General features: G+C 40.9%; 3 protein-coding genes, 5 long non-coding RNA genes and 5 pseudogenes across 62 annotated transcripts, besides 12 other annotated features; 7 read left to right on the forward strand and 6 right to left on the reverse strand.

Annotated features, from left to right (window-relative positions):
- Positions 18478–19806, forward strand: GLRX3P2 (glutaredoxin 3 pseudogene 2; annotated as a pseudogene).
- Positions 18732–19026: a silencer, noted in NCBI's record as "tiled region #14796; HepG2 Repressive non-DNase unmatched - State 12:CtcfO". NCBI's record gives its function as "represses a minimal TATA promoter and a strong SV40 promoter by Sharpr-MPRA in HepG2 cells {active_cell/tissue: HepG2}" and the evidence as "EXISTENCE:reporter gene assay evidence [ECO:0000049][PMID:27701403]".
- Positions 31184–31683: an enhancer, noted in NCBI's record as "H3K4me1 hESC enhancer chr6:3990981-3991480 (GRCh37/hg19 assembly coordinates)". NCBI's record gives its function as "activates a minimal SCP1, AML or CMV promoter by ChIP-STARR-seq in primed H9 embryonic stem cells {active_cell/tissue: H9 hESC(primed)}" and the evidence as "EXISTENCE:reporter gene assay evidence [ECO:0000049][PMID:30033119]".
- On the reverse strand, positions 42939–61604 carry LOC124901245 (uncharacterized). 3 transcript variants are annotated; one of them, XR_007059414.1, is made up of 3 exons: positions 61481–61604; positions 59257–59316; positions 42939–59004 (listed from the first exon to the last, which is right to left on the reverse strand). It is a non-coding gene; the product is annotated as an uncharacterized LOC124901245 (long non-coding RNA). The 3 variants fall into 3 exon arrangements; XR_007059415.1 differs by having other exon boundaries at positions 42939–52037; positions 59257–61604; XR_007059413.1 differs by having other exon boundaries at positions 59257–61604.
- Positions 58989–59038: an enhancer, noted in NCBI's record as "active region_23894". NCBI's record gives its function as "activates an Ori minimal core promoter by ATAC-STARR-seq in GM12878 lymphoblastoid cells {active_cell/tissue: GM12878}" and the evidence as "EXISTENCE:reporter gene assay evidence [ECO:0000049][PMID:35858748]".
- Positions 61568–61877: an enhancer, noted in NCBI's record as "active region_23895". NCBI's record gives its function as "activates an Ori minimal core promoter by ATAC-STARR-seq in GM12878 lymphoblastoid cells {active_cell/tissue: GM12878}" and the evidence as "EXISTENCE:reporter gene assay evidence [ECO:0000049][PMID:35858748]".
- PRP4K (pre-mRNA processing factor kinase PRP4K) lies at positions 61737–105420 on the forward strand. 35 transcript variants are annotated; one of them, NR_146785.2, is made up of 21 exons: positions 61737–61903; positions 71996–73192; positions 77834–78007; positions 81209–81364; positions 82924–83005; positions 84250–84460; positions 87612–87685; positions 89453–89543; positions 90169–90316; positions 92394–92531; positions 93157–93310; positions 96758–96872; positions 97473–97624; positions 99165–99251; positions 100850–101123; positions 101452–101584; positions 102092–102137; positions 102650–102736; positions 102994–103070; positions 103511–103556; positions 105238–105420. NR_146785.2 is itself a non-coding variant. In NM_003913.5 (15 exons), exons 1-15 carry the CDS (start codon positions 61863–61865, stop codon positions 101051–101053), a joined length of 3024 nt encoding a protein of 1007 aa, NP_003904.3. In that variant the 5' UTR covers positions 61737–61862; the 3' UTR covers positions 101054–105420. The 35 variants fall into 35 exon arrangements, 2 of the variants coding, with proteins under 2 accessions (NP_003904.3, XP_011513272.1); XR_007059360.1 differs by having other exon boundaries at positions 100850–101584; XR_007059368.1 differs by having other exon boundaries at positions 102092–102736.
- Positions 62920–62979: an enhancer, noted in NCBI's record as "active region_23896". NCBI's record gives its function as "activates an Ori minimal core promoter by ATAC-STARR-seq in GM12878 lymphoblastoid cells {active_cell/tissue: GM12878}" and the evidence as "EXISTENCE:reporter gene assay evidence [ECO:0000049][PMID:35858748]".
- Positions 99632–99926: an enhancer, noted in NCBI's record as "tiled region #2502; HepG2 Activating DNase matched - State 5:Enh, and K562 Activating DNase unmatched - State 25:Art". NCBI's record gives its function as "activates a minimal TATA promoter and a strong SV40 promoter by Sharpr-MPRA in HepG2 and K562 cells {active_cell/tissue: HepG2 | K562}" and the evidence as "EXISTENCE:reporter gene assay evidence [ECO:0000049][PMID:27701403]".
- A 3383-nt stretch (positions 105421–108803) lies between the features above and the next one.
- On the reverse strand, positions 108804–127778 carry FAM217A (family with sequence similarity 217 member A). Of its 12 annotated transcripts, NM_173563.3 has the most exons (7): positions 119289–119574; positions 117792–117885; positions 115014–115098; positions 114880–114893; positions 113870–113944; positions 113712–113779; positions 108804–110357 (listed from the first exon to the last, which is right to left on the reverse strand). In NM_173563.3, exons 2-7 carry the CDS (start codon positions 117849–117851, stop codon positions 109133–109135), a joined length of 1527 nt encoding a protein of 508 aa, NP_775834.2. In that variant the 5' UTR covers positions 117852–117885; positions 119289–119574; the 3' UTR covers positions 108804–109132. The 12 variants fall into 12 exon arrangements, with proteins under 12 accessions (NP_775834.2, XP_047274341.1, XP_005249008.1 ...); XM_047418385.1 differs by lacking the exon at positions 117792–117885; XM_005248951.5 differs by lacking the exon at positions 114880–114893.
- On the forward strand, positions 116826–116916 carry LOC124901553 (uncharacterized; annotated as a pseudogene).
- On the forward strand, positions 119646–171202 carry TEX56P (testis expressed 56, pseudogene; annotated as a pseudogene). Of its 4 annotated transcripts, NR_104463.3 has the most exons (8): positions 119646–120117; positions 127786–128163; positions 139437–139635; positions 155844–156100; positions 162386–162483; positions 165397–166556; positions 170579–170798; positions 170922–171202. The product of NR_104463.3 is annotated as a testis expressed 56, pseudogene, transcript variant 2 (transcript). The 4 variants fall into 4 exon arrangements; NR_172627.1 differs by lacking the exons at positions 155844–156100; positions 165397–166556; NR_104464.3 differs by lacking the exons at positions 127786–128163; positions 155844–156100 and having other exon boundaries at positions 165416–166556.
- On the reverse strand, positions 156143–176012 carry ECI2 (enoyl-CoA delta isomerase 2). Of its 4 annotated transcripts, NR_028588.2 has the most exons (11): positions 175948–176012; positions 173986–174138; positions 171204–171302; positions 170809–170997; positions 170616–170686; positions 168199–168268; positions 166572–166674; positions 165687–165807; positions 159623–159712; positions 157745–157888; positions 156143–156466 (listed from the first exon to the last, which is right to left on the reverse strand). NR_028588.2 is itself a non-coding variant. In NM_006117.3 (10 exons), exons 2-10 carry the CDS (start codon positions 174106–174108, stop codon positions 156311–156313), a joined length of 1095 nt encoding a protein of 364 aa, NP_006108.2. In that variant the 5' UTR covers positions 174109–174138; positions 175948–176012; the 3' UTR covers positions 156143–156310. The 4 variants fall into 4 exon arrangements, 3 of the variants coding, with proteins under 3 accessions (NP_006108.2, NP_996667.2, NP_001159482.1); NM_006117.3 differs by lacking the exon at positions 170616–170686; NM_206836.3 differs by lacking the exon at positions 170616–170686 and having other exon boundaries at positions 173986–174148.
- Positions 166392–166686: an enhancer, noted in NCBI's record as "tiled region #9692; HepG2 Activating DNase unmatched - State 25:Art, and K562 Activating DNase unmatched - State 14:Gen5'". NCBI's record gives its function as "activates a minimal TATA promoter and a strong SV40 promoter by Sharpr-MPRA in HepG2 cells, with weaker activity in K562 cells {active_cell/tissue: HepG2 | K562}" and the evidence as "EXISTENCE:reporter gene assay evidence [ECO:0000049][PMID:27701403]".
- Positions 176058–176197: a silencer, noted in NCBI's record as "silent region_16859". NCBI's record gives its function as "represses an Ori minimal core promoter by ATAC-STARR-seq in GM12878 lymphoblastoid cells {active_cell/tissue: GM12878}" and the evidence as "EXISTENCE:reporter gene assay evidence [ECO:0000049][PMID:35858748]".
- Positions 176358–176567: a silencer, noted in NCBI's record as "silent region_16860". NCBI's record gives its function as "represses an Ori minimal core promoter by ATAC-STARR-seq in GM12878 lymphoblastoid cells {active_cell/tissue: GM12878}" and the evidence as "EXISTENCE:reporter gene assay evidence [ECO:0000049][PMID:35858748]".
- On the forward strand, positions 176509–197822 carry ECI2-DT (ECI2 divergent transcript). Its single transcript, NR_103764.1, has 4 exons — positions 176509–176685; positions 177798–177839; positions 195278–195430; positions 195918–197822. It is a non-coding gene; the product is annotated as an ECI2 divergent transcript (long non-coding RNA).
- Positions 180771–182239, reverse strand: LOC107986559 (uncharacterized). The gene is made up of 2 exons (XR_001743933.2): positions 182131–182239; positions 180771–180919 (listed from the first exon to the last, which is right to left on the reverse strand). It is a non-coding gene; the product is annotated as an uncharacterized LOC107986559 (long non-coding RNA).
- LOC124901246 (uncharacterized) lies at positions 184147–219846 on the forward strand. Its single transcript, XR_007059416.1, has 5 exons — positions 184147–185012; positions 185974–186106; positions 211592–211737; positions 214448–214562; positions 217305–219846. It is a non-coding gene; the product is annotated as an uncharacterized LOC124901246 (long non-coding RNA).
- Positions 209022–209628: an enhancer, noted in NCBI's record as "OCT4-NANOG-H3K27ac hESC enhancer chr6:4168819-4169425 (GRCh37/hg19 assembly coordinates)". NCBI's record gives its function as "activates a minimal SCP1, AML or CMV promoter by ChIP-STARR-seq in naive and primed H9 embryonic stem cells {active_cell/tissue: H9 hESC(naive and primed)}" and the evidence as "EXISTENCE:reporter gene assay evidence [ECO:0000049][PMID:30033119]".
- Positions 209629–210234: an enhancer, noted in NCBI's record as "OCT4-NANOG-H3K27ac hESC enhancer chr6:4169426-4170031 (GRCh37/hg19 assembly coordinates)". NCBI's record gives its function as "activates a minimal SCP1, AML or CMV promoter by ChIP-STARR-seq in primed H9 embryonic stem cells {active_cell/tissue: H9 hESC(primed)}" and the evidence as "EXISTENCE:reporter gene assay evidence [ECO:0000049][PMID:30033119]".
- Positions 217246–217725: a transcriptional cis regulatory region, noted in NCBI's record as "candidate enhancer chr6.285 targeted for multiplex CRISPR interference". NCBI's record gives its function as "positively regulates ECI2 gene expression in K562 cells {active_cell/tissue: K562}" and the evidence as "EXISTENCE:mutant phenotype evidence [ECO:0000015][PMID:30612741]".
- A 6910-nt stretch (positions 219847–226756) lies between the features above and the next one.
- LOC102724096 (uncharacterized) lies at positions 226757–230466 on the reverse strand. Its single transcript, NR_125874.1, has 3 exons — positions 230314–230466; positions 228427–228627; positions 226757–227206 (listed from the first exon to the last, which is right to left on the reverse strand). It is a non-coding gene; the product is annotated as an uncharacterized LOC102724096 (long non-coding RNA).
- On the forward strand, positions 229505–230445 carry NAA40P1 (NAA40 pseudogene 1; annotated as a pseudogene).
- A 38383-nt stretch (positions 230467–268849) lies between the features above and the next one.
- On the reverse strand, positions 268850–268965 carry LOC124901556 (uncharacterized; annotated as a pseudogene).
- Between the last annotated feature and the right edge of the window lie 19393 nt (positions 268966–288358).

Below are 288358 nucleotides of genomic sequence, written 5' to 3' on the forward strand. Positions count from 1 at the left end.
TGTGTGACCGATCCCGCTGCTGCGATGCGCGCTGAGCCAGAGGTGTGTGCAGGGCATGTCACCTGGCGCTGAAGAAAAGATTCCCAGCCGCCCTAGGGGAGGGTCCAGAGAGACTTCCTGGGCATCACTGGGGCTGAGGCTTAAAGGATGGATCTGGGTGACTAGATGGAGAGGAGAGGGCACCCCAGGAAAAGCATCTTCAGGCAACTACAGAGAGTTCAATGGGACTGGAGCCCCCAGGGCAGGGATAGAGGGAAGCACAGCTGATTCTTGTGATTCGAGGTAGGTAGTTATGTTCTGTGAATGTGCCTCAAACCCAGAACTAATGAATACTGAACTATTTCTCCTGGGGAAAGCACAGGTTAGGTTCTGTGAGCGTCTGGTCACAACGTTTTCATGAGCTGAAACACCATTTGTGTTACATACGTTTGTTTATCAACATCCTAGTAGAACACACAGGTCTCATCAGCATTGAGAACCTCCCCTACCACATAACCCTTTTCCTGTATAGCACTCAGAAGGCGTTTTTACAATTCTCCCACAGCCTCCTGATCTGCAGAACCCGCCTCGCCTGCAGGTTTAACCTTTTTCACGTTGTATCACCTTCTGGAACATGCGAGCCAGTCAGCGCTAGCTGAGAAGGGCTTGACATTTTCCTGACTTTGGCTTTCAGCCTCACAACACTTTTTTGTTTTAATCACACATTGTCTCACAAATCCACAAATTTAGCCGCTTTTCCATTTTTCCCACAGTTTTGTCACCTACTATAGATGCTACTTTAGCACTTTCTGGTGGGAAGAGGTGATTTGCCTCAATGTACCTGGCTGTTGCTTCATTAACACTGAACTTAATGCCAAAAGCACAGCAACTTACGCTGAAGGCACCTCATCCAGCACAGGTACTGTCTCCACAGGCACATCGCAGCCTCCTGCACTCAGAGACAGTAGACAGCACTTCAGCACCGTGCCTGGGGGCATTTTAAACAGCAAAATCACCAACAAAAGTACAAAAATGCAAAAGCGTGGCTCTATACAGGGTGCAGAATGGACATTTGTTTACGGTTTGAGAGCTGGAACAAGGCGGCAGAGCATCGTCCTATACAGCCTCAGCTGAGATTTTGCACATCGAGTAATTCAAATGTTTCACCACTCTGCATGTCTGCAAATGACCACAAAAGTGCTGCGAGTGCTGAGTTGGGGGTGTTGTTTTGGAAACTCTCGGGTGGGCCTAGTTAACTAGCTCCTCCAGGGGGGACTTTTCCCTTTCCATCTGATGATGTTAAAGATGAGTATTCAGAAACATCAGCTGCTCAGTTTATTCTCACAGCACTCTTCTTCTAAGACGGATAGCAGGACAGGCTGGTGGCACGGGCTGGACACAGTCAGGGGTTGGATAACCACCTGACCAGGAGGGTCCCCATCTAGAGACCATTCTCAGAGTTTGGAGGATTCATCTCCTTTCTTATACCTGTATTCAGTCTGGGTCAGTCACCAGGTATTTCTTTCACAGAGTTTAAGCTATTCCTCTAAGTGTCAGATTCGTTGTAAGATTTATGAGAGTTGCATCTGTGCTGAGGTGATCTCATCCCCTGGAAATCTAGGGCCAAGACTGGAAACGCCAGGGCCAGGCTGCATCACACTGCTATGTGACACATAGTGTCAACCCTGTGAAGTGTCTGAGTGGGCCTATGGCTATCATTGGCCATACAGTCACAATATGTCCTTACAGTATCTTAAATGGAGTTATAAAAAGTCTTTAGTGGATAGTTGATTTCAAAAATATGGAATCCATGAATAATGAGGGTTAACTATATTTGCAAATCATTTATCTGAAAAGGAATGTATCCAGAACACAGAAATAACTCTTACAAGATCAATAAGAAGATAAATAACCTCATTTTTTAAATTTCGCAAAAGATTTGAACAGACACATTACCAAAGATAATATTTGAATGGCAAATAAGATGCTCAAAATCAATAGGGAAATGCAAATGAAAACCACAACAAGATAGGACTACATACTCAATAAAGTGGCTAAAATTAATTCAACTGACAACGTCAAGTATTTTTGAGGCTGTAGAACCCCTGGAAGCCTCACACATGCCGGTGGAAATTTAAAATGGTAAATGGTACAGCCACTCTGCAAAACAGTTTGCAATTTCTTACAAAACTAAACATAAACCTATTATGTGACTCAGAAACACTCCTAGGAATTTACATGAGAGAAATGAACACATGTAACCACACAATGACTTGTATATCAACGTTCATAGCAGCTTTATTCAAATAGCCAAAACTTGGAAATGAATGTTCTTCAACTGGCAAATGGGTAAACAAATTGTATATATTCATACAATGGAATACTACTCAGCAGTAAAAGGAGAAAACTGCTGATACACGCAGCAATGCGTGATGCATGATGAATCTCAGAAGCATTATGCTAAGTGATGGCAGCCAGACACAAAAGATTACATATGCCATGATCTCACTTTATGAAACTGTACAAAAATCAAAACTAAAATAACATAAAGTAGATCAGTGATTGCCAGAGGCCAGGGAGTGGAGGAAGAGAATGAGGGCAAAGCAGCAGAAGGAAATTTTCCGAGGTAGTGGGAAATACTCTATGTGTTGATTATGGCTGTGGCTACCCGACCATGTACATTTGCCAAATAGCACAAATTGTATGGCTTAAAACGTAACACCTCAATTGAGATGCTTAAAAACCAAAAATATTATGATGAGCAAAAGAAACCAAAATCAATACTAAAGCAAAACAAACAAAACAAAAAGACTTAAGCCTATAAAGCTTTATAGATTTATAAGAGAAAAACAAACAGCCACCCAATTTTGGAAGCTGGAAAGCAGATGGGCAAGTGGTAACTGACTTAGCAGACCTAAGAAAGCCATTCCCAAGTCAGCTCCAAGATAAACTGGAAAACAGCTTGATTCGCATTGCCTGAAGGATCAGATACTGGCAGATCCAGGCATCTCTTGTAGGGGTAAAAATGGGGCCCAAAACAGGAAGACTGGCACGAAGTCTATTTGAGAAGCAGTTTAACACCCAGATGTAGGGTTGCCAGATAATATAGGATACCCAGTTAAATCTGAATTTCAGATAAGGAATGAATAATTTTCTGAGTATAAGTGTGTCGCAAATATTGCATGAGGCACACTTATGTTAAACAATTACTTGTTATCTGAAATTTAAATGTAAGTGGGTGCCTGCATTTTGATTTGCTAAGTCTGTCGACTCTGCTCAGATGGCCTCTCCTACTTTGACAGAAGTGTGGAGATAATAAAACAGTGTTGTACAAGCACAGTTGAGTTTGAAGATACTGGATGGAAAACAAGAGGAATGATGGGAAGTTTCTCTAATTGATGTCTAGACCTTCAACAACTTCCCAGAGAACTGAGAGCGAGGCCTATTATCTCCAGGTTGAAGTCTGGAAGATTCTTCCCTGGGGAAGATGACCAGCTCAAGGCAAAAGACCTACAAATATTGACTTTGGAAGTTCTCCAATAAAATGACTCTATTAGGCCACCCTGCAGTGAAGACCATAGTTGACAAACTTCCCACGCACACAGAATTGTCAATCAGCTTCACAGGCTCCACTCTTACAAAGGAAGATAGCCTGGAGCACCAGATGTGTGAGCAGCCAATATGAAAGGCGCACACACACACACACACACACACATACACACAGGAAACAAAGACAGAGTGAGAAGAAGAAAGTCTCATTATTAGAGTTACAAGATAATCATGAGAGAATTTCCCAGAAAGTAGAGCCAAAAGATAAAGAGATAGAAAATAGGAAATGAAGAATAAGAAAATGAATGGCCCAATACACAGGTCAACCTCCAATCGTAGAGTCCCAGAAGAGGTGGATGTGAGAAAAATCGATGGGAGGAAATTTTTAACTGAGTGCCCAACTATAAATTCTCTTTCTATGTCTGAAGGAAAGAAAGCAGACTGGGATCAACTGACCATCTTGGCACAGTGATAAGTGCACATGTTAAGAAAATTAGTCTGGGAATAGTGTGTAGAATGGAATTGGACAGGAAAGGCTTAGCACACTGTGACAATTAGTATTTGCTGAATGCGAAGACAACTGTTAAGCTTGTGGAAATAGGAGGTACAATACAATCATAACGGATACAGGTGTGAAGAGATGAAGATCTGGACTGGGGGTAAGCATAAAAATGGACAGGACTGGAAAAATCCTACAGGAAATTGAAAAACAAAATGATACTTCTTAGTGAACACAGAGAGTAAGAAGAATCAGAGGTCTTGTAGCCTGGCAGACAGCAGAGTCATGGAACTCCTGGAAATGGGGTTTGCAGCAGGGGCCGGAGAGGGCTGCCTTCTCAAAGCAATGATGATGAGTTCAATCTTGGATGTTCTGAGTTAATTGAAGGGAAAAAGGTCTGGCAGTGATTGAGTCACTCTTCAAATAGCGAACATGTAAAGCAGTCATGGAGGAGTGCTGATTCTTTCAAAGAAAAGAACATTCTCGAGTTATTTTTAATGGATAAAAATTACCTTTGAGCAAATGTAATGTGTTAATATAGATTAGGGCCATATCAGACAGATAAAGGAGAGAACAATTAACTTCAAAAGCAAAGCTAGACTTAGTGCCTGTACACTCAGGTAGGAAACGCTAAACTGCAATTTGTTCTGAGCTGAGACTATCAATATATTCAGCTTTAGCTGGTTGGGTGGTTATGGCAGCATTAGGGACCATTTCAAAGGCAGGAGTCATCCTGGAGAGCACACACCATACCTCAAGCTGTTTTGAGATACTGTTCAGGTTGGTGTGTGGCCACAGTGGGAAGGGAGTAGAGCTCTGCAACACAGGGGGTCTATAAATAAATCCAGAAAGTGAGATTCATTTGTCTGCGTCATTTCAGATGATCCCTCAGCCCACCCCAGGGGTAGAGGAGTTCAGAATTTCAGATGTGGGTGGGCTTCTACATGTCAGTGTGACCCTGATGGCACTGGGGGTCTGTTCTTTTTTGCCTAGTTGGTGTTTGGTGTTTGCTATGGTCTGAATGTCTGTGTTCCCCTGCAATTCTAATGTTGAAATCCTAACCCCTAACATGATTATATACAGAGGATAATCCCCTTTTTTCTTCCTTTTTTTTTTTTGGAGATGGAGTCTTGCTCTGTCACTAAAGTTGGAGTGCAGTGGCGCAATCTTGGCTCACTGCAACCTCCGACTCTTGGGTTCAAGCAATTCTCCTGCTTCAGCCTCCAGAGTAGCTGGAACTACAGGCACGCGCCACCATGCCTGTTTAATTTTTGTATGTATTAGTAGAGATGGGTTTCACCATGTTGCCCAGGGTGGTCTTGAACTCCTGACCCCAGGCAATCTGCCTGCCTTAGCCTCCCAAAGTGCTAAGATTACAGGTGTGATCCACCACACCTGGCCAATCCCTTTCTTTTGAGAGGTGATTAGATTATGAGGGCAGAGGCTTCATCAATGGGATTAGTGCTCTTACAAAATAGACCAAGGAAGCTCATTTGCCCTTCCACCATGTGAAGACACAGCTAGAAGGTGTGTCCACTATTGTTATAAGTAGATAGATAGGCATGAGCGGGAAAGGAGAGGGCTCTCCCCCGCAACCCACTAGGAATGCTGCGTGATGGTTCGACAATCATTGCATTGCCTCTTTAAAAACAATAATTGGGCAGCGCCAGGGGGAGGTCATTTCCTGATGATTCACACATGTTAACAAAAAAAAATGTTAACTGAATGCAGACCCCAGGGAGAAGCAACTTCCTGGGCATGCACATTAAGACATAAAAATGGCAAAGTACGATGTTCCAGGTACGTGCCATCAGAAAAAGGAAGAAAGCCTCAGATGGGCAAGCGTCTAACTCCCTAAACGTGCTCCCTAATCAGCTTCTAGGAAGAGCAGAAGAGCTGTGGTAATGAATGCAACACGTTATTGACGATACACATGTTGATTCCAAGGAAATGCTGGGTAAGCATGACTCAGAGTCATTGCTGGGCACCTAAACTGTGCATACTCAGTTCCTAAGGGTAAGGAGGGCACTGCACGTGCAGAAAGCCCAGCCTAAGGGAAGAATCATGGGAAAGAGGCCAGCCTATAAACTCCTAGGATCAAGGTTCAAGGCTCTGCTTTTTTCTCTCTTTGACCTTCAGGCGCCCACTTGGATCTCTTCCAAGGGTTCTTTCCTTTCTTTCCCGTTCTAAAGCCTTTTTAATAAACCTCCATTCCTGCTCTGAAACTTGCCTCAGTCTCTTTTTCTGCTTTATCCCCCTCAGTTGAATTCATTCTTCTGAGGAGGCCAGGGCTGAAGTTGCTGCAGATGCCTATGGATTCGCCACCAGTAACTCGGGGTAACTTGGTCTCTTCTACCAGTAACACTATGAACCGGAAAATGGCCCTCATCAGACACCAAATCTGCCAGAGCCTCATCTTGGACTTTCCAGGCTCTGGAACCGTGAGAAGTAAATTTCTGTTGTTTATAAATTACCCAGTCTACGCTGTTTTGTTATAGCAGCCAGAAAAGACTAAGACAGTGTTAATTCTATTTTCTTTTGGTTTCGTAACTTTACAAGAACAGACTGAGAGAAGATTAATTTAGAAAACATCTCAATATCTATGTCGAGCCTTGATAGGTACTATATTCACACAGGGTTTCAGAGTTAAGTTTCTGATATGGTTTGGATCTGTGTCCCTAAACAAATCTCACACCAAATTGTAATCCCTGGTGTTGGGAGGTGAGGCCTGGTAGAAGGTGACTGGATAATGGGGGCACAGTTCTCATGAATGGTGTAGCACCATCCTGCCTTGGTACTGGGTAGTGAGTGAGTTCTCACAAGATCTGGTTGTTTAAAAATATGTGGCACCTCCCCACTCGCTCTCTCTTGCTCCTGCTCCAGCCATGTAAGATGAGCCTGCTTCCTCTTCCGCCATGATTGTAAGATTCCTGAGGCTTCCCTAGAAGTAGAAGCTGCCTTATGTGCCTATGCCTCCTGGACAGGCTGCAGAACCATGAGTCGATTAAACTTCCTTTTTTTTTTTTTTTTTTTTTTTGAGGCAGAGTCTTGCTCTGTTGCCAGGCCAGAATGCTGTGGCGCAATTTCGGCTCATTGCAACCTCCACCTCGCGGGTTCAAACAATTCTCCTGCCTCAGCCTCCCGAGTAGCTGGCACTGCAGGTCCCTGCCACCATGCCCGGCTAATTTTTTGTATTTTTAGTAGAAACAGAGTTTCACTGTGTTAGCCAGGATGGTCTCGATCTCCTGACCTCGTGATCTGCCTGCCTCGGCCTCCCAAAGTGCTGGGATTACAGGTGTGAGCCACCGCGCCCGGCTGAGAAATTTTAATGGTACATGTGTTGCCTCATAATCAGTCAGGAAAAGAACTTAAGTTCAATCCTCTCAACCTACATCATGAGCTAAATAGAACATTGTCGGCTGGATGCAGTGGCTCATTCTGGTAATTCCAGCCTTTTGGGAGGCTGAGGCGGGTGGATCACCTGAGGTCAGGAGTTTGAGACCAGCCTGGCCAACATGGTAAAACCTTGTCTCTACTAAACATACAAAAATTAGCCGGGCGTGGTGGCAGGCTCCTATAATCCCAGCTTCTCAGGAGACTGAGGCAGGAGAATCGCTTGAACATGGAAGGCAGAGGTTGCAGTGAGCCGAGATCAAGCGATTACACTTCTGGCTGAGTGACACAGTGAGACTGCGTCTCAGAAATGACAAATAAATTAAAAATAATAATAATAAAGAGCACATTGCCAAAAGGTCTAAACTCTTCTAGAAGGGCATCATTTGTTACGTCCTTTTTCACAGTTTGCAGTAAATTTTCGTGGTTTGGAGTGAATTAAAAATTGATCCCTCATGATAGGCTCTATAGCAGATTCTACTACAAAGGCTATGTTTACATGACAGACTTTAAATTCTCTTGTGAAAGTGATGCTAAATAATAGAATTGCTCTAGATTGCTTACTGACTAAACAAAGAAGTATCTATACAGCTGCTGGCATTTCTTGTTGTCTAAGAAGAAATACAACACATCAGGTATTACAGAGATTCAGTTGCAGAGGATTAACGAAGAGAATGCTTAAAGCGAGTAGACCATCTAGCTCATTCTTTGATCTGTTTGATTTTAGGTGGTTTGGTTTATGGGGACCTTAGCTAAGGAGCATACGCCAAACTCTTGGTATTATCCTCTGGATAGTCAAAATAGTAGTCTCCCTGGTGTGCTGTATTCCCTCAAAAGTTTTAAAAGTTTGCATGCCGCCATCTCTAGAATGTCAAGCAGTCTCTCTTCAACCGGAATATCAAGAGCTAAAAGAAATGTGTGACCCTGAGGGCACCCTAACCTATGAATGACGTGCTGAGACCAGAAACCCAAAATAATAATAATGGAGAGAGGCACTGAGGCCCTAAGTTTTGGTCACACTCTCACCTAAGTGAGAACCTGACCAAACAAAGGGAATTTTTAAACAAAGTTAAGGGAGGCCATTGTTTTGGATTAAGCTCACGCACTAGGCCTCAGCAGACCTGACCAAACCAAAATGGAGTCAATTGTGCTAAACGCCACATAATCACACTAAGACTTTAAGGAAACACATAAATCCTAGAATAGACCAAGTTTTGTTTTTTTTCTCCTGTGAATAGGCCATTGCAGCACACAGAGGTACCCTCTACTCTAACCCTTACCAAAAAAAAAAAAAAAAAAGTGACCTGAAGTCCTCTTTCCCATTTTACAAAATCCACTGTTAAACTATTTCCCAGTGGGTTTCAAGAGCAAATATGTACATTTATGATGGTAATAGTGCCATCAGTGACTAAAGTTTTGGTCATCTTCTCAATTTTGACCAAATTTTGAGAGAATGATCAAAAAGGGGGAATTGTTAAAACAAGTCTAGCCTAAAGCTGCCTTCTTACATATTTTAAGTTAAGCCTAAAGGTTTCTCTGAACCTAAAGGTACATCATGAACTATAGCCTGAAGGTACATCATGAACTATAACCTAAATGGAGGTGTAAACAAACTGTAACCTTCTCTTGTGCCAAACACCGAGTTTTGGCCAATCAAAGATGGCCAACTGTTCAAACCATGTTCAAATAAGACAAACGCCAAGCTATAACCGATCTGCCTGTTTCTGTACCTCATTTCCATTTTCTGTACACCACTTTCCTTTTTCTGTCCATAAATCTTCTTCCACCACATGGCTGCACTGGAGTCTCAGAGCCTACTCTTTCTCAGGAGGCTCCCCAATTTGTAAATCGTTCTTCACCCAGTTAAACTCTGTTAAATTTAATTCGCCTGAAGTTCTTCTTTGAACATTATTACACTTGTCTTTAAGTCTTTTCTTAATTGCTTTTATGAAAGGAAAATAAAAACCTGGGGCCCCAATTCACTCTGCCAAAAAAAAAAAAATTAATTGAAAGCTGAGTCATGGAAGAAGCTACCTTTCCTTTTCTTCCTAAGCAGATAGCTACAGATAAAAGATGAAATATCTCCACAGGTTTCTTAGTGGTGGCAAAACCTACTGGGTCAATAGCAACCTTAATTCTTGCCTCCTCAGAAGAAAGAATTTGGCTGAGGGGCATAAGGCAAAGTGAAAGATCGAGGCAAGTTTTAGAGCAGGAGTGAAAGTTTATTTAAAAGCTTTAGAGCAGGCCGGGTGTGGTGGCTCACGTCTGTAATCCCAGCACTTTGGGATGCTGAGACAGGTGGCTCACCTGAGGTCAGGAGTTCGAGACCATCCTGGCCAACATGGTGAAACCCCATCTCTACTAAAAATACAAAAATTAGCCAGGTGTGGTGGTGTGTGCCTGTAGTCCCAGCTACTTGGGAGGCTGAGACACAAGAATCGCTTGAACCTGGGTGGCAGAGGTTGCAGTGAGCCGAGATCACGCCACTGCGCTCCAGCCTGGATGATGGAGCAAGACTCCATTTCAAAAAAATAAATAAAATAAAAGCTTTAGAGCAGGAATGAAAGGAATTAAAGTACACTTGGAAAAGGGCCTAGTGGGTGACTTGAGGGATCAAGTGTGTAGTCTGACGTTTGACTTAGGGTCTTATAGGTTGGCATGCTTCCGGGACTGCATTACTTCTCCCTGATCCTTTCCTTGGGGTGGGCTGTCCACATGTACAGTGGTCTGCTAGGCCTTGGCGGGGGCGGGGGACACACGCACAGTGTGTTTACTGAAGTTGTATGCATGCTCTTGAGGTGTCCTTCCCTTACCAGTCAAGCGTTCCTAGAGGAAGGTCATGCACCAGTTAAACATCACCATTTTGCCTTTTAGTGTGCATGTGTGAGCCCACTCGCCCAACTCCCGAGATCTGATCAGGAAGCTGCTCATCACCAGTTTCAGGTGTTTTCTGTCTATTGGGAGGCTGCCTTTCCCTGGCGCTGGCTGCAACCAATTATTATTTTAAAGAAACAGTGTAACAACCCCCTGACCATCACCTGATGGTCACCTGACATTCCTGGTGGTGGTGGTGGTGGTGGGGCTTCTCCTGCCCTGCTCATGTCTAACTAGCTCCCTACTGTAACATTTTGATAGATTATATTAAGAGGTTCATTAGCTACTGAGGCATTTCCCTGCCTCTCCATCTCTAGAACTCACAATGTCTGCTTTATGTTGAGAGCAAGGCCATCATTGTCAGTTGCTCAACCAAAACAGAAACTGGCTAACCTGCTCTTAAGTGAAGTTCCCTAATGAATCGATCACCGCAATGATTGCCCCTGGGACCGCTTCTCACACCTTTTATTCCCCGAGGACATGCCCCCCACTTTCACAGAAGGTCTCTCCCCCACCTATTTTGGATAAAGTTCCCTCTAGACTCATTACTCTATACATGCGAGCCTGTTTGCTTTCCCTCTTTCAGGAATTTCTTAGTTTCTAGCAAGCTGATGGCACTCTTTCTCACTTTCCAGTGCACTGATAGGTTATTAAAGTATAACTTTTTTTCTTCAGCCATTCCAAGAAATTTTGGTTGATAAGGAAGGTAGATATCATCATTTGTAAATTCCCTTACTTATATAGAAAACAATTTAGAATGTTGTAGATCCTTGGGATCACCACTAAGAATATCGATTATAGAGACGGGTGCACTCTGCAGTAAATCAGGTGGTGCCATTATGAAGTTCTGTTAAAAATAACAAGTTCCACAAAACCAAACACTGCGTGTTCTCACTTATAAGTGGGAGCTGAATGATGCGAACACATAGACACATCGAGGGAACAACACACACTGGGGCCTGTCAAAGGGTTGGAGGTAGGAGGAGGGAGAGCACTAAGAAGAATAGCTGATGAGTGCTGGGCTTAATACCTAGGTAACGGGATGATCTGTGCAGCAAACCGCCATGGCACATGTTTACCTGTATAACAAACCTGCACATCCTCCACATGTACCCCTGAACTTAAAATAAAAGTTGGAAAAACAAGTTTCATAGGAGCTGTACTGGCATTTGTTTTTAATGGACAAGGTTTCTTTGTATCATTTGACTTTAATATTTTCCAGGATAAATCTATCTATTCCCTGTCAACATGCTACAGAATATAGATAGTCACCAACTTACGACGTTTGACTTATGATTTTTTTCACTTTATGATGGGTTTATCGGGGTATTAAATGCAGGTTTTTTGTTTGTTTTTTTCTCACTTTTAAAAACGTTTTTCTTAATGCAGTTTTGACTTACCATATTTCAACTTACGGTAGATTTCTTGGGACAAACGCCATAGTAAGCTGTTGAAGCATATGGGCTGACAACAAAGAATTTGTCCAAATGTTAAGCAGATTTCATTTATCTTTTGAGAGAGAGAAAACAAAACAAAACAAAACTCATTCTAACTGCATTAGCCACACACATATTATAGTATTTTGTGTCATCAAGAATATAATCCAATGTCTTAAAACATGTGCAATATAACAAATTTACCTTTTCTCATATGGTACCTAAAGCATTTTGTCTTCTAATTAGCATAAATTAATACCTGTTGACTTAGGGTAGCCATATAATTTATCATCCAAATGAGAACACTCTGAGAATAAAAGTAGGTGCTATTGATAATCACTCTTAGAATACAGCCATAAACCAGGACGGTGTCAGACAAACCAGGACGTGTGGTCACCCTAAACATGACCCAGCACCTTTGAAACACCTGATAAGAACAGTCTAATGTGTATGTTACATGCTTATTTCTCCCTCTGCTCTTTCCACCAGTGTAATTAGATAGATTAATGAAGAGCAAACATTTTGCACAGGGTCAAGTCAGAAAACATGAAAATTTCCTTCCACTTAGTAGTCTTATCGAATCTCATGCGGGGTAGGGGGATACTTTTACAATTGGAATTATCTATTTAAATAAAAGAATGTCAAATGTGAAAGTTGGCACTATCTTTTTAGCCAGATTTGAGGACTGTATCCTGGAGGCAGCTTTCTTGTTTTCCATTGCTTTCTATTCATACAAGAGTTTAGAGTTCTTGTGCATTATCTCATTGCTTCCTTGAAATAAATTAATCAAGGTAAGTGTTATGACATTTCCAATCTACTGAACAGGAAAAACAATAAGCAGAGAAGTCAGACTTTTTATAATTCGATGGAAAAACATACTTGATTGCTGTGCATGTTTTTACTTACCTAATTTTTTAGTAAAATAAATTTTTATGTCAATTGGTTCTTTGTATTTTGTGAATTGCCTATTAATGTCCTTTCCCATGTGTGTGTTAATTTTTCCTATACTTTTCTCTGATGTTTAATTTTTTTATCCGAGTAAGAAATATATCTAATTTCAAAAGCCCAATAGTACTCTAATGACTGTAAGAAAAATATCAATCCCTGTTTTACTCTTCCTTTCCCAACTCCATTTTCACTTCCTAGAGGCAACCCTTTCAGCATTTTTAGCTGTTTCTTTTTTTTTCTTTTCTTTTCTTTTCTTTTTTTTGAGACAGAGTTCGCTCTGTCACCCAGGCTGGAGTGTAGTGGTGCGATCTCAGCTCACTGCAACCTCCGCCTTCCGGGTTCAAGTGATTCTCCCGCCTCAGTCTCCCAAGTAGCTGGGATTACAGGCTCCTGCCACCACGCGTAATTTTTTGTATTTTTAGTAGAGATGGGGTTTCACCATGTTGGCCAGGCTGGTCTCGAACTCCTGACATCAGGTGATCCACCTGCCTCGGCCTCCCAAAGTGCTGGGATTACAGGCATAAGCCACCATGCCTGGCCATTTTTAGCTGTTTCTTCTGAAATTTATCTCCATATTTCTAACTAATATTCTTTAATTTCCATTTCTTGCTTATTTTAAATATTATATGCTGACTTCTGATGAAGCATAAGAATTTAGTACTCTTATAAAACATCACACACCTTACCTACATACAAGAACTCTTCTAGTACAGTTGTATCCCAATTCTTGATTAAATTGAAATCTAATACTTATATTGTTATGACTATATAAACACTGAGGACTATGCTCTGACTTTTTTTATCTTGCCCAAATTCCTATCTAAGGGGTCTGGGGAGTCATGCCCTACAAACCATAAATTCTCATCAGTGGGGTTTATTTAACTCCATATATATACCATGACTTACTTTCCAACCTGACTCTGGCATAACATTAGGAGACAAGAAAGAAAATAAAAATATTTTACCCCAAAACATGTTTCTTTGCCATATCTCAAAATGGCCCTACAAAGCTGTCCTTCCTGAGGGAAAATCTGCATCTGTAAAGAATCTCCGTGGGCACAGTGGCTCATGCCTATGATCCCAGCCCTGTGGGAGGTGGAGGCGGGTGGATCACCTGAGGTCAGGAATTTGAGACCAGCCTGGCCAACATGGTGAAAGCCCGTCTCTACTAAAAATACAAAAATTAGCCAGGCATAGTGGTGCATGTCTGTAATCCCAGCTACTCAGGAGGCTGAGGCAAGAGGATCACTTGAACCCAGAAGGTGGAGGTTGCAGTGAGCCAAGATCAAGCCATTGCACTCTAGCCTGGGCGACAGCAGCGAAACTGTGTCTAAAAAAAAAAAAAAAAAAAAAAAAGAAAGAAAAGAAAAAAATAGCACCTTTTAAAGATCTGGATAGGAAACATTTGCCATCTATTGTCTCTAAGGGCAGCCACTATAAGACTTCAAAAGAACCTTAGTCTCCAAAGTCTTATCTTAACCTGGACATTTCCTTTCTACGGATCCCAGGTCTTTAACAAACTCAGCCAATTGTCAACCAGAAAATGTTTAAATTTAACTATAGCCTGGACACCCCCACTCCAGCTTTGAGTTGTCCCGCCTTTCTGGACCAAACCAACGTATTTATTGAATGTATTTGATTGATGTCTCATGCCTCCCTAAAATGTGTAAAACCAAGCTGCTCTCCAACCACCTTGGGCACATGTTCTCAGGGTCTCCTGAGGGCTGTCACAGGCCATGGTCACTCATATTTGGCTCAGAATAAATCTCTTCAAATATTGTACAGTTTGACTCTTTTTGTTGACAGTACCATTCACTGATGAGCTACGTAATATAGTATGGTTCTATTTCCCTTTCTTGTACAACATTTGTTTTTTCCAGGAGTTAAAAATTATCTCATTTTTTCATTTGCTTCATTTTCTAGGTACTCTTACAAATGTTTCCTAAACTCTCTGATAGAGCTGAAGAACTCCTCTTAATGTGGTGGAACTCATCGGGTCCACTGATCCCACATGTTTGTTTCCCTGGGCCACATCGCCCCAGCAGCTTTTTTTTTTTTGAGACAGAGTCTTGCTCTGTCCCAGGCCAGAGCTCAGTAGCGCAATCTTGGCTCACTGCAAGCTCCGCCTCCCAGGTTCAGGCGATTCACCTGCCTCAGCCTTCCAAGTAGCTGGGATTACAGGTGCGTGCCACCACGCCTGGCTAATTTTTTTGTATTTTTAGTAGAAACAGGGTTTCACCATGTTGGCCAGGCCGGTCTCGAACTCCTGACCTCGTGATCCGCCAGCCTCAGCCTCCCAAAATGCTGGGATTACAGGCGTGAGCCACTGTGCCCAGCCTTCCCCAACAGCTTTCCATCCTACTGCCCAGCCTTGCCTGGTCCTCAGGCCCATTGCACAACTTCCATACTGGAAATTCACTCAACCATCATCCTGTGAATTCTCTTCTCTCCCGTATTGGCTTCCTTGTTTTCCAAATCCCTTAGGTTCCTTAGGTTCTTAGGCTCATTTCCTAATTTTAATGTTGCATATCCTTCAATTGCTTCATGAGGGAAGTAGACATAAGATCCTGAAACTTTTCATGTCTGTAAATGTCTTTGTTTTACCCTCACCATTGACTAAGCTGGATACAGAATTCTGTCTTAGAAATCAATTTCCCTCAGAATTATAAAGGCTTGGCTTCATTTTCATCTGGCTTAAGTTACTGTTGATACATTCAATGCCATGCTGACTTCTCATTCTCTGTATGCAATCTTTTATTCTCTCTGGAAGCTTTTAGAATCTTGTATCAGTCAGTGTACTACAAAATAAAAAGAAGTCATTTTATGTATTCTGTCATCTTCTTTCTTTTAAGAGACAGGATCTTACTACTTTGCCCAAGCTGGTCTTGAACTCCTGGACTCACATGATCCTCCTGCCTCAGCCTCCTAAGTAGCTAGGACTACAGGTGTTCAACACCATACTGTGCCTACATTCTGTGGATAAGGAAATTAATATAAAATTAGGATCTTTCATGACTATTGGAAGAGCTGAAGGAGTAAAGGTCACTGGATCTGTCACCAAAAATCAGAGAAATCTATGCTAAACATCTCAGTCTGAATCATTGAGGAGAGGTGGTTCTCAAAACCTTACCGAAATTCTCAGGAATCTCTGAGAAGCTTCCACCAACTATCCTCTCAAGAGTTTGCCAGGAAGCCACTGTGAAGCTCTTGCCTACCTGCACATTTAGCTGCCCCTGATTCACTTCCATCTTCCAAATCTCATACAAGTTTCTCTCACAAGCATACTCTAACCAAAAACCACATAGAAAAGGAAACCATTCTGGAAAATGTAGCTCTCAGCCTTAAAAATGAGTGAGAGTTGTGCTAACACCAGATAATCCAGCAGAGTCTACTCCTTCATCAGCTCGGCATCCACACACCCTATTTTTAATCTTTAACTTCCAAATAAAGATATTAGCAACATTATGCTTTTACATTATATGATTCAATGATTCTTCATACAACCAAACCTAAAAGAAGAAACCCAGAGTTCCACTTTATCCATCTGTGAATAAATGTTTATCTTCTGATTCACAATCTTATCTTGCTATCCTATAACTTAAAACTGGACCATACGAGTAACCATGATTCATATACTGATACTATTAGAGGGTATTGGAATGGGAGAGAAAAAAAAGAAAAATATCAGTTTATGTATACAAATGTCCATATCTAAGCAATAAAGAAAATATCTCTAATGACTAGAGTACTTGTTTCTGGAACTGGTCACATGGCTGTAATTGGTATGTGTAATTCCCTTCTCCCACCACTCATTTCCTATCACACTGGTCCCCAGCAAGCACCTCAGCCAGTTTTTTTTGTTTTTTTTTTGTTTGTTTTTTGTTTTTTGAGACAGAGCCTTGCTCTGTCACCCAGGCTGGAGTGCAGTGGCGTGATCTCGGCTCACTGCAACCTCTGCCTCCTGGGTTCAAGTGATTCTCCTTCCTCAGCTTCTGGAGTAGCTGGGATTACAGGTGCCCACCACCATGCCTGGATAATTTTTTTTGTATTTTTAGTAGAGACGGGGTTTCATCATGTTGGCCAGGCTGGTTTGGAACCCCTGATCTCAAGTGATCCGCCCACCTTGGCCTCCCAAAGTGCTAGGATTACAGGTGTGAGCCACAGTGCCCAGCCCAGTCAGTTTTTTAATTTGTTTTTTGGTCTAGTATGATGACCTAAATCTTTATTCTTGAAGTTTCTGTGCGACATTGTTCTGCTTGTTCTGGTTGCTATAGTTTTCTCTAACTTTTACTACAGAGCATGGGAGTGCCAGATTACCAGGAGGATCTCCTGGAGCCCAGGTACTCCTTGCCTCCATTGTGCAGTAGCCAACCAATTTACCCTTGATAATCAAGATCAGTTGTCCCATCTAGCAAAGAAAACATTTGTCTGACAAAGTGACCAGATGAGAGTCTCAGATTCCTGTTAAATGGACTCACTGTTGTGTTCCCTGGTGGAAGTATTCCTGCCCTGGAAACCCAGACCTCTAAACTAGCAGAGTTTAATGTTGTGGGGATAAAAAAGCCAAAACTTTGGTAGATCATTAGATGTACAGTAAAAGACACTACTCCCATTTGCATTCCTTGATTTTTAAAACTTCGTATCTTTGCTGTGGGGGAAACTACATCATAAATGAGTCACTGATTCGGAGTATGTTCTGCATCTCATCGGGTACTAAATCAGCTCCACAAAGTTATTTTATCAACTGGCACCATAACTGAATCTTCAAAAGCCCATTCTGCCACTCTATCAAGCCAAGCTTCAGGATGATGGCAAACATGGTAAGACCAGTGAATTCCAAATAAAGGCATTCACAACATCATGCTTTCGTGAGCACATTGCTGCACTTCATTTGCTGTGAAATCAGTTCCTTGTCAGAAGCAAAGCTAGGAAGAGTGCCACTATCATACATTAGGTATTCTGTAAGTAAGTCCAGAGATGACCATTTTGGAGGAACCACTGTGGACAGGGAGGGCAATCCATCCATCTCCAGTGAGAACAAAGCAGTGCTTCTGGCAAGATGGAAATGGTCCACGTTACTTAAACTGTTGATTCCCCCAAATAACAGTGCCACATCATGGGCTCAATGTTTGTCTCTGCTGTTGGCAGGCTGGGCACCCTGCAGGAGCCATTTGCAAATCAGACTTTCACCGAGCCTAAGCTCAGCTCCATCCCTGCCACCTTGGGAACAGAATTCTGGGAAGTATAGTTCCCAACCTCAGAAGAACGGTGGTGTCATCAGGTTGACAAGAGGCAATCCAGCACAGATGTTCTCCTTGCCTCTCAGTGTTCTGAAAGGTCATTCCGATGTGCTGGGCCTTTCTGCATCACTGCAATGGGCACTCAGGAAGCCCTTTCTGTACAAAAGCACATGTTCTCAAGTTCGTGTAGATTTTTATTATTTTAGTTTCTTCTCCTTTGTTTACTCTGTTCTCTCTGGAATTCCTAATATCATGCACCTCTGAGTTGATTCTCTAATTTTCTTATCTTTTCCCTTCCCTTCTCTCCTTCTGTCCTCCACACTGCCTTTTTTGTTCTTTCTGGGATATGTTATTGACTTTATCTTCCAAAGTATCTGCTTATTTATTTGAAGATTTTTAAAGCTTTTTATTTTTAAATAATTATAGATTCACAGGAAATATTATTTCAAAATTCAAAAAAAGGTACTGGGATGTCTCATGCACCGCCCCCCCAGACTCCCTCACTGTTAACATCCTGAACGACTATAGCATAATATCGAAAATGAAAAATTGAAATTGGTGGTGGCGGCAGCACGGTGGCAGGGGCAGCAAGGCGGCTGCAGCAGCTGTAGAAGAGGTCAGCTCAGCCGGCCAGTTTGAGGAGCTGCTGCGCCTCAAAGCCAAGTCCCTCCTTGTGGTCCACAATGTGCACAGATGAACGAAGTTATGGCAGAGTTAGCTAAAGAACACCCTCAAGTTTCATTTGTGAAGTTGGAAGCTGAAGGTGTTCCTGAAGTATCTGAAAAATATGAAATTGGCTCTGTTCCCACTTTTCTGTTTTTCAATAATTCTCAGAAAATTGACCGATTAGATGGTGCACACATCCCAGAGTTGACCAAAAAAGCTCAGCGACATCTAGTGGCTCCTTCCCACCCAGCACTGATGAACATCTTAAAGACCAAAAAAGCTCAGCGACATGCATCTAGTGGCTCCTTCCCACCCAGCACTGACGAACATCTTAAAGAAGATCTCAACCTTCGCTTACAGAAACTGACTCATGCTGCCCCCTGCATGCTGTTTATGAAAGGAACTCCTCAAGAACCACTCTGTGGTTTCAGCAAGCAGATGGTGGAAATTGTTCACAAACATAATATTTAGTTTAGCAGTTTTGATGTCTTTAGATCAAGAGGTTCGACAGGGGCTCAAAGCCTATTCCAATTGGCCTACCTATCCTCAGCTCTACGTTTCTGGAGAGCTCATAGGAGGACTTGATATAATTAAGGAGATACACGCATCTGAAGAACTAGATATAATTTGTCCCAAAGCTCCCAAATTAGAGGAAAGGCTCAAAGTGCTGACAAATGAAGCTTCTATGATGCTCTTTATGAAAGGAAACAAACAGGAAGCAAAATGTGGATTCAGCAAACAAATTCTGGAAATACTAAATAGTACTGGTGGTGAATATGAAACATTCGATATATTGGAGGATGAAGGAGATCGGCAAGGATTAAAAGCTTACTCAAATTGGCCAACATACCCTCAGCTGTATGTGAAAGGGGAGCTGGTGGGAGGATTGGATATTGTGAAAGAGCTGAAAGAAAATGGTGAATTGCTGCCTATACTGAGAGGAGAAAATTAATAAATCTTAAACTTGGTGCCCAACTATTGCAAGAAATACTTAATTACATTGGGAGCAGTTCATGATTTAGTCCTCAGAAATGGGCTAGGAATAGAAAAATCCTGCTTACTCAGTTACATGTTTTTTGTATTTCACAATGTCGTGCTAAATAAAAGTATGTTACATGTTTTCCCACTAAAAATAGAATGCAATAAACATCTTCAAATTATTAACAATAACTGTATAAAAAAGTGTATCTTTACAGCAATATTAAACATACAGCTACTAGAAAAAAACTGAAATTGGTACAATCTACAGAGCTCATTCAGATTTCACAAGTTACACATGCCCGTGTGTGTTTGGCATAACTTTTTGCAATTTTATCACTTGTGTTGTCTTGGATAGCCACCATCACAATCAAGATACACAACAGTACCATAGCCGTAAGAGTCCCGCATGTTACCACTTTATGAACATACCTATTCCCTCTTCCCCCATTCCTAATCCCTCACAACCAGTAATCTGTTCTCCATTTCAAAAATGATGTTTCATCAATGTTGCATAGATGAAATCACGCAACATGCTTAAGATTGGCTTTTTTTCACTCAGCATAATTTCTTCTAAGCTATGTGTGTGTTGTTTTTCTGTTTTTACTGTTAGTAGTATTTCCACAGTATAAATGTACTACAATTTGTTTAATCATTCACTCATTACAGAACATTTGGGTTGTTTCCAGTTTGGAACTATTATAAATAAAACTGCTATGAACATTTGCATATCTATTTATTTATCTTAGTCTCTACTCTATTATTTATTTCTAAAAGTTCTTTCTTGTTCTCTCATTGTTTCTTTTCTATAGCACCTTCTTCTTGTTTTATAGGTTTAATATCTTTCCTTATCTTTGCAGATTTTAATTTTAAAACAAATGTTTTCTTTTTTTTTTTTTTTTTTGGAGACAGGATCTCGCTCTGCTGCCTAGGCTGGAGTGCAGTGGCTTGATTGCGGCTCACTGCAACTCCGCCTCCTGGGTTCAAGTGATCCTCCTACCTCAGCCTCCCTATCAGCTGGGACTACAGATGCATGCCACCACACCTAGCTAATTTTTGTATTTTTTAGTAGAGATGGGGTTTCACCAGGTTGGCCAGGCTGGTCTTGAACTCCTGACCTCAGGTGATCACCCATCTTGGCCTCCCAAAGTGCTGGGATTACAGGCGTGAGCCACCGCACCCGGCTTTTAAAACAAATGTTTTCTTCTATTCGTTGCATTGTCTCTGTTACCTATGAGTTCCTCTGCTTCTGATTAAGAGTCTGTTCTTCATGTGAACACTTTCCTCAAATATCTGATGAATCTTGCTTATGCATTTATATTTAAGAGTGAGGCACTATAGAGTTTATTCCTCACCAGTGAGGCTAGCTTCACTGGTGAGGAAATTGGGCAGTTTAGTAGTCAGGGTAAATTAGGCTATGTTGTGTTAACAAACAACCCCCAAATCTCAGTGGCTTAGCATAATAAGGGTTTATTTCTCACTAATGTCACAGTCCAACGTGGCCTCCACAGAGGTGGAAGAAAGAGCATGAATGATTGTTTAAAGCCTGAGACACCAGCTCATTCACTATGGAATCTCTCAGAGCAGAAAGCCCCAGTAGAAATTATTAATATGGATAAATCAAAAAATCACAGCAAACACATGTCATCATTGGAAGCTATGGAAATAACTATGAGAAGACATAACCCAAAAACATTTAAAGTATTTATGTCTGTGGAGCTGTGAATACTGGCAGGGAAGATTGGGGCCTTTCTGTACTGATAGATATTTCTTAAATCCTTGATTATATGTTAATTTTATTAAAGGAATACATAAATTTGAAATTAAAAACAAGGATAAGATGAGCATCCACCTGAGTTGCCCATGTCTGAGGAAATGCACTGTTGAAGATGTCATCCACTGTATCAGGAAATCAATATTTCCTATCCAAATCACCAAATGCTAAATCCCTCCTACCGAGTCCTGTATTAGTCTGTTCTCACACTGCTGTAAAAAACTGCCCAACACTGGGTAATTGGAAAGGAAAGAGGTTTATTTGGCTCACAGTTCTGCATGGAGGCCTCAGGAAACTTACAGTTATGGCACAAGGAGAAGCAAATATGTCCTTCTTCACATGGCATCAGGAGAGAAAAGTGCCAGCAGAAGAAATGCCAGACATGTACAAAACCAAAGATCTCATGAGACTCACTCACTATCATAAGAACAGCACGGGGGAACTGCCCCCACGATCTAATCACCTCCCATGAGGTCTCTCCCCCAACACGTGGGGATTCCAATTCCAATTCCAATTCAAGATGAGATTTGGGTGGGGTCACAGAGCCAGACCATATCAAGTCCTAAGGAAATTTGTTTTTGAAGAATGGGCATGTTGTTTTTTGTCACATGATGAAAACTTTGTTCCACAGTGTATTTTCTTTTTGCCTTGTTAACAAACTGACATGTTAAATGAGCATTCAGTCATGAGAAACAGCTTCTCTCAGGTGCCTGGTAACATTTCCTGCCTCAGCTTTTCTCTATGCTTTCACTCATGTGTTCCTTAGTTGTTTTACCTTATACGGTTAAATTGCACAGCCTGTTGCACTATTTGTCTTTAGGAATTGGCTATGTGTTCTGGATGTTAATCTTTTATCTGTTACATATGATGCAAATATTTTCTCCAAGTTTATTGTCTTTTAACTTTAAGGCACAAGAAAGTAGATGAAATAAACTGCCTAAGATCACAGAGCTACTCAGGGACAGAGCCAGGACTCGATCTTGTCAAATGCTCTTTGATTTATACTCCATTTTCCTACTGCAAAGTATTCACATATAAATTATCTTATTAAAAAACCCACAGGATTTGCATTCTATCATAAAGACACATGCACTTGTCTGTTTACTGCAGCACTATTCATAACAGCAAAGACCTGGAATCAACCTAATGCCCATCAACAGTAGACTGGATAAAGAAAATGTAGTATATATATACCATGGAATACTATGCAGCCATAAAAAAGAATGAGACAATGTCCTTTACAGGAACATGGATGGAACTGGAGGCCATTATCCTTAGAAAACTAACACAGCAACAGGAAACCAAATATTGTATGTTCTTACTTACAAGTGGGAGCTAAATGATGAGAACACATGGACTGAAAGAGGGGAACAACAGACATTGGAGCCTACTTGAGGGAGGAAAATGGGAGATGGGAGAGGCTCAGGGAAAAAAAAAAACTGTCGGGCATTATGCTTAGTACCTGGGTGACAAAATATCTGTACACCAAACCCCCGAGTCACGAGTTAACCTGTGTAACAAACCTGCACATGTACCCTGAACTTTTAAAATAAAAGTTAAAACATTAAACACACACGCACAGATTTGGAGTCAGACAATCTAGGTTTATTCCAGTTCCAACACTTACTGCTCTGTGATCTTGAGCAAGATGATTTACCTCTAATGAAACTTCATAGGCTCCTCTTCAAATGGGAATAATGATAATAGCAATTTTCTCTAGTTGTTATGAAAAAAAACACCAGGTATGAGAAATAACATATACATTATAAAGTGTTGAACAAATGGTTTTTTATTTTAAAAAAAAACTTTATTAAAGAGATAGTTTGGGGCATTTTTTCTTTACATTATTTTAAAATGACAATATCCTTCTATGTTAGAAATACAACAATTTTGGAAATCATTTCTAAATATCTTTAGCACCCCACTATTCTTAATGTCATGTTACATGAAATTTACATAATCTAGTTTAGAATCAGCATTACTGGGAAAAAGACAATGTTCCTATATAAATTCTACTACATATAATATATATATGCTACTGTTTATGAGAAGGGTCAATAGGATAAAGAAACTTTCAAAAAATTATATACACATACACAAATACACAAGAACATTTTATATTCATTATTCAATAATCCTTAGAATGATGACAATGCTTATATGTAAAAAATAATTTCACTCTAGAGCAGATTACAAGTAAATTTATCTGCCACATACGAGAATCTATTTACTTATGTTATAGCAACATCTCTTTTCTAAAATAAAAACATGGCAAATACTCAGCTTGATCATCTGCACTATACAACAGAATTTACTCGGAATGACCTTTTGATCATTTGCAAAAAATTCAATTTAATGTTAATGGATGAAGATATTATATCACTGTTGGCAATATTTATAAAAATGTGCTTATGGCTCTGGAAGCAATTCCTAAAAAGAGGTAGTAAATGTTCTGAGACTTCAGAATTGTTAGAAAAAGTTAAGCTTCAGTTGGCGTTTACTGCATATAAGTATGTTGACATATGTTTTCCTGAGCAAATGGCTTATTCTAGATATATACGTTGGTATATTCATTGAAAATTAGATTTATTATGTTATAAAATGTGACTAAAAGCCCATTTAAAGGGCACATATCTCTCATCTTTTGGTTCTAACGTGAAGCCAAATGAGGACAGGCGCATGATTCAGTTTATACAATAAGAAAATTGCCCCAAAGTGGATGAAGCACACACATCAGCAGCTCAGCCCCACTCCGTACAATCCAAGTGCATTCAACAAGTGATATGGTTTGGCTGTGTCCCCACCCAAATCTCATCTTGAATTGTAACTCCCATGATTCCCACATGTCTGTGGGAGGAACCCGGTGGGAGGTGATTTAATTATGGGGGTGGGTCTTTCCTGTGCTGTTCTCCTAATAGTGAATGAGTCTCATGAGATCTGATGGTTTTAAAAATGGGGGTTTCTCTGCAGAAGCTCTCTTTTTGCCTCCTGCCATCCACATACGATGTGACTTGCTCCTCTTTGTCTTCCACTATGATTGTGAGGCCTCCTCAGCCATGTGGAATTGTAAGTTCAATAAACCTCTTTGTTTTGTAAATTGCCCAGTCTTGGGTATGTCTTCATCAGCAGCATGAAAATGGACTAATACAACAAGTAAATCACTGAACATTTAATCCCAGCAGTTCTCTTTTTTCAAACTTCTCCCGTTGATTTTGTGTCAGCCCTGCCTGTGCTATGCTTTGTTGGGGTAAGCAAGCCCTGCATAAATGTTCTTTCCTTAGAGTGAAAAAAATATGCTATAATAAGAAAGGAGAGATGGAGAAGACAAAATAGGAATACAAAAAAAGGCTTCGTGTAGAGTTGACCTGTGTTTCACTCACTGGATAACATCACAGCATATAGATGTTGGTCATGAAGCAAATATGCTTTAGTTGCATACAGCTTAGAAACCTACATTATTTAATACCTTCATCAGAGGAGTATTAAACTCTAGCTTGAATGTCAACACAACAAAAGTTAGGACATGTTGTATAACTGAAGTTTTTCCCAATGTACTAAGATCTAATCTTGAGCCTGTCTGCAAGCATAAAGCTAAATAACGCATCCCATTAATCAATAAAATGCTCACTGGTGTCTTTATCAAAAGTTGTATTTTCCTTCATTGATTGAGTCACATGAAGTGAAACTTGTTCTGCTTAACTAAGATGGTGCTGCTGTACCTTTTAAAGAAAACGAATTAAAGGTTTTATGTTCATGAAAGCACAAATGTGACAAAATAAACTATGCTGACACCGTCAACATCATGACATCATAGATACGCCCAAAGGATCACAGGGATAAGTATTTTTGAAGCCCAAAGGCCTACATATAAATTTCCTGCTAAATATCTATTCTACTTACTAGTCCAAAAACACAATGTCAGATTTTCTAAGAGAAAATGATAAAGAATATACTTTGATATCCTCTCTCCTTTAAGATTTTAAAATAACAACGTGTTTATGGGGTAGTTTCTGCCCAGGCACATAGATTCCTGTTTACGGCCAAGTTTCTAGTATGGTGGTAATAAGCAAGCTTTAACTACCATACAAACAGAAGAAATCATTCCATCACAAAATCTCGATTTCAAACTTTAAATCAAAACCAGAGTATTGAAATTGACAATATTTACAATTCATCATTTTTCAAATAGTTTCTAACACAACAGGGGTGCCAATTTTTCTCTATTCATTTTTGCTTTAAGGAATATAAGGAATATATATTTTCCCAAAGAAAAGTTTTTTTCAGCGTTTTTCTTGGTCACTCTTCCATGCAATTATTTTAGGTGGCCAAAAAGTGCTAAAATTTTTAATTTCTCTTCTTCCAAGTGAGTATCTTTCTAAGTATCACTCTTATCACTTAAGAAGGAAAACTTGACTGGGTGCAGTGGCTCACACCTGTAACTCCAACACTTTGGGAGACCAAGGTGGGAGAACCACTTGAAGCCAGGAGTACAAGACCAACCTGGGCAACACAGCGAGACCTCTCTCTCTCAAAAAAACAAAACAAAACAAAACAAAAGAACACCGATGCTTTTTCTTAAAAAAATGACAACAACAACAACAAAACAACTATATGCTCAAGTACCTACAGTCAAATAAACAGATAAAATTAACTAAATTATTAGATCCCACTTTATCTGTGCCATGGCTATGGTATCACCATATTGCCCCTGATCTCCCACTACAGGAAGAATACTTTCCTCATATCCATTTTCTCTTGCCAAAAAGAAAAAACACCTAACTAGGTTTGAGATAAATTTTATTTTCAACTTTTATTAGCCTTTAAGCTAATTTCTAATTTAAAATGAATCATCCACTGGAGTACTTTACCTTTACATCTGGAAGCTATATGCATTAGGCCCACTGAAAAAAACAACAGCCATTGGTGAGTCTACATTTTGTAAGAATGAGATACGATCAAAGCAACTTACACTTCTTCGCTGGAAATTAGTGCCCTCCTGTAAAGACAGCAGTGGATTCAAAATCAAGAACCAGGCATTAAAAGACCAACAAGCCGCAGCTGTTTGAATTTTCCCTTCCTCTCCTTGTGTTCTTTACAGCTCTATCCACTATTGTGTTGCTGCTCAAAAAGCTACACAAAGGCTGGGCGCAGTGGCTCACACCTGTAATCCTAGCACTTCGGGAGGCCAAGGTGGGCGGATCACGAGGTCAAGAGATCGAGACCATCCTGGCCAACATGGTGAAACCCCATCTCTACTAAAAATATAAAAATTAGCTGGGCGTGGTGGCACATGCCTGTAGTCCCAGCTACTCGGGAGGCTGAGGCAGGAGAATCACTTGAACCCGGGAGGCAGAGGTTGCAGTGAGCCAAGATTGTGCCACTGCACTCCAGCCTGGTGACAGAGTGAGACTCTGTCTCAAAAAACAAACAAACAAAAAACAAAAAAACAAAAATCAAAAAAACAAAGCTACACAAAAACTACTCATAAACTACTGTTTGTTATTATCCAGTGACCTCTGTGTTTGATTCTATTGCACAATCCCTATTTTTCCTTCTTTTTTTTTTTTTTTAGAGTTGGGGTCTTGCTCTATCGCCCAAGCTGGAGGGCAGTGGCATGAGCATGGCTCACTGTACCCTCAAACACCTGGGCTCAAGTGATCCTCCCCGCCCAGCCTCCATAGTAGCTGGGACTATAGGCATGTGCCAACATGGACAGCTCACAATCCCTATTTTTAAACTTCACCTCTGGCTCTTAAATGTCATCATCCTGATCTCCAATCACAACCTTCTAGCTCTCTAGTTTTCCTCGTCCATCTACCTTTTATCTCCACTGAGATCATCTTCTCCTCTTTGGTCCTTTCATTTCTGCCCTCTCTAGTCTAGATCTCACTGTGAGTCACTTTGATCACTCTCTGAAATGGCAGGCTCTATTATTACCCCATTTTCCTTTGTTTTCCACTATTAGCCATCCTGCAAATTCCTATACCAAAATCATCTTTATTCACATTATTAAGTGAAGCTGGAAAAAAAAAAAGCACTCCGCTGAAGATCTGATGTCACCCCAAATGCATGGCTCCAGCCTCAGTTCAGCTTTCCACACTGCTTGCAGAAATTCCTTCATTTATCTTGAGTTTCTCCTCTCACTCCCATGGTAGCTTTTCCATTCCCACTGCCTCTTCTCACATTTCAGTAGATGAGAATAGAAGCCATAGGAAGCAAACTTCCTCAACCTCCAGCCAACCAGAGAAACTCCATTTACATCCTGCTTCCTATGACAGAGAAGGATGGGCCCTACCCCCTATCTAAATCTTTCCAAAGCACCCTGGACTCTGGCTCATGCTTCCTGCTTCTGGGTTGCTCTCTAACCCCGCATGTACGTCCACTTTACTGCCCTAAGGAATGCCCTCCTGCATCCTGGCTTTCCTCCAGCTGCCATGCATTCTCCTGCCTTTCATCCAGATTCGTTCAAGAAGCAGGCTGCATTTCATGAATGCCTTCTTTAGGTTGCCTTCTCTGCAGCCAACATGCTGCAAAATGACCCCTATCACCAAGGCAGTGAGAGTGCTCTCAAGAAGGCCACCACACTCCTCACTGCCATACCGAAAAGTATTTCTCCAAGACTTTTCTTTCTTGACTCTTCACTAAGACTTTCCCTCTTTGGCTTCTGTGGCAACATTCTCCCCTGCTTAGGCCTTCTGTGATAAAGTGCTGATGCTGAAGATGGAACAGCCTCCCAGAGCAGGAAAGGGGATCTTTTCAGGTAGCTGCAATGGTTTGAAAACAGTGTTGTCAAGTTACTTTTTCTCTTGCTGACTTCTCAGTAGTTACTCCTTTCCCGAGAGCCTCTATCAGTTTGCCTTTCTACCTAGTTCAGACTCTCTTAAAGTGGTTGGACTAATGTCACTGGTGGTTTGGGACTGGTGTCAGGTGGTTTCCATTGTTCCTGTTTGTTGTAATCAAAATGATCCTCTTGAGCCCTTTTCTCCCTCATGTTCCTTGTATATGTGAAACAGCACTGCTGTCCCTACTGTTACTCAAGCCAGACATGCAGACATCAGTCCAAATTCCCTCACGTTTGTCACCCAGTCCTTCTGTCTTTTAAATTGTTCACCGTAGCATCCAGTAGACTATTAAAATAGCGGAGTGGAAGTTGGGTTAAGAGGGAGATGTAGAGAGATAGTTTTCTCCTCAAGGAAAACCAGGGGAAATGGCCACAAAGATCCTTGAGGGAAAAAGGCCTGATTTAGAGAAAATCAGGTCTTTTTCTGATTTTTCTGATTACTGTACACAGTCAGTAAAGAAACAGAAGTAAACAAAAAACAAAGTTTTAAAGAAGGGTTAATTAACAGCATCAAATACAGTCCTGTGTGCAAGGAAAGTAAAGGAGAAAAAATGTAACTGCAATTATAAAAAAAAAAATCAATGAATTTATTTTGAGAGATCAGCTGCCGCAGTATGATGGGAACTGGATGTCAGAATATAGAAATCAAAAGGAAAATGATTATGAGGAAATGGTGGAGACTGCCATAAAGAACTCACCCATGGGGGAAAACAACAACAATAACAAGAGAAAGAGACAGCGAGTTAGAGCCCAGCAAGGGTAGCTGGGTGAAGGTATAGCTGTTATAATATTCACCTTGTTAAACTCTTAATATATCTAACAACTTGTCTATAGATTTATTTTTGTTTTCCATTAAAATAGTCATAAATCACCCTCTTTTTCCAATATAGGAGAGTCCAAAGGATATTCAGAAGTAAAGGGGAAATGCTAATATTGTCCAGAAAGGTAGCTGAAAAGTGCACATTTATCTATCTCCTTTCCCCAAAATGCACGGAAATGAACCAAAAGTAAAGAGAAAACCATCTGTGTTGAAACTAGGAAATGAAAATAATCTCATACTGAAGACCCTGAAAATTACCTGCAAACTATAAGGGAATCTGGGCCAAGCAAAAGAACTGCAAGTTGGCAGCATTTATCTATTCTGAGTAGAATGCTAATTTCAAAACTAAGTGAGAAGGCTTAGAAGCACCATGCACACTTGAACAGAAGACTGAAGGCCCTCAAAAAAATGAAAAGCACCTAGCAGAGGAACATGTGTACATCAAGAGTATCAGAACCGAGTAGAAAGTGGGATTGCGAGATTAAGTCATCTTTATCCTTTCTGACCCAGAGTTCCAGTCAGGAACACTCCCCAGGATTATTGGGCCTGCTTCTGGGCCATGGTGGTGGCGAACAAGGCCAGTGTTTAAGAGGATATGCTCTAGTTTTAGGGAGAAAGTATTTGGAGACAGCATGTGAGACTATCCACAGTCTGTTATTACCCATGCAGTTTCGAAGGGTAACGAAATAATAAACTGCCAACACTAATCTCTCCAGCACAAGTTCTAAGGATACTAATGTAGCTCCTAAGTAACTAAAGAGAAAGATAAATCCACATTGTTCCTAGATAGCATTTATTGGATAGAATTTCCTTCCTCTTCCTCTCTTCCTTCTTCCTTTAAGAACTAGGTATTAAACACATGGTATGTACCAGGCATTGTGCTAGACACTGGGAATCCTCACACAAAACAGGGCCTAGTGGGGAAAATACAAGTTAAAGTCATACAAGTGTACTAAGTAAGATAAGAGAGATGTTCAGGGCGCTATACCAACATCTCATAGATAGCCTTATGGTAGTCCAGAAGCTTTCAAATGAATAATGAGGACTAAAGAGCCAACAAGGGACCTATGAATTAAGTACATCAAAAAATGGCAGTGGACATGAGCATGATAAACAAAAGCCAGTGAATGCTAAGCTTTGGAAGAATTATCTCAGGGAAGAGAAGACATAAATTATCAAAGTCTTACAAGTCTTTTGATGTGTAAGCCTTCTCTTGTGTTAAATCTGTAATTTCCCTTGGGGCATACAGGGATTTAACTCTAGCTACTGGTCTATATACAGTGGAAGTGGTTGGGGATGTATAGAGGAATATTTACTTGCTCTTACAATGTAACTTCCTCATATAAAAAAGTGTATTAGGGCCAGGCGCAGTGGCTCACTCCTGCAATCCCAGCACTTTGGGAGGCCAAGGAGGGCGAATCATAAGATCAGGAGTTCAAGACCAGCCTGGCCAACATGGTGAAACCCCATCTCTACTAAAAATACAAAAAATTAGCTGGCGGTAGTGGCAGGCGCCTGTAATCCCAGCTACTCGGGAGGCTGAGGCAGGAGAATTGCTTGAACCAGGGAGGCAGAGGTTGCAGTGAGACGAGATCGTGCCACTGCACTCCAGAGCCCGGCTGACAGAGTGAGACTCCATCTCAAAAAAAAAAAAAAAAAAAAAAAGTGTATCAATTTCTTATAGCTGCCGTAACCAAGTGGCTTAAACAACAGAAATGTATTGTTTCACAGTTCTGAAGGCTGGGAATCAAAGATCAAGGTGTTGGGGCAGGGTGGGCTCTTTCTGGGGGCTGTGAGGCAAGGATCCGTTTCAGGCCTCTGTCCTTGGCTTGTAGAAAGCCATTTTCTTCCTGTGTCCCTGTACATTTACGCATATCTCCATGTACAAGTTTCTCCTTTTTTTTTTTTTTTTTCAGACGGAGTCTCGCTCTGTCACCGGGCTGGAGTGCAGTGGCGCGATTTTGGCTCACTGCAAGCTCTGACTCCCTGGTTCAAGCGATTCTCCTGCCTCAGCATCCCGAGTAGCTGGGACTACAGGCACGCGCCACCACGCCCAGCTAATTTTTGTATTTTTAGTAGAGACAGGGTTTCACCATGTTGGCCAGGATGGTCTTATCTCCTGACCTCATGATCCGCCTGCCTGTGCCTCCCAAAGTGCTGGGATTGCAGACGTGAGCCACCGCGCCTGGACAGTTTCTCCTTTCTATAAGCACAGCAGTCATACCGGATTAGGGCGCCCATCCATAACCGTCACCAAACAGAGGGTTAGTTGCTTGCTGCCTGCGTAGTCCAATTAACAAGAGCGAGGTCTGGCATAAAGAAAGCGGTTTCTTCCGAAGCTAGCTTGGGGAAGAGTCGTGAACGTTAGTCCTGCCTTTACATGTGACGTTTTGCTCCCAGAGCAGAAAGTAGGCACTTATCCAAGGCCGGGGAAGGAGTGAGCAAGGGCGAGGGGTCCCCCTGCTGGCCCAGTGCCTTAACTACTGGGTAGCTGAGTTGGTGCCTTCCTGGGCAGAAGTTATAAAAGTGGCCAAGTGGGCGTGCTTTTGACATGCCCTCCTGGTGGGTGGGAGTTCCAAGGCAACCCCTCCTAGAGGGTGAAGGTTCTGAGGCAGGCATGCTTTGGGGGCATAAGCCGGGGGAAAGGGGAGAGGAGAAAATAATTAAAAAATAAACTGAAAAATGAGAGTACTCAGTTACATAATGAACTCATTTTAACTTGATTCCCTCTTTACAGACCTTATCCCTAAATAAGGCTATATTCTGTAAACCAAAAATAAAATCTTAAGATCCGTCAGCCATCTGAATGGACTCCTCCTCTCTGCCAGAGCATTCCAAAGTTAACCGGAAAAACTGGTTCAGGCCATGATGGAAATGGGGGGGTCAGACATGGCTCGTTATACCATCCCCACTTATGGAATTCAGAAAGAGCCAACCAGCATTTAACATCAACACAGAACTTATGTCTAATAAGAAACATTTAGTCTATTCTCTCTGAGGCATGCTATCTGGAGGCTTCATTTGCATAATTTAAAAGTTGGTCTCCACAACCCCTATCGAAACCCAGACATTCTATTGATAACTCTTTTAACCAATTGCCTATCAGAAAATTTTAAAATCTACCTATGACCTGGAACTGCCCCTCACCCTCCATCTTTGAGTTGTGACACCTTTCCAGACCAAATCAATGTATATCTTACATGTATTTGATTGATGTCTCATGTCTCCCTAAAATGTATAAAACTAGGCTATTCCCCAACCACCCTGGGCACATGTTCTCAGGATCTCGTGAGGGCTGTGTCATGGGCATTGGTCACTCATATTTGGCTCAGAATAAATCTCTTCAAATATTTTACAGAGTTTGACTCTTTTCATCAACAATTCTGAGGTGCTGGGGGTCAAGACTCCAACATATGAAATTCGTGAAGCAGGGGACACAATTCAACCCATAACAAGGAGTTACATGTTTTTAAAAGAGAGGTAAAGCACAAGAAAACATATTTGGTCTTTGTGCCAGTTCCAGGTACATGGCTTCTAAAACCCTTGGAATCTCCCGTGTGATAAGATTATCTTCTGTATGATAATGAGCTGACTGGTGCCTGGGGTTGCCTGGATGGCCTCAGGATGAGGGTGGATTGATAAAAGACCTAGGCATCTTTAGAGGCTGGAACTTCTAGCCCCACTCCCAATCTCTTGGGACGGAAAGTTGAGTTAATCACCAATGGCCAATAACTTAATCGATCCAAGTCCACACAACAAATCCTCCATAAAAACTCCTAAAGAACAGGGTTTGGAGAGCTTCCGGGTTGAAAACTTGGAGGTACTGAGGGCTGGTGCACCCACAGAGGGCGTAAAAGCTCTCTGCCCCTCTCCCTATATCTTCTCTTCTGCATTTTTTCCATTTGGCAGTTCCTCAGCAGTATCTTTTTTTTTTTTTTTTTTTTTTTTTTTTTGAGACAGGGTCCTACTCTGTTGCCCAGGCTGGAGTGCAGTGATAACATCATAGCTCACTGGAGACGCAAACTCCTGGGCTCAAGTAATCCTCCTGTTAGCAGTGGCAAATCCACGAGTCTGCAGCAACCTCAATTCTTGCCTCCTTAGGAGAAAGAATTCGTTCGACTGAAGGGCATAAGGCAGAGAGAGAGATGGAGGTAAGTTTTAGAGCAGGCGTGAAAGTTTATTAAAAAGTTTTAAAGCAGGAATCAAAGAATGTAAGGTACACTTGGAAGATAGCCAAGCAGGAGTCTTGAGGAGTTCAAGTGCCCAGTTTGACCTCTGACTTGGGGTTTCATATGCTGGTATTCTGCATGTGCGGTGGCCTGCCAGCACTTAGGAGGGGGCCAATGCACAGTGTGTTTACTGAAGTTGAACAAATGCACATTGAGGCGTTCTTTCCTACAAGTTGAATGTTCCTAGAGGAAGGTCATATACCCGTTAAACTCTGCCATTTTGCCTTTGAGTGCACATGCTTGAGCCCACTCACCCAACTCCTGAGATCATATTGGGAAGCTGCTAGTCACCAGTTTCAGGTGTTTTCTATCTGTTGGGAGACTGCCTTTCCCTAGCACTGGCTGCAACCAATTATTATTTTAAAGAGACAGTTAACAACCACCTGACCATCACCTGATGGTTGCCTAACATTCCTGGTGGTGGAAGGACCCTCTTCTGCCCTGCTCACGTCTAACTACCTGCTCTAATACTCCCACCTCAACCTCCCAAGTTACTGAGACTATAGGTGTGAGCCACCGTGCCAGGCCTGAGCTGTTATCTTTTATAATAAAATGAGAATAATCAGTGCTTCAGGGCTTTGCTGAGTTCTGTGAGGCATTCTAGCAAATTATAGAAACTGAGGGGAAGGGGCCATGGGAACCCCCAAATTTGTAGTCACCTGGGCAGAAATGTGGATCACCTGGGCACCCCATTTACAGCTGACATCTGAAGTAGGGAAGTATTGTGGGACTGAGCCTTTAACTTGTAGGGGTGGATGCTAACGCAGGCAGACAGTATCAGAATTTAATTGAATTATTGGACATCCGGTTGATGTCTAGAGAACTGGAGAAATGGCTGGTGTTAGAACGGACATCACACATTTGGTGTCAGGAGGAAAACACCCTCGGGAGGATTAAGAGGAAGGAAAGGCTTTGACAAGCAGAGGAGGCTCAAGGCATTGAGTTCAGAGTACTCCATGGAGTCAAGGAGGTCTCCGAATCCTCTGGAGTGTCCCCATCCTAATTCACAAAGTCTTGGTTTTTCCTGATTAGGACTTGCACTTACACGACCTGGTGACTAACCAACAGAGTAACTGAATAACCCTACAGATCAATTTTTGAGTTTGGTTTTCAGTTACTTCAGCCTTAGGGTTTTCTGGTATTCTTGGTTTTATTTTTAGAAATAAAAAAAAACAACATAGACTTGAAGGACTTCAATAGCACATAAGAAAAATAAGTTGAATCAAAAGGATGAGAAAGGATTGAAAAAGACTAGAACAATCTTTATCAGAGAATTATTAACCATGTTAAGGGCCAGGCGCGGTGGCTCACGCCTGTGATCCTAGCACTTTGGGAGGCTGAGACAGGCGGGTCACCTGAGGTCAGGAGTTCAAGACCAGACTGGCCAACATGGTGAAACCTCATCTCTACTAAAAATACAAAAATTAGCCAGGTGTAGTGGCAGGCGCCTGTAATCCCAGCTACTTGGGAGGCTGAGGCAGGAGAACCACTTGAGCCCAGGAGGCAGAGGTTGCAGTGAGCCAAGACTGTACCACTGCACTCCAGCCTGGGCAATAAGAGCAAAATTCCATGTCAAAAAAAAAAAAAAAGAGAGAGAGACAGAATTATTAACCATTTTAACAGAAAATCAGAATCTGTAGACATGATATTAGAAATAGTAAGAGGGTTTAACAAGGTGGACAGGTATAAGGTCGTTATACAAAAGTCAACTGCACTTCTTTATACCAGAAGGGAGTCCAGATATAGACTCAAATATACAGGGCATATAAGTGTATGATAAAGGTGTCATCTCAAATTATGGGAAAAAGATTATTCAGTAAAGGTGTTGGGACCTTTGGGGAAAAAAATATACATCTGAATCATACATAAATTGCTGTCAGATATACCAAAGACTTAAAAAGAAATGAAATATAAAAGTATTATAAGAAAGAAAATTGTATCACATGGGGCTAGGGAAGGGCTTTATAATCATGGCGGAAAACCTAGACACCATATGGAATGATTAACAATTTAAAACTTCATTATAACATAACAAACAAAATCAAAGCAAAAACCCTCCACAAAGTTAAGAGATAAAAGACAATCCAAGAGGTGGGGGATTATCATAGTTTGTGATGTGCCTTTTATTGTGATTGAGCTCTGTTTGAATGCCACTTCTAAAACTGTGGAGCGGGCACAGTGGCTCGTGGCTGTAATCCCAGCACTTTGGGAGGCTGAGGCGGGCAGATCACTTGAGCTCAGGAATTCAAGACCAGGCCTGGGCAACATGGTGAAACCCTGCCTCTACAAAAAATTAGCTGGGTATGGTGGCAGGCACCTACAGTCCCATCCACTCAGGAGGCTGAGGCACTAGAATTGCTTGAACCTAGGAGGCGGAGTTTGCACTGAGCTGGGATCGTGCCACTGCACTCCAGCCTGGGTGATAGAGACATACCCTGTCTCAAAATAAAAATAAAAATAAACTAACTGTAAATTTGGGCAAATTCCTTAACCTCTCTGAACCCATTTTCCTTGTGTGAACATGAAAATAACACATTCCCCAAAATTAATGTGAGGATTAAATGGAATAATGTATGTAAAGTATTTAGCACAGAGCCTAGCATGCAGTAAGCATTCAATAAATGTAGGGGAGAAGACGTGCAATATTTGACAAAAACATTTATTATCAATTTATTTAAAATGCATGCTTTAAAAAGAGTAAAATATGTGAACAGTCAGCTTGAATAAGTAGAAATAATGGTGATTAATAATCACATTAAAAAGTGTGTAACTGGCTAGGCATGGTGGCTCACGCCTGCAATCCCAGCACTTTGGGAGGCTGAGTGGGGGGATCACCTGAGGTCAGGAATTCCAAACCAGCTGGTCCAACACGGTGAAACCCCATCTCTACTGAAAATACAAAACTCAGCCAGGCGTGGTGGCAGGCGCCTGTAATCCCAGCTACTCGGGAGGCTGAGGCACGAGAATCACCTGAACCTGAGAGGTAGAGGTTGCAGTGAGCTGAGATTGTGCCACTGCACTCCAGCCTGGATGACAGAGTAAGACTCTGTCTCAAAAAACAAACAAACAAAAGTGCATAACTTCTCAAATAGAAATTTAAAATAAAAGAACAAGATATATGACTGTATTTCTTAGGCAGTAATTTAAAATAAAAAAAAATTGATAATGCCTGAGCTAGTAAGAATGTAGTGAATCACTCTCTTACATTTTACTAAGAGTATCCATCGGTACACGTTTTAAGGTAATTTGTTGGTACTTATTAAAATGTAAATGTTCACAATTGCTTGCCCTCACAGTTTAATTTCTAAGAATTTTTCCTACTGAAATACTGATTTAAGGAAGCAAAATACATAGTATTTGCAAGGATGGCTAAAGAAAAAAACAAAACTACAAAAAATAAAGCATATCTACAAATGCTATTATGAAGATTCAAAATATATACCAGAACAAGTTGTATGTATGTATAGTATGAGCCTTTTATTGTAAAAAACAATAGTAACTATGACATATATGTTAATGTGTTCATAGAAAAATAATCTATGTCTAGAGGTTAAGATTACGGTTGTTTCACTTTTAGTATATTTTTATGTTTAAGCTAGAAGCTTCTATAAATGAATAGTAATTATATATTAGTAGTAATTTACAATTGAAACACTTTAGAGGGATACCAAAGTATGAGAGGTGGTTTTCTCAGGAAGAAGAGAAATGGCGTCTGATGTTCCAGCAGAATGGAGACAGACACCAGGCTGTCAAAATCATCACTTGACAAGCTGTCTGCACAGCAATAGTTAACACGCAAATTAAACTTTTCATATACTGGATTCATAGAGAAATGTGGTGTAAATTTACCGTTACTTTAACTTAAGAAAAAAGCTGCACTACTTTTTCATAATTTAGGCCTTCCTTAACCCTGAGAAGGAGGTCCCTCTCTTACTCCCTCTTCTTACTTGAAATGGACTCATGAGTGTAAATTCAAGCATGTCTGTGCAAATGCTCTGCAATGTTCAGAGAAGAAAACTGCTAGATCATGGGCATCTTTAACCTAGGTTTGTGTGGAGCAGCAATGAGCATGCAAGCTGTTCCAAGGAAAAGTTAATTTTACTGCTTCATGTCAGTAAAAGTTCATATGTTTTATTTTACTATTCCAACATGAAACTTTATATTTAAAAACCTGAAAACTATTTTTAAGTACAGCAGTCTTTCTGCATATAGTATTACTCACATGTGTGCAAATTCTGCTCAAAGCTTCGATTTAGTTGTTCCCAAAACAGTCTCTCCCTTCATATACTGTACCTCTAAATTAATCCTACATTGAGTTTAGACTATTAACATAACGTAGGCCAATCCCTGTTTAACTTGCCAATCCAAGTCTTTCATTCCTAATCTTAAAAGTGCTTCATTTTTAAAAAGCACTGAAGGAAGTAAATGCATGGAAATGGAACTTGCCTAGCAGTTTCATGTGTAGGCAGATACAAAAGACATCTGTGTAGTAGTAATCCAGGAATCAGATTACTCTACTGGCTCGTTTTTTCAAGGATGGTAGAAGGAATGGGCGTAACCATGGAAATGTTCCTTCCCAAAACACAAATCTTAAACAAAACCCAAAAGCCTAGAAACATCAAAAAACCCAGGAACTCTAGCTTCCAACAGAGAACTCAACATCACCATGACACAGAGTAGCTAAAAAGAGATCCTTCCAAAAAAGAAAGTGCTACAAAAACACAGCCTTTCGAAATTTTATCCCAGGCAAGATGCCTTTTATTCTGTAAAATAAAACACTTGTCAGCAATAACAGAAATGAAATGTGTGTCTAAAATCTTCTTTAGAAGGACTATTATTCAGTAGCTCAATTCAGTCACTTTAGATAATTGTGGTGTGGCATTTAAATCCTAAATTAAAGCTCTTCCTCTACTAGTTGACATGGAAGTAATTCTGTGGGGGCTCTTGGTCTAAACTTAGCTGGAAACAACTAAAATTTGGATAAATTCATATAAAAACAACAGTCTCCTTTGCCAAAGAAGCTGGAATATGGACTGACAATATTGAAATAAATTAAACAAATGTTTATCATATACTATCATGTGCTAAGCACTTTCAACTGCTAGGCAAACAGCTGCCAACAAAAATAGATGAGAACTCTGTAATTTTATAGAACTTGTGAAAATAAGTAATTCAAAATCAAAGCTATTGGAACGTTATTTTGAGCCTTAAAGGAATGTGATTATACGACCTGAGTCACTAACAGGCAGCTGTAACCTTTATTTCCCTAATTACGGATTAGCCTTGAATAAACTCAGGTGAGCCACTGTACCTGGCTTTGAGAATTTCAATAAAAGAAAAGGAGGTGTGCCTGAAACTTCAAGACTAAAAGAGATAAATTAAGGAGGGCCAATCATGGAGAGGTTTATAGGCCACAGTAAGGAGCTGGATTTTTTTTTATGAGTAATGAGAAAACATTAATGGATTTTTGCTCTGACAAATTAAAGCTGGATATTCCTCATCTACTGGTTGAAATAGGGGTAATCCTGTAGGGACATGGATCCCTCTTGGTCTAAACTTAACCAGAAACAACTAAAATTTGGACAAATTCATAAAAAGACAACAATCTCTTTTTCCAAAGACTCCAGAGTATGAACTGACAACACTGAAATGTTTTGGGAGAAAAGGAATAGAAGCAGAGAGAATGGATTGGAAATGACAATAAGGAGGCTTTCAAACAGCCAAGCATTCACCTTCCTAACATCACTGAAGGATCAGGCATGGGCTGGCCTCAGTACTTAATCGTTATTTTGAACTGTGGTGGCAACAGATCTCACCAGCTGAGAATTAAAGAAAAATTCTACTCCTAGGGCCAAAAGGAGACAACTTGGAAAGTTAGAAGTTAGAAGAAGTTCACAGCCATTTCATAAATGCTCAAAAAAAAAAAAAAAAAAAAACCCAAAACCAAAAAAAAAAAAAAAAGAAAAAAAAAAGAACACATTCTAAAGGTTTGGGTAAAAAATTTGCAAGAATTACTTGCTCTTTTCGCTGGGTGTGGTGGCTCACGCCTGTGATCCCAGCAATTTGGGAGGCCAAGGCAGGTGAATCACTTGAGCTCAGGAGTTCAAGACTAGCCTGGCCAACATGGCGAAAACCCATCTCTACTAAAAATACAAAAATTAGCCAGGTGTGGTGTTGCGCGACTGTAATCCCAGCACTTTGGGGGACCCAAGTGGGTGGATCACTTGTGCTCAGGAGTTCAAGACCAGCCTGGCCAACATGGCGAAACCCCATCTCTACTAAAAATACAAAAATCAGCCAGGCTTGGTAGCGTGTGCCTGTAATTTCAGCTACCTGGGAGGCTGAGGCAAAGAACTGCTTGAACTCGTAAGGCGGAAGTTGCAGTTAGCCAAGATCGCACCACTGCACTCCAGCTTGGGGGACAGAGAGAGACCCTAACTCAATTAAAAAAAGAAATTTTGTTTTGTTTTAATGAACCTTACAACAAAGCTGTTTATTTAAAAAAAATAAAAGCTGGTAACTAGTATGAGGTCAAATGCAGAAAGCCAGATTATAAAAAATTACCCATATAATGTGGAATATTAAAAATGGAAATATGAAAAAAATCTGAAAAATTATATGGGTGTGTTAGAAATGGATTAGTGAAGAAAGAACATGAAGAAATATAAAAGAACAGTATGGGAGGATGGTGAAGTCTAAAATACTATTGTCTTAAAGGAAAAAGTTTTTCATATTCAAAAGAGGAATGGATTGAATGTCTCAATTTAAAGTGACATCAAGCAATTCCAAATAAATGCCATGGTTTCTGGTCTATAGAGAAGGAAAAGTCTACATTCAAGTATGCTTGGTGTATAAATTAAGATTTTCATATGTCAAACCACTGTTCTAGTAAATATATATTATTACATTAATGCAGTGATAATTCCAGACACCAATTTCCCATGAGAGCCTATGGCTTCCTGAAGACATAACATGTCAAAGAAGTCTGTCGGAAGACTTAAAAATATACACACATATATATATTTAACAGAAAAATACTTTCTAATAAGCACACGAAATATTACCAACAATGTGGTATGATACATTTAAGAATGATATCCAAAATTTTAACCATTGGTATGGGCACTGATCAATCAGAAAGCAGGCTGGCCACACTACTATAGCAGGATCCTAGAGGCCCCAGATGGGACAGGCGTTAACCCTTTAGTTGCTGGGGAGTGTGATGGGGGGGAGGTCCAGTGGGAAGGCATTCAGAGGGCTCAGGGCAGCACCATTTACTAACCAGTATGGAAGTCTTTCCATATTTTAGCAACCAGCATGGCTATTCCAGCAGCCTTGAAGATACTAGCAGAGCATCAGCCCTGAGTGTGTCCACATAATACTCTGCAGGCACTATGTCTATTAATATGTAATGGCATCGAGTCATCCATGATACATTATTACATGAATGAGGTAGATTACATAACAGTGTGCATATTCTGATCCTTTTTAGTTCGTTGGCATGTGTGCAGGAAAAGATGGGAGTGAGAAGATTCATAGCCTCCAGTAGGATTGTGGGAGATTTTTATTTTTTCTTATTATATTTTCTAAACTTCTCACATATAAACACAAGTTAAAATGTTATGCTTAGAATACAGTATTATACTATTTTTGAAATTATGATGACTGGTACAAAAATATGAAAAGGGGAGTATTTACCAGTAAAGAAGCTCTGATCCAAAGAAAGCAAGAATGTGTAATTATTCTCCCTATTTTCATTACAAATAATAACACCCTCATAGAATATAGCACTGTACTCTTACATCAACTCATTAAGACACTAGGATCTGAATAAACCCTGTAGAATCATGGGATTTTACACCAAGAAAGACTCTTAGACGATCACATCTGTGTTGTGGTCAGGCAGGCTTCTGTTCAGACATACCTGGAAGTGTATGAATCCTGCCTTCTGCTGGCTTTGTTAAAATTCAAAGATCTGCCTTTAACTGACAATACATGATATTTCTACTCTAGAGTCCTGACGGAATCAATCAAATTCTTTGCTAGTCTATCCTTATCAAAAGATTAGCCTCAAAACACATACTCATGGAGGATTGCTCAGAAGAATAGAGTCCATGCGTTCACTGAATCGATGTATAATCTATCCTTGGATCATGCCATACAATGAAAGAGTCACATATCAGAAATCATAAGATAATGGTTTCAGCAGGGCGTGATGGCTCATGTCTGTAATCTCAACACTTTGGGGGACCGAGGTAGGAAGATTGATTGCCTAAGGCCAGGAGTTTGAGACCAGCCTGGGCAACATAGCAAGACCTTGTCTCTACAAAAAATAATAAAAAAAAAATTAGCCAGGCATGGTTGTGTGTGCCTGTAGTCTTGGCTAGTTGGGAGGCTGAGGCAGGAGGATCCCTTGAGCCCAGCAGTTTCAGGATACAGTGAGCCACTGCACTCCAGCCTGGCTGACAGAGCAAGACACTGTCTCAAAACAGTAATAATAATAATAATAATGGTTTCTCATATATTTGTCATGTGAAAAAAAAAGCTTCATACTATTTTAGGGGGCAGTTTTGAAACATAGTGTTCACAACATTGTATGGCATCAATTTTATAAATATCTGAAGTTTTTTTCCAGGCCCAACTTCTGAGGAAGGTGCACTTCCGCTGAGTAACTGCTTTGCTTTTATCATATGTATCCTAAGTCTTGAAAATAACCATGCTTCCTTTTTTCTGTTTGACTGCTGGGAAGCTCTAAAACAATTTGGAGCCTATCTTATGACATGTATTTTGTGTATTAACCTTAGTATGTGGCTTGTAATAGCACATTGGTTCAGGGCATGAAATCCAGAGCTCCATAATTTACTAGCCATGTGAACTTTGGGGAGTCACTTAACTCTCTGTGACTGAGATTTCTCAACTGTTAAATGGGATAATACCTATGTAATGGGATTGTTTTGAGAACTAAGTAAAGAAATGTAAAGCACTGTGCCTAGTAAACACTATTACTAATCTACTTTTTTTTTCCTGTGAAGAAACTGATACTGACCACACAGATCATCTCTTTCCAATAAGTAAGGTAGCTGTCTTTTTTTTTTTTTGAGACGGAGTCTCGCTCTTTTGCCCAGGTTGGAGTGCAGTGGCACGATCTCTGCTCACTGCAAGCTCCGCCTCCCGGATTCATGCCATTCTCCTGCCTCAGCCTCCCGAGTAGCTGGAACTACAGGCGCCCAACACCGCGCCCGGCTAATTTTTTGTATTTTTAGTAGAGATGGGGTTTCACCGTATTAGCCAGGATGGTCTCGATCTAAAGAAGTAAGGTAGCTTTCTAATATCCAACACTCACTCATATTTTTGAAAAGCCAGGGGAAATAACTTTATTTATATCCACTGCATTTGGATATAAGTTTCAAAATTTTTTTCAGAGCTTTCTATTAGCCAAAGGGGTTGGGAGGGGGCGTGGCAGGGAGAAACGCAGATTCATTGTACACACAAATAAAAAAGAACTTGCTCAGGGAAAGTGCAGAAAACGAAGAGTTGATTTTATTTCCTTCCTTCTCTTTCCTCCTCCTTCCCTCTGTCTCCTTTCCCCACATGGCTATATCTTTCTTACTTCCTTTCTTTCCTGCCTAGCATACATGGCAGACACAGATGAAAGCAACAAATCTACTTCATGAGCTACAAAGAATGCAAAAATGACCAGAGAAAAATAACCTGCTTTAATTATTATCATTTTATTACTTCCCATTTATGATAGAGCTCCTTGAATCAACTAATTTTACTAAATTACAAATATAAAATAAACATGTTTTATCATAACCATCACAACTGAAGACATAATGCATTTGTAACAGTTAATGACTTATCCATGAATTTTTCTCCTTTGGAAGCCTGAAGTGGCAAAGAAAGATATACTAAATCTAGTTTCTTCTTTTTTTTTTTTTAAGTATGGATTCCAGCATTGAAAGTAATCTAGTGAAAAATGACCTCCCTAATTTTGCATCAATAGCCAAATCTAAATGGAATTTGAGACAACAAATTTAAAAATGTCTGTTATGCTCAATTATGCTCAACGTGCTGTTGAACACATTGCTGGAGATTACTGTGTCATTTGTGGGCACATGTTTCTACAGGACTTAAATCATTTTTGTAGAGGTGAATAAAATCCAGAAACTTGGATATTTTTAAAAAGTATTTGTCAGCCAGGCGCGGTGGCTCATGCCTGTAATCTCAGCACTTTGGGAGGCCCAGGTGGGCGGATTGCTTAAGTCCAGTAGTTCAAGACCAGCCTGGGCAACATGGTGAAATGCCATCTCTGCAATAAAATACAAAAATTTGCTGGGTGTGGTGGCACAAGGCTGTAGTTCCAGCTCCTCGGGAGGCTGGGGCGGGAAGATCTCTGAGCCCAACAGGCGGAGGTTGCAGTGAGCTGAGATCATGCCACTGCATTCCAGTTTGGGCAACAGAGTGAGACTCTGCCTCAAATTAAAAAAAAAAAAAGTATTTGTCAAACATCATTGAACAAAAGTTACAACAAAAGAGTTATTAATCAGCAAACTCCTTTAAAATTTACACTTCCAATGCATTCTTCATATTATAGTTACCTATACCTTCTTCATTTTATAGTTAAGACAGTTTACAACAAACTTATCTAGTGATTGTAGACAAGAGGCTTGAGAATATACATTAAGAACAAAAGGAATGAAAACAGAGAAGGGTTTCCAAGTGATGCAAAAAATGAACTGTGCTAGACAAATATAAATGTCCAGATCCCACTTCAAGAAAGGATTTGCTGCCCAGCTGCAAAGATGGAGTTAGCTGCCAGCAACTTCAGTGTCTGCTTCAGCTGCAGAAAGCTACCTTGCTCAGGGCAGCCCACATCAGGCCACTGAGTAAGGAGTGGGTTGAAAAGCATGGCCACTTCTACAAGATATGGGATAACTCTGACAAACAATACGAACCCCAGAGAGACATCTGTGGGCCAGCATCACAGCTCTACTTCTTGCTCTCCCCAATCCTACTTCTTCACTTCTCCTTTTAAAGGTGATGATCCCTGAAAATAATCTTATATTCCAAACTCAGTGTCTGTTTATGGAAAACCTAACCTGTGACAGTGGTCCATTTTATATTACTAAGTAGGAAAAGGAAGCTCTAAAATAGTATGTGTCATATAAAGTGGTCCCAGTTTTAAAAAAATGAACATTGACATACACATAGGAAAAAGTATTAAACAATTTTACACTAAATTTTAACTGTAGTTAACACTGGAAGAGTAGGATCATGGGGAAGTTTCTCCTACTTTATACCTTTGGAAAAGACAGAGGCATAGTTAGATGTAGACAACCTGAGTTTCAATTTTCAGGTATAGATATTAACTCCATGAATATGTATTCACTTGGGATAGGTTAAATTATGCTGTGGTAACACACTTTCCCTAAAACAACAAACGCTTATTTCTCATTGGTGTTTTGGTCTATGTTCTACATTTCTTCATTCTGATATCCTGGCTGATAGAGAATGTCCATCTGCCAGTCTCATGGCAGAAGGAACAGGTAACACAGTGAGCATGTGCTGCCTCATAAAACTTCTGCTCAGAAATGCCACACAGAATTTCCACTCATGTATCGGTTCCTTAAATCAAGTTACATGATGTTGCCTGAATTCAAGTAAACAGGAATGAATAATCCTCCTGTAGGGAAGAGCACAGAATACAGTCGAAAAGTAACACAATCAACCACAGAATTTAAACAAATTACTCATCACACCTATTTCTTAATCTGTTAAGTGCAGATAACAGTACGATCTCAGCTGGTGAAAAGGAATGGAGAATACAGCCATCCTTTGGTATCTGTAAGAGATTGGTTCCAGGACCTCCCAAGAATACCAAAATTTGCAGATACCCAAATCCTTGGATGCTCAAATCTCTGATATAAAATGGCATAGTATGTGCATATAACCTATGCACATCCTCCAGTATATTTTAAATAATCTCTAGATTACTTATAATACCTAATACAGTATAAATGCTATGTAAATAGTTATACTGTATTGTTTAAGGAATGACAAGAAAAGAAGTATGTACATGTTCAGTACAGATGCCATTTTCCCCCCAGATATTTTAGAGCCACAGTTGGTTGAATCCACAAATCTGGAACCCAGGGAAACAGAAGGCTGACTATACTTACAAGCATTTATCCCACTGGATGATATGTAATAAGCACCAAGTGTTTATTACTATACATATTTTTACTTTAAAATTTTTATGAGTATGTGTTACTTTTATAATTTATTCTGCAAGTATTTACCAAGCATCTCTGTATCAAGCACCTTTCAAGGCTGTGCAAACAAAAGAGATGAAATCTCTGCCATCCACTGAAGGCAGGATAGATAGAGGCAGGCAGACAATCTGAACAAAATGAGCTTTCCAGGAAGGTGCAAAACTGGAGGCAGAGATACCTGGCAACACTGAGCACTGAAATCTCCTTTCTTTTGCCTGATTGCATTTATATGAAAGGTCCAGAACAGGCAAATCTGTAGAGACAGAAAGTAGATTAGTGGCTGCCTAGGGCTGGGTGGGCGGATGGGAACAAAGGGGTTGGGAGCAGATGGGGAGTGAATGACTGCTCATGAGTCCAGAGTTGCTTTTTGAAGTAATAAAAATATGCTAAAATTGATCATGGTGATTGTTACACAACTCTGTGAATATACTAAAAACCACTGAATTAAAAGTAAAGGCAGTAATTAAAATTCTAGGGGTTTTTTTTTTTTTTTTTTTTGAGGCAGAGTCTTGCTCTGTCTCCCAGGCTGGAGTGCAGTGGCGCAATCTTGGCTCACTGCAAGCTCCGCCCCCCCAGGGTTCACGCCATTCCCCTGCCTCAGCCTCCCGAGTAGCTGGGAATACGGGCGCCCACCACCACGCCCGGCTGATTTTTTGTATTTTTAGTAAAGACGGGGTTTCGCCGTGTTAGCCAGGATGGTCTCGATCCCCTGACCTCGTGATCTGCCTGCCTCGGCCTCCCAAAGTGCTGGGATTACAGGGGTGAGCCAGCGCACCCGGCCAGGTTTTTTTTTTTTTTTTTTTTTTTTTTTTTTTTTTTTTTACTTTTTACAGTTAAAGTCTTTTTATAAAATAAAGTATATTTTCTATGACTTAGTATCACTAGTTTTTTAAAGTATATTTTCTATGACTTAGTATCACTAGTTTTTTATAACTATCAAACTTGACCTTGAAAGAAAATTTGGTATCTACTTAATAGCTAAAAGTTATGAAAAAAGTAAACATTACCAAGTTAGATTTATCCAAGGAATACAAGGATAGGCTTAGTATGAGAAAAATCTATAAATCTGACCCATTATAATAACAGATAGAGAAAAATCATAATTATTCTAATAAATGCAGAGAAAGCATTTGATAAAATTCAACATTAAATTCATAATAAAAGGTCTTAGAAAAAATAAAAGAGATTTCCATAGAGCGTATCTAAGTAACCTACAGTAAACATCATCCTAAATGAAAAGATAATAAAAGCATTCCGATTTACAAATCAAAAAATAAATAATACTAAATTAAAGGTTCTAATAGCACATGAAATAATAAACTGAATTCAAAATGATGCAGAAGAATAAACAAATCTAACTTTATTTTTAGATATGATCATTTTTGTAGAAAACCAAAAAAAGTACAATTTATTAGAAATAAGAGAATTTAAGGTGAATATAAGATTATTGTCAAATACATTTCTTTATACCAATGACAAATACCTGAAAATGTAATTAAAAAGAAGACAGCATTTTCAATAATCTTAGAGAATACCAAGTACCTAGGAGTAAATATAATAACAAATATGTAAGATCTCTAAGTAAAAACTACAAAAAGACATTAGGAGACATTAAATAAAGACCTGAATAAATGGAGAAATATACCATGTTTGTGCATAAGAAGATTCAATATTGTAATTAGTTGACCTATAGATTTAACAAAATTACAATCAAAATTCCAACAGATCTTTTTCTTGCATCATGTAAAGCTAATTCTTTAAAAAAGCATGAACAATAAGGATTTTTTTTAAAGTCAGGAAATTTCTGAAGACACTAGAGGAAGCTGCCCTATCAGACATAAAGACTTACTGTGAAGCTGTGGTAATTAAGGCATAATAAAACAAATTGGACAAATTAACTGAATTAAATAGGAAACTACAACAGACCCACACATTTATGGGACTTTGGCTATGCCAGAAGAAACACATGATATTGATGGGAAAATTAGGAACTATTCAATAAGTGGAGGTGGAAAAAATGATTATGCATGTAGTTAAAGGCGAAAATTAGAGTTCTGTATCATACAAGATATAAGATCCAAATCCAAATGTATTAAAAACTATAATGTCAAAAACAAAACTTAAATTCTCTTAGTAGAAAGCACACATGAAAATATTTTAGATTAATGGAAGAATTTTAAAAATTTAAACAATACAAAAAAAGCACTAACTATAAAATACAAATGATATACATTGACTTTTAAAATTAAAAAATTTTTGGCTGGGAGTGGTGGCTCACGCCCGCAATCTCAGCACTTTGGGAGGCCACGGGGGCGGATCACAAGGTCAGGAGTTTGAGACCAGCCTGGCAAACATGGTGAAATCCCGTCTCTACTAAAAATACAAAAAATTAGCCGGGCATGGTGGCCCATGCCTGTAATCCTAGCTACTCGGGAGGCTGAGGCAGGAGAATTGCTTGAACCCAGGAGGCATAGGTTGCAGTGAGGCAAGATCACGCCATTGCACTCCAGCCTGGGTGACAGAGCAAAGCTCTGTCTCAGGAAAAAAAAAAAAAAAAAAATTAAAAATTTTTTGTTCATCAAAATGTATTTTCAGGCCAGGCGTGCTGGCTCATGCTTGTAATCCCAACACTCTGGGAGGCCGAGGCGGCTGGATCACCTGAGGTCAGGAGTTTGAGACCACCCTGGCCAACATGGTGAAATCCCATCTCTACTAAAAATACAAAAATTAGCCAGGCATGGTGGCAGGCCTCTGTAATCCCAGCTACTCAGGAGGCTGAGGCAGGAGAATTGCCTGAACCTGGGAGGCAGAGGTTGCAGTGAGCCAAAATCGCGCCACTGCACTCCAGCCTGGGCAACGTAGCCAGGATCTGTCTCGGGGGACAGGGAAATAAATTTAACAGTGTATATTTAATTGGTTTGATAAATTGTACGAGCAAATAATTGGTCAGTACATAGATATATATGTTAGTTAACTAAAAATACTAAGTAGTTACAGAAAGTAATGACCTATATTTTCCTTTATGAGACTCTTTTTAATAAGAGTTTAACTTAAATAAATACAATACACCTAAGGCTAGTATAGGGTGGTTTTTCTAGCTCCACCTTTTAACTGTTCTTAGCCTCTTCAGGACACAAATTTTATTTTGTTTATTAAAACCATGTGAAGTGGCATTGTTACTATCCCTTGCCCTCCTTTTTATAAAAAATTGAGGAAGAAACTGAGGCTCAGAAAGACTGAGTAGTCTTTCTAGACCACGAAGCTAGTTAAGTTATGGTTCCAGGATTTAAAGCCTGACAACTGACCCCAGGATCAACATTTAATCACTAGGCTATCACTGTGATGTGAGATAATCTATGTACTAAAAAGCCATATCAGACCATATAAAAGACAGGCTAGACAGTAAGTAAACTTGTAACCATGCCCTCTGTTTGCCCTTACTCTGAGAAGATTTCTATTAAGTTTGCAATATGAGGCAATCTCTGCTATGACTTCATGATAAGGAAAAAATCATGCTGGTCCTTTGCTGCCCTCTTATGGAAGATGTACATAGATATACAAAAAATTCCCAGCCAATAACTGCAGTCTAACTTTGCCACCATAACTAAACTATTTCAGGTGTACCTAGCTTTACATGATAGATAAGATTCTAGAACAATGCAACTGGTACATAAAAGGTACTCAGTGAACGTGCAGAACTGCAATGAAAACTTTCTGTCTCTTTGATATGCACTAAGCGCTTGATCTTATAAAAATCCTATGATAAATTATTTAAATGGCAAATCGCCCTCCAATTTAATTGTTGTGGTATACAGATTTATATATATCATATTTATTTAACATTATAAAATGTTATCATGTGGCCAATTTATTCACAATAAAGGTATGAATAAAATAATAATCTAAAAATGTCAGTTTAATCACTTGTTTCAAGCAACTTTGTCTCTTTTTAAGGCCAAAATCTAACAAATAATCTAAGTGAATGGTTTGAGTTTCTTCTAATTTCTTGCTCTTTATTTAATCTCTGTTTGTTGTGACCATGATTTCTCTTAGAAGAGACTAAGTGTCTTGAACTCTGAGATGGGCCTAAACAATTCAAAACAAAATCTATGAAGAGCATTGCTCGAAGTTTTAATGTAGGGAAATAGTTCTCTCCCTAGCCATTTTGGTTTTGACAAGGCTGTGAACGATTAAACACTAAAACCGATAATCTTATGGAGGCAAAACAGTGAGTGATTTTTGCAACTAAACAGCAATGAAAATTATTTCACTAAGTTATGGATGGTCTTACATGGATGAGCTTATGCAAGAGCACTTCTCCAGGCTCTCTACTAGAATGGAGTGTTTAGATCCTTAGAGTTAGACTTCACCTGGCTCTCTTCACCAGTACAAAAGGCTACATACCTCACTGAGATGTGTGATGTGTATCATTCCTAAATATTGGGTAGCTATTACAGTTTTTTTTTTAAAAGTATCAAAAAATATTGCCTAGATGTAGCTTTATCACAGAACATGCTAATTTTTCAAAGGCTTTCCTAATTCATGTCTTCCTCCCTATTTTCGATATTACACTAGTTCAGGCTCTTACAATTTTACGTTCATCCATCAAACACTGTATTTCTTGAGCACCTACTATTATGTGTAAGCACTGTGTTAGCAGGTAGGCCAGAGTGATAAACAAAAGAGACATGGTCTGATCTCATATAGTTTATAGTCTAATAAGAAAACAAACAAACAGGCCGGGTGCGGTGGTTCACGCCTGTAATCTCAGCACCTTGGGAGGCCAAGACAGGCGGATCACCTGAGGTCGGGAGTTTGCGACCAGCCTGACCAACATGGAAAAACCCTGTCTCTACTAAAAATACAAAATTAGCCAGGATGGTGGCACATGCCTGTAATCCCAGCTACTCGGGAGGCTGAGGCAGAAGAATTGCTTGAACCTGGGAGGTGGAGGTTGTGGTGAGCCGAGATTGCACCATTGCACTCCAGCCTGGTGACAGAGTGAAACTGCGTCTCAAAAAAACAAACAAACAAAACACACAGGAAAAAAAGAGAAACTGACACCAAACAAACAGGCAAATAAATATACTGACAAACAGTCCAACAAGGTTTTATCAGGGAAAATAATAGGATACTTTAAGAAAGTTATAGAAAAAAACAGGTCCTAATTTATCTAGGAACCAGAGGGAAAGCTGTTATTTAGATAAGGGCTATCTGTGAGACGGACATTTAAGCCAACACTTGAAAAATAAGTCATGGTGATCAAGAGGAAGAGTGAGAACAGAGAAATCCAGGCAGTAGAAATATCAAAAACCCTAAGCTTTAATGTAGGAAAAAGCATGGCATGTTTTAGGATTAACACAAGGGCCAGTGTGGCTGAAAGATTAAACTGAAAAATAGGCAAGGTTTAAATAATCAAGGCTTTACAGCCACATTAAGAAGTTTGACTTTTATTTGATTTTTATTCCAAGTAATACAGTACATATATATAATTTCCCAATAAGTATTTTGGAAATTATTTTATTCATGATTTGGAAAATACAATCCTAAGAACAGATCTGCATGATAGAAAGATAATATGTATTCTAGAATTCTGAATCCTTTTTTTTTAATTATTATTTTTATGTATTTATTTTTGAGACAGGTCTCACTCTGTCACCCAGGCTGGGGTGCAGTGGCGCAATGACAGCTCACTGCAACCTTGAACTCCTGGTCTCAAGTGATCCTCCCACTTCAGCCTCCTGAGTAGCTGGGGCTATAGGCATGCTGCACCATGCCCGAATTCTGAATCCTTTACTGGAAACCTCACCTTTCCTCCAGTCACAAGGACCCCCCTGGGCTTCCATACTGCACTCGTCCCACTTCCTGACCTGAGGACACACCCAGCAATACCACTTCCTCTCCTACAGTAAGGCTAGCACTTTCTGGGACCCAAACCTAGCCTAGTTATGACACCTAAACACAAACTAAGCCACAACCTACTTATCCAGTCACAGCCAGTACCAAGGAGCCCTGGACTCTTTCTAACTCTTCCTATGTCAATGGCTGACCAAAGACCAATTGCATTGAAGAAGTTTTATAATATATGATTTACTAACTAAGGCATAACAAAGAAGAATAAACAACCTGTTTTTGAAAGCAAATTCTAAAAGTGAAATTTGCAACTATATGGATATTGTTAGCAAAAATATGTCTATGCTACATTTGTCCCATTTTAAAAAATGAATATGCATTTATTTAGAAAATATCTCCTAAATACATACCGTATCCTAGACATATTTTCAAAATGCAGAAGCACACAGTAGAAACTAAAGTTATTTTTCATTAAAAAGTGCAATTTATATTAGCAAATAATGGGTTTATTGATATTTTAAGTGAATTAATAAAAATTTTTACATTTCTCAATGTTAATAGATTACAACAAGTATTAGCAGGTATTACCTTCATAAATAAAAGCTCTTCGATCATTTTTAAGGCCATAAAGGGGTCCTCAGACCAAAATGTTTGAGAACCACTGTCACTGGTTCAGGAAGAGACTAAAAAGAGGAAAGAAAGTTAGGAAGATGGTTTTGTAGGCATGAATGCCTGTTTTAGTATACCTATAGAGGGAATGAATCACATTTGAGACAATATGAATTAAGGACATTAACATCCCTAAATATTAATAGCTAAAGATTTGTGGTATCTCTCTTATTATATATTCAAAATAAAACAACATTAAGCCATAGAATAAATGTGATGAAATCCAACATATCTCTGAGATTTTCTGATTTCAATGATCTTTTTGAAATATCAAGTAACACAACCTTCCACCCACACCATACATTTTTAGATTCTCTTGTTTTGATGATACCCAAAACGTGCTCATTGTAAATACTAGGCAAACAGGCTCCTTGCTACTCTAAGTGACTTCCATTAACCAGTACCAGCATCCCATGGGAACTTGCTGGAATTGCAAAAGGGAAGACCTCACCCCAGACCTACTAAATCAGAATCCACATTTTAGAAAGATTCCCTAGATGATTTTTACATGCGGTGGACTTTGAGAAACACTGGGCTAACTAATATAGATGCTTAGGAATTCGTTATTGATCAATGTTAGATCCATAGAAAAGAAGAAATTTCAAAGGACTTACAGGATGGATGGTGATTATAACGTTATGAAATGACCCTTTGATAATGTATTCAATTCTCTGGCACATGAAATTGATATTTTATTTGCGATACACATAGTAAAACAAATATATATTCTCCAGCTTTCACAGAATGTATAAAACATAGTAAACAGATTTCCAGGATCTGTGTAATGAATTTTTGGAATCCACGCTTATGTTATTATGCTAAAAATTCATGAGAGAACCTTTGCTTCCTGCTATATAGAACAGCAGGAACCAGACTTAACCTGCTTAATAACTAGAAAACCAGACAAAATATAAAACCAACTGTGTCAGATGCTGGACAACAGATAGCACAGCACTATGATCCCTAGGAGCAGAGAAGCAAATGAAGAGAGCCCTAAAACTACTACAGTTTTTGGCCTGAATGCCATTACAAACTGCAGAAGAGGGAAGAGAATTTCAAGTAGACCACAGTAGTGCAGATAAATTGAGGTATTTAGAGGCTAGTCTTCTGAGAGTCTGAAGTAACTGAAAGTTGCAGGGCAGGGACCTGGAGAGGTGGGAGACAGACAGAAAAAAATGTGAATAGGGGTGTGATTTTACATGAGGCTGCACAAAGAGGAATTACGTGACTATGAGCTGGATGGTTCCAGTATTGCACATACAACTGAATGTGACAAGGACAGACAAGGATGCCCACACTTATCACTTACATTCAACATAGTACTAGAAATCCTAGCCACAGAAATTAGGCAAGGAAAAGAAATAAAAGGCATCCAAATCAGAAAGGAAGAAGTAAAATTGTCTCTGCAGGTGACATCATCCTATATACAGAAAACCCTAAATACGCCACTAAAAACTGTTAGAATGAATAAACGAATCCAGTAAAGTTTCAGGATACAAAATCAACATACAAAAATCAATTACACTTCACTAACAGTGAAGTATCCAAGAAAGAAATTAAGAAAGCAATCCCATTTACAATAGCATCAAAAGGAATAAAATACTTAGGAATAAGTTTTACCAAGGAGGGGAAAGATGTGTATGCTAAAAGCTATAATACATATATGAAAGAACTGGAGATGACACAAATAAATGGAAAGCTATCCCATGTTCAGGATCAGAAGAATCATTATTGTCAAAATGTCTGCAATACACAAAGTAGTCTACAGATTCAACGCAATCTCTAGCAAAACTCCAATGACATTTTTCACAGAAAAAAAAAAAAAATTCCTAACATCCATACAGAACCCAAAAGACCCAGAATATCTAAAATGATCCTGAGCAAGAAGAACAAAGCTGGTGGCATCACACTTCATTTCAAATTATATTACAGACCTACAGTAATCAAAACTGTATGGTACTGGCATAAAAGGAGACATATAGACCAATGGAACAGAATAGGAATCCCAGAAATAAATCCTCGTTTATGTGGCCAACTAATCATCAACAAAGGTGTCAAAAGTACACAATAAAGAAAGGATAGTCTCTTTAATAAATGGTGTTGAAAAAGCTAGATAACCACATGCCAAGAAATGAAATTGGACCCTTATCTTACCCCATCCACAAAAGTCAATTCAAAATGGTTAAAAGAGGCCAGGCGCAGTGGCTCTTGCCTGTAATCCTAGTCCCTTGAGAGGCTGAGGCGGGTGGATCACTTGAGGTCAGGAGTTCAAGACCAGCCTGGTGAAACCCCATTTCTATTAAAAATACAAAAATAAACCGGGCACAGTGGCACATGCCTATAATCCCACCTACTCGGGAGGCTGAGGCAGGAGAATCACTTGAACCCAGGAGGTGGAGGTTGCAGTGAGTCAAGATCATACACCACTGCACTCCAGCCTGGGCAACAGAGGGAGACTCTGTCTCAAAAAAAAAAAAAAGTGAAAAGACTTAAGTGTAAGACATGAAACTGTAAAACTAGAAGAAAACAGTGGAAAAGCTCCATGACATTAGTCTTGGCAATAATTTTGTTTGTTTGTTTTGTAAATGACACCAAAAGCACAGGCAACAAAAGCAAAAATAAGCAAATGGAACTAAACCAAACAAAAAAGCTTCTGCACAGCAAAGGAAACAACAAAATGAAAAGGCAGTCCACGGAATGGGAGAAAATACTGAAAAACCTTTTATCTAACAAGGGGTTAATATCCAAAATATACAAGGAACTCATACAAAGAACTCATGCCTGTAATCCCAGCACTTTTGGGAGGCCAGAGCTGGAGGATCACTTGAGGCCAGGAGTTAGAGACCAGCCTGAGCAACACAGTGAGACTCTGTCTCTATAAAAAATTTAAAAATTAGCTGGGTGTGGTGATGTGTGCTTATAGAGTAATATAGTTACTCAGAAGGCTGAGGTGCAGAAAATACAAATATTAGCCATGCCTGGTGGCATGTGCCTGTAGTCCCAGCTACTCAGGAGGTTGAGGTGGAAGGATCACTTTGAGTCCAGGAGTTTGACGCTACAGTGAGATATATTCATGACACTGCACTCCAGCAGCCTGGGCAACAGAGCAAGACCCTGTTATCCCTCCAAAAAAAAAAAAAAGAAAGAAAAAGAAAACAAAATTACTCCAGATGGTAATGAATCCACAAGAAAAATAAACAAACAACCTGAAATGATAAATAAGGTTACTATAACAAAAGCTACAAATATATATTTGCTTTCCTTTGTTCATTTTCTTTAAATGATGTAAAAGTAATAATTGTAGTAATGTATTGTTGAGTTTGTAACAACTATAACATGTACAACAACAAAACCACAAAAAAACAGGGACATGGAATAAAACTATATTGGAGTAAGGTTTCTATATCTCACTGCAATTGAGTTAGTATAAATCTGAAGCTGATTCTAATAAGTTAAGCTAATTGTACGGTAAGCCCTAGAGCACCACTACAGTCTCTAAAAAAAACTTAAAACAGTGTAAAAAATCATTCAAGAAATTAAAATGCTACATTAGAAGATATTCACTTGATCCAAAACAAAGCAGTAAAGGAGAGACAGGAAAAGAAAAAGACAAGACATAAGGAAAACAAAAATAAGATGGCATACATAAATCCAACTATATCAATAACATTAAATGTGAATGATTAAACAATTGGATCAAAAGGCAGAAATTATCAGATTAAAAAAAACAAGATCCGGCCAGGCACAGTGGCTCATGCCTGTAGTCCCAGCACTTTGGGAGGCCGAGGCAGGTGGATCACAAGGTCAGGAGTTTGAGACCAGCCTGGCCAACATGGTGAAACCCCGTCTCTACTAAAAATACAAAAATTAGCTGGGCGTGGTGGCGGGCCCCTGTAATCCCAGTTACTGGGGAGGCTGAGGTGGGAGAATCGTCTGAACCCGGGAGGTGGAGGTTGCAGTGAGCCCAGATCACGCCATTGTACTCCAGCCAAGGAGGCAGGGCAAGACTCTGTCTCAAAACAAAAAACAAACAAACAAACAAAAAACAAACCAAGATCCAACTATATGTCTACAGGAGACACATTTTAGAGTCAATGATACAAAGCATGTAAATAGTAATCACGTGAGAACTGAAATAGCTACATTAATATCAGACAAAATAGACTTTAAAACAATGTTACTAGAGAAAAAGAGAAACATTTTTAATGATAAAAGGATAAACCCACAAGGAAGATGTAACAATTTACAAGGATAGATGCACCTAGTAACAGAATATATGTAGCAAAAACTGACAGAAATGAAGGGACAAATTGATACCTCAAGAACAGAAGATTAAGTCTTTCATACTCCTGTTCCAACTAGTTAGACTCCACAACAGGTAACATGACTGAAACAGAACTCTATTTAGTTTCCCCCAACTTTCAGTCTCTATCTTGGTAAGTAGCAACTGTATCTGTTTAACTGCCCAAACCAAAATTCTTTAAGTCACTTTCTCTTGAATTCCACATCCCATCAATCAGTGAATCCTATAACTTCTCCCTTCAAAATATATCCAGAACCCAATCATTTTTCCCTACTTACACCCTGATCGAAACTAACACCATCTCTCACAGAGATTACTTAAATACTCTCCTAATTGGATTGCATCTTCCTCCCCTGGTCCCTTGCAGTCTATCTCCATATGGCAGCCAAATGAGCCTTCTAAAACAAATCAGGTCACTCCTCAACCCTGAACTTACTCTGTCCAGTAAACTTTTTTTTCAAAATAATTATTTTTATTTTTATTTTATAGAGATAGGGTTTCCCTATGTTGCCCAGGCTGGCTCGAACTCCTGGGCTTAAGGGATCTTTCCACTTCAGCCTCCCAAAGTGACACAATTACAGGCCTGAGCCACTATGCCCAACCTGTCCAGTACACTTTCAGTGAAATCTAAATCCTACAAACTCCCTTTCCTGCATTACTTCCTACTCCCTTAATCACCCTACTCTCATCGCACTGGCCTCTGCCATTTTCAGCAAGTTGATAAACCCAATTTATAATATAATTCTATTTTTAGAAAACACTACAGGCCCAGCACGGTGGCTCATGCCTGTAATCCCAGCACTTTGGGAGGCTGAGGCGAGTGGATCACGAGGTCAGGAGTTCGAGACCAGCCTGGCCAAGATGGTGAAACCCCGTCTCTACTAAAAATATAAAAATTAGCCGGGCGCAGCGGCGGGCGCCTGTAATCCCAGCTACTCGGGAGGCTGAGGCAGGAGAATTGCTTGAACCCGTGAGGCGGAGGTTGCAGTGAGCCGAGGTCGCACCATTGCACCCTAGCCTGAGCAACAGAGCAAGACTCCGTTTCAAAAAATAAAAATAAAATAAAATAAAATAAAACCACTACATATATATGCATAAAAAAGGATTGCCCAAAATGTGACTATTCACCTACGGTTAGCAGGATTATAAATTTTAATTTTTAAAAAGTTTTTCCTATTGTGAAAAATTATTTCTAATTCATGTGTTACTTATAATAAAGTATATGAAAAGCTGTGTATCAAACACACAATATATTGTATAAAATATATGAAAAGCTGTGGATCAAACCCCATACCCCTACTGTGGTTAATAGTATTTAAGTATATTCAAAATCTGGAAATAAATCATACATGTCACCAAAAAACCACAACAAAAGAAAAATTTGCCTGCAGTAATACAGCATTTACTAACAATACATGCTGCAGGCACTTCCACTCATTATTTCATCTTACTCTCATAATAATTCTATGCAATCAGAACCATTATCCCCATGTTACTGTGTAAAATGAGGCTCAAAAAAGTTAAACTCTTTGAAATTGCACAGTAAGTTGTGAAGCCCAGGTCTGCCTGACTTGAATGCTCACGTTCTAAATACTAATCTAGCTACTGCCTCATCACATAGTAGTTACAAGCAACAGTGCAAAGTTGAAATAACCTAGACATACAATAACAAAGGAAAAAGAGTGTAGTTATAAAAATGCTTACTGAAACTAGAATTATGTATGTAAAAATTGGGAGACATGTTACATGAAAGAGCAAACTATCATATTCTACACGTGAGTACAAGAAAATTTAACATTTCATATGGAAAAAAGCCAAAATAAACCAATATATTCAAGTTGGTTCAGTGTGGGTAATGGAACTCTGGGTGATTTTCATTGTTTTGCTTTGTTATCCTTTGGTTTGCACCAAAATTGCTTCAATACTAACAACAAAAACAACAAAAACAAATTACGTTCTCATAAACTTTGTTTTGTAACAAAGGAAAATTCTGCCCAGTGTTCCAAACACCTCAAAGTTCCAAGTCTAGGTCTAAACCAGAGTCGTTAAGTATTCTCTGAAAAGCGATCTACTCTTAATTGACATCTGGCGACTCTACATGGACCAATGGCTTCCTCCGCAGGATGTTATGATCTTTATTTTGTTTGTAGCCTACGGAAGAATGAGCCTATTAAGAGCTTATTGAGATTGATGATTGCACAGTGTAGCTTGAAAGGTCCAAATTTAATCCGTTTCAACGGGAGGAACAAAATTCAAAACTGTTTTCAAAGTATTTCGAGAATGTGTCCCTTATCTGGAAGTAATACTTAAAACGAAGCAAACAAAGACGGTAAGAGAAAGTCACAAATGCAAGCTCGCGCCCGAAGCCAGCCTCGGGCAGGTACACTTTGGTGTGGTGTGGCGGCGGCAGGGCGCCAAGCGCCGTGGTTTTTACGGTCTCGTCAGCAAGCAGGGCCGACCTCCGCTTTATCGGACAGGACCAACGCAGGATCCGGGGCGCGGCGGCGACAGGGCCCCGAGGCAGATGCCCGAGCTAGAACTCTGGCGCCTACTTACTCCTCGGCCGGCCCGGCTGCTCCGAAAAACGACCTCACAGGAATGGCTGCAAGAGCGCCGCCGCCGGCAGGGGCTGAGGAGAACGAGCCTGGGGCTCCGGGCCCAGAGATGAGACGCTCTGGCTGGGAAGCAAGGAGCATCGGCACCGACGGATAGAGGCCGGTGGCCCTCAGGTTGAGCAGGCGGCTTCGGGGCGGGGAGAGAAGGGACCAAGGCCCACCGCAGGCCTCAGATCCTCCCACGCCTCCCCGCTGCTACCCAACGATGACGCAAGTACGCATGCGCCTCCCCAGCTGCCGCTGGGAAGAGCGCGCTCCCCAGGGCCCCGCCCCCTCCAAGGATTTCCGGGGAGGCGGGTTCCACTGCTGACTTACCGGTTTTACTCCTCTGCTCAAAAGGCGCCTGCCCGAGGCCGCTTTCCGTTGCAAAGGTTCCTGAATTTGGGGAGGAAGAGCAGCAAGACTGAAATATTGGGCATACGTTTGTTGCTTCATAAACGTTTGCTGAATGAATAAACTGATACGCCGATGTTTGCTTTAATTGTAACTCCCCCTGCCGCAGTTCCCAGTCTTTGAAAATTACAACAGCAACATAGTTTTGGGCGTGTCCTTGACAAATGTGTTTCATTCCCCAGGTAGTACCGTGCAAGTGAACTTGGTGAGAATTTTTTCAAGGAAATTTTTGCCAGCATCGATTTTTGAAACTTAGTTTTTACCATGCTCTTTAAAAAAATAAACACTTGGTTTGTTCAAATACCAACTTTAGTCACACAATCTGGCTTCAGCACCTATTGTTCGGGCCCCATATATCGTTCTCCACACTTAGGATGCTTCATCTCCACATAAAGCATAACTGCAAAATACACAGGGCAGAAGGAGACCTGGGAGATAATACTATGGTTGCAGAAATTAAGACCAGCCTGAGCTCTCGACAACAAGAAAGAGACACAGCGAAAACAAGGCATTTATTTATAATAGGCTCTTGCAAGCAAGGAAAAATAAGGCATTTTCTGATTCGAACGTAGTGCTCTATTACCCCTACTCAACAAACATTTGAATGCCAAAGAGCTGTGAGGGTGGATGCTTAACAAGCAGATGCTAAGCGAGGTTATATTTTTGTAGGAAGCAGCCTGATAAGAAAAGAGCAGATTTTCGAGTCAGATTTTAGTTCAAAAATCAGCTTTGTACTTGGGAACTCAATCATAAGCAAATTACCTTACCTCTTAGTGTCGGTTTGTTCATGTGTAAAACGTGTTAATAGTACCTGACCCAATCTCTTGCCTTCAAGTATATCACTCTATTTCCAAGATGAGATCTCTCACAGTTCTACTACGTACACCGTTAATTTTAACATTATTTAAAAATAGTTTACTAAGTTTATTTCATTTATTTATTTGAGACGGCGTTTTTGCTTTTGTTGCCCAGGCTGGAGTGCAATGGCGCGATCTCGGCCTCCCGGGTTCAAGCGATTCTCTTGCCTCAGCCTCCCGAGTAGCTGAGACTACAGGCGCCACCACGCCGGCTAATTTTTTGTATTTTTAGCAGAGACGGAGTTTCGCTATGTTGGCCAGGCTGGACTCGAACTCTTGAGTTCAGGCAATCCGCCCGCCTCGGCCTCCCAAAGTGCTAGAGGATTGCAGGCGTGAGCCACCGCGCCCGGCCCTAACATTTCAAAACGTTTGGAATTCAGGCAACAAGAGACATTTTGTAAGAACATTTAAAACCCTTCTCCCCTGGAAATCAAGAGATATGTATGGAGTCTGGAGATTCCGAACTCAATTTTCTAGGACAAAGGCAAACTCAGATGATTACAAGAATGAAAGTGATCGTCACGCTGCTTCCAGGTTCCAAAGTATGGATAATTTTTTTTTTTTTTTTGAGATGGAATCTTGCTCTGTCGCCCAGGCTGGAGTGCAGTGGCGTGATCTCAGTGCAAACTCCGCCTCTCGGGTTCAAGCGATTCTCCTGCCTCAGCCTCCGGAGTAGCTGGGATTATAGGCGAGCGCCACCACGCCCAGCTAATTTTTTGTATTTTTAATAGAGACGGGGTTTCACCATGTTGGCCAGGCTGGTCTCCAAATCCTGGCCTCAGGTGATCCGCCCGCCTCGGCCTCCCAAGGTGCTGGGATTACAGGGGTGAGCCACAGCGCCAGGCGAGAAATATTTTTTTAAAGAGGAATTAAAGAACCTAATTGGTTTTGAGAGTTCTCCAAGAGCCAGTAAATGTTTTCCCCACAATATTCCATTCTACCCCATTACTGTAGAGTCGTTATAGAAGAAAACAAAATCACATAACGCAACTTGGGCCAAAAAACATTACACGTTCCAATTACGGAAATAACGAACTGAATCGTGTCACCCTTGAACTATGTAAAAGTTGAAAAGATGTTCAGTGTTAAATGTAGTAACAGTTCCACATTAAAAGATATTTACGTTCGAGTTTACAGTATTTAAAAATGCCTTTCTACACACTTTCCCGGGAAGTTAATGCCACTTCAGTTGAGCTGTCTAGCGAGATGGTTAAGCATTTACTGTGTCTCTAACACCGACCAGGGGAAAAATCATCAATTCGTTTGCCCGAGTTTAAGAGAATTTTCACCTAACTTCTAATCTCCACAGCCAATCAGTTCTTGGAACCGCACACCCGATGCCGACATCCCTCTCTTGTTGGCTCCCCTCGTTAGCGGGATTCAATAACTAAACGTCCATTTCTAGCATTGACTGAAGAGCTCAAGCTTGACACTCGACCTCAATCCTTAGCAGCACCGCCCACCATGCTCCCGGAAGCTGCGACACTACGCCCTGCGCTAGTCCCGGGACGTGGGGTTTTATATCCGGATTCTTAGCGCGGACTCAGAACCCAGCTCTTCCCTACACGGTCGGCACATGCGCGGCAGCTCTTTTCCTTCTTCCTCCACTTCCCCTACCCTCCACCGTCCGGGAGCCGCCGCCACCGCCGCCGAGGAGTCAGGAAGTTCAAGATGGCCGCCGCGGAGACCCAGTCGCTACGGGAGCAGCCAGAGTAAGTAGTCTCTGTGAGTGGGCCAGAAGCTGGAGCCCGGGGACTGCCGAGTGGGAGCTGCACGGGGTGGCGGGAAAGTTCGGGCCTAACGGCGAGAGTCAAACTTTGCTTTTTCCGGCGCGATTCGTTGTGGGGTGGGAGGCATGGGGAGCAGGCGGCCTTCGAGCTTCCTTCTCCCAGAGGCCGTGGCTGCTGGGGTGAAGGCGGCCGCGGCCTGCCGCGCGTCGTTGCCCCGGGAGGCGTAGGCGCGAGCGGCCTCTACAGGTCCGGTGCGCGTGGCGGCTGCCGCGGCAGTGAGGTCGCGCTTTCCTATGCCTCTTTTGGGGACCCATCTGAGCTCCCTGGCCGCAGCTCTTAGCGGCATCTGTGTTGGGGACACGAGGGTCAGTGGCAGCAGGCGGGCCAAGCCCTAAGTCTTTTCTTCCTCATGCGGTACCCCCAGTCGTCCTTTTACTGGTGTCAGTTTAGGACCTGAAAGCAGAGAGCGGAGGTGCTGGGGTCACACTCTCTGGCCATCCCAGAGCTAGTCTGTGGCTAGCGGGATACTTGATCTCGTCACCTTGTACTCTTTAGTCCAGCAGTCACCCAGTATTGTTTTGTTTTGTTTTGAGTGCCTACCGGCAGCTTTTTTACCAACTTGCAAACTTGAGGCAAAGTAAGATAGAGTCTTTGGTTTTGAGGCCTGGCATTTTTTTTTTTTTTTTTTTTTTGCCTGAGTTTATAACCCTTCTTTAGGAGGACGAGTGGAAGGAGTAGTGGGAATTGCTAGCTACTGCCAAACCACTTTATGTCTATAATTAAGCTAACATTAAGAATCCATGCGGCCAAATGAAAAATGAAAAAAAAAAAAATACGAGTGTATGCTGCAAAGGTTAACCATTGGTTAACTTAAAGCAGTATTTTGCTGTTCATGTCTATGTTAGGAAAACTCAAACAAGAACCTTAACAGAGAGAATGGATTTTACGGCAATGTTCCTATAGCGACCGTTTTTTTTTTTTGTTTTGTTTTTTGTTTTTTTTTGCATCTGCACTGTCTGATCTGTTTCCAGCCATCTTAGAAAGAGGTATAGTCTCCCAGCAACTTGTGACTGAGCGATAGAAGAAATCTTTGCCACCAGACAACCTGACACTTAATTGCTGTGCATCCAGTTTTGGGCTCCTCAATCATCTGCATTACTCAGCTAGGCAGAGAAACGGAATTTTTAATTAAGGGCTTTTCAAAACTGCTGTATTATTTTTACAATTTGACTTAGCAGAGAACAAATGGATTCTGAAGTTTTAAATTAGCTTTAACCTCTTACTGTTTCTCACCAAGTTCATTGTGTGGCACAATTACAGTGTTTATGCCAGTACCGTGCAGATCTCATGCTATGTGGTTACATTTTCTACTAATCTGAAAAGTTCTGTAATATTATGTCCATTTATTTGATTTTAGGGATGTTTCAGATTCATTTCCAGGAGTGGGTCAGCCATAGTTTATTCACATACTGTATTCAAATAATATTAGACTTAATAATTTCAAAAATACATATTTAGGCCTCTGCTGTATGAGTAACAGAGATAATCTTTAATTTCCCTTCCCTTCCCCACAGAGCACTTGGTGTAAATGGAATATTTGGTCTGTATATGTCTCACTTTCAGTAGTTTGAAAGTATTTAACAAAGAAGATAACCATTTGGTATGAAAGCAAACTATGCCTGGTGCTCATAGTGAGTCCCTGAATATAGTGTCTACAACAGTTCTTTAGAGAACACTGAGTAGTTTACAGTTATATAGAATCTATTCAAAACAGAAAATTTAGAAAGAATAAATATAAGAAGCAGCTTTTAAGCTCCCTGAAGGCTTTAATTCTTTTAACAACCCTATGGAGGTAGATACGTTTATTTTCCTTATTTTAGAGATGATGAAACTGAAACACAGAGAAATTAAGTAACTTGCTCAAGGTCACACTCAGTGGCACACCCATTTAAACTCAGGCAGTCTGGTTCTAAAGCCCTGCTGCTAACTATTGTACTGTCTGGCCTCCCACTATACAATGTGGCTTCTTTTTAAATTGCTTGTCAAGTATGAAATTATTTTTGTTTTTTTCCACTGTCCCAGAAAGATACATTTTTTGATGTGACATGTCTAATTTATTGAGAACTAATTTCTCAAACCTGATTTGGCAAAGCAGAGACCAGAGGGAATGTTTTAAGACTAGTTGGTCTTTTGGACCCATTCTGATTTTTATAGCTACATTAATTCTTTTTGTTCATTTTATTTATTTTTGAAACACGAGCTCTTGTCACCCAGACTGGAGTACAGTAACATTATCATGGCTCATTGTAGCCTCAGCCTCAAGTGATCCTCCTACTCCAGCCTCCGGAGTAGCTGGGACCACAGGCATATGACACCATGCCCAGCTAATTTTTTTTTTTTTGAGACGGAGTTTCACTTTCTCTCCAGGCTAGATTGCAGTGGTGCGATCTTGGCTCACTGAAACCTTGGACTCCCTGGTTCAAGCAGTTCTCCTGCCTCAGCCTCCCGAGTAGCTGGGATTACAGGCACGTACCACCACGCCCAGCTAATTTTTGTATTTTTAGTAGAGATGGGGTTTCACCTTGTTGGCCAGGATGGTCCCGATCTCCTGACCTCGTGATCCGCCCACCTCAGACTCCCAAAGTTCTGGGATTACAGGCGTGAGCTACCGTGCCGAGCCATGCCTAGCTAATTTTTAAGTATTTTTGTAGAGGCAGAGTCTTCCCATGTTGCCCAGGCTGTTCTTGAACTACTGGGCTCAAGTGCTGCAGGTACTAGGGAGTCTGAGGCAGGAGGATCATTTGAGCCTAGGAGTTTGAATCTAGCCCAGGCAACATAGTGAGACCCAGTTTCTTAAAAGATATATACATTTTAACTTGTCAGAGAAATAGGCTTAATTACTTTCCTGGTAAATAGCAGTGGCGTTCACTTTGCTCGCCACTAAAAAAAAATTTAAAGAATTGTCTAGCTTAAAAACGGCTTTATTCATACACAAATTTAAATCAGTCAGTTCTCTGTGTCTCTGTATATTTTGAATGCCTACCAAATAAATTCACTAAGACTATTGTTTGGAAAAAAATGTGAAAGAAGAAGTTAAAATAACACTGGTGGTTGGTGATTGGTGACTATTTTATTTTTTTGAGACCGAGTCTCTGTTGCCCAGGCTGGAGTGCAGTAGCGCAATCTTGGCTCACTGCAACCTCTGCGTCCCAGGTTCAAGTGATTCTCCTGTCTCTGTCTCCCGAGTAGCTGGGATTACAGGCACGCACCACCATGCCGTGCTAATTTTTGTATTTTTAGTAGAGACGGGATTTCACCATATTGGCCAGGCTGGTCTCAAACTCCTGACCTCAGGTGATCCGCCAGTCTCAGCCTCCCAAAAGTGTTGGGATTACAGTCATAAGCCACTGCACCTGACCGTGACTATGTTATTTTAAAGGCGTTCCACGATTTTCATTCATTGTGCTGGGTGCCTCAAGACATGGGTTTTTTAAAAGGTAAAACTTAACAAAACAAATAAATACTGTTAAGCAACCCCATGTTGTCTGCACTTCTCATTCACCTTTGCTTCCAAATAATGTGATCTGAAGAATGTTATCCAATATTCAATAGGTTCTCAATAAATATTTTGTGATAAACCTGTTGTGACCAGGTTGGTATACACATCCACTTGGCTAAATGTGGGATATTAAATTGTAAAATGTTAATGTTAAAGCGTAAATTTATATAAATGAAATATATATGGCCTATATTTATTGTCAGTATAAACTATCCAAGAGGGCCGTTAGGTTTCTTAACAAGAAACCTTTTTCTTGAGCTTTAGAAGAAAGTCGTTGATGATAAAGCTAATTTAGCTGTTTTAGCACAGGCCCATTGTATGTAATACATTATGCCATTGACTCAATGTTTCAAGTTTTCCAGATTGACCTGGTCAGACTTTAGTTGTGATTTGTGACATTTGCATTGAGAGATGAGTTGAGACTGGTAAAGATCCATTGTATGCCTAGCCCCTGTATAAGAAAATGCTATAATTAAGGTTAACCTGATTGTACCGAGCTGGTAGCATTTTTAGCAGGAACCTACTCATTATTTCTTGAGATAATACTCATTAATTTACAATGGAAACTAGTCACTCATGGGAATGACCCTTCTACAGTGATACTGGTCATCATGATGTATTTCTAATTCCCAGAAGCTCTAGGAGCTAGATTTTCTGTTGATAGAAGTTGATTCCTCTATGGGTAGACTCTTAACAATTTTTAATGAAACTCCTAAGATTTTTGTAAATTGTTAGCATTAGAAAAGATAAGGTTCAAAAAACTGATTTTCCTTTGGGAGGGGTTGATGAAATGTAAGTAATTTTGAATATCACGCAGTCAGAAAATAGGTGTGTGCCTACTATGTGTGTGCACTGTGTGAGGCACTGGAGATAAAACTGAGCAAAGCAAAAATCTTAACTTTCAAGTTCTAAGAGTCTATAATAGATAGTGTAAATCAGCTTTAGACAACTTTTATATGCTTTTTGTTTGTTTTTGAGACAGAGTTTTGCTCTTTTTGCACAGGCTGGAGTGCAATGGTGTGATCTCAGCTCACCACAACCTCCGCCTCCTGGGTTCAAGCAGTTCTCCTGCCTCAGCCTCCCGAGTAGCTGGGATTACAGGCATGTGCCACCACGCCCGGCTAATTTTTTTGTATTTTTAGTAGAGATGGGGTTTCTCCATGTTGGTCAGGCTGGTCTTGAACTTCTGACCTCAGGTGATCCACCCGCCTCAGCCTCCCAAAGTGCTAGGATTACAGGTGTGAGCCACTGTGCCCAGCCTTTTTTTTTTTTTTTTGGAGACAGAGTCTTGTTCTGCCACCCAGGCTGGAGTGCAATGGCGCAATCTTGGGTCACTGCAGCCTTCGCCTCCCAGGTTCAAGCACTTCTCCTGCCTCAGCCTCCGGAGTAGCTGGGATTACAGGCATCCGCCATTATGCCCGGCTAGTTTTTTGTATTTTTGTAGAGACAGGGTTTCACCATGTTGGCCAGGCTGGTCTTAAACTCCTGACCTCAAGTGATCTGCCTGCTTGGGCCTCCCAAAGTGCTGGGTTTACAGGTGTGAGCCACCGTGCCCGGCCTTATGTTATTCTATATATATAATTAACACAAACAATACTTACTGAGCACCTGCTATAGATTAGATAATCTAGGCCCTCAGAGATAGAGCAGTGAACTAAAATGAAAATTCTGCTCATATAGTGCTTACATTATGATAGGGAGAGACAAACAAGAATTATATTAGTGGTAACAATTGCTTTGGAGAAAAATGTTAAGCACAGAAGGAGAATATGTGTGCAGTGGAGTGGTTTTGCATTTAAAATGGATTGATCAGGAAAACTTGTTTGAGAAAGTGACGTTTTAGCAAAGACAAGGTAGGCCAAGGTAGCCAGGAATGCATGTATCTGGGGAAAGCATTCCTGGCAGGAGAAACAGGTCCCACGTACCTGAGATGTGAGTATGCCTATTCAAGGAACATGGTGTGGCTGGAGCAGGGTGACCGTGGGAGAAGAGTGTTAGGTTTAGAGTGTGGGGGATGTTGGGGCTGTAAGTATAGGACCTTTTGCTCTGAATAAGGTAGAAAGCAATAAAATTTCACAAAGAGTAGTGACATAATCTGACTTTTAAAGCATCTTAATCAAATGGAAGATCTTTTGACTGACTTGAAATAACAGCCTTCTCACTGGTTTGTTGTATGTGTGACCTTAGGCAAGTCCCTTGAAACTCAAAATTCTCAACTCAAATGGAGAGACATTTCTTGAACACTTAGTGTGACAGCCTTTTATACTATGAACTCATTTAATTTTCATAAGCCTATGATTTGTCAGTACTATTACCCCATTTTTTACAGTTGAGGAAACCGAGGCACAGAAGAGCAACTTGCCTAAGGGCACAATAGCTTTGTCATGTTGGAGGCAGCATTTAAACCAGGTAGTTTGACTCCAGAATCTATGCTCTTTGATGCTGTTCCTAAAAATAACATTCTTATTAGCAGCCCTCTCAGCTCCACAGGATTTTTGTGAATAAATATATTTATCTAGCATCTATACAATAATAATAGCTTATTTGGCGGAGGGGTGGGGGGGTGGGGTGGGGGTTGGTCCGTGCTAGGCACTGTCATAAGCATTTAACATCTATTCACTGTGTAAACTTCATAACACCTTTTCAGGTAGGTACTATTGTTTTCTCCGTCATGTAGATGAAATGCCTGAGGATCACTTGCCAAGACCACACAACTAGTAAGTAATGAAACTGGAATTTGAACCCAGGCAGTCTGGCTCCAGAGACTGCTTAACCACTCAGCTGTCCTTTGTCTTGAGGACAGTCTTGAGTTAAAACTCAAAACTTTAGGTAATTTTGAATTTGAGCTTAGTGACTAGAATTTTGTACTTTGGGCACTTAGATTTTATACGCCTAAAGATCATTCTCAATCTTTAAAGACTCTCCTACCTTCATAACTTGAATTAGCCTAAATTTTTCTCAGACTTTTCCCCCTATAAGTCAAGGTTCAGGAAAAAAAAGACCTTCTGGATTATGGGATGGGAGATTTCTGGGGACAAAGGATGAGAATATAGCCTATATAAAGAACAAAGTTGAAATGTCTTGGAATCTTTTTACTGAAATCTATGTGACTTCTTTCCCTTCCATAATAAAACAATGATGGTGTTTTGTTTTTTGTGTGTGTTTGAGATAGGGTCTTCCTTTGTTGCCCAGGCTGGAGTGCAGTGCATGATCATGACTCACTGCAGCCTTTAACTCCTGGGCTCAAGTGATCCCCTCCTGGGTTCAAGTGATCCTACCTCAGCCTTTTGAGTAACTGGGACTACAAGCACATGCTGCCATACCCAGTTAATTTAAATTTTTTTGTAGAGATAGGATCTCACCATGGTCCCCAGGCTGGCCTTGAACTCCTGGGCTCAAGGAATCCTCCCACTTCAGCCTCCCAAAGTGTGGGCTTACAAGTGTGAACCACTGCACATGGCCTGGTGGTGTTTTTATAATACCAAGATACTGCACTTTTTCCAAGTCTTTGAGAAAAATTAATGATCCAGAGAACACTACTGTATTTGTCATGTGTCTTCTCATACTCCATTAGGGAGAAGTCAACCCAAATTAAAACCTGACTTTCACCAGAGGACGTAGCTTCTTCTGCACATCTCTTAAATACCTTTTCCTGCCAGAAATGGAAGTTGGCAATGTGACATCCAAAAATCAAAGTTCTTTGAGTATGGTACCCTGTAGTGGCTATGTGTTTTTCACTCCCCCTCATTGTTGTCAACTAATTAGTAACTTCTCAGTCATACCGCCATTCTCTCTCCCCCACCCCTTCTCCCAGCAAGTTTATTCAAGACTATGAGACCTGGCTAGACAACGTACTTTTGCAGTTCCTGGGCCTCTGTGACTCCAGTGAACCTTTAATTCTCTCTCAACTACCCACTCCTAGAACCATATATTATCTTGTTATCTCCTGGAATTGGTCTACTTGGAATCTTTTTTTTTTTTTTTTTTTTTAATGAGATGGAGGATTCTCTCTGTTGCCCAGGCTGGAGTGCAGTGGTGTGATCATAGGTCATTGCAGCTGCAAACTCCTGGGCTCAAGTGATCTTCCACCTCAGCCTCCTGAGTAGCTGGGACTACAGGTGTGCACCACCATGCCTGGCTCCACTTGGAATCTTTACCTCAGTGTCTTTCACAACACTGATCGACTTGAAGTTTGCTATATATAACTGCCTTTTGTCACCTTCTTTCTCTATTTGAAATGCCCCTTTTTCCCTTCTTGTTAATTCCTTACTCATTCTCTAGGGCGGTGTTACTCAATTTTTTTTTTTTTTTTTTTTTAAAGACAGGGTCTTGCTCTGTCACCCAGGCTGGAGTGCAGTGGCCCCATCATGGCTCATTGCAGCCTTGACCTCCCAGGCTCAAGTAATCCTTCCACCTCAGCCTCCTGAATAGCTAATTTTTTTTATTTTTAGTAAAGATGAGGTCTCACCTAGCTAATTTTTTTATTTTTAATAAAGATGAGGTCTCACTCTGTTGCCCAGGCTTGTCTCGAACTCCTGGGTTCAAGTGATCCTCCTGCCTTGGCCTTCCATGGTGCTGGGATTACAGATGTGAGCCATTGTGCCTGGGCCAACCTTTATTTTTTAATCCCTGTCCTTTCTCAGTAAACGTTTCTTCTTTCCTCCTAACATCCCTGCTTAACAAATTGGTTTCTTTCTGTGATCTACAAAACAGTGTCCCTGACCGTTCTCGAAATTAGTTTAGGTGATCCTTCAGTGTTCCCATAATGCCCCTATTTGTGTCTTCATCATTGCACTTCTCCAGTATTTTATGGTTATGTCATGTGACTTAGTTTTCCACCAGACATTAATTTCTTTGAAGGAGGCAGATACTGGTTTTGTAATCTGTTTTCTTTCTTTTTTTTTTTTTTTTGGTTTTGAGACTGCGTCACACTGTGTCACCCAGGCTGGAGTGCAATGGCGCAATCTTGGCTCACTGCAGCCTCCGCCTCCCAGGTTCAAGAGATTCTCCTGCCTCAGCCTCCCGAGTAACTGGGATTATAGGCATGTGCCGCTACATCTGGCTAATTTTTGTATTTTTAGTAGAGAGGGGGTTTCCCCATGTTAGTCAGGCTGGTCTTGAACTCCTGACCTCAGGTGATCTGCCCACCTTGGCCTCCCAAAGTGCTGGGATTACAGACGTGAGCCACCATGCCTGGCTTGTACATCTGTTTTCCTGCCGCGTGGCTTAATGCTTACCCATGGTTGGTGAGTTTTTTTTAAATGTTAAAGAGATTGTGAGTAGACAGATGAATTCTTAGGTTGCAAGGATAAACTTACTAAAAGTATAGGAGTATATAATATGAAGACCTGACAAAATAATCCATAGCTTCCTCCAAAAATAGTATGATGGCCTGAATCTAGATAATTTAAGGCCACTTTTGGTCTGATATTCTAGGATGATGGTTTATTATGGAGTAACTTTTAAAGAGAAAGTTAAATAGTGCTTTTGAACCAGTATTTAACTTGGGATTCTTAAACACCAAGGGCTCGACAACGTAATTTAGAATCATAAACTTTTTAACTCAGCATAAGCCAAACATTTAAGCACAGAATCCCCCACTTTATTTATTTATTTCCATAGCATCTGTTAATGTAAATGTATTTTGGGAAACTGAGTTCTCATTTGAAATTCAGAGAGATTAAATCACTTGCTGAATGAATATTGGGCTGTACTGTATTAAATTACTGATATTAGACTTGTTGACTTACAAAAGGCCCTTCCATGTGGTTCAGCCTAATGTCGTATGATTGCTTACTACAAGCCTAGAGTCCTAACTTCCGGTTTAGTTCACTTTGAAGATTCAACTTGTGAGGATGTGTTTATACTATCACCATCATCAGTATCAGCTACCAATGCACATTGATTGAGTGCTTATTTTGGGTATAGCTCAGTATTGGCTCTAGAGTTTTGTTTTGTTTTGCTTTGTTTTTAAGGTATAAGATGAAATCTGCTCAAAACAAGTGACCTGCTGGGTTTACTGTAGAGACACCAAGTTTCATGAATTTCAAGTGGAGAAGGAGATTAGTCTTCCAGTGTATGTTAATAGTTAGTAGGTCTTATTAAAAAAGAAAACGGGCCCTTTGGTTGTTAATGTGTGAGAAATGTTGGTTTAAAAATTAAGTTACTGAGTGGCTTCTTGTACTAAATCAATGTTAATGAGGTTTTGCTGTGCCTGGTTTGCTTTTCCCTTTTTCTCTAACCTGTACTTTTTAAGCTCACTCCATTAGGGATTTCCTCTAATACTTTTGGTGAGTTCAACCATTAGAAACACAATAAAGTTGTATCACTATCCAACTCAGTTCTTGCCGTAGACCTTCTTTGAAATAAAATGTCTGAAGCTGTTCTGAAAAAATTTTAGTGACTGACTTCATGTATTACATTGAGATGTATTTTCTCATTACTGTTATTTTCTTATGGCTCTTTGAATACTTGATAAATGATATGATTTTAAAATGTGTTTGATATATTTATAGGATGGAAGATGCTAATTCTGAAAAGAGTATAAATGAAGAAAATGGAGAAGTATCAGAAGACCAGTCTCAAAATAAGCACAGTCGTCACAAAAAAAAGAAGCATAAACACAGAAGTAAACATAAGAAACATAAACATTCCTCAGAAGAAGACAAGGATAAAAAACATAAACATAAGCATAAACATAAGAAACACAAAAGAAAAGAGATTATTGATGCTTCTGATAAAGAGGGTATGTCTCCAGCAAAAAGAACTAAACTTGATGATTTAGCTTTGCTAGAAGACTTGGAAAAACAGAGAGCCTTGATTAAGGCCGAACTTGATAATGAGTTAATGGAAGGAAAGGTCCAGTCTGGTATGGGGCTCATTTTGCAAGGTTATGAGTCTGGCTCTGAAGAAGAGGGGGAAATTCATGAAAAGGCAAGAAATGGAAATAGGTCTAGTACTAGATCTTCAAGTACAAAGGGGAAACTTGAACTTGTGGACAATAAAATTACTACAAAGAAACGAAGTAAAAGCAGATCCAAAGAACGGACTAGACATAGGTCTGATAAAAAGAAAAGTAAGGGGGGTATTGAAATCGTTAAAGAGAAAACAACTAGGAGCAAGTCAAAGGAGAGGAAAAAATCTAAAAGCCCATCCAAAAGAAGTAAGTCTCAAGATCAAGCAAGGAAATCAAAATCCCCTACCCTTAGAAGGCGATCTCAAGAGAAAATTGGTAAGGCCAGATCTCCTACTGATGATAAGGTTAAAATTGAAGATAAAAGTAAATCAAAAGATAGGAAAAAATCCCCAATTATAAATGAAAGTAGAAGTCGCGATCGAGGTAAAAAATCCAGATCCCCAGTTGATTTAAGAGGTAAATCCAAAGACAGAAGGTCACGGTCCAAAGAGAGAAAATCAAAACGGTCTGAAACTGATAAAGAAAAGAAGCCAATTAAATCTCCCTCTAAAGATGCTTCATCTGGGAAAGAAAATAGGTCACCCAGCAGAAGACCTGGTCGTAGTCCTAAAAGAAGAAGTTTGTCTCCAAAACCACGTGATAAATCAAGAAGAAGCAGGTCTCCACTTTTGAATGATAGAAGATCTAAGCAGAGCAAATCCCCCTCGCGGACACTGTCTCCTGGGAGAAGAGCCAAGAGCCGATCCTTAGAAAGAAAACGACGAGAACCAGAGAGGAGACGACTTTCTTCTCCAAGGTAACTTGTGTACAAAATGTTAAAGCTTTTTACCAGTGCATGAGATTTTAAACGGAAAACTAGAACTTGTGGACCATTAAAAATGAAGTAGTAAGTAAAAATAAAAATAAATGAAGTAGTAATGAGTTTCATAATTTTAAGTAACCCAATCCATTAACCATGTTAATATTTGCACTTTTTTCGATGAGTATTTTAAGTATAGGTGTTTAACAAATACTGAGCTTGATGATAGAATTGGGTTTTTTCACATTCTTGATTTAATACCTAGTTTGCTAAGGCACTCCTTTCAATCCATGTAATTTGGCTGATAAATCTTCATTGGGGGCGTTTAGAGAGAGGATTATTACTTCATGAACAGTGTAGGCTGAAACTCTTAACTTTGAAAAGGGGGAAAGGTAATCAGTTTAACAATTGTGTTCTGTTCATTCTCTTGTATTTGCATGAGTTTTAAATTTTAACAGTATAAATAGAAACCAATACCAATATTTTTTGGTCCCCAAAGTATAATTAAAATGGAAAATTTTGTATTAATACATATAATCTCATTGTTGAAAAGTAGTATCTCTTAAGCTTAAGAAGAATAGTATATGAAATTATTTTGTACTATTTGAATAATATATTGTCTTAGTTCTTATAAATCCTCATGTGATTATCTTAACTCATGAGGTGAAGGGGCTCTCATACCTAATTTATAAATGAAATAGAATCAGAGAATGTATATAATTTACGTAGGATCATAGAACGGAAGTATTTGCGGGGAGGAGTGTTTATACCACTTAAACTACTTTAGAAACAGATTTCTTAATGTCTTTTTTGTATTTAGTATTTAAGTATTATGAAATTGCCAGCTAGGTTTTGCTTATTAAAAGAGTATTGGCTTATACTATATAAGGATGTTATTAATTCCTAGCCGTTTACTGTGTTCATAATAATATTTTCTGTGAATGGGTATAAATATAAACTCACCCTGAAAGTGAAGTCATCATATTTTCAGAGAAATTTCAAATTTTATTTCCAAGTGCTGTGTCTTAAGAGCGTCTTGATTCTTTACTTCTGAGTGGCACTGTAATGAAATAGCCCCTTTTTCCTTTGGCTTCCTGGATTGAGGCAGTGATTAGTTTTACTGATTCTGTTATCTCAAGTGCTTCTTAATTATCTTGGTGGTCTTTCAGTTTGCTTTGTTTGAAGAGCAAATTCTGAGGAGTTTATTAAGGACTAGAGCTGAGTATTTGAAACAAAAATATTTTTTTAAATTACAGAAGTGATGCATACTTACTTATTAAAGAGAAATCCAAATAAGCCTGTAAATTGTCTCCCTTTTCATTTCTCCACTACCACTCCTTAGAAATTTACTTTATCTTAGGTCTTTCCTTGTACAGACAATAACATGAATATAAGGGAATTTTTTTTTTTAACAAAACTGGAGTCATATTATTCATATTCACATGTGGCTTGCTTTTTTCAGGAAACATTTCTGCGACAAAACATATAGATTGTTTTTCATTCTGCCTGACAGCAACTGGTATTTCAGTGTAGATGTATTATAGTATCATTCTCCTATTGAAACTGATGAAAAATTTAGGTTGGTTCCAGTTTTTCACTATTATATGCGAAGATGTGCCTTGGTTATATGTGAGGTTTCTTTATAGAATAGACTCATAGAAGTGGACTTGCAAAGTCTCAGAGTATGTACATTTACATTGTAGAAAGTTATTGCTAAATTTCCATCCAGGAAAGTTAGGTCAATTTCTACTTCTACTTCTATGACTATGTGAACTGCCCCTTTTCCTGAAACTGTATTAGGAAAGTTTAGGAAAACCTTTATTACCAGGATACCATATAGTATTTTGTCACTCTTAAAAACAGAACAAAAAACCCAAAAATTGTTTTAATCGAAATTTCTTAGGTGACTAGTGAGGGTGAACATTTTTATTTTCTTTATTTTTATTTATTTATTTTATTTTATTTTATTTTTTGAGATGGGGTCTTGCTCTGTTGCCAGGCTGGAGTGCAGTGGCGTGGTCTCGGCTCACTGCAACCTCTGCCTCCTGGGTTCAAGCGATTCTCCTGCCTCAGCCTCCCAAGTAGCTGGGATTACAGACACGCACCACCATGCCCAGCTAATTTTTGTATTTTTAGTAGAGACAGGGTTTCACCATGTTGGCCAGGCTGGTCTTGAACTTCTGACCTCGTGATCCGCCCACCTCGGCCTCCCAAAGTGTTGGGATTACAGGCCTGAGCCACTGTTTATTTTCATTGCATTTTAGCAGACAACACTCTGTTCTTTTTATACTAGTTTACTTTATCCCATCCATTTATATATACATATATATACACATATATGTGTGTTGTTTTTGTTTTGTTTTGTTTTGTTTTTTTGAGATGGAGTCTCGCTCTGTCGCCCAGGCTGGAGTGCAGTGGTGTGATCTTGGCTCACTGCAACCTCTGCCTCCTGGGTTCAAGCAATTCTCCTGCCTCAGCTTCCCCGAGTAGCTGGGACTACAGGTGTGCGCCACCACGCCCGGCTAATTTTTTTTTTTTTTTTTTTTTTTTTTTTTTTTTGATATTTTTAGCAGAGATGAGGTTTCCCCACGTTGGCCAGGCTGGTCTCGAACTCTTGACCTCAGGTTATCTGCCTGCCTTGGCCTCCCAAAGTGTTGGGATTACAGGCGTGAGCCACCGCACCCAGCCCATTTATATTTTTTAACTGGTCTTTTGAGGCTGTGCGTGTATGTGAGCAGATTAAATAAAAGAGTTTCCTCAGATGGCCCTATCAAGAAGTAAGCACTACCAAGAAGTAAGCACTACAGATCTGAATCAAAGTCTACCTTGCTCATTTTGGCTGGATCAGAGAAGGATTCTTGGGTTCTGTATACCGTGCTGAAACATGCAAGGCAGGTTGTGTTTTTAGGTTTTTATTAAATGAGGAAGGCAAGTTGCAGTGGCTCACGCCTGTGTTCCAGCACTTTGGGGAGGCTGAGACGGGTGGATCACCTGAGGTCAGGAGTTCGAGACTAGCTTGACCGACATGGAGAAATCCTGTCTCTACTAAAAATATAAAATTAGCTGGACGTGGTTGCTCATGCCTGTAATCCCAGCTACTCAAGGCTGAGGCGGGAGAATCTCTTGAAGCCGGGAGACAGAGGTTGCAGTGAGCCGAGGTCACACCATTGCACTACAGCCTGTGCAACAAGAGCAAAACTCCATCTCAAAAAATAATAATAATAATAAATGAGGAAAATACTGTAATATTATTTGATTATGGAGACAAACCTATTTACAATCTGACTGTTCAGATTGAATAGTTGTGACCAAACCTGGAATAACATTAAGAAATGTTCAAAACCTGTTTTAAAAAATTAAGCTGTAGAAAGGCCTGTTGTAATACAAATATCACATTAAACAAGAGTAAAACTCACTGAAAGGTACTTGTGTGATAAGTGTTGAAAAGTTGGGTTTTTGTGGGGTTTTTCTGGGGAGACTGGAGGCAGGGTCACACTCTGTCACCCAGGCTGGAGTGCAGTGGCATGATCTCTGCTCACTGCAACCTCTGCCTCCCAGGCTTACACAATCCTCCCACTTGAGCCTCCCTATTAGTTGGGACTATAGGCACATGCCACCACACTTGGCTAATTTTGATATTTTTTGTAGAGATAGGGTTTCGCCATGTTACCCAGGCTGGTCTCAAACTCATGAGCTTAAGTGATCCATCTGCCTCAGCTTCCCACAGTGCTGGGATTACAAGTGTGAGCCACCACACCTAGCTATTGTTTTTGTTTTTTTGAGACAAGTTCTCACTCTGTCACTTGGGCTGCAGTGGCACAAACACAGCCACTGCAGCCTCAACCTCATGGGCTCAGGCGGTCCTCCCTCAGCCTCTGAAAGTGCTGGGATTGCAAGTGTAAACCATTGTGCCTGGCCTATTATACTTGACATTAAAAAGAAGATTTTTGCCCGGGCATGGTGGGTCACACCTGTAACCTCAGCACTTTTGGAGGCCAAGGGAGAACCACTTGAGGCCAGGAGTTCGAGACCAGCCTGGGCAACATAGTGAGACCCCCATCACTACAAAACAAAATATTAGTCAGGTGTGGTGGCATGCCCTTATGGTTCCAGCTGCTCAGGGGGGCTGAAGTGGAAGGATTGCCTCAGCCTGGGAGGTCAAGGCTGCAGTGACCCGTGTTTGCGCCACTGCACTCCAGCCTGGGTGACAGAGTTAGACCCTGTCTCAAAAAAAAAAAAAAAAAAAAAAGATCCTTAATTGGAGAAATGTCAGGATGTAGAAAGAAAAAGTCGTCAATGAAAATGGAATATTTGAGTAAATGGAGTATTATACTCACTTGGGGAGGTTTTATTTGAGTTGGTTTATTTGAAATTAGAATCAGTGACTTTACCGGTATGAATAACCTTTAGTAATTTTTCAAACTGTGGGACCAGAGGAAATAAGACCTTTCATTGTTTGCCTGCAATAACACCAAAATATCACTGTAGTCACCTGAGTAAGTTTTGTTACAAAACACATTAATCAAAGTTCACTTTCTTTAGGCTAATGTGCCTTTTCTTACAGATGTTCTTTGCATATAGAAAAAAATCATTTACTTTGATTTATATTTCTTTTAACTTGCATTTGATCCCCTTAAGAACACGACCTCGAGATGATATCCTCAGTAGACGTGAAAGATCAAAAGATGCCAGCCCCATCAATAGATGGTCTCCAACCCGAAGAAGAAGTAGATCTCCCATTAGAAGGAGGTCTCGTTCCCCACTCAGACGTAGCAGGTCTCCAAGAAGAAGAAGCAGATCTCCTCGGAGAAGGTAAAGACATTTCATCCTTGTGATTCATTAAACTCTGAATGTTTTTGAACCACCAGTGAGCTCACTTGGTAGGTTTTCTTTTAGACCAGTTTTCTCTGAAAAATCGTAGTTGTGTTCCCATAGTTTCCTTTTACCAGCAATCTCTACACATGGGTTTTCTTTTATATCGTTTCCTTTGAATTTTAAACAAATCATTGCTCATTTAGGATGCAATAAAATTAGTCTTTTAAAAATAGGACTTTTTTCTCTCTTTTATCAATCAATACTAAATGAGCCAGACTTAGGGATTTTTTTTTTTTTTTAACCAGCAAGGTAGATCATGTAGTAGTAAATATATAGCCCAGTTTCTTACATTTTATATTAATTTTGCATATTGATAGTTACTGTAGACTTAGGCAAAGGCCTATTTAATTTGCCATAGAAACCATTTTATCTGAAGCATATGTAGTCAGTAATAGGTTAAAAAGGTGGTTTATAAAGCAGGGAATCATTTTTTAAAATTCATACATACATGAAATATTTTAATATAAAACATAAATGGGTATTTGTTTGCCAATCTTTTAACATTTTTAATTGAAGTAATAAATGAATATAATTTTTAAGAAACAAAGGCTTATATTATAGCCATCTTTACATATCTCTCAGAATTTTTGTATGCTGTATTCCTAGAAATGGAAATGCATGGTCTGAGTGCACTCTGGTCAATGAGGGGTTTTATTTTATTTTATTTTATTTTATTTTTTGACAGTCTCACTCTGTTGCCCACGCTGGAGTGCAATGGCGCGATCTCACTGCAACCTCCACCTCCTGAGTTCAAGCAATTCTGCCTCAGCCTCTCAAGTAGCTGGGACTAGAGGTGCCCATGCCACCATGCCCAGCTTTTTTTTTTTTGTATTTTTCTAAATAGAGATGGAGTTTCACTATGTTGGTCAGGCTGGTCTCGAACTCCTGACCCCAAATGATCCGCTCGTCTTGGCCCACTGCACCCAGCCACAATGAGGGTTTTTAATACTACCGCTTACTCATGTTTCGCTTTTGCCTAATTTCATCACACTTTTTTGTTCTTCTAGAGTCAGTATAATCATTGTGATCCTGTATGTATTCATTGCTGAGCAAATAGTTGGGAGAGGAGGGAAGAGAGGACCTCCCTTCTGACACTGCTAGTCTTCTTGCTCCAAGCTGATCTCAAGACTTGCTTTTTTCTCTCTTCCCTTTTTATAAAAAATGTCTTGTGTTCTGAAATTTATTATGTGCCTCGGTATGTAGATCTTTATCCCCATTTATTTTGCTAATTACTAGATAGGCCCTTTAAAGCAGGGAGTTTATGGCCTTCTGGGAAATTTTTGTGCTTTTTTTTTTCTTTCTTTCTTTCTTTCTGTTTTTTCCAATTGGACCTTCTATATTGTTCCACGTATTAACATTTTATTCATGTTTTCTGGAAATAGTATTTTCTGTCTCTCAGACAATAGCGAGGTTATTGTGTGAGATTTTTGTTCTTTATAGTTTTCTTTGCTATATTGTGTTTCTTCCCAGATTCCTTTTGCTGCATGTTTACTTTTCATTTGAAGACTTTTCTCACACAGCTGGATCCTTCATTGCTGCCTATTCTGAGTTAATATTTAGGTACTGAGAAAGCTGAATGGGATTTTTCTTCTATTGTGACAGTGTAGGACTTGTCAGCTAGTGGTTATCACTTCAGAGTAATTAGATATTTTTGGATATTAGTGACTGTAGATGTATTTTCTTGGGCTATGAGTTTTCCGGAATCCTTTCATTTCCTCCTGGGAAATAGACCTGGCTACCAGTAGAGTTCTCTTCCTTCATAATGTAAACTTCCTTATAATCTGTCTATCTTTGGTATGTGCCTCTCAGCATCTGGAGTGACCAACCCTTCTCTAGAAAGCAAATCTTAAGTGTTCTGCTAGAATGTGAAGGGAGTGGTTGACATTTTCCACTGAGTTGGGGAGGGGACTGTACCGAGTCTGGCTGTTTATAAAGGCTTTCAACCAATTCTGTCCTCAGCTCTTACCTCACACCATCTTGCAGAGGATAGGGAGTCTCCAATTCCTGAGGCTTTCTGGGGGTGTTGTGACATGTTCTGACTGTTTCTGATTTACCTTGTGTGTTCATGTTGGACCAATATTCAGCTCAATTTGATCTGTTACTATTCTTTACTCCAATTTGCACATTCTAAGATTTTATTCTCATCTCTGCTATCATCTCTCTTGACATTCTCCTTGCCTGAGGGTTTTCCTCCCCTCCCCACCCCACCCCTCCCTTCCCCTCCGATCTTTCTCTTTTCTCTCTCTCCTCTCCCCTCTCCCTTCTCCTCTTTTCTTTTCTTTCTTGAGGTAGGATCTTGCTCTGTTACCCAGGCTGGAGTGCAGTGTGATCACGACTCACTGCAGCCTCAACCTCCTGGGCTCAAGGAATCCTCCCGGTAGCTGGGACTATAGGCACGCACCACCACACCCAGCTAATTTTTTTGTATGTTTTGTGGAGACAGGGTTTTGCCATGTTGCCCAGGCTGGTCTCAAACTCCCGAGCTCCCTGCCTGCCTTGGCCTCCCAAAGTGCTGAGATTATATGTGTGTACCACTGCACCCAGCCCCCAGTTTTTTTTTTTTTAAGTACTCATTTACTGTCATGTTAGTGAGGTTTCTTTAAGTTGAGCTCATTGAAACATGCATATAACTTACATAAAGTAAAATGCTTTTTGTTGTAAAGTTGTGTGAATTTTGACAGACACATAAGTCACACTCAAGTTAGAGAACGTTTTCATCACTCCAAGTTCCCTTTTGCCCCTTTTCGGTCTCTCCCTTCACTCCAGTGCCTGTGTATACAACCGTGGTGCTGTACGAATACAAAGAAACAGTAGGTATTTATCCCCATAGAGCTTATATTCAAGTTCAAGTTCATATCCATGGGAAGAATTTCTTAGTTCAGAGTTTGATAAGGAGTAGGTATGTTTTAGTTATCTTCAGCTAAGCTGGTTATCTCAGTCTTTCTGATGTTCTGTTCTTTTACTTAAAATTTTCAAACGACCTTTTTAAAAAATAGACTATATTTTAGAAGAGTTTTAGGTTTACAGCAAAATTGAGTAGAAAGTAGAATTTCTATATATCCCCTGTGCCCACACATGCATGCCTTTCCCACTTTGACATTTAAAAAAATGTATACCTGTCTTTTCTTCTTTAAATAGGGACAGAGGTCGGAGGAGCAGATCACGCTTGCGAAGGCGGTCTCGATCACGCGGTGGTCGTAGACGAAGGAGCAGAAGCAAAGTAAAGGAAGATAAATTTAAAGGAAGTCTTTCTGAAGGAATGAAAGTTGAGCAGGAATCTTCGTCTGATGATAAGTAAGAATAGAACTTACCCATAACTTTGTTTTTCCAGTTTAGAGAAGTCTTATTTGACTTGGAAATTGTTAAATAATATCCACCTAAATATTATAAGTGGCTCCATTAATTTGGCTCTGAATTTAAAAGTTAGTCTTTTGTGAATATTGTGTAGGTTGTATCACAGAGTTAGTAAGCGGTTTTCTGAATGTAGGTGTTTCAGCTTTGGCTGGAGTGAACATTGGGCCTTCATTTTATTGTGAGCCTACCCTTTGTTTTTATTATGAACAATACATACATTAGTCCTGCCGGCCAGAGTTACTAGATTTTGGGAGGAATTTTCTATAAAAGTTTAGAACTTTGAGTTTGTGTTAGATGATACATACTTTGCAATTGAGGCTATTTTGTGATGAGTGTCCTTTTTACAACATGAAAATGTAGAAACATTTCAAGTGTCTAATACAATTGTGGGGACATTTTTCCCTGTCTCTACAAAAAATACAAAAATTAGCCAGGCCTGGTGGCACACGCCTGTAGTCAGGAGGCTGAGGTGGGAGGATCACTTGACCCTGGGGGGAGAAGGTTGAAGTGAGCTTGATCACACCACTGCACTCCAGCCTGAGCAAAAAGAGTGAGACCCTGTCTCAAAAAACAAAAATAAATAAAATGCAGACTTGATTGTCTAAGTGGAATATCTCAAAAATAAATGGGACAAATCTAGAGCCATTCTCAACAGGAGGTTATTAGCCTCCCTGGGGACATGTCTGAGGACATTTCTTGTGATTGTTGGCTAGAGGCCAGGGATACTGCATTCTACAATGCACAGGATAACCCCCCACACACACACACAAAAAGAACTATCCATATCAAAAAACAAATCATGCTAAGGATGAAAAACCCTGATTAAAACCAGGTGATTAAAGTTGGATGGGAGAAGGGCATTCTACATAGATTCTGATAGAATCAGAGTATAGTTTGCCTATTCTTCTGCAGCGAACATTCAGCAGGTAAGATCATTGAAAAAGTTGCACTGGGAAGGATCATAAAGATTGTGGAGGTGGTATTTGAGGGTTAGTGCGGAGGGTTGGGGGCAGTGTTGCGGAGTAGAGCCACATTCCCCTTCAGATTATATGCAAATATTTGCATGTGCATTTTTGATAGGGAAGTACGGGTATAGCTTTCTTGAGCTTTCAGGCGGTTCTGACATCCAGAAAAGGTAGCAATTTACTTATCTTACCCTTGCCATCATTTTATAGGTGAGAAAACTAAGGCTAGATAGGTAAAGTGACTTTACTAAGGTCATGGAAAAACTAGTGGCAACTTTTGTAAACCTGGAGTTATTTCTTTTATTCCCAATTTTGGTGCCATGAAATAGATGAGAAGAAAACTGAGACAAAGGTTAGGTTACTTCCCCACATTCCAAACCAGGCAGTTAACTGAGATGGTTTGGAAACAAAAGTAATAGGACTTAAGACTTTTGCTCTAACTTACTGATACCTACATTTTCCTGCCTTTAACTTTAAAATGTATAAGGGGTATGGTTTTAGAATCTCTTAAGGGTGTTTGAATTTTTCTTTAAGCCTTGAAGACTTTGATGTAGAGGAAGAAGATGAAGAAGCCCTAATAGAACAGAGAAGAATCCAAAGGCAGGCAATTGTTCAGGTATGTGATTTTAATGAAAAATAACCATTATTGTAGTAAAAGATTTTTTTGCTTTAACAAAAATGTAGCATTAATAACAGTTGAACAGGTCCTTAGAAAAGGATAGTATATATAAAATTATCTTTGTGAAGTTTGAAAAAATGATCTTTTTTTAGTTACTAAAACTGAGATGGTTGCTCTTTGTTGGTTATACATAGAATTCTGGTTGTTTATACATAGAATTCTGATGTAAACCTCTTCTGTAAAACATGAGAATCTGAAGTTTGCTTTCTTTTTAAGTTAATGAACACGTATGAGTATAGAATAAACTGGAGGAATTTTATTTAGCAAAAAATTATGCATGTTACTGTGTGAATAAAGTAAATATTTTAATATTTAGTAATGGCAAGTTTTGTAATGTGAATATGGTGGTTTAAATGAAACATTTGAAAAATAATTTTAAGACTAGAGCCAGATGATGAAGAAGATTGGGTGGGGAAAGAATGTTATACAAAGATCTTGATACAGCCATTTAATTATAAGGTTTGGTGACTTGGAAGGTTGTCAGCTCTTCCTTCGAAGACAAAAGGAGAAAACAGCTGTGGCAGCTTACCTAAACACACATAGCAAACCATAAATCAGGTAATAGTGTGCCACGTTGGAGTGAAGGACAGAACTTGCATCACCAGAAAGGAAGTAGGGCAAAACTAATTCCGGAGGAAGCTTACTTTTCTGGGACACTGGTAAAATTGTAGTTAATAAACTGATATCCCTGAAGATGTGGATGAATCTTTTTTTATTCTTGCTCAGGTCCACAACCCCTTACCTCCAACCCTTGGGGCCATATGTGCTTTGGAACTCAGAAATTTTTGAGTTTTAGAAAGGTGATATGGTGCATCTATTATGTGCCATCAGTGGGGTCTGCAGCAGACCCCATAATCAAACACGTTAATATTTCTACAGTGAGGCATACTGTAGTAGTCACACTGGGGAGAAAATAAGACAATAAATGGTGCCTCATCTGATCAGGTCCAGTGCTGCCACCTGATGAATGTGCACTGAAGAAAGAAAAACTTTTTCAGATTTTTGTGAATTTAGAAATTACATAAGGGATTGCAGATTTGATTGAACCAATAAATACCATTTGGTTTGTTACATTATTTGATACGTTCTCTTAACTTTTCACTGCAGCAACTCTTAGCCATGAATGTATTTGGATAGCATCCAATTTTATGAAAGTATTATCTTCTGTATTGTTATTACAGAAATATAAATACCTTGCTGAAGATAGCAACATGTCTGTGCCATCTGAACCAAGCAGCCCCCAGAGCAGTACGAGAACACGATCACCATCTCCAGATGACATTCTGGAGCGAGTAGCTGCTGATGTTAAAGAGTATGAACGGGAAAATGTTGATACATTTGAGGCCTCAGTGAAAGCCAAGCATAATCTAATGACAGTTGAACAGAATAATGGTGAGAGAGTTTTGTCCTGGCGACGCTTTTCTCTGAATTGTTAGCTCTGTAACTTTATAATAAGAGACGTTATTTGGGGTGGGATTAGGAAAAGTAAAAGATTAGACATGTTGCTTCTGCTGAATATTGCAGTAATATAATATTAAATATGTCCTTAGAAATGTTCTCTATAAATGTGTTTTTATTAGTTCACATATCCTGAATAGTATACTGAACTCTCACATATTCGTTACCTTTTGTTTTGCTTGCTATTTTAAAGCAAATCCAATTATGATTTTATTCCCCTTCTGGGTACTTGTTTGTGTCTCTGTCAGTTAAGAACATTAATGTTTTAAAACATTAAATAAGAGGTTTCCACTTTTTGGTTACCCCAAAAGATAGTTTGTATAGGAAAGGCAGGGTAAATACATGTTTATTATTTTCTTTATTTACCAATTTTTAGAATACAGTTGGTGTCCTAACAACCTCCAGAGATGTCTAATGAGATTTTGACTGTTTTGTTAGGTGTTCATCATTTGGTGTCATTATGTGCTTGATGTGTTTCGATCTGGTGCTGTTATTTTTCTTTCTGAAGCTAGATTGGTCTCTCTAACTGGGTTGGGGAAAGGAGCCCTTTTTCAGTTGATTTCTCTTGTCCTTTTGCCCCAGCCCTTTAGTATTCAATATAGCTTTCTTACTTTCTAGAACAGGAACCAGCAAACTTTTTGTCTAAGAGGTTAGATAGTAAATGGTTGAGCCTTTAGTAATTATATTGGCCTTTTCCTTTACAGTTCCATATAGTGAACTTGTTGGAGGGCAGAACCTGCCACAGACAATATATGGTTATTATTATTATTATTATTTTTTTTTTTTTTTAAGAGACAGAGTCTTGCTCTGTCACCGAGGCTGGAGTGCAGTGGCGCGATCTCAGCTCACTGCAAGCTCCGCGTCCCAGGTCCACACCATTCTCCTGCCTCAGCCTCCCAAGTAGCTGGGACTACAGGCGCCTGCCACCACGCCTGGCTAATTTTTGTATTTTTAGTAGAGATGGGGTTTCACCGTGTTAGCCAGGATGGTCTCGATCTCCTGACCTCGTGATCTGCCTGTCGGCCTCCCAAAGTGCTGGGATTACAGGCGTGAGCCACCACGCCCAGCTGACAGTACACTGTTGAACGGACATGGCTGTGTTCCAGAAAAAACTTTGGCACTGAAATTTGAATTTCATCTAATTTTCACTTGCCACAAAGTATTCTGTTCCCCCACCCCCGAACACTTACAAATGTAAAAGTAGGCCATACAGAAAGAAGCAGCCAGCTAGATTTGGCTCACAGTCTGTATATAGTTTACCGACTCCTGCTCTAGCAAGATGCACAGGTTTATCTTGTGCATGTCCTGCCCAGAGCAGAATCAGCTATTTCTCCAAGGATCCCTGGTTCCATTTAATAGGAAATGCCATTTAGACATCACAGCACACTTACTAGTGTCTGTAATTTCTGGGCCTTTGCACTGGACAAAGTTAGGAAGTAGATACTCTTTTGGAAAGGAGGAGTTTACACAGATATTGCCAATTTAAAATTGAGATTATTGGGGTTTATTAACTTATGATTTTATATTTCTATCTCTTATTACAGTGAAAAATTTAGTTCTTAACATGATTACAGATAGGTTATCTTGAAACTTATACACATTAGATATCAGTATGATTATCATTACTACATATACTAACTGTGGCTTAAAATTTCAGTGGTTGTTTTTAGGATACATTCTAAGTTGTATAGGCACAATTCTCTGTCTTTTAAAATCATTTGAAATCTCTGTATGGTATGCCACAAATTTGATAGGCTTAGGTTTATTTTCATTTGCTTTTGTTTTTTAGGAATCATCTTTTTTTCTTAATAATACATTCTTTCATGTATGCATGTATGTGTGTATATGTTGTATCCTACCTACACACACAAAACCAAACTATACATACTTAGATCGATATACTTTTCCTCACTCCTTTTTATAGGCTCCGCCATAGTTTATTCAGTCAGACTTTGATATTTGAATTGTGTCCAGTTTCTGTCTATTCATTGGGTACTGATTATAATGGTGTTGTGCATTAAGTCATTCTTTAATTCTTGGCCACTGTGTTTTACGATAGTTCCCTAGAAGTGGGATTGCTGGGTCAGAAGAGGGAGTGAATATATAATTTTGCTATGTATTACCAAATTCCACTCTTTTATAAGGGTTGTACCATTTTGCCGTCTTTCTGAGTGCTTGTATATCCAGAGCCTTGTTAACAGAATGTTGTTGTACTTTTGGATGTTTAGCTAGTATCAGAGGTCAGAAATTGATACCTCATTGTAGTTTTAATTTGCATTTCCCTTAATGTAAGTGATAATGAGCATGCATTCATATGGTTAAAGCGACTGGATTTTTTTTTCTAGAAAATCCTTTTATTTTTTAGCCAGGTTTTCTGTGGGATTATTGGACTTTTAAAGGGAGAGATACATAGAGATTTAGATCTATAGTTGAAATATTAACCTTTTGGGATTTAAGGTGCAAATAACATGTTTTAAAGATGAGCTTTTATTTTAATGTGAAGTCATTGCTTAGCTATTAGCTTATTCATGTAAACTAAGAATAGTAAAAGTTAACATTGGGTCTTTCAACTTTTTTTTTTTTTTTTGAGCCAGAGTCCAATTCTGTCGCCCAGGTGGAGTGCAGTGGCGTGATCTCAGCTCACTGCTACCTCCCTCTCCCAGGTTCAAGCAATTCTCCTTTCTCAGCCTCCCAAGTAGCTTGGATTACAGGCACCTGCCACCATGCCCGACTAATTTTTGTATTTTTAGTAGAGATGGGGTTTCGCCTTGTTGGCCAGGCTGGTGTCAAACTCCTGACCTCAGGTGTTCCACCCACCTCAGCCTCCCAAAGTGCTGGGATTACAGGCGTAAGCCACCATGCCCGGCCGGTCTTTCAGCTTTCTGAAATGCACTCTGTTACTAAAAAGTGAATACCTTTATGTATCATAAATGTTAATAAAGTGATTCTAAATTGAATACTGTTGGGAAACTGATGTGCAAGAGGGCAAAAAAGTTTGAATTACTATTAATGACTTCCCATTCACTTATTTTGTGTTTTAAATCATCTCTTCACTTTTCAAACATTAATGCTAATTTCCTTTAAGGTTCATCTCAGAAGAAGTTGTTGGCACCTGATATGTTTACAGAATCTGATGATATGTTTGCTGCGTATTTTGATGTAAGTTATTTTAAATCAAGTGTTAAAACAAAAAAAAATAACAAATATATTGGTGCGTATATACATATAGAGAAAGAAGAATAAAGCAAATGTAATAAATATTTTGAACAGTGTGGGTGAAAGGAATCTGAAAACTCTACTAGTTTTGCATCTTATAAGTCTAAAATTAATGTCAAAAATTTTAAGACAGGTATGGCAGAACAATTTGAGAGCTTTATAAAAGTCAAACACCAAATGATAAACATGTCATTTGTACAGTATTGTGTATTTAAATACATACACATACATGTGGTAGTTAGGTGCCATAAGGAGATAACAGTATTTTCTAGGTCTTTATTAGAATAGACTCCACTTTGGGGCCTCTATATTATATTAGTAGGTGATTGAGAACTTATTAATAGAATATTGAAGAATTGGAAATGTTATAAGGAGTAGATTAAGAAATTTTGGTGATTTCACCACTTTTTTCTTAAATTTTTATTGATGCCTTATGTTGGAAAAGTCTTAAACTATGAACGTGGTCAAACTTGGGGACATTTTCAATATAAATTTCAAAGGACATGAGAAATAAGAGGCCTTCATAAGAGGAGGTAGAGAAGATAAATGTAACAGGGAAAATAAAAATGTGGTAAGATAAATAGTCATGTATATGTACACACACACACACACACACACACACACACACACACACACACACAGAGCAATAGGAACACCAACCTATAAATGAATTAGGAGAGGATGAAATGAGTATTGACCCAGTTTTGGTGTCAGTACTCATTTGCTTGGTTGATATTGAAGAGTCTTCTGGGTATCTTGGAGAGTAAGGTGCAATAAAGAATCATCAGAAGGGCCTGGCACGGTGGCTCACGCCTGTAATCCCAGCACTTTGGGAGGCCGAGACGGGTGGATCACGAGGTCAGGAGATCGAGACCATCCTGGCTAATACGGTGAAACCCCATCTCTACTAAAAATACAAAAAAATAAGCCGGACGTGGTGGCGGGCGCCTGTAGTCCCAGCTACTCGGGAGGCTGAGGCAGGAGAATGGCATGAACCCGAGAGGCGGAGCTTGCAGTGAGCGGAGATCGCGCCACTGCACTCCAGCCTGGGCGACAAAGCAAGACTCCGTCTCAAAAAAAAAAAAAAAAAAAGAATAATCAGGAGTACCATATATTCTTATTTTTCAATTTTCCACGTAGTGTCAACTAGTGCAGCCAGTGACTTACTACATTTCATGCATGTATGGGAAGAATGGTATAACAAATGGTATAACAGCTATAGAAATTTGTATCTGGTTTTGAGTTATTTTCTTTTTTTTCTCTTTTGTTTTGAGATAGGGTCTCCCTCTGTCCTAGACTAAAGTGCAGAGTGCAGTAATTAGTGACATCATGGCTCACCGCAGCCTTGAATTCCTGAGCTCAAGCGATCTTCCTGCCTCAGCCTACCAAGGAGCTGGGGCTACAAACACATGCCACTACACCTGGCGCTTTTTTTTTGTTTTTTAATTTTTAGTAGAGAAGGGGTGTCACTGTGTTGCCCAGGCTGGGAGGGGTTTTTGTTTTTTTTTTTTAGTGTTATTTTGAATCAAGATACTTTGGTCTCATGTTTCAGCTATGTTGGATTTACATAAGTGATAGTAAGAATTTATTTAATTTGGAATAAAATGCTTTTATTAAATTATATCTGGTGTTACCCTTTTGTGTTTTAAAGGAAGTGCGTTAAATGTCTGACAAGTGGGTAAACTGTTCATGTTGCCTCTTTAATTTCAGAGTGCTCGTCTTCGGGCCGCTGGCATTGGAAAAGATTTCAAAGAGAATCCCAACCTCAGAGATAACTGGACCGATGCAGAAGGCTATTATCGTAAGTTCACATTTTATATTAACTTTAGAGTTCATTGTAACACCATGCAAAAGCATGCTGCTTGATGCAATCACAGATTATTGGAGAACTCTGAAAAATCACATCACAGTGCCATCTTTAAAAATTGTGGCACATCCAACAGCTGCATGAACTCGTGTGTATTCTAAAAGCAGCCCAGAAACATCACAAATGGAGTGAGGTAAAGTCTTGATGTACAACCTAAATATATTCAAAATTATTTTCAGCCATGAGATAGTCTTCCAGAAGGAAGGGGTACGTCACTTACTCGTCTTGATCTGAAACCAAGAAAAACGACAAACAGGAAACTTTGGATGCCAGTCATGCGGTATTTGTCATGCGGGACTACAATTGGAAAAACTTAATGTTAAAATCATCAGCAGTTGATAGGACAACAGGAACTCTTGTAGTGATCTGAAGTAGGCATGCAGCTTCTAACCACACTCTGATAGAGTGATCAGTGGAGGCATGGCTTTGATTCTTCATTGTGTCTAGGAAACCAAATAGTAGAGATTTAACACAATTTTTAAATGACTGCACTGTGTTTCCTACTTTCTGATTCTATTTATTATAGTCAGAATTCTAATTTTTCAATTTGCCTTTTTAGGTGTGAACATAGGTGAAGTCCTAGATAAACGTTACAATGTGTATGGCTACACTGGGCAAGGTGTATTCAGTAATGTTGTACGAGCCAGAGATAATGCAAGAGCCAACCAAGAAGTGGCTGTAAAGATCATCAGAAACAATGAGCTCATGTAAGTTCAGAAGACGTGAGGAAACCTTTAACAGTACGGATACTTACAGAAGAACATATTTTTAAACTATTTTTTTAAAGTGATACATGATAGAATGTGTAAAACAAGTATTGCAATTATAAAGTAATGGAAACAGTTGTTTTTTTTTTTTTTTTTTTTTTTTTTGAGACGGAGTCTCGCTCTGTCGCCCAGGCTGGAGTGCAGTGGCGCAATCTCGGCTCACTGCAAGCTCCGCCTCCCGGGTTCACGCCATTCTCCTGCCTCAGCCTCCCAAGTAGCTGGGACTACAGGCGCCCGCCACTACGCCCGGCTAATTTTTTGTATTTTTAATAGAGACGGGGTTTCACCGTTTTAGCCGGGATGGTCTCGATCTCCTGACCTCGTGATCCGCCCGCCTCGGCCTCCCACAGTGCTGGGATTACAGGCGTGAGCCACCGCGCCCGGCCAGGAAACAGTTGTTTTTGACTGGATTTTAAAATTATAGCCATATGTCATATGTACTGGAACAACAGGCTGATTATTTTTAATTCAGTGCATTTTAGTACCTACTGTATGCACCAATAACAACTTAAACTCCTTCCCTCTATTGTCTGTCTTATGCCGTCCTTTGCTTTATCTGAAGACGAGTTGAGAAATGAAAGGATCATGTTGATTAGCTGTCACTATGGTGACCTGCAAAAAAGTGAAAATTTATCAGAGTGATGAGAATCTGTCTTTTTTTAATTTGTTCCTGTTTTCCTCCAATAGAAAGTTAATTGCCATATCTGTGTGTTTTAATACCACACACTGAGCTGGTATTAAAATGAATTTAATGTGTTTGAAATGTTGGAAATAAGTGTTAAGTTTAGATTGCCCTAGGCTTAGAAAGGACCTTGTTTTGATGGGAAGCCCCAACTTCTGTATTTAGCTGCTTACTATAAAATGTAGCTTATTGACAAATTGTAACAAGAATTTCCTCAGATAACCAAGTGTTAAAATTTGATAAGGCATCCATTACTATGTTCTGTTTTTTTGTTGTTGTTTGTTTGTTTGTTTGTTTTGAGACAGGGTTTTGCTCTGTCACCCAGGCTGGAGTGCAGTGGCATGGTGGCATGATCTCGGCTCACTGTAACCTCTGCCTCCTGGGTTCAAGGGATTTTGCTTCCTCAGCCTCCCAAGTAGCTGGGATTACAGGCGCCCACCACCACGCCCAGCTAATTCTTGTATTTTCACTAGAGACAGGGTTTCGCCATGTTGGCCAGGCTGGTCTTGAACTCCTGACCTCAAGTGATCCACCTGCCTCGGCCTCCCAAAGTGCTGGGATCACAGGCATGAGCCACTGCACCTGGCCCATTACTGCATTCTTAAAGGAACCAAGACTAGTGTGCAGTGTGGTTCCATTTTGTTAAAAATAATGTCAAGATGTGGGTTTTGTTTTGTTTTTTTGTTTGTTTTTGTTTGTTTGTTTGTTTGAGATGGAGTTTTGCTCTTGTTGCCCAGGCTGGCGTGCGGTGGTGAGATCTCAGCTCAACTGCAAACCCTCCGTCTCCCGGGTTCAAGCCATTCTCCTGCCTCAGCCTCCCGAGTAGCTGGGACTACAGGCACCCGCCACCACCCTTGGCTAATTTTTGTATTTTTAGTAGAGACAGGGTTTCGCTATGTTGACCAGGCTGGTCTTGAACTCCTCACCTCAAGTGATCCACCCACTTCTGCCTCCCAAAATTCTGGGATTACAGGCATGAGCTACCGCGCCTGGCCTGTTTTGAGATAAAATATACAAGATTGATATTCCTTCAGGCAAAATCAAAATTTTTTAAAAATCAAAATAAGATGGGTTTGTTCCTCAATGTTTCTGTTTTGTGCAGTGATTATTTTGGAAATTAACTCTATGTATGATAATGATAGTTGACTAACTATAAAGTGTTATGTGAATGATATATAGAGACACCATTTCTCAGTAGATTTATTAGTACTTAAAAATATACAGACTTCTCCCACACATCACCTGATCGTCATACTGGGGCTAGCAAATACATTATTTAGTGCTCCTAAATTCTGTATATATTCAATTTTACCCCAATTTTTTTTTTTATTTTAGGCAAAAGACTGGTTTAAAAGAATTAGAGTTCTTGAAAAAACTTAATGATGCTGATCCTGATGACAAATTTCATTGTCTGAGACTCTTCAGGCACTTCTATCACAAGCAGCATCTTTGTCTGGTATTCGAGCCTCTCAGGTACAATGTCAAAACGTGTGCATTAAATTGCAAATTTAACTTCTTCATCTTTACGATCTCATTTTGGATAAATGCTGTAACAGATTTTCTGCGTATTTGATTTGTTTTATCCACACAGCTCTGGTTTTTGTTTTTAACTTGTGGTTAACAGCTAGTCTTTGTTGTTGTTGTTGTTGTTGTTGTTGAGACAGTCTCACTCTGTTGCTCCTCCCGGAGTACAGTGGTGCAGTCTTGGCTCGCTGCAACCTCCACCTCCCGGGTTCAACAGAGAGTCTCTCTTAAAATGAAATACTTCAAGGAAGGAATTTTTATCTTCAACAGTGTGGCTTTGTTGTGTTTTCAGATGTGAATCTATTCTAAAATCGAAATGGGAGTTTTACCTTGCATATCTTTCTTCTTACCTATTTAGAAAATTTGAATTTATTCAGAAACTGTGTTATATACATACAATTTGATATGCTCTCCTTTCAATATAAAATGATTTATCAAATGTGGGGGTGGTTCTTACATATTTTTATTTTGCGCTTGATTTTACTTTATGCTTGCAAATGTTTTTGCCTTTTTATATTTCCATTTTGCATTTTAACTCCTATTTTGTTTTCTTTTTTTAATTTTCTCCTAAAAGCATGAACTTACGAGAGGTGTTAAAAAAATATGGTAAAGATGTTGGTCTTCATATTAAAGCTGTAAGATCCTATAGTCAGCAGTTGTTCCTGGCATTGAAACTCCTTAAAAGATGCAATATCCTACATGCAGATATCAAGCCAGACAATATCCTGGTAAGTCAAACAGCCAAGCTGCGCTGTACATCTTGAACATACATTTCACTTCTTACTAGCAGTAATATTATTACTATGAGAAACGACATCTTAGAAGCATAGTTCAGTATATTAATAACCTATTTCAAATGACTAATACTTTTTTATCTTTCTTGGAAATCGGACAGTGAAATTTTATTGACAAGTATGAAGAAAAAGGAAATGTACAATTGTCCCTTTTTTTCTCTTTTGACTGATAGATTTAAAGTGTGCACCAATCCTGGAATGCTTTACTGTAGTAATGAGTTTCTTCTGTTATCTTTAGAAAAATGCTGCACATGTTGCTGTTTTGAAATAAGGAGTGTCCGTACTCTTCTGTTTGCTAATTTTATAGCTCCCTAAGCTGTGGCTCCTGGGGGCTCAAACACAATAAAGCTCAGTTGTGGTTAGGTATTATATTTAAAGGCATCGCTTTTGAAGTTTATTTTATTTTATTTTTAAACTTTCAAGTTCAGGGGTACATGTGCAGGCTTGTTACATAGGTAAACTTGTGTCATGGAGGGTTTGTACCCACTTTTCCTGATCCTCTCCCATCTCTCACCCTCCAGCCTCTGACGGACCCCAGTGTGTATTGTTCCCCTGTGTGTCCATGTGTTCTCACCTTTTGAAACCTTAATTCTCTTCGACTAGTGACTTCTGGTGGTAACAGCAGATTTCACAATGTATATGTTTTTAAAATTTTGAAATACATACATATTATCATAGTGATGTGATTAATGCACACACACACTCCTCCCCTCCCTGGCCCCATTACTTTACCCTGTTTTGTGGCCTTCAGTTTGGGTCGTGTTCGCAACTTGGAGAATTCCAGCTTATATGCTGGTAACATTCTGCATTTCATTTTTTTAAAATGGGTTCTCTTTATCAGTTCTCCTACAGTTGATGCCTAGGAGAGATCCTGAAGACTAAAAGCTAAGCGTGTAAGGTGTTCTTTATTGGGAACTCTTGGAGCTATAACAAAATAAATACTTTTGATTTTTTCTTTTGTTTTTTTTGTTTTGTTTTGTTTTGTTTTGAGGTAAGGTCTTGTTCTGTCACCCAGGCTAGAGTGCAGTGGTGCCATAATGGCTCACTGTAACCTCCAACTCCTAAGCCCAAGCAGTTCTCCTGCCTCCGCCTCCCCAGTAGCTGGGACTACCCACAGGCACATGCCACTGTGACTGCCTAATTAAAAAAAATTTTTTTTAGAGATGAGGTTTGGCTGGTCTCAAACTCCTGGGCTCAAGCAATCCTCCTGCTGCAGCCTCCCAAAGTGCTGGGATTATAGGTGTGAGCTACCATGCTTGGCCAAGATAAATTCTTTAAAAAATGGTGATCTCATTAAAGTTTAAGGAGTTTTTTTTTAATCAATAACTAAGCTATTTAATTCATATTTCTTTTTCTTTTTTGTTAATATCTTAAAATATTTCCTTTATTTCCTTCCAGACAACCACATTAGTAATGAGGTGTATTCCATTTTTATGTTTGGTCTGAATTATTATTGTATTGTATATCTAATGTAACTTGGAGTTAGGGGAGCTGAGTAATTTCATTGAAATGGTAGGTACATTAAAAATGAAGTATAAATTTGTGTGGCCAATTTCATAGTTGATTTTTACCTCAGTTTTTTTTATGAGACACAGCCTTGCCCTGTTACCAGGCTGGAGTGCAATGGCGTGATCTCGGCTCACTGCAACCTCCAACTCCCTGGTTCAAGCATTTCTCCTGCCTCAGCCTCCCGAGTAACTGGGATTACAGGCAGGGGCCACCACGCCCAGCTAATTTTTGTATTTTAGTAGAGACGGGGTTTCACCATGTTGGCCAGGATGGTCTTAATCTCCTAACCTCGTGATCTGCCCGCCTCGTCCTCCCAAAGTGCTGGGATTATAAGCGTGAGCCAATTTTTTGTTTTTTAATTGTGAAATACATGGTTCATGTCAAAGAATATGCAAAACATGTACAATTTAAAAGGTCATTTACAGTGAGCGTCTTTGTGACCATTGTGGAGGTTAAAGAATAACACATTTGCCAGTGTCACAGAAGAAACTCTTGTTTTTAAAACCTAATGCTAAACTAGTATAGGTTTTCACATACATTTAAGAAATGTTTTCCCGTCTTCCTGGGGAAGGAAAAAATAGACCTTAATGACGGAGCTGATTTTTGTTAATGAAAATCCAAAGCCTTTAGCTCGTAATTTCAGGTATCAGTGTGGTTTAAGTACCACATTCCTCATGACAGGAGCAGAAGTTGTGTAGCAAACTGAAGTGCATATGAGTATGGATACCCTGCTATTCTTTAAGGCATTTTAGCCAGCCCAAGAGTTCCACTGATGGATTCTAATTTTAAAATGGTTCTTAAGTTTTCTGTGGGTATTGAAACTGCTTAAGTAGCTGAATTCAGCTTACACTTTAAAAAGTTTTAAAATAACTTTTCTATTTTAAGATGCTTTTCTGATTCCCAAGATGAAAAGAATAGTAATCAATGTGGGAGTTAAAAATAATCATTTCTGTTCCTATTAATAGCTTAACTCTGGATATCATTTATAATAGTCCAGTCTCCCCATAGAGACTGCCTAAGGCTATAGTGTTATGCTGCTTTGGGGTGGGAGCAGTAGGCCAAGTTCAAGTCCCAACTCGGAATTTGTGTGTGTCTCTTTTGAAGGGGGGAAGGGACTCTGGAATATGAATTATCTTCACTTGTTAATCCTGAACATGCCTCTGACTCATGAGTGGCAGCAGTCATGGGAGCAACTCCAGCCTTTCTCAGCAGATGTCACTATTACTGTGTATGTTGAAGTATTTACAAAGGAAAAAAGAAACAAATGACTAATATAGAGTTCATGTTTATCAGTTTTGCCAGATATATTTAACATTTTCTTGACTAATACCTTCTTTATATTTGAGGGATTTAATATTTTTTAGACTTGAAGTGATTGCTAAATTTGGGATCATATAGCAGCTTCGGATGAAGAATATTTTGTTTTTGTCCAAGTTTATTCTGAATCACCCTTCTGCTTTCATTGCCATTGTAATTCTCTGGCAACTGAAAGTTAAGTCTGATTCCTTAGTTATAAAACTTGACTTTATTCAGGTATTCAGGGTCTTTTTAGAAGATGCTTTGCTTCATGAAATTAGATTTTTCTCTCAGTACCCCACCCTTTTAAAAATGCAGTTGTTAAAATTAAATGTACTTTGTGATATCCATTTCCTCACTGAAAACAGTTTTTACTCATTGTAATGAATATTTGATACATATTAACTTTTCATAGTTAGGAAATTGAATTAAAAATAAATAGAAAAGGAATTTTTAAATGAATGTCTTTGTTCTCAGTATTGGAATTAATAAAACTTTTCAAAGCCAATAATTTTTATTTATTTGTATTAATTATTCCTGGCTTGAATTAAATTCCCTTGAAAAAATGTTTTGCAGGTTAATGAATCCAAAACTATTTTAAAGCTTTGCGATTTTGGGTCGGCTTCACATGTTGCGGATAATGACATAACACCTTATCTTGTCAGTAGATTTTATCGTGCTCCTGAAATCAGTAAGTTTCTTAATGTTCTTTGACCTGGGCCATCATATGTGGTGGAAACCGCATACTTAATGTCTAAGCACTGTTTTCCATCACACTTCAGCAGCTGCACGAGTTCATTCATGAGGAAGGGAACCATAGCAAGTTCATCCTCCTCAGGTGGAATGAAGGTAGTTGTGACAGGAGTCTTGATCATGTCGGGCAAGAGTAGCAAAACAGTTGTGGAAAATCCTCGACTTTAGAAGACTGCTCTTGATTATTCAAGGTCTGATTATCACATTTATGGATTGTATGGGACCTTTGTTTTTTCCTGTTGCCTTGGTTGAGGCTGATTAGCACCTCCACCAAAGGCGAAATGAGAAAAGAGAAGAAATACATATTTTCTTTTGCCCTTTAAGTTCCTCCCCTACACCTCCATTTTTTAAGGTTTTTAAGTTTGAGTCTCTATTAAGAATTAGTGGGAAAGAACACAAAACTAATTGTCAAACTAAGGCATGAAGATTGTGGTTATAGTCCAAGCTAAGGTAGCCAGCCCCTCATTAATGGAAATAAAAATTAATAGTCGTCAGTTTTCTCTATCCTCGTATATTAAAACTTTGATTTTGTTTTCAGTTATAGGTAAAAGCTATGACTATGGTATAGATATGTGGTCTGTAGGTTGCACCTTATACGAACTCTATACTGGAAAAATTTTATTCCCTGGCAAAACCAATAACCATATGCTGAAGCTTGCAATGGATCTCAAAGGAAAGATGCCAAATAAGGTAAGACATTAGCATGAGCTTCTTTAAGGTCTTAGTTTCTTATTAACTGACAAGACTGCTGACACTTGCTCACCACTAGTGAGCTATAAAACAAAAATTTCAGAAAGGTGGGTAGATGGCTATCATGATTTCTTAGGGTCTTTCCCTTTTCTGGTGTTTTAAATTAGTGGTTCTAATCAGCCAAGCGCTAAGGATAAGAGAACTTGTTCAATGATGGACAGAGAGCAGCAATATTTTGGGGATACACCCTTATGGGTAAAAGTTTCAAAATGTTTGGAAGACAGAATGGAAAAAGATGTAAGTTGAATTAGGTAAAATACAAGAACATGCTTAGTGGTCAGAGAATGAATAGGTGAATATTAGATATTGTAAGAGGAACTTGATGTTAATTAATTTATTAAAGATTGGAGGTTATTTGAGAAAGTAAGGTACCTTTCTTGGTACCTTTTCTTATTTAATATCTTTCTAACTCACCGCTGATACTTCAGCTATAATGCTAGTTTCTGTTTAACATGAAGCAAGAATGTAAGCATTTATTAAAGTATCTGAGGGCCATAACTTAGCTTTTTTTTTTTTTTTTTTTTTGAGACGGAGTCTTGCTTTGTCGCCCAGGCTGCAGTGCAGTGGCGCGATCTCAGCTTACTGCAAGCTCTGCCTCCCGGGTTCATGCCATTCTCCTGCCTCAGCCTCCCGAGTAGCTATAGGCATGAGCCACCGCACCCGGCTGTAACTTAGCTTTTTAAGATTTCAGCCTATTTGCTGAATTTCTAAAGATTTACACATTTTTCGTAAAGGTCAGAAAACTGTATGGTTTTCAGTTGTGTTTTGTTGTTGTTGTTGTTTTGAGACTGGATCTTGCTCTGTGTCCCAGACTGGAGTACAGTTATAGCTCACTGCAGCCTTGAACCGAACCCCTGGGCTCAAGCAGTTCTCCTGCCTCAGTCTCCAATGTAGCTGGGACTACAGGCATGTGCCACCACAACCAGTTAATTTATTTAATAATTTTTTTGTAGAGATGGAGTTTCACTATGTTGACCAGGCTGATTTGTACATATTGTCCAAATTCTATTAGGTTGGACTTTTTTTAGAATAAGTTACATAAAAATGAGCTATGTTGGTATTAGTTTTAATGAAGTCTGACCTGTATCAGGGCTGTTGGAACATAATTAGTAAAGTGGCATTAGGTTCCCTAACTGCCAAGGAGAAAAAACCTGAGTTTTGTGATATTTTTAGGAAGAAATAATTTAAAGTCTTTGTTGACTCTCCAATTTTAAATAGTGAAAGGACAATTTGATGTTATAATTGTTTTAAGTCACTGCCTGGACAAATATAATTTCATGTTATTAAGTAGTTTTAGGTACAGCATTGGTATTTGCTTTTGCAAAGATGTTAATGAATTCCTGGGATCAAGGGAATCTGAGATCAAACAAACCTACAGAGACTAAATAACATACTTATTTGACTTATTGTATATTAATTAAATTGTTAGTAGGCCTGTTTCATAATAGTTCAAAACCCAAGTTTTTGTTTTGTTTTGTAGATGATTCGAAAAGGTGTGTTCAAAGATCAGCATTTTGATCAAAATCTCAACTTCATGTACATAGAAGTTGATAAAGTAACAGAGAGGGTAAGTGTTTTAAATGCAGCATGCAATAGTTATTTTATTGTTAACTGAGTACTAAATCATACGAGCTGGTGAATTAAAAAAAAAACAAAAACCCAAAAGTAAGTATTTCCTTTTTGCTGTCGACCAATTCCTAAATAAAACACATCAGACCATGGAAAAGATGGAGGGATTTTAAAATGTTTTTCTAGCATAATTAATTTATTTTTATTATAGGTCATATTTAGGCCCTCGTCACATCTTCTTTGGATTACTTTCTTGGTCTGGCTTCCCATCCAGCTTTCTTATTGCTGCTAGAGTGATGTTTCTGAAAACATATCTGGTCATGTTCCTATCCCTGCTTAAAAACCTTTGTTGGCTCCCTGTTACCTATGAAATAATATTTAAGTTCCTCAGAATGACAAATCCAACTGCTTTCTTCAGTTTTCAGACCTCTCTTCAGTACATTCAGAACCCCCACCTTTCCACATTTGGCCAGAAGGCGTGCTGGTTCAGACCTTTGTGCCTTTGCTAACAGACCTCCCTGAGCTTAGTCATTTCCTGTGCTGCCTCACCCCCAACCCCCTAAAAAATGTATCATCTTCAAGCCTCAGCTGAAATACACATTCTGTATGAGCCTTTTGAAAACTCCCAGATTGAAGTAATGATTTCCTTATTTTTGTCCCATTATTATAGCATATGTCCCTGTCTTTGTCAGAGCACTTAATAATACTTCAGGGTATTAACTTATTCACATGTCTGTCACTTACCACTTCAAGGTAGGGAAAGTACAGTGCAAACAGCTCATGCTTATCTTATTGTAAATTTTCATTGCTAACTTGGAGTTGACTTTTTTTTTCTTTTTTGAGACTGAGTCTCGCTCTGTCACCTGTCACCCAGGGTGAAGTGCAATGGCACGATCTTGGCTCACAGCAACCTCTGCCTCCCAGGTTCAAGCAATTCTCATGCCTCAGCCTCCCGAGTAGCTGGGATTACAATTGTGTGCCACCACGCCTGGATAATTTTTGTATTTTTAGTAGAGATGGGTTTTGCAGTGTTGCCCAGGCTGGTCTCGAATTCCTGAGCTCAAGTGATCCACCTACCTTGGGCTTCCAAAGTGCTGGGATTACAGGTGTGAGCCACCGCGCCCAGCCCAGAGTTGGCATCAACTTTTTCATTTAAGTTTTTTGGTTACCTTTTAAAAAGATGTACAGCATAGAGGAAACCACAGCAAAGTTTTAAATGAATAGATGATGATGATACAGTCATGCGTCACATAACCACAGCATACACTCACACACATCTAGGGTAAGTAGTATGGCCTTTTGCTTCTAGGCCTGAACTGTAAGTTGGTGGACTGAATACTGTAGGCACTTTTGCAAGTGGTAAGTGTATGTATGTATCTAAACATAGAAAAGGGAGAGCAAAAATACGGTATTCCAATCTTAAGGGACCACTGTCATATATGCAGTCTGTCATTGCCCAAAATGTGCACTGTGTGTATATATTTTGTATGTATATGCATGTTTTTAATATTTTTGATAGACCCCAAAACAATCTGATTTAAGTTGTATATGCTTAGTAACTTATTTAGAGATACGCATTTTAAAAATTATTTTTAGGAGAAAGTTACTGTTATGAGCACCATTAATCCAACTAAGGACCTGTTGGCTGACTTGATTGGGTGCCAGAGACTTCCTGAAGACCAACGTAAGAAAGTACACCAGCTAAAGGACTTGTTGGACCAGATTCTGATGTTGGACCCAGCTAAACGAATTAGCATCAACCAGGCCCTACAGCACGCCTTCATCCAGGAAAAAATTTAAACAAGATGAAGAAACTCCAAGGGTTTGAGTAAATACAAAGACTGAAGAAATTTCACAGCAGTTTATTAATGTATATAAACTTATAAATATTTCTCCAGCAAATTTGAGGAAGCATGATATATTTGAATTAACACCAAGGGTGATATTTCTTTTAGAGATGTTAGTTAATCTGTTTTGTGTCTTACGTGAAATTTCACTGTAGACTGTTTTAAATTGCCAAGACTGCACAAAATTACAGTGCTAATGTATATGGTTGCAGTTCACATAAAGACAAAAGCATCTGTTATGAAATGAGTAGTAATATTGGGTGGTTGATTTGTTCTTAGCAGACTTGGCTTCATTTTGGTCTTGAGATAAAATGGCCAGCATAAATGCTGTTTATATTCACGTTTTCCTAGGTGTGTGTGTGCAGGCCACAGCAGCATGCCCTTGGTGTAGTCAGTGCCGAAAGGGGTCTGTTCCTTCTTGAGCCTGCCTGCAGGGATGGTCTCCTTTTAAAGCAGGTTGTGTGCAGCATTCAGTACACTGAAGGTAAGCTAAACCATCAACATCTCTGGTGTTTTAAGATGTTATTTTATTGGAACAACTGACAAATGAGGGATGTTAGCTTTGTGGCAGAATTCCCTGCATGTGTGATAACTGATCTTGTTTTATTTTTTGGCATTGCAACTGTGGCATAGTTACAATTTCTGTTTGTTCATCACATTTAAAATTGGAAGAGAACGCGCTTGATGGATAGAGCGCCTTCAGTGTACTGTTTCTTATTAACTTTACTTTTTTTAAATCAACTTGCTATAGACTTTATATACATTTTGTTAAATATAGTTCCTAGTGACATAGAAACGATGCGTAGTTTTCATTTACTAATTACAAATGTTGAGGCCTAATTCTGAAAGTCCTCATATTTAAAGGCTAGACAACGTAATGAAATTTTTAACTATTTGTATGTCATTTTGAAAGTGTACTGCTTTATGGTAAAAGTGTTTTTCATTTGTTCATTGTTTTCATTATTTGTGATCATGTTGTCTTTCAATACAGGCATAAACCTTCCACTCTTGAACAAAGCAGCTGCTTTTTAAAAGCGGTAATTGCTTCTTTACCTTTTATTTCTTTTGTAAATGAAGCTTTTCTTTAAGAATGTGACTTTAAAGTGTTGTCTATTGCATAAAACAGTTGACACTCACTTATTGTAAAGTGAAGATTGTTCTACTGCATGTGAAGTGGACCATGCAGATTTCTGTATGTTCTCAGTATGCATCACTAGATAATAAAGTCTTTTGTGAACAAGGCATTTGTAGCCATTTTTAAAAGTTTTTGTCTTCAGTGCTGGTAAGTCAGGTAAACCATAAATAGTTAAAAGCAACCTTTTGTTTTTTTCCTGAAAGTTTTTAATTGAAAGTATTATTAGTTAAAGATGTAAACCTAGCCAAAATTACCAGTTTATTAATAATTAGGATCCTAATTATTTCAAAAAATCCTACAAATATTGTCAGCTTTCAGTGTAGTGAGATTATTCCTGTAGGTTATGGGGTATAATTCAGGATTTAACTAATGTTTCTGCTATTTTCTCACTTTTCCTTTTGATGGTGCGGAAAGAGAAAAAGGAAAACGGGGCACAGGCCATTCGACGCCTTCTCCAAGGGGTCTGATTTGCTGAGACACCAGCTTCACCTTCTTAACAAGGTTATTTCTGACAGCATGTGTAGATAAACATTTAGCAACAATTTAAGACAAAATCGTTTAAATCAGCTTGGTTTTGCAACACAAAGGAATTTGTATTATTAACATGGTAGAAGAGAATTTTTCAGAAATATATGTAATCTTTGCTGTTTGGGGGGTAAAATTAATGCTTGTCTCCCTGAGGAATATGGAAAATAATCAGATTTTAGGGGTTTAAATAATATTTTTAAATTGTAAATGGGATTTTTTTATTCACCCAGGCACCTAATTACAACAAGCATGCACATTTTGGTGCATTCAAGAATGGAAAATCAGAATAGCAGCATTGATTCTTCTGGTGGGTTTTGCTCCATTTAAAGACATGAAATGAACTACAGCCAGGAAGGTGATAGATGATATAATAAGCCACCTCTGAACCTACACCCCGTCTCTTCACGGTTTAGACTTACTAAAATAAATACAAGGTGATTTTCATCTTCAGGTAGAGTGAAGCCTTTTAATTAAGGCGTCACAGGTGCAGCTATTCTACCTTAATGAAATGGGTAGTGATTTTCCCACCATTATTTATTTCGGTGATAATATGCTGCATATTCAAGTCTCTTGTAGTTATTTTCACCCAAAGTAGTTGACAATTTGATGCTTCTGGTGATGTTTATGGCTTCATTTTATGTAATTTTTTAAGTAAGTTCCACTAGAAACAGTTCATCTTATACCTTCAAAACTGTTACCTGTTCTTTAAAAAACAAAGTTGCTTGTTACTTGTTCTTTGTGTTTTAGGTGCAGCTCAGTGGAAGATGATGACAACCAGAAGACATGAGCTAAGGTTTCTGTCCTATAAAAGATTTATTAAAAAACAATCCTTCATTTATTTTTTGTCTAATTTTTTAGTTTTCAGCATTATGATTTGGGTTTTATTGGTGTTTGGTATTTAGAATTAGTGCTGTTGTGGAGTGCGTCTGTAAAGTGCTTGTTTTATCATACTTCCTGCCTCTCCCCTCCCCCAGTTTCTCCTCCCCTAAAATAAAAATAGTGGTCAACTTTAGTAATATAAAAGGCTGCTGGATGCTGAGATTCCACATAACACATGGTTGTCAAAATTGGATGTTAAGGATTCTTAGAAAAACAGCAACCACCAGAATAGCATATATCTGAAAGTAGTCTTCAGCTTTAGGCAGATGCAAAAGAATACAAACTGGAATATTAAGAATACTGTTCAACTCCTTTAGTATCTGTTCCCCAACTTACCCTGTAGAAACCTCGTTATTAACCAGTGTTCCAGTCTTAAAGTAGACAAAATATTCAGAGCCATTTTTTTTAAGGGAAATGAAAAAGATACTCTGGGTTTTTTATACTCCCCAATTTAGCATATCTAGACTACCTATTTGAAAGGAACCCTATCAACTGTCTTATGTACGTTACATGATTTTCCTACACTCTGTAATTTTGCTGAGGTGCAATTTGGAACTCTGCAAGACCTACTAGATTGAATTTATTTAGTGAATGCTCCTGAATAAATGTGCATTCCTCTTTTAGAGTAGCTGTATGCTTTTCAAATGCTATCTGCCGTGAATTTTTTGCTTTTATTATACTTTATGGCAAAAGTGATATCAAGTGATTGTCAGACTTGAGGGCTCATAGAAGTGTTAGGTACGGCTCTCAAAGATGTTACAGTTTTTTCTAGGGTTGGGAGAATAGTTGAGATCTGGAAAGCATAGACATTTTTTACACTCTGGATAGACTTTATTCTTGAAGATCATCAGAAATGAGGTTGGAATTTCGAGGTTTTGAGCAGGGGGAGCATCTTATATTCACCCTTAAATCGTTATTAATACATCCTGTTTTCTTCATTCCCTGATAGCTATCTCATTTCACTCTACTGTCTCAAAATTTTGTTTTAAAATAATAGAAATGTTTTGCCATTATTAAGTACCACTTTATTCCTAACAAAAATAAGTACTCAGGACTTTTTTTTCAAAATGAAATATTTATGTACTGTTTTATGGTATGTGGTAGAGTAAGTAAAATGTAATGTTCTCAGTTTTGTTCCATATTTGCATTCCTCTTATGCTTTACCTGTATTTTATCATTTGTAAGCAGAACTCTAGCTATATGGGGTAGAAATAAAATCTCTGAGATGAAACAAAGGAATCAACATGATAAAATTTAGGCGAAGTAGTTAAGAAATGGCCCTTTTGAATGTTGAAGATAGGAAAGAAAGCCATATATTCAAATATGTAATTTTCCTCATTTAGTTATAATGACATCTTTACCAATTGGGCTTCATAAATGTGTTTCTTTCTTAATAGTATCCTAGTTCCAGCATATATTCAACATGAATTTTATCATTCTCCTCCTAATGGAATGTCTTCCTTATAGAAATGTTCACGACAAATTCATTTGTGTTTTTTACATGTCAATAATGTATGCTAAATTAAAATGTTTTCCAGTTATTCTGATAGATGTCATTATGGCATCCTTAATTTTTCTTCTCCTTCTGTATATAGGGTAAGGGACTGTTCTGAAGAACCTTTCCATTTAGTGATCAAGATATGGAAGCTGATTTCTGAAAATGCTCAGTGTGTACTCTAATTATTTATGGTACCATTTGAATTGTAACTTGCATTTTAGCAGTGCATGTTTCTAATTGACTTACTGGGAAACTGAATAAAATATGCCTCTTATTATCATATTGTCTCCTGGTTTTTTTCTTTGGTTGAGTTCAGATTTTCCTCACAAACATCAAAACATTTTCAAAGCATTAGGTGCACAACACCAAAGAGTGTATTATATTCGTGTTCCTGTTACATACATTTCTGCTTTGGTTTTCCTAGTAAAGGAAACAGATAAGTAATGAGCCAACTCCTGTTTTTATAATGATAAAAATAAATTGGTTCATTGCTCACATGATAGCTTGACAAATCTTGGGCTCTTATCCTCAGTATACCCACTCTTTATTTTCTTCTTTTAAGGAACTGTTTTTGGCTTTTCAAAACAGTGAGTAAAATAGATTCACAGTGTAGTTTGTGAATCTTAGTGCATGCAAAGCAGATAAGGCAGGCAGAATGGCCTTGTAGAATGCACCCACCCACCCCATTGGAGCTAACCACCGCAGAGTGGCAGGTAGAAGCTAGTATGCTTGATTCTGGGCTGAGAAATGGTCAAATGGCACTGGCTCTGGATAGTCTTCATGTAAAGGCCCCAGTTATAATTTTGTTAGACTGCATAACTATCTAAAGTGGCTATGAGGTTATTGTATCTGGTACATTTTAGGGAAAATAGTATGCAGGATGTATTGGTTAAGGACCTTTCACACATACTTTTTTTCTTTCTTTTTTTCTTTTTTTTGAGACGGACTCGCCGTCTATCGCCAGGCTGGAGTGCAGTGGCACGATCACAGCTCGCCTCCGCCTCCTGACCTCAGGTGATCCACACGCCTGAGCCTCCCAAAGTGCTGGGATTACAGGCATGAGCCACCACACCCGGCCACACATACTTTCTCTAATTAGAAAGATTCAACCTCATGAAGATCCAGTGAGCTGAGGACCATCAATGACTGGAGAGCTAAACATGGGTATTTATCAGCAAACTAGGTTTTCCCGAACAGAATTTATATGTGTGTTATAAACTGCCAAATGTTTTCTTATTTAAAGATAATGGTGGGCGTTGACTTCCACCAAGTATGAAAAATAGCCAAATATTTTGTATTCATGTCTCCAGTTTTGTCCACTACATATGTAGACAAGTGGGTCCCACTTCACCTGTTTGAACCAGGTCTTTTTCCCCTGTCAGTCTACAGGATAAATTTGAGATGATACATCTCTAATCCCTACAAAACTTGCCACTTCTGGTCTCAGTCCCATCTCCCATGCCCATTCCCACGCCTAGTCTTACTGAAAGGGTTTGTGTCTGTTGCACCGTACCATTTCCCTGTGCCTTGGCACATGCCCTGCAAGAAACAGGACATTGTTAGGAATTATTGTTCTGCACCTAACTAGTGCTAAGGAGGTCCATTCTCGAGATGGTTTGCCCTCCTGTGTCATTCTTACTTCCCTAATGTATTTTGTGAATACTTGTATATGCCAGGCACTTTTGCTGCTGGTCATTTAACCCGCACATGATTATATGAGATAAAGACAGTCTACCCACTTTACCCATCAGAAAAGTGAAGCAAGAGAGGTTAAGGAAACTGCTAAAGGTGTTAGGTGTTCAGTGGCAGGAGTCTGGGTTCGAATTTAGACAGCCTAGCGACAGAGCTAGTGCTTGTAACCACTATGTCATGCATGACAGTTGGTAGTCAAGTACTACCTGCCAGGATACAGTGGTGAGCAAACAGGCATGTCCTTTCTGAAGGTTTTACAAATAAAAATTACATCATAACCCTGGGGGTGAGGGAAAGAATCCAGGTAGCTAAGGAAAGTAGAAACGAGAATGGACACAGAGGGCTTGTCAAAAAGGTTCAGTACACAAGTTAGAAGGAATTGTAAGAATTAAAGATGGTTTGTGGGAAACAGGTCACTGCAAGTTGGAATTTAGTGAAAATGTAAGTCCACTTTGGCATATACTTTTATGAGAGGGATATTATACCACTTTGGATTAACGGGACTGATTGTATGGGATACAGGTAAAATTTCATTATGCTAAGACTAACCAATTACGTTTGTTTTCTATTGCTGTGCTATATGATTCTAGAAAATTCTTTGAAATTAAAAACTAAGCATGCTCTCTGACCCCTGCCTCTAAGAAAACTTTGAACCTTAAGCTACTAAAGCTGGAAAAGCTACAGTTGTTCTCTTCTGCATTTATTTGAATTATTCATTAATTCACTCATCCCTAACTCAAATATTCCAATATTCCATCTCATTTGCAGGGATGACACCCAAACATTTAGTGGCTGTCTTTGTGTGTGGGGTTACGGGGGGAACGGCTTTTTTTTTTTTTTTTTTTTTGAGATGGAGTTTTGCTCTGTTGCCCAGGCTATGGGCAATGTCGGCTCACTGCAACCTCCACCTCCCGGGTTCAAGCAGTTCTCTGTCTCAGCCTCCAGAGTAGCTGGGATTACAGGCACCCACCACCACGCCCAGCTAATTTTTGTATTTTTAGTAGAGACAGGGTTTCACTATCTTGGTCAGGCTGGTCTTGAACTCCTGACCTCGTGATCCACCCACCTCAGCTTCCCAAAGTGCTGGGATTACAGGTGTGAGCCACCACGCACAGCCACCTTACTTTTCATTTGGTACCTTTGGATAATGGTTGAAGTTTTAATTGTGTATTTTTTTAATTTTTAGAAAAATTAATTTGAATTCACCAACCATCCACTTAAAACCCAAACACAGTATATTCCAAAATATCTGAACCTCTAATTTATGTATGTTACATCAATCCTTTCCTTTACATCTTTCAAAGTGTGATCCAAGAACCACCTGCATTAAAATCACCTGGAATATTTGTTTATAATGTGTGTCCATGGGTCCCAATTCCAAAGATTGTGTTTCAGAGGGCCTGCAATAGAAGCTAGGACTCTATTTGTTTCCTTGATTCTTAGGGGCAGTAAAGTTTGTCAGTCACATAGTTTTCCTTTTTCGCTAGTTAATGAGTTATGTGTTGGCTGAATGAATTTCAACTAACCAGCCTTAAGACTTCCAGCAGTGCAGAGCCTTGGAAAAAACTCTAGTAACATGACATTTTGGCTGCTCTGTGGACAATGATCTTACTCAATTTTTCCTTCAACATTTAGAAAATACTGGATCTGAGTGGAAGAGGGTTATTTCAAGCCTAAACCTGTAGTTGGGCCCCAAAGAGAACTATCTTTCATGTAAATGACAAAGAAAGGCCAGGGACAGAAAATTTCTAAGGATTTGGGAGGAGCTAGGAGGATCTAGAGGATCTTGTACATTAACAGAACAACAACTTCTTTAGCTTTTAAGGGCCAAGTAAATGCCCAAAGGATAGGTCAAAATGATAGATCTGTGGAGATGAGGGCACAGGAAAAAAAAAATGATACCAGAGTGAGAAAGACTTTTTAAAAAATCAACTCTTATGACTATATGACAAGAACTACAGCTGCAATAAGTCAATTATACCATTTATTGATGGAATTATACTGGAAAACAATCACTGAAAAAAGAGTAGCCTTTTGAATAGAATAGTCTACCAAGTGAACCATTTACTTGAAACACAACATGCAAAAGATTGTGAAATATGTCAGTATAGAAGCCTGTGGGTTTATATATAGACATCTCAGCAGTGCTTTTCACAAGTTCTACTCCATATCACATCAAGCAACTGTTTGGTGATTTTGGGGGACTGTTAATAGTACCTGTGTCTTGGAATAATTAACCATATCTTAGTTGGGCTTCTTAGAGTAGATGTGTTCACATTGAGATGTATGAAAGAAAAGAGTTATTTTTGTTCAATGGGTGAGCAGCACTTATCCTTAGCAATAAGGGAAGGCGACAAACAGTTTAGCTTCTGAATAGAGAATGGTCTATTCAACACTATATTTTGTCGGTAAAGTTTCTTTTTGGTCCCAAAGTTTCTCTTCGGTGCCTTAATTTCTTCCTTCTGATTTTCGGGAAAAGTCAGAGGTATAGGTGAAACTGGCATTGGAGACCTCCATGGCAGACATCTTGTGGAGACCATTTTAACCATTGATTGATTTGTATGGCCAATAGTAGGTTTGAATGAGAGTTCTTGGCATGGACTTAAAATAGAACTTTTGGGATTCTTATCATAAGTTTCAATCAATTGTTTTGGGGTGGAAGAACTTTTTAGAGACAGTGGTCTAGAATTCCATCTATATTTGCCAGCATTGCTCCAATTCCGTTTTAAAGCATTTTGTTCAAGCTTACAAGAACCAGAGTTGTTTTTACTTTTTTCTTGACTTTTATCTACACAAGGTATCTGAAGACTCAAAGAGTCGCAAAGTTTTGGCTGTCTCACTTTTGGTGTAGCTTTGGAGGAAGAGGGTCGTTCAGTAACTGCTGGAGTACAGAAAGTCGTTTGTAGTCTTGGCCTCTCTTTTTGAATAGTCATATGTTGTAATCGTTCTAGTTCCAGTAAACGAGTTATCAAGTGTTCAACAGAGGTTTCTGCAGGGTCCACTGTCACTTTCCAATTGTCAGATTTGGAGAGGGCTAAATTGTGCAAGTCTAGAGCACTGAAAGGAGGAGGGAGAAAATCAGGATATGGAAATACTTCATTTGGCTCCTCGGTGAAAGGTTCCTCAACATTTTTTATTGTTTCTGGCTTCAAGTTCAGGTCCACCTTTTTAAAATAGCTGAGTAAAGTATCATTTGTCTTCTCATTTTCTGATAAATCACTTTCATCTGTGAAATTTTCTTCCACACTGCTGTTTCCATGTTTCAAATTCCAATTTGGAGCAGGTAATGTTTCACCATCATTGTTTTCTATAGTTGAACATGAACTAACATGAATCTCATTTCTGTTCTTAAAAAAGTCTCCATCAGCATAGGGCCAGCAGAGACCTAATGGCATTGGCAGTCCAGGGTAAGGACCAACTTGCTTATCAACTGAAGCAATTGTTAATGGGTGGTTCAGAGTGAAGACCCTTATAGGATGATTGATTACATTAAAGCCAGTTTCCACTGAAGATTTTTTGAATTCCCTTTAAAAAATAATTTAATTAATGAATGGTTTATTGACTAGAATTAAAATGCTATTAAAATGATACAGTTAAGTACCCTTTATCAAAGATTGGTTAATGTTTAGTTCCCAATGGCATATGTGTATCTAGCTACCTGCAACAGAAATATGTTAGTTTCCAAAAATGCTCTAATATACAACTACATAAATTTTAAAAATATAGATTAAAATATTAACTGGGCATCCCTTTGTGCAAGCACAGGTGACTAGATTATGACACCTAAAACGGCTAACTGTAGCTGTGAATAGACAAAGGTTAAAAGTGGCTAACTATATGTTTGTCTATAGTGTACATGCAATTATTATGTTTGAAAATGAGGATATCTAACTCAAACTGAAATTAAAGTGAAATGTTTATTGATCCAGAATTAGATAAAAGGAAACTCAAAAAATGTAATTAGGTTACTTTAAAAAGCCTTCTATGTTAGCCACTGTGGTTTTTAAAAATTACTGTAACAAAAAAGGAAGCAAACAATACCTATTAAAAATTATCCCAGATATAGTCCCTAGTAATTTTCATATAATGATGCTCTTCTATTTTAGGAGTAATTCTAGGTATTATGTTAAAATGAAAACTACAAAAAAGCCATAGAATACTGAGTTTCTAGTTAGTTTTTGTTTTTTAAAGATAACTAGAAATACTGAGATTAAAAGATTTGATGCATTAGTTGACATATAGTCTTGATATCCTCTTGTTTCTTTTTAAGCCAGTTGACATTAAAGATAACAAAGTAATCTGGAAAAGTTTTGAAAAATACTTTCGAGGCCAGGCACAGTGGCTCACACCTGTAATCCCAACACTTTGGGAGGCCAAGGCAGGCGGGTTGCTTGTGCCTGGGATTCTGAGACCAGCCTGAGCAACATGGCAAAATTCTTGTCTACAAAAAATTAGCTGGGCATGGAGGCATGCACCTGTAGTCCCTGCTCCTCTGGAGGCTGAGTTGGGAAGACTGCTTCAGCCTCAGAGGTTGAGGCTGCAGTAAGCCATGACTGCACCACTACACCCCAGCCTGGGTGACAGAATGAGGCCCTGTTGCAAAAAAAAAAAGAGAAAAAGAAAAAGAAAAAAATACTAATTTAGCTAAATACTAGGCATACTGCTTTGCCTTTGAAAAACCACAGGAAAATCACTTTAAATCTACAACTGTTAATAGACACGTACATGTAGTATGAAGAGTGTGAAATCTGGAAAGGGAGGGCCTAGGTTTGAACCCCTTTGCTACCAGTGAGTGAGCAAAATGGAAATGATAATACCTACCTTGGAGGTAGTCTGAGAAGCAAGAGAATTTATATGAATATGCTTTGCAAAATGTTAAACACTAAGTTATCGTTACTTTTATTCTTTTTATTTGTTGATGGTATATTGAGGAGAAAAATCTTTCATTGATACCAAACTTCCATCTCTGCAACATTATTAAACCTACCCAATATTAATAGCAAATGCCTGCCAAACACATTGTTCTGTTTAGTCCTCACAGCCTCATGAGATAGGCACTTTTATTTTCCACCTTTTGCAGATAAGGGAACGGGGGTGTAGAGTGGCTGAGGGCACACATCTAGGAAGTGGGAGAGCTGGAACTGCACGTGGTGGACTCCTATGCCCCAGGTCCTAACCGCTGCATTCTACCGCCTCCATTTGTTTGCTCCTCTGCTACTGTCATAAAATTCAGTTCACTTCATTTGACCACTTACCTTGAAATACTTTTTCCCAGCTGAGGTTTTTTCTCATAAAAATAGCCTTTCTTATCCCCATCAGCACCAATATTCCTTTAGGTCATCAGTCACCACAACTGCCATAGAACTTGATTTCCCCCTTGAATTTTAACATAAAGTGAACTGTATCCCAGGCCTCACAGAAGTAAAATTCTCTGACTAGGAGATGGCTGATAACAAGTGAACCACTCTCCTGCTAAATAAACTACACAAAAGAGCCATGGAACTCAGGATCCATGAGCTAAGACACTATGTAAAAGCTCCACAAAGCAGCCCTCAAAAAGCATTCATTTCCAAATACTAGTAACCTGTGTTTCCAAGAAGCCTTCTAGCTAGTCTTAATGCACGATAAAGTTTAAGAATCAAAAAAATAAGAATTAACATTCAGGGGCCGGGCACGGTGGCTCACGCCCGTAATCCCAGCACTTTGGGAGGACGAGGTGGGTGAATCACAAGGTCAGGAGTTCAAGACCAGCCTGGCCAAGATGGTAAAACCCCATCTCTACTAAAAATACAAAAATTAGCCAGGCATGGTGGCGGGCACCTGTAATCCTAGCTACTCAGGCAGCTGAGGCAGAGAATTGCTTGAACCTGGGAGGCAGAGGTTGCAGTGAGCTGAGATCGTGCCATTGCACTCCAGCATGGGCAACAAGAGTGAAACTTTGTCACACACACACAAAAAAAGAATTAAAACTCAGGTAAGGTTGGGTGCAGCAAACCACCATGGCACGTGTATACCTATGTAACAAACCTGCAAGTTCTGCACATGTATTCCCAGAACTTAAAAAAGTATTTAAAAAAAAAAAAGCGGCCTGGCATGGTGGCTCACACCTGTAATCCCAGAACTTTGGGAGGCCGAGGTGGGTGGATCACCTGAGGTCGGGAGTTTGAGACCAGCGTGACCAACATGGAGAAACCCCGTCTCTACTAAAAATACAAAATTAGCTGGGCGTGGTGGCCCATGCCTGTAAACCCAGTTACTCCAGAGGCTGAGGCAGGAGAATTGCTTCAACCCAGGAGGCAGAGGTTGTGATGAGCTGAGATTGCATCTTTGCACTCCAGCCTGGGCAACAAGAGCAAAACTCCGTCTCAAAAAAAAAAAAACCTCAGGTAAGGTCTGAGAGGCTACTTTCATATCCTGGCTCTCCCTTTCATTAATATTGTGTGACTTTGAGCAAGTTACTTAACTTGTCACCATGCCTCAGTGTCCTCATCTGCAAAACAGGGATGATAACTACCTTCCTTACATGGTCGGTTGTGATTTAAATGAATTACTACATATAAGGAATTAACATAGTCCCTGGAATGCAATACTACTTTCCTATTACAGTTCCTTTTGCTTTCAACAGGAAGTCCATACTTTATCCATCTAAAACCTTCATTGTCAGAACATGGTCAGCTCTTGACTCCTACCTATTCTAATTGTCTCGTGGTATCTGCAGCCACTTCCTGCTTTAGGGTGGACTTCTACAATTGCCCACTATTCCCACAGAATACTATTTTCTTCTGGTTGTTCATGGTCCTTGTATTTCAAATAGTTATCTCATGTGTATCTAAATTTATTTCAGTAATTTAGGGTGTTACAAAATAACTACTCGCTTACCTCTTCTCTATGGTACTTCCTTCATTAAGAGGACAATTCCATAATTGAAAGATCCCTTGTTTACTATTCTGATGACAGAAAAATAATGGGTAATAGTTTAGTAGCTGCATATATTTTTAAAATATAATATTTTAAGGGTATGAAGAATAAAATCCCACCTGTGTACTTTTTTGACTATGCACCGACAAATTAGGTTCTAGCATCAGTTGCTCCACTGGAATTTCCAAATAGTTCTATAAGGCAGCAGAAGACTTTTAAACATAATATATCTCTGTTCCCTATTCTTGTTCTAACAATGTATAGTTCTTGTTCTAATCAAGGAATGTATGGTAAAACTGAATGACACTTTGTTTATATACAAAGAAATCATTTGTTTTTACTGATTTCAGCAGAAATTAGTAAAACCTATTTATTATAAATACCAACTAAACTGTTAACTAATAAGACTTGAATATCATTAAGATTGTCTTTATTTTGCAGTGAAATGTTTTATGTTTTGATCAAAAAGGATAAACAAAAAGATTAATTTTCCACTACTTCAGAACAAGATATTGGTCATTTCAACTGCTTCAAGACATTTTGTTGTTGTTGAGACAGGGTCTCGTTCTGTTGCCCAGGCTGGAGTACGGGGGCACGAACTCGGCTCACTGAAACCTCTGTTTCCCGGGCTCAAGCGATTCTCCTGCTGAGCTCAGCCTCTCGAGTAGCTGGGACTACAGCTATGTGCCACCATGCCTGGCTAATTTTTTTGTATTTTTGTAGAGATGGGGTTTCACCATATTGCACAGGCTGGTCTCAAACTCCTGACCTCAAGTGATCCACTTGCCTCAGCCTCCTAAAGTGCTGGGATTACAGGCATGAGCCACTGCACCCGGCCTGCTTCAAGACATTTTAAAGGACAGGACTACTTCCCTTTCGGCAATGACTAAAAAATACTATACTCAATTTTCATTTATATTATTGTTATACTGAAAAATACTTAATATAACAAAATATTCATTTAATAACCAACTTGAAACTCTAAAATATTTGACTTTGACTTGTGTGAAGAACTCTACAGAAATGAAATTTAAAGTTTAACTTTCAGGAAGAAAATTTTTTTAAAGAACATACTTATTTTAAAATCGTATGTTTTATGAATACCTTAAAACCAAACATTCATCCTTACCTTGTTAATTTTGCCTGAAATGTGTATAAAAAATGACAATTAATAGTTACATAAAACTGATTATATTCAAAACAAACCCCCTTTTAATATGAGTGATTCTTTCAGTATAAGTATACACATCTAGGATTTCTTACCACCTGCTGCTCCATCCCTTCCAGCTGGGAGGTTTTTATTTTCAGAAACAGGTACTTCTGAATCCAAATTCCAGTGAGATAAGTTCTAAAACAATATTTGTTTTAGGATAAACTTAACATTAAGAAAACATAAAAAGCTCAATAATTTCACATGTTCTTGGGGTAAAGTATGACGAAAGGCACAAAGCTTCATGACTCTCACCCCTCATTATAAAGAACTTATCAGCATCTTTGAGGAGAAAGCAATTTTCTCTTAACCAAGCCCTTATCAGTTTGATAATGCCTATTGTTGAGGAATCAGGCTTTTACAATAATTTGTGGTTTCGTTCACATTTTGTTAAATATAATAACACAGGTTTTCAAAATTGATTTTTAAAATGTAATAAAATGTCCTGTTCAGTGTGCCTCTGGAACACAATGGTGCATTCATCAAACTTTCTATATCTGAGTATCAGATCTAAAAGTCTATAAAAAGCCAGGTGTGGTGGCTCATGCCTGTACTCCCAGCACTTTGGGAGGCCGGGGCAGGTCAGGATCACCTGAGGTCTGGAGTTTGAGACCAGCCTGGCCAACATGGTGAAACCCTGTCTCCAATAAAAACACAAAAATCAGCCAGGTGTGGCGGCACGCACCTGTAATCCCAGCTGTTCGGGAGGCTGAGGCAGGAGAATCGCTTGAACCCAGGAGGTGGAGGTTGCAGTGAGCTGCAATCACACCACTGCACTCCAGCCTGGGCCACAGAGTGAGACTCTGTCTCAAAATACATACATAAATAAATAAAATTAAAAAAATAAAAGCCTGTAAAAATCTTTCCATCAACCACAGGAAGTCTCTAACCCTCATATTATATTCAACACTAACCAGCCCACTACTCATTCTGGCTTCCAGATGTGGAGGAACACTTAGGAAATATTCAAAAGAAAGCCAAAAATAAAACGGGAAAGGTGCTAATAACAACTGAGTATTTATGTTCCAGACATTGTGCAGAGTGCTATGGGGGAAAATGTGGGAGGTGTGTAGAAGATTATAACAATTTATTCTGGAAAACAGAAAGTGAAGAGGTGATTCGTTTATAAGAAAGTAACTTTTTAGGAATGAACCCAATTGTTTTCTGTCTCAAAAAAGCATTGTAAATTAAACTCTAAGCAAATGAAATGTGAGGTATTATTAGATACAATCTCTTCACTAAGGAGGAACAGAGAGAAATAAGCTTCAATACAGCATGAGGATTAATTTATCCACAAAGAGATATCTCCTGATAGGAAGGGTAGTTGAACATTGGAAGGGAGACTGCAGATTATCATTCTCTATAGATTTATGAAAAATATAATTAATAAAATTAATTCTCTGCTCTCTGGCATGATATGTACAAGGGCTAATCTCTACATGAGAATCACCTGGGGAGCTTTTTAAAAATAATAGTTGCAAAAAAATGCTGCAAATCCTGATTTTAAAGAATGAGGGTGAGGGCCGGGCGCAGTGGCTCAAGTGGCAGTAATCCCAGCATTTTGGGAGGCCGAGGCGGGCAGATCACCTCAAGTCAGGAGCTCTAGACCAGCCTGGCCAACATGTCGAAACCCCATTTCTACTAAAAATACAAAAATTAGCTGGGCGTGGTGGTGGGTGCCTGTAATCCCAGCTACTTGGGAGGCTGAGGCAGGAGAATCACTTGAATCCGAGACGCAGAAGTTGCAGTGAGCCACGATAGCACCACTGCACTCCACCCTGGGTGACAGAGTGAGACTCCGTCTCAAAAAAAAAGAAAAAAAAAAAAAAGAATGAGGGTGAGGCCCAGTTATTTGTATTTTAAAGATCCTTTTGTAGTTCACAGCACGATGACTGGGTTTTTATGTTCATGTGTGAGATGCACCCCTTCAGACTTTTTTACGATGTCTGGTGGATTTTTAAGCTTTTTTCAGCTATATAATCCTGATACTTTTGTATGAAATGCACGTGAGAGAAATATCCTCAGCTGATGAAACTGTGTTGTTGCAATTCTAAAATAAAATTAATGAAACCAGGCCAGGCATGGTAGCTCACACCTGTAATCCCAGCACTTTGGAAAGCCAAGGCGGGTGGATCACTTGAGGTCAGGAGTTCAAGACCAGCCTGGCCAACATGTCGCTACTAAAAATACAAAAATTAGCCGGGCGTGGTGGCACATGCCTGTAGTCCCAGCTACTCGGGAGGCTGAGGCAGGAGAATCGCTTGAACCCGGGAGGTGGGGGTTATAGTGAGTTGAGATCGTGCCACAGCACTCCAGCCTGGGAGACAGAGGAAGACTAAGTCTCGTCTCCAAAACAAACAAACAAAAAACACCAAAACAACAAAAAATTAACATAACCAAATTGATCAACTGGTAAAGAATGCTCATTAACTAAACATGAAGTCTGACAGTTTGCAAATTTCTTAAGAGTTGGGACTTGATTATGCTTTGTGATATCCCACCTGCCTTACCAATATTTTTCACAAAGGGTGTGTGTGTGAAAACAAAAGAAGTGAGCACTGCCTGGTTGATAACAAGGCAGCACCTTTAACAAAGCCAAATTGCAATTAGAAATGTTTGACATTTGGAGAAGAGCTGGCTAATTTTCCCTTTGTTAAAAGAAATAGAAAATTTCCATTTGCTGTTCCAAATGTGCCAAAAGGAAAACACAGGATAAACTGCCCACGATGCAAACGCAGCAAGGGCATCACTACAAGAAAACTCCATGGGAGTTACGTGTTAGCAACAGGAGCCGCTGCCCAAACACTCAAGTTCAACAGCGCCTGCCATACCTCCTGAGAGATGTTTGACACACGTAGGCTGTTAGCACAGTTCTCATTTCTTCTCCCCATTTTGTTGTAGCTGTTGCTCTGTTTCCTTAAAATCCTACACAGATTGCGGGATAGGCACATTTATGGGTAAGGGTCAACATTTATAAAAAAGAAAGTGTGAGTTTTGATTTCCCATCTAAAGGAGGTAAGAGAATGCTTAGAAAGCAGAAGAGAGGGGCTAGGAGAGCAGGGTGGGGGTGACAGTACGAAACCAACCAGAAGCAAGGGGCAAGCCTGACTCAAAAGGAGCACAGACAACAGCAAACTGGCAGATCTCAGAACAGAAGATTAGGAAATTGAGATCAGAGGTGAGAAAGCAAATATCAGCTAAGAAGATGAAATACACATTGGAACAAACTATGGTGAATTATCTGGAACTTAGAAAACAGGGGCACAAAGTCTCCTTTTATTCATTCAAAACAATTGCTCCATTTGAAAGCAGGGTTGAACCCTTACAACTAGGCCAGGCAAGCACCCCGTGCATATTTCGGAGACAACAAAATGCCCCCAGGACCAAACAATATTTTCCGCACCAATCAATCAAGGTACCTAAAGGGTTTTAACCCACTGCCGTTTAAGGTAAAAGAATTAGAGAACTCTAAGGTAACAAGCAAAACAGTCACTGGATTAAGGTATGGCTATCTGGAAAGAATCACTTTTTTTTTTTTTTTTTTTTTTGAGACAGAGTCTCGCTCTGTTGCCCAGACTGGAGTGCAGTGGCGCGATCTCGGTTCACTGCAACCTCCGCCTCCCGGGTTCAAGCGATTCTCCTGCCTCAGCCTCCCGAGCAGCTGGGATTACAGGCGAGCACCACTACGCCCAGCTAATTTTTATATTTTTAGTAGAGATGGGGTTTCACCATGTTGGCCAGGCTGGTCTTGAACTCCTGACCTCGTGATCCACCTGCCTCAGTCTCCCAAAGTGCTGGGATTACAGGCGTGATCCACTGCACCCGGCCAAGAATCACAAATTAAAGCCACCGCAGTAATCGGTCTATCTGCTAATCGTTTACAATTGATTGTCTCCTACAGAAAAGTGTATGAAGAAATAGGAGATTTAGTTTAGGTAGGTTTTCAGCCAACACCGGTTATTGGTCCACGAGTGTGTGCATGCCAGACACTAGGTCTGAATGCAGGAGGAAGGCGGTTGCTGAGCAGGTGGCGCTGCCTGGGGCCACCGGGTGTGTGTCAAGAAGGAGGGCATCCAGCTCCTGGAAAAGGCCACCGCACCTGAAGGACGGCCCTGGGGACAAAGGACGCCTTGGGGACTGCGAGTTGGGGGACAGGAGCTTTAGGGGCCAGAGTGCTTGAAGGCGCGTGTCTCAAGGGAGCCGCAAGGCCCCCGTGAAGAGGAATCCCCTTTTCCTCCTGAGCTGTGGCCGGACTGGGTGGGGAGCCCAGTTCCAGGGGTAGCAGGAGGGGGCTGCGGGATTCCCCGGGGCCGGGGCTCTCAACCCACCGCGCGAAGGCCCACGTGTCCTCCCCGGCGTGCTCTCCCGGTGCGCCGCCCCGAGGCCCGAGCGCCTCCGCGTGCGTGGCTGACGGCTTGGAGGGCGCCCCCTCTGCCGCGGCCTTCCTGCAGCGGGGGGACAAAGAGGGCGGCGGGCGGCTGGCGGCCTTGAGCGCAGCCCGGTCGGCAGTGCAGGGCCTGCGAAGCCCGCGGGCCGGCGCAGGGGTGGGAGTCGGGCCCGGGGCCCAGAGAGACCTTCCGGGGCCGGGGCTGCGGCTCCGCGGGCTTCCCCACCGGCCGGGTCTCCCGGCAACTACCAGAGAGCGGGGGCGCCCGGGGAGGCCCGGCGTTCCACAAGGTCCACGCGTATTCGCGGGCCGCGGGGTCGCCGCCGGCCGCCCAGGCGCGGAGCCTCTCGGGGGTCACCCGGCCGCCGGGCCCGCGGGACGCACGGGGCCGCCAGGGGAGGACAACAAGCCTCAGGCCCTGTCCCTGCGCCCCGCCCGGCCTCCCCCGCGGGGCTGCGCAGCCCACTCGGCCATCCTGGCCTGAAGGGGCCGCCCCCGGCCTCGCGGGAAAGCCTGAGCCTCCCGGGCCTTCTCGGGCCTTCTCGGACTTTCCCCCAGGCGTCCTGGACCTTCTTCGGCCTTCCTGGGCCTCCTCGGGCTTCCTTGACCCTCCCCAGGCCTTCCCCGAGGCCTCCAGGCCCTTCCCTGGGCCTCTCCAGGCTGAGCTCTCCGCGACATGGCCAGTGGGCCTCTGGGACCCGGGGCCCGGCCCACCCGCCTCCACCCTCCATTCCCACCGCCTGCTCACATCAAGCCAGGAGCACCGCCCGGTACGTAGTCCTCCAGACTAAGCTACAATATATACGCATTGATACATGTGAAGTTATATCTATGCTTGTACAATATATTAACATAGAAGAAGAGGCATCCTTGTTGACACCAAGCTCATCCGGTCAGTTTCAGGTCCGTCGTCGGCCTTTCAATAGGAAAAACAAAAGATGATTTTTTTTCTTTTTTCATGTAGAGGATACATGTAAATCACACAGCCCAATTTTGTACCCCGAAATGCATATCTCCTATTACAGCTTCATGAAATAAGTGGAGGGGTGGGGGAAGAATCTCTCTCTATCTAGTTAGATATATCTGCATAGCTATCATCACCCCCACCTTTTGATATAGAGAAAAATTTAAAACAAAATTAATTATATATTTAGGTACAGCAAATGAATACTAAACATTTGGGGGGATGAGATCACGGCCATGTCCCTCTGAGAATCTCCCCATAAAAATGCACTTATATACCACATGTTGAAAACAATGTCAGGGGTTTCTCAGGTTCTTTGATCCCTGACTCCTGACTCTTTCCTCTGCATTTCCATTTTCTCCTCAGAAAGACCTTCCCTTTAAAGAAGCTCTTCCCACCTTCCACCTACCTTACTCTATTTCATGACACCCCGTTGTTATTTACTTCTTTGTACTCCTCATAATCTTGCTGTTTACTTGTTTGTTTTTGTATTGTCTGTCTCTCCCCAGTAGAATATCAAACTCCATGTGGGCCGGGGCCTTGTCTGTCTAGTTCATTTCTGTATCCCCAACCCTTTAAAACTGTGCTGGGCACATAGTAGAAGCACAGTGGTAGAAGCACAATCGATGTAAGTGAACGAACAAGATTTGTGCAGGCCTCATTCCTTGCAGCCTCCTTGGAGGTTTCCCTTCTAGGGCCCTCTCTTCCTTCGGCTGTTTTCCATACTGCTGCTCTAAAATACAGACCTGCTCAACTGCCTCCTAATGCCGGAAGGAGGAAACCCTAATTCTGCAGCCATCCCTTAGGTATCTGCTCATCACCTTCCCAGCGCCCACTACATGTCAAGCACATCGGACATTTTACAATTTTCCTAAACACTCTCCTCCAGGGCATACATCATTGTTACTCTTCCTGTAATAGTACCTCCTTTTTATCTCCTTTTCTTTTTTAACCTGCCTAAATTCTAGTCATTACACTTCTAACTCACAAGTCATTTTTCCTGATTGTTCAGGAAGTGTAATTACTAGAAAAAATACAAAAAAAAAAAAAGGAGAGAAAACAAAAGTTGCTGTCTCCTCCAAGATCCTTGCTTCGTTATAATGATTTAATTACAGCCCCTTACTCAGTTACATTGTAATTATTCATTTACAACGTCTCAATCACTTTCTTTTCAACACCTTGAAGGTGATATCTGCCCATATTCTATCTAACAGAGTGCCTGGCATGTACTGTAGTAGGTAAGGCACTCAATAAATGTTTCAATTGATTTAATTATTGCAAAAATAGTATTTTCTGAAATGTATGGTGTGGTGACTATATGCCAGGCATAGTGCTGAACATTTTATATGGATTAACCAATGTATATGCCTGATAATCCAATGAAGCAGGTACCACCAGTTATTCCTATTTTATTTCTTATTTTTAATTTTTATTTATTTATTTTTTTGAGACAGAGTCTTGCTCTGTCACCCAGGCTAGAGTGCAATCGTGTGATCTCGGCTCACTGCAACCTCTGCCTCCCAGGTTCAAGCAATTCTCCTGCCTCAGCCTCCCTAGTTCCCTAGTAGCTGGGATTACAGGCACCAGCCACCACGCCCGGCTAATTTTTTGTATTTTTAGTAGAGACGGGTTTTGCCATGTTGGCCAGGCTGGTCTCGAACTCCTGACTTCAGGTGATCTGCTGGCCTCAGCCTCCCAAAGTGCTGGAATTACAGGCATGAGTCTCTGAGCTCAGCCTAGTTATTCCTATTTTATAATTGAGTAACCTGAGCCTTAGATGTATTATATAACCTTTTCCACCTTACAATTACGAGAAAAATTGCGAATGGGAGTAAATATTGGGGTACATGTATTTCCAGCTAATGCTTTCTACAAATGTATATCTAGCTGGGAAATGTTCCCCGCTCTTGAGACAAATTATGTGTGCTTGTGTGTGCACATGCACACGTGTGTGTAAATTCCAAATATCTGGCTTACACATTTCCCCTCTTCCTTGCTTTGTGTTTCTGTTCATGCCTTTTTCTGTTATTTCAGAACTCAAACTGATTCCTGATCCCTTAGAGTCCTTGTGAGATTTGTCATCCATAAATACATCCTCTAAGATTCTTTTTTTTTCTTAACAGAACTTATTCTTAAAAATGTTCCTTTCATATTATCACCCCCACTCAACTGGTCTTCCTTTCTCTGGAGACTTTTGAATGCTTTGACATCAGCATCAAAATCATGGCTGGCCATTCCCTCATTGCTAAATGTGCACGGCTGTGGAGATGTGAAATATGAAAGCGACAACTTGGAAATTGTGCCCTCTCCAAACCCTTGGGTCTGGTCTGGCTCTGGCCCAGCGTAGGAGGTTGGACAGTGGGTCATTTTCTACAGCAGCTCAGACCCAGCTCAACATCAATCCCAAGGCCAAAGAAAATGCACCTTCCTTCTGTTGGGGCTCGGAAAACAGTACCCCAAAATGAAGGCTTCGGAAATAGCCTCAGAAACACGTTTTTCTCTGACCTTCTTCTGCCCTCCTGTCTCTCAGTCCCAGTCTCCCTCCGAGGCTAGCCTGAGAAACTAGAATCCCTCTTCTCCAATGCAGGTTACAGAAATCAGAATGCTTTTTTCCCAAAGCCAGCCATAAAACCTAAAAATATTACTCCAATTTTCCCTTTGCCTTTCTGTGTAAAAACTGGCCATAAAGAAATTATCTGACCCCCATTCCAGAGAGTGGCCCATACCCAGAAGGAAGGAATGCTGCTCAGAGAGGCCAAGAAGAATCTAGAGAGACAGGCCTTGCTGGGTTCCCCCACTCAGGCTGTTAGCGTTAGATCAGACCTTTTTTGTCCTATCGTATTTCTACACAGCTGTCCATACTTTGTTGAACCTAAGCATAAAAATGGAAACTCTCCCCTGTATTTCTGAGTTTTCATTCTGTACACTCCCATGTATAAACACATGCTAAATAAACGTGTATGCCTTTTCCCCAATTACTCTGCCTTTTGTACTTGAGTACTTCTCCTGTCTCAGCCTCCCAAGTTGCTGGGACTACAGGTGCAGGCCACCACGCCTGGCTAATTTTGATTTTTCAGCAAATCTTCAGAGGGCCAAACCCTTGGCCCCTACACCTCCAGCCATCTCATGGCCATGCCCAGGATTCAGATTTTAGTGGTAGCCTCAGCTTGCCTTACTTTAAATCTGCACCTCTTTAGCTGATCCTGAGTGAAACCATTGTTTCATAAACACAGTAGGATGAGGCAGATGCTCTCTATTTCAGGCATTTAGCAAGCTCTTACGTTAATTACAAGGGAGGCAGGCTAAGGAAACAAAGGCAAGCCTTGGGCCAGTCACTTAGTAGTCCAGTAAGCACAGCTTGCTGCCCACCTCAGTTTCTCCTCCTATAACAAAGGCGATGACACTGACTACCACGTAACTACTTTGGAAAGCACCTTGAGATAACATTCCTTTTCATTGTCCTGAATTATGCAAAGATATGTCAGTAGCAACATTACTTAGTTTCTAATTATTCTGGAGGGAAAAGCCTTCTATTTCAGTCTACCTCCTTCAGTATCTTTCACCTTTTGATATTACCCATGCATTTGTCCTCATCTTCCTTTGTTTTTCCCTTTAGAATTGCCAAGGTCATGGCTGGTCACGTACAGCAGAATCTTTTTGTTTCTTTCTTTTCTTTTCTTTTCTTTTTTTTTTTTGAGACAGAGTCCCACTCTGTTGCCCAGGGTGGAGTGCAATGGCACATTCTCAGCTCACTGCAACCTCTGTCTCCCAGGTTCAAGTACTTCTCCTGTCTCAGTCTCCCAAGTTGCTGGGACTACAGGCGCATGCCACCACGCCTGGCTAATTTTTTTGTATTTATAGTAGAGACGAGGTTTCACCATATTGGTCAGGCTGGTCTCAAACTCCTGACCTCAGGTGGTCCACCCGTGTCGGCCTCTCAGAGTGCTAGGATTACAGCTGTGAGCCACTGTGCCCCAGCCTACAGCAGAATCTTGTTCAATATAATTATGTAACATTTTCTGAAAGTTAGGACACTATTTTCTAAATAATAATATGCATTTTTGTTCTCAAATAAGATGCTAAGTCAGTGGGAAACATTTCATTTCAATTATGGGCAATCTGTATTTAGCATATGGTTTAGCGATCTGGTCTTATTTTTGTTTTTCCTTTTTGAGAACTGCTTTGTCTTTCAGTAGTGGCTAATTTATCCTGATTTAGAACTCTATTCTATGAGCATTCATCTTAAATATACTTTCTTGTGTTTGTATAATTCCTTTTTAAGAAATATATATGCAAATATTTCTAATTTGAAGTTTTAAAAATTAACCTTTAACACTCTGCTCCCATAGCAATGTCCTATTTGGGAGGCCATTGTTTTGTTGCAAATAGATAAGAAATATTGTTTAAAAACTATTCCTGGAACGTGTGATAGTGATGTATATTAACATATTTCCAAAAGGAAGCAAAATAAACACATCAATCACTGAATTTCACATCTGCGTATGTTGCAGCTAGTGCTTTTGAATACATTCTCAATCATATATTTTCTCCTTTATTTTGATTTAAGACTTGATTTCTGCAATTTGAATTGCTTCATAAGCCTTTCTGTTTTTCAGATGCCTATACTCTGTAACTCTATTTTCCTAGCCTTATATCACAAATTCACTTTAAATTTTGGTTAAAGTCTCAGTGTCAGAACTTACTTTCTGGTGCCAGGAAAGGTGTAACTTGAAGTCCCTTTCTGGTCGTCAGACCCCTCCCACCTCATTTGTTGTGAACAGAACACTTTCTTTAGAATGCTTTCCTTAAAAAACTTGGAGCTAATCTTCTCTCTGTGAACATTACTGAACACCTTGCCTTCTGGAAGCCAGCTGATCTTGTCACACCCACCATGGCGAGGGGGAAGAAGAAGGTATTCAGGAGACACAGCAACCCTCTTAGGAACAGAAAAAGGAATTGCATTTACCTAAAAGTCATGAATAAAAGATCAGCCTAACTAGAAAAACAACCCAGAGTCATGCAGCTGCTGCGCTGCGGGATCAATTTTAGTTAATAATACACTGCTGGCACCTACGTGGGCTGCTGCCCGGCATAGCAGCTCTCATCACAACAAGAAAAAACTTGCGAGAAAATAATATGTTAGAAGCCCAGTTTTGAAAAGGTAAATATATTATACACTGAATAATAGAATTGGAAATCAGAGGAATACAAAACAAAATACACAATGAAAGCATTTGTTCCATCCAAGAATATTAGCACCATGGGCTGAGACCTGGTTGGCTCAGATCAAGATCACACAGCTGGTTAGCAGCAGAATATTTGCCAGGCGTCATTCATGACGGGTCTTTCCCATCCTAAACAGTGTTCTTTAATTACACTATAATTAGAGAAAATGAATGAGATTGATTCCTAGAAGTGTTATTCATTGTAAAAAAAAATATATATATATATATAAAATATGTAAAAATATATATCCATCTGATAGTTTATTTAAAAACAAAATTTAATAATTGTGACCTACTTCAGATTTCAACCAAAGTCAGCATGCATCAGATAACTATAAACATTCATCAGTTGCTATTGAGAGCAATGACTAAGAACATATGAGTCAATTTACATGAAGTATAAAGAATTACATTTTAGTAGATCACTTCCTTGGCATGTTGAATGGCTTAAAACATGGTTTGTTCTTTACTATTTATATAAATGAAGGTTTAGAGGAATGCACTCAACTTTGCCTGGAAGAAAGAAGCTGGGGATATGTCTTCCGGCTGCCAGAATATTCTACCCCCTTCTCCCCACCAAAAACACCTGTAAAATTATGAGAATCACATTGAATTCAAGTGGTTCTTGTTAGTTATATAACATATTTTAAATATGTACTTGCATTTAAAGTATTTTTTTTTAAGTTTTACTTTTTGAGTTTGCAAGTTGAAAGTTAAGAAAAGGAATAGGCCAGACATAGTGGCTTGCGCTTGTAATCACAGCAGTCTGGGAGGCCGAGGCAAGAGGATTGCTTGAGGTCAGGAGTTTGAGACCAGCCAGGGTAACATAGCGAGACCCTGTCTCTACAAAAGAAAAATAACAAAAATTAGCTGGGCGTAGTGATGCACACCTATAGACTCAGCTACTTGTGATGCTGAGGTGGGAGGATTGCTTGAGCCCAGGAGGTCGAGGCTACAGTGAGCTGCACTGCAGCCTGGGCCACAGAGCAAAATTCTGTCTCAAAAAGAAAGAAAAAAGGAAGGAAGGGAAGGAAGGGAAAAAAGGAAAAAAGAGAAAAGAAAGAAAGCTAGGCGAGGTGGCTCACACCTGTAAACCCAGCACTTTGGGAGGCCGAGGTGGGTGGCTCACCTGAGGTCAGGAGTTCAAGACCAGCCTGACCAACATGGAGAAACTTTGTCTCTACTAAAAATACAAAATTAGCTGGGCATGGTGGCGCATGCCTGTACTCCCAGCTACTCAGGAGGCCAAGGCAGGAGAATCGCTTGAACTAGGGAGGCAGAGGTTGCAGTGAGCCGAGATCACGCCATTACACTCCTGCCTGGGCAACAAGAGCAAAACTCTGTCTCAAAAAAAAAAAAAAAAAAAAAAAAATCCATCTATCTATATATATGCATATATGAATGGAATTTTATATCTGCCACTCTGGCCACTAATGTATCATATGGTATAATCATGATGCTTTAATAGTCTTAGCCAAAGGTTTTTAAGGTTGGTGAAAAGCTAGCCCACGCTCCCAGATTTGCCATAGCATACTAGGCTCACACGCCTTCTCTGCTTCTCACCAGCCTGCAGTGTGGCTCTCTAGGTGGTTCATGAAGAGTAGAGCAATTATGGGGAACCTGGCTCCTGGTAGAGCATGCTGAAATCTAAAAGTAGCTGTAACAAACTCTATTATTTGCATTTTTGTTCCAAATCTGATACTAGTTCTTGGCAGCTTCTGTCTTGCTCTGGACTGTGCTATCAAGTGTGGTGATTTAAGATTATTTAATACTTCTATTGTTTTCTGCTTTTTGGTCTGCAATGAAGAATGGCTTCTTACCGGGAAGGCTCCGGTTGAGCATTTGTTTACTTTGTTTTCTTGGTATTAGTTTGGATAAGAACATAAGGAGTAACTAGTTTGGCTTCTTACCTGTGTTAATCTGGGCATTTCCTCAGTTTTGGACGATGAAGCTCTTTCCTCAGTTCTGCTGAGGACTGCACTGATGTAACCACTCTCTCTTGGGGCCTCGTAGGTCTGTGGAGCCTTAATTAGGTACATACTGGGAGCAAGGCTTCTACAAAGTACCAGATGGGAAAATACCACTGGATACGCGCGCCCCCGCTTTCCCCTCTTCCTTTTAGCAAAGCTCTCAGTTTTCCCCAGAAATGGTCCATGTCCAGACGCAAGACTGGAGTTTCTGCCACAAATCCCCAAATGACTTGGCAGGATATTTTCAATGGGCTGGTTTTCTCTGCTTTGAAAATGCAGGATGAACACGCAGGGTTCCGGACCAATACCTGGGCCATTGTGACTCTCAGAATGCCAGGCAATAAGAGATCAGAAAGCTGGTTCCACTTCATCTTGGAGATGGAGGAAAGCTTGCCAGAACAACTGCACACCCCATCCACTCCTCATGTTCTCAGTTTGTTCTTCTCTGTGATACAACCAGCATCACGAGAACAGCCAGCAGCAGCTCCAGCGTGATAAAATTTTCACTCCTTGACAAGTGTAAGAAGCCGGAAAACTGTGCCCAGCCAGAAGTTTTGTGTCGCCCCTTTGAGATGCTGTCTAACCTCCACGAGCTGCTTCCGAATCACCTGATGGAGACGCTTTATTCCCGCAAGAGTGAAGAGGACAAGAAAAAATGTATGTGGGCCGAGGGTGGGCATGAGTTCTTTTCAGCAAGCATATGCTTTATCTTGATACAAACTGCCTCTACTTTAAGACGCAAGGAAGAACTTTTACTCTTTATTTTACTTAGTGTATTTTTATTATTTTTTGAGACGAGGCTCTCGCTTTATCCCCCAGGCTGGAGTGCAGGAGTGCAATAATCGTGGCTCACCACAGCTTCAAACTCCTGGGCTCATGCGATCCTCCCACCTCGACCTCCCCAGTAGCTGGGACTACAGGTGCATTGCCACCACAATGTCTAATTTTTTAATTTTTTGTAGAGCTGCACCCCCCCCGCTCCCCACATCCCCATGTTGCCTGGGCTGGTCTCGAACTCCCAAGCTCAAGCCTTTGCCCGCCTTTGTCTCCAAAGTGCTGGAATTCGAGGTGGGATCCCCTGCACCCGGCCAGAACTTGCTCTGTACGTTGTAGGTGTGATCGGTCCTCTAGACACATGTCCCCATCCATGGGCTTATTCTGGAATTTACTCATGTGCTGATTATCCATTGCTTCTTCATGTTCTTTTGCATAAATAGTCTTTTGTGAGCCAAGTTAGGCGTGACCCTCTTCTTTTTTTTTTTTTTTTGAGATGAAGTCTGGCTCTGTCGCCCAGGCCGGAGTGCAGTGGTGCGATCTCAGCTCACTGCAAGCCCCGCCTCCCGGTTTCATGCCATTCTCCTGCCTCAGCCTCCCCAGTAGCTGGGACTACAGGCGCCCGCCACCACACCCGGCTAATTTGTTTGTATTTTTAGTAGAGATGGGGTTTCACTGTGTTAGCCAGGATGGTCTCGATCTCCTGACCTCATGATATGCCCGCCTCGGCCTCCCAAAGTGCGGGATTACAGGCGTGAGCCACCACACACGGCCAGGCCTGACTCTCTTCTTTAGGCAAAGCTTACCTGTGGGAATATGGAAAGGGTACTGAGAGGGAAATGCCGCTAAATTTACAATTTAAGCTTTATATTTGATTTTAAGATTAGTGAGAGAACTTCCAAGTGGAAAGTCAGGTTTTGAACTTTGTTCCTTTGCTCTGTTTCCTATGATTCCTTCCTCCTATGGCCATGATTGCACCAGGAAGAAGCTGGATATTTTCTTTCCTCCTGGCGATTATAAGCAACCTGTACTGTTTGCAGTATGGAGTGGCCTGACACTCCTGAAATTCTGTCAGGGTCAATGATAATAGGGCCGATTTGCAGCATTGGGTGGAGTCTGCCTCCTGAATTGTTCCTGCTTAAGTGGAGGAGAAAGATAGAGGCAGCCACCTGTGCTCATGAACTTAGAAAACAAAATAGCAGCCGCCACAGAGATTAAGATGCAATTCCGAAGCCAGGCGCGGTGGGCTCACGCCTGTAATCCCAGCACTTTGGGAGGCCAAGACGGGTGGATCACCTGAAGTCAGGAGTTCAAGACCAGCCTGACCAACATGGTGAAACCCCATGTTTACAAAAAGTAGCTGGGCATGATGGCGGGTGCCTGTAATTTCAGCTATTCAGGAGGTTGAGGCGGGAGAATCCTTTGAACCCAGGAGGTGGAGGTTGCACTGAGCCGAGATCGCACCACTGTACTCCAGCCTGGCAACAGAGTGAGACTCTGTCTCCAAAAAAAAAAAAAAAAAAAAGGGCAGACTGTCTCCTGGGGGTGTTTGTGTGGGTTCTTTGGCTATTTCCCAGGCTGACAGTTTTCACAGCCTCCTGCTGAGATTTCTTCTCTTCAGGTGCCTTAGTCTGTTTGGGCTGCTATAACAAAATACCATAGACTGAGGCCGGGCACAGTGGCTCGCGCCTGTAATCCCAGCACTTTGGGAGGCTGAAGCGGGTGGATCTGAGGTCAGGAGTTCGAGACCAGCCTGGCCAACATGGTGACACCCCATCTCTACTAAAAATACAAAAATCAGCCGGGCGTGGTGATGGGTGCCTGTAATCCCAGCTACTTGGGAGGCTGAGGCAGGAGAATCGCTTGAACCTCGGAAGTGGAGGTTGCAGTGAGCCAAGATTGTGCCATTACACTCCAGCCTGGGCGACAAGAGTGAGACTCCATCTCAAAAAAACAAAAACAACAAATACTATAGACTGGGTAGCTTATAAACAGAAAAATTTATTTCTCATAGTTCTGGAGGCTGGGAAGTTTAAAATCAAGGTAGATACCATGTCTGGAGAAAACTTTCTGGTTCATAGATGGCACCTTCTTGCTGTGTCCTCACATAGTGGAAGTGAGAGGTGACAGCATGCTGGTAGCCCTTGCAGCCCTCTCTCGCTCTGGGCGCTTCCTCGGCCTTGGCGCCCACTCTGGCCACGCTTGACGAGCCCTTCAGCCTGCCGCTGCACTGTGGGAGCCCCTTTCTGGGCTGGCCAAGGCTGGAGCTGCTTCCCTCAGCTTGCGGGAAGGTGTGGAGGGAGAGGCGCGGGTGGGAACCCGGGCTGCCCGCGGCGCTTGTGGGCCAGCGCCAGTTCCGGGTGGGCGTGGGCTCGGCAGGCCCTGCACTGGGAGCTGCAGGCCGGCCCCGCCGCCCCGGGCAGTGAGGAGCTTAGCACCTGGGCCAGCAGCTGCTGTGCTCGATTTCTCCCGGGGCCTTAGCTGCCTCCCTGCAGGGCAGGGCTCGGGACCTGCAGCCCGCCGTGCCTGAGCCTCCCCGTGGGCTCCTGTGCAGCCGGAGACTCTCCAACCATTGCTGCCCCCTGCTCCACGGCACCCAGTCCCATCGATCACCCAAGGGCTGAGGAGTGTGGGCACATGGCTTGGGACTGGCAGGCAGCGCCACCTGCGGCCCCGGTATGGGATCCACTGGGTGAAGCCAGCTGGGCTTCTGAGTCTGGTGGGGACTTGGAGAATATGTCTAGCTAAGTGATTGTAAATACACCAATCAGCACTCTGTATCTAGCTCAAGGTTTGTAAACACACCAATCAGCACCCTGTGTCTAGCTCAGGGTTTGTGAATGCACCAATCGGCACTCTGTGTCTAGTTAATCTGGTGGGGACTTGGAGAACCTTTATGTCTAGCTAAGGGATTGTGAATGCATCAATTGGCACTCTGTATCTAGCTCAAGGTTTGTAAATGCACCAATCAGCACTCTGTGTCTAGCTCAGGGTTTGTAAATACACCAGTTGACACTCTGTATCTAGTTAATCTAGTGGGGAGGTAGAGAACTTTTGTGTCTCGCTCAGGGATTGTAAATGCACCAATCAGCACCTTGTCAAAACGGACCAATCAGTTCTCTGTACAACAGACCAATTGGCTCTCTGTAAAATGGACCAATTAGCAGGATGTGGGTGGGGCCAGATAAGAGAATAAAAGCAGGCGGCCCGAGCCAGCTATGGCAACTTGCTGGGGTCCTTTTGCACGCTATGGAAGCTTTGTTCTTTCACTCTTTGCAGTAAATCTTGCTGCTGCTTGCTCTTTGGGTTTGCAGTCCCTTTATGAGCTGTAACACTGGCCGCGAGGGTCTGCTGCTGCATTCTTGAAGCCACTGAGGCCAGAAACCCACCAGAGGAACAAACAACTCTGGATATGCCACCTTAAGAGCTTAGAACACTCACCGTGAAGATCTACAGTTTCACTCCTGAGTCCGCGAGACCGTGAACCCCCCAGAAGGAAGAAAGTACGAACACATCCGAACATCAGAAGGCACAAACTCTGGACGCGCTGCCTTTAAGAACTGTAACACTGACTGTGAGAGTCTGCAGCTTCATTCTTGAAGTCAGTGAGACCAAGAACCCACCAATTTTGAACACAGGAAGGGGGGGTGGGGGGCATCTCTCTCACGCCTAGTTTATAAGGCACTGCTCCCGTGACCTGATCACTTCTTAAAGACACACCCCCACCACGTAATGCCATCACCTTGGGGGCTAGGATTTAACATGAATTTTGAGAGACATAAACATTCAGACCATAGCACCACCCTACCCAGCTTTTGTAAGGTTCACTTCCATCCAGTTTCAATAGAAATTGCATAATCTTTTGACGGAAATGCTCCTGAGATCCTCCTATATTCAAGCAGACTCCAAATGACTACAGCTGACCCTTGAACAACTTACTTGAACTGTGCAGGTCCACTTGTAGTGTGGCAGAAAATTAAAGAAAAATAAAACCAATTAAAGAAATAAGCTTTCCTGGATTAGGCTGACTTGTCCCAGAGGCAGCGACAGGCACAGCCCAGACACAGAAAAAGTCTTAATAATACTATCTACTGTGCTCTGGAAACTCTTCCAGCACTCCCTCAACATAGCGAGAAGAAAAACCAATTTTCCTTTTATTCAGTTTATAGATTTCTGTTCTCTGTAACTGGTAACTTAAAAGTATTCTGTTTTATCTAAGCAGTAGAGTGAAGGTCATGAGCCTCTGAACAGGCCTGAGTTATGGCCACCTGGGCGCCGTAATGAAGGTTATAGGATAAGCCCGTACCTGGGCAAAGTCTAGATAACAGACATCTGGGTTGCTTAGCGATGGTCATGTGTAATCCTGAGTTATGAACCTGTTACAACTTAATTAACTGTCTTTATCCTGCCTCTGTATCCCTGCTTTCACGCCAGTATACGCTTGCTTCAAGCTAGCCTACCCCCTTTTATGAAGTATGTATAAAAGGCAAGTACTGTCTTTGTTCTGCGCCCAGTCTTTGGACGTTAACTCTGTTGGGTCTAAGTGCACTCAATAATAAAGATATCCTGTATACACCCCAAGGTCTCTCTCTGGTCCTCTTGATCCGGCAACAATAGGTGGATTTTTTTCAGTAAATATATTGGAAATTTTTTTGAAGATGTGCCACAATTTGAAAAAATTTGTAGACCAATCATATAGTCCAGAAATAACAAAAAATTAAGAAAAAGGGTAGTGGGCGTGGTGGCTCATGCCTGTAATTCCAGCACTTTGGGAGGCTGAGGCGGGCGGATGATTTGAGGTAAGGCATTCGAGACCAGTCTGACCAACATGGTGAAACCCTGTCTTTACTGAAAATACAAAATTAGGCGGTGTGGTGGTACATGCCTGTAATCCCAGCTACTTGGGAGACTGAGGCAGGAGAATTGCTTGAACCTGGGAGTTGGAGGTTGCAGCGAGCTGAGATTGTGCCACTGCACTCCAGCCTGGGCGACAAAGTGGGACTCAAGAAAAATTAAAAGAGATGTTGTGAATGCATAGAATATATGTAGATACTAGTCTACTTTATCATTTAGTACCATAAAATGTACACAAACCTATTAGGAAAAGTTAAAATTTATAAAAACTTACACACAGAAACACTTACAGACTGTACTTGGTGCCATTCACAGTCAAGGGAAATGTAAATGAGAATAAAGATGCAGTATTAGGCCGAGAGTGGTGGCTCACACCTGTAATCCCAGCACTTTGGGAGTACGAGGAGGTAGATCACCTGAGGTCAGGAGTTCAAGACCAGCCTGGCCAACATGTTGAAACCCCGTCTGTACTAAAAATACAAAAAGTAGCCAGACGTGGTGGCCGGCATCTGTAATCCCAGCTACTCAGTAGGCTGAGGCAGGAGAATCTTTTGAACACGGGAGTCAGAGACTGCAGTGAACTGAGATCATGCCATTGCACTCCAGCTTGGGCAACAAAAGCAAAACTCCACCTCAAAAAAAAAAAAAAAATTATGCAGTATTAAATCATAACTGTAGAAAATTAACTGTAGTAATACTGTAGTGCTGTAGTAATTTCATAGCCACCTCCCGTTGCTCTTGCTGTGAGCTCAAGTGGTGTGAATATCCACTTAAAATGCCATGTGATGCTAATCATCTCTGTGGGAGCAGCTCATGTCTCTAGTAAATTGCATTTCACAGTAAAGTGATTTCACAGTTCTCATGTATTTTTTGTGTTTAGTGCAATACCATAAAACTTGAATAACACTATGGGACCCACAAAAAGTGCCATTAGTGATGCTAGAAGTACTCCCAAGAAGCAGAGAAAAGTCATGATGTTACAAGAAAAAGTTGAGTTGCTTGATATGTACTGTACATTGAATAGTTGCCTGCCACTTCAGACAGACGATTTTTCTTGTAAACAGATGGTGTAAACTTATAGTGTTGATAAATACAGTGCTGTCAATGTATTTCTCTTTCTTATGATTTTCTTTTTATTTTTTTGAGACAGAGTCTCACTCTGTCTTCCAGGCTGGAGTGCAGTGGTGCTATCTCCGCTCACTGCAACCTGCACCTCCCAGTTGCAAGTGATTCTCCATCTCAGCCTCCCGAGTAGTTGGGATTACAGGCACCCGCTACCACACCCGGCTAATTTTTGTAGTTTTAGCAGAGATGGGGTTTCACCATGTTGGTCAGTTATTCTTGAACTCCTGACCTCAAGCAATCCACCTGCCTTGGCCTCCCAAAGTGCTGGGATTACAGGCATGAGCCATCGTGCCCGGCCATGATTTTCTTAATAACATTTTTTTGCTTACTTTACTCTAAGGATGTGATATATAATACACATAACATATACAATATGTGTTAACCATTTATGTTAGCAGTAAGGCTTCTGGCCAACAGTAGGCTATTAGTAAAAGTTTTGAGTGAATCAAAAGTCAAAAAAGTAGCTGGGTGTAGTGGCATGGTACAGGTGCTAGACTACCATGCTCAACTACTTGGAAGACTGTGGCAGGAGGATTGCTTGAGCCCAGGAGTTCGAGACCAGCCTGGGCAACATAGCAAGACTTTTTTTTTTTTTTTTTTTTTTTTGCGACAGAGTTTTGCACTTGTTGCCCAGGCTGGAGTGCAATGGCGTGATCTCCGCTCACTGCAACCTCCACTCCCGCGTTCAAGCGATTCTCCTGTCTCAGCCTCCCAAATAGCTGGGATTATAGGCATGCACCAACACGCTCAGCTTTTTGTATTTTTAGTAGAGACAGGGTTTCACAATGTTGGCCAGAATGGTCTCGATCTCTTGACCTTGTGATCCACCTGCCTTGGCCTCCCAAAGTGCTGGGATTACAGGCATGAGCCACCGAGCCTGGCCAAGACTCTTTAACAAAAGAAACTTATGTGTTTATTTTCAACTGAGCAGGGGTCAGTGCCCCTAACCTCCATGTTATTCAAGGGTCAGTTGTATTTTCCAAGGGATTTACATATTTATTTACTTATTTATTTATTTATTTATTTTTGAGACAGAGTCTCAATCTGTCGCCCAGGCTGGAGTGCAGTGGTGCGATCTCGGCTCACTGCAACCTCCACCTCCCGGGTTCAAGTGATTCTCCTGCGTCAGCCTCCCGAGTAGCTGGGATTACAGGCACGCGCCACCACACCTGGCTAATTTTTGTATTGTAGTAGAGACAGGGTTTTGCCATTTTGGCCAGGCTGCTCTCAAACTCCTGACCTCAAGTGGTCCACCCACCTCGGCTTCCCAAAGTGCTGGGATTACAGGCATGAACCGCCAAGTCCGGCTGGGGTTTACATTTAGCTCAAAGAAAATCTGTGCCCTTGCTCCCCATACCTTCACCCCGTTGATAAAAGCACAGTTGGCTTCCAACACTGCCCTCTTTTCTCTGTGGCCACAGGCAGCTGTGATCCCAGCCACTCACCATTGTGTTTCAAGGTGTTACAGGCTCAACAAAATATATGGCTATATATTGGTGATTTTGCCTCAACAACATATATTGTCCCTCAACAAGATATATTGAAGTCCTAACTCCCAGCACCCCAGAATGTGACTAGATTTGGAAATAGGATCTTTACAGGGTGCAGATGTAATTAATTAAACTTAGGTGAACGTAATATGTGTAGAGAGAGTTCTTCATCCAGTATGACTGGTGACCTTATAAGAAGAAAGAGACACGCAGGAGCCGATGGCCTTGTGACAGTAGAGACAGAGATGGGAGTGATGCATCCATAGGCAAGGAATACCAAGGATTGCAGGCAAACACCAGAAACTAGGAAGAGACAAAGAAAGATTCTCCCCTCAAGGTTTCAGCGTGGCCTTGCTGACATCTTGATATCTGACTTCCAGCCTCCTGAATCGTGAGACAATAAATTTGTTGTTTCAAGTGACCCACTTTGTGGCACTGTTAGGACAGCCCTAGGAGACTGAGCACCAGTGTCAGGAGACATAGTCCCATTCCTCAGGTACTTCTCTAAAGTCCCCTTAAAGCCAAGGGTGGGAAGGGGAATGACATAGTACACAGCACTGCCCCAACTCTGTGCCTAAAGAAATCCTCAAGTGCCTTAAGGAATCCTGAATGAATCCTCCGTTTTTTCACATATTGATAGGGATGCTGTGCACGCATAGGTGTCCGGCACCTACTCGAGTTTTCTCAGACTTGCGGCCTTGGACAAAACAAGACAACAGAAAAATGTATATTTTCACATCCTGTTACATGTATATGTCCTTCAACTTAGCAATTCCACTTCTAGTTATTATCCTACAGAAACAACTTGTACCTGAGCCCAAAGATGGATAAATATGGCCGTGCACTGAAGCATTGTTTATAATAGTCAAAAATTTAAACAACCTATGACATTCAGTAGCAGAAGAATTAAACGAAGGCATATATCCACATAGTGGAATACTATTAAAAAGAAAGTTGACATTAACATGTCTACAATACAGATTATAGAGTTTTAATAAGCTGCAAAGGAAGATACACAATATGGATCCATGTATGCCAAAAGAAAACTATACATTTGTACATATATATGTGTATATAAATGCATAGAAAAGAGTTTTGAAGGAGACTTAGGAAATTCAGGACGGTGGCTACATCTGGAGAAAGGATAGAGCTTGAAGAGGGAAAATGAAGCAAAACTTTCCCTTTTTGCTATGTAGACTTCGCTGAGTTGTTTCATTTTAATTATTCCAATGGAAACCTTTTACTTTTGTAATTAAAATGCAACATTAACACTGAAAATGCAGTAATTATGTGAAGTTGGAGAAATGAGTTTTGATTTTCTAGAGACATTCTCATTCTATGTTGATTTAGATTTTGTCTCCGTAGCCTCCCAGTGTAGACGGTGATAGACGTCGGTACACATTTAGCAGCCGGTAATTCCTGCCATGTACAACTGCCAAGCAGCAGTGGGGTGCCTTTGTTTCAGAGGTATTTGGGTGCAGTGATTCTTTGCTATGGTTGGAAGCCAGTTTAAGGAGGTTCATGCAGCTGAGGTGAACAGCATTAAGGGGTAAGAAATGACTCCTCAGAGTTCTGAGTTTGTGCCTTCAGGGAACTGGCCTCAGGCTGAGTCCAGTCACTGGGAGCACATTGGCCTTTGAGGTCTTAAATTCATCACTAAAAATGTGCTCCGTTGCCAAGATGCCATTTCCAAACATATAGTGATTTCCTTGCATATGCATCCTGAAGACATGACCCTATTGCTCTGACTTTCATCCGTCAGACCAAGGATTTAAAAATAGATACTGCTGTCTTGCTGCTGCTGGGTCTAAAGCCTTCCTTCTAGAAGAAATTTCTTTTGACCTTAAAAATAGGTTTTGTTCTTTTCCTGTCAATCCCCTCTTCACCTGCAAGATGCTTTGCCTGTATTACACTATATTGGTTACCCAGAAATGATTACATGAAGAAAGAAAGAAAAAGAACTAAACATATTTTTTTTAAAAAAACCCAGGTTTTTATTTTATATTTTAAATATAAAGTTAACTTTGGGAGGCTGAGGCAGGAGGATCACTTGAGGCTATGAATGAGATCAGCCTAGGCAACAAAGTAAGACGCTCATCTCTGCAAAAAATAACAAAAATTAGCCGGGTGTAGTGGTGCATGCCTGTAGTCCCAGCTGCTGAGGAGGCTGAGGTCAGAGGATCGCTTGAGCCCAGGAGGTCGAGGCTGGAGTGAGCTATGATTGCACCACTGCACTCCATCCTGGAGCTCTCATGGAGGTGCTGGCTGACCAGGGAGGGATGCCATTCCATTTCTGATAACATAGGATCTAAGCCCCTCTGGTATTGACTTCATCTTCTCCAAGTGGCTCTACCATGCAATTGTAGCTGTACCGCTGGCCATCCAGAGCTCCTACAGTAGGCCGCAACAGTCCAAACCTCAAGTCTCAGTTATTGGAACACCCAAAAGAAGGAAGGCATTTCCCACCGGCATAGCTGAAAATAGACATGCTTATAACAGAGCGAGAAAAAACAGTTCATTTCTGGCCAGAAATGAATTTTGTGGAATCAAAAAGAACAGTAAGTGACACTCCCACATTCTAACTGACAAAGCATGCTGGAAGTTCAGTCCTATGTTGTAATCCTTGCTCAGACAAAATCATCAATAAAACGGGGCCCCAAGTTGTGCGGCCTGACAATAATGTTAACATTCACCCTATTTCTTCTGGGAAGTTTCAAAATGTGCATCTCCAATTAAGTATGCAATTAAAGGGAAAATGAGAATCACAATAATAATAATTGTATGGTAACTTGCCATTAGTTTGAGAATCATGCACACATAACCAACTCTATTTGTGTGGTCCCAGCATGCCTGCTTGTTTGCTCATTCTTTTTTTTTTTTTTTTGAGACAGAGTCTCACTGTCGCCCAGGCTGGAGTGCAGTGGCGCGATCTCGGCTCACTGCAAGCTCCGCCTCCTGGGTTCACGCCATTCTCCTGCCTCAGCCTCCCGAGTAGCTGGGACTACAGGCCCCCGCCACCATGCCCGGCTAATTTATTGTATTTTTAGTAGAGACGGGGTTTCACCGTGTTAGCCAGGACGGTCTTGATCTCCTGACCTCATGATCCGCCCACCTCGGCCTCCCAAATTTTGGGAGGTGTGAGCCACCGCACCCGGCCTTGTTCATTCTTTTATTTACTTACAATGTATCTGCTAGATGTCTAGGACCAGGCTAAGATCTGAATGGTGCTCAGTAATATTGTTGGAATAAAGGAATGACAAAGCTAAATAGGAATTATTATTATTATTATTTTGAGATGGAGTCTCGCACTGTCACCCAGGTTGGAGTGCGATGGCACGATCTTGGCTCACTGCAGGCTCTCCCTCTCGGGTTCACACCATTCTCCTGCCTCAGCCTCCTGAGTAGCTGGGACTACAGGTGCCCGCCACCATGCCTGGCTAATTTTTTGTATTTTTAGTAGAGACGGGGTTTCACCATGTTAGCCAGGATGGTCTCGATATCCTGACCTTGTGATCCTCCCGCCTCAGCCTCCCAAAGTGCTGGGATTACAGGCGTGAGCCACCGTACCCGGCCCAATAGGAATTATTAAGCTGCATATATATGTTTTCTCAAATCAGTGCCTTGTTACTCTTGCTATGCAAAGATGGAGAGGAACATTGAATGTATTAATGCTTATTCTATTACCAGGTGAGAATCCTGAACTCTCTGGCTTAGAAAGAATCTTAGCAAGACATCAGTTGCCAAAAGAGATTAATCTGACCCCAAAGCCGAACAGAATGCCCCCGTGGAAAAGAAAAATCATCAACAATGTAACTGACGGGTGGAAGAAATGTCACTTGTTGAAGAGAAACACGAAAGAGCCTCCAATGTCCACCATAGTTGTCAGGTAGACTCTAATTTCTGCCTTATGTGGATATATTTAGAGATACACAGGGTGATCACAAAATCTCTATATGCCTTAGCTAAAAAATGATAAGCACTGTTCTATATAAAAGCACATGGGCCCCATTTTTACCCACCACCAAGCTGCTAGAGGAGCCCTCACTGGGAGTAAACTCATGGAAATGGGAGCAGGAGTGTGGGTCCTCCATGGCCCATTGCAGTCTAGAATAGAGAGCAGAAATCTAGCAAGAACAGAGTGGGATTCTTGGAGAGAAACCCAACCACTGAGCTTTGGGGCTTTTTGGCTGCGTAAGTTGGGAAGCAGCTTGGTTTTTCACACCCACCATTGGCATGACCAGGGGCTAGGATACCATAGCAGGACATGGTGGACCTTTGGCTTTATCCCTGGTCTGCCAGACTGTACATGGAGAGAACTGGAGCACCATTGGACAGTCTTAACAAGAGGAGTGACATCATCTGACCCAAATCCTCTCTAGCCTCCCAAAGAATGCATGGGTGGAGGAGAGCTGTTGGGAGATTTTACAGCTCTGCAGGTAAGGGATGGTGGCCCAGGTGGTAACAGTGGGGATGTGGAATTGGTTGGATTCCGGTGCTCAAAGTCATAAGCTTTGGTTCCTTGGCAAATTATCTTTTTTTGGTGCACTTCTTTCCCTGCTTATGCCAGATAGATGGTGTTTCTATATTTGTTTTTTTCTTTTCTTTTCTTTTCTTTTCTTTTTTTTTGAGACAGAGTCTCGCACTGTCACCCAGGCTGGAGTGCCGTGGCGCGATCTCAGCTCACCGCAACCTCCGACTCCTGGGTTCCAGTGATTCTCCTGCCTCAGCCTCCCGAGTAGCTGGGATTACAGGCATGTGCCACAACACCTGGCTAATTTTTTTTGGTATTTTTAGTGGAAACGGGGTTTTGCCATGTTGGCCAGGCTAATCTCAAACTCCTGACCTCAGGTGATACAACTGCTTGGCCTCCCAAAGTGCTGGGATTACAGGCGTGAGCCACCGTGCCTGGTCTATATTTGTTTCTTTCGTATTGCTGCATGTATGGCAATGATGCCTACACTTTGTACATAGTAAGTATTCAAGCAATTTTGCCGGGCTGTCAGGATAAATGTAGATGTTGCTACAAAGACAGGATCATTTCTGATTTGAAGGTAACATAACCGGGAGAGAGTTCCAGCTCATGAATTTGCCTGAACTGGAAGCTTCCCCTGGGATTATTGCCCTGGTGAAACAGAGTCCTTGTCTGCATTTTTTTCAGTGTCCTCAGTGGCATAATTTGCCAATTTGATTTAAATATTGGTAGCCAAAGAAGGCAAAGGTATTATTATAAAAGAAGGTGGTCAATGGAACCATGGTGTTTTCTGGACAAAGCAAAGACACTACATTTTTTGTCCAGAAGTAGGTAAAGGTTATATTAAGTGATGATATCTGATTACTCAAGTGAAGATTATTTGACCATGCTTTGGAAGCCTGATATGATTTGGCTCTGTCCCCACCCAAATCCCATTTTGAATCGTAATCCCCACATGTTGGAGGAGGGGCCTGGTGGGAGGTGATTGGATCATGGGAACAGATTTCCTCCTTGCTGTTCTCATGATAGTGAGTAGTTCTCAAGAGATCTGTTGGTTTTAAAGTGTTGCACTTCTCCCCTCGCTCTCCCTCTCTCTCCTGCTCCACCACGATAAGATGTGCCTGGCTTCCCCTTTGCTTTCTGCCCTGATTGTAAGTTTCCTGAGGCTTCCCAATCATGCTTCCTGTTAAGCCCGTGGATCTATGATTCAGTTAAACCTCTTTTCTTCGTAAATTACCCAGTCTCATGTAGTTCTTTATAGCAATGTGAAGACAGAATAACACAAGACCTATTTTTAAACATTCAAGTTTCACAACCATAGAAAGTTTGTACACCTCAATTTTAGGTCCTGATGTCTTCATATGAAGTTATAGATCTTTATATCCTAGTTTGCTTTCTGAAAATATAGCTAGAGTATCAGAACATAGGAAATGGTACTTTTTTTTAACATTTTATTTTACAAACATTTATTTGCTTTCCTTAAAAGCAGGGACTGTCAGCCTATCTTATTTATTTTTGTATTCCTAGTGTTACAGGTTGGAGTCTCAAGCGCTGAGATAGAAATAAGAATGCAAAAGGTTTCCTGGGAGTGGTGTTGCATCAAAGTGGAAGCAGGAAAACAGTGTTGGGCAGGGATTCAAGAGGTGGAGAAACAGGCTTCGCCCCAGTGGAAGGAGGTGCAAAGTCATGTTGCAGGGGGCTTCGGTACAGGACAGGTGGGAGGATTAGGCCCATTTTGCAATCAATCAATCATGAACCTTGTCTTGGTTGCTGTGACTCCAGATTCCTGAAGGATCTGCTGAATTAACTGTTCTAGTTCTGATGATGCCTCCTGGCATTAATGATTCTTCTCCTATTACCTGGTAACATGGTAAATATTGTCATTTGATAACTGTATCATTCTTAATTCTTTGTGACTTAACTGACACCCTTGAGAGAATTCATTCTTTAGCCAAAGCAAGCCTGACTATTATTAAGAATCATCAATAATAGCTTTGTCCATAAAACTAGAACTACCATATGACCCAGCAATCCCACTACTAGGTGTGAACCCAAAGGAAAGTAAATCAGTATGTCAAAGAGCTCTCTGCCCTCCCATGTGCATTGCAGCACTATTCACAACAGCCAAGATATGCAATCAACCTAGGTTTCCATCAACAGATGAATGAATTAAAAATGTGGTGTATATACACAAGAGAATACTTTTTAGCATAAAAAAGAAGGAAATCCTGTCATATGAGGCTGCATGGATGAGCCTAGAGGACATTATATTAAGTGAAATAAGGCCCAGAAAGACAAACTTCAAAAGGTTCTCACTCATTTGTGGGCGCTAAAAATTAAAACAGTTGTATTCATGGAGGTAGAGAGTAGAAGAATGGTTTCTAGAGGCTGGGAAGGGTAGTGGAGGTAGTGAGAGGAAGTGGGGAAGAATACTGCATGCTCTCGTTCATATGTGGAAGCTGAAAACGCTGATCTCACAGAAGTAGAGAGTTGAGTAGTGGTTGCCAGAGGTTGGGAAGGGTAACGGGAAGGGGTGGATAGCCAGAGGTTGGTTACCCGATACAAAAGTACAGCTAGACAGGAGGAATAAGTTCTGGTGTTCTATAACACTGTAGGGTGGTTATAGCCAACAATAATTTTTTGTTTATTTTCAAATAGCTAGAAGAGGGCATCTTGAATGTTCCCAACACAAAGAAATGAAAATTGTTTGAGGTGATGACATGCTCATTACCTTTATTTGATCATGACACATTGTAAACATGCATCAAAACATCCCACTGTATCCCATAAATATGTGCAGTTATTATGTCAATTTAATCGAAGAATAGCTTTGTTTTTGTCTAAGAGCTATTGAACACTACTGATTCGTGTGCCCTTGACCACCTGTAAAATGGTGTTGCTAATACCTCATGTTGTATCAGAAAGAGTTGTGACACTGATAGAAAAACGACTGTGAAATTGAGTTTTGACAAGTATGAAGTACTATTTGAATGCATTGTACAGTATTTTCACGTGTTAGATTGAGGCAACTGTAGGTCCTAACCTTGAACCTGCCCTGGCAAACATTTGCTCAGTTTATGCTGTGTATCCCCGCTAGCACGGAGAGGATAAGGCCCCTCTCTCACATGGCAATAGCAGTTTTAGGGCCACAAAACAGGCAGATCATACGTGAGGCCTGCTGGCTTTGACAAAGTTCCTTCAGTGCTGTGCTATGTAAACAGATCAGCAGGCACAAAAGCCAGGAGTCCTGGGACCATGCCGGTAAACAGATTTTCTAAGTCTAGAGCTGCAGATGGTGGTGTCTTATCCCTGTTGGTGAACCTGGCAGGATTCCAACCCCCAGCTCAATAATACTGTAAATCCCTACTGGATACTGCATGTAAATTATAATTACTTGTAAACTGTGTTTACTGGCTCAGTATGCCATATTTATATGGACTCTAGGGCTTAATTTTTTTTTCTCTTGATAAGTGTGACAAAAGCAGTACTTGAACAGAAGAGAGCTGTGTGTTCCATGTGAGAACTTTAGTTTAGATTCCATAATGTTTTTGTTGCATCGATGTGGTAGCAACTGAAGACGGGGCCTGGTAGTCGATGGGTTTTATTTTGCCCACCTCTCTGCCATAGACATTTGCAATTTATCCTGACTTGGGGCCGCTCCTCCTCTATACCAAAATTCATCTTTTATTGTACTTACCATGTTATAGTGTCTGTGTTGATTTGCTACTCCACTCGTGTGCTGTGTAAGCATTTAAGAAAAACGTTTAATGTTTTCTTTTTCTTTTTCTTTTCTTTTTTTTTTTTTTTTTTTTTTTGAGATGGAGTCTCACTCTTGTTGCCCAGGCTGGAGTGCAATGGCTCAATCTTGGCTCACTGCAACCTCTGGCTCCCAGGTTCAAGCGATTCTCCTGCCTCGGCCTCCTGAGTAGCTGGGATTACAGGCATGCACCACCACACCCAGCTACTTTTTGTATTTTTGGTAGAGACGGGGTTTCACCATGTTAGCCAGGCTGGTCTCGAACTCCTGACCTCAGGTGATCCTCCCGCCTCAGCCTCACAAATTGTTGGGATTACTGGCGTGAGCCACCGTGCCTGGCCATTTTTCTTTTCTTTTTTTTTTTTTTGAGATGGAGTCTTGCTCTGTCACCTGGGCTAGAGTGATCCCCCCAGAAGTGGGACCAGAAATCCTGAAGCAGTAGCCGCAAGCCAATCTACATGGAAAGGCAGGAAAACAACGCTTGAGTGCCTGGGTACAAGGGAACCGAGGCAGGTTTGGAGAAAAAGACCTGGCACGTGGTGTGGAGGCTCCTTCTGGGGACTTGGCACTGGATTTTATGTGGGAATGAAGGTGACTGGGCTGGTCAGGGCATGTGTTATCCCTCTGGAATTTAGAGGCAGGTCTTGGCAAATACTTGCTGACACTTCCTACACCTGCTGACTTTCACGTACCCCTGCTGATTTCAATGGAAGGGACATGTGTATGTTCTGATCTTGGGGAGCATCATTCCATGCCCCTACTAGAAAAGATGTCTCAAACACTTTCTGTGACGTGACTGGTTCACATCTTCTGCTTGCTTTAAATTTTCTTTGCCTTATTAAGTTGTGAGAGTTCTTTTCATATTTTCAATACAAAATTCTTTGATAAAAGCATTGCAAATATTTTCTCCCAGATGGTAGCTTGCCTTTCATTATTTCATGATAACACAGAAGAACAAAGGTTTTACATTCCCAATGCATCAATTTTTTTCTTTCACAGTTTTTGCATTTTATATTCTAAGAATCCTTTGACAAGTCCAAAGTTGCAAAGACTTGCTCCTATATTTCCTTACTGAAGTTTTGTAGTTTTAAGCTTCAAATTTAGGTTGGTAGGCCAGGCACAGCGGCTTACGCCTGTAATCCCAGCACTTTGGGAGGCTGAGGCGGGCGGATCACAAGGTCAGGAGTTCGAGACCATCCTGGCTAACACAGTGAAACCCCATCTCTACTAAAAATACAAAAATTTAGCCGGGCGTGGTGGTGGGCGCCTGTAGTCCCAGCTGCTCGGGAGGCTGAGGCAGGAGAATAGTGTGAACCTGGGAGGCGGAGCTTGCAGTGAGCCGAGATTGCCCCACCGCACTCCAACCTGGGCAACAGAGCAAGACTCTGTCTCAAAAAAAAAAAAAAGTTTAGGTTGGTAGGCCATTTTACTTTATTTTTGCATAGGGTTTGATATTCATTGGTTTGATGTTAATTTCTTTTTTCTATTTGGCTATCTAGTTGACCCATTGGCATGTGTTAAAAAGATTTTCCTTTCCGTATTGAATTGTTTTGGCACTTTTTTTTTTTTTTTGAGATGGAGTCTTGCTCTGTCATCCAGACTGGAGTGCAGTGGTGCGATCTTGACTCACTGCAACCTCTGCCTCCCAGGTTCAAGCAATTCTTCTGCTTCAGCCTCCAGAGTAGCTGGGTTTACAGGTGCGTACCACCACACCCAACTAATTTTTGTATTTTTAGTAAAGACGGTTTCACCATGTTGGCCGGGCTGGTCTCAAACTCCTGACCTCAAGTGATCCACCCACCTTGGCCTCTCAAAGTGCTAGGATTACAGGCATGAGCCACTGTACCCGGCCTGTTTTGGCACATTCATAAAAAATGAATTTCCACATATATTTGAGTGTATTTCTGAATCCTATTTTGCTCCATTTATCTACATGTCTTTGCCCAAACAAGACTTTCTTACTGTGGCCAGGTCCTGAAATAAGGTAGTGTTAGGCATCTGACTTTGATCTTCTGCTTTAAAAATTGCTTTGATTATTTTAGGTTCTTTGTATTGCCATAAAAATTTAGAACCAATTTGTTAGTTTCTACAAAAGGACTACTAGAATTTGTTTGGGATTGAGTTGAATCAAGATCAGTAGGGGAGAACTTCCATCTTAATAACACTGAGACTTTCAACGTGGACAGGATATATTTGCCCTTTGGTTAGGTCTTCTTTAATGTCTCCTAACAATGTTTTGTAGTTTTCAGTGAAGAAGTCGTGGATATTTTTTGTTATATTTATTACTAGCACAGGGGTAAAAGGAGCTTTCCTTTTTCCCTCTGAAGGTTGATGAAAGGCGTCTGCTAAACTTGACAACAGACAGATTAACAGGAGAAAAGGCATACAGATTTATTAAGGTGCAAGTGCTGAGAGTCACACAAGGTATGAAAATTCAAAGAAGGGCCAGGTGGTTGACGATTAAATGCCTGCTTCATAGGGGAGAGGAAGGTGAGGGATGTAAGGAATTTTAGAGGAAAAGTAAATTATATTTAGGGAAGATGACTGGGCCTAAACAAGAGACAATAGCCTGGGACAAAGTCCCTCTGAACTCTGGGAGAGATGGCAACAAGTTATGGGAAGGTGAGGGGAGGAACTGCACCATGAACAAAGTTTGCCTTATGCAGATAAAGTCCCTCAGAATAGCCCTCAGAAGAGTACATGAAAAGTCTGTCTAGGGGGTTGTGGTGACAACCTTTATTTTATCTTTGGTGATTAATCTTTCCTGGTTAATGAGAGTTCAGACAGAATATTAAAGGCAATTGTTTTTCTCGGAGAGTAACTTCCCTCAGTCAGATATGGGAACTTCAGAGAGAGCCCCTCCCTGCACTTGTGGGAAGAAACAAGGGAAGGTTAGAGAGACCTTGGTTTGGAGGCAGAGTCTAAGGGCTTTCATTTAATTCAAAGCATTCAGCGTGCCAAAGTGCCATACTCTAGAGTATCGTTTTCTGAGCCTCAAAACTAGGTATTTTATAGTTTATAGCACCACTGTAAATGAAAAATATTAAATATAAGGATACAATTGATTTTTGTTAGTTATTGTGGTATACTACAAACTTGTAAATTAATTTATTAGTTCTAGTAGCTAGTTTTTAGATTCCCTGGGATTTCTCTTTTATTGTGATAAGAACACTTTACATGAGGTCTTAACAAACCTCTCAACAATTTTTAAGCGTGCAATACATTATTGTGAACAGTGTTGTAAGCAGGTATTTAGAGCTGATTCATCTTGATTGCCTGAAACTTTAAGCCTGTTGATCATTAATTCCCATTTCCCCCTCCCACAACGCCCTGGGATGTAACCATCATTACGCTCTTTGATTCTATGAATTTGACTGTTTTAGATGCCTCATATAAATGGAATCATGCATTATTTCTGTGACTGGCTTATTTCACTTAGCATGTCCTCAAGGTGCATCTACGTTGTCACATATTACAGAATTTCTGTCTTTTAAAAGGCTGACTAGTACTTCATTGTACGTATATACCACATTTTCTTTATCCACTTCTCTGTCAATGAAGATTTACATTTTTCCCATACTTTGGCTATTGTGAATGGTGCTGCGATGAATATAGAGGTGTTAATGTCTCTTCAAGATTTTGATTTCAATTCTTTTGGATAAATACCCAGAAGTGGCATTACTGGATCATATAATTCCTTGGGATTTTTTTTAATGTAAATAGTCATATTATCTGCAAATAGAGAAACATTTTTACATCTTGTTTTCCATTCTTTGTCTTTTATTTCCTTTCTTTGCCTTATTGCAATGACTAAGATTTTCAGTACAATGTTGAACAGATGTGGTAAAAGCAGACATCTTTCATTTTTTTTCTCAATCTCAGAGAAAAAACAATTCAGTGTTTTATTTACTCTAGGTTTCTGCAGATTCCTTTTATAAGTTTGAGAAGTTCCCTACTGTTTCTAGTTTGTTTTTATCACACATGAATGTATAATTTTGTCAAATGCTTTCTCTGTATCTATTAATAATATGTTTATTCTATTAATATGGTGAATTGCATTGCTTTTTAAAAATATTTCTTATAGTAAAATGTGCATAACATAAGATTTACCATTTTAAGTGCTTAAGTGTAATTAAGTTAGTGGCATTAAGTACATTCCCATTGTTATGCAACCATCGTCACTATCCTTCTCCAGAACATTTTCATCATCCCATAATGAAACTGTCTCTCCTTTAAACATTAATTTTCTACCCCTTTTTCTTCTCAGCACCTGGTAACCATTATTCTATTTTCTGACTCTATGAATTTGCCTATTGAATCATACAATATTTGTCCTTTTGTGTCTGGCTTATTTCACTTGGCATAATGTCTTCAAGGTTCATCCATGTTGTAGCATGTATCAGAATTTTATTCTTTTTTAAGGCTGATAATATTTCATTCTATGTATAGACTACATTTTGTTGATCCATTCATCTGTTGATGGACACTTGGGTTGTTTTTACTTTTCTATCTTGTGAATAATGCTTTGTATGCAAATATCTGTTCAAGTCTCTGCTAGTCAATTATTTGCGGTATATACTCTGCTATGGTTTAAAGGTCTTCTCCAAAACTCATGTTGAAATTTAATTGCCATGTCACTTTACTGTTTGAGTAACGTTGGTGTGAAGCTTCATTGATGCCTTTTGCTTTATGTCCTGCTTAAGTCTGTGTGAAGGATTTGTGTTTTTCTGCCTTACAAACATAATTTAATTTATTGGACAGGAATTCATGGATAGTAATGCTGTCTGCCCCTTTACTTCAGAAAACACAGTGACTCTAGTGGATTTGAATAAGTGAAACTGCTCTGAAATGCTATGGAAAGCCGACTCCCCAAAGAGTGGTTTCTTCTAGAAGTTTGAATTTGTAGCTACAGTTTCCAGGAAGAAAAATAGTAGTTGGATAACTTGGTAAAATAATAACATCATTTTCATTTTCTTCCCTTTTCTTAACTTTGGTTTCCTAAAGGAAGAAAATAAGTACATAGCACATAATCTATTTAAATAGATTTAAAGAGAGTTGCAAAATAAATCACCCGGTCTAGCTCTTAAGTGAATAAAACAGATTTTGTTTGTGAATAAAATCTGTTGATTGCCAACACTACCACTACAGTATCCCACCAAGGGCTTCATGTGTCAGCTCAGTGCGATCTCCTTTAACTCTGCAGCACCGCTGCAGCTGCCGACGTAGCCTCGGTAGGTGGCTATTAGAGCTCTACCATATACAGTGGTGCATCTTCAGATTTATGCATCAAACTAAAGACATGTCCAAGTCCATTTTAATTTCCTCAGTGTTTTTATGGGAAGTTTTATGGACCTCCCCCAGTTGTCTTTTTATTTGGGGTTATGACGATCACGTTTGATAATTACAGTGATAATGTTTCCACGTGATGCTTTTGTTTGAACCTGATAAAATTTAGTGAAACTTTGTAATGATCTATGTGCACTTTTACTTGTAAAATGGAATTTCTGTATGTTTATACTTGTAAATATATTGTTGTTAGTGCTCCTGTTGCTCATGGTGTCCTGCCTCGCATTTGTGATTCTGTTAATGACTTGTATCTTAACTAAGTTCTTAGTGGTGTTGTAATAGGGAGATGGGGCAGGTGGGGTGTTATTTGTACCACTGAATCTTCATTAATTTGGTTCTTTACTGTTTTGAGGGGAGAAAGAATGTGAAATGGTTTGTGTATTATTGAATTTTAAGCAATATTTTAGAAGCTGTGTGACTGCTTTAATAACTTTTTCCCAGTGTTATTTGAATCATACTACCAGTTTTACTACAGCCGAATGACAATTGTGTGAAAGTTACTGCCTTCATAAGATCAAGTCACCACTGTTACACAGCTGACATATATTGTATTACCTTTGCAGCTAGTAAACTATAAAGTTTAGATACTGAATCTCATTACAGGGTTATTTATATAATGTGACGTTATTCAGTACTGACAGACTACATGAAGTAGTTTTAAAATCTAGTGCTATTTTTATTTTAAAGGTTAGCAATGAGGAGGAAATGTGATCTGGCTGTGTTTGTCTTCTGTACAAAGCCTGAAATGCTTATGGTTTTTTGGTTAACAGCCACAGAGGGCAAAGTTTAAGACTTTCTTGTAAGGACTAACTGTTCTTTTCAAGCCACTGTTTGTTTTTCTAAAAGCAGGATTTGCTTCCGTAGCAGGCAAGTTCCTTGACGTGGAATAGTGCAACCTGTATATGGGCTATTATAATAGGAAAGACATCTGTATTTGCACAGTTTAAATCATTCTTAAATTTTAAACATGTGAAATGTCCCCAAAAATCTTTAATTTTTTGGTAATTTGTACTCTTTTTGTGCACATGTTGATTTCTTAATGGTAAATCCTTCATTTAAAGGTAGTGTTTTCTGTTGAGAATATTTTCATGGAATAAAACAATCTTTTCGTGGCAAAAAAAAAAAAAAAAAAGAAATTTAATTGCCATGTGATGTATTGAACGGTGAGACCTTTAAGGTGTGATTAGGTCATGAGGGTTCTGCTCTCATGAGTGGATTAATGCCATTACTGTGGGAGTGGGTTAGTATGTCAGAAGGTCAATCTCCTTTTTCTCTCTGTTTCACTTGTGTGGTTCCTTGACATGCTATGCCTTTGCCATGATATGATGCAGCAAGAAGACCCTTACCACATGTGGCCCCTCAATCTTGGATTCCCAGGCTCCAGAACCATGAGCCAAATAAATATATTTTCTTTATAAATTACTCAGTTTATGGTATTCTATCATAGCAACAAAAATGGACTAAGACATACCCAGAAGTGGAATTGTGGGATTGTATGGTAATTATGCCTATTTGGGGTCCCTTAAGATTCCATATGCATTTTAGAATACATTTTACATATCTGCAAACACATTGTTGGGACCTTGATAGAATTACATTAAATCTGCAAATCACCTTGGGTAGTATTAATATCTCAATAATACTAAGTCTTTTAATCCGTGAACATGTGAAGTCTTCCCATTTATTTATTTGTCTTCTGTAATTTATTTCAGTAATGTTTTGTAGTTTTCACTAAGTATTATGCCTCATTGGATAAACTCATTCCTAAATTTGGTTATTTTTGATGTTATTATAAATTGAATGGTTTTTCTCAATTTCCTTTTTGGAATTTTCATTGCTAGTATTTATTTATCTTTAATCTTTATTTTTTCCTTCTTTCTGCTAGTTTTGGATTTAGTTTGTTCTTTTTCTAGTTTCTTATGGTGTAAATCTAGGCTGTTTATTCAAAATCTTTCTTTTTTCTTAATGTGTTTGCAGCTGCAAATTTCCATCTTAGCACTGCTTTCAGATCCTCCCATAAGTTTTGGTTTGTCGTGTTTTCATTTGTGTCAAGATATTTTAAATTTTTTGTGATTTTTCTTGACCCATTGGTTATTTAAAAGTGTGTTAATTTCTACATACTTGTGAATTGTCCAGGTTTTTGCTGTTAACTTCTAGTTTCATTTCATTGTGATGAGAAATGATATTTTGTATTTCAATTTTTAAATCTATTAAGATGTCCTATGGCTTAACATATGGAAAATGCTCCATGTGCACTTAAAAAATACATATTCTGTTGTTGTTAAGTGCAGTGTACTGTATGTGTCTGCTGGGTCCAGTGGGTCTATAGTGTTTTTTAAGTCCTATATTCCCCTATGATCTTCTACCTGGTTCTCTATCCACTGAAGAAAGTGGAGGTATTGAAGTTTTCTACTATTATTGTAGGGCCATTTATTCTTCAATTCTGTCAATGTTTGCTTCATATATTTTGGAGCTCTAATATTTAGTGCATATGTTTATAATTGTCATATCTTCTTGGTAAATTGAGACTTTTAGCATTATATTATGTCTGTCTTTGTCTCTTTTAACAGTTTTTGACTTAAAGTCTATTTTGTCAATTAGTATAGCCATTTCTGCTCTCTTTTTATTACTATTGGCATGGAATATCTTTTTAATCCTTCCACTTTCACCCTACTCATATCCTTAGATCTAAAGTGAGACTCTTTTAAACAGTATATAGTTGATCCTGGTTTTATACCCACTCTGCCAACTTATGATTTTTGATATGTTTTCAATCCAATTACATATAAATTGCTGAAAAGAAAGCAATTAGTTTTGCCATTTTGTTGTTTTCTCTGTCCCTTACAGGTTTTTTTCTCCCTCATTTCCTTGATTACTGCCTTCCTTCATGTTTAAAGTTGTTGTAATGGCATATTTTGATTCTCACTTCTGCTTGCGTATATTTTCTTGGTGTTTACTATGTGCACTACATATAACATCCTAGAGTTATGATGATCTATCTTAATTGATACCAACTTAACTTCAATTGCATATAAAAACTCTACTTCCTTAAAGCTTTTCTCCCCTTATGTTATTGATGTCACAAATTATACGGTTTAATATTATATATTCATTAACATATATTCATAATTATTTTATGCAATTGTCTCTTAAATCCTGTAGAAAATCAAAAGTGGAGTTATAAACCAAAATTACATTAATACTGTTTTTATATTTGTTCATATATTTACCTTTACTGGAGAACTTTATATTTTCATCTGTCTTCCAGTTACTATCTAGCATTATTTCATTTCAAACTGGAGGACTTCCTTTAACATTTCTTGTAGGGCAAGTGTAGTAATAATAAATTCCCTCAGCTTTTGTTTTTATGGGAATGTCTTAATTTCTCCCTCATTTTTGAAGAAACATTTTACCAGGTATAGAACTCTCAGTTGACAGTTTTTTTTAAAATTTTCAGCACTTTAAATATATCACCCCACTGCCTCTAGTCTCCAAGGTTCTTGCTGAAATAATACTCGGATAGTCTTATCGCAGATCTCTTGTATATAGTCACTTTTCTCTTGATGCCTTCCAAGATTCTCTTTATCTTGCACTTTTGTCAGCTTTGATTATGTGTCTTCGTATGGGTCTCTTCAGGTTTGTCCTACTTGGAGACCATTGAGCTTGGATTTGTATATCCATGTCTTTCCTCATATTTGGCAGGTTTTCAGCTATTATTTATTCAAATAGTCTCTCTCCTCATTTTTCTCACCTCCTTCTGGGACTCCCATTATGCATATATTGGTCAGTGTGATGGCATCTCATAAGTCCCTAAGCCTCTGTTCACTTTATTTTTTCTTCTGTATGCTTCTCAAATTCAATAATTTCAAATGAGCTGTTTTCAAATTTGCTTATTCTTTCTTCTACTTATTTGAGTTTGCTGTTGAACTCCTCTAATAAAATTTTCAAATTAGTTATTGTACTTTTCAGCTCAATATTTTTTTTTATAATTTCTTTGTTGATGTTCTCATTTTGTTCATATGTTTTCTTGACTTTCCTTTGTTCTTTGTTCATGTTTTTCTACAGTTCTGCGAGTATATTTGACATTTGTGGTTTTTTTTTGTTGTTGTTTTGAGACAGACTCTCACTCTGTTGCCCAGGCTGAAGCGCAGTCATGTGATCTTGGCTCACTGCAACCTCTGCCTCCTGGGTTCCAGTGATTCTCATGCCTCAGCCTTCTGAGTAGCTGGGATTACAGGTGTGCAGCACCATGCTCTGCTAATTTTTTTGTATTTTTAGTAGAGATGGGGTTTCACTATGTTGGCCAGGCTAGTGTCAACTCCTGGCCTCAAGTGATCTGACTGCCTTGGCCTCCCAAAGTGCTGGGATTATAGGCATGAGCCATCGCACCTGGCTGACAGTTGTTTTAAAGTCTAGTAAGCCTGATGCCTGTGTTTCTTCCAGAACTGTTTCTGGAGATGTGTTTTGTTCATTTCAGTGGGCCATCTTTCCCTGGTTCTTTGCATGCCTTATGATCTTTTTTTGAAAATTGGGTATTTAAAAAAAATATGGCCACTCTCCCAGTCTTTGCAGACTGGCATGTAAGACCTCACTAATTTGTAAGTCCATGAGGTCTTCACTAATCTGAGATTAGTCCAGGTCTTCTCAGGTCTTTTCTAGGCATGCTTCCTTCCTGTGAATGTGTGTGTGCTCCCTGTCCCCATCAAAGGTGATTTTAAAGGTCTTCATTTCCTAAACAGTCTCACTGCAGCTTTTTCTTAGGGCCTTAGATATTCTATTGTATTCCTCTGTAATCTCCTGCCCTCAGAGGTCCACAGGGCAGCAATCCCTGTGTAGTTTTCATGTGCTGCATTGCTCACCACTGCCTTCTGTGGCTTCCAGCCTGAAATCAAAACTATTTGCTGTCTCCAGTCTGATACCTGAGTTGGACATTACAGACACCATTTCTGTAGGCAGCCCACAGACAGGCCAGGATGTTGCAACAAGTTTCACTCTGCTCCTTCTGTCCAAGTGTTCACATTTCCATGTTTCTTTTTATGTCACATCATTTTGTAAATATTATGTCATATGGATCCTGGATCCATATGACAGCTTCTTCTCAGGGCCTTAGATATTCTATTGTATGGTTGGATCCAATATTATGTCATATGGATCCTGGATATTTACTGTATTTACTATATTGTGGCATTGGATGGAAGTTATGTTTTTGTGGATCATGTTACAATCATCTGGAAAATGCCATTTTTGTTTTAGCAAGAAATCAATCTGGTTAGGTTCAGACTACAAGCTGTCTTGATCTTCTGTGGGTGGTGGTTAAAATCCCAGTACACTTCGCAAAGCCTTTGCTATGCTGGTTTGAGTCTGTCTCACTTATGAATCAGACTTATCTAGGTTCATACACAGAATTAGAGCTTCTTTCTCTTGGCTCTGGGAGTCTCTTCTTGCTTTCACTCTTTAGCCCCCAGAGGGCCCTTTTCCTTTTCAAAGTGTTTTTGTTTTCCTCAACTTCTATTTGGCTGGCCACTCCATGGTCACCGCAGCACCACCCCACAATAGGGGTGTGCCTCTGAGGCAGAAGTATTAGGTTGGTGCAAAAGTAACTGCAGTTTTGCCTTACTTCTAATACCATGCTCCGGAGTTAGATTCCAGCAATTGTGTTTATTTCTCATAATCTGGGAAACTTATCCTTGTGCAGTTGCTTCTCTGTATTTTGACACCCTTTAACAATCCACCTGCTTTTGATTAATTTCAGCATGCTCAAGTAGTTCTTTTTCGTATTTCTTCTAGAGATTTTAGTTGTAATTTGTGGAGGAATGGGCAGTAGTTGGCTTGTGCTGCCATTGTGGGATGAGAACTCTGCCTAGATTTTTATCTTCATTTTGACATTTACTGGGAGTTTGACTCTGGAGAAGCTAGTTTAATCTCCATGCCTCGGGATGCCTACTTGAAAATGGGTAGTAGCAACAGACCTACCTCATTTTTAATTTTTGGCATTGTTTTTGGTGGATAAAATATGATAATGGGCATTAAGCACTAGTAACTGCTCAATTGAAACGAATGCTTATTTCTATTCTTATATTTTCTATAAAACTGAACATCTTGGATTACAATTACTGGAATAAAAAATTTAGAACTAAAAAGTTAAGAGATTTGGTGAGTTAGCTAACTTTGACCTTAAAGGAAAGGTCAAAAGGAAGACTAAGAAAAGCAAAATATCCCATCCTTTTCTGTAGCCCTTGGAATTACACCCTCAGTCCTTGTCAAGTGATAGCTATGAAATCAAAACAGGGTGTTACAAGGACAATCAAGGCAGCTTGCAGGGATGCCTTTCATAAAGTACCACATTAAACAAGAATGGGACTCTAACAAATAAGAAAACAATTACTCATACAGAGCATTGCTTTCCAATGAAATGACCCAGTTTTCCCTTCATGCCTCTTTATTAAATTGTGCAAAAAAACCCAACTAAGATTCTTATTTGGGTTCTTATTCTTATTCTTGATTCTTATTTGTTTTCTAGTAATACTATTCCTTCCATTTTGCTCCCTTGCTACATGGCTGAAAAAGAACATGCAACCCACTGAAGACCTCAAGTCAGTGATCTGTAGGCTGTCAGCATTTGGCCCAATTCAGTCAGCCACTGTTTGTGGACGTCAAAGTGCTATAGTGGCATTCAAAGACATGACTTCAGCCTGTAATGCTGTGAGTGCTTTTCAAAGTAGGACCCCAGGCACCATGTTCCAGTGTTCCTGGCAACAACGATTCATGTCAAAAGACGTAAGACTCTCTACTACCAAACACCTGTGTGAATTCTTAAGCTTGTTTTACAAAACTTTTTATTCATCAGAGCTGTAGTGAAATATCATCATTGTAATTGATATTCTAGCACTACAAAAGGCACAATGAAGCTTATTTAGTTCCAGTACTGGAAATCAGAGGTAACAGCACATCCTTCCTTGGACATGCTTTACTCTGCTGTAGTGGTCATCACAGTTTTGATTTTCTGGATAAGAAGTTCACCACAGCATTTGTGCATTCATCTGATAGCCATCTTCCCTGAAGGACATTGCATTCTTCAGCATTAACAGCGTGTAGTTTTTCTCTCTCTCTTTTCCTGATTACCTCTTTTGAAATTCTCAAGGCCTGGAAAAACAAAACCAACAATAAGGTTAAGAGTTGACCTAGGCTGGACGTGGACTCATGCCTGTAATCCCAGCACTTGGGGAGGCCGAGGCGGGCAGATCAGTTGAGGTCAGGAGTTCAAGACCAGCCTGGCCAACATGGTGAAACCCCATCTCTACTAAAAATACAAAAATTAGCTGGTTGTGGTGGTACATGCCTGTGATCCCAGCTACTCAGGAGGCTGAGTCAAGAGAATTGCTTGAACCCGGGAGGCGGAGGTTGCAGTGAGCTGAGATCGCACCATTGCACTCCAGCCTGGGTGACAAGTGAGACTCTGTCTCAAAAAGAAAAAAAGAGTTAATCTAATAGGAGTGAGATTATTCTATGATTCTGGTTCTTGTTTCTCCCATGTTCATTTAATAAATCCTGTTAAATCTTTTTTTTTTTTCTGAGACATAGTCTCACTCTGTCGCCCAGGCTGGAGTGCAGTGGTGCAATCTTGGCTCATTGCAACCTCTGCCTCCCGGGTTCAAGCAATTCTCCCTGCCTCAGCATCCAGAGTAGCTGGGATTACAGGCGCCCACCACCACGCCTGGCTAATTTTTGTATTTTTTAAATAGAGATGTGGTTTTGCCATGTTGGCCAGGCTGTTCTTGAACTCCTGACCTCAGGTGATCTGCCCTTCTTGGCCTCCCAAAGTACTGAGACTACAGGTGTGAGCCACTGTTCTCGGCCCTAATGCTGTTAAATCTTAAGCTGCATGTGTAATATAAGACAGTGCTTCTCAAAATTCAGTGTGCATATAAATCGCTTCAGTAGGTGTGGGGCAGGCCTGTGATAATACATTTCCAAAAAGCCTCAGGTAGCTGCTCAAGCTTCTGGCTCCAGGACTACATTTTGAATAGCAAGAATATAAAAGCAATCAGTCACTCACTACCACATACAAAAACAAAAGTGCTATACAATAAGACTCTCAAAGTAGCTAATCCATGCTTCTCACCTGGATTCCAAAGTAAAAGTGCTCAGCAAATACTGCCTAGCATCCTGCTCAAGTAATCCCCATACAGAATTGCCCTCTGTCCCCACACAGAAATGGAAGGTCTATTTGATAAGTTTTGTAAAAATCAGTACTGCATTTCCAACATTACTACAGTTATTTTTTAATTCCAAATTTAGATGTGCTTAGAGGTAACTAAAGATGTGTCTTGTGCTTTTTATGACTTATTCTCTGAAGGCAAATAAATTTTTCCCTTAGGAAATCATTTTCAAGGTTCTTAGAAGTAAAAGATGAATACTAACATTTGGGGGAAGCTTTGCAAATGCCTTCAGCCTGGTCCAGACTTCTTTCTGAAAAGTGCTATCAGGGAAAACTTCAGTAACAAGTCCTTGAGCACATGCCTCTCCCGCTGTTAACTTCTTTCCAAAAATAAGCATCTCTGTTGCCTGAAATGAAAAGCAAGAAGCAAGGTTAAGATACTAACTTAATAAAACAAGGCTTCAGTTAACTGCTTTCAGGAGGCTTAGAGAGATGTACTCATGGTCTTTTGAGGTTGCTGGTATTTCTCAGTAAGGGAGAAGCTGATGACCTCAATAGGCAACGGTTTGCAAACTGTGTGCTGAGACAGGCTCCTGGGAAGGTCTATAAGGGCTGCTGCTTCTGTGTATCGTTGTTGGAGGGGCAAGATCAGGGGGTCCAGGGCAGAAATGATCTGAAGCAGATGCTTGATTCTATAACCCACAGCAGCTATGATTTTCCATTTGATACACTATAAACTATTATTTTACAGAGGAAAAAAGGAGAGAAAAATTACGGTCATTGGGTCAACCTTTAGAAACTTTCAAAATTCCATTCTCTGGAAACTACCCAGTGATCTGGCTCTGAGAGTTTTCTTTACCTGCATTGGTACTCAAATTAGTTCTATTTGACTAAAGGAAAGCAAAGACTTATAGTTAGCTTCCGAAAAAACTGAGGACATTAAGTGGATATCCTCTCTCCATTTGCAATTTCTTTTCCAGAAAAGGAATGCTCTTCTTTTTTTTGAGACAGAGTCTCACTGTGCTGCCCAGGCTGGAGTGCAGAGGCACGATCTTGGCTCACTGTAACCTCCACCTCCTGGGTTCAAATGATTCTCCTGCCTCAGCCTCTTGAGTAGCTGGGATTACAGGTGCCCGCCACCATGCCCCGGCTAATTTTTGTATTTTTAGTAGAGACAGCATTTCACTATGTTGGCCCGGCTGGTCTTGAACTCCTGATCTCAAGTGATCCACCAGCCTTGGCCTCCCAAAGTGCTGGGATTACAGGTGTGAGCCACTGCACCCAGCCAAGGAATGCTCTAATAGCCAAATGCTCTAAGACTTGTAGAGTCAGTTCTGCCCCCTTCCCAAGTTCAATTCAGGGTATGTGATAGCCTAATGAGAGTAAAAACATACATATATAAGTTTTTAACAAAATCCTAATAGGCAATGAAAACAAGCTCAATTCCCACTGCCCCACTTTGAGATCTTGCAGCAATATTTGCTAAGCCTTTTCCTATAGCTCAGCTTCTGGTCTTGTCACAATCCCCTTCGAGTCATGCCACAGGGCGTGGGCAACTAGGAAACACAGTGAAAGACCTGAGCAGCCACTTAACCAGCCTGGGAGAGAATACACCCGTGAGCAGGCTGATGGAAGGGCTGCTGTGATTGGGGGTGGCTCTGGCAGCCGTGAGCCCCCACAAAACCTCCCATCTGTTGGTACTTACTGTAACTCTGAAAGTGAAGACGTCATCATGTCTCTCCTTAGGAGATACTGGTCATCCATAAAGGAACCGAGTGGCCTCCAAACTCAGGGGACCAAGGGAGGCTGGCACAGCCCTGGTCCTTCAAGTGACTAATGCCACACAGCTGCAAGGCTGAGGTGCTGTGCTGCTTGCAGTGCAGCTAGCACTAAGCAGCCAGCTGAAGAGGAGGATCCCAGTTCTGGGAACTGCAGAGAGAATTTCTAATTTTCCTGCATAGCAGATACTTCCCATAGCCTGATTCCTCCATTGGTAAAACTCTTAAAGAGTTGAAAAGCAAATCATTAGCTTCTCTTTTGTCCATATTACCAAGGGAAAGAAGGGAGAGTATATGAGATTACTCTTCCTTCTTTCTTGAGATGACTCATAAAATTTTATATTTAAACATTCCAAAAGTTACCTTGGCTGGGCTCATTATCTTCGGAAAAGTGTAAGAGGAGCATCCTTCCGGACTTTGGCCTAGGTGACTAAATGGTGTATGAAATGTTGCCTGCAGAGGCAGGAGAGAAAAGAAAACCATCTTTTCATGTGTGATTTTTTTTTTTTTTTTTGAGACAAAGGGTTTCGCTCTTTTGCCCAGGCTGCAGTGAAGTGGCGCGATCTCGGCTCACTGCAACCTCCACCCCTTGGGTTCAAGCGATTCTCCTGCCTCAGCCTCCACAGCAGCTACGATTACAGGCATGCGCTGCCATGCCTGGCTAATTTTTGTATTTTTCGTAGAGACGGGGTTTCGCCCTGTTGGCCAGGTTGGTTTCAAACTTCTTACCTCAGGTGATCCACCTGCCTCGGCCTCCCAAAGTGCTAGGATCACAGGCGTGAGCCACCATGCCTGGCTTCATGTGTTATTTTTAAAAATCACGATTTGCTTATAACTTCACAATACTTAATAATATTTATTTAAAAATTAAGATTATGTGGTTAATATGCACACACAATTCACCCTTTAAAAGTGTATAGTTGGATGAGTTTGAACAAATAGAGAGTTACATAGCCACCACCACTACTGACATGCGGAACATTTCAGCCACCCTGAAAGGTTCCGGGGGCCCTTCTGTAGTCAGTCCCTCCCTCCCACCCCCAAGCAACTGCTAATCTGTTTTCTGTCCCTACAGTTTTGACTTTTATAGAATGCTGTATAAGTGGAATCCTACATTCTGTAGCATTTTGAGTCTGACTTCTGAGAGTCACCATGCTGTTGTATGTATTAGTAGTTTGTTCCTCGCTATTTCTGAGTAGTATTCCTTTGTATGGATGCACAATAATATGTTTATCATTCACCAGTTAATGCCATTGGTGTTGTTTCTAGCATTCAAATGGTTGTACCATTTGACACTGCCACTAGCAACGTATGAAAGGCTACTATGAAGAAGGCTGCTATGAAAAACAAGTTGAACACCTTAAATATATCTAGTCGTGTGTTGCTTAACAATGGGGATATGTTCTGAGAAATGCATAATTAGGCAATTTTGTCATTGTGCCAATATCATGGAGTATACTTACATATACTTGGATGCCACAGCCTACTGCACACCTAGCTATGTGGTAATCCCTACTGCTTCCAGGCTACCAACTTGGACAGCATGTTACTATACTTAATACTCTAGGCAGTTATAACAAATGGCATTTGTGTATCTAAATATATCAAACATAGAAAAGGTAGGCCGGGTGTGGTGGCTCATGCCTGTAATCCCAACACTTTGGGAGGCAGAGGTGGGCAAATCACCTGAGGTCAGCAGTTCGAGACCAGCCTGGCCAACGTAGTGAAACCCCATCTCTACTAAAAATACAAAAATTAGCCTGGTGTGGTGGTGTGCACCTGGAGTCCCAGCTACTCGGGAGGCTGAGGCACAAGAATTGCTTGAACCCGGGAGGAGGAGGCTGCAGTGAGCCGAGATCATGCCACTGTACTCCAGCCTGGATGACAGAGTGAAAAAAAAAAAAGAAAAGGTATAGTAAGATATGGTGTTATAATCTTAGGAGACCAGCGTTTTACATGCAGTCTGCCATTGACTAAAATGTTGTTATGCAGCACCTGACTGTACAATTCTTATTTGTCAAGTATACCTCAATGAAACTGAAAAAAAATTTAAAAATAAAAATGTTCAGATAATGTTAACAAAAAGGCAGTTAGGAACACTTGTGTACAGGTCACTGGGTGAATCTCTTTTAAATTATCATAGGTAAATACCTAAGTGGTATGGCTGGTCTGTGTGGTAAATGTATATTTAGCTCAGAAGCTGCTAGACTGTTTTCTAGAGTGGTTGTACCATTTGACATTCCCACCAGCAATGTATGAAAGTTCCAATTGCTCCACATCCTCACTAAACCTAGCTATTAAGTCTTTTTCATTTTAACCATGCTAGTATGTATGTAGTGGGGTCTCACTGTGGTTTTAATTTACATGTCCCTAACCATTAATGGTATTAAGTCTCTTACCATGTACTTATTAGACATACGTATATTTTCTTTGGTGAAGCAACTGTTAAGATATTTTCTCCACTATTTTTTTAAGTTAGGCTGTTTACCTTCCTATTATATAGTTGTAAGATACACATTCAGATTGCAAGTCTTTTATTAGAGCGTCAGGCAAATCTTTTCTCCTGGTCTATGGCTTATCTTTTCATTTTCTCAGTGGTTTCTCTCATATGGTTTTAATAGCCCTTTATATTTCATTTTGTCTGACCTATTCATTCCTCACCATTGCCCATTTTTATTTTAGCTTGTGGATCTATCGCTTTATAGACAAACTTTAAAAAGTATCGTGGAGAGATCAGCTTTTGTTACATGAGTTGAAAAATTGTTTCCTCAATCTGTCATTTGTCTTGATTTTGCCCCAGTGGTTTTTTTGGTTGGCTTTAACTACTGGAATTAATTCAATATTGGTTATTTAGTATATAGTCATTTTTAGTTTTTTTTTTTTTTACATTTAAGACATATTTTTGTGTTTCTTAATGAATAAATTATGAAAGAATGTTAATTTAAAATTCATAATATGTAAAAGAATATTTAGATTTCATTTCCTATAATCAGACACGCTGTTGTTTTTACTATATAACTGTTAGAAGATATAAATCTATAACATATGCAGCATATACATAAAAATAATCACAATATTTTTAAAAGTTTCTGTTAATGTCATGTATCTTCTTTTTTTATCCAAAAGAAAACTTATTCAAAAAAATGTACCCAGAAGACACAGCCTAAGGAATACAAGCAGGAAACTGAGAAACCTGCCAACAACAGCTAAAGGGACACAAACAGGTACATGCAAAGTTGCCAGTAAGCAGCATTTAAAATGCTGATTTTCAGAAAGAGAGCAGCAGGTGGAGTTAAGGGTTTAGGCTCTGGCGTCAGACTACTTAGGGACGTTGGGAAAGTTTCTTACCCTCTCTGTACCACAGTTTTCTCATTTGTAAAATGGGAACCAATCCTTCTTTGCTTTTTTTTTTTTTTGAGACGGAGTCTTGCTCGGTTGCCCAGCCTTGAGTGCAGTGGCGCAATCTCAACTCGCTGCAACCTCCGCCTCCCGGGTTCAAGCGATTCTCCTGCCTCAGCCTCCCGAGCAGTTGGGATTATAGGCGTGCACCACCACACCCAGCTCATTTTTGTATTTTTAGTAGAGACGGGGCTTCACCATGTTGGCCAGGCTGGTCTCGAATTCCTGACCTCAAGTGATCCACCTGCCTTGGCCTCCCAAAGTGCTAAGATTACAGGCATGAGCCACCATGCCCAGCCTAGATTGTAAAACTTATTTTTGCCACATTGGAGGAGAATGTTTGTTTTTATAGACAGGGTCTCACTCTGTTGCCCAGCCTTACTCTTGCCTCAGCCTACCAAGTAGCTGGGACTACAGGCGCCTGCCACCACACCTGGCTAATTTTTGTATTTTTAGTAGAGAAGGGGTTTCACCACATTGGCCAGGCTGGTCTTGAACTCCCGACCTCAGGTGATCCACTTGCCCTGGCCTCCCAAAGTGCCAGGATTAGAGGCGTGAGCCACTGTGCCTGGCCAAGTCCTTCTTTCATCGGGCTACTCTGTACATTACGTGAATATGTGTGTGTGTATGCGTATATTTATAATATACATAATGCATGTGAATAGAGTGCCTAAACAGTGACCACTCAAAGATTTATTATTGTTATGATTTCTACCTTTTTCTTAACTCATACAGGAAATGTATCATTTGCTGACAGAGCTAATAGGCATTATTAACCATTGCCCACAGTATAAAATAGATTAAATGTACTGATTAATATTTTGGTTATATGGGTTAAATATTAACCCATCATTTAATATGATATTTATTCTTGAAGCCAATAATGGTAAATCTTATAAAACAATTTTTTCTACAGCCTTTTCCTTTAGCATATTTCCTTTATTTTATTTATTTTTTACTTATATATTTTTTTGAGACAGAGTCTCGCTCTGTCACCTAGGCTGGAGTGCAGTGGTACGATCTCGGCTCACTGCAACCTCTACCTCCTGGGTTCAAGCAATTCTCCTGCCTCAGCCTCCAATGTAGCTGGGATTACAGACACCCGCCACCAAGCCCGGCTAATTTTTATATTTTTAGTAGAGATGGTGTTTCACCATGTTGGCCAGGCTGGTCTTGAACTCCTGACCTCAGGTGATCTGCCCACCTCAATTTCCTTTATTTTAAATGATGCTTGATTTGTTTGGTTGGGTAAACTTTTATCAGAAGACACTATTTGACAAATAAATTTTACTTTTGGCCAAATTTTTTAGCATTTAATATATATATGCAATATACATATATTATAATATATATAGAATAGATATGTTTTATATGTATTATGTATATATGTTTTCTGATTTCAACATTTATTACAATTTATATCATAAGATGGAAGTCATCAACATTTTTAAAAGGTTGATGCAGGCCAGGCTCAGTGGCTCACACCTGTACTCCCAGCACTTCAGGAGGCCAACGCAGGCGAATCACTTGAGGTCAGGAGTTCGAGACCAGCCTGGCCGACACAGTGAAACCCTGTCTCTACTAAAAATACAAAAAAATTAGCTCGATGTGGTGGCACGCACCTGTACTACTCAGGAGGCTGAGTGGGAGAATCGCTTGAACCCGGGAGGTGGTGGCTGCAGTGAGCCAAGATCGTGCCACTGCATTCCAGCTTGGGTGACAGAGTGAGACTCCCATCTCTTAAAAAAAAAAAAATAAGGATGATGTATATTGAAAGTAATTTTCAATTCAGTGGGAGAATCAGAACAAGATTCAAATACAATATTTGCCCTCCAAGTATTAAAGAATGAGATCCCCAATTTTAGGTCAGGAACCATTGACCCAGTCCCTGTTAAAAGCAGGTCAATGACTAATCAGTCATCTAATACACAGACTGTGAACAAAGACATTGATTTCTGCCTTTGAACAGAAACCTCTACCTACAAAGGCTGGGCAGCCTGGCACCTAGAATCTCATTTGCTAATTTTGTGGGAAAATTATTCATAAGAATTAGGTCTGTCAATACATCCAATCTGGTTCAATGGAATCCAGCAAAAGAAAATTCGAAGAATTAAGGATGCTATTATATGGTCCTGTCTATCAGTGGGGAAAATACCTCTGAACAAAACTAGAAATCTCTTCAGTGGTAAAAACCATATGCTCCCTAGAAGGCTGCAATCATCAGCACAGTTTACCATCACATAAGCATAAGTCACTGGACAATCTGATACCCTAAAGGTGGTTATTAGGTGCTTGTAATGATAAAAATTGGAAACAGCCTAGGGTTCCAGCAGTCAGGGACTGGTTAAACAAGATAAGTTAATAACCCAAACGTTAGGACTGGTTATCTCTAGGTGGCAAGATAAGGAGTGATTTTTACCTTGTAGCTTTTCTTGGTACTTTTTCATATCTTTCAAAATTTTATTTTCCACTATGACATATATATTACTACTGTAGTAAAAATAAAAACTAAAATCTGTATAATGCAATGGTGAACACAAGGCTGAATTGTGTTCTGGGCAAGGAACTTCTCAGAGCTTCAGTTTTCTTATCTGCAAAGGAGGGAGTGACAGTAGATAATGCTCACAGGTCCTTCTCCTTCTAAAATTCTAAATCCATTTACTCAGTAAAAAGGATCAACTAATCCCTTGCACAACCTGCAAAGATGCTATTCCTCCCTCCCATAACAAATTTTCAAGTGTCTCCTGAATCTTTCAGAATAACATGAAAGCTGTATACCTATTGTGGAATTTGATTAGAATCCGGAACAGTCAGAGTTGGAACAATGTTCACAACAAAATGCAAGTTAATAATGAAGGAAAAATAAAATCAGTCAAATCAGCCTAATGCTTTGGGAAAAATCTAAATTCAGTTAATTCTACCACAAACAACATGTAACCTGCTTATGACTGGCAACGCTGAAGGAGGATTCAAAGGCTCTCATCTCGCGCTGCTTGCCTGACCTCTTGCTTTCTAGGAGCTGACTTACCCTGTCAGATGCATACACGGCATCGAATAGCCCAAGGAGGGTGACGGAGATGCCCACAGCTGGACCATTGACCACTGCAATCAGAGGCTTAGGAAAATCTATAAAACAGCCCACAAATTCCCTACAGAAATGGAAACACAAAATCATTAAATGTGCCAAAGCAGCATGACTAAAGCATGGGCAAGACAGTCTGACTCTGAGATAAAGCCTTCTGTCAGGCTGGGTGTTTCCACAGCCACCACCAGCAGTGCCTCCTTGTCCTGCCACTTCCCTGGTCTTCCGCACCAGATTCATCCAGGGCATCCGTCTGAATGGCAGTGGATGGAAGACCAACCAGTGAGACCTATGGGTCAACCCTGGTTTGAATCTTGTATTCTGGACAGTGAGTTCAGGGCTGTAAACCAGCCGCAGTCTTAGAGATTAGGTTGGGTGACTGAGCACATGCTGCAATATCACAACAAGTGGGAATTACAGATTTGGCAGGAATAAAGAGAAAAGCCTTCATGACCTCCTCCTGTGTTTACAAGACTCCTCCGAGTCTCCTACCTTCAGCGTTCATGGAAATCTCCCATTCCTCTGGCTGGATGAGAATTTGCTAAATTCCTCTGCCTCAGTGCAAGATAATTTTGTTTACAACTATAGCTCACTTTTATGTTTTCCAGTCAAATCTCATGAGACCAGCAGGATGAACAGGTAACAGAGGTCAAAGAGAAAGAATGAATGCCCACCTATGGATGGAGGCAGTTTAGAGAAATATGCTTGTCCAAAGTCACAATTAACTGCACTGACACAGAGAAGCAGATATTGCACTTTTGCTCAACTAAATACCACTTTGATGACTAAGAACGGGCCCTCTGGGATCAGACAAAGGTCAGTAACTCTTACCTCAGTAAAACGGCATTATTTTTAGCTTTCTCCTCTACTCCACCAGGGGGAATATCAGTGAAGTTAGTCAGATCATTCCCACTACTGTAATAGTCACCATTTCCTATAAGTAAGAAAATCAACAGATCCCTCATTCAATCATCCTATAATTCTTGAGTATCTACTGCATGCCAAACTCTATGGTTAGGCAAGGGAAATACATTGGAGAACGAGCAATGGTTCCTGCCCTAACTTACAAACTAGTGAGTACGCTGGACACTGATCTATAAAAACACACCGATAAATGTAGCTAATGCTACTGTTGAAATAGAGGAGTGGTGCGTCATGAAATGAGGGTATGTACCAGGAGGGTTGGTCTAATCAGGGAGTTCAGGAAAGAACTTTCCTAAGGAAGCGACAACTGAATTGAGATCTGAAGGAGAGGCCAGGTGGGCTAGAAAAAGAGGGCTGGGAAGAACAGTTTACACAAAGGAACAGCCTGTGCAAAGGCTCTTTGGAGAGGTTATCCCCACTGTAGATGAAGTAAGAGCCACTGTAGCTGACTCAGGGAAAGCCAGGGGGAAGTCGGTGCAGGATGAGGACTGGCAGAATAGACCTGACAGTGCTTTGTAGATCCCATGAGGAAGTTTTTTCTTTATTCTAAGAGCCACTGAAAGTATGTTTCTGAGTGTGTGTGTTTAATTAAAGTACAATTTATATACAATAAAACAACCAGTTTTTAAATGTTCATTTAGATGAGTTTTAATAATTTTAAATACCCACAAGATCACCATCCAAAACAAGATACAGAACATCTCCATCACCCCAAAAGTTTCCCGTAGGCTCCTTCCTAGCTATCCCACCCCACCTGCTCCAAGGCAATCACTTTCTGACTTCAATTTCCACAGAGAAGAACTTTTGTCTACTGTAGAACTTTCTACAAATGGACTCATACAGTATGTACACTCCTGTCTTTATTTTGCTGAACTGTGTTTTAAAGATGCATCCACATTCTTGTGTATATCATTTATTCCATTTTATAGCTGAGTATTCCATTGTACAAATAGTCAACAATTTGTTTATTCATCCATGTGTTTTTGAACATTTGTTTTCTGGTTTTGGCCGTTATAAATCAGGTTACCATGTCTGCTCCTGTAAAAGTCTTTTGGTGGACATATGTGTCTTAATTGATGTTGGGTAATTGCGAAGGAGTGGGTATCTGTGTTTTTTTAAACATTTTTTGTATATTTATAAATCAGAGTATGACAGTACTGGAAAAGATCTTAGAGCCTTTTTTTTTTTTTTTTTTTTTTTTTTTTGAGACAGAGTCTCACTCTGTTACCCAAGCTGGAGTGCAGTGGCGCGACCTCGGGTCACTGCAAACTTTGCCTTCCAGGTTCAAGTGATTCTCCTGCCTCAGCCTCCTGAGTAGCTGGGATTACAGGTGTGTGCCACCATGCCCGGCTAATTTTTATATTTTTAGCAGAGATGGGGTTTCACCATGTTAATCAGGCTCATCTCAAACTCCTGACCTCGGGAGCCACCTGCCTCGGCCTCCAGGTCTTAGAGCTTTTTAACTCAATTTCCTATCTATTAAGAGGCCCCTCAAAATAGAAATTTAATTAGGATGCCTGAGAAAATGTCTTACCTGTTAAAACAGTGATGATTGAGTCATCCTTGCTGGCAGCTTTAAGTGCACGCATAATTTCATGATACATCTGTGTAATGGGAAGACAAGGAAAAGAAAAGAACTCTGAACACAGGAATCATCAATCAATGGACTCAACAAATGTCAGGCTGCAAGCTTGCTCTCAGCAAAGTGCCTAACATTTATTTTGGTTGTATTTTATAACCAAAAAGGTGGACCAACATAACTGAAGGAATTTTTATTCCTTTCACAGTTACCTGGTGCATATTATGTACCTGGTGCTATGGCAGGAGCTGCAGGCTATAAACCACTTTTTTTCCAAAAGGGACCAAGAAAGAAATAGTCCTTGAGCTTTTGGAATTAACAGAGGACTTAACATGTTCAATTTGGAATTAACATGTTCAAATGAGGAGGGGGTTGGAAAGTACAAAGTAGCAGGGAACTCAGAGGAGGTGCTGAGGCTTATCTAGTGTGGGCAGAGTGGGAGGTGGTCAGAGAAAACTTTCTACAAAGCAACGTCTCTGTTGTGACCTCAAGGAAGCCCCTGGCAGTCTGGGAAGTGTTAGTGACTGCCAAAAGGCTGGAATTTTCAAGACACTGTAATGGTATTCAAGGAAGGTGGCTCAAAATTTTAAATCAGCAACATTTCTGAAAATCTTGGACAAGCAGCTATATAGCTTTTAATGCATTTAAAACAGGTGCAATTTCAACCTTAGATGAGATTTCAGTGTGGGAAAGAAATGAGGAAGAGGGCTGATACTTATAGATACAAATATACTGGAAAAGACACATGGACTTTACATAAAACAGCCTGCCCTCCGTATCCACGGGTTCCACATCCATGGACAACCAATCACAGATCAAAAATACCTGGAAAAGAATTCTGTATCTATACTGAACATGTACAGGCTTTTTCTCTTATCATTAGTCCCTAAACAATACAGTATAACAACAATTTAATATAGCATTTACATTGTATTCAGTATTATAATAACTCTAGAGATGATTTAAAGTATATGGGAGTGTATATAGAGGTTATATGCAAATATTATGCCTTTTTATGGGGGACTTCAGGTTCCGCGGATTTTGTTGTCCACACGGAGGTCCTGGAACCAATCCCCATCGGATACCAAGGGATGACTGTACATGAATAAGCGTTTAAGCATTTCTCCTGAGGGAAGTGATAAGGAACTCATTCTATCATTATTATAGTTATGATAACACCACACAGCAGGGCGACTGGTGAGACCAGGATTAGGAGATGGATTATCAGGGTTCCTTCCTTCCAACTGGTGAGACCAGGATTAAGAGATGGATTATCAGGGTTTCTCCCTCCCTCCCTCCCTTCCTCCCTTCCTTCCTTCCTTCTTTTTTGAGATGGAGTCTCATTGCGAGGCCCAGGCTAGAGTGCAATAGCATGATCTTGGCTCAACCTCCACCTCCCCGGTTCAAAAGATTCTCCTGCCCCAGCCTCCTGAGTAGCTGGGACTATAGGTGCGCACCACCATGCCCAGCTAATTTTTTGTATCTTTAGTAGAGATGGAGTTTCACCATGTTGGCCAGGCTGGTCTTGAACTCCTGACCTCAAGTGATCTGCCCACCTTGGCCTCCCAAAGTGCTGGGATTACAGGGGTGAGCCACCACGACTGGCTATCAGGGTTTCAATTTAGGTTTTGCTGCTTATTTGTTATGTGAACTTGAGTAAGTTACTTCTTAATCTAATTATTTTATTGTTAAGTAATGATAACAGTAGGCTCCCTGTGAGAATTAAATAAACTTCTGTGTGGAGAGTGCTGGCACTCATTAGACACTCTGTACAGAGTAGCTATTATTATTATAGTTGTAGAGAAATGAGTCAGGGGAAAGTGGAAATAAAGTTTGAGCATTAAATGCTTTATTAGTTGAATGACACATATCCTACTTCATGAAATTCTGAAGATGATTTTAAAGTGAGTATGCTCTTTCTGCCACAATGGAGGTTATTGACCCAATGGTCATAGTCCTCTGAAATTTTAGTCCCAGTTGAGCACCAAGCATCCAATTAATTCCCTATAATTTTTTTCAAGAAGAAGGGGCTAAGGTAGTTATTTTATTATCATTCTAGTTCAGTGAGAGATTCAAAGACTAACGTTACCGAGTGAAGCAGCTACTTTAAAGCGGAGCTGGGTGATAATTTGTTTAAGATGAAGTCCTTCTCTCCTTTCTCCCTATACTTATAAAAAATGAAGCCCCCGTGCAAGCAGAAAGACTTACTTTCATGTCTAAGTGACATGAAGATACTTCTGGGAGCAGTCTACACCAACCTTAGATGGCTTCTATGCAAATTCTCTCATAGCAACATGTTTCATTTATATTCATTTATTTCTGCTTCCATTATTAGGAAAATCACAGTGCCTTCTGGGTATATCAGAACCTACCTGAAATTCACAAACTCTAAACAATGAATGCTCAACTCTGTTGTATGAAGTAGCCACAATTACCAACCTTCCTGCACAAATCAAACAAGAGATATCTTAAAATAGGAATGATGCTGAAACTCTACAGCTTTTGTGTGAAACACATAGAAGAAGAAAGTAAAACAGGACAAACTCCGTGGGCAGGTAACATTACCTCAGTGTTTATGGCATTTTTCTTTTTGGGCCGGTTGAACATGATCTTTGTGATGCCATCTTCGGAGGTCACCACCAGAGTTTCAAACCCAGTTGATTTCCTGTCTGTTCCAGGCTCCACCTGACTAGAGGATTCCAATGAAGGACTCAAACTGGACACCAAATCCACATAGTTCTGCCTGGCAGCTTCCTGAACGGACGATGACAAACAACCTCAGCCCATGGTCAATGAATAAGCACTTTGAGAAAGTTACTATACTAATAACTAACACCTTGCAATGAAGAAAGAATAGAAGCACATCAAGATCTTGAAGACTCCATTTACAATGGCTTAATGAGAAGCACAAACTTCTTTAGAAGTACAGCAAATAAAAGCACAGTAACTAGTAAACTCACCTTGGGCAGGCTGCCAAGGGCATTCCATGCGTCCCATTTGGCCTTGTTGATCAAGTCAAATACACCTGGTTTGGGCATGTTACAAGGTCCTTCAGTGGCCTGTGAAAAGGAGAGGGGCAATATGTTCAAATGTCCATGTAAACTAGACCCCTAAATATTTAAGATCCATAAAATCTGTAAGTACATGAATGCCTCCCCCAAATCCTTTCACAGGGTATGTAAATTGATCTGAATTTTCCCCTCCAGTCTCTTTGATGTTGTTGCCAAAAATGCACAAACAGAAAAAAGACTGGAAATAAATTATAACTGCCTGTCTATGAAAATAATGCAGGATAAAGGTTTTGGGGAAGTATTTTCTAAAAAAATCTAATGGTTCATTAGTTTTATATTGGTAATCACATTTTCCACAAACAATCAAAATATTCAAGCAAACAATCTTTACAAGGAACTAGTCAACAAATACTTGAAAACCCACAGCATATTCCAAAAGCCCATCTGAAGGTACAAAAAAAAACACCACTAATTCAGTGGTGGACTTTTGGTACCTGGGTAACAAAACTGTAGCTGAGGGGCTAGGGTGGGGCTATCAGAGCTACTGGTTCTTAGGAAACCTAACTGAAGAACATGTAAGTAAAAAGCAAAAAGGAATTAAATTTTATTTTTGAGGCTAGGTGGAGTGGGTGTTTTGAGATGAATAAAATATCCCACTCAGCTACTTTTCAGAAATAGCAATTTAAAATTCCAGTTAAAATTTTTAAAATTTTATAATACAGTTAGAGAGGAAAGAAGAAAGAGTCTTTGAAAAACAAGCCAGGTGTGGTGGCTCACACCTGTAATCTCAGCACTTTGGGAGGCTGAGGTGGGTGGATCACCTGAGGTCAGGAGTTCGAGACCAGCCTGACCAATATGGTAAAACCCCATCTCTACTAAAAATACAAAAATTAGCCAGGCATGGTGGCAGGTTCCTGTAATTCCAGCTGCTTGGGAGGCTGAGGCAGAAGGATTGCCTGAACCTGGGAGGCAGAGGTTGCAGTGAGCTGAGATGGTGCCGCTGCACTCTACCCTGCGTGACAGAGCAAAACTCTGTCTCAAAAAAACAAAATAAAAACAAAAGAAAAAAGAAAAAAGAAAAAGGCAGTAAAGGAGGTTATGAATTTCTTTAGACAGAGATAGTGTCATCTGGCAAGAGTTGGCCAACCTAGAAGTTAGAGGGAACACAGTCCACAGGATAAGGGCTTGCCTTTGTCTCCTGACTGTCCTCAATGCTAACACCAATTGCAAGGCTGGAGGGCACCCAGGACCACCCTCAAGTGCAACAATTTGCTAGAAAGACACCCAGAACTCACTGCAAGCTGTTAAACGCACAATTAATAGTTTATTAAGGGAAAGGATAGAGATTAGAATCATCCAAGGGAGGACACACACAGGATGGAGTCTGGGGCAGTAGCAAATGTGGAGTTTCCATTGTCCTTTCCCCATGGAGTCAGCATAGGGCACCTCTACCAGAATTGATGTGACAGTACACAGGGAGTCCTGCCAACCAGAGATGCTCAGCTCATCCAGTCTCGGTGTCCAGAGTTTTTAACAGGGCTCCATCACCTGTGCATGACTGTATAACCTGAAGCCCCCACCCTAAATCACATCGTTAAGACAATCCAGGCAAATAAAGACTCCTACCAGTCATTAGAGATTCACTTCCCAGAAGCTGAGGGCAAAGCCACACCTCTTCTGGGGCAAGGTTAAATTTTTTACTATACACACCCATATGAAAGAGAAGCTCATACCCATCATAGGACAGAAAAATAGATAACACAGGAGCCCAGAGAGGCAGACATGCCAGGGAAGTCTTTGGCATTGAAACTTAAGAGCTTTAGTTTTTAAATTTTGTTATAAAAATTTCCAAACATACCAAAGTAGAATACTATAATGAATTCCCAATACCCATCATCCAGGTTCAACAATTATCAAACTGCCTTACTTGCTTCATCTCTCTCTCTCTTTATTTTCTTTCGTTTTTGGACAGAGTCTCGCTCTGTCACTCAGGCTGGAGTGCAGTGGCGCAATCTTGGCTCATTGCAACCTGCACCTCACAGGTTCAAACGATTCTCCTGCCTCAGCTTCCCAAGTAGCTGGGATTACAGGTGTGCGCCACCAGTCCAGCTCATTTTTGAGTTTTTAGTAGAGATGAGGTTTCACCATGTTGGCCAGGCTGGTCTCAAACTCCTGACCTTAAGGGATCTGCCCGCCTCAGCCTCCCAAAGTGCTGGGATTACAGGCGTGAGCCACCATGCCTGGCCTCATCTATCCTTTTCTTTTTGTGCTTAGAGAACTTCAACTATCCATGCTATTTCACCCCTATATCCTTAGTACACTTTTCTTAAAAATATCAACATTTTCTTATATAACCTTGACACCATTAACGATGATTTCTAGGTATCTTCTAACACTCTGTCCTTACTCAAAACTTCCCCAATTGTCTTAAAAATACCTTTTTCAGTTGATTTATTCTAATCAAGAGCTAAGTAAGGTCTACAAATGTGAATATTATATCTCGTAAGTCTCTTTTACTCGTGTGACACTGAGGCACTTTGTGCCTTAATAGTATTTCAAGGTCTAATATAAAAAACTGGCATATATATATATACACACACACACTCTTCAGAGAAGAGGGAGCAAGACAAACCAAAATGTTAAGGCCACATTTTAGTAAACACACAGTGTATTTATTTAAGAAGTCATTTGCCCAAAATTCTTTAAATAACGTTCGACCGTAGGCATTTACCTGCTTATATAGCGCGTAGAGTTTTAGCTTCACTTCGTTTCCTGGATCCTTTTTCAAGAGTTTCACTTGATTCATTGAATTTTCAAAGTCCTTCTGACTGGCTCTCATTGCTGTTCTATTCATGTGCAGCTGAACTACCGGGAAACTAGTGACCTGCAGAGAACTACAATTAGGCAGACTGATTTCTATTTGTTCCCAACCCTCACATTTCTGCAGCCTGATTTCTAATTGTTCCCAGCCTATACATAACAAAATGCCATGTTTGTCTATAGATATTTTCTTTATACTTGCCTCAGCAAACTGGCTGCAAATAATTGGCTGTAAGGATTCCAAGATAATAAGTCAATACAGAAGCTAACAGTAGTAACTTTAAATAAAAGGAAAAGTAACCATCCAGGGAGGTATCTGTAAGCAACTAAAGATAAAAGCAGCCAGAACAGGAATGACCATGTAAATTTTGCCAAAGGCAAGAAGTGAAGTGCATGCAAGACAGTGGACAGCAGGAAACCAAAAGGCTAAAGTGCACAGAATTTAGTGAAGTGTCCCAAAGTCCTGAAACAGCCTCTGCACTCACTGATAAGCCATAAGCTATATCAGGTCAATTCTTGCCTCTTTGCTGGCGAAGCTGGTGTTCCAACATACACACAGGTGGAAGGAGGGGAGAATGGATGTGAACATACAAGAAATATTCAAAAGAACACACGAGCAGTTGCTGGCATTCCAGATAGAGCCACAGCCTTCTCAGCAGATGGGAGGGAATCTACCTGCAGTGGAAGGGAGTCAGTGAAGGGGGCTCAGCAGGCGTGCCCCTTTCTATGGGTATGTTTAACCAGCCAGCCAGGAACAGAGCAGAAACAGCAACCACCGCGGGGGTGATCAGCACGTTTTTAAGCACACATAGTGAGCGGGGGTGGGGTGGCAAACTTGAATGCACAGGACTCAGGCCACAAGCTAAAAATGGAGTTCACGACGATGACACTGAATAATAGAGTTAATGGCAAAAAAGATGATTAAAATAATACAGGTTACAAAGCCCAAACCTAACACACAAACACAATTATGTAACTCGAAAATGGTGCAATGAACTCTAGGTTCAAACTTTGGACTATTAGTAACTGATTCAGTAAGATCAGCCTAGAGTAAGTTTTACATTAAAATGATTTTCTGTAAAGGGAAAAACTGCATCTTATATGGCAAATTCCACGTAGAAAACGAAAGAAAAATTTAAAATATCCACAGAAAGCCGAAATGTACAAGTTTCCACAAAATGTGGAACAAATTTATTTTTAAATAAAGCGTGAGTTTTAAAAACAAATAGCAAAAACACGACCATTTAAGAAAATACATAAAGTCGGGAAAATCACTCATAATTCTACCACTTCAAGGCCACCACCGTGTTTCGGTTTTGTTCCCTATGCACAGATTCGTGCGGGTTCCCGGGACCCCAGGGAGGTGCAGCGTGCTTCTTAGCCGTTACTCTGTACCCGGCCATTTCACTTTATAGCATACGTGTTCTCCAAGAAGCAGAGTGTTAAGTCCACACGAGTGATAACGGCTTGCGTTTACCTCGCTTTTAGCAAGCGACGCTTTGCACCCCAGAAGCAGCCCGGCTGGGAAGTGCAGGCCCGGGTGCTCAGCTGGGGCGGCTCACCCGCCCGGAGTCCGGCCCCAGGAGGATGGGAGCGTGCGCGGAGGCAGGCGGAGACCTTGGGGACTGCTGACAGGGAACCATAGCCCTGACCTCCCGACGCGCCCATCCTGACCACTCCGGGCCCAGCGGTGCAGGAGGGCGCGCGTGAGGTCGTCACTTTTTAGCACTACCTCACCGGAAAACCAGCAAAGCAAAATCCTGTTGCCACCTAGACAATAGGGAAGGAGGGTCTTCCAACGGCGGCGACCTTCGCCTGGACAGCGGTATCCTGCGGGCGACCATGGGCCGAACGGCCGGGACTCCAAGCTTACCTCGGACACGAACGCCGCGCCAGTCTCCAAGCCAAGTACGCCATCGCCATCCCTTGGGCGGCTCTAGGGCTGCGGGGGCTCGGGGGTGGGGCCGGGTCTCGGGGGCGGGGCCTAGCTCGGTCTGCGGGGGCTCGGGGGTGGGGCCGGGTCTCGGGGGTGGAGCCGGGACTCGGGGGCGGGGCCTAGGCTCCCGGGCTGCGGGGGCTCGGGGGTGGGGCCGGGGCTTGGGTGCGGGGCGGGGCCGAGAGCAGAGCCCAGGCAGGAGCCTGGGGCATGGGCGGGGCCAGGGTTGGGGCGGGGCCAGGCTGAGAGCGTAGCCACGCCGCATTCGCCATCGCTAGCCCGTGGCCTCCTCTGGGGCTGCGGGGGCTCGGGGGTGGGGCCGGGGGGGTCGGTGCGTGGGCGGGGCGGGAGCTCTAGGCGGTTAGGAGTCGGGGCTCAGATGCGGGGGCGGGGCCGGAGCGAGGCCGGGTATCACCCGGGAGTGGAGGAAGTGCGGGGGGTTCGCGGCGCGGGGAGGGTGATCCCGGGAGGACTTGCGCGGCGCGTGGGGCGGGGCACAGATGCTCCCCGGCCTGGCTCCGAGTAACTGCGAGCTGGAGGCGCGGCTGCTCTCTCGGGCGGACCTCAGCTCTGCGAACCCTGTGGCTGCCGGAGCACTGAGCGCCCTGCCCGGAGTCCCGCGGAGCCTGGCGAGGAGGGGTCGCTGCATCCCGAGGGCCAGCCCTGAGCCGGGAGGTGGGGTAACAATTGAGGGCGTATGCTTAAAAGCTGCTAGGTCATGCATCCCCAAATCGAAGGTTTGCAGACCTGGTAGGACGCCTGGGGGTCAGAAGTGATTTTTGGAGTACCCAAGTTTTTAGTGTCAGTGAAGAGTTTGTGGATATTTTTGAGTTCTGCTGAGGCATTTGCAAAGTATTTTCTTTGGGGAAGAATTCTTAAGAGTTGGAAGGGCCTTGGCTGTGTCACCTTGTCCAGTTCCCAGAGAACCAAAAAACAAAACAGAACAAAACGAAACAAAACCACCCCTCTAAATTCTGTGCCCAAGTTGTCCCATCCAAGCATGCCTAGGAGTTTTAGATTTATGTAGCTGACACCTGTGGACTACCTATAGTGAGCCAGGCTAATTGTAAGTCTTTGGACAACCCTGTAAGGAAAATGATATTGCCCTGTTGAGCTGATGTGGAAATTGCCCTGTTGAGCATATTGCCCTGTTGAGCTGATGTGGAAACTGAGACCCAGAAAGATTAATCAGGTGAATTCCCCAAAGACAGGAGGCTTGCAGGTGGGCAGAGTCCAAGTCTCAAGTAACTTTATCATTAAGTTTCATCAGGTAGATCTGGGTAATAGTGTAGATGGGGCAACACCAAAAGTCAAATAGAACAATTTGGGCTTATCCCAAAGAGATTTTTTTTTTTTTGAGATGGAGTTTCCGTCTTGTTGCGTAGGCTGGAGTGCACTGGCACAATCTCGGCTCACTGCAACCTCCACCTCCTGGGTTCAAGTGATTCTCCTGTCTCGGGCTCCCGAGTAGCTGGGATTACAAGCATGCGCCACCAGGCCCGGCTAATTTTTTGTATTTAGTAGAGATGGGGTTTCACCTTGTTGGTCAGACTGGTCTCAAACTCCTGATTTCAGGTGATCCACCCGCTTCGGCCTCCCAGTGTTGGGATTACAGGTGTGAGCCACCACACCTGGCCTCTCCATATATTACAAAGTGGTAGTTGGTAGGCTGAGCTGCCTCTCTCAGAGACCTTGACTCTCTCCAAGGCTGTTAGATAACCTCAGAGGTAATGGAAATGCAGTAATCAGATATTGCAGATAATACAAGACTCATTCATTTCCAGAAGATGAAACAGCTGTCATGGAAATATTTTTTAAATCTCATACTGGTAAGCATATTTTGATAGTGAAACCTTTTGCAATGCAAGCAAACTACTCTCAGGCTTATACCTACCACAGAAAAGAGTGGGGTGTGGGAAATTAGCTTATCTTTTTCAAACTATAATTTTAAAAATATAGAAAGAGCATGTGTCAAAGATTTACTTAGCTCATTAATTAGGGAACCAACAGGGTGCTAAAGAAGAAGTTAAAAGACTAGTTTAATATAGTCAATGTTAAAAAAAGAATGCTGGAATAGATTGCAAAGTTAGAAACAAAACTGGTTAATATCCCATAGAGCAATAAAACCATAACCTCGGGAGGAATGTTTTTCCTATTGGAGAAATCATTTGCATATCTACCAGCTGTCATTTACTAAAGCCCCATTATATCCAGCATTTGAGAGAAAGGAGATGGTTAAAGAGACAGACATTCCTGGTTAAAGAGACAGACATTTAGATTCCTAGATCCTAAAGAGGGTCATCTTGGGTCCGTATTTGGTTTACTAAACTGTTAAGAGGTGTCCAGACCATGCCTTGTAAACATGGCTGCCATGGCCCTGTGGGTGGGAGGGCCAGTTGCAGCAAAAGGGAACCATTGTGATTTTGGTAGATTCTCCACCTGAGCTTGAAGATCATTGTATCTGTGCTAAGGAGTTTGGATTCCGTGCTGAGAGCAAGCAGAGAGCCATTGAAGATACAATTGGCATGCCCAGCTATCCAGTTCTCAGTGAAATCCTGGACTCCAGATATATCTTCAGGGTGTAATGGTTCTGGATAAGAGTAGGAAAGGCAGAAACTCAGTCAAGACCTCTCTAAAGCTCTAATCTTCACCCTGTTATATAACCAGCTTCCCCTGGAGCTTATGAAAATCTTGGGGAGGGGGTCCTCCAGTCTGGTTAGATCCTGTCTTATTGATTGCAGGGGACTGATGCTGCCTGGGAGGGCCGTTGATGTTCTTTGGGTTGAGAGAATCTCAGACTCTCTTAGCAGGTGCACAGGAAGTGTTGTCTCCGGCTATAATGAATCTTTGGGGTCAGCATATCGACTTCACAGTGTTGTGCTCAGTGGTAGTGTGAATGTTTCTTTTTTAAGATCATAGAATAGATTATATCAGAGTAGAATGTTACATGATGACTCTGTCAGTCATGATAATTTTTATTTCCAATATTTACATCATCAGATACTGTTGTTACAGCATGTACAGAGTCTGTCACATTCAGTCTTGAGGAACAATTCTGATACACTGTCCCAATTAACAGTGCAAGCTAGAAACCTGGAAGAGTCTTTGATTCCCTTACCTCACTGACACCTCACATCTATCATTCATCAAATACTAGTGATTCTGTCTCCTAAATATATTTTTTTAATTTTCCCCCTCATCTCACATCCCTCTGCATCGTCTTAATTCATGCTCTCATTGATTTTGAGATTACTGTTACCTGGATTCCTGTAGCAGCCACTTCCCAGTTTTGCTAATTCAGTTACCTCTGCAATCCATTCTCTCCCTGCTTCCAGGCTGGTCTCCCTAAATTTTAAATCTTACACTCCACACGATTCTCCCCGATCTCTCCCCTTGGCTGAAAATCTCTTAGTGAGTCCCCTTTGCCTGTTAAACAAACCCAAGCTGCTTAGCACTGGCAAATAAGGCCCACAAGATTTGCCCTTGCCTACCTTCTCAGGCACCTCTTTCCAGCCCCACATGTTAACTTCCCATTTCAGGTGAACTTGGGATGCTCAGTTTCTCTGAGTTTCCAGGTTCTCTCATTCCAGGCATTGGCATATCCAGGAATCTCCTCTGACCCACCCACTGGTTAGTCCTGTCCTGAGTTCCTACAGTCTCCTGGGCGTTTCTTTCTTCTGGCCCCTATGTCACTGTGTTTTATATCTGATTAGTAATCTATTTTATTACAAGGGGCATATCCTGGGAAGAATTCTACCCTGTATTCAACCCCTTTCTCATTTCTGGACACACTGCTTGACAGAAAATACTGTACTCTGTGAAGGTTTGTTGGATGATGGATGAGCTGTTGAAAGTTTCCTTCTAGAGCGTGCTTTTCCACATTTGATAATAAGTTGTGAGTCAGTTGCTACCTTTTCATTAAGTTGTCAGAAGGTGTTAACATGAGTGTTTTTGTGGTTTGAAATGTTGCTTTTTCAGTGAGTGGTAGCTAAAGGCAGAGGACTTTGACTGTTGCCAAGTTCCTGTGCCGAAATGAACTGGGGAGAGTGGTACGAAGGCAACTGTGGTGTTACTTAACTCTATAAATTTCTGGGTGAAAAATCTATTATAGCTTTTTCCATTAGTCATTAAAATGATTAGTCCACGTTCAACGTTCTGTATCATAATTGTTTCCTGCTTTAGCTGGATGACATTGCTTGAGATAAATTAAACCTGTGGCATTATTATGTCTCCTTTACAAAATTAATCCTCTTTTCTTCTTCCTAGCTAGGCTTTGTATTGCCTTCCTACACAATCTTATATGTCAGAGATATTAAAAATAGTATGCTGGAATATTACCTGCTTTGGGGTGTTTTTCTTATTTCCCATCGTTATAATTTAGAGAAGAAAGTCATTTCAAAAGTAAACATTTGGCTCATGTTATCACCTCTGTCTAAGTGCTTTACACCTGCGTGATTTGTTCATTCATCCAAGGCTCTTTTATCCACTCTTTCTGTATGTTGCACAAGCATTAACCTGACCTTGTATTTGAGGATACTTTTCAACTATCCTTCTGTAGCAAAAAAAAAAAAAAAAAATTATTTTTGGAGGACTCTCCCTCTGAAAATGATTGGAACTGATAGATACACTGTGTAAGAAATGGCTGCTTTTCTGAAGTCATTCCATTTTTTCTTGTTTACACCACAGCTTAAATTAATTTACCTGTCCTAATGAATACATAAGAACAAGAACAATACCTACAATTTAGTTAACCACAGAGAGCCACAAAGACAATTATATGTATTCAACACAATGTCATATAATTTACATGCATTTAAGGGCTGAGAAGAATGTTCAAGAATGGCATCCGTGGTTCGTAGGCAGGTGGTATCCTTATTGACTCAGCAAAGGTGCTCCTGCCTTCTCTGTTCTGCACAAGAAAGAAGTAAATTTAAAATTCCATCCATAAATCAGCAGCTTGACTTTAAATAAGATTAGAAAAACATAGTCAATCCTTATTTTTCGTAGTTTGTGTATTTGAGAGTTTGCCTACTTGCTAAAATTTATTTGTAAACTTTATTTTTATTTATTTATTTATTTATTTATTTTTTTGAGATGGAGTCTTGCTCTCTCTCCCAGGCTGGAGTGCGGTGGCATGATCTCAGCTCACTGTAGCCTCCACCTCCTGGGTTCAAGTGATTCTCTAGCTTCAGGGTTCAAGTGATTCTCTAGCCTCAGCCTCCAGAGTAGTTGACACTACAGGCATGCACCACCATGCCTGTCTAATTTTTTTGCATTTTTAGTAAAGACAGGGTTTCACCATGTTGGCCAGGCTGGTCTTGAATTCCTGACGTCAGGTGATCCACCTGCCTTGGCCTCCCAAAGTGCTGAAATTACAGGTGTGAGCCACTGCACCCGGCCTATTTGTAAACTTTAAATCAATACTCATGGGGCATTTGCAACATGTCTGGAGTGTTGGAAAATTTGATTTGCCCGAAGCACATATTCACAGCTGAGGTCAAACAAGGTGACCTTCTGCCTTCTTATTTCAACTGTCATACTGTAAATAAATGTCCTTATGGGGTTTACTTAATGCTACATATTTTCATATTTTTGTGCTTTTTTTGGTGATTTGCTGTTTAAAATGGCCTGCAAGCATAATGCTGAATTGCTATCTAGTGTAAAAGCAATAAGGCTGTGATGTGCCTCATGGAGAAAATGTGAGCTAGACTTCCTTCAGGCCTGAGTTTATAATGCTGTTAGCAAATTCAGTATTATTGAATCAACTATATACATATATATGTACTTTAAATGATGTGTCTTTCCATAGAAACACATCGGATAAGCTTATGATGAAAATGTAACCAGAGACTCAAAGGAACCTAATCCTGGATTACCTCTAGAAACAATGGTTCACTATTGACTTATTCAGTGTTTGCTATGACTTTAGAAAATCTAATTATCATGAATAATGAGAATTAACTGTATATGCAGCTGTCTTAGGTTAGAGTCTCCCAGAAGCAGACCCCAAGAGAGGAGTTTATTTGGGGAATGATTCCAGGAAACCTTGGTGTAGGAGTAGAGAATTAAAAGAGACAAGGAAAGGCAGGCAATAAAGGGTAAAATCATTAAGCAAGTTACCTCTGTGGACAACTGACACTCAATTCTACTATAGTAGCCTGGGTGCCAGTGAAGAGCATGTGCCTCAGGTGTCCTTCCTGAAGGGAGAGAAAGGTAAGATATTTCTAAGTATTTGGGGATTTTTTTTTTTTTTTTTTTTTTTAATGAGACAGAATCTCACACTGGCCCCAGGCTGGAGTGCAGTGGTGCGATCTCAGCTCACCACAGCCTCCTCCTCCTGGGTTCAAGGCATTCTCCTACCTCAGCCTCCCAAGTAGCTGGGACTACAGGCGCCCACCACCATGCCTAGCTAATTTTTTGTATTTTTAGTAGAGACAGGGTTTCACTGTGTTAGCCAGGCTGGTCTCAAACTCCTAATCTCATGATCCTCCCACCTTGGCCTCCCAAAGTGCTGGGATTACAGGCATGAGCCACTGTGTCCCGCTGTATTTGGGGATTTTTCGTGATCTTTCTCTTATCTCTAGTTTAATTCCACTGTACTCCAAGAACATTCTTTGTATGAATTCAATTCTTTTACATTTGTTAGTTTTATATCCAGTAGTATGTGGCCTATCGCGGTGAACATTCCATGTGTTGTCAAAAGAATATGCATCCTATCATTCATTGTCACTTACTGACTTTGTGTCTCCTTGTTCCATAAATTACTGAGAGAGGAATGTTGATGTCGCCATATGTAATTGTAAATGTGACTATTTCTCTATTCAGTTCAATCAGTTTTTGCTTCATGCATTTTGGAGTTCTGTTGTTAGGTGGATACAAACTGATGACTGTATGTCTTCTTGATGAATTGACCTTTATTATTTTGTACTGTCCCTTTTTATCCCTGGTAAGTAATTTTCCTTTATATGAAGTCTATTTTTTATATTAATGTAGACAACACAGCTTTCTTTTGATTAGTGTTTGCATGGTTTATCTGTTTTTATTCTTTGACTTTTAATATATGTGTATCATTATATTTAAAGTGGGTTTCTTGTAGACAACATATAGTTGTTTGTTTTTTTAAAAATCCAATCTGACAATCTTTGTTTTTTAAATGATATATTTAGACCATTTACATTTGATGTGATTATTGATATAATTAGATGTAGACCTCCTATTTTGTTATTTTTCTGTTTGTTTTTGCTTTTCTCTTCTCCCTCCTTACCATCTTCGAATTATTTTTAGTATTCCATTTTAACTTATCCATTAGGATGATTTGTTTGTTTGTTTGTTTGTTTTGTTTTGGCTTTATGTCTGTATTAGTCCATTCTCACACTGCTATAAAGAACTACCTGAACTGTAATCCCAGCACTGTGGGAGGCTGAGGCAGGTGGATCGCTTGAGCTCAGGAGTTTGAGACCAGCCTGGGCAATGTGGTGAAATCCCATCTCTACAAAAAATACAAAAAAATTAGCTAGACTTGGTGGCACATGCCTGTACTCCCAGCTACTCAGGATACTGAGGTGGAGGATTGCTTGGGCCCAGAAGGCAGAGGTTGAGCTGAGATTGTGGCACTGCATTCCAGCCTGGGAGACAGAGCAAGACTCTGTAAAACAAAACAAAACAAAACAACAACAAAAACCCCAAACCAACAATCTACCTGGGACTGGGGAATTTATAAAGAAAAGAGGTTTACTTGACTCATGGTTCTGCAGGTTGTAGAGGAAACATGGCTGGGTAGGCCTCGGGAAACTTACAGTTATGGCAGAAGGTTAAGGAGAAGTTGGCACATCTTCACATGGCAGAACAGGAGAGAGAGAATGAAGGGGGAAGCACTACACACTTTTAAACAACCAGATCTCATAAGAACTAATTCACTATCACAAGAACAGCAAGGTAAACATCTGCCCCCGTGATCCAATCACCTGCCACTAGGCCCCATCTTCAACACATGGGTATTACAGTTCAACATGAGATTTGGGTGGGGACACAGAGCCAAACCATATCAATCTCTTTATATATTTTTCCAGTGGTTGTTCCAAAGAATATATGTATATAATATTATGATAGTATATATATACACACATATACATGTATATGTGTGTATATATATACACATACTGTTAGTTTATCTGGATTTAATATTTAACAACTTCAAGTAAAATGTTGAAGACTGGCAACCATACAGGTTTCTTTACTCTCTCTCTTTATGTTATAGTTGTCGTCTGTATTACATTTGGATACATTGACACCCTCCCAAACAGTGTTACAATTTTTGCATTCAAACTTCATACATAGTTTCAATAACTTAAAAACGAAAAGTATTATATAACTAGGTATTTATCATTTCTACGGTTTTTTATTCATTCCTGAAGTTTCAAGTTTTCTTCTAGGAACATTTTTCTTCCACATTAGCTTCCTTTAGGAATTTTTCTTAGATATATTGGCAATGAATTCTCTTTGTTTTTCTTCATGTGAGAATATCCTTATTTTACATTCATTCCTGAAGGATATTTCCACTGCATATAGAATTCTGAGTTGACATTTTTTTTTTCTTTCAGCACTTTAAGGATTTTGCTCCCCTGCCTTTATGGTTTCTGATGAGGAATCATTAGCATTCACTAGTATCTGCAGTATTTGAGTTGTTGCTCTCCTATGCAAAATATATCGTTTTGCTATGGCTGCTTTCTAGATATTTATCTTTGGTTTTTGGCAGTTTAATTTTGATGTGTGTTAGCATGGTTTTCTTTGAGTTTATTTTGTTTGGTTTTTCTAGACTTCTTGAATCTATGAATTTATGTCTTTTGCGATATTTGAGGAATTTTTGTTCATTGTTTTGTCAAATATTTTGTCTGTCCTGATATCTTTCATCTCTTGTTCAGGGACTCCAGTGATATTGAGATTGTCCCACAGGTTCCGTGGCTATTTACCTACTTTTAATCCTTTTTCTCTTTGTTTTACAGGTAGGTAATTTTTACTGATCTATCTTTAAATTCACTGACATTATTCTCTCTCAATTCTGCTATTGAACCCACTTAGTGCATTTTTAAATTTCAGGTATTCTATTTTTCAATTCTCAAATTTCTATTTGGCTTTTTAAAATAGTTTCTCTTTCTCTGCTGACTACTCATGTCTTTCTTTTAAATTTGGAAGTGCTTACATTCACCTCATAGAGGAAGGTCATAATGACTGGTTTAAATTATTGACCCCATGCATTTGGTCTCTTGCACTTGACCCCTTGGTTTTTTATGCCCCCAGTGCACCTGCTTTGGGACTCCACTTGTCCATTGGACTTCCTCACCCTCACTGCTGTGGCCTGCAATTGACAATATCATGTCAAAGTCATGTCTTGAGTTTCCAGCTAGGCTAGGATCCTTGCTGATTCCTCTCCCCCAACAGTATCTTTGATCATGCTAGGCAAGCTGAATTAAATTGTAGTAAGTGCATTCATTGATAGAAAAATTGCAGAAAAATTGCGGGTTCAATCCAGCCAATGTAACACTTTATTATCATAATACAATGTGATTATTCTCTTGAATCAACTGTTTTCATTCTAAAGCATCTGTGGAATTTCATGGAGCAGAAATGTAGTGCACATTTCATACCTCCAAATGTTTTAAGCCAAATTATAATTGCAGACAGCCCTTATAAATCTAATTACATGCCTTACAGTGACTCCACAGGTACACAGGCCAGATGGAATTAATATATTACTGCTGCTATTAATCACGTGAGATTAAGACAAATAATATAACATGATTATATAAAATGATCTGCCATTTATCTGCTGTGATCACCTACTTCATTAAGGTATTGGCAGCATTTAGCAAGGCTGGTGTTGCAGTCTGTTTTTTTGCTATAAAAGAATACATGTAGCTGGTAGTTTATAAAGAAAAGAGGTTTATTTGGCTTATCGTTCTGCAGGCTATACAAGAAGAAGCATGGCACCAGCATCTGCTTCTGGTGAGCAGCTCAGGCTGCTTCCATTCCTGGTGGAAGGGAAAGGGGAGCTGACTTGTGCAGAGATCACTTCCAAGAGGGAAATCAAGAGAGAGAGGTAGGAGGTGCCAGGCTCTTTTTAACGTCCAGTTATCTTGGGAGCTAATAGAGTAAGAACTCACTGATACCTACTACCCCCATCCTCCATCTCTTCGTGAAGAGTCTGCCCCCATGATCCATACACCTCCCATTAGGCCCCCCCTTTAACACTGAGGATCACATTTCAACCTGAGATTTGGAGGGGCCAAACAAACCATATCCAAACTATAGAAGTGGCAAATTGACAACATCTACTTATTCGTTCAAAAGAAATAGGGTGAAAACATGAGATGATCCATGGATGTTTCAGCTTTTCTGTGACTGACCCTGCATACTGAAAAGCAATAAATTCCTTGCTAACTTAAATAAAGTAATGGCAGATATGCCTAAGGCCACAAATCTATTTAATGTAGTTGGAGTTAATTTGATTAATTGTGGATTTCTAGGCAGTAATCTCTTAAACTTTGTACTCAGCTTTATTAACTTTCAGAAGCTAAGATGAACTTTTCTGTTGCTGTCATACTTTCAGAAACTCATATTGAGTACCAATTGCTGATCTCAAACCCATTTTAAAATATTCCATTGCATTCTGGGTAATTTCATTTCTTGTCATTAATTTCACATTGAAATTTTTGGCTGTTGATTGCTGTGATAAAACCTTTCCCCATGAAACCTTCCTAGAAAAATTTTTACTTTATTTCATAAGTTATCAATGCTCAGAATTGAAATTCATTCTTTTATGTCTCCAAGAGGTGCTTATTGAGTGGTTACTATGTGCTAGGCCTGTCTTGGGCACTAAGGAGATGGGGGTGAACGAGATACATAAATGCTTTGCTTCTGTGGAGTTCACATTCCAGTGGAGGAAGGCAAAAGTAATAGGTGGACAAATGCATAAAATAATTTCAGGTATTAAATATTATATAGAAAATGGCCAGCTCATTTAAAACCTTATGGGTGTGTTCAGAGTTTAGATTTCATTCTAAGAACAAAGAAGTTACTGGGAATTTAAAGTGGAAAGTGTGAGCAGATTCACTATACACTGGTTATCAACTTATCACCCACCCGCACATCAGGTTACATGAAGTGGGTTTATTACTCACAGAAACGTAGCCAGGAACAACGGAAGCCTAAGGTCCATTGTAAGCTGGTCCCTCAAGGCTCAGGAAAGCTGCCCTGGGCAGATGGAGTCTTGTCTGTACATCCTCTTGCACTGCAGGTGAGGGATCCCAGAAAGCAACCCACTCTATGTTTTACACTCCGGGGTCCTGGGGGGTCCCCTGGGCCAAAGCACCGAAGGACATCCTGTTTCTGGAGGGAAATGGAATAAAGCCCAGGCTGTTGTGACCAGCCTCTGCCTATCTCAGGACACTGCATTCCCAGCACATTTTATACTTATTCTTGAAAACTACAAATGAGAAAGGGAGAAGAACTGGGTTGATTCAAGGTCACCTGGATAACTGTCTGCAGAAAGATGTCTTTAAAAGTCCAAAATGGCTGCAATATTGTAAAATGGATTAAGGCAAGAAAGAGTAATTAAAGGTGATAAATGTTCAGGTAGAAGGTGAACTTGAATCAAGGTGGGAGGAGTGAAGATGAAGAGAAAGAAGGGTTCTCTGTAAACTGTAGAATATGCTTTTAGATCACTAGAAATACTGCCTACACACAATGATATATACTTTCTTTTTCTTACTATAAATATAACTATTATTTGTTTCATATATTTTTGTGTTGGCTACAATTTCCAAAATATAAATTAGTAATGGTTATAGAGGATATCCTCTAGGGTTTTAAATGTGATGTTGGTTTTTGGTTTGGGAGAGAGAGCCTTTTCATATTAATGCATTGTTACTCTGGTTCTAATTTTTGATCAGTTTTCAACAGGAATGGATGATGGATTTTATTGAATACTTTCTTGGTGTTAATGAAAAAATTCTATTTTTTACTGATGGCTTGCATAAAACTAATATATTTCTCAATATTAAACCATTCTATTCCTGTTTCTATAAATTTGACTTTTTTAGGTATCTTATATAAGTAGAATCATACAGCATTTGTCTTTTTGTGACTGGCTTATTTCACTTAGCATGTCTTCAAGGTTCATTTATATCATAGTATGTGTCGGAATTTCAATCCTTCTTAAGGCTAGGTAATGTTTGGTTATATATACATATATATATATATATGTAAATATATACACACCACATTTTGTTTATCTGTTCATCTGCTGATGGACACTTGGGTTGCTTCCACATTTTGACTAGTGTGAAAAATGCTGCTATGAATGTAGGTGTACAACTCTGACTCCTAGTTTTCAATTTTGGGAGGTATATACTCAAAAGTGGAGTTGCTGAATTATATGGTAACTCTATTTTTAATTTTTTGAAGACCTGCCATAATATTTTCCTTAGTTGCTACACCATTCCTACCAACAGTGCACAAAAGGTCTAATTTCTCCACAAACTTGCCAATCGTTATTTTTATTTATTTATTTATTTGAGATGGAGTCTCGCTCTGTCACCCAGGCTGGAGTGCAGTGGCATGATCTCAGCTCACTGCAATCTCCGCCTCCCTAGTTCAAGCGATTCTCCTGCCTCAGCCTCCCAAGTAGCTGGGACTACAGGCGTGTGCTACCACGCCCGGCTAATTTTTTGTATTTTTAGTAGACATTGGGTTTTCCCATGTTAGCCAGGATGGTCTCGATCTCCTGACCTCGTGATTCGCCCATCTTGGCCTCCCAGAGTACTGGGATTACAGGCCTGAGTCACTGTGCCCGGCAATCCAATACTTTTTTTTTTAATTATTTTTTATTTTTCTGGGTGCATAGTAGGTGTATATATTTATGGGGTATATGAGACATTTTGATACAGGCATGCAAAGTGAAATAATCACATCATGGGGAATGGGGTATTCAGCCCTTCAAGCATTTACCCTTTATGCTATAAACAATCCAGTTATACCCCTAGTTATTTTAAAATGTACAGTTAAGTGATTGTTGACTATAGTCACTCTGTTGTGCTGTCAATAGTAGGTCTTATTCATTCTTTCTAACTACTTTTTTTTTGTACCCAGTAACCATCCCCACCTCCCTGTCAGCCCCCTACTACCCTTCCCAGCCTCTGGTAACCATCCTTCTACTCTCTATATCTATGAGTTCAGTTGTTTTGATTTTTAGCTCCCACAAATAAGTGAGAACATGCGGTGTTTGTCTTTCTGTGCATGGCTTATTTTACCTAACATAATGATCTCCATTTTATTAAAAATGAGCTCACTGTAGATGAGTGGATTTGTTTCTGGGGTCTCTATTCTGTTCCATTGGTCTGTGTCTCTGTTTTTGTGTCAGTACTGTGCTGTTTTGGTTACTATAGCTCTGTAGTATAATTTAAGGTCAGGTAATGTGATTCCTCCAGTTTTGTTCTTTTTTCTCAGCATAGCTTTGGCTATTCTTTTTTCTCAGGATAACTTTGGCTTTTGTGGTTCCATATACATTTTAGGATTGTTTTTTCTATTTCTGTAAAGAATGTTATTGGTATTTTGATAGGCATTACATGGGATCCGTAGATGGCTTTGGTAGTATGGACATTTTAACAATATTGATTCTTCCAGTCCATGAACATGGAATATCTTGTCATTTTTTGGTGCCTTTTTCAGTTTCTTTCATCAGTGTTTTATGATTTTTATTGTAGAGATCTTTTACTTCTTTTGTTAATTCCTAGGTATTTGCTTTTATTTGTGGCTATTGTAAATGGCATTACTTTTAAAATTTTCACTTTGTTCATAGTGGGGATATAGATATGGTACTGATTTTTGTATGTCGATTTTATATCCTGCAACTTTGTTGAATTTGTTTATCAGTTCTAATAGTTTTTTTGTGTGTGTAGTCTTTAGGATTTTCCAAATGCAAAATCATATCACCTGCAAACATGGATAATTTGACTTCTTCCATTCCAGTTTGCACGCCTCTTCTTTCTCTTGTCTGATTGGTCTAACTAGGACTTCCAGTACTATGTCGAATAACAGTGATGAAAGTGGGCATCCTTGTCATGTTCCAGATCTTAGAGGAAAGGCTTTTATTTTTTCTCTCATTCAGAATGACACTAGCCATGTGTGTGACATATGTGACTTTTATTATGTTGAGGTATGTTCCTTCTATACCCAGTTTTTGGAGGTTTTTTTTTTTATCACGAAGGGATATTGAATTTTATCAAATATTTTTTCAGCATCAATTGGAGTGATTATTGTTTTTATCTTTCACTCTGTTGATATGATGTATCACATTGATTTGCATATGTTGGACCATTTTTGCATCCCAGGGATAAATCTTACTTGGTCATGGTGAATGATATTTCTAATGTATTGTTGAATTTCGTTTGTAGTATTTTTTTTGAGAATTTTTGCATCAATACTAATCAGAGCTATTGGCCTGTAGTTTTCTTTTTTCTGATGTGTCTTTGTCTGGTTTTGGTATCAGGGCAATACTGGCTTCAAAGAATGAGTTTGGAAGTATTCCCTGCTCCTCTATTTTTGGAAGAGTTTGAGTAAGATTGGTCTTAGTTCTTTAAATATTTGGTAGAATTCAGCAGTGAAGCCATGGGTTCCAGGCTTTTCTTGACTGGAAGACTTTTTATTATGGCTTCAATCTTGTTACTTATTATTGGTCTGTTCATGTTTTATACTTCTTCCTGGTTCAATCTTGGTAGGTTGCATGTGTCTAGGAGTTTGTCCATTTCTTCTAGGCTTTCCAATTTACTGGCATACAGTTGCTCACAGTAGCTACTAATGATCCTTTGAATTTCTGCAGTATCATTTGTATTATCTCCTTTTTCATTTCTGATTTTATTAATTTGCATCTTCTCTCTTTTTTCTTACTCTGGCTAAAGGTTTGTCAATTTTGTTTAACTTTTTAAAAACCCAACTTTTTGTTTCATTGCTCTTTTGTACTGTTTTCTTTATTTCTACTCTGATCTTTATTACTTCTTTTCTACTAATTTTGGATTTGGTTTGCTCTTGATTTTCTAATTCTTCAAGATGTATCATTAGATTATTTGAAGTTTTTCCTCTTTTTTGATGTAGACACTTATGTCCATATACTGCCCTCTTAATACTGCTCTCGCTGTATCCAGTAGGTTTTGGTATGTTGTGTTTCCATTATCATTCAGGAGCATATTGTTGCATTTCCATGTTTTTGTATGGTTTCCAAAATTCCTCTTGTTATTAATTTCCAGTTTTTTCATTCATGGTCAGATAAGATGCTTGATATGATTTCAATTTTTTGAATGTTTTAAAACTTGTTTTGTGACCTAACATATGGTCTATCCTTGAAAATGATCTATGTGCTGAGAAAAAGAATGTATATTCTGCAGCTGTTTGATAAAATGTTTTGTAAATATCTATTAGATCCATTTGGTCTATAGTGCAGATGAAGTTTGATGTTTTTCTTTTTCTTTTCTTTCTTCCTTTTTTTTTTTTTTTTTAAGATGGCGTTTCACTCTTGTTGCCCAGGCTGGAGTGCAATGGCATGATCTTGGCTCATTGCAACCTCCGCCTCATGGGTTCAAGCGATTCTCCTGCCTCAGCCTCCCAAGTAGCTGAGATTACAGGTGCCCACCACCATGCTAGAGAAATAGTTGAAAACTGTATGGTAGTAAAAGACATTAACTTATGTATTGCAGTCTATGTCAGATCGTGTAGATTAGACAAAAAATTAGTTCCTTTGCAGACCTCTCCCTAAAGCCATCACAATGCCAACTCCCCAGAGCCAACCATTTTCAACACTTTCAGTTATTTTTAAATGATAAAAATTCAAATGCAGTGATTCTAGAAGTATGGTCCAGTGGTTTCTGGAAGTCTCCAAAATCTTTTAGTTAGGATTCCTTAAAGGGAGATCAAAGTTGAGGTAAAAACTAGATACTGTTTAGACCATTTACATTTAATGTAATTATATGTTTGAATTTAGGTCTTCCATTTTATTATTTGTGTTTTCTTCCTGTCTGTCTTCTCTTTCCTGCCTTTTGTATTATTTGAACTTTCTTTTTTTTTTTTTTTTTTTTTAGCATTCCATCTGAATTTATTTTGATTTTAACCATATCTTTTCATATAAAATTTTAGTGGTTGCTCTAGGGATTTAAAAAAATACAAACTTAACACTTTAATGGCAATTTATAATCAGCATTTTACCACTTTAATTGGAATGTGTAAAACTTACCAGTAGGTTTCCTTTCTCGTTTATGTATTACATCTGCACACATTGAAAACTCCATCAGACAATGTTATACCCTGTGCTTTCAAACATCAGATATGTTTTAAAGTACTCAAAAAGAGAAGAACAGTCTATTATATTTACCCAGATACTTGCCATTTCTGTTGTTCCCTTTTATTACTGAAGTTCTGAGATTTCTTCTTGGATCATTTCCTTTCAGCCTGAAGAACTTGTTTAGCAAATCTCTTAAGTAGGTACACTGGTCAGAATTCTCTTAGTTTTCCTTCATCTAAGAATGTATTTATTTCACAGAATTCTCAGTTTATAGTTCCTTCCCTCCTTCCTTCCTTCCTTCTCTCCTTTAAAATGTTGTTCTACTTCCTTCTGGTCTCCGCAGTTTCTGATGAAAAATCTATAGTTATTCAAATTGAAAATCCTCTATTGACAATGCACTGTTTTTCTGTGGCTGCTTTAAAACTTTTTTCATTCTTTTTATTTTTCAACAATTTCATTGTGATGCATCTATGCATAATTTTATTTGTATTTATCCTTTTAAAAGTTCACTCAGCTTTTTAAATCTGTAGGTTATATCCTTTGCCAAACTTGGGAAGTCTTCGGCCATTGTTTTTTCAGACTTTTTTTCAGCACTGCACTCTTTCTCTTGTCCTCTAAAACTCCAGAGACACAAACATTAGAACTTTTATTATTGTCTTATATGTACCTGAAGCTCTACTAGATTTTTTTCAACCTTTTTTCCCTCTTTTTTTGATGTATCTTCAAGTTCACTGTTTCCTCTGTCACATCCTTTGTGGTACTGAACCCAGCTAATGTGTTTGTTTTTTTTTAATATTGGTTATTGTGCTTTCAACTCTAAAATTTCTGATTTTTGTCCTGTATATCTTCTATTTCTTTAATGATACCTTGTATTTTTGCTTTTTCTTCAAGAGTGTTCAAGATTGCTCATACAAGCATTTTAAAAGCTTTGTCAGATACTTCCAACATTGGTGTCATCATGGCACTGGCATCTGTTGATTGACTTTTCCCATACATGTTGAGGTTTTCATGGTTCTTTATATGCTGAATACTATTTGAGTGTACCCTGAACATTTTGATTATTATATATAAGACTTCAGGTCTTGTTTAAATCCTATGGAAGATGTTGACATTTTTGTTTTGGCGGGCACTTGACCTGGTTAAGTTCAGGCCTCACATTTCAACCCACCTTCTCTGAGCTGCAATTCCAATGTTAGTTCAATTTTCAAAGCCTTTCAATGCTACTCAGATCATTCCCAATTGGGTGCCCCCCGTGAGTGCTCCTTACCTAAAAGGTCAGACTGGAACCTGGGGAGACCTGTCTCTTAAGCTCAGTCCTCAAGGTCTTTTGAATGCCAATTAGGATCAGATTTAGACATGCTCAGGCCAGGGGTTAGCCAGGAGTTCATAAACCTCTTTATGGAGTTCCTTTCCCAGACACTCTTATTTTATTTATTTATTTATTTATTTATTTATTTTTACTTCTCTGGGGATAATGCTGTATGCTTTCCCAAACTCTTCTCTCTCTGCTCTCTCCTTAGCACCTCTGGTTCCCTGAGGCTTTATTTTATGGTTGTCCAGCCAGTAACTACCCACTTCTGTGACTGCCTTACAGCAGTGCTGGGAGAGAGAGGGTGAGAGAGAGAGAGAGGAAGACAGAGAGGCAACAGTGTTTGTGGCACCTTCTTGGAGCTGCGGTTCTTCTGAACTGAGAGCAAGGTTTCTCTCCCTCAGAGCTGTAGCTCCTGCAGATTCCTGTTGCTGGCCTCTTTTGCTGCTGCACCGAGCCTGCTGTGGGCTTGCCTGAGGGTTGGGGCACCAGAGAGTGGAGAAGAAGGAGAGAAAAAAAATACTGAGGGATTTCCCACACACTCTCTTTCCCTTAAAAGACTAGAGCTACTACCATGCCATAATTAGCTAAAACTTCCACTTTCTGGAAGAACTGTCATTTTCTTACAGCTATTCACTTTCTTTCAACGTTCGTCACCAACATAAACACTAGACTCTCTTTGGGTGCTGTTTTCATTAAAGAAGTGAAACTTTTATCACTTCATGATGGTCGCTGAGTATGCTAAGGGAAGCAGAGAAAAACAGGGCTGCGTCTCCCTGTGGAGACTGGAGGTGGGCAGGCCCATCGATTGGCCAAGCGGCTCAGCGTAGCATCTGCTACTAAAATCGGGCCCCAGAAAAGTTACCCATTGTGCCATAATCATGTAGGCCTCTGGAAATCCTTGAGGAAACTCCAAATAGTGAATGTTAAATTAAAAAATGACAAAGTTCCATTTGATTGTTATCATTCTTGAGAGGTAATTTCACTATGATCTGTCAGGAAACATCTGTAAGAGATTCAGCCATAATGTGTTAAGGAGAAGGTTAGAAAATCTAGGGAAAAGCTCCTATCATTTTATAGTTTCTTTGGGGATTGAAATATATCTACTGAAGCAGGCTTCAAACTAGTGTGTCTAGAAATGGGATATCTTCACCTGGGATGGGGTAGTTGCCCTTGAGCCACATGACCCAGGCATAATTACAGATTTTCAGGAGTGGAAGAGACTTGAGATGCTATCTGACCAAACCTTCTGTTTTTACAGACGAAGAAACTAAAGCCAACATGTGAAGTAAGAACCTGTCAAGGGTCATATTAGGTCACATCAGGTCATATCCTAACATGTGTTGGCATCCTTTCCCCCTGTGCTGTCTGATATGCCTGGGAGACGCCCTCCGTCCTGCTTCCCACTAGGGCTACACTGGTATGTGAGTCCTTTGGGGGCAAAATCACCCATTTTGGGAATTTTGGAAGCAGAACAAAAGTGGCAGTGTTCTGATGGTTCTAGTTAAAGATGGAGAGGGATGTGGGTCTATTGCAGACATAAAGAACTCTCTTCTGAATGGGAGGGGCAGCCCAAGACCCTGGAATTACAATGTGATGGGACAGTTCAAGTCAAGTCTTTGTTTTGGCAGGTCAAACGGTGTAAACTTTGCTGGAAGGAACCTTACTCAGAGGGCCAATCACCTGCTTCTCTAGAGTTCTCAAGCTCTCCTGTGAGCACCAGGTTGAGCTGCAGAAAGCCAGAACCAGCTCAGAAACTGAGAAATGGACATGAAGATGCCCAGGTCTGCAGATGGTTTCCATTCTGAAAAGTGATAGTCCCAAGGGGGACTGGCATGCAGTCATTCATTCAACAATTGTGCTCCTACTCTGTGAAGTATTGGGGATACAGTGCTGAGCACAGACAGACCTAGTCTCTGTCCTTTGCACCTTTCAGTGAAGGATAGGAGGTAGACATTGATGCAACAAGCACCCGAGTAAATGTAAGACCATGCAGTGATAAAGGCCGTGGAGGAAGGGCCCATGCAGGGGCAGAAAACAGAGGAAGGGGCTGGTGGAGCAGCTCCTCTAGCTCAAGGCTGAGTGGTATAAACTGTAGCTACTGCATGATCTGAACGTGTCTTAAGGAGGGTATCCCCAAAGCGGGCTCATTGGGAGTTACTGTGGAGCGCTAGTTTATTGTAATTGCCATATGTTTATAAGTAATGGAATCCTAGAATTAGAAGGAACTTCGGTCACCTTTTAATTTAATATTTATCTTTCTCAATCCAGGAAACATCTCTACAGCATCCCTAACTGGGGGTTGATCCATTCATTTCCAGACACAGAGAACAGAGTCACATTCTGCTGTTTCCATATGTACCATTTTAGTAAGACTTCTTGGGGCACAAGGCAGGAAGTTGGGGACAATATATTTGTCTGCACCAAGGCAGCCTGAGAAGAGAGAAGTGAATACTCCTGGGGTTATTCTATATTATTCACTTAATATTCTAAGTGAGTCCTCTAGGGGTACCTGAGACATGGAGTATGAAAGTACACATTCACAAAAGTACCAGCTTTAAAACTAGATTATCTCTACTATTCAAAAACACCAAGGAAAGGCCACACAATGGAGACAAAGTGCATCTGAGATCTAGCAAATTTCCCTGTTGGCCACATACTGATAATGATGTATTAAAATCAATTCTATACTGTGGGGTACTTATTTGACATTAATAGGTACCATGGTGGTTTAACATAGTTGCTGCCCAGAGAAAACGCCGCACACTCACCTACACTAAAATGAAGTCTGAGTCAGCTGCCTCCCCTCCGCCATCCCTTCCAAAGCCAATGGTTGAAAGTCACAGAAGTCCCTCTGCTGCCACCTAGTGACGACAATGTGAATACAACTACACAGCCTCCTGGGAAAGAAGTTTTGAACCACGTTTGCTTCTAAAGGAAGCCTGTAATTACCTCTGAGTGCTCTATTTTGGCTACAATTTAAAAACATATATATTTTAAAACTCTATAAACTCTTATGCATATCCCTTTTTAAGAATCTGACCTGTAATGGATGTAGCCTCACTTTCAAGAACCTAAAAGCTATGCCCCCAATTCAGGGAGTAGAACAGACAGGCTTAAGAACAGTGCCTAAAAATGCCACTAAATTTATCTTTAAAATGCCTGTGGTTCCTTAGCACTTGAATTCCGTTATGCCCCTGGGTATAGTCACCTGGATGTTAGGGGCTGTCAAAATTCAGCCCTCAGTTGGTGATCAGTAGGTTTTCCCTTTAAGTGGTTTCTGAAAGGATTTTTTTTAAAAATCTTGAAATTCTCATGTCTGGATGATGTTTCCAGTTTTGTGGAAGAATAAAAGAAAAGGGACATGAAATTCTGGCTCCCTGGGGGCAGTGGCTGTGTCTTATTAATCTCTGTGCCCATTGTACCAACACCGGTCAGTCACAGCATGTACTCAACCAATGCTGATGAATGCAGAGGGGCGAGGGGCTGGCACGCTCTTGACCCCTTATAGGGGCTGCGTCGATGGCCAGGGTTCAATGGGAACTTTCTGGTACAGTCTTGCTCTGCCAATCTTTCAAATTAAGTGCAGCACAATTGGAAGCCTCACATTCTCATAGACGGGTTGAGGAGGGCATTAGGGGCAGAAAGGCTCACATAAGGCCTGAGCGTGAGGTTTCCTGCCCAGCACTGCTGTGCCATTGCAGCCCACCTTCTTCTCACCTTTCCTTCCACACCACGGCGCGGCAGGTGCAGAAACCGTGCTGGGATTGAGGCCCTAGAGGCTGACTACAGGTCTTGGGGGCAAAACATCTGGACACACAGCTGAAGATGAGCCAAGTATATTAGTCAGGGTTCTCTAGAGAAACAGAACCAACAAGATAGAGAGATGCAGAGAGACAGAGGGACAGACAGACAGATTTAAGTAACTGACCCATAAAATCTTGGAGGCTTGGCAAGTCCAAAATCTGCAAGATGGAAGTGGGCTGGCACATTGGAGACTCAAGGAAGAGTTGCACGTTGAGTTCAAAGGCCGGCTGCTGGCAGAATTCCTTTCTGCTCAGGTGAAGTCGGTCTCTGTTCTATTAAGACCTTCAACTGATTGGATGAGGTCCACCCATATTATGAAGGGTCATTTGCTTTACTCAACATCTACTCATCTAAATATTAATCTCATTGAAAAAAAACCCCAGAAACATCCAGAATAGCATTTGACCAAATGTTTGGACAATGCAGCCTAGCCACATTAACACACAAAATTAACTGTCACAGCAAGACACCAGGGAAGCATTGGAAGATGTTAGCGGCTGTCATTGAAATGGGTGCCGTCAGGTGGACGGCAGCCATCCATCGGGCAAGAGCGGGGCAGCTGGAAGGGCCCTCCCCTCCCGTTTGCTTTCTGCTCTTCACAGCTCACGGATAGAGGAATTTTCTCAGCACATTTCCCAGGAGGAGTTTGGCACCACCATTTCTTGAAAACAGATGTCTGCAGGGATGTGTGTGTGCCTGTGAATATGAAGTCCAGAGCCTGGGACTGAGAACAGCAAGGGGAACAGGTGGCCACAGGGGAGTTGCCAGATTGCTGACTTAAGATGTGCTCCCAGGGCTGCACTGGTGTCGGTCGTGAGAGCGATCACGGTTTGTGCAACGTCTGAACTTTCTATCAACTTATGGTTTAATCAATTTGCTGTTTACTCCAGCTATTTGCAACCTCTCCTCAGTTACTTGGTGTTCAGCAGTGTAATATATCTTCATGTGTGAATATAAATATACTATTTAGTGGAAACTAAAAGGAATTGTGGAGGAAGAATTTTTTTGGATAATTTTATGTTTTCATAATGTAAAAATTAAAGATATTTGAAGAGTTGAGTATGTCAGTTTTGGGGATGCAAGAGAATGACTTCGGGACTACCATAATATTTAAAATCATCACTACTCTTTCTTTCCACCTAAGTCTCATAGCAAAAGAGGAAATTTACTTCAGTCTCTTTCTGTAGCAGAACATTATCGTGCTGTATTCCTGTGTTCACTTATCTGCGCTGGATTGTGAGTCCTTACAGAGAGAAATTGTTATGTGCTATGTTCCCAACACCTGCACATTATAGGTGGTCACTAAGTGCTTGATGAATAAATGAATGAGGGAATAATATTGTTTATTATTTTTTGCTGTTATTTATAATTGGGAGTGGGTAGGATTTGGATTATGAAGACTCTGGGAAGCCTCATAAGAACCTCAGACTCACTGGGCACGGTGGCTCACACCTGTAATCCCAGCACTTTGGGAGGCCGAGGCAGGCGGATCACGAGGTCGGGAGATCGAGACCATCCTGGCTAACACGGTGAAACCCGGTCTCCACTAAAAATACAAAAAACTAGCCAGGTGTGGTGGCGGGCGCCTGTAGTCCCAGCTACTCCAGAGGCTGAGGCAGGAGAATGGCCGTGAACCCAGGAGGCGGAGGTTGCAATGAGCCGAGATCGCACCACTGCACTCCAGCCTGGGCGACAGAGCAAGACTCCATCTCAAAAAGAAAAACCTCAGACCAGACTCAACGTGTCCAAAAAAGAGCTCACCTTGTACCCCTAGATCCTGAAGCGGCTTCCAGTAGCTCAACCTCCTCCCATCCAGTTCCATCTCTGCCAGGGATCTTTTAAAAATGCAAATCTCATTATGTCTCTTTCCTGCCTCAAACCTCCCAGTGGTTCTCCAGTCTGTCAGGAGAGGGTATAGACTGTGGCCTGGCCCGGGAAGTTCTTTGAGGTCAACCCCTGCCTACTCATCTTGCTAACTCTTATGGCTCTCTGACACTAGGCTTTTGCTCCAATCATATAAGCAACTGTATTTCCATAAAATTGCAATGTTCTTCCCTACCTCCTCACTTAACTAATTTTCACTTTACTGATCATTTCTTATTTTACTATCAGCGTCTCTTTCTCCTTATTCTTCAGGGAACATTTCTCTCCACCATCCTGTGCCACACTGTGGGGGTGTCAGTAACACCCTCTGTCCTCTCCTGGCCAAAGGAAAGGGGTGTCATTCAGCCCAGGCCCCTGGATCCTCATCTTGGGATTTGGAAATGTGACCGAAGTGACATAAAAAAAAGACATGAAGTGCGAGGAGCTCATTCAGTCAGCTCTGCAGCTCCAGCTGGGTTACCTGTGAGTCCTTGCTAGCCAGATCCCTTGATTTGCCGTGACTCCTGCCTTTGCCAAGTCTGTCTTCATAGATTCTTTCAAATGTGGTTCCATCTTGCCTGAGTTCGTCAGAGCCAGATTCTGTGCTGTAATAAAAAACCCCAAATCAACTCACCTCTCACCCTCCACAATGCAGCTTCTGGAAGATTCCAGATGCCCCAGCCTGACTGAGAATTCTCTCTCCTCTGCTCTCAAAGTCCCTTTGGGTGCTTCTACCAAAGCACTGACAGCGTGATTCTGATTTGATCGCTGGTGTCTGAGAGCTGTGAACGTCTTGATGGTTTTGGCGCCCAGCACCATTCCTGCCTCATAATTGGCACGTGATAAAGGCTTGTCGCATTCCCTCATTCAAAATAAACATAGAAGACAATCCAGAGATTGCAGCTTCACAGAAATCACAGAAGGAAATTTATATTTATAGAGACGGCATATAAAATTTTAAAACAATTTTAATGAAAATCTTGAAAATAGACATTCTCTTCTTTAAACAACATAAACTGAACAAACTCAGTCTGTTTTGGTGCCTCTGTGAGTACCCTCGGTTGCTCTGGGCTGCTGTGCGATGCTGACCGGGACTTCCTCAGAGGCCTCATCTTCTGCATCCAGTGGACTTGCAAGCCACTTTACACTTCCTGGGTGATAAGGTTTGGATTTGTGTCCCCGCCCAAATCTCACGTGGAATGTCATTCCTAATGTTGGAAGAGGGGCCTGGTGGGAGGTGATTGGATCATGGGGGCAGAATTCCCTCTTGCAGTTCTCTTGGTAGTGAGTTCTCACAAGATCTGGTTGTTTAAAAGTATGTAGCACCTCCTGCTTTCGCTGTCTTCCTCCTGCTCCCGCCATGTAAGACGTGGCCTCCTTTCCCTTCGCCTTCCGCCATGATTGAAAGTCTTCAGAGGCCTCCCCAGCCATGCTTCATGTACAGCCTGTGGAACTGTGAGCCAATTAAACCTCTTTTCTTCATAAATCACCCAGGCTCGGGTATGTCTTTACAGCAATGTGAGAACGGACTCATACTGTGGGTCTGTAGCCTCTTTCCATGGTATTATCTCATATTTTTCAATGTTTCTTTGATGCATGTTTTAAGAAATGTTAATTGAAAGCATGTCATGGGACAGGCACTGGATTACGTCTTAGAAATGCCAAGATGCACAGCCACAGTTGCTTTCTCCAGGACGGCACAGGTGAGGAGGGGGATCAAAAATAAAGGCTAGAGATAGGTGCCTGTGCTGGGTGCTTGGGGCATATAGGTAGGGTACCTGATCCACTGGGGTCAGAGAAAGTTTTCTGGAGGTGTTACCTGAGAAGAGCCTTGGGGGAAATGGGCATTATCCAGGTGAAGAAGGATTTTCTGAAGGTTCTGGACAGCTGTGTTACGAGACACCCAGCTTCTCTGCTTCTCCTGGGAACACGCGTTGTGCTTCTACTCCATGGCGCTCCTGGGAGCTGCCGCATCCATGGCATGCTCTCCCCTGCCCCCACAGCTAACTGGTGTTATGGGTGGGCTAAGTGGCCAAAAGTGAGCGTTCAGGTTGGCACACTGCCACACTGAGCCTGGAGAATCTTCCCCCAGAATGCTTTGAATTATTAGTCAAACAGAGAGTTTCTTTCTGGCAGTAAGAGCAATAAAATGTGAGATTCACGAGTTGGCCTTCATGTTTCTCGCCTTTGGAGAAAGCTGTCCCACAGAGAGGGAGAGTGCAGGCCTCTGAAGAGAGTCACAGATAGAGATGAGGAGTCCTGGGGGGATCTAGACCCTGACTCCAGTTATCCCTGAGACCCAAACACATCCCCATTTTTCTCACAACTTGCCAGTCTACCCTTCCCTGGATCCCACAATGCATTCTAATACCTTCCAATAATTTTTTTTTCTTTTTTGAGAGAAAGTCTCATCCTGTTGCCCAGGCTGGAGTACAGTGGCGCAATCTTGGCTCACTGCAACCTCCACCTGCTAGGTTGAAATGTTTCTTGTGCCTTAGCCTCCCGAGTAGTTGGGATTACAGGCATGCGCCACCACACCTGGCTAATTTTTGTAATTTTAGTAGAGACGGGGTTTCATCAGGTTGTCCAGGCACATCTCAAACTCCTGGCACCAGTCTCCCAAAGTGCTGGGATTACAGGTGTGAGCTACCACACCCGGCAAACTCATAATTATTTAATAAAGAATTTATAGTAAATAACTAAATTCCTAAGAAATAGCTTAAGCTATTCTTTGTGGGGTTTCTGTCATCCATAACCAAAAAAAATTTAGATAAATGTAGTGTCCTCATCTCTGGGGCATCAATTGCCACGAGTCAGTAAGTGCTGGAGGACAAGCTCCCTTGCTTAGAAAACTAGGCTGCATTACAGAGGAATTGTTTTAAGGAACAATGCTTGAGGTTTCTAAGCAGATGAATTTAGAAATCTGAACTATGAGAGCATATTGAGAATATTAAGAATATTGGAGGCAGTAATCATGCAGGCTAGATCACTTAAAGACCACCAGAGGATGGGCTATTAGATGCTGGGTCAGACGCCTGTGCCTTTCCTTCAGTCCACGCACTGGCCACCCAGTAGGAACCTCCTTCTCTGCCCTTCCACCTTCTTGAGCCCTGTCACCTCTGTTCTCAGCCTGCCCTTGGCCTTGGATTAGTACGTCGGCCTCCTTCAGATCAGAGCTGTCTGCTATTAACTCAGTTCTTAGCGTCGACCTATTTCCTGGCATAGCCGTTAATGACCTGCTTACACTTTTCCTAGTACAGCCATCCCTTGGTATCCATTGGGGATTGGTTCCAGGACCACCTCATAGATACCAAAATCTGTGGATGCTCAAGTCTCTGATAAAAAATGGCATAGTATTTGCATATAACCCATGTAATTCTCCCACGTATTTAAAATCCTTTCTAGCTTATTTGTAATACTGAATACAATCCCTACACATTACTTCATTCATGTGGATTCAATGGAGTACTCGGCATGCAGCAAATTCAAGTTTTGCTTTTTGGTACTTTGTGAAAACATTTTTTTTCTGCATATTTTCTAACTGTGTTTGGTTGAATCTATGGTTGTGGAACCTACAGAGAGCCAACTGTATATGACTACTCTCTGAAGTGTGTTTTACCTTTTTGTGTCCAAGCTGAAAACTTGAAGGGCCCCCTGAGCCACAAGAGGGCTCAATCAAGCGAAGGAGTTACTCAAAGACCAGCCAGATGGCACTCATTGGCTGGAAAGCCTGTAATGATTTAAAGGAATTCTTCTTGGCTTTTAGGATTTAAAAAAATTCTTCTTGACTTTTAGTATTTGAAGGAATTCTTGACTTTTAGGACAGCAGAGGCCCACCAGGCCCTGGGCAGAAGGAATGATAATAAAACTTCTGAAAAGTGAAATGCAAAAATAGCTGAAAGGAGAAACATTTCAGGTTCCCAACTGTGGGTAAGTATAAGGCAAGGGATGGGGGTGTCTAGGTGGCTGCTGGCGACAAACCCTAGTGGGATTGTCATCCAAGTCCTTGATTGTCCCAAGATGGGCATGGTCTGGGAAAAATGAGGCTTAGATTAGTCAATGTTTTGATATTTTTTCCCCGGGCATCCCGGAAAGAGCACCTACTCTCAAAGCTAGAGCTCAGCCCCGAGTCCTAGTTAGTGACAAAGTTCAACAAAGGCAGCGGTCCCAGTCCTGATGGTGGGAATGACGCCCTGTCTAATTTCAATACCAATATCAATGCTAGTTGTCCTTGAACTTTGCCGTCCCGCTCCAAGCCTCTCAGGGACACTACCAGGGTCAGGGAAACAGCAGGTCTTCAAGACACTCATCTCAAAGTGCCAGGCCGACAGGTTTTCAGCGGTGACATTCACCCAGATGGAAGCATGTGGCCATTGACACCCCTGTTCCTTTTCAGTCTGTTGTAGGAAAACATTAAAAGGTTCCTTACTGCTTGGAAAGGTTTTCTGGAAAAGCACCTTAATGGATAAAATGAGGAATAACAGAGATAACTGACCCAGCAACTTGCCCTCTATTTTCCTCAACACTTTTAAGTTTCGGGCAGTCTTATCTGATTCCAGTACACGGCCAAGTTCATTCTTTTCCTGCTGTAAGAAATTTGGAGGCGAGAGCAGAGACAAGTTATTTTTGATGACATGCCTTTTAAATATAGAGTCAGCTCTCCCTTTTCTGAGGTGGGAGGAGCCCAGGCTGGACTCTTCTCGGGCTAGAGCGCAAATGCAGGCTTTGTGCTCATTCACCCCTTGGTTGTCAGCAGCCTTGACCTCCAACCCAGAAACCAGGGGCCTGCTACAGGAAAGCAGGGAGGTCTCCTCCTGGGTGATGGCCCTCAGCAGCACTGAGCAGCAAGGCTGGAAGACAGCAGCTGGAGGGAAACAGAGGCAGCTGAAACAGCCTGGGTGTCTCTCAAATGGAATCAATCCTGGAATTAATGAAACGCTGGTGCTAGAATAGGTTATAAAAAGCTGAATAATGCTGAAAGGCTGAATAATGAATGATCACCATGAAAAAAGGCAGTAAAACAGATTCCAAAAGTCTCCGCAGAAGCCTTAAAGGAGCTGGGACAGACAGTGTGAGCTCATCCTCACCAAGGGTCTGCAGCCTGCATCGCGTTGAAAGAAAATCGGTCTCCATTAGCACTGGCTGCAGGAAGCCTGATAGTTCTATACTGGTGAAATCTAGACATGATGGCTCCAAGTGACAAAATCCCTTCTAATTTCCAAGGGAAAGGGACAGTTCCAAGCAGGCCGCGAGAAAATCTATAGAACATGTTTCCAGTACAGATAAGGGCATCTTTCAACATTATTACTTAAATTATAGACAGGCTTATCTCTTGCAATATTGAGACTGGAGTGTAGAGGGTGCAGGTGCATAAAAGGCCAGAGGCAGCTGGAGAAGCTGCCTTCATTGCAGTGGATAACCCTATGTGTCCTGGGTTTATCTATCAAGAATAGCAGGTGACTGCCTGCATCTCTGCAGGTTAGAGTGCAATCGGAGGCTTTGTGCCTGCTCACCCTCGGTTATGAGCAGCCTGGACCTCCAACCCAGAAACCAGTGGGGCTGCTACAAATGACATCAGAGGCATTCGGGAGACACTGCTCCTGGGCAAGAGGCTGAGACAGCAACAGTGGGGACCCAGGGTCCCCAAATCCTTGGACCAGAAGCCAACTCAATCCACAGGCCTTTAGCAGAGTTATCCAGGGAGAATGAATGAGTGGATGCCCAAGGCCAAATCTCTGTTTATTACTTTGTGGCTTTGGCACCAACCGTGTGAGTAGCCTCTGGCCTTGGCCTGCTGAGTCCCAATCGGTAATTGTGAGTCCCAGTCAACAACTCAGCAAATCGGCTTTTAATGACTCAGTCCTTTGGTGAATTTGGTCATTTGGTAAATTGGTTTTTGAAGCATTGATTTTTGGAGGAATGAGCAGGAACCCTCCGGGGCCTGTCTCACAGTCTAGTGAACGCAGTTTAGGTAGGAAAGGGTAGATGGACAGAGCAGCGCTGCTCAGCCTCTGTGAGCCGCCATTGAAAAGTGCTGTGTGGCAGGTGGGCAGAATTTTCCCGAGGCCTGTGTGCCCTGCCATCTTCCACCCCCGAGGGAGGGCTGGGCTGCTGCACAAGTCAATGGGCAAAATCTGCAGGTGAGAAGACGGCCTCTGGGAAATGACACCATGAGGGTGTTGGGGACAAGAAGAAAAGGGACTGTTTTGAATGGCCACTGGGAGTGGGAGGGTTCAGACAGAGCATGCTGTGTCTCCACTGCTGTGGTGGGTGTGTGGCGAGTCACCTGTGGCCCTGCTCAACATCCACGCATTTGCTGTCCTTTGCTTGCCAAGACCATCATTATCTGAGACAATCTGGCTGCCCAAGCCTTCCCTAAGGGAAAAGGCTCCTCTGGTCGGATGGGCCCTGCCAGGCTTGCCTGGGCTCCCTTCTTGCTGTCTGTGTGGGCTCCCACTAGCTGGCCTCAGTATTGATTCTGCTGCTCCACCTGTCATCACTGCCATTTATTCATACACGGATGTTTGCCACTGGATCACCTCTTCACATACCAGTTCTCTTCTATTTGTTCTGGGGTTTGTTGCTGTCATTTTCTTTGCAAAGAGATGTTTTCTATTCCCCAAAGCTTACATTTCCCCCACTCATTCCTCCTCTCATCCAGTAAAGTTCAGACACTTCCAGTTAAAAGATTCTCCCACTTATACAGCTGATGAATTGATGACAGGGGCAGGAGGATGGCTTTCTCTGTTCCTCTTCCTTCTCCTTTGTAAAATGATGGCAGTAGATTCATATAATCTTTACATTCCTGTTTTTTTTATAGACATCCCTGGGTATCCAGAGGGGATTGGTCCCAGGACCTTCAGGATAGCAGTATCTGCTGATGCTCGAGTCCCTGATATAAAATGATGTTGCATGTGCGGATAACCTGTGTCCATCCTCTCTTATCTTGCATTCACCTCTAGATTACCTATAATACTTAATACAATGTAAATGCTATGGAAGTATTGTTTTCTATTTGCTTTTTTTTTGAGACTGAGCCTTGCTTTTTTGCCCAGTCTGGAGTGCAATGGCGCGATTTTGGCTCACTGCAACCTCTGCCTCCCGGGTTCAAGTGATTCTCCTGCCCTAGCCTCCCGAGTAGCTGGGAATGCAGGCACCTGCCACCACGCCTGGCTAATTTTTGTATTTTCAGTAGTGATAGAGTTTCAGCATTTTGGCAAGGCTAGTCTCGAACTCCTGACCTCATGTGATCTGCCCGCCTCAGCCTCTCAAATTGCTGGGATTACAGGCGTGGGCCACCACACCCAGCCTGCATCATTTTTTAGTGTTGTATTATTTTTATTCTTTGAATATTTTTGATCTGAGGTTGGTGGAACCTGCAGATGCACAACCTGCGGATGCACAACCCAAGGATAGGGAGAGTCAACTGTACCTTTGTTTTTAAGCAGCTTCATGGAAGTACAATGGACTGTTTCAACCAAACTACCTTGGATGAGGTATGATGCCAGACACAGATTATGGGAAAGGAAACAGAAAGTGTTACAGGTCTGTATGAGTACAGGAGGGCTGCCTGAGGGAAGCACTGGGGTGGGTCAGAAGGCAGAGGGAGGGGGGCTGTGAGCAAGCACCCTTATTGTGGTTTCTGCAGGAAGCAACAGGCGAGGCAGGGCTGGCACGCTTAGGATTGACCAGTTGGAATAATTTCAGGGCTCTGTGGCATATGGGCTGTCCTTGGTTGTCTGGTACTTAGCCTTGGGTTAATTAGGGAAGAGGAATAGTGGCCTGGAGTGTGAGATCCCATTAAGGGAGTTGGTTGGGGTGTGGAATTAAATTAGCTGCTCAAGAAAGGGAAATGACAGGCCTCTAGCTAGGGCCTAAAAACTGGATCAAGGGCCAGGTGCGGTGGCTCACGCCTGTAATTCCAGCACTTTGGGAGGCCGAGGCAGGCAGATCACGAGGTCAAGACATTGAGACCATCCTGGACAACTTGGTGAAACCCCGTCTCTCCTAAAAATACAAAAATTAGCTCGACGTGGTGGCACATGCCTGTAGTCCCAGGTATTTGGGAGGCTGAGGCAGGAGAATTGCTTGAACCTGGGAGGCGGAGGTTGCGGTGAGCCGAGATCGCGCCACTGCACTCCAGCCTGGCGCTGTCTCAAGAAAACAAAAAACAAAAAACAAAACAAAACAAAAAAACCCCCCAAAACTGGATCAAGACAGCATTTTAAAAGACTGAATGACATTGACATACAATAAACTACATATTTAAATTGTACAATTCAGTGATGTTTATATCTGTAAATACCTGTGAAACCATCACCACAACCAAGATAATGAACACATCCATTACCCCCAAAGGTTTCCTCATTCCTCCTGGAAATCTTCCCTCCCCACGCAACTACTGGTCAGCTTTCTATCACTTTAGATGAGTTGGCATTTTCTAATTTTTTTTTTTTTTTTTTTTTTGAGACAGAATCTCACTGTGTCACCCGGCTTGAGTGCAGTGGCGCAATCTCGGCTCACGGCAGCCTCAACCTTCCAGGTTCAAGTGATTCTCATGCCTCAGCTGCCTGAGTAGCTGGGACTACAAGTGTGTTCCACCATGTCCGGCTAATTTTTGTATTTTAGTAGAGATGGGGTTTTACCATTTTGGCTAGACTGGTCTCGAACTCCTGTCCTCAAGTGACCCTCCAGTCTCCGCCTTCAAAAATGCTGGGATTACAGGCATGAGCCACCGTGCCTGGCCTCTGAAATTTTATGTAAGTGAAATAATACAGCATGTAGCCTCTTTTGTTTGGCTTCTTTCACTCAGCATTATGATTTTGAGATTCCATCATATTTTTACATGTATCAATAATTTATTTCTTTTTATTGTTGAGTAATATTCATTTATGGATACTATACTGCTGTGTGTTTATCCATCCATCTGTTGAACATTTGGGTTGTTTTCAGTTTTGGCTGTTATTACAAATAAAGTTGCTATGAACATTCATGTACACTTGTGCATGGGTTGAATGGCTGGGTTATATGGTATGTGTATCCTTCATCTTTTAAGAAAAAACTGTCTTTCAAAGTGGTCGTACCATTTTACATTCTCACCAACAGTGTATAAGAACTTTAGTTGCCCATGTCTTTGCCAGCACTTAGTATGGTTAGTCTTTTATCCATTCTAGTGGGAGTAAAGTGGCATCTTATTGTAGTTTTAATATGCACTTGCCTAATGACTTTGGATAATGATCATGTTTTTAATGTGTTTATTTGCCATCAGTCAATCTACTTTGTTGAGGTGTATGTTCAAATTTTTTGGGTATTTTTTTCTTATTGATTTACTTGAATTCTTATTGAATTGTAAGGGCTCTTTATATAATCTAGATACAAGTCTTTTGATGCATACATTTTGTAAATATTTTCTCACAATCTATGTCTTACTTTTTTACTTTTATATTCATATCCTTTAGAAGGGCAAACATTTTAGCTTTGATGACATCAAACTTGTTTTCTGTTTCATACTTTGTGCTTGTTGTTTCATATTTAAGAAACGTTTGCCAAAACCAAGGTCAGTAAGATTTTCTCTTCTGTTTTCTTCTAGAAATTTTATAGTTTTAACTCTGACATTTAGGTGTACAAATGGGTCCATGCTCCATTTCCAGTTAATTTTTGCATACGGTATCAGGTAAAGGTTGATTCTTTTGCATATGACTATCTCATTGTTCTAGCACCATTTGTTGAAAAGACTATTCTTTCCCCATTGAATTTCCTTGATACTATTGTCAAAGTCAACTCACCATATATGTCTTAATCTATTTCTGAGATCCTCTGTTCTAGTCATGAGTTTGTCTGTCTTTCTATAAAAACTACAATGTCTTGATTATTGCATATTTATAATAAGGCTTTAAATTCAGTAGAGTGAGTCCTCTAACTTTGTTCTTTCTTGATAAAATTGTTTTGACTGTTCTACATCATAATCCTTTGATCCATGCCAATAGCACATTGTTTTAATGACTGTGGGATTGCAGTATTTTTTAATGTTTATTAGGGCTAATCTCATCAGGATGTGCTGTTAACCACTCTGAATAAGGGGCTGATCCTGAGTGGGCAGAGCTGTCTCCCAACCCCATTTCCGCCTCTTACCCACTCAACTCATGCATTGCCTGGATTCGCCTGTCCCCAGATGGGGTCTGGAGAAGCAGCCCTTAAGGCAGAGCAGAGTGTGTAGGAGGGGCAAGGAAAGAAACAGCCTGCTCTTTTCTCATGGGGAGTTTTGGACTGGAAGGTGCCTGCTGAGTAGCCTGTGTGCCAACTTCCAAAAGGAAAGATACAGTCAAATTCTGCCTCGAGTTCTCAAGCTCTGAACGTTTCAGACATAAAAACAGTTGTTTTGAGAACAACGGTGAATCACAGGGGGAAAGGGTGGGAGAAGTTCCCATGGCTTTTCTTTGAAATTTCTTCACAGCAGGATGACAGCATTTACATAAAAAAGAGAGTTTATTGGCAGGTTTCTGGAAGAGAGAGGGAAAAACAATGCTGTTATTTCAGGGCTGCCAATGATCTCACATGTATCCAGTGTCTTTTCTTCAAGGATTACAAAATACTTTACAAATGTTACATTTCCAGACAGTTATTAATCCTTCCAGCACCCCTGTGAAATGAAGAATACAGTCTGGTTTGGATGAATGCAAATGGCCTCCCACCTAGGCTCACTCATCCCCAAACTGAACAATGAATGATGGTGGAGTTCATTCGTAAGTGCTCGTGGGCTATTGATGAGCGCTCCAGAGCTTTTACCCAAGAACACGGGTCATCCACATGATTCTGAATCCTGGTCATCCAGAAGGCTCTTGTTAACAGGCAGACAGGTATTTTCTTACAAACTTAAACATTTTTTGAGAAAGACATCCTGCAACTTCTCTAGGTAATCCTGTTCAGATAGAAATATTTGTTTTTTCTATAAAAATCTCTTTTTCTTTTATGTACAGCTATGCACCTATATGTAAATTTAATACATTTATACATTGTTTCTCAGTAGAAAGGAGGAGTAATTCAATTATTTTCATTATAAAAGCCACAGGCCCAGCCGTGCGTCTCATGCCTGTAATCCCCACGCTCTGGGAAGCCAAGGCAGGAGGATGGCTTGAGCCCAGGTGTTCAAGACCAGCCTGGCCAATATAGTGAGACCTTGTCTCTACAAAAACCTTAAATAATTAGCTTTGTCGGTGGTGTGTGCCTATACTCATAGAAATAAGGAGGCTGAGGCAGGAGGATTGCTTGAGCCTGAGGGGAAGAGGTTGCAGTGAGCCCAGAATGTGCCACTGTGCTACAGCCTGGGCAACAGTGAGACATTGTCTCATTAAATAAATAAATAAATAAAATAGCTATATAAAAGCCATAGAATTTTAGGGCAAAATGGAAATTTGAAATCATCTTCTTATTTTTTTTGTTTAGTGAGTGAGGCCATTGATACACAGATGAGTGGCAACTGTAGCCCATAAACTGAAAGTCAGGTCAAGAGCCAAGCTCTCTGGAGTCCTTGTCGAGAGCTCTTTCCACTGCATGGCATAGACACAGCACACACACCCCAACTTCCCACATTCCTGTCCATGGCAGACATCCACAATCAATCCCAGCACGGCCTCCATTCAATGTCGCTTCTTCTTTCAGAGATCCAGGCAGCCATTTACTTCAATGGGAATCCACACAAGCAGAGTGGCTGTGGTGAGCACAGGCTTTAGAGCCAGACAGACAGACAGCAATCCTGTATTATGTCATTAATCACTGGTGGATTGACAAAACTACTCAATCTTTCTGAGTCTCAGTTTCCTCATTTATGAAAAGGCGGATTGCAAACCTTGAAAGGCCAATCCTTCAAGATGAATCCTGACTGGGTGACTGGGCCTAAATTCAGTAAGAGCCAAGTGACCATTTGCTGACTAGAGGTCACATACGTGTTCTGAGTTCCATGAAAACCTGCATGTCTGCATAACTTTGAGACTTTCATAGTTGCCTGTTCCTATTTTTGTTGCCTGAACCAACCAATAGGCTGTGACCTACATTAACCAACCAGAGCTCAGTAAACGTCAAACAATCATAACTAAGCACATTTAAATGTTTCATGTGTATATGTGGACTTTAGTGAGAACCTGGGTTAGAACTTCCTCTATAAAAGTCAAATTTCCCATTGTTCTCTGGACTGCACCTTCACTTTACATGAAAGCTGTGTCTCTTTGGTATGAAAAATTTACTGGAATAAAGTCTCTTTCCTCTACATTCCTTTTCAGAGAAGTTTTGTTCACATTCTTTGGAATCAGAAGTGGAATTCAAGCAACACTGATTCTTCTCCTGATGCTGTCCTGAACCAACACATTGGGATCTTCAAGGGTCCTTTGAGTTCAGTTGTCTTCTCAGAGATGCCAGGAAGCCTCAGGTAAGCCCTCTTGAATTCAGACCTCCCATGCCTTTTTTTTTTTTTTTTTTTTGAGATGGAGTTTCACTCTTGTTGCCCAGGCTGGAGTGCAGTGGCATGATCTCGGCTCACTGCAACCTCTCCCTCCTAGGTTCCAGTGATTCTTGTGCCTCAGCCTCCAAAGTAGCTGGGATTACAGGCGTGTGCCACCATGCCCAGCTAACTTTTGTATTTTTAGTAGAGACGGGGTTTTGCCATGTTGGTCAGGCTGGTCTCAAACTCCTGACCTCAGGTGATCCACCTGCCTTGGCCTCCCAAAGTGCTGGGATTACAGGTGTGAACCACCGCGCACTTCTCCCATGCTTTTGATCTAAGCCTCAGAGCCTTTATTTAACCTCCTCAGCCAGTCCTCTTCATCTGGACCCTGAAAGAGACCTCCCCAGGAAGGGGGGCCTCTCCATCTGGTTTGCAGAGGTGGCCTCTTCATAAGGTTGCAGACCCAGCTGTTCCATCAGGTTTTGTGAGGACACTCTAAGGTGCGCTAGAGGGATGCCTTCATCAGCTTAGTGCAATGGGTAACCCGTGATTTCTGTGTTTCCCTGATGATCAGCTGCCCTCTGGCACTCCAACTGGCTTTATGAGCAAAAATTATGTTCCAGAGAGTTGTAATTGGCTAGGTCTCTGGACAAAAATTACCTGGGATGATCTAAAAACTTTGTTGGCCAAGATGGGGTTCTTTTGAAATTCTAAAACTTGCCTATCTGTGCTCACAATTAGAACAAAGAAAACACTGAACTTCCCAGAGATAATGAAAAGCCTTTTCAAGTTGGTACTTTTAGAGTTTCGAATAAAATCAAGAGCTACTATGCTTCCCTTAAAGAAAGCAATTCCAAATTAGGCAAACATCTTAATGAATTAAAAAGAGATTAGCACTTGGGAGACTGAAACTAAAGCTGCAGAAAAACCTAAGACCCTTCTTCTGCTAGCTCACCTCTCCTGTCACCTTGCCTGTCTGCTGCATCTTTTACAAGGCCTCTACTTTACCTTTCACTCCCTCCTTCCTCTTTCACGCTTTCTGAATTCCTCTTTTTCTCTTCTGACATTTCCACTTCCTCCAGACTCAGCCCCTTTTAAGGCCCAAATAATGGGGAGTAGAAATTGGCAAATTCCACGCTCCTTAGTCCATGTCAGAACTTTTGGCCCTAGTAAAACATTTCCCTAGTCCCTTGAAGACTAACTTCCTTGAATTTGAGTAACATTGTAGCCTAATCATTAGGGCTTATCAATCTTGATCAGCTGTTAGCTGCTGAATGGGAAAGACTCTGAGGACTTTAAGCAGACCGGTGCCCAAGGATTTGATAAGGCACAGAAACAGGATACCAAATTACTAAAAGCCATTCCCCTATTTTTTCCCCATCAGATAAACTGAAAAGCCATACACCGTTTACACAAAAAAAGGATGAGACCATTCTTGATTATTTTGATAAATTTGAACAGACTTTCCAACAAAATTTGGAGATCAAATATTTAAATGATGAAACATTCCATTTATTTAATTCCTTTTTTTTTTTTTTTTTTTTTTTGGGGCTGGTCTTTCTGAAGCTCTCAGTACCCTGGTAAAACAGCTTGACCTTAACTGGGCTGTAAAGTAACCTTATGAAATAGCCTCTTTGGCCAATTCATTATCCAAAACTTTAGAAAAGAATAAAGAATCTAGGGCTACTTGAGCATTAGACTGTCAAGAGAAGGCTGCTAAGTTAATGGTCCTTCAGTTACAACAATTAGCAAGGGACACCTCAAACATGCCCATTCTTCAAAACCAAAATTTAAAAAAAAAAGTGTGTTTTCAGAAGATGTTCCAGACATTTTAAAAAGGATTGCCCCAAATACAAATGAAGGCTGCAATTAAATCTTGATAAAGTCCCTGGCCCTCTACCCTCAAGCAGGACAAGGGATGATCCAGGGACATTCTGGGAATAGAGCTCTAGTTGACATTGAGCCACTGTCCTTAACCCTGATACTCTGGAGTGTCCCTGCCAGAGTTCTGAACTCATCTGGATGGTTGCAGGAGCCGACCAACCTGTGATGGTTCCTAAATCTCTATCCCTCCAACTGGGGGGTCCTGACTGACAATCATTGTTTTTCGTGTGTTCCATCGGTTCCCATACAATGCACCTCCTGGAAAGGAACTCCTTAGAGGCCTATCAAGCCCCTATTTCCTTCTCTTGAAGTGGGGGGCTAATGCTTGAGTTGGCAGCCCTGAGCTCAGCAGTACAGTTAGAAAATGGAGACTAAGTTAGAAATCACATAACTAAATTGGTCTCCAGGATATGATTTTTTTTTGGCCTTCAGCTGATTATTTTGAAAAGATTTCTAAACTTTGTCTAGGCTCATCTTTATTTTTCCTCATAAAATCCTGTGATAAATTCCTGTAATTTTAGGTTATCTTGGCACCCATTGTAATCCTCCTGTAACACACTCAAACTCCTTCTTGACAAAGCTTAGGTTCTCTCAGTTATTTGACATGTAAATTGCTACCCTGTTTTCTCTAAAACTCAGTAAGGGCTTTGGCCATGTGAGACATAAATTTTAACCTGTTCCATTTACAGAGACATAGTTAGAATCCAACCGTCCATTTAAACAAGTAAGTTATACCTGACACATGGCTAAAATTTTAAAATTAAAGCCATACAATCTTTATTTGTGTCTGTATATATTTTTATGTATACAGGTGTATGCATGTCTGTTCGTATGTTGTCTACATAATACCAAGTTGACTTCGTTTGTTCGTTCGTGTGTTTTTGTTGAGCTACCGGGCCTGGCCCCACATTGACTTTTAAATAAATGTGAGTATTCATAAATTAAGTAAATAAGCCCAAATGCTTTTCAAGTTCATGTGACTTTAGTCAACTTTTGGCAACTAACACTAGTTTAATACTGTTTGTTTAATAAAAGTAACAAGATCTTCTGAGTTATCAGCAAAATATGCATGTATTTAATGTTAAGATTCTTGCTTTCATGATATGTGCCTAACAGACAAGTAATGTAGAAATGGTTAATAGAAAATTTAACTTGAGATGATGGCTAGAATTGTCTAACGTCTCATGGAATTTTCCAAATTGTTAAGAATGAATACATTAAGGCCAGGAGCTGTGGCTCACGCCTGTAATCCCAGCACTTTGGGAGGCCGAGGAGGGCAGATCATGAGGTCAGGAGTTCTAGACCAGCCTGACCAACGTGGTGAAACCCTGTCTCTACCAAAAATACAAAAATTAGCTGGGCACGGTGGTGTGCACCTGTAATCCCAGCTACCAGGAGGCTGAGGCAGGAGAATTGCTTGAACCCAGGAGGCGCAGGTTGCAGTGAGCCGAGATCACGCCACTGCACTCCAGCGTGGGCGACAGAGCAAGACCCCATCTCAAAAAAAAAAAAAATTGCAAGAGGTTTTGATTTTTTAATTCTGAAATCTGTTTTTTAACAGCCACCCTCTGAACTACAACAGTTTCTATTTCTGCCACATTTCTTCCTGAGATCTATCTAACTTCTCTAGTTTCAGGTTAGAAATGCAGCTCTTCGGCTGGATGCAGTGGCTCACCCCTGTAATCCCAGCACTTTGGGAGACTGAGGCAGGCCAATCACCTGAGGTCAGGAGCTCGAGACCAGCCTGGCCAACACAGTGAAACCCCGCCTCTACTAAAAATACAAAAATTAGCTGGGTGTGGTGGTGGGCGCCTGTAATCCCAGCTACTGAGCAGGCTGAGGAAGGAGAATCGCTTGAACCTGAGAGGTGGAGGTTGCAGTGAGGCGAGATCGCGTCATTGCACTCCAGCCTGGGCGACAGAGCAAGACTCCGTCTCAAAAAAAAAAAAAAAAAAAAAAGAAATGCAGCTCTTCTTTCTAACCTTGAAAAGGTCTATCTTTTTGCTTGGCTCGGGTAATATCTTTTTTCTTCAACCTTTTCTTCAGCTACTGTAACTTTTTTCTCCAGTTCTAACTGCTGTTGTGGCCTGATGCTGAAACGTTTACCTTGAAGGTCTAGAGAAACAATGTTACCTTCAGTGTAACTTGATTCTGTATTGTTGGGTTTTCTTGATGTGTTTGAGTTGTTCCATGTAACCAGGAAACTTCCCATGCTGTCACTAAAAGCCATGAGTTTCCCTGCTCAAGGTACTAGTTTTCTTGTTTACATCCCTCTATAATATGAGTACATTCATAACCCTGGACACACTCTTCCTGTGTCTGATTAAATTCAAGTACCAGGTTAACTTTCAGTTTATCTAAAAAACCTACAGGAGGTTTTTTCTTTACTTTTAGGTAACTGACCTAGAAAACAAAGACTCTGTGTTTACTAAGATAATTTCTTATGTTTCATGTTATCTTTATTGAATTTTTGGTTACTTAGGAAAACTAATAGCTACTTGGGAGGCTGAGGCAGGAGGATCACTTCAGCCTAGGAGTTTGAGGCTGCAGTGAACACACCACTGTACTCCAGCCTGGGTGACAGATCGAGACCCTGTCTCTAAAAAAAAGGAAAACTGGCCAGGCATGGTGGGTCACGCCTGTAATCCCAGCACTTTAGGAGGCCAAGGTGGGTGGATCACCTGAGGTCAGGAGTTCAAGACCAGCCTGGCCAATACGGCAAAACCCCATCTCTACTGAAAATACAAAAATTAGCTGGGCATGGTGGCGTGTGCCTGTAGTTCCAGCTATTTGGGAGGCTGAGCTCAGCAGGAGAATAGCTTGAACCTGGGAGGCGGAGGTTGCAGTGAGCCGAGATCATGCCGTTGCACTCCAGCCTGGGCTACAAGAATGAAACTCTGAAACTCCGTCTCGGAAAAAAAAAAAAAAAAAAAAAAAGAAAACTGAGCTTTTAAAGGTTAGAGTTTTTATATCCATGTAACATTCTTTATTGCTTTTTAAGTCTTTTTATTATCACTCTGGTTAAATGAATAACTACTATTTAGTAGTGACCTGTGATTCTGTTTTGATCAAGTATTTTGAACCGTTTTACATATTTGGTGGGTTTTCCCCAGGAACAAGATTCTAAATTAAGTATTTTTGATCTAAAATTAACTTTAGGATTTGCCAGTAGGGTCCCTGGAGAGCATCAAATAATGTATTTTTCATCTTGTAGAGATATTAAATGATTAGGCTTATTGGGCAAGTCATGTGGGAAGCATTATCAAACAAGAAATAGTGTTTAATTTCTTTTAAGTTATATTTGTATAATGCATTATTCATATATGTTCCAAAATTATATGTGATTCCTAAGATTCTGATCTGTTATGATATGTACCATCAGTCATGATTTTGATTATTATTAACTTGTATGTCACAGAATTAATCAAATTTCTTTCTCAATTGCATCTTTAACTATGGCCATTCTAAGTCTTATGTAATCCACTGACAATTATGGTTTTACTTTTATCCTTCTAAAAAAGCTATTTATAATCAGTTACAGTCTAAAAATTTGCTGCTTTGTCAAGGAAATTCATGGAAAAGACACCAAGTTAAGAATTCCCTCCATCCTCATGGGAAGGGGACCCTATCAGGTACTTTTAACCAACCCATGTGCTGCTAAATTACAGAGCATTGAGTCATGGATCCATATTTCTCATTTAAAAAGAAGGCTCTTGATCCTTCTACCAAGTGAACCGCCCAACTGGTCACTGATATCAAGCTCAAGTTAATCAAACTACAGCCACCAGGACAAGAAGAAGACAACATCTGGGGTAGACTGCTTTCTCCCAAGATACCAGAGCAGGCCTGTATAACCTCTTTCTTATCTTGAGCTAACATGCCTAGTCCTTATGTTTACTTTGCAATTATTTTAATTATCATAGCTTTGAGAATCTTATGCCTCCTGGGTGTCTTATGCCACTCTGGGGTAGTTCCATATATTCCACTATTTAGACACGCCATGGGACTCACTGCCTTGCTGGACTCTTTATAATCCCCTCTTTTTACACCATGCTGTACTTCTTCCTTGTCCTTTCTTTCTCAACTCTGCTTTTCAGTTCCTCCTACTCGTGGGAAGATAATGCCTAGGTACAGCAATCCCAATCCTTGCCTCTGCAGGCAACCTAACTGAGTGTTGGATATGTCACCTTTCCCCCTGCCGAAGTCATCGGAGGAAACAGGAATCCTATAATCATCCCAGTGACCAGCTTCCCTAATGTGCTCAGTTGCTTGGTACTCCTGTTTGATCCACTTGCTGTTGCCTATTGGGTGCATATTCATGCTCCTGAGGTTCATCCTTGTTTTCTCCTCACTGGTATATCCCATAAATACCTTCCTATTACCCTACCTTGCATTTCCTCCCCTTCTTCTGAATACTCACCACCCCCCTCCTCTGTGTCTTGCCAAATCCCATAGAAACAGAACACTTAGTAACACTTCTCTCTGCAGAATATACCAAAGAAAGCTTAAGAGTCTCCTCTATGGCTCCCCAAATCTGCCGGTTGGATCACACCACTCTGTCATTACCTAAGACAGGTACTTGGTTTGACCACATACCCTCTCTTGCCTGTAAACAGCTCCTTGAATTTTCATAACCTCTCAGGATAATTACGTGCCCCTTCAGGCTGTGTTTTTGGCTGCAGCTACGTCAGCCAAAAAGAGTTTTTCTACCCCTGCCTCGGGTCCTGAGAAAACACAGGCATTTGCTTTCTGGGTCAAGCCATTGCTCCTGTCACTGTTATTAAGTCTCTAACTCAGGGAATGTAGAGTCTACATCCCAGGGCCAAAAGAGCTCTACCAATAATTGATGACTATGCTGGTGATAGCCCCTCAGATTATAAAGATGATAGCTGTGGATACTCCTAAGGATGTGATTTACCTGGTAGGCTTAACTCTAGTGAAGGATCTAAATGGGAAGGGATTCTGGGGTCCTGGTTTGGGCTAGACCCTGCTTGGAATGAATATAGGATCAGAAACCTTTCCTGCATGGTTCGCAGAATTGCCCACTCCACTGCCTGTACCATCAGGGCACAACAGAGATTTCCAGATTCCCTTGCCCATGCGATCCTGCACAACCACATTGCATTAGACGGTCTCCTCGTTGCATGTGGTGGTGTTTATGCTGTCACTAACACTTCCTGCTGCACCTGGGTAAATACTTCCATTCAGGTTGAATTAGAAGCATCTGAGATCCAAAGTTGGCCAAATCCTACAGCTGGCTGTCTGAAAAGGACACCTTCAGAAAGCCTCCTGGCTGGGCTTGCTGGATTAGAATTCCAATTTCCAGATATTTTCAGCCGGCTTCTTCTGGTATAGGATTCCTTCTGTGTTCTGCCCTACAAATTGTAATGAATCTCCTTGGGCTAAGCATTTGGCTCCTCTTTAAAATCATTGTAGCCTGCTTTAACAGATATCTGCATGAGACCCTCACCAGGATCGTGCTGACCCAAGACCTTGAGACTTTAGACTCATTCCAGCTGGAAACGGAAGCCAGCTTAAGCCAAGAGATGTTAATTCATATTTAACAGGTGCCTGAGTGCCTCTCATAAGTAAATGGCTCTAGTTGCTCAGTTGATCACTGCCTTGTCAAAGGATCTCTGCACGGGACTAGAAGAATCTGGAACAGGTTGCCAGCCACTCTAGCACGATGATGGGATGCAACCAACCTAATCAATCATCAGTGCTGTCTGCTGACAGGTTTTGATAAACGGGGGGCGTGGGGGGAATGTGAACCTTGAAAGAGCCAATCCCTCGGATGAATCCTGAGTGGCTAATAGCCTAATTTCAAAAGAGCCAAGTGGCCATTTGCTTACTAGAGGTCGCACACATACTTGGAGTTCCTGGAAAACCTGCATGTCTGCTTAGGGGCTTTCATAGCTGCCTGTTCATGTTTGTGCTGCCTGAGCCAACCAATAGACTGTGACCTATGTCAACCAATCAGAACTCAGCAAGTGTTGACCAATCAGAACTCACCAAACATCAACCGGTCAGAACTAAGCAAGTTTGAATCCTTTATTTGACTAAGTGGACCTGAGTGGAACCTGGATGGGATCTTTCACTATAAAAGAAAAACCTTCCCTTTGCTCTCTGGAACGTACCTTCATTTTACACTGAAGGCTGTGTCTCTTCGGTTTGCCAACTGTTACTGGAATAAAGTCTCTTTCCTCTAAATTCTCTTTCAGAGAATTTTGTTCACAGGATAAAAGTCATACCCATCCCACTGGTCCAAGTTGAGGATTAGCTGTGTCGAGTCATGTAAAATAGTTCATTTAGGTAGGTGCTGAGGACTTGTTGGCTGTGATTTTGATGATGATCTCAGCAGTGATGCTAATGACAACTCCTTTGTGTCATCCTACTGTACCATACTTCCATGTCACACCTGAAGTCAAATGGGTAATACTATATACATTCATTCATTCTCATATATGCACCGAAGGGTGGTATATGGCTTTGCTCTTTTATTCTGCCGTGGTTTTCCTCAGCTCCTTGAAATTGGATCCACTGGTATGCCCCACCTTCTGTTTGAGGCTGAATCCAAACTCTAATACCTATATCACTCTGGGACTGTATTATGGGTTGCATTGTGTCCCACCTCCCCAAATTTATATATTGAAGACCTAACACCCATGACCTCAGAATGTGACCTTGTCTGAATATAGGGTTACTGTAAATATAGGGTTACTTCATTAATGTGATTAATAAAGTTAAAATAAGGTCATACTGAAATAGGGTGGGCCATTAATCCAAATATGACAGGTGTTCTTATGAGAAAGTGAAATTTGGACTTGAAGACAGACAGACAGAAACACACACACACAGAGGGAGAAAGAGAGACAGAGAGAGAGGGAGAGAGACAGAGAAAGAGAGAGACGGAGAGAGAGAGAGACAGACATAGAGAAAGAAAGAGAGATAGAGACAGAGGGAGAGAGAGAGAAAGAGAGACAGAGAGACAGAGAGAGACAGAGAGAGAGAGAGAGTGAGCAATCGTGAAGATTGCAGTTATGCTGCCACAAGCCAAGGAACTACCAGAAGCTAGGAGAGGTGCCTGCAACAGATCCTTCTGTAGCACCTTCAGAGGGAGCATGGCTCTTCTGACACCTTGATCTTGAACTTCTAGCCTCCAGAATGGTGAGACAATAAATTGCTGTTGTTTATATGCTCGTTTATGCTACTTTGTTACAGCAGCTGTAGGAACTAACACAGGGTATAATGAATTGACAACTCTGGGCATAGTTCCCAGGGGCTTGGTTGCAATGGCTGGGCTCCCTGAGTCACCCCGAAGTCTCTCACTGCCAGGAATCCCAGAGTTTGGACCTTAGAGAGATCCCCCAGTTTCCCATGTTGGCTTTTTCTGAATTCATTCAGGGCAGATGGGTTGCTTGCCTAACCATCTAGTTTCTCCTGGTAAGAGAGCAAAGGAAAGATTTTTCTTTTATAGTGAAAGATCCCATCCAGGTTCCACTCAGGTCCACTTAGTCAAATAAAGGATTCAAACTTGCTTAGTTCTGACGGGTTCATGTTTGGTGAGTTCTGATTGGTCAATACTTGCTGAGTTCTGATTGATTGACATAGGTCACAGCCTATTGGTTGGCTCAGGCAGCACAAACATGAACAGGCAGCTATGGAAGCCCCTAAGTTAAGCAGACATGCAGGTTTTCCAGCTTAAGCGAAGCTCCCTGAAACCAGATCCTGCTTGGGCGTCTACAGCCTGAAAGGCAGAGCCTCTTGTGTATGTGAAACGTGATTGTCTGCTGCTGGGCTTTTAGGTGCCCAGCCTCTGCCTGGCTTCCACATGTGCCCGCCCGCACTCTGTGCCCATGCCTCCCCATCAGACTTGTACACTGACCCCTTCGGAAATGAGCGCCTGGCCTGCCCTTATGGACATTGCTTGGATCACTTGTTGCCCTGTTCTGGCCCAGCAGTGTCACTTCTGCCAGACCCCAACTTGGAGCTTCCTGAGCTCTGATTTCATTGCTGAGCAACCTGTAACAGTTCCCTCGGGAGTTCACAGAAAACAATTATGACCTCACATAAATAAAATATTCTGCTTAATAATAAACTGGATCTTTTAATTGTTAAAAATGTTCATTGTAGAAAAATCAGAGGAGAAAAAAGAAACAAAACTAATGACTTATAATCACATTACTTGGAGACACTGTTACTATTTTGGTTTATGTTCTTTTAGACTTTTTTCTCATTTCACTTATTGTTTACTTACTTGATTTTTATTTTATCAAAGTAATGTCAGCACAGAATTGTAAAAACTCAAATAGTTCTAACAGGCTTTTGTAAAATGCAGTGTTTCCATCTCTCCCTTCCCCACTCTCTCCACATTTCCACTCTAAGGACAAGCACTTTCAATTCTTTTATCTGTCTCTCTGGCCCTTACACATCTAATTATTTCCAAAATTTAGACATTATCTACTGACTTCCTATTGTAGCAAATGAAGATTTAGCTTTCTTACAATGTCCCCATCTCCGAATCCCTTTCTCTATCCTCCCAACATAGTCCTTCCAAATTGTTGGAGGCAATATTCAGAATATTAATATACATATACAAATAATCTTCACAGCTGAAGGTTGGAGTGTGACATTTCCTTCTTTTCATTTCTTTTCCTGAAAGTAACAATGGCCCATGTCTTTATTTAGTTAGTTTTGTTTGTGCTCATTGCTTGTTCTTTGCACACATCTCACAGCCCACGGTGTAAGTTTCCTCGAGCTGACTTGCATCAGGGAATCCATCAATCCCATTTTTCTTGCCTGAAGGCACTCCCTTGGAAGCTTCCATTCTCCTTCCTGTGCCGCTTGCTTCCTGGGATCCCTGGGCAGCTCTTATCCTGGGATTTCTGTTTGCTATAATTCTTGGAATTCCCCTTATCTTTGTCCTGTGCTGTATTTGTTTTTCTGGATCTCATGCCTTTCTTTCTTGTTGTACAGGTAATGTTGTCATGAACATTAATGTTTATGTCTTTTGGTGTACATGTGTGTGCATTTCTCTTGGGTGGATATATAGAAAGGGGATTTCCGGGTCTTAGGGGATGGGTTTTTCCAGTTTTAGTTGATACTGCCAGTTTTCCAAAGTAACTGCACCAATTTATGCTCCTACTGGCAGTTTCATTGGCCCCCACATCCTCACCAGTAATTGATATTGTTGGTTTTAAAATATGAGCCATTCTAATTGGGTGCATACTGGTATTTCATTGTGATTTTAATTTGAACCTCTTGATGACTTACGATAATAAATGTTTCTAGTCATTTGTATATCTTATTCAAAAAGTGCCTATTTAAGTTTCTGTCCATTTTTCTATTGGCTTATCTGTCATTTTCTTACTAATAATTATTTTTTCTAGATAAAAATTTTTTAATCAGATACATCATTGTAAATATTTTTCTGCCTTTTGATGACATGCTTTTTCACAATGTACACAAATTCTTCACTTTTCCAATTCATTAATCTTTTCCTTTAGGGATGATTTTTAAAAATGTCTTATTTAATGTCTTTGTCTACTCAAGAGTCATGAAGATATCTCCTTATTTTATTTTTAAGAAGCTATATTTGTGTTACCTCTCAGATTTAGATTTACTCAGATTTTAAAAAATTCTCCCTGGGCCTGATTTTGTGTATGGTGTGAGGTAGTGGCCCAGGTTAATCTTTTTCCATAAATATATGCAATATTAAAGAGTTTGTATTTGATTGGCATTACTTCTTCCTAATTAGTCTGGAAGACTTCACTGATGAATTTTCTGGAGTTTTCATTTCATTGTATTCTGCCATTGCTGGACATAGTATTCTGTATGTGCCCATCTGGTCATGTTAATTGTGTTGTTTAGAGCCTCTACATTTTTACTGATTTTATTTTTGTCTGCATGTTCTACTAGTTTCAGGGACTGTGTCAAAATATCCTACTTTTTTTGATTAGTTTTATTTATTTCATTTCTAGTTTCATCAATTTGCATTTGTGTATTTTTTTTTGGTTTCACCAATTTCTTCTTTATATATTTTGAAGCTATGTTATTGGATGCATATGATTTAGAATTGGTAGACGTGATATCTTCATGGTGATCTGAGCACTTCATTATATTATGATCCTCCTCATTTCTTGTGGTGTTTCTTGCTTTAAAGTTGACTTTGATTGTAACATAACTACAAGGCACTCTTCAAAACAGTATGTAGTTCTTTTAACTTTTAATCTAATCTGATTATTTTAATCTTTTAACTGAAATATTTAACCCAATACAGATATATTCAGATTTATATCTGCCATCTAATATTTCCTTTGTATTTGACTCAGCTGTTCTGTTGTTTTCTTGCTTTCTTTTAAGTGAATTGATTTTTTAAATACTATTTTCTGTTATACATCTTCTTTTAGAAGTTATGCTAGAAGTTACAGTAAACATTCATGACTAACTACAGTTGAGTATATTTTCAACTTCCCTGATAATGCTGGAACTTTGGTATATTTTAACTCCACTTATTTTTTTCCTCTCCAGTAACTTTTCTTGCCTTGAATTTTTAATTCTAGATAAATGTTATAGACTAAATTGCATCCCCTCAAAATTCATATTTGAAGCCCTGACCCACAATGTGGCTGTATTTTGAGACAGGGCCTTTAAAAAGGTTATTAAGGTTAAGTAAGGTCATGATGGCGGAGCCCTAATCCAATATAATTGGTGTATAACCTTATAAGAAGAGCAAGAGGAACCAGGGATGTGCACATGCAGAGTAAAGAACATGTGAGAGCTCAATGAGAAGACAGTCCTCTGCAAGCCAGGTAGAGAGGGCTCAGAAGAAACCAACCCCACTGACCCCTTAATCTTGGACTTCTGCCTCCAGAACTGTGGGAAAATAGAAGATATCTCATTATGTATACGCGAATATTCCAAAATCCAAAAAAACAAATCCCAAATATGGACCCAAACACTTCTGATCCCAAGCATATTGAAAAAGAAATACTCAACCTGTATTTGAAACTTCAAAGACATAATTACTCTTGTTTTGTAGGGTCAATATTCATTTGTATTTTAAATACATATACACTATTCGGTGCTCCTCATTCCTACCTGCATTTTTTCATTTCTGTCTGATACCATTTTTCTGAAGAATTCCCTTCAGTGTTTTTTTCAGTACAGGCCAGCAGGTGATTGTTTATTTTGCTTTATTTTTAAAGGATATTTTTTGTTGAGTTTGGAATTGTAACTTGGCAAATATTGTCTTTTAAAATACTTTAAAGATATTCCTTTGGAATATTTTAGAGAAACTATTCCAAATATTTTGGAAAAACTATTCCAAATATCTTTTCCTGCTTCCTGCATTTCTGTTGAGAAGTAAGCTTTTAGTCTTATTGTTGGGGGTTTGAAGGTAATGTGTTTCCCAGCACCCTCTACCCCCACCCTCAGCAGTTGTTAGGATTTTTCTCTTTATCTTTGGTTGTTAGCTCTTTTATCTTGATATATTTATATGCAATTTTCTTTGACTTTATTCTGCTTGGGGTTCCCGAACTTCTTAAATCTGAGTTTTGATTTTTTTTTTGTCAGTTTTGAAAATTTCTTTTCAAATCTTATTTCTGCTCATCCACTTTTTCCTCTTCTTTTGGAACTCCCTTTACACTAATTTTAGACTGTTTGTGTTTCACATATACTTTTACCTATATTTTTTTCTTTCTCTGCTTCGATTTGGATATTTTCTATTAACCTATCTTCCAATTCAATAATCCTCTTCTCCGCTTTCAAAACCACCTATTACATTTTTAATTTTAGATGTTTTATGTCTCAGTTCTAGAACTGGCATTAGTTTTGATATGTTATACTGTCAGAAATGAAAGTGGACATTACCATCTGCTTTTACACGTCCAAATTTTTTTTACTGTTGTTTCTTCTCTTGTATTAGTCACCTCTTTTCACAATGTTACTGAATAACAACTGAAAATATTGGTGGCTTAAGAAAACAATCATTTATTTTCTCTCAGATGTTTGCACATTAACCTGGGGTCATTTAATCCATGTTGAGCTTAGCTGGGATATGTTCTAAGCAGCAGGTTGTCCAGATCTACTCAATGTCTTTCCCACTCCAATTGGACCAGAATGCTAGCCAGTGCAGCTCTTCACATAGTGATGGTAGAAGCATAAAAGGCAAGATTGTAACTGCACAGTGGGCTCACCTTGCCTGCTGCCTAGACTGAGACAATTTATCAAGACAGGGGAATTGCAATAGAGAAAGAGTTATTCACACAGAGCCGGCTGTGTGGGAGAACAGAGTTTTATTATTACTCAAATCAGTCTCCCCGAGCATTCGGAGAGCAGAGTTTTTAAGAACAACTTGGTGGGTGTGTGGGAAGCCGGTGAGCCAGGAGTGCTGATTGGTCAAAGATGAAATCATAGGGAGTTGAAGCTGTCTTCTTGTGATGAGTCAGTTCCTGGGTAAGGGGCCACAAGATCAGATGAGCCAGTTTATTGATCTGAGTGGTGCCATCAAGTGCAGGGTCTGCAAAATATCTCAAGCATTGATCTTAGGAGCAATTTAGGGAGGGTCAGAATCTTGTAGCCTCCAGCTGCACGATTCCTAAATCATAATTTCTAATCTCGTGGCTACTGTCAGTCCTACAAAGGCAATCTAGTCCCCAGGCAAGAAGAAGGTCTGCTTTGGGAAAGGGCTGTTATCATCTTTGTTTTAAACTATAAACTAAGTTTCTCCCAAAGTTAGTTCAGCCTACACCCAGAATGAACAAGCACAGCCTGCAGGTTGGAAGAAGACGGAGTTGGCTAAGTTAGATCTGTTTCACTGTCTCAGTCATAATTTTGCAAAGGTGGTTTCAAGATCAGTGATGAGTTCTAAACCTCTGGTCACATCACGTCTACCTATAACTCATTGGCCAAAGCAAGCCACATGGCTGAGTTGAAAGTCAAGGAGCAGGGAAATGTACTTCTCAAGTGTGAGGAAGTTCAGTTATATAACAAAGGGAGTGAAGAAGAACCAGCCCCTACTTCAAGTATCTCTGCTTGTTGTTCTTATCTTGTAAAATTAAAAAAAAATTTTTTTAACTACTCATTTCCTGGGATTTTGGAGGGAGGAGGAATTATATGTCCAGTCTCTCATTTTAACTCAAAATTTTACTTGTTTCTAGAGAGATTCTCATCTACTAATTTCATTATGTGATGCACTTCAAATGTCAAGTTTTATCTCTATTAGTTTTCTATTGCCATGTAACACATCACCACAAATTTAGCATCTTAAAACAATATACATTTATAAGTTCACTATTTTCATGAGTCAGGAGTCTGAGCACAGCTTCTCTGGATCTTTGCACAGGGTGTTGGCCAGTATGCATTCTCGTGTGGCGCATGGTGTTCTCTTCCAAGCTCACATGCTTGCTGGAAGAATTCAGTTCCGTCATATCTTAGGACAAGGCCCAGCCTGGATACCTCTCCACTTGCAGGGGGACAACAATGAAGAGAATCCAGAATCCAGTATTTGGCCCTGTCTTTGCCCTCTGGGATATTGCAGGTGCTGAGAGGACTTCAGCCGCTGCAGGTCCTGGGGAAAAAAAATCCAACTGTAGAAATAAAACAGCAATTGAAGAGCATGGAGACAGAGAAGAGGTATCCTGGAGGTTCTCACCCAGTATGGTAAAGGGCCTTGCAGGGGGACAAACAGGACGATGGGAAACTCAGGAGAAGGTGATATTCAGAAGCCCAGACAACACAGAGGGGAAGCCTGATATTCACAATAGCTACAGTCTAATAACAGCTAACACCTAATGAGTCCTTCAGTGACAGGCATTGTATTGATATGCACTTTCCATCCCTATGTATTTACTCCTCACTATAAGCCTAGGAAGTAGCTAGCATTACAGTCTCCATTCCCAAATGAGGAAGCTGTGGTCCAGAGAAGTGAAGTAACTTGCTCAACATCACAGAGCTCCGTTAAATAAAGTTTATGGGAGGCCATTGTTTTGGACTGAATTCCTGCACTAGGTCCCAGCAGACCTACCCAAAATAGAGTTACTCATACTACGATTCCACATCACCAAACCAAATGCTAAGCTGTTTACCTGTAAAGTCTGATCTTTTCAGAAATCAGGAGAGATATGATAGCCAAATCTCACTAAGCCAACAAGACTCTCTGTAAGGAAAGTAACTTTGAAATGGCAAGTCCACCTTATGTTCCTTGTTTCGGCTTTCTCCAGCCTTTTCTGCCTATGAAACCTGCCCTCTCTGCTCAGCTCAGTGGAGCTCCCTTCCATTTTGTGGGCTGAATGCTGCCTGGTTTGTGAATCACTAATAATTGTCTGTTAGATCTTTGAATCTCAGTTTGTTGAAAGTTTGTTCTTTGACACCTTGTAAGTAGGAATAAAAACCCAGAATAAAACCTAAAATGTTCTTGTCCAAATCTGGCTCATGAGCAGCACCCAGTAGGACCTATGAGCAGATGAGGTACCCCAGATAAAAGCCGTCAGGCCCCAGGGTGCCTGGCAGGGTCTCAATCACAAACAAGACAGCTTTCAGTCTTTGGGAACACGTGCTGGGCTGTGGTGGCAGCAAAGTGGGATTGTTGTTGAATAACATGGTGTTGGAAAAAAGCTTTCAAAATTCTGCTTGGGGTAGGAATTGCCTCAGAGTTTGGAAAAGCCCTGAGTTGTTAGGGGAACAAAAATGGTGTCATGAGAGAGAAGAAGGGATAAGATTAAGGTAGGAACTGACGGTTTAAATGTTCCCTGTCGTCAGGTCCTAGGTTCTAAATCGGACTTTTCTTACCCTGAGGGCTTGGGTCACTCCAGCCCCTAAGCCTAGCGTGGAGTAGAGGTAGTCAGGAGCAGCACCATTCCAATTCCGCCTTGTCGGCTGCTGCTAAGGACAACAATTGCCAATGCTACTCTTGTTTAAATTGAGACACGCCCTCATGAGCTCTTCATCTCTTTAGCCAGACTCTGTTATTTTTTCTCCAATACACATTCCCTAAATAAAAAACATAAGGTGATAAAAAATTGAGGTTGAAGGTTGGAACTGAGCTTCTCTGAGAATGCTCTTCCTACATTTTTATTTTACTTTTTTTTTTGGTGAGACGGAGTCTGTCGCTCAGGCTGGAGTGCAGTGGCACGATCCCGGTGCAGTGGCGTGATCCTGGTTCACTGCAACCTTCACCTCCCGGGTTCAAGCGATTCTCCTACTTCCACCTCCTGAATAGCTGGGATTGCAGGTGCAGGCCACCACGCCTGGCTAATTTTTGTATTTTTAGTAGAGACGGAGTTTCACCATGTTGGTCAGGCTGGTCTCCAACTCCTGGCCTCAGGTGATCCACCCGTCTCGGCCTCCCAAAGTGCTGGGATTACAGGTGTGAACCACTGCGCCTGGCCTGAGAATGCTCTTTCTATAGAGTAGCTTGGTGTAAAGAAGAGGACTCTGGCTTCAGAAAAAAGGCAGACTGGTTTAGACCCCGGCTCTGCTCCCTGGTACTCACGAGAAACTTATGAAGCTTTGTAACTCCCTGGTCATCATTTACCTCTCCGTGAAACAGAGATAAGGATAAACTACAATAATTATATATAATTCTATAGGCTTGTAAAACAAAAAATTATAAAGTTATAAATAGAATTAAATCATAATATAATTTACAAACAAAATTATATAGTAAACGTGTACATTCAGTCAGCCGTCTATATCCACAGGCCCTCTGTATCCTGCATCCGTTCATTTAACCAACGTGGCCCGCGAGGGGGCGCGAGTGGGTGCCAGGGCGCAGTGGGAAGGGGGCCGCGGAGCCCGCGAGGCACATGCGCAGTGCAGGACCCCGCCATTTTGTCTTCACCGCAGCCACGGCCGCAGGTCGCGAGTGCCTGCCAGCAAATGATTGAGGGAGTTGCTGAGCGTCGCCGTCGCTGCTGTGGGGAGAAAGTCGAGCAAAGCTAAGGAGAAGAAACAGAAGTGGTTGGAGGAGCCAGCAGCCATGGATGCTGTTTGTGCCAAAGGGGACGCCATCAGCAGGCCTGGAGACCCTCTGGAGGCTTTCCTGCTGTTCAGGAAATCTGATCAAAACCGGGTTGAATGTCTCTACTGAGTGTAGGCCAGGGTCTGGACTGGAGCCAGCCACCATGGATTGGGCCTTCGACCTGACCAAAACCGATAGGCAGACCACGTATGAGTAGAGGGAGTGGGGCTGGAAGGACAGAGAGAAACGGGAGAAACGGTAGTCACCCAGCCTGGTGCCTCCTCGCTTGAGAATGCATTGCCCACCTGTTGCATTTTTTCACTTCCCGTTTGATGTGGAGTGCAGAGGATGAAGTCCTACGTGGGAAGCAAGGTGCGGTGGAAAGGCCTGGGGGAATTTCCTCCTACAGAGACTGCAGCTCATGGCCAACAGGACACAGATGATGGAGGTTATGTTAATGGTGTTCAGGCACAATCATAGCACCTACCAATTCTTCAGAGAAGCCTGCAGTTTGAAATTGATGACTCTTCCCCCAGCATGTCTGGTTGCTGTGGGGAGGACTGCTCCTATAAGATCCTGAGCTGGAGGACCAAGTTTGGGGACAGCCAGCATGCCCATGCAGGTGGGCACTGTGGTGGCTGCTGCCACTGACCTCCTAGAGCCACTTGCAAATCAGTGTGCTCTCTTCTAAGGCCTGTCGTCTCCCTTGGTCTCACCATTTGCCAGGTGCCCTCAGAGCTGTGGCCTCCTCAGCCCTGCACCTGTCGGGCTGCACCCCGAGAACACGGAACACTGCCTCCCCTCTTCTGGAAGACCAGCGTGCCAGGAGAGAATGAAGAGGAGAGGGAAAAGTGAGTGGAGGACTGACTGTGAAGCTCATCCTCACAGTGAGGCTCCTGGGCCATGGGGTGGAGGTTCTGAAACCACTTCGCTGCAGCTCCTAGATACTCCCCTCCCCCACACATACACACTTGGGAAAATGGAATGTTTATTTTCACCTTTGTGAAAATCTTGGAGTTCTGGGTCTGTGGTTTGGAACCCCAAAGAGGAACGCATTGGGTGTAAGATCTGGGCGTAGAGAGAGGCTTCAGAGAGACTAAGGCTTTCGCAGGTGGAATGCTCTGACGGAGACTGTGGGAAGATATTTTGTGCCAAGATGCAGGGAAGTGAGGAAAGCTCTTTCCTGCTGTTTTTAATGAATCCATGGAGTGGACTCAGCTTGGGACCAGTAGCCGCTGGGAGGAAGGCTGGCTGTCTTCATCGCCACTCGTCATTGCCATCGCCACCGCCACTGACCATACGAGAGAGGCTGAAAGTGTGTCTGGAATTGGTGGGTTCCTGGTCTCACTGACTTCAAGAATGAAGCCATGGACCCTCACAGTGAGTGTCACAGTTCTTAAAGGCGGCGTGTCCAGGGTTTGTTCCTTCTGATGTTCGAATGTGTTCGGAGTTTCTTCCTTCCGGTGGGTTCGTGGTCTCGCTGGCTCAGGAGTGAAGCTGCAGACCTTCGCGGTGAGTGTTACAGCTCTTAAGGCGGCGTGTCTGGAGTTGTTTGTTCCCCCCGGTGGGTTTGTGGTCTTTCTGGCTCAGGAGTGAAACTGCAGACCTTTGTGACTAGTGTTACAGCTCTTAAAGGCAGTGTGGACCCAAAGAGTGAGCAGTAGCAAGATTTATTGCAAAGAGTGAAAGAACAAAGCTTCCACAGTGTGGATAGGGGACCCAAGCGGGTAGCCACTGCTGGCTCGGGCAGCCTGCTTTTATTTTCTTATCTGGCCCCACCTACATCCTGCTGATTGGTCCATTTTACAGAGAGCCGATTGGTCTGTTTTACAGAGAGCTGATTGTTCCATTTTGACAGGGTGCTGATTGGTGCGTTTACAATCCCTGAGCTAGACACAAAAGTTCTCCACTTCCCCACTAGATTAGCTAGATACAGAGTGTTGATTGGTGCATTCACAAACCCTGAGCTAGACACAGAGTGCCGATTGGTGCATTCACAATCCCTTAGCTAGACATAAAGGTTCTCCAAGTCCCCACTAGACTCAGGAGCCCAGCTGGCTTCACCCAGTGGATCTCGTACCAGGGCTGCAGGTGGGGCTGCCTGCCGGTCCTGCACCGTGTGCCCACACTCCTCAGCCCTTGGGTGGTCGATGGGACTGGGTGCCATGGAGCAGGGAGCAGTGCTCGTTGGGGAGGCGCGGGCTATGCAGGAGCCCACGGCAGGAGGGCGGGGAGGCTCAGGCATGGCGGGCTGCAGGTCCCGAGCTCTGCCTGGCGGGGAGGCAGCTAAGGCCGGGCGAGAAATTGAGCGCAGTGCTGGTGGGCTGGCACTGCTGGGGGACCTAGCGTACTCTCCACAGCTGCTGGCCTGGGTGCTAAGCCCCAAGCCCCTCACTGCCCAGGGCCAGCCGGCTGCTCGGAGTGTGGGGCCTGCCAAGTCCACGCCCACCTGGAACTCTAGCTGGCCCGCAAGCACCGTGCGCGGCCCCGGTTCCCACCCATGCCTCTCCCTCCACACCTCCCCGCAAGCCGAGGGAGCCGGCTCCGGCCTCGGCCAGCCCAGAGAAGGGCTCCCACGGTGCAGGGGCGGGCTGAAGGGCTCCTCAAGCGCGGTCAGAATGGGCGCTGAGGCCGAGGAGGCACCGAGAGCCAGTGAGTGCTGCCAGCAGGCTGTCACCTCTCAAAAGGACCAGGAATGAGGTGTTATATGGGACCTGCCATGGGGATGACTGCTTGTGTATGCTTTTGGATGTTGCTGCATTCTAAGCTTAACCTCTTGGTCTCATGGCAGTGATTGAGGTTTTTATTCATAGAAGAAAACCAGAGGTTCTGCCTGTTTCTCTCTGCCAGTTCCCACCATTCATTATCCTCTGCTTCTTTCCTGTACCCCAGATACCTCTGTTCTTAGTCTCCAGGGTAGAATAACATCAGGGGGCCCCTCATCTTCCCCCAGAGCTATCAGCACCAAGAGATGAGAGATGCCTTTTTCACTCATCTCTTGGTGCTGATAGCTCTCTGAGGGTAAGGGCATCACTTCTCACCACCACCCTCTCTTCAGAGAGCCCTCAGACAGCAGCAGTCCCCCTGCCCTCACTCTCCAGCCTTGCCCCTTACTGCCTCAGTGAGGCACTAGTGCCACTGCCATGACCCAGCCAGGCCATAGTTAAGGCTGCAGCAGGAATGCCTTTCTGTGGCCAAAACAGCTGCTTTTCTTTCTGAGGTCACCCTGTGGCAACAGGCTGGAGCAGGGGGAGAAGGCCTTCCTCTTCTTCGATAGGATAAAGAGGTTGCAGCCTCAGAACTAATACTCATCCTGATCTCTAGGCCTTGTTCCTCTTCCAGGGAAGATAAAACAAATCCTTATCAAGGAAAAATCCCAACACTTCCCCTTGGACATTCCTGAACTCTGCTTTGGGGAGGATCGTAAAGGTTCTAGCCTTCATGAAGTTGCTCTCCTGGAGATCTGTTGGTCTCTCTGACCTCAGTATCTGCTCACATCTCACCCTCTGCTCAACTCAGGCAGTTTGTCCTGGTAGATCTCCCCAGAGTGGTCCTTGATTCTCACCTGGATTCCTACTTGTGTAGAGGCCTGCGTACACAGGGCCTCCCGCACCCAGCCTGGTCCCTCTGCTAAACACTCTCTGCTGCTCTTGACTCTGGCAGTGGTGGGAGTGGACACTCTTTGGGAGAGGGCCTTGTGGCTTTACACTGGAATAAGTCTGCATGTCTCACCCTGCTGTCTCCCTGGGGTGTCACCCAAGGGAGAGTTGAGGGCGCTGGGAGGTTTTTGGTGGACTCCTAAGACTCATGAAACCACAGAAGCATGTTTAAGAAGAGATTTTCCTCTGGTCCTTGTCTGTCAAAGGACACAGAGCGAAATATTTATTTTCTTAGATCATAGATTTCTGATACATCTCACTCAAGGTGACCAAAAGGAACCCCCCAGTGTACATCACACTTAAGGTGAGTTCAGTGTACATATTCTCCAGTCACTGGACTCCTGGCACCAACTGGTAAATGAGGGCTTGGTGCCATTCCCTGCTCACTGAAGTCTCAGCAGGCCGTGTCAGGAAGGGCTCCTCAGGAGGTCGGGGCTGGAGTGGGAGAGCACTGTCTGAGATCTGCAGTTACTCTCGTCGGTGTTGAGCCCATTAATTTCCAAAACATCAGTCTTTCTCCACTTCCCCCAGGTCTTGCTTTTGAGAAACACAGCAGGCCTTTTGTACCAAACTTTTTGTTGTTTTTTGTTTGAAGCCTGTTAGTGTATTTTGTAAGATTTTAAAAGTATTAGTTTTTTTTTTTTTGCCCTCTTGCTGAATTGACCACTTTATTACCTTATAATGACTTTGTCTCTTTTTTTTAAATTTTTTTTTATTATACTTTAAGTTTTAAGGTACATGTGCACATTGTGCAGGTTAGTGACATATGTATACATGTGCCATGCTGGTGCACTGCACCCACTAACTCGTCATCTAGCATTAGGTATATCTCCCAATGCTATCCCTCCCCCCTCCCCCGACCCCACAACAGTCCCCAGAGTGTGATATTCCCCTTCCTGTGTCCATGTGATCTCATTGTTCAATTCCCACCTATGAGTGAGAATATGCGGTGTTTGGTTTTTTGTTCTTGCGATAGTTTACTGAGAAAGATGATTTCCAATTTTATCCATGTCCCTACAAAGGACATGAACTCATCATTTTTTATGGCTGCATAGTATTCCATGGTGTATATGTGCCACATTTGCTTAATCCAGTCTATCATTGTTGGACATTTGGGTTGGTTCCAAGTCTTTGCTATTGTGAATAATGCCGCAATAAACATACGTGTGCATGTGTCTTTATAGCAGCATGATTTATAGTCCTTTGGGTATATACCCAGTAATGGGATGGCTGGGTCAAATGGTATTTCCAGTTCTAGATCCCTGAGGAATCGCCACACTGACTTCCACAATGGTTGAACTAGTTTACAGTCCCACCAACAGTGTAAAAGTGTTCCTATTTCTCCACATCCTCTCCAGCAGCTGTTGTTTCCTGACTTTTTAATGATTGCCATTCTAACTGGTGTGAGATGGTATCTCATTGTGGTTTTGATTTGCATTTCTCTGATGGCCAGTGATGATGAGCATTTTTTCATGTGTTTTTTGGCTGCATAAATGTCTTCTTTTGAGAAGTGTCTGTTCATATCCTTCGCCCACTTTTTGATGGGGTTGTTTGTTTTTTTCTTGTAAATTTGTTTGAGTTCATTGTAGATTCTGGATATTAGCCCTTTGTCAGATGAGTAGATTGCGAAAATTTTCTCCCATTTTGTAGGTTGCCTGTTCACTCTGATGGTAGTTTCTTTTGCTGTGCAGAAGCTCTTTAGTTTAATTAGATCCCATTTGTCAATTTTGGCTTTTGTTGCCATTGCTTTTGGTGTTTTAGACATGAAGTCTTAAAAGTTTTAGTTGTATCCACCCTATTTCAGGTTATTTTGGTTGGTGTCTCATAGGTATAGGACATGTGAATGGTTCTTTTAATTTTTTTCTGGGGTTTTTTTTAGAGAAAACTTGGAAGATAAACTCCTTCTTGATATATATATGTATATTTTCTTTAGCAGCTTGTTATCACTGGAATCAAAGGGAAAATGATCTCGTTTTGTATTAGTTGTATTTGTATGTCAAAAAAGACACTTTGTTAAAAAAAATTAATGTGGATTGAAAGTACTATTTTTTAAGTAGAAGGCCGGGCATGGTGGCTCACACCTATAATCTCAGCACTTTAGGAGGCCAAGGCAGGTGGATTGCTTGAGTCCAGGAGTTTGAGACCAGCCTGGGCAACATGACAAAATCCCGTCTCTACTGAAAACACAAAAATTGGCATGGTGTTGCACATCTGTAGTTCCAGCTACTTGGGAGGCTAAGATGGGAGAACCACTTGGGCCTGGGAGGTAGGCAGTGAGCCGAGATTGCACCACTGCATTCCAGCCTGGGTGACAGAGTGAGACTCCATTTCGAAAAAGAAAAAGAAAAAAAAAAAAGGGTGGTTGAGTCTCTACTGAACATGTACAGACTTTTTTTCTTGTCCCTTTTTTCTTATCTCCTAAACAATACAGTATAACAACTATTTACAAAGCATTTAGATTCTATTAGATCTTAAAACTAATCTAGGAGATGATTTAAAGTATGTAGGAGGATTGCATGGGTTGTATGCAAAGGTTTTATGCAAATATGATACCATTTTATATCAGGAACCTGAGCATTCATGTATTTTAGTATCCACAGGGGTCCTAGAACCAATAACCCATGGATACTGAGGAACGAATGTAATGTATAATTATATGTATAAGAATTGCTAAGAGGAGTCATCTTAGCTGTTATCATTTGGCTACTTATTAATAATTTTATAAATCACAAGATTAGATTTTTCCAAGCTTAGCAAATAAACTTGATTTACACTAATCTGCTTTTGGGGATAAAGAATGATCTTTGGCAAGGTTTTAGACATGTGTACCAGGGACCTTCATAATTGACAATAATGGTGACATTTTTGTGGGTAATTAACACCGTAGACCACTATGATAGACTGCTCTAGACTTCATAGCTGCTGCTTATAACTTATTGATACTTTATCTTTTGCATTTTAAACTATGAAATATTTCAGACACCTCCCAAAACACAAAAATAATAGACACTTATATGAAGGGTCTACAGAAGGTTCATGGAAAATGAGTATTATGAAAAAACTGTGCATGGATTTCAAAATTGTTTTGCACCAAAATAAACTGACACTAACTTGTTATAACATGTCTGAACAGGATCTAGTTTGAGGCACTGAAAAGAATAAGGCATCAGTTTGAAAATAGCACCTAGCAGAGCAATATGAATTCTGCTAAAATTGATGCAAGACAAAACATCAAATTTATGGTGAAGCTTGAGTGGAAGAATAGTGAAATCACTGATGATTTAAGACAATCATAATGAAGATAATGCCCCAAAGAAGTCAGCAGTTTACAAACAGATAACTCATTTCAAGAAGGGATGAGAATGTTGAAGATGAAGGTCACAGCAGCAGACCATCTACATCAAGTTATGAAGGGGATTTAATGGCAGAAACAATAGCCAATGCCATAGACATCTCAATTGGTTCAGCTTACACAATTATGACTGAAAAATTAAAGGGTGAGCAAACTTTCCACTTGATGGATGCCAAAACCATTGCACTTAGATCAGTTGCAAACAAGAGAAGAGCTTTCAATAGAAATTTTAAATTAGTGGGATCAAGATCCTGAAGCATTCCTTCAAAGAGTTAGAACAGGAAATGAAACATAGCTTTCATGTCAATCCTGAGGACAAGGCACAATCAAAGCAATGGCTACCAGGAGGAGGAAGTGCTCCAGCCAAAGTAAAAGCAGATCAGTCAGAGCAAAGGCCATGGCAAAAGTGTTTTTGGATGCTCAAGGAATTTTGCTTGTTTATTTTCTGGAGGGCAAAAAATGATAACATCTACTTATTATGAGAGTGTTTTGAGAAAGTTAGCCAAAGCTTTAGCAGAAAAATGCCCAGGAAAGCTTTACCAGAGAGTCCTTCTCCAACATGACAATGCTCCTGCTCATTCCTTTCATCAAACAAGGGCAATTTTATGAGAGTTTTAATAGGAAGTCATTAGGCGTCCACCCTACAGTCCTTATTTGGGTCTTTCTGTCTTCTTTTTGTTTCCTAATCTTAAAGTTGTAAAAGGCACCTATTTTTCTTCAGTTAATAATGTAAGAAAGACTGCATTGACATGGTTAAATTCCCAGGACCCTCGGTTCTTTAGGGAGGAACTAAATGGCTGATAACATCACTTACAAAAGTGTCTTGACCTCGATGGAGCTTATACTGAAAATAAGTGGTATTTTTTAAAGGTTTTAATCTTTTAATTTCTTTTTTTCCATGAACTTTCTGAAGTCCCCTCATATGCCCACCAACTGATGTTAAATGTATATTTTTTGCCACATTTTTAGATCCTTTTAAGAAGCATTAAAACATTTCTAAACATTGTTTAGGCTCTTTTGTATCCATAAACAATTACACCATTTGATTTTAAAAAAAAATTTAAATAGATGGTATAATGATATATAATCTAAATATACTTTGCAAATTATAATTTTTCACTCAATATGCATTTGAGACTTAATCATGTTCATATACATATAACTACCTCAGTCATTTTAATTGCTGAACAGTATTTCTCATACAGTTCAATGTGGTTTATTTATCTATTCCTCCATGAGTATGAATAGATAAATTATGTTTTATTTATGTATTCCTCCTACTCATAGACATTTAGATCCTTTCTTCAACCCTGCTTTCTACCTTTTTTTCTCCTTCCTTTTCTTTCCTTTTCTGTTATGCACAGCAGTGGACATCCTCTTGGATGTCTCCTTGACTACGTGTCTAAGAGTTACCCTAGGATGTTTCTTTAGAAGTGGAATTGCTCAGTTACAGAGCCTCTTAACTTAACTGTTCATCTTCACCTCACTGGCTACTGCGAAACTACTTTCCAGAGTGGTTGTTTCCATTCACTCTCCCACCAGCCATATATGGAAATGTTCACTTCTCCACATTGCTAATGCTTTATGTTATCAGACATTAATTTCTGCCCATCTGATAGGTGTGCCATGTTATTTTATTGTCATTTTAATTTTCATTTCCCTGAGTTTTATTGAAGTGGAACATTTAAAAAATGTAATTATTAGACACTGATTTTCTCCATGAATCTTGTTTATATCCTTTGCACATTTACCACCTGGCTCATTGCCTTCTTCTTATCAACTAAAAGGATAACTGTATATTCTAGATATTAATCTTTTATCATTTGTTGGCTGCCAATAACTTCATTAAATCTGTAGGTTGATTTTTTCAGGCTGCTTATGATTATTGTATGTATTTATTATGATAAAACACATAACATTAAATTTATCATCTTAACAATTTAAAATTTTTTAATATTTGTGGTTATATAGTAGGTATATATATTTCTGGGGTACATGAGATGTTTTGATACAGGCATGCAACGCGTAATAATCACATCATGGAAAATGGAGTATCCATCACATCAAGCATTTATCCTTTGTGTTACAAACCATCCAATTATACTCTTTTATTTATTTTTAAATGTACAGTTAAATTATTTTGACTATAATCACATTGCTGTGCTATCAAATACTAGGTATTATTCATTCTGTCAAACTATTTTTTCATACCCATTTAACCATTTTTAAGTTTACAGTTCAGTAGTGTTAAGTAGAGTCACACTGTTATGAAATGGATCTCTAGAACTTTTTCTAGACATTTTAATTTTTGAGAAAGTCAAATTAATATGTAGTTTTTCTTTTTTTTAAATTTTATTATTATACTTTAAGTTTTAGGGTACATGTGCACAGCGTGCAGGTTTGTTACATATGTATACATGTGCCATGTTGGTGTGCTGCACCCATTAACTCGTCATTTAGCATTAGGTATATCTCCTAATGCTATCCCTCCCCCCTCCCCCCACCCCACAACAGTCCCCGGTGTGTGATGTTCCCCTTCCTGTGTCCATGTGTTCTCATGGTTCAATTCCCACCCATGAGTGAGAACATGCGGTGTGTGTTTTTTTGTCCTTGTGATAGTTTGCTGAGAATGATGGTTTCCAGTTTCATCCATGTCCCTACAAAGGACATGAACTCATCATTTTTTTTGGCTGCATAGTATTTCATGGTGTATATGTGCCACATATTTTTAATCCAGTCTATCATTGCTGGACATTTGGGTTGGTTCCAAGTCTTTGCTATTGTGAACAGTGCCGCAATAAATATACGTGTGCAGGTGTCTTTATAGCAGCATGATTTATAATCCTTTGGGTATATACCCAGTAATGGGATGGCTGGGTCAAATGGTATTTCTAGTTCCAGATCCCTGAGGAATCGCCACACTGACTTCCATAATGGTGGAACTAGTTGACAGTCCCACCAACAGTGTTAAAGTGTTCCTATTTCTCCACATCCTCTCCAGCACTTGTTGTTCCCTGACTTTTTAATGATCGCCATTCTAACTGGTGTGAGATGGTATCTCATTGTGGTTTTGATTTGCATTTCTCTGATGGCCAGTGATGTTGAGCATTTTTTCATGTGTTTTTTGGCTGCATAAATGTCTTCTTTTGAGAAGTGTCTGTTCATATCCTTTGCCCACTTTTTGATGGGGTTGTTTGTTTTTTTCTTGTAAATTTGTTTGAGTTCATTGTAGATTCTGGATATTAGCCCTTTGTCAGATGAGTAGGTTGCAAAAATTTTCTCCCATTTTGTAGGTTGCCTGTTCACTCTGATGGTAGTTTCTTTTGCTGTGCAGAAGCTCTTTAGTTTTATTAGATCCCATTTGTCAATTTTGGCTTTTGTTGCCATTGCTTTTGGTGTTTTAGACATGAAGTCCTTGCCCATGCCTATGTCCTGAATGGTATTGCCTAGGTTTTCTAGGGTTTTTATGGTTTTAGGTCTAACATGTAAGTCTTTAATCCATCTTGAATTAATTTTTGTGTAAGGTGTAAGGAAGGGATCCAGTTTCAGCTTTCTACATATGGCTAGCCAGTTTTCCCAGCACCATTTATTAAATAGGGAATCCTTTCCCCATTGCTTGTTTTTCTCAGGTTTGTCAAAGATCAGATAGTTGTAGATATGTGGCATTATTTCTGAGGGCTCTGTTCCATTCCATTGGTCTATATCTCTGTTTTGGTACCAGTACCATGCTGTTTTGGTTACTGTAGCCTTGTAGTATAGTTTGAAGTCAGGTAGCGTGATGCCTCCAGCTTTGTTCTTTTGACTTAGGATTGACTTGGCAATGCGGGCTCTTTTTTGGTTCCATATGAACTTTAAAGTAGATTTTTCCAATTCTGTGAAAAAAGTCATTGGTAGCTTGATGAGGATGGCATTGAATCTATAAATTACCTTGGGCAGTATGGCCATTTTCATGATATTGATTCTTCCTACCCATGAGCATGGAATGTTCTTCCATTTGTTTGTATCCTCTTTTATTTCCTTGAGCAGTGGTTTGTAGTTCTCCTTGAAGAGGTCCTTCACATCCCTTGTAAGTTGGATTCCTAGGTATTTTATTCTCTTTGAAGCAATTGTGAATGGGAGTTCACTCATGATTTGGCTTTCTGTTTGTCTGTTATTAGTGTATAAGAATGCTTGTGATTTTTGCACTTTGATTTTATATGCTGAGCCTTTGCTGAAGTTGTTTATCAGCTTAAGGAGATTTGGGGCTGAGATGATGGGGTTTTCTAGATATACAATCATGTCATCTGCAAACAGGGACAATTTGACTTCCTCATTTCCTAATTGAATGCCCTTTATTTCCTTCTCCTGCCTGATTGCCCTGGCCAGAACTTCCAACACTATGTTGAATAGGAGTGGTGAGAGAGGGCATCCCTGTCTTGTGCCAGTTTTCAAAGGGAACACTTCCAGTTTTTGTCCATTCAGTATGATATTGGCTGTGGGTTTGTCATAGATAGCTCTTATTATTTTGAGATATGTCCCATCAATACCTAATTTATTGAGAGTTTTTAGCATGAAGCATTGTTGAATTTTGTCAAAGGCCTTTTCTGCATCTATTGAGATAATCATGTGGTTTTTGTCTTTGGCTCTGTTTATATGCTGGATGATGTTTATTGATTTTCGTATGTTGAACCAGCCTTGCATCCCAGGGATGAAGCCCACTTGATCATGGTGAATAAGCTTTTTGATGTGCTGCTGGATTCGGTTTGCCAGTATTTTATTAAGGATTTTTACATCAATGTTCATCAAGGATATTGGTCTAAAATTCTCTTTTTTTGTTGTGTCTGTACCAGGCTTTGGTATCAGGATGATGCTGGCCTCATAAAATGAGTTAGGGAGGATTCCCCCTTTTTCTTTTGATTGGAATAGTTTCAGAAGGAACAGTACCAGCTCCTCCTTGTACCTCCGGTAGAATTCGGCTGTGAATCCATCTGGTCCTGGACATTTTTGGTTGGTAAGCTATTAATTATTGCCTCAATTTCAGATCCTGTTATTGGTCTATTCAGAGATTCAACTTCTTCCTGGTTTAGTCTTGGGAGGGTGTATGTGTCGAGGAATTTATCCATTTCTTCTAGATTTTCTAGTTTATTTGCATAGAGGTGTTTATAGTATTCTCTGATGGTAGTTTGTATTTCTGTGGGATCGGTGGTGATATCCCCTTTATCATTTTTTATTGCGTCTATTTGATTCTTCTCTCTTTTCTTCTTTGTTAGTCTTGCTAGCAGTCTATCAATTTTGTTGATCTTTTCAAAAAACCAGGTCCTGGATTCCTTGATTTTTTGAAGGGTTTTTTGTGTCTCTATTTCCTTCATTTCTGCTCTGATCTTAGTTATTTCTTGCCTTCTGCTAGGTTTTGAATGTGTTTGCTCTTGCTTCTTCAGTTCTTTTAATTGTGATGTTAGGGTGTCCGTATTAGATCTTTCCTGCTTTCTCTTGTGGGCATTTAGTGCTATAAATTTCCCTCTACACATTGCTTTGAATGTGTTCCAGAGATTCTGGTATGTTGTGTCTTTGTTCTCATTGGTTTCAAAGAACATCTTTATTTCTGCCTTCATTTCGTTATGTACCCAGTAGTCATTCAGGAGCAGGTTGTTCAATTTCCATGTAGTTCTGCAGTTTTGAGTGAGTTTCTTAATCCTGAGTTCTAGTTTGATTGCACTGTGATCTGAGAGAGTTTGTTATAATTTCTGTTCTTTTACACTTGCTGAGGAGTGCTTTACTTCCAACTATGTGGTCAGTTTTGGAATAGGTGTGGTGTGGTGCTGAAAGGAATGTATATTCTGTTGATTTGGGGTGGAGAGTTCTGTAGATGTCTATTAGGTCTGCTTGGTGCAGAGCTGAGTTCAATTCCTGGATATCCTTGTTAACTTTCTGTCTCATTGATCTGTTTAATGTTGACAGTGGGGGGTTAAAGTCTCCTATTATTATTGTGTGGGAGTCGAAGTCTCTTTGTAGGTCACTAAGGACTTGCTTTATGAATCTGGGTGCTCCTGTATTGGGTGCATATATATTTAGGATAGTTAGCTCTTCTTGTTGAATTGATCCCTTTACCATTATGTAATGGCCTTCTTTGTCTCTTTTGATCTTTGTTGGTTTAAAGTCTGTTTTATCCAAGACTAGGATTGCAACCCCTGCCTTTTTTTTGTTTTCCATTTGCTTGGTAGATCTTCCTCCATCCCTTTATTTTGAGCCTGTGTGTGTCTCTGCACGTGAGATGGGTTTCCTGAATACAGCACACTGATGGGTCTTGACTCTTTATCCAATTTGCCAGTCTGTGTCTTTTAATTGGAGCATTTAGTCCATTTACATTTAAGGTTAATATTGTTATGTGTGAATTTGATCCCATCATTATGGTGTTAGCTGGTTATTTTGCTCATTATTTGATGCAGTTTCTTCCTAGCCTTGATGGTCTTTACAATTTGGCATGTTTTTGCAGTGGCTGGTACCGGTTGTTCCTTTCCATGTTTAGTGCTTCCTTCAGGAGCTCTTTTAGGGCAGGCCTGGTGGTGACAAAATCTCTCAGCATTTGCTTGTCTGTAACGTGTTTTATTTCTCCTTCACTTATGAAGCTTAGTTTGGCTGGATATGAAATTCGGGTTTGAAAATTCTTTTCTTTAAGAATGTTGAATATTGGCCCCCACTCTCTTCTGGCTTGTAGGGTTTCTGCCGAGAGATCCGCTGTTAGTCTGATGGGCTTCCCTTTGAGGGTAACCCGACCTTTCTCTCTTGCTGCCCTTAACATTTTTTCCTTCAACTTTGGTGAATCTGACAATTACGTGTCTTGGAGTTGCTCTTCTCGAGGAGTATCTTTGTGGCGTTCTCTGTATTTCCTGAATCTGAATGTTGGCCTGCCTTGCTAGATTGGGGAAATTCTCCTGGATAATATCCTGCAGAGTGTTTTCCAACTTGGTTCCATTCTCCCCGTCACTTTCAGGTACACCAGTCAGACGTAGATTTGGTCTTTTCACATAGTCCCATATTTCTTGGAGGCTTTGTTCGTTTCTTTTTATTCTTTTTTCTCTAAACTTCTCTTCTCGCTTCATTTCATTCATTTTGTCTTCCATGGCTGATACCCTTTCTTCCAGTTGATCACATCAGCTACTGAGGCTTGTGCATTCGTCGCGTAGTTCTTGTGCCATGGTTTTCAGCTCCATCAGGTCGTTTAAGGACTTCTCTGCATTGGTTATTCTAGTTAGCCATTCGTCTAATTTTTTTTCAAGGTTTTTAACTTCTTTGCCATTGGTTCGAACTTCCTCCTTCAGCTTGGAGTAGTTTGATCTTCTGAAGCCTTCTTCTCTCAACTCGTCAAGGTCATTCTCCATCCAGCTTTGTTCTGTTGCTGTTGAGGAGCTGCGTTCCTTTGGAGGAGGAGAGGCGCTCTGATTTTTAGAGTTTCTGGTTTTTCTGCTCTGTTTTTTCCCCATGTTTGTGGCTTTATCTACCTTTGGTCTTTGATGATGGTGACGTACAGATGGGGTTTTGGTGTGGATGTCCTTTCTGTTTGTTAGTTTTCCTTCTAACAGTCAGGGCCCTCAGCTGCCCGTCTGTTGGAGTTTGCTGGAGGTCCGCTCCAGACCCTGTTTGCCTGGGTATCAGCAGCGGTGGCTGCAGAACAGCAGATATTGGTGAACCGCAAACGCTGTTGCCTGATCGTTCCTCTGGAGGTTTTGTCTCAGAGGAGTACCCGGCCATGTGAGGTGTCAGTCCGCCCCTACTGGGGGGTGCCTTCCAGTTAGGCTACTCTGGGGTCAGGGACCCACTTGAGGAGGCAGTCTGCCCGTTCTCAGATCTCAAGCTGCGTGCTGGGAGAACCACTACTCTCTGCAAAGCTGTCAGACAGAGACATTTAAGTCTGCAGAGGTTACTGCTGCCTTTTGTTTGTCTGTGTCCTGCCCCCAGAGGTGGAGCCTACAGAGGCAGGCAGGCCTCCTTGAGCTGTGGTGAGCTCCACCCAGTTGGAGCTTCCTGGCCCCTTTGTTTACCTACTCAAGCCTCGGCAATGGCGGGCGCCCATCCCCCAGCCTCGCTGCCACCTTGCAGTTTGATCTCAGACTGCTGTGCTAGCAATGAGGGAGGCTCCGTGGGCGTAGGACCCTCCGAGCCAGGTGCAGGATATAATCTCCTGGTGTGCTATTTGCTAAGCCCGTTGGAAAAGCACAGTATTAGGGTGGGAGTGACCCGATTTTCCAGGTGCCGTCTGTCACCCCTTTCTTTGACTAGTAAAGGGAATTCCCTGACCTCTTGCACTTCCCGGGTGAGGCGATGCCTTGCCCTGCTTCGGCTCATACACAGTGCGCTGCACCCACTGTCCAGCACTCCCCAGTGAGATGAACCCAGTATCTCAGTTGGAAATGCAGAAATCACCCGTCTTCTGTGTCGCTCACACTGGGAGCTGTAGACTGGAGCTGTTCCTATTCGGCCATCTTCCAAAGTCCCAATATGTAGTTTTTCTTTATTGTTTGTGATCTTCATCCTTTAAGAAACCCTTCCATATCTGGAGGTCACAAAGATATTTGCCCATAATTTTTTTACATATTTTCTTTCTTTCTTTTTTTTTTCATCTAGCTCTTTAATCCATCTGGACTTCATTTTTGCATATGGTGTGAGATAGGGAACTGATTTTATCTTTTGCCATATGGGTAGTCATTTGTCTCAACATCATTTATTGAAGAGTCCATTGTTTTTCTCACTTGTTTGTAGGGTTACCACTTTCATATACCAAATGTAACATACATGTAGTCTACCTTATCATTGTGTTCCTGATGACTTCCAACTGCCATTATTTTAGCTCTCTTCCTGATGACTTTTACAGAACCACACAGGCTAAAAGTGCTGGGATTCAGCATCCCGTGGGAGCAGCTCATAGCAAAAGCCAAAGAAGGGTTGGCTCATGAAATCACAGCTCCCGCCTCCTCAGGTGGGGTAATTCTAAGACAAAATTTAGACCTTTTCCCACAGTTTTCCCATGGGAAATAGTTCCATAGCCCATTGTTGTAGCTGGCTCAGCTATTTCACCCTTTACAGGCTACTCCCTCCCTGTCTCACTTCCCTACACCTCCCAAATAATGTCTATTCTGTTCCATTGTTCTATTTGTCTGCCTTTGAGGCACTCAGCAATTTTTTTTTAATGTCCCCAGGCTGGAGTGTAGTGGTGTAGTCATAGCTCACTGCCACCTCAAACTCCCAAGCTCAAGCAATCCTCCTGTCTCAGCCTCCCAAATAGCTGAGACTACTGGCACATGCTACCATGCCTGGCTAATTTTTAAATTTTTTGTAGAAGTGGGGTCTCATTCTGTTGCCCAGGCTGCTCTCAAACTCCCGACGTTAAACAATCTTCCCACCTCAGTCTCTCAAAGTGCTGGGATTACATGCATGAGCCACCATGCCTGGCCTGAGGCATTCAGCTTTTTAAAGTCATTGAAGTCATTCAGCTTTCTAAAGTGTCACATAGCAGGTTGACATAAGAACAGACCTCCAAAACCCTCCAGTGATCCTGAACGTTGTCTCCTGCTGTGTGCTGTCACATCTTAGCCTTAGCATTCTGCCCTTGTTTTGATTCTCCTGGCTCCTGCCCCTAGATTCATGTCACCTGGTCCTTTACCCTCACACTCAGCACAGCATCATTTTCCTCCTGTGACTTTAGACCTGCTTCACTTGAGATAATGTGGATTTTCCTTCATGCTGTGGTCTTTAGCTCCTTGCTTAACTATCACACAAGCAGGTCCATCATGAAAAAAATGAAACAAAACTGGAGAAGGAAAAGAGTGCAGACAATCGGTTGTTATTTACATGGTGCCCCTTAGGGTCCTTCTTGGGTTTTATTGCACCTTGCAGAAAAAGTTGTGCTTCTACTGTAGCAAACTGAGGTACTATGCATTGATTTCACAGTCTACTTAGTTGATTTCATAATTAGTTAATTTCATGTATTTTTCTACTTTTCTATCAGTCTGAAAAGTTATATGTTCCTTTCATCTTCCACTCCTTTACCTCACTGAAACAATATGGCCTAGAACTTTCTGATCAGTCATTCTTCAGATCAGAGCATGGGGGAGCAATGTGGGTGATAAACACTCGGTAGTCGCTCAGGTAATTATCTCTAGTTCCTTTGGAGGGATTAAAAATTCATTTCAGAGCTTCCTGTATATTTCTTATAATCATATTGAATGAATATAATTCTTATGACAGTTGTAAGTGTAATCATTGTCAACTAATACTTTTATTGTCTACTTAAAGTCTTGAGTTTTTTTTTAATTGCTATGATAATTATTATATGTAATGTCTGGATCCTACAGACCCTACCTCAACAATTATAATTAAAAATGCTAAAGTCTCGAGTAAGCAAAACCAGGAAAATAGCCTTCACGTAGATTTCGTATCTTAGTACTTTGTATTTCTGTCTGTCTGAGAGAACTACACATTACTAAAATAGAGGTAAAAAATATAAAAAAAGAAGTGACCATACAATTACAGAAGGTGGTATTAATATCAGGGAGGAGGCCTGATACAGTGAAGGCCAGAAAAATTAAAGGTCAAGAAGAACCATCTAATATATCATTTGGTCGAGTTTTGAGCATAATGGAAATGGCTTATCCTTTAAGAACTCTGATTCTGTCCGATTTTTGCTTTCAGTTGTTTCTGAGCTCTACCATGTGCTCTTCCTCTGCCCTGAGTGTAGCTTAGTTAGGCTACAGAGAGTGTAGAATAAGCTGTGACTGCAAACTATGTGGTAAATCTTTGACAGAATCAGTCTTAAGCTTTTCTGTTAACTGTTTTTTATAGGTGGTTATGTTGTTGTTAATCTGCAATAAACATTATTCTTGACATAGACATATGGGTTTTGCTTATTTTATATATGTGTGCAAAGTTAACTTCAGTTTCATCCTCCCTCCTTTCCTCCCTCCCTTCCCCCTCCCCTCCCTCCCTCCCTTCCTCCCTCCCTCCCTTCCTCCCTCCCTTCCTACCTTCGTCCTTCCTTCCTTCCTTCCTTCCTCTCTTCCTTCCTTCTCCCATTCTTCTTATTTTTTCTCTTCTGCACATTTTGCTGGAGAATCTGTTCATGTACCCTGCTTTCCCACAGTTGCTTTCAGACTTTTTTTTTTTTGAGACAGCGTCTCTCTCTTTCTCTCTCTGTTACCCAGACTCAAGTGCAGTGATACTGTCTCAGCTCACTACAGCCTCAACCTCCTAAGCTCAAGTGATCCTCCTACTTCAGCCTCCCAAGTAGCTGAGACTACATGCACATACCACCACACCTGGCTAATTTTTAAATTTTTTGTAGAGATGAGGTCTCACTATACTGCCTCAGCTGGTCTCGAACTCCTGGGCTCAAGGGATCCTCCTGCCTCTGCCTCACAGTTGTGAGCCACTGTGCCTGGCCATTTTCAGACTTTAGAAAATGATTTTCATTTACTTTTTCCTGGGAAGGCTCTTGGGTACAATGTTATGTGTTATTTAAATCTAAACAGCAAACTGGCCAGCATTGCCCCTTAGAGTTTCCTCTATGGGGAGGTCATGGATCCCCTACTTGAACTCCTCTGTAGCAGGCACAGCAGCGAGTGCCTAAGGGTGCAGAGCTGGGGGCCCCATGGCTTTCCTAGCTCCCTTTCTTGTTCCTAGTGTTTTAAATTACACTTTTATTCCAAGGAAGGGCCCTGATTCCAACCACATGAAGTAACTATATTGGAAAGCCCTGTGGACTCCAAAGCACTGTAATTAAAGAGCAAGGGATTCCTTTTCAGATAATTGAAAGGTGGTGGCAGAGACCCAGGAGTTAAATACTTTTAGGCCATGTTTGCATGTAGATTTTCCTCTTTAAACCTGTGCTTTTTGCCTGTGAACACTATTTTCCTGGACATCCAACAGCAATTTTTGTAAGAGTTTGAAACAGTAGGTTTGCCTTCACCTGAGCACCTCTGCAGGCCATTGACAGATCCCATGGTGCCACAAGCAGTATCTCTGCAACTTTCTGAGCAAGTCTCATCTGCCTCCTGGGGTTCCACATGGCCATCAGGGGCCATCACTGTTAAATGCAAAACTCATGACTTTCTTGCTATCTTCTCCCTGAGGATGAGGGAATAACTTCTCTTCTTTGTGCTCGCACACCACCCTGTTCCTGCCTCTATAAATAGCACTGGCCACACTGAATTAGAATTATCCATTTGTCTCCCATTTCCTCAGGCCATCTGGACATACTCAGAGTTACCCGTGGCACCACTCTCCAGGGAGCTCCAGCTTCTCTAAGCCCTTTTTTATCTTCCATTTATTCTGGGTTCTGATTTTGCCTTGCCTCTGCAGTCTTAAAGATGTTCTTGCTGTACAGTTCTTGACTTTCTGCCTTCTTATCAGCCCAAAGTGACAATTCTGTGGCCTCTGGTACCTACCCAGTGCCTGGCATAGAGTAGGCCTGCAATAAGTATGACTGGCCAAATGAGAGTTCTACTATTATCTTTATCATTATTTTCTTTCTCTTTTTTCCTCCAGTTATTACCAATGGGGTGATTTGGTGAGGGCCAGACTTTCCTTCCAAATTAATAAGTGCAACTCTTCTAAGAATCAGGTGGCAAGAACTTACAGTTCCTACGCAGTAGTCAATATATTCTTTCACTTGTGCAGCCCCTGCTTATAGCTGATTCCTATGAAATGGAATTTCTCAACAGTTGAATTGAAGGAAATTTGGATAACACCACCTAAGGTCACTCCCATAACTATCCCTCCATGCCAATCTCATGGCTAGATGGGAAGCCTTCAGGAATATGTTGGGCAAGTAGGTTCATGTCAACCACAAAAATCTTCAAAAGGTTCTTCCCCTGAACTATGTATTGCTAAGTCCTCAAATCTAGTAGATTTGGCTTTGCTTCACCTGTAAAACACACAGATGCAGGAGATAGAAGGATACCCAACCACTCTTTGGATTTACTGAATCTCAGAAATAGATGAAATGGCCCTAGAAGGCATGCTAAGAACCTGTAAGTTTATTGTAGCCAAATCTTGGTACAAACATGTTTCAGTATCACCATGGCAATATCTCCTCAATGAAATGGGCCCAATAGTCCCATAGACAGTTGTTTTGGGATAAACATAGAAACACCCTTCTGCTGTTAAAGCTTGAAACTTGTATCTGTTTTATGAGTTCCTTCCTCAGGAAAGGACCTTCGGGAAGTATCAAAGAACTGAAACTCAGCAGATCACTGCACCAAACACCTCCTTGCCCCACCCTAGTTCCTGTTTTCTTACACATTGTTACATTTCCTCGGTGCTCTATAAACCCCTAGTTTTGGTAAGTCAAGGAGATGGATTTGAGACTGAGCTCCCATCTCCCTGGCTGCAGCACCTAGTTAATACTTCTTCCTTGGCAATACTTGGCATCTCAGTGATTGGCTTTCTGTGCAGCAAGAATCAGGGCCTAGACCAAACCTCTGGAGTTTTGGTAACATCAACAGTACAATAATAAATGGAAATAAATAAAATAAATAAAAACATTGTATATAGTAGACCAAATGGTCATAGTTACTGTGAGAATGGGAGAGCAGAAAAGGCAGTTGAAGGAGGAAGCAAAACAAGGGGTCAAAGAGAGGCAGAGTCAATTATATTAAAATCCAGTTAATTTTAATATAATATATAATTTAATATGATAAATACATAAAATATATAAAAATCAGGACTTGGAATTTGAGTGTTACAGATTTAGAACCTATTTGAGGTCCACTCCAGTTGACTATTTTATGCATAGTAAATTGAATTTTGATTTCTAAACTTTAGTCTCCTGACTTGCTAAAGTGCTCAGGCCTTACATGGTACAAAGGGCTTAAAAAATGAGGCTTAACTGATTTGGTGTCCAAAGTCCCAGCTTGTTTGGTGGACCATTGGAATATTGCTGGGAGAACAATAACAATTTTGGGAGACCAACACAAGACCTTGTGTCACAGTGAAGCTTATGAACCTTGACATCACTTAAAGGCAAGTGTGTGGTTTTTTTTTTCTAGGATAGTTCCCCAAATTAGGAACATCTCTTGTGGACCCTTGTTTGAGAATAAACACTAGTGCTCTAAGTCATTGTTTCCCTTCAGGAGTACTTGTGCAGATAAATAGGTCACCCCAATAGCTGAGTGATCCCACAACCATTACCATCTTTGGTTATAAAACGATCTCCACATTTAGATTTTGAGCTCCTGGAGGGGAGGTCTCCAATATTCTTTACTTTCTTTAATTTCTCAGCATCTTGCACATTGCATGTGTACGGTTAGGTGGAAGCTTCACGAGTGTTTATTAAATGATTGATCAGAAGAAACAGGGAGAGTAACTTCATGTAACTGGAGTGGCTTATTGAAAAGTTTGTCACCAATCCCTGTTCCTGTGTAGTAAACTTGTAACACATCTATGGCATTCCATCTTAAATTGTGGCTCCTACTGAATAGTACGCACATCTCAAGTAGACTTGGAGGCTCTGCTCACATGGCCTCTGCACCCCCTCTCATAGCTTGTTTTCTGATGTACCAAGGAGATTCTTGTATCTTTGAAGACTGCTAGCTCTAAGGCAGTTTCTTGTTTTTTCTCATGAAGGCGGTGAGGAATAGCCTTATTTTGAATCACTGTGACCCCTTGTGGGCATGTGTGGGGACTGCACCCCAACCTCTGTTCTAAGTAGTAGGCCCCATGCCTTGCTTGGGGCCACCTTGGCTCACTCTCCACTGACAATCTCAGTATAGTCTCCTCTCCTCCTACCGCCCCCCGCCCCCCGCCTCACCCACTGAAGACTGAGTGACCTGGAATAGGAGTATTCTAAACTGGAAGGCTTAATTCAGTGTGACAAGGCAACCCTATTAATTTGCCTCTGCCTTGAGTTGGGATTTCAAATCTCTCCCTGTGTCTACAGGATTGAACTGGCATGAAGTGCATTAGCTTCCCACTAGAGTTGGTGCAATTCTGCTTCAACTCCCTCTCCATCTCCCTTGGTGACTTCTTTACACCAGGAGGCAACCTGCCTTTATGGTTCTCCTTCAGCAAACACACACTTTTCTCCCCCAGAGACAGGTTTCCATGGAAACCAATCCAAGGGGAAACATTCTGGAGAGGTAGAGTTTGTGGTGTAAGGTATGGTGAAAACCACAAGAGGGGTGTGTGGAGAAGGCAGTTATGTCAGGATTATGTTAGAAATGTGAACAAAAATGTACTGAGGCAGTAGGAAAGCACATTAAACTTTAAAAGTGTTTTTAAATGTTGCTATTCAATGGGAGTGACATATCCTAGTGAAATCAGAAGGCCGTAGAGTGCCCACTGTGTATGAGGCATGATGCAAAGTGGAGGGAAGGACCCAGGTGGCAGATGTGGCCTCGCCTCAGGGAGTTTGCAGCCTCTTTGGAGAGATGAGATGGGCACACCAGACAATAGTACATCAAAGCAAAGAATGAATGGGACCCACACGACCAGAGAGGATGCAGCCATGACTCCTGCTTTAGGCCAATCATCTTACCTTTAGAAACCAATTTTTTTTTTATTTGACTGCTCTATTATATTAAAACAAATAGGCTGGGTGTGGTGGCTCATGTCTGTAGCCCAGCATTTTGGGAGGCTGAGATGGGAGGATCGCTTGAGGCCAGGAGTTTGAGAGCAGCCTGGGCAAGATGCGAAACCCCATCTCTAAAAATTTGTTTTAAAAAAATTAGCTGTGCATGGTGGAACGCACCTGTGGTTCTAGCTACTCAGGAGGCTGAGGTGGGAGTTCGAGACTGCAGTGAGCTATGATCGCACCATTACACTCCAGCCTGGGTGACAACGTGAGACTTGATCTCTAAAAAAAGTGAACTAATAAATAAAATAAGCAGTTAGAAGAACATAATCTATACCATGGTGAATTTAAGGAAACTCAATCTGTAGTCCCGAGTCTCAACCCCAATCAAAGGAAGATTTTAAAATATAGGAGTTAGTAAGGCATGCTTTTATAGTTTTGGAGATGAACAAGAAGTTAGATGAGTGGGACAGAGAGGAAACAATGGTTTACAACCTTGGCTATGCATGCAAATCACCAAGGGAGTTTTAAATACTACTGCTGCCTCCCTATCTTGGAGATTCTGACTAGCTTGGTTTGAGTCCAGAGAGCATGGACATTGGGATTCTTAAAATTTTCCCAAATGATTCTAGTGTGCAGCCACGTTTTAGAACCATTGGAAGATCCCATTCCTAGCACCTTCCTCCTCCAGCTACTGCAAAACAGGCACACATACACACACGCGCGCGCGCACACACACACACACACACACACAGTTCCTACTCTTATAATTTTTATCTTTGCAGAAAATTGATTAAATATAAACAGAATGGGACAGAGCTTTCAGTATACTCAAATTCAATAAGCAGATAATTATGTTTATATGCCAATGAGGGGGTGATATGGCCTGGAGGTGTACCACTCTAATGGATTGTGGGAAGACTTCAAATAGGTTTCCATAACTCTAATGTGCCTCTAATTGTGCTCTAATGTGCCTCTAATGTGATTGCAATAATGTGTCTCTGACCTTTGATATATTTCCTTCAGCCAGCTACAATTCTGACTTGGTGCCAGTGTTAGTGGTGTGATGTCTGTGCCAAGGGTCATGAAAATAGAATCTGGTTTTCAGTGTCTGTTACAACACATCACATGTCCCTAAGCCCGCTTTCTCTGTCTCAGTGTCTCTGTAACTGTCTTCTCTGTGCATCATCTTTCTACCTCTGCTTTTTCTTCTGAATTTCTGTGCAAAAATCAAGCACTTGGCAGAACAAGAATAACTTCTACTTTCTGACAAGGGTTAACTTGTTCCCATATAGAAATAATGTGCTTATTTTGTGTTTTCTGGTGGTAAAAATAGGAAAGGTGCTGCCTGATAAAACATCACCATGACATATAACATCCTTGTATTAGTCTTTTCTCATAGTGCTAATAAAGACGTACCTGAGACTAGATAATTTATGAAAAAAAAAAAAGAGGTTTAATTGACTTACAATTCAGCATGGCTGGGGAGGCCTCAGGAAATTTACAATCACAGTGGAAAGGAAAGCAAACATGTCCTTCTTCACATGGTGGCAGGAAGGAGAAGAATGAGAGCTGAGTCAAGGAGGAAGCCCCTTATAAAACTGTTAGATCATATGAAAACTTAACTATTATGAGAATAGCTTGTGGGAAACTGTCCCATTATTAAATTACTTCCCACTGAGTCCCTCCCATGACATGTGGGGATTATGGGAACTACAATTCAAGATAAGATTTGGGTGAGGACACAGACAAACCATATCATACTGCCCCTGGCCCCTCCCAAATCTTACTTCCTTTCTACATTTCAAAACATAATCATGCCTTCCCAACAGTCCCCCAAAGTCTTGACTCATTCCAGCATAAACTCAAAAGTCTAAGTCCAAAGTCTCATCTGAGACAAGGTGAGTCCATTTTGCCTATGAGCCTCTAAAATCAAAAGCAAGTTAGTTACTTCCTAGATACAATGGGGATACAGACATTGGGTAAATACATCCATTCTAAATGGAAGAAATTGGCTAAAACAAAAGGGGCTACAGGCCCCATGCAAGTCTGAAATCCAATAGGGCAGTCATTTAATCTTAAAGCTCCAAAATGATCTCCTTTGACTCCATGTCTCACATTCAGGTCATGCTGATGCAAGAGGTGGTCTCCCATGACCTTGGGATGCTCTGCCCCTGTGGCTTTGCAGGATACAGCCCCCTTTCTGACCGCTTTCATGGCTGGCATTGAGTGTCTGTGGCTTTTCCAGGCTCATGGGGCAAGTTGTCAGTGGATCTACCATTCCGGGGTCTGGAGGACGATGGCCCTCTTCTCATAGCTCTACTAGGCAGTGCCCCAGTGGGGACTCTGTTTGAGGACTTCAACCCCACATTTCCCTTCTGTACTGCCCTAGCAGAAGTTCTCCATGAGGGCTCCACCCCTGCAGCACACCTCTGCCTGGATATCCAGGCATTTCCATACATCCTCTGAAATCTTGGCAAAGGTTCTCAAACCTCAATTCTTGTCCTCTGTGCATCCATAGGACCAACACCATGTGGAAACTGCCAAGGCTCAGAGCTTGCACCCTTTGAAGCTGTGACCCAAACTGTACTGCCTTGGCCCCTTTTAGTTATGGCTGGAGTGGCTGGGATACAGGGCACCAAGTGCCTAGACTGCATGCAGCAGGGGGCCCTGGACCCAGCCCACGAAACCATTTTTTCCTCCAAGGCATCTGGGCCTGTGATGGGAGAGGCTGCCATAAAGGTTTCTGACATGCCTTAGAGACATTTCCCCCATTGTCTTGAAATTAACATTTGGCTTCTCATTACTTATGCAAATTTCTGCAGCCAGCTTGAATTTCTATCCAGAAAATGGGTTTTTCTTTTCTACTGCATAGTCAGGCTGTGAATTTTCCAAACTTTATGCTCTGTCACCTCTTGAATGCTTTGCTGCTTAGAAATTTCTTCTGCCAGATATCCTAAATCATCTCTTTCAAGTTCATTTTCACAGATCTCTAGAGCACGGGCAAAATGTCATTAGTCTTTTTGCAAAAGCATAACAAGAGTCACTTTTGCTCCAGTTCCCAACAAGTTTCTCATCTCTATCTGAGACCACGTCAGTCTGGACTTTATTGTTCATATCACTATCAGCATTTTGGTTAAAGCTATTCAACAAGTCTCTAGGAAGTTCCAGAATTTCCCAAATCTTCCTGTTTTCTGAGCCCTGCAAGTCTCTAGGAAGTTCCAAACTTTCCCATATTTTCCTGTCGTATTCTGAGCCCTCCAAACTGTTCCAACTTCTCCCTGTTACCCAGTTCCAAAGTCACTTCCACATTTTGGGGTATCTTTACATTATCCCCACTGCCCAGTACCCAGTACCAATTTACTGTATTAGTTTGTTCTCATGATGCTAATAAAGATATACCCATCTGGATAATTTATAAAGGGAAGAGGTTTAATTGACTCACAGTTCAGCATGGCTGAGGAGGCCTCAGAAAACTTACAATCATGGCAGAAGGAGAAGCAAACATGTCCCTTCCCACGGCAGCAGGAAGGAGAAGAATGAGAGTCAAGTGAAAGGGAAGCCCCTTATAAAACCATTAGATCTTGTGAGAACTTACTATCACAAGAATAGCATGGACGAAACCTCCCTCCACCATGATACGATTACGTCCCACCCGGTCTCTCCCACCACATGTGGGGATTACAGGAACTAACATTCAAGATGAGATTTGGGTGGGGACACAACCAAACCATGTCAATCCTACTGATTTTCTTTTGTTTGAGTGATAGTTTGTTGCAGTTGGAATTACTTATTTGGTATGACTTCAGGAGTATTAAGAAAGTCCTGTGCTATGATTTGGACATAGTGGCCCTGATATCTCATTTAAAATTTGATTTCCAGCATTGGAGGTGGGTATGATGGGAAGTGTTTGGATCCTAGGAAACTCTGGTGCTGTCTTTGCAATAATGAATGAGTTCTTGCTCTGTTAGTTCCCATGAGAATTCCCCCTGAGAGCTGGTTTTGAAAAGAGCCTGGCACCTCCTCCTCTTTCTTGCTTTCTCTCTCACCATGTGATCTCTGTACACACAGGCTCCCGTTCACCTTTTGCCATGAGTGGAAGCAGCCAGAGCCCCTCACTAGAAACAGACATGAGGTACCTTACAAATGTATAGGTAGTTTTAAATCTCTTTATTTCAGGAAAACAATGCTTGTTCTGTTTTCTTGCTTTAATTTGTTCTGCAGGAATATCTATTATTCATTAATTGCATTTTCTTCACCTATCTTTTGTATTTGTTACTTTCTGCCTAATCCAACTTATCTTTCTCTTCATTTTAAAATTTTAACTTTTTAGTGTTCTATTTGTCTTAAGGCATTATCTATTATGTTTATTTTCTTTTGTGTTCCTTCTAACTTAGTCTTCATTTCTGAAATGATTTGTCTATATTTCTAATTCTTTATTGAGTTTTGTCACCTTTCTGATATTTTCTATTTCAGATGCATATTTTCTTTTTATATATTTTATCTTTTTTTGATGTCTTTTTGCTCATTTTGAAATATTAAGGAATGTTTTCCTTCTGTCTTTCTGGGACTCAGACATTTTCTGAATAGTCTTATTCTGTTTCTTTATCTCTTTGACCTCAATCTTTTTTATTTATTATTTTTATGTGAAATTAGTGTTCCTCAACTTTTAAAATGAGAGGGTTTAAGAGAGCTCTTGCTAACTTTACAGACTTTCTTCTTCTAATGATTTTGTAGCGTGGCCAATAATATGGCAATTTGCTTTTTAATATTTCCTGGTTCAATTCCTGTGCCCCACGTTTATCTGTACTTCTTTTTCATTTGTGTCCATTGTCCTTGTCCTGTTCAATTTGGATCCTGTTTTTTGCCTTTTTTTCTATCACTTATGGTCAAATTCTGTAGATCCTGTTTCTCTTCAGTGTGAAACAGGACTGAAGGGAGCATTGGCTGTTTTGAGAACGACCATTTTATCTACTTCAGACCTTTCTTGGGGCCCCTTCAATTTATCTGTTGTTGGGCTGTGCTAATCCCTTCCAGTTTCATCTGCTCTTCTCTAAGTTGCCTGCGGAGCTTTTCAAGTGATCCACTGATGGATATTTTGGATTTCTTGGGTCCATCAGATGCCATGTTGCTACCTTCAACTTCCCTTGGTCCAGGTAATGATGCCACACAGAACTTGTAGCTGCCCGGGTTTGTTATGCACCTGTTTGGATTCTGGACTCTGTGGGACATCTTGCCAACCTAATTATAGTGTAAATATTGAACTTTAACTTTCTGCTTTGCCTTCCTACTTTCTTTTATTACTTTTATGGAGGAGATAGAAGAGGTTAAAAAATATGCTGCCACCATTTCTATCTACATTTCTTAAATGATGGATTCCCCTAGATTCCCCTATTTGTCATGACTTCTATTATATCAATTTGGTCTTGAGGTCTCTCTGTCAAAAGTTTCCTTTAGCCAAGATAGCTCCTCTCTAGGAGAGCCCTGACTGGGAGAAAAATTAGATTTGGGTGTGTCAGTCAGGTGAGACACAATGAGGAGACAAAACCAAAATACATAAAACAGAAGAAATTTATTACCCACAGGTCCAGAGATATTAGGAGTGCTGAGGGAAGAGGCAGGTGATGGAAAGTCCAGAGGCAGCGGGGAGCTCAACCAGCAGGTGAAGAGGGGGCACAGAGAGAGGGAGAGAGGACCAGTGGGACTAGGCCTTTATTAGGGTCTGTGGATGTGATTTCTTAGGCTTTTCTGTGGAGCTTGTGGATTGGCTGGTTTAAAGAAAATGTGTGCAAGCTGGGAAACTCATTTACATGACTTCATGACTCTGGTGTTGATGGTTAGTTTTTTTTGTTTGTTTTGTTTTTTTGAGACAGAGTCTCACCTGTTGCCCAGGCTGGACTGCAGTGGCACAATCTCAGCTCACTGCAAGCTCTGCCTCCTGGGTTCACATCATTCTCCTGTCTCAGCCTCCCTAGTAGCTGGGACTACAGGCGCCCACCACCACACCTGGCTAATTTTTTTTTTGTTTTGTATTTTTAGTAGAGATGGGGTTTCACCGTGTTAGCCAGGATGGTCTCGATCTCCTGACCTCGTGATCCACCAGCCTCAGCCTCCCAAAGTGCTGGGATTACAAGCATGAGCCACTGTGCCTGGCTGATGGTTAGTTTTTATCCTGTTCACCAGCTGTGGGATGTATTGGATTTAGGGTCAGTGGGATGAGGAACAAGCAGGCTTTATCACAAATACCACAAAAGGAGGGTAAGTTTTAACCAGGTCAAAGGTGACCAGGTACTACTGGGTTTCAAACAATTTATGTCAGGCCTAGAAATGGATGCTCAGGCATTGTATTACTCTATTCTCATGCTGCTCTAAGAAATACCCAAAACTGGCTAATTTATGAAGGAAAGAGGTTTAATTAACTCACAGTTCTGCAGGGCTGAGGAGGCCTCAGGAAACTTACAATCATTGTGGAAAGGGAAGCAAACATGTTCTTCTTCACATGGTAGCAGGAAAGTGAATTGCTGAGCAAAGCTGGAAAAGCCTCTTATAAAACCACCAGATCTTGTGAGAACTCACTCACTATCACAAGAACAGCATGAAGGTAACCACCTGCATGATTAAATTACCTCCCCCTGGGTTCCTCCTATGACATATGGGGATTATGGGAGCTACAATTCAAGATGAGATTTGGGTGAGGACACAGCCAAACCATATCATTATGCCCCCAGCCCCTCCCAGATCTCATGTCCTCACATTTCTAAACACAATCATGCCCTTCCAACAGTACCCAAAAGTCTTAACTCATTCCAGCATTAACTAAAATGTCCAAGCCTAAAGACTCATCTGAGACAAGGCAAGAGGTGAGCTCCAATGACTTTGGGCAGCTCTGTCCCTGTGGCTTTGCAGGGTACAGCCCCTCTCCTGGCTGGCTTCATGGGCTGGCATTGAGTATCTGTGGCTTTTCCAGGTGCATGGTGCAAACTGTTGGTGGATCTACCATTCTGGGGTGTGGAGGATGGTGGCCCTCTTCTCACAGCTCTACTAGGTGTGCCCCAGTAGGGACTCTGTGTGGAGGCTCCAACTGCACATTTCCCTTCTGCACTGCCCTAGCATAAATTCTTCATAAGGGCGGCAAACTTCTGCCTGGACATCAGGCATTTCCATACATCCTCTGAAATCTAGGTGGAGTTTCCCAAACCTCAGTTCTTGACTTCTGTGCACCTGCATGCTTAACACCATGAGGAAACTGCCAAGGCTTGGGGCTTGCACCCTCTGAAGCTACAGCCCAAGCTGTACCTTGGCCATGGCTGGGATGCACGGCATCAAGTCCCAGGATGGCACAAAGCAGCAAGGCCCTGGGGCCAGCCCACAAAACCATTTTTTTCCTACTAGGCCTCTGGGCCTGTGATGGGAGGGGCTGCCGCAAAGTTCTCTGACATGCCCTAGAGACATTTTCCCCATTGTCTTAGCCATTAACATTTGGCTTCTTGTTAGTTATGCAAATTTCTGCAGCCAGCTTGAATTTCTCCTCAGAACATGGGTTTTTCTTTTCTATCACATTGTCAGGCTACAAATTTTCTGAACTTTAATGCTCTGCTTCCCATTTAAACATAAGTTCCAATTCCAAAGCCTATTTTTGTGAATACATAAAACTGAATGATTTTAACAGCATCCAAGTCACTTCTTGAAATCTTTGCTGCTTAGAAACTTCTTCCAGTAGATACCCTAAATCATCTCGCTCAAGTTCAAAGTTCCACAGATCTCAATAGCAGGGGCAAAATGCCACCAGTCTCTTTGCTAAAACATAGCAAGAGTCACCTTTATTCCAGTTCCCAAGAAGTTCCTCATCTCTGTCTGAGACCACCTTAGCCTGCACTTCATTGTTCACATCACTATTAGCATTTTGATCAAAGCCATTCAACAAATCTCTAGGGAGTTCCAAACTTTCCCACATCTTCCTGTCTTCTGAACCCTCCAAGTCTTTAGGGAGTTTCAAACTTCCCCACATTTTCCTTTCTTCTGAGCCCTCCGAATGCTTCCAACCACTGCCTATTACCTAGTTCCAATCGTGCTTCCACATTTTCTGATATCTTTACAGCAGTGCCCTACTCTCTGTGGTACCAATTTACTGTATTAGTCTGTTCTCACACTGCTATGAAAAAATACCCAAGACTGGGTAATTTATAAATGAAAGAGGTTTAATTTACTCACAGTTCTGCAGGGCTAGGGAGGCTTCAGGAAACTTACAATCATGGCAGAAGGGGAAGGAAACACGTCCTTCTTCACATAGTGGCAGGAAGAAGTGCAGAGCCAAGGGGGGAAATGCCCCTTATACAACCATCAGATGTTATGAGAATTCACTCACTATAATGAGAACAGCATGAGGGTAGCCGCCACCATGATTAAATTACCTCCCACCAGGTCCCTCCCATGACATGTGAGGATTATGGGAACTACAATTCAAGATGAGATTTGGGTGGGGACACAACAAACCCATATCAGGCAGCAACTATGTTTAACAAATTGATGACATTATTCTGCTCAGGTATCTACATATCACAATGCTCAAAGGGTTTCTTTAACTGTAATTTCTATGCTGTCGTGAAAATGGTTTATTGAAACAGTATTTTGAAATGAGTACACATTTTACTAAGTTAGTTTATATGTGTGTATATAAATGTTTGTGTGTGTGTGTGACTAATTCAATAGGACTTTAATATGGATGTTTAAAAATTTTTTTTAAGTAGCAAGAATACTGAAAATATTGTTAAATAATATATGGTTATAAGATTCTCACAGCTGCTAATAATAATAATCATTATTTATTGCATACTTGCTAAGCACTTCACAAACAGTGCTTCATTTAACTGTCACACAGCCTCATGAAGCAGCCTGTTATGTGTTTTGTGTGATTGAGGGAGCCTCAGACACTGTAGACACTTGGCTGAGGTCACATAGCCATTGGATGATAAAACCAGAATGGGAGGTCAGGTGGCCCCGGAGGTAAGTCTACCCTCTGAATTGTGTGCTCTGCTGCCTTTCCTTCAGTAGTTTGTAACCCTGCTGCACATTTAAATCACTGGAAAACATTTAAAAAGTATTGATGCCAAATTGCATAATCCAGACAAATTGCATCAGAATCTCTAGGGTGGGGCCCAGGCATTTGTATAATTCCTAAGTCATTCCTAAGTAATTGTAATGTGCAGTAAAAGTTGAGAACCTCTAATTGTAATTATTAATTACAGTATAGCTAAGGAAATACACACACACACTCAAACACACACACACATGCATGCACGTGCACACACACACACATCCTAGCTCAGAATCTTTCACAAAAACAGTAACAGAGATGCCAAGCCCCAGAATTGGGGTGTATTCCATGGATGCCAAGGTCAAACACAAAGGTGGAAGATCACTCATTCAAAGACTGCAGTGGGCCGAGTCAAGAAAGATGATTTGAAATGAAAATCTTAGGAGAGACTGAATCAAAAGTTTGGCAAAGAGTCTTCCATTCAAAGACACAAGACAGAAGGAGATAATCTGGGGATGAAGTATCTGGGAATGGGGATCAGATTGTTTGAAAGGGGGATTTTTATAGAGATCTGGTGATATTGGATATGGTTTGAAAGGGAACCATAAATGCAGAGGTCACAAACTGTTGGCTCATAATAGATGTGTTTTGTTTGCCTCGCACCAGCATTTATAAGAATTTGAGTCAAAGTTAAAAAACTTGGAGGTTACACATACAAATTGAGGTTCTAGCTTCAAAAAAAATCTGAATATTTGGTGCCAGGAGTTCTTTGTTCCCAACGGTAGCACTCAGTGGCCCTTGGGTAGTGGCTTCTCACTTTCAGTGGGATCAGGAGTCTCCAGTTCTGTGTTCCCCACAAGGCTCATGAGGCTTATTTAAGTTATCTGACTGTCAAAATTGACCTGTATTGATATAGGTGGGCTTCTGATTTAAGATTCCAAACCAGCTTGGACATGAAGTAGTCGCTGAATACCAAATGTTCATGTATTGATTTCTGTGGTCACCCTTTTTTCCCTTTAAATATTCCTACAAGATATTATGGCTACCCATTTCATTAGTTAATGGGACTGGTGGCACAGTGCTACAGCTCATTCTCTGTCGGTGTCTTTAAGTTCTGCACCTTGCCCTGGTATGTTCTCTATTGCTTGTGATCTCCCTGCATATCCAGCATTTGGTGCTCAGGGCCCCTTTCTGCTCAGAATCTAAGCAGGGGATGGATCCCTCATTGTGTCACACCATTGGACTTCTGTGTCACATCATAACTAACCCCACTCTACAGCAGTGATGCCAGCTGAGGCAGGACCACTTCATCACCATGCTGAGATAATGCAGGCTGCCCAACCATCTGTTTTGCCTTTTCTTAACCACCTGTGCTGGTAAACTTTTATAGAAAAATTCCTTGAAGAAGTCAAATGAACTTTGAACTCCTCTCCTCAAAGAAAAGTGTGTTTGTTTTTGTTTTTATCAGAGTTGGCTTGGCCTGTGATATGGTTTGGCTCTGTCCCCACCCAAATCTCATTTTGAATTGTATCTCCCATAATTCCCACATGTTGTGGGAGGGACCCAGTGGGAGATAATTGAATTATGGTGGCGGTTTCCCCCATACTGTTCTCATGGTAGTGAATAAGTCTCACGAGATCTGATGGTTTTATAAGGGGAAACCCCTTTTCTTTGGCTCTTACTCTTCTCTTGTCTGCTGCCATGTGAAATGTGCCTTTCACCTTCCACCATAATTGTGAGGCCTCCCCAGCCACGTGGAAATGTTAGTTCATTAAACCTCTTTCTTTTGTAAATTGCCCTGTCTTGGGTATGTCTTTATCAATAGCATGAAAACAGACTAATACAGTCAATTGGTACCAGTAGTAGAGTGGGGTTCTGCTGAAAAGATACCTGAAAATGTGGAAGTAACTTTGAAACTGGGTAGCAGGCAGAGGTTGGAACAGTTTGGAGGGCTCAGAAGAAGACAGGAAAATGTGGGAAAGTTTGGAACTCCCTAGAGATTTGTTGAATGACTTTGACCAAAATGCTGATAATCATATGGACAATGAAATCCAGGCTGACATGGTCTCAGATGGAGATGAGGAACTCGTTGGGAACTGGAGTAAAGGTGACGCTTGATGTGTTTTAGCAAAGAGACGGGCAGAATTTTGCCCCTGCCCTAGAGATCTGTGGAGCATTGAACTTGAGAGAGATGATTCAGGGTATCTGGTTGGAGAAAATTCTAAGCAGCAAAGCTTTCAAGAGGTGACTTGGGTGCTGTTAAAGACTTTTAGTTTTAAAAGGGAAACAGCATATAAGTTCAGAAAATTTGCAACCTGACAATGCAATAGAAAAGAAAATCCCATTTTCTGAGGAAAAATTCAGGCTGGGTGCAGAAATTTTTATAAGTAACTTGGAGCTGAGTGTTAATCCCCAAGACAATGAGGAAAATGTCTCCAGGGCATGTCAGAGGTCTTCATGGCAGCCCCACCAATCACACACCTGGAGGCCTTGGAGAAAAAAATGTTTTAGTGGGCCAGGCCTAGGGTCCCCATGCTGTGTGCAGCCTAGGGACTTGGTGCCCTGGATCCCAGCTGCTGCAGCCATGGCTGATAGGGGCCAAAGTAGAGCTCAGGCCATGTCTTCAGAGGGTGCAAGCCACAAGCCTTGGCAGCTTCCATGTGGTGTTGATCCTGCAAGTGCACAGAAGTCAAGAATTGGGGTTTGGGAACCTCCATCTATATTTCAGAGGATGTGTGGAAATGCCTGGATGCCCAAGCAGAAGTTTGCTGCAGGGGCGAGGCCCTCATGGAGAACCTCTGCGAGGACAGTGTGGAAGGGCAATGTGGGGTTAGAGCCCCCACATGGAGTCCCTCCTGGAGCACTGCCTAGTGGAACTGTGAGAAGAGGGCCACAGTCCTCCAGACCCCAGAATAGTAGATCCACTGACAGCTTGCACCATGTGCCTGGAAAAGCCACAGACACTCAACACCAGCCTGTGAAAACAGCCAGGAGGGAGGCTCTACCTTGCAAAGCCACAGGGACAGAGCTGCCCAAGACCATGGGAACCCACCTCTTGCATCAGCATGACCTGGATGTGAAACATGGAGTCACATGTCTCAGTCAAAATGGATCATTTTGGAGCTTTAAGATTTGACTGCCCTGCATGGGGCCTGTAGCCCCTTTGTTTGGCCAATTTTTCCCATTTGGAATGAGTGTACTTACCCAATGTCTGTAGTTCCTATGTATCTAGGAAGTAACTAACTTGCTTTTGATTTAACAGGCTCATAGGCAGAAGAGACTTGCCTTGTCTCAGACGAGATTTTGGACTGTGGACTTTTGAGTTAATGCTGAAATGAGTTAAGACTTTGGGAGACTGTTGAGAAGGCATGACTGGTTTTGAATGTGAGGACATGAGATTTGGGAGGAGCTAGAGGTGGAATTATATGGTTTGGCTCTGTCCACACTCAAATCTTATCTTGAATTGTATCTCCCATAATTCCCACAAGTTGTGGGAGGGACCTGGTGGGATATAATTGAATCATGGCTGTGGTTTCCCCCATACTGTTCTCGTGGTAGTGAGTAAGTTCTCATCGTTTTATAAGGGGAAACCCCTTTCACTTGGCTCTCATGCTTCTCTTGTCTTCTGCCATGTGATGAGGTGAGAAATTAAAGAAATAAAGAAAAATAAATTAAAAAGAGAAAGAAATAAGCTTTCCTGTAATAGGCTGACTTGTCCCAGAGGCAGCAATGGGCACAGCCCAGACCCAGCGAAAGTCTTGATAATACTATCTAAGAAGCCTAGACACAAAGGAATGTGCTCTGGAGACTCTCCCCAGCACTCCCTCAACATAGGGAGAGGAAAAACAAATTTTCCTCTGTTTTATGGTATGAGTTTATAGATTCTTGTTCTCTGTAACTAGTAACTTCAAGTATTCTGTTTTATCTAAGAAGTACAGTGAAGGTTGTGATAAGCCTGAGCAGACCTGAACTACAGCTGTCTGGGCACCGTAGTGAAGGTTATAAGATAAACCAGTGCAAGGCTCTTTTGAGCAAAACCTAGATAACAGACATCTGGGTTGCTTGGCAACGGTCATGTGTAATCCTGAGTTCTAAACCTGTCACAATTTAATTAATTGTTCTGCCTCCGTATCCTTGCTTTCGTGCCACTGTAACTGTAAGCCTGCTTCAAGCTAGCCCACCCCCTTTTTAAAGTGTGTATAAAAGTCAAGTGCTCGGAGTCGCTTCCAAGATGGCCAAATAGGAACAGCTCCAGTCTGCAGCTCCCAGCGAGATCAACACAGAAGACAGGTGATTTCTCCATTTCCAACTGAGGTACCAGGTTCATCTCATTGGGACTGGTTGGACAGTGGGTGCAGCCCACGGAGGGCAAGCTGAAGTAGAGCAGGGCGTGGCCTCACTTAGGAAGCACAAGGGGTTGGGGGATTTCCCTTTTCTAGCCAAGGGAAGCTGTGACAGACTGTATCTGGAGAAACGGTTCACGCCTGACCAAATATTGCACTATTCCAACAGTCTTAGCAACTGGCAGACCAGGAGATACCCTCCAATGCCTGGCTTGGTGGGTCCCACGCCCACAGAGCCTTGCCACTGCTAGCACAGCAGTCTGAAATCGACCCACGATGCTGCAGCTGGACGGGGGGAGGGGCATCTGCCATTGCTGAGGCTTGAGTAGCTCACAGTGTCAACAAGCAGCCTGGAAGCATGAACTGGGCACATTCCACCTCAGCTCAGCAAGGCCTACTGCCTCTACCTCTGGGGGCAGGGCAGAGTAGAACAAAAGGCAACAGACAGCTTCTGCAGACTTAAACATCCCTGTCTGACAGCCCTGAAGAGAGCAGTGGTTCTCTCAGCACAATGTTTGAGATCCTAGAATGGACAGACTGCATCCTCAAGTGGGTCCCTGACCCCTGTGTAGCCTGAGTGGGAAACATCTCCCAGTAGGGGGCAACAGACACCTCAAACAGGCAGGTGCCCCTCTGGGACGAAGCTTCCAGATGAAGGATCAGGCAGCGATATTTGCTTTTCTGCAGCCTCCGCTGGTGATACCCAAACAAACAGGGTCTGGAGTGGGCCTCCAGCAAACTCCAACAGACCTGCAGCTGAGGGGTCTGACTGTTAGAAGGAAAACTAACAAACAGAAAGGAATAGCATCAACATCAACAAAAAGGACATCCACACCAAGATCCCGTCTGTAGGTCACCAACATCAAAGACCAAAGGTTGATAAAACCACAAAGATGAGGAGAAGCCAGAGCAGAAAAGCTGAAAATTCTAAAAACCAGAGAGCCTTTTTTCCTCCAAAGGATCACAGCTCCTCACCAGCAAGGGAACAAGACTGGACAGAGAATGAATTAGACGAGTTGACAGAAGTAGGTTTCAGAAGGTCGGTAATAACAAACTTCACCGAGCTAAAGGAGCATGTTCTAACCCATCACAAGGAAGCTAAAAACGTTGAAAAAAGGTTAGATGAACGGCTAACTAGAATAAACAGTGTCGAGAAGACCTTAAGTGACCTGATGGAGCTGAAAACCATGGCATGAGAACTTTGTGATGCATGCACAAGCCTCAATAGCTGATTCGATCAAGTGGAAGTAAGGATATCAGTGATTGAAGATCAAATAATGAAATAAAGCAAGAAGACAAGATTAGAGAAAAAAGAGTGAAAAGAAGTGAGCAAAGCCTCCAAGAAATATGGGACTATGTGAAAAGACCAAATATACGTTTGATTGGTGTACCAGAAAGTGACTGGGAGAATGGAACCAAGTTAGAAAACACTCTTCAGGATATTATCCAGGAGAACTTCCCTAACCCAGCAAGGCAGGCCAACATTCAAATTTCCAAAAATTTCCAATTCATAGACTTAATCAATGCAGAAGCTCAAATTATACTTTGAGATGCCACTAAGTTTAAACACTGTACCCCCTATAATCTTAGGAAAGTAAATATAAAATAGAGGAAATATGGGTGTGGCTCACTTTATACTCTTGCCTAAATGTCCCATAGTCATAGTAGCCATTGCACTAAAATATCTGATATTGGGAATAGATGTGCCAACACAATAAGAAATTTAAAAAGTCAAATTTTTGGCACTTACAAATTGGCTTGATTAAAATGGGATCCCAGTGGCTGGGCACAGTAGCTCGCACTTGTAATCCTAACACTTTGGGAAGCCGAGGCAGGCAGATCACCTGAGGTCAGGAGTTCAAGACCAGCCTGGCCAACATGGTGAAACCCCATCTCTACTAAAAATACAAAAAAATAGCCAGGAGTCATGGTGGCTGCCTGCGCTATAATCTCAGCTACTTGGGAGACTGAGGCAGGAGAATGGCTTGAACCCAAGAGGCAGAGGTTGCAGCGAGCTGAGATCGTACCACTGCACTCCAGTCCGGGCAACAGATGGAGACTCCCTCTCAATAAATAAATAAATAAATAAAAATAATAAAATGGGATCCCACAGATCCACAGTTAAAATAGTTAATATAGCCTTATGTAAGTTAAGACAGGGCTTTCAAGGATTAAAACTTATGTAGTATATACCTAAAAGAAAGGAAATCAATATGTGGAAGAGATTCTGCACTCCATGTCTAGTGCGGTACTCTTCATAATAGCCAAAATTTGGCCAGGTGCAGTGGCTCATATCTGTAATCCCAGCACTTTGGGAGGCTGAGGCGGGCAGATCACTTGAGGCCAGAAGTTTGAGACCAGCCTGGCCAACATGGCAAAATGCTGTCTCTACCAAAAATATAGAAAATATCTGGGCATGGTGTCACATGCCTGTAGTTCTAGCTAATCAGGAGGGTGAGGCAGGATAATTGCTTAAACCCAGGAGGTGGAGGTTGCGGTGAGCTGAGATTGTGCCCATCAACAGATGAATGAAGAAAGAAAACATGACACACACACACACACACACACACACACACACACACACACACACTGGAATATTATACAGCCATAAAAAGGAATGAAATCTTGTCATTTGCAGTAATGTAATTTGGATGGAGCTGGAGGCTGTTATCCCAAGTGAAATAACTCAGAAACAGAAAATCAAATACTGCATGTTCTCAATCACGTGGAACTGAAGAAAGTGGATCTCATGAAGATACACTGTATCCAGTGGTTACCAGAGGCCAGGAAGGGTAGTGGGAAGGAGGGAGGGGTGAAGAGAGGTTGATTAATGGGTACAAAAATACAAGTAGCTAGACACAGTGGCTCACACCTTTAATCTCAGCACTTTGGGAGGCCAAGGTGTGTGGATCACTTGAGCTCAGGAGTTTGAGACCAATCTGGGCAACATAGCAAGACCCCATCTCTACAAAAAATACAAAAAAATTAAAAATATAATTAAGAAATTAATGCTGACAGATCAATTAGATAGCCATGTGTAAACAGAAAGTCTTGAAACATACCCTAAACTACCCACAAAAATCAATTTCAGAAGGAATGTAGCTTTAAACATAAATATTAAAAAATAAAATAAATTATTTTTATAACTTTGAGTAGGGAAATATTTTTTAAACAGATTACAAAAACCAGTAGCTATAAAGGAAGAGATTGATAAATTAGACCGCATTCAAATTAATAATTTTTATTTATCAAAAGACATCATTAAGGAAGTGAAGAGGCAAGTTTTAGAGTGGAAGAAAATATATATACACACATAACTGACAAAGGGATCACATCCAGAATATGCAGAGCACTCCTATAAACAATAAGAAAAAGACAAATATTAAACTGATAAGAACAGATACTACACTAGATCTTAGCCAAAAGGCTGAGAAAGAAGGGGAACATCACATACCGGGGCCTGTCATGGGGTGGGGGGAGGGGGGAGGGATAGCATTAGGAGATATACCTAATGTAAATGACGAGTTAATGAGTGCAGCACACCAACATGGCACATGTATACATATGTAACAAACCTGCACATTGTGCACATGTACCCTAGAACTTAAAGTATAATAACAACAAAAAAAGAAAAAGACAAATAGAAAAATGAGTAGAAGGCTGGATATATAATTTATAAAAAATGATGTCCAAAAGTGTTCAATTTCCTCAATAATCATGTAAATGCAAATCAAAATCAATGAGATATCACCACACATCCTCCAGAATAGCTAAAATAAAAGAGACTGATGGGGATTTCCGGCAAGATATCCAAATAGGAACAGCTCCGATCTGCAGCTCCCAGCAAGATTGATGAAGAAGATGGGTGTTTTCTGCATTTCCACCTGAGGTACCTGGTTCATCTCATTGGGACTGGTTGAACAGTGGGTGCAGCCCATAGATGGCGAGCCAAAGCAGGGCGAGGCGTTGCCTCACCCGGGAAGTGCAAGGGATCAGGGGATTTCCCTTTCCTAGCCAAGGGAAGCCACGAGAGACTGTACCAGGAGGAACAGTACACTACTGCCCAGATACTGTGCTTTTCCCATGGTCTTTGCAACTGGCAGACAAGGAGATTCCCTCTGGTGCCTGGCTCGGTGGGTCCCATGCCCACAGAGCCCAGCAAGCTGAGATCAATTGGCTTGAAATTCTCGCTGCTAGCACAGCAGTCTGAGATCAACCTGGGACACTGGAGCTTGGAGAGGGGAGGGGCACCCACCATTGCTGAGGCTTGAGTAGGCGGTTTTATGCCCACAGTGTAAAGAAAGCCTCCGGGAAAGTTCGAACCGGGTGAAGCCCACCGCTCTCAACAAGGCCATCTGCCTTTCTAGATTCCACGTCTGTGGGCAGAGCATCTCTGAACAAAAGGCAGCAGCCCCAGTTGGGGACTTATAGATAAAACCCCCATCTCCCTGGGAAAAAGCACCTAGGGGAAGGGGCAGCTGTGGGCACAGCTTCAGCAGACTTAAATGTCCCTGTCTGACAGCTCTGAAGAGAGAAGTGGTTCTCCCATCACAGCGTTTGAGCTCTGATAATGGACAGACTGCCTCCTCAAGTGGGTCCCTGACCCTTGTGTAGCCTGACTGGGAGACACCTCCCAGTCAGGCTGCAGACACCTCATACAGGAGAGCTCTGGCTGGCATCTGGTGGGTGCCCCTCTGGGACAAAGCCTCCAGATGAAGGATCAGGAAGCAATATTTGCTGTTCTGCAGCCTCCCCTGGTGATGCTCAGGCAAACAGGATCTGGAGTGAACCTCTGGCAAACTCCAACAGACCTGCAGCTGAGAGGCCTGACTGTTAGAAGGAAAACTAACAAACAGAAAGGAATAGCATCAACATCAACAAAAAGGACATCCACACCAAAACTCCATCCATAGGTCACCAACATCAAAGTCCAAAGGTGGATGATAAAACCACAAAGATGGAGAGAAACCAGCGCAGAAAGGCTGAAAATTCCAAAAAGCAGAATGCCTCTCCTCCTTCAAAGGACCACAACTCCTCGCCAGCAAGGGAACAAAACTGGAGGGAGAATGAGTTTGAAGAATTGACAGAAGTAGGCTTCAGAAGGTTGGTAATAACAGACTCATACAAGCTAAAGGGGCGTGTTCTAACCCATCGCAAGGAAGCTAAGAACCTTGAAAGGAGGTTAGACGAATTGCTAACTAGAATAAGCAATGTAGAGAAGAATATAAATGACCTGATGGAGCTGAAAAACACAGCATGAGAACTTCGTGAAGCATACACAAGCTTCAGTAGCTGAATCGATCATGTGGAAGAAAGGATATCAGTGACTGAAGATTGACTTAATGAAATAAAGCAAGAAGACAAGATCAGAGAAAAAAAGAGTGAGAAAAAATGAACAAAGCCTCCAAGAAATATGGGACTAGGTGAAAAGACCAAATCTACATTTGATTGGTGTACCTGAAAGTGAGGGGAAAATGGAACCAAGTTGGAAAACACTCTTCAGGATATTATCCAGGAGAACTTCACCAATCTAGCAAGGCAGGCCAACATTCAAATTCAGGAAATACAGAGAAGGTGACAAAGATACTCCTTGAGAAGAGCAACCCCAAGACAAATAATCATCAGATTCCCCAAGGTTGAAATGAAGGAAAAAATGTTAAGGGCAGCCAGGGAGAAAGGTCAGGTTACCCACAAAGGGAAGCCCATCAGACTAACAGCAGATCTCTCGGCAGAAACCCTACAAGCTAGAAAAGAGTAAGGGCCAATACTCAATGTTCTTAAAGAAAAGAATTTTCAACCTAGAATTTCATATCCAGCCAAACTAAGCTTCATAAGCGAAGGAGAAATAAAAGCCTCTACAAACAAGCAAATGCTGAGAGATTTTGTCACCACCAGGCCTGCCTTACAAGAGCTCCTGAAGGAAGCACTAAACATGGAAGTGAACAACTGGTACCAGCCACTGCAAAAACATGTCAAATTGTAAAGACCATCGACGTTATGAAGAAACTGCATCAACTAATGGGCAAAATAACCAGCTGACAACATAATGACAAGATCAAATTCACACATAACAATATGAAACTTAAATGTAAATGGGCTAAATGCCCCAATTAAAAGACACGGACTGCATCAATGTGCTGTATTCAGGAGACCCACTTCACTTGAAAAGACACACATAGGGTCAAAATAAAGGGATGGAGGAAGATCTACCAAGCAAATGGAAAGCAAAGAAAAAAGCAGGGGTTTCAATCCTAGTCTCTGATAAAACAGACTTTAAACCAGCAAAGACCAAAAGAAAAAAAGAAGGGCATTACTTAATGGTAAAGGGATCAATGCAACAAGAAGAGCTAACTATCCTAAATACATATGCACCCAATACAGGAGCACCTGGCTTCATAAAGCAAGTTCTTAGAGACCTACAAAGAGACTTACACTCCCATACAATAATAGTGGGAGACTTTAATACCCCATTGTCAATATTAGATCAAAGAGACAGAAAATTAACAAGGATATCCAGGACTTGAACTCAGCTCTGGACCAAGCGTACCTAACAGACATCTACAGAACTCTCCACCCCAAATCAACAGTATATACATTCTTCTCAGCACCACATCGCACTTATTCTAAAATTTACCATTTAATTGGAAGAAAAACACTCCTCAGCAACGTAAAAGAGCAGACAGACATCACAAGAAACTGTCTCTCAGACCACAGTACAATCAAATTAGAACTCAGAATTAAGAAACTCACTCAAAACTGCAGAACTACATGGAAATTGAACAACCTGCTCCTGAATGACTACTGGGTAAATAACAAAATGAAGGCAGAAACAAAGATGTTCTTTGAAACCAGTGAGAACAAAGACACAATGTACCAGATTCTCTGGGACACATTTAAAGCAGTGTGTAGAGGGAAATTTATAGCACTAAATGCCCAAAAGAGAAAGCAGGAAAGATCTAAAATCGACACCCTAACATCACAATTAAAAGAACTAGAGAAGCAAGAGCAAACACATTTAAGAGCTAGCAGAACACAAGAAATAACTAAGAACAGAGTAGAACTGAAGGAGATAGAGACACAAAAAACCCTTTAAAAAATCAATGTACCCAGGGCCTGGTTTCTTGAAAAGATCAACAAAATAGATGGACCACTAGCAGGACAAGAGAGAAGAATAAAATAGACTCAATAAAAAGTGATAAAGAAGATATCACCACCCATCCCACAGAAATACAAACTACCATCAGAGAATACTATCAACATCTCTATGCACATAAACTAGAAAATCTAGAAGAAATGGATAAGTTCCTGGACACATACACCCTCACAAGACTAAACCAGGAAGAAGTTGAATCTCTGAATAGACCAATAACAGGTTCTGAAATTGAGGCAATAATTAATAGCCTACCAACCAAAAAAAGTCCAGGACCAGGCGGATTCACAGCTGAATTCTACCAGAGGTACAAAGAGGAGCTGGTACTATTCCTTCTGAAACTATCCCAATTAATAGAAAAAGAGGGAATCCTCCCTAAATCATTTTACTAGGCTAGCATCATCCTGATACCAAAGCCTGGTAGAGACACAACAAAAAGAATTTTAGGCCAATATCCCTGATTAACATTGATGTGAAAATCCTCAACAAAATATTGGCAAACTGAATCCAGCAGCATATCAAAACGCTTATCCACCATGATCAAGTCGGCTTCATCCCTGGGATGCAAGGCTAGTTCAACATACACAAATCAATAAATGTAATCCATCACATAAACAGAACCAACAACAAAAACCACATGATTATCTCAATAGATGCAGAAAAGGCCTTTGACAAAATTCAACATCGCTTCATGCTAAAAACTCTCAATAAACTAGGTATTGATGGAAGGTATCTCAAAATAATAAGAGCTATTTATGACAAACCCACAGCCAATATCATACTGAATGGGCAAAAACTGGAAGCATTCCCTTTGAAAACCAGCACAAGACAAGGATGCCCTCTCGCAGCACTTGTATTCAACATAGTGTTGCAAGTTCTGGCTAGGGCAATCAGGCAAGAGAAAGAAATAAAGGGTATTCAATTACTAAAAGAGGAAGTCAAATTATCTCTGTTTGCAGATGACATGATTGTATATTTAGAAAACCCTATTGTCTCAGCCCAAAATCACCTTAAACTGATAAGCAACTTCAGCAAAGTCTCAGGATACAAAATCAATGTGCAAAAATCACAAGCATTCCTATACACCAATAATAGACAAACAGCCAAATCATGAGGGAACTCCCATTCACAATTACTAAAAAGAGAATAAAATACCTAGGAATCCAACTTACAAGGCAAGTTCAGGCCCTTTTCAAGGAGAACTACAAACCACCACTCAACAAAATAAAAGAGAACACAATCAAATGGAAGAACATTTCATGCTCATGGATAGGAAGAAGCAATATTGTGAAAATGGCCATACTGCCCAAAGTAATTTATAGATTGAATGCTATCCCCATAAAGCTACCAATGACTTTCTTCATAGAATTGGAAAAAACTTCTTTAAAGTTCATATGGAACCAAAAAAGAGCCTGGATAGCCAAGACAATCCTAAGCAAAAAGAACAAAGCTGGAGGCATCATACTACCTGACTTCAAACTATACTACAAGGCTACAGTAACCAAAACAGCATGGTACTGGTACCAAAACAGATATATAGACCAATGGAAAAGAACAGAGGTTTCAGAAATAACACCACACATCTACAACCATCTGATCTTTGACAAACCTGACAAAAACAAGCAATGGGGAAAGGATTCCCTATTTAATAAATGATGCTGGGAAAACTGGCTAGCCATATGTAGAAAGCTGAAACTGGATCCCTTCCTTACGCCTTATACAAAAATTATCTCAAGATGGATTAAAGACTTAAATGTAAGACCTAACACCGTAAAAACCATAGAAGAAAACCTAGGCAATAATTCAGGACATAGGCATGAGTAAAGACTTTATGACTAAAACACCAAAAGCAATGGCAACAAAAGCCAAAATAGACAAATTGGGTTTAATTAAACTAAAGAGCTTCTGTACAGCAAAAGAAACTATCATCAGAGCGAAGAGGCAACCTACAGAATGGGAGAAAATTTTTGCAATCCAGCCATCTGACAAAGGGCTAATATCCAGAATCTACAAAGAACTTAAACAAATTTACAAGAAAAAAACAAACAACCACATCAAATTGGGCAAAGGATATAAACAGACACTTCTCAAAAAAAGACATTTATGCAGCCAACAGACACATGAAAAAATGCTTATCATCACTGGTCATTAGAGAAATGCAAATCAAAACCACAATGAGATACCATCTCATGCCAGTTAGAATGGCGATCATTAAAAAGTCAGGAAACAACAGATGTTGGAGAGTGTGTGGAGAAATAGGAACGCTTTTACACTGTTGGTGGGAGTGCAAATTAGTTCAACCATTGTGGAAGACAGTGTGGCGATTCCTGAAGGATCTAGAACTAGAAATACCATTTGACCCAGCAGTCCCATTACTGGGCATATACCCAAAGGATTATAAATCATTCTACGATAAAGACACATGCACACATATGTTTATTGTGGCACTATTCACAATAGCAAAGACTTGGGATCAACCCAAATGTCCATCAATGATAGACCGGATTAAGAAAATGTGGCACATATACACCATGGAATACTATGCAGCCATAAAAAAAGGATGAGTTCATGTCCTTTGCAGGGACATGGATGAAGCTGGAAACCATCATTCTAAGCAAACTATCACAAGGACAGAAAACCAAACACTGCATGTTCTCATTCATAAGTGGGAGTTGAATAATGAGAACACATGGACACAGGGCAAGGAACATCACACACTGGGGCTGGTCGGGGGCTGTGGGGCTGGGGTAGGTATAGCATTAGGAGAAATACCTAATGTAAATGATGAGTTGATGGATGCAGCAAACCAACATGGCACATGTAACCTGCACATTGTGCACATGTACCCTAGAACTTAAAGTATAATAATAATTTAAAAAAATCAAGTGCTGTCTTTATTCTGGGCCCAGTCTTTGGATGTTAAGTCTGAGTGCACTCAATAAAGATATCCTTCTGTATACACCCCAAGGTCTCTCTCTGGCCCTCCTGGTCTCGCAATGGTGAGACATGCCTTTCACCTTCCACCATGATTGTGAGGCCTCCCCAGCCACATGGAATTGTGAGTCCATTAATTCTCTTCCTTTTGTAAATTGCCCAGTCTTTGGTATGTCTTTTTCAACAGGGTGAAAATGGACTAGTAAAGCTTGTTTTTCTGAAGATTTATTCTCTTTTTTCAAAGACATTGTAACCTATTTCCTTCAATTTGGCTGACCAGTTTAAGGAAAGTTCTGAATGTTCTGAACTTTGTACTCCTTCTAGCAGAGCCTGTACTCCTTTAATGACATTAGTAATAGTGAAGGCAAAGAGATGATATTTTTGTAGAGTATTTCCTCCTGGGACAGAAAGACAGTCTTAACAGTCTCTTTACTTGTTGCAAAAGTAAATAATTAAACAAACAAACACACCAATAAATAGATAAATCCCAGAGAAACTTGTTGGCATTGATAGATTGATAAGGTTAAATCCTTACAGTTATGTGCTTAAAGTTTATTTCATTCATTCTTGTATGTATTCCAAGTGTTAAGAAAAAACACCCAAGACTTGGATATGAAGTAAAAGGTGACCATGTCTTCTTATTGCCATACATGAGCATTGTCTACGAGTTCTGTACCTTTGTTTCACTTACCGTTTACCATCAGCTAGGGCTCACATTCTGTAAAATTAAATGTTATCTTGCAGATTTATAATGTGGAAATGATTTTTTTTGCAGTATAGATACAAAATAATTTCTCCCCTTTAGAAAAGATGGCCAAAGGATTACGATTTTATAGCACTGTGGGCCAGTAACTAGTTTTATATCTAACCTAACAATCGTATTCAGCATTATTTCTTTCAGTGCCTATAATTTATAATTATAGCATTTATAATGCTCACTCTCCTCAATTCCCTTTGAGTCAGCTTTACGATTCTGTTAGCTCTTTCATTAATGAGTAAAATAAATTTCTGAAGCATGTTCATTCTATATGTCATATATTTGTGTGAGATTCATGTCATTAACATTTAGAAAATTCTACTTTGACACTAACCTTATCCTGCCACATTTGCTTTATTACTCCTCTCTAAACATATGTGTGTATTACTATTTTTTGAACTATTTAAAACTTAATAGCAGACACCATGCCCTTACTCCTAAATAGCTCAGCATGAATTTTGTAAGAACAATAATTCTTACATAACCACAGTACAATGATTAAATTTAGGTAACTTAGCACTGAGACAATACCATGATATAATCTACAGTGCACATTCAATTTTTATCAATTGCCATATTCATGTTCTTTATAGATATTTTTTCTCTGATCCAGGATCCAAAGGGGACCACACAGTGCATGGAGCTGTCATGTCTCCTTCGTCTCCTTTCATCAGAACTGCAGCCTTTCATTGTCCTTAAAGATCCTGGAAGTTTTGAAGAATACAGGCCACTTCTTTTGGAGAATGCCCCCCAGTTTAATTTTGCATGACATGCTCTTATATTAGATTCAGGGTCATCCCAACTTCCTGTGCACATGTGGAGTTTCTTTCCTTGGTTGCTGTGGGCTGCTCGAGGAAAAACTTTGAAAGTGCTTTGCAGTTAATGTGTAAGATAACACCTTTTTTGAGGAAGAGAGAGCTGATCAATTAGCTCTAGTTTAAGGGAAGAAAAGCCAGATGACATTATTCATTGATAAAACAAAAGCTATTTAATGATGTCTCTGCTCCTCACAGACAGATGTGACCTCCATCGCTGCCATGCTAATCCCAGGTTCACTTTTGCTAAGGGAAGCAGTATAATTGGTACATTTCTCTTTTGACACTTGAGCCTTTCTGACGTTCTCTTTATTCATTCTCTTCCATCTCCATGCATTATAGAACCTGAAGGGGGGAGAATTATAGGGCCATCTGGCCCAAGCCACTAGAGAGTATCAACATGCTCTCTAATAAAGATGTCCTTGAAAGGTGAGGTCTACTTTCAAATTTAAAATCTTATTTCAGCTGGGTGAGGTGGTACATGTTTATAGTCTCAGCTACTGATGAGGCTGAAACAGCAGAATCTTTTGAGCCCAGGAATTCTAATCCAGCCTGGGCAACACGGCAAGACCCCATCTCTAAAAAACAAACAAGCAAACAATTTCAAATGAGCTGGGTGTTTGCTCTATGGTAAATAGAATGGATTACTTAATAATCCTGAAGAAATCATTGCATGGCTCTATTCTAAAATGGTGTTAGGTTCTGTTTAAATACCTTAAAAGTATTATTTAGGGAAAATATATATCATCTCTTCCACGTATTGGGACAGGTTTGGAGAATAAAACAATAATGAATTATCTGTGAAATTATATAATAAAAAGTAAAGTGCTTTGCAAGTTATGTGATATACTATTTTCATACAAAAGTTATTCATCAGTACAGTAATTATAATGAAACTGAATATCCCCAAGTCTATAGATAACTGAGGTGTAACTATTTTTTATATCCAAATAAAATAACTTGAGTCCACATCTCACTTTTGATTTTAGTAAATTTAGTCCCCTCCGAAATATTTCTGAAAATTCCCAGACAGCATCTGTCAACTGCAAACTCCAGTTGTCAGATTATTCTAGACCACTTTTGGCTGTTGGGTTGCCTCCCTGGTTTGCTATACTTTATTGCTTTCTGTTTTCTGTGGTTCAATTCACCCACCAATCTGATCACAGCCCTTCCTTTATTTCCTAAGAAAATTCCAAAATACATCTGACACTAATTAAGCAATTAATATAGTTTTGCTGCATTGGAGGACAACAGAGAGGAAATAAGATACAAAACAGGAAACAACTCAAAATGCTCTCTCCTCAGAGGTTAGTCTTTTATATTATTATGAAGATAACTTTAGTTCTCTTTTACAGATCCTCCCCATTCTGGTGAAAACCTTGAGTCTTACATTTCATAACCAACAACTCATGAAAAAGTTGTTTCCCTAAACAAAGACCAATTTCTTCTCTTGGGAGCACCACTCACTCTCATTCAAAGAATGTTAGAGTTGTTCTAGCAGGTTTTTCCCCCCATCTAAACTAAGAAGATCACCTGTATGGAGAAGCTAGATAAATTGCCAAGGGTAGGAAAGAGTTTGAAGTCAACTTTTAGAATATGTGACACTACCTCCTAACTGATCCGATTTTTGTATATTGACCATGCATCTAGTAACCGCACTCAATTCAGTCATTAAATTCAATAGTTTGTAGATTATTTTGAATATTTTATGTTAACAGTCACATAATTTTCAAATGAACGTTTTACATTTTTCTGTACAAGTTTTATATGTTTTACTTATTTTTCTGGCCTCATTACACTGGCTAGAATGAACAATTAACAGTTGAAAGAAAAACCATAGTGGACATCCTTGCCTGGCTCTGATAGGGGAAAAAGTTCACTGTTTCAACTTTATTGTTAGCTGTGGGTGTTTTGTTCTACCCTTTATGAGATTGAGGAAGTTTCCTTTTAATTCTATTTTGCTGAGGGTTTTTAAAATGATGAATGGGTATTGAATTTAATCAAATAACTTTTCTAAATCTACTGAGATGATTATATATTTGTCACTTATTCTGTTAATGTGATGAATTGCATTGATTGATTTTTGAATATTAAATCAATCTTGCCTTCCTAGGATAAACCACACTTGCTGAATCTGATTTGTTATTATTTTGTTTTGAATTTCTGCCTTAGTCTGACAGAAATTGGCCTATAATTTTACTTTCTTATAATATTCTTGACATATTATGCTATCAAGCCTCATAAAACAAGCTAGAAAGTAGTCCCTGGTCTCTATTTTCTAACAGAGTTAATACAAGGTAAGTATGATTTCTTCCTCAAATGTTTGGAAGAATTTACCAGTGATACTATCTGGAACCAGAGTTTTCTTTGTGGAAAAGTTTTTAAATTATGGATTCAATTACTTTGACAGATTTGGGATTATTTAAAATTTCAATTTTCTCTGTGGCTATTTTAGTAAGTCATGCTTTTAAAGGATTCTGCCCATTTTATCTAAGTTGTCAAATGTATTGGCAAAAATGATTCATAATGTTTTCTTATCTTTTTCATCTATATTGAATCCTGATATTGGCAGTTTGTATTCTCTTTCTTTATGTCTCTTTTTCTTAATAAATCTTGCTAGGAAGTTATCAATTTTATTAGTCTTTCCAAACAACCAACTTTTGACTTCTGTGTTTTCTCTCTTATCCATCTGCTTTCTCTTCTATTGCCTTCTGGAGACTGTCATATGACCACTCTTATAAGCAGCTGGGCAGTCTCACTCTGTCACCGACTGGAGTGCAGTGGTATGATCATAGATCACTGTAGCCTCGACCTCTTGAACTCCCACCTCAGCCTCCTGAGTAGGCAGGACTACAAGTGCATGCCTCCATGCCTGGCTAATTTCTTATTTTTGTGGAGATAGGGTCTTGCTATGTTGCCCAGGCTGGTCCTAAACTCCTGGCCCCAAGTGAATCTCTCAACTTGGCTTCCCAAAGCACTGGATTACAGGCATGTGCCACCCAACCTGGCCCACAGTTCTTTTTTGAAGGGTTATCAGAGTGGCACATCTCTATGTCTACTACAGCCTATTCTAGAAAAAAAATCGATTATTCAAGTATCTATATCAAGGAGCTAGAAAAAGAACAGCAAATTAAGCACAAACAAAATAGAAGGATGGAAATAATAAAGATAAGAGCAGAAGGCAAAGAGATACAAAGCAGACGAGCAAGAGAGAAAATTTGGAGCCCCTTTTTGAGGTGCAAAGACGGAGTTAAATCTGCATTGTGATTTGATGGTTCCCTGCCCAATCCTGCTGGTTGTTATGGATGGTCATTATCAAGTGCATCCAAGCCCTATGGGATGATAAGACAACAGTGAATGCAAATTTAGAAACCTGAGAGCAATTAACAATAAAAAAATTAAGTATGAGAGTTTGCAAAGCAGTTCTCATGCCTTGCAGTAGGCTAACAGAAAAGGTGGGATATGAGGCTCAGGACTGATAGTTCTGGCCTATCCTGAGTGGCTCATCCATCCCATTACAAACCAGCACTCCACAGAGCAACAGGACAGAAGTCTCTCTACCTCAGGTCAATAGGTGCCCAACTCAGGAGCTGTTCCCCTGTCCTGGTGCTGCCAGACTTAGAACCAGAGTTAAGTTGCAACATAAGCCCATCAGGGCATATGCTGCATGAGCTAAGAGAGGAAAGGGTCTACAGCCCTAGACAGCATGGACCAGCAGTGTGGGACTAGATTCTGAGGGTGCTTAATCAAGGCCGGGGAGTGATCGTAATACTGGAGATGAGAGAGTTTCTTGACTTAGAGGAACTTTTTTTTTTTTTTTTGAGACGGAGTCTCGCTCTGTCACCCAGGCTGAAGTGCAGTGGCGCTATCTCGGCTCACTGCAAGCTCTGCCTCCTGGGTTCACGCCATTCTCCTGCCTCAGCCTCCCGAGTAGCTGGGACTACAGGCACCCACCTCTACGTCCAGCTAATTTTTTTTGTATTTTTAGTAGAGACAGGGTTTCACCATGTTAGCCAGGGTGGTCTCGATCTCCTGACTGACTTAGAGGAAACTCTTTTGGGATATAATACCTGGAAATGATGCAAACTTGCTGCTAAGGTGGCTCCTAGAAGATTGGAAAAGGCAATGTCCCATGCTGAGCAAGGTTGAAATACCTGAATTTCTCTGGTAGATGATAGAATAAGGGATTACACAAGAAGTGAGCATGCTAAAATGGATATATTCTGTGAGGCCAATCAGCTCACTAGAGGTCTATATTCCATGGGAAGGCCTAGAGGACACATCATCCACCAAGGCCATCCAGATTGAGCTGTGAAAGGGTGTTGGTGGTCGGTGGTGGCTCCCTCAGCAGGGAGCAATGGTGACAGAAGAAGTTGTCACAGGAGTGGGCTCACTGATGGCAACTGGGATATGGAGCCTGAAGCAATTGAGGACAAATGGCAGTGCTTAGGCCCCAGAAGCCAGGTGGTTATTATAACTACCAACAGGGTCAGAATGGTGGCCAAGAAGGGCTGACCTGCAGGAAGTCATGGAGATGTTAAAACAACATGTCATTCCTGGGGGCAAAATACTTGGCAATGGAGCTCCTTTCTCAGGTGCAGATACTTGGAGTTAAATTTTCTTTGGGCGTGTGTGTGTGTGTGTGTGTGTGTGTGTGTATGTGTTTTCAAAAGAAGGCAAGAATGAACGAATAGGAGACTAAGGGTCATCAACCCACTAAAAAAATTTAAAAGACTTGTGATATGTTGCTGAGTTTGGGGAGATTTGTTCTTTTTTTTCTTATTTTAAGTTTCAGGGTACATGTGCAGGATGTGCAGGTTTGTTACATAGGTGTATCATGGAGGTTTGCTGCACAGATCAACCATCACCTAGGTGTTAAGCCCAGCATCCATTAGCTGTTCTTCCTGATGCTCTCCCTCCCCCGACCCCAACAAGCCCCAATGTGTGTTTTTCCCTCCACCGTGTATCCATGTGTTCTCATCTTTCAACTCCTACTTATAAGTGAGAACATGCAGTGTTTGGTTTTCTGTTCCTGGGTTAGTTTGCTGAGGCTAAGGGGTTCCTGCTTCATCCATGTCCCTGCCAAGGACATGATCTCATTCCTTTTTATGGCTGCATAGTGTTCCATGGTGTATATAGGATTTTCTTTTTCTTTTCTTTCTTTTTTTTTTTTTTTTTTTTTTTTTGAGATGGAGTCTCACTGTGTCACCCAGGCTGGAGTGCAGTGGCATGATCTTGGCTCACTGCAACCTCCACCTCCTGGATTCAAATGATTCTCTTTCCTCAGCCTCTGAGTAGCTGGAATTACAGGCACCTGCCACCACACCTGGCTAATTTTTGTATTTTTAGTGGAGATGGGGTTTTACCATGTTGGCCAGGCTGGTCTCGAACTCCTGACCTAAGATGATCCACCCATCTTGGGCTCCCTAAGTGCTAGGATTACAGGTGTGAGCCACCGTGCCTGGCCCAGGATTTTCTAATGACTTTTAAAAAGCTTATTTTTTAGTTTAATTCAATATTTTGTATGATTGCAATCCTTTGACATTTGTTGAGACTTGCTTTATGGCCCAGCATACAGTGTATCTGGATCAATGTTCCGTGTGTATGTGTTTTTTTTCAAAAAGGGGAACAAATAGTAGTTTTGTTTTATTTTTCTTATTTTAAAACTTGTCTATATTTGAGGTATACAATGTGGTGTTCTGATAATACATATATATGGTGAAGTGATTACTATAGTTAATTAATATATTCGTCGTCTCACATACTATGTTAGTCCTTTCTCACACTGCTATAATAAAGAGTTACCTGAGACTGGGTAATTTATAAAGGAAAGGAGGGTTAATTGACTCACAGTTCTGCATGGCTGGGGAGGCCTCAGGAAACTTAACAATCACGGCAGAAGGCAAAGCAAGCACCTTCCTCACAAGGCAGCTGGAGAGAGAGCACAAGTGAAGGAGAAACTGTCAAGCACTTATAAAACCGTGAGATCTCATGAAAACCCACTATCATGAGAACAGCATGCAGAAACTGCCCCCGTGATTCAATTATGTATGAGGTCCCACCCTCAACACCTGGAGATTACAATTCCAGATGGAATTTGGGTGGGGAGAGAAAGCTGAACCCTGTCATTCCACCCTTGGCCGCTCCCAAATCTCATGTCCTTTTTACATTTCAAAACCAATCATGCCTTCCCAACAGTCTCCCAAAGTCTTAACTCATTTCAGCATTAACTCAAAAGCCCAATGTCCAAAGTCTCATCTGAGACAAGGCAAGTCCATTCCACCTATAAGCCTATAAAATCAAAAGCAAATTGGTTACTTCCTAGATACAATGAGGTCCAGGCATTGGGCAAATAGATCTATTCCAAGTGGTAAAAATTGGCCAAAACAAAGGTGCCACAGCCCCATGCAAGTCCCAAATCCAGCGGGGTAATAATTAAATCTTAAAGCTCCAAAATGATCTCCAGTGACTCCATGTCTCACATCTGGGGCACACTGATGCAAGGGGTGGGCTCCCATGGCCTTGGGCAGCTCTTTCACAGGCTGGCATTGAGTGCCTGTGGCTTTTCCAGGTACAGAGCGCAGGCTGTCAGTGGATCTACCATTCTGGGGTATGAAGGATGGTGACCGTCTTCTCACAGCCCCACTAGGCAGTGCCCCAGTGGGGACTTTGTGCTGGGGCTCCAACCCCACATTTCCTTTCCACCCTGCCTTAGTAAAGGTTCTCCACGAGGGCTCCACTCTTGCAGCAGACTTTTGCTTGGACATCCATACACTGTCTGAAATCTAGATGGAGGTTCCCAAACCTCAATTCTTGACTTCTGTGCACCCACAGGCCCAACACTATGTGGAAGCTCCCAAGGCTTGGGGCTTACACCCTCTGAAGCAACTGCCCAAGCTGTACCTTGGCCCCTTTTAGCCACAGCTGGAGCTGAAGCAGCTGGGACACAGGGCACCAAGTCCTGAGACTACACAGAGCTGGGGGGCCCTGGGCCTGGCACAAAAATTATTTTTTCCTCCTAGGCCTCTGGGCCTCTGATGGGAGAGGCTGCCACCAAGATCTCTGACATGCCCTGGAGGCATTTCCCCCATTATCTTGGTGATTAACATTGGCTACTCGTTACTTATGCAAATTTCTGCAGCAGGCTTGAATTTCTCCCCAGAAAATGGGGTTTTCTTTTTTTATTGCATTGTCAGACTGCAAATTTTCCAAACTTTTATGCTCTGCTTCCCTTTTAAATGTAAGTTCCAATTTCAGATAATCTCTATCAAGTTCAAAAGTCCACAGATCTCTAGGGCAAGGGCAAAATGCCACCAGTCTCTTTGCTAAGGCATAGCAAGAGTGACCTTTGCTTCAGTTCCCAGTAAGTTCTTCATCTCCATATGAGACCACCTCAGCCTGGACTTCATTGTCCATATTACTATCAGCATTTTGGTCAAAACCATTCAACAAGTCTCTAGGAAGTTTCATACTTTTCCACATATTTCTGTCTTCTTCTGAGCCCTCCAAACTGTTCCAATCTCTACCCAGTTCCAAAGTCTTTTCCATATTTTCAGTTATCTTTATAGCAGTACCCCGCTGTGCTGGTACCAATTCTCTGTATTAGTCTATTTTCACACTGCTATAAAGATACTACCTGAGACTGGGTAATTTACAAAGAAAAGAGATTTAATTAACTCACAGTTTTGCAAGGCTGAGGAGGCCTCAGGAAACTTCCAATTATGGCAGAAGGCGAAACAGGCACCTTCTTCACAAGGTGGCAGCAAAGTGAACCCTTGTGAAGAAGGAACTGTCAAACACGCATAAAACCATTAGATCTTGTGAGAACTCACTATCACGACAACTGCATGGGGAAACCACCCCATGATTCAATCACCTCCCATGAGGTCCTTCCCTAAACTCCTGGAGATTACAATTTGAGATGAGATTTGGGTGGGGACACAAAGTCAAACCATATCACAAAGTTAATCTTTCCTTTTAGTTAATCTTGTAGGATTACCTAAGATAGACCCTTCTGGCAAATTTCCAGCATACAGTACAATATTATTAATAATCTTCACATTGTACACTACATCTCTAGACTTATTCATATGACATAACTGCAAGTTTGTACCTTTGTACTCATATCTTCCTATTTTCTGCACTCCTCCACCCTTGGTAATCACTGTTCTATTCCGTTTGTATGTATTTGATTTTTTTAAAGTATCCATATATAAGTGAGATCATGCAGCATTTGTCTTTTTCTGTCTGGCTTATTTCACTTAGCATAATGTCCCCTAGTTTCATCCACGTTGTTGCAAATGGCAAAATCTCTTTCCTTATTTATTTATTTATTTTGAGACGGAGTCTCCCTCTGTCACCCAGACTGGAGTGCAGTGGTGTGATCTCAGCTCACTGAAAGCTCCGCCTCCCTGGTTCATGCCATTCTCCTGCCTCAGCTTCCTTACTAGCTGGGACTACAGGTGCCCACCACCATGCCCAGCTAATTTTTTAAATTGTATTTTTAGTAGAGATGGGGTTTCACCCTGTTAGCCAGGATGGTCTCGATCTCCTGACCTTGTGATCCACCCACCTCGGCCTCCCAAAGTGCTGGGATTACAGACATGAGCCACTGCGCCTGGCTGAATCTCTTTCCTTTTTAAGACTGAATAATATTACACACACACACACACACACACACACACACACATACACACATATATATATCCCACAACTTCTTTATTCATTCATCTGTCCACAGACACTTAGGTTGTTTCCATATCTTTGCTACTGTGAATCATGCTACAGTGAACATGGGAGTGCAGATATCTTTACAAAGTGTTGATTTTATTTCTTTTGGGTATATATCTGGAATAGCGATTGCTAGGGCATATGGTAGTTCTATTTTTAATTTCTTTAGGAACCTCCATACTGTTTTTCTTAATGGCTACACCAATCTGCATTGCCACCAACAGTGCACAAAGGTTTTCTTTCTCTACACCTTGGCCAATACTTATTATATCATGTCCTTTTGTTAACAGCCATCTTAATGGGCATGAGATGATAGCTTATTGTGGTTTTGATTTGCATTTCCCTGTGAATTAGTGATGTTGAGCACCTTTTCATATTCTTGGCCATTTTTATGTCTTTGGGAAAATGTCCATTTTTTTTTTTTTTTGAGACAGAGTCTTGCTCTGTTGCCCAGACTGGAGTGCAGTGGCATGATCTTGGCTCACTGCAACCTCCGCCTCCTGGGTTCAAGTAATTCTCCTGCCTCAGCCCCCTTAGTAGCTGGGATTACAGACACACGCCACCATGCCTGGCTAATTTTTTTATTTTTAGTAGAGATGGGGTTTCACCATGTTGGCCAGGCTGGTCTTGAACTCCTGACCTTAGGTGATCCACCCTTCTTGGCCCCCCAAAGTGCTGGGATTACAGGCATGAGCCACCGTGCCAGGCTGCCTATTTTTTTTTTTTTTTTTTGAGACGGAGTCTCGCTCTGTGGCCCAGGCTGGAGTGCAGTGGTGCGATCTTGGCTCACTGCAACCTCTGCCTCCCGGGTTCACACTGTTCTCCTGCCTCAGTCTCCCGAGTAGCTGGGACTACAGGCGCCCGCCACCATGTCCAGCTAATTTTTTTATGTTTTTAGTAGAGATGGGATTTCACTGTGTTAGCCAGGATGGTGTCAATCTCCTGACCTTGTGATCCGCCTGCCTCGGCCTCCCAAAGTGCTGGGATTACAGGCGTGAGCCACTGCGCCCTGCCAGGGCTACCTACTTTTAAATCAGGTTATTTGCCTTTTTGCTGTTGAGTTGTGTCAGTTCCCTGTATATTTTGGAGATTAACCCTTTACCTGATAAATGGTTGGCAAATATTTTCTTCTAATTCGTAGGCTGCCTTTTCATTTTGTTTATTGTTTTCTTTGCTCTGCAGAAGCTTTTTAGTCAGATGTAGTTCTACTTCTTTTTCATTTTTTGTTTTGCTTTTCTTGCCTGTTATTTTGGTGTCATATCCAAAAAATAATTGCCAAGACCCACGTCAAGGAACTTTTCTCTTATTTTTTTTTTTCCTAGGAGTTTTATGGTATTGGGTCTTACATTTAGATCTTTGATCCATTTTGAGTTGATTTTTTTGTGTATGGTGTAATGTAAGTGTCCAGTTTCATTCTTTGGCATGTGGATTTCCAATTTTCCCAACACTATTTATTGAATAGACCATCCCTTCTCTATCATGTCTTCTTGGTGGCATTGCCAAAGATTAATTGACCATATATGCTTGGATTTATTTCTGGGCTCCTGATTCTGTTCCATTGGTCTATGTATATGTTTTTATGCCAGTACTATACTGTGGTTTTTTTGAGACAAGGTATTTGCTGGAGTGCAGTGGTGCTGTCTCAGCTCACTGCAGCCTTGACCTCCTGAGCTGAAACAATTCTCCCATCTCAGCCTCTCAAGTAGGCAGGACTACAGGTGCATACCACCACACCCAACTTATTTATTTATTTATTTTTGATATGGGGTTTAGCCATGTTGCTCAGGCTAGTCTGGAATTCCTGAACTCAAGCAATTCACCTGCCTTGGCCTCCCAAAGTGCTGGGATTACAAGTATGTGCCACCATACTGTTTTGATTACTGTTGCTTTGTAATACAATTTGAAATTAGGAATGTGATGCCTCCAACTTTGTTTTTTTTTTTTTTTTTTTTTTTTTTTTCCCTTAAGAATATTTTGACTATTCAGGGTGTTTTTTGGTTCCATATGAATTTAAGAATTATTTTATTTGTTCCTGTAAAAAAGTTCATTGGAATTTTGATAGAGATTATGTTGAATCTGTGTATTGTTTTAGGTAGTATGAACATTTTAGTGATATTAATTCTTATAATCCATGAATACACAATATTCTTTCATTTATTTATGCCTTCTTTAATTTCTTTCATTATTGTTTTATTTTCTGTGTATAGATTTTTCATCTCTTTGGCTAAATGTATTCGTAAGTATTCTTTGATGCTATTATAAATGGGATTGTTTTCTTGATTTCTCTATAGGATACATTGTTATTGTTGTAAAGAAATGCAACTGATTTTTATATGTTGACTTTGTATTCTGCAACTTTACTGAATTTGTTTATTAGTTCTGATTTTTTTTTTTTTTTAGTGGAAGCTTTAGGGTTTTCTACATATAGGAGCATGTCATCTGAAAA

Source organism: Homo sapiens, chromosome 6 (genome assembly GCF_000001405.40).
Source record: "Homo sapiens chromosome 6, GRCh38.p14 Primary Assembly".
In the NCBI taxonomy this organism is placed as follows: Eukaryota; Metazoa; Chordata; class Mammalia; order Primates; family Hominidae; genus Homo; species Homo sapiens.

Excerpts from the sequence above, each read along its gene's own strand:
- PRP4K (NM_003913.5), top strand. The coding sequence starts at position 61,863 with ATGGCCGCCGCGGAGACCCAGTCGCTACGGGAGCAGCCAGA. Across the intron at positions 96,873-97,472 it reads TTATCGTGCTCCTGAAATCA|TTATAGGTAAAAGCTATGAC; the intron begins GTAAGTTTCTTA and ends TTTTGTTTTCAG. Across the intron at positions 99,252-100,849 it reads TTGATAAAGTAACAGAGAGG|GAGAAAGTTACTGTTATGAG; the intron begins GTAAGTGTTTTA and ends AATTATTTTTAG.
- FAM217A (XM_017010480.3), bottom strand. The coding sequence starts at position 117,911 with ATGTGCCTATCCCGCAATCTGTGTAGGATTTTAAGGAAACAGAGCAAC. Across the intron at positions 115,099-117,791 it reads TGTCAAACATCTCTCAGGAG|AACTTATCTCACTGGAATTT; the intron begins GTATGGCAGGCG and ends ATATTGTTTTAG. Across the intron at positions 110,358-113,711 it reads GGAAGTACCATAGAGAAGAG|GGAATTCAAAAAATCTTCAG; the intron begins GTAAGCGAGTAG and ends TATTTTTTAAAG.
- ECI2 (NM_206836.3), bottom strand. The coding sequence starts at position 175,997 with ATGGCGATGGCGTACTTGGCTTGGAGACTGGCGCGGCGTTCGTGTCCG. Across the intron at positions 168,269-170,808 it reads AAAATGCCATAAACACTGAG|ATGTATCATGAAATTATGCG; the intron begins GTAATGTTACCT and ends CCCATTACACAG. Across the intron at positions 156,467-157,744 it reads TTGCAAAGCTTCCCCCAAAT|GCCTTGAGAATTTCAAAAGA; the intron begins GTTAGTATTCAT and ends TTGTTTTTCCAG.